This window comes from Mustela nivalis, assembly GCF_964662115.1.
Source record: "Mustela nivalis genome assembly, chromosome: 3".
In the NCBI taxonomy this organism is placed as follows: Eukaryota; Metazoa; Chordata; class Mammalia; order Carnivora; family Mustelidae; genus Mustela; species Mustela nivalis.
Genome location: NC_139022.1, coordinates 110,347,379 through 110,621,643, shown reverse-complemented (window position 1 = coordinate 110,621,643; position 274,265 = coordinate 110,347,379). Strand labels below are relative to the sequence as shown.

Here is a 274,265-nt window from a genome sequence, read left to right as displayed (position 1 = left end):
CTTGAATTTAAGGTGAGGAAATTGAAGCCTCAAGAAACTGTAAATAACTTGTCTCAGCTTCACAGCTATAACTGTCAGAGCTGCGGGATGGCATCCTGGTGCTCTTTTCCATCAGTGTCCTGCTGCAGAAAAGCAAGTGGTCTCATCTCAGCCCTTACTCATCTAGAGACCTTAAACAAGTCACCCAGTTCTCCAAGCACTATCTCCCTCCTTCTTGGGGCTGTAAGACTGGCAGTATCTATCCTACAGGCTTCGAGGAGGGTGGACCCTAGGGAAGGAGTAGGTAGAGCTCCTTGGGAACTGCAACACCATCTTGAAAGATTACCAGGGGTGCCCAGTTGGTCCCACAGGGTATCTGGCTACATTCCAAAACCAAATAGCTCTCATTCGTGGCTTTGCTTTACCAGATCACCATTCTGTAACTATGTTAGTATGTGTAACCAAGTAACAATGGACTCTGCTGGGAAAAATGTATTCCCACCAAAGGGAGATTATCTCACATTCTGTATGATATCATACAGAATGTTAAAAATAGACACCACGATGTCTGTCTTAATGCACACTCCCTTACCATCCTTAGCCCTGTCTTCCAGACCTAATGTCATCCAGCCAGCTAGACTGAAAGCACTCAACACAGTTCTAAAGCTGGGCTCACTCAGAACCCATATTCTCTGCTTTTTTTGACCCTTTCCTGTTAGAAATTATTTGGCCTTTTAAAATAGTTTGATAAACGGACTTTTTATTGTTCTCCAGATAGCTTTTTGCCTTGAACCTTTCGCCCTGGCCTAACCCTTCCAGAACAGCCACAACTCTGAACTTGAACTTGTGAAGCACGTGAGGCCTCAGGTGTTTCTGCAGGGAAGTGGTAAAAAGGAAGAGACAGAAACAAGGCGTGAGGGTGTGGTGGGAGTGGGGGTGGGGATATGTCCAGACATCTCCTGGGTGGGGGTGGAGGGGGTCTTCCTAGGGGTAAGGTGGTGCTGATTTAAGTTTCAACAACAGGTAAACACCTACCCTGCGGGTCTAACCGGTAGCTAGACTGTGACAGTAACACTGCGGGGGTCCTGGAGAAGATTGCTTTATAGCAGTTGCCCCACCTCCTCCTCCTACCCTCACACTGCTCTTTCACCTCTTCTCTCCGAGGTGCTCAAGCACATTTGACCTAAATTTCCACCCAAGCTTCGGATTTACATGTGAATGAACAGCACCGCGATCTGTTCTACGAGGATCCCCGAGGTCTACAGCCGCCGCTAGCGGAGGTACGCGGTGTGCCGAGCAGGCTGTTCCAGACAGAATGCGCGCGGCTTTGGGGCGCCGCGGAACGCCGCTTCCCTGTTCGGCTAATTAAATCCATAATAGGAGGAGCGGCGGAGGCGGGATGAGGCGAGCGGAGGCGGAGGCGGCGGCTGCGGGGCTGTCTGTTGCCTAGCAACAACGCCAGCAGAAGCCTGCTCTCTGCAAAAAGCCAAGGACCGCGCTGCAGGCTGCGGGGCTGGGGGCAGAACCGACCCGCAAGGGCGCTGGCGGCTTGAGAAGGTGGGGACAGAAACCCCAAAAGAGACCCACGAAACCCTCTTTTCTACCCCGGGAGATTAAATAAGGCTCTTTTTGATACTGATACTCGAGATCAACAACCCCAGCTTCCCTCCTCCCCACTTCTCGTTAACCAACATTTCAATCAACGCCTGGTAGCAAAAGAAAAGCAAGCCAGCTTTCCCGTGGCTGGCCGGCCAGAATTTCTTCCCGACAGAAGCAAAAAGGCTCGGATCCAGCCTTCAGGCTTAACAAGTACTGCTCTGCGAGGAAGGCCAAGCCCCTGTGCTTAGCTCAGAGGGCCTACTGCCTGGGGAGCAGGCTACGGTGGTGTAGGTATCCGTCATCACAGGGTGAACAGTGCCCTCTGCTGGCAGCATCCTGGCGGTGGAATTCACCGGGCCTCGAGCATCGGCCCACACACCACCATCAAAAGTCTTCGTCTGGGGGCGCCTGGGTGGCTCAGTGGGTTAAGGCCTCTGCCTTCGGCTCAGGTCATGATCCCGGGGTCCTGGAATCGAGCCCCGCGTCGGGCTCTCTGCTCAGCAGGGAGCCTGCTTCCCTTCCTCTCTCTCTGCCTGCTTCTCTGCCTACTTGTGATCTCTGTCCATCGAATAAATAAATAAAACCTTAAAAAAAAAAAAAAAAAAAAAAAAAAGTCTTCGTCTGGGGGCGCCTGGGTGGCTCAGTGGGTTAAAGCCGCTGCCTTCGGCTCAGGTCATGATCTCAGGGTCTTGGTATCGAGCTCCACATCAGGCTCTCGGCTCAGCGGGGAGCCTGCTTCCTCCTCTCTCTCTCTGACTGCCTCTCTGCCTACTTGTGATCTCTGTCAAATAAGTAAATAAAATCTTTAAAAAAAAGTCTTAGTCTGGAGGGGCACCTGAGTGGCTCTGCCTTTGGCTCAGATCATGATCTCAGGATCCTCAGATTGAGCCCCGCATCGGGCTCTCTGCTCCGCAGGGAGTCTGCTTGCTTCCTCCTGCCTCTCTGCCTACTTGTGATCTCTGTCTGAAAAATAAATAAAATCTTTAAAAAAAAAAAAGGTCTTAGTCTGGGGGCACCTAGGTGGCTCAGAGGGTTAAGGTCTGCCATCGGCTCAGGTCATGATCTCAGTATCCTTGGACCCAGCCCCTTGTGAGGCTCCCCACTCAGGGGGGAGTCTGCTGATTCCTCTCCCTCTGTCCTTCCCTGTGGTCTCTTTTGATGATCTTTATCAAATAAAGATCTTAAAAAAAAAAAGTGTGATGCCAATACTGAACACCTATGGTGCTCATTCTTGTACTCTGACAGAAAAACAGTGTGAAAGGGACATAAAATGGTGCAGGAAGAACACACAAGCAAGATGAAAAGATGGGTGCAGGAGGTGTGACCCTACTCCCCATCTGGTAAGGACAAGCACAGGAGCCTCATAATTCCCCATGGGAAAACCAGTACAGAACCAAAGTGCACTTTAACGAGACCACAGCAGGCACTTATCCTCAAGTCCATCTTGGGCTGGAAGTGTTTTGTCTGAGCAGCACACAGTTTCCATTGGCCTAACTAGTGAATGTTAAATGTTTTTCTAAGAATAGCACAATGGGAGAATGTAGGGGGTGCTGTACAGGGCAAAAGGCAGAAGTAAATTTATTTCATCCAGACTATAAGCCAGCTGCCCTGCTAGGATGAGGACTTTGGAGTGGAGGCCCCGCCCACAGCGTTCAAAGGAGAGAGCAAAGCATAATGTTAGAACCTGCAACTGCCTCAGCGGGAGTCCCATATGTTTTTCATAAAGAGGCACAATGTTAGCATTGTTCTGCGCTCAATGGCCCGACTGTTAAAACTAATGCTTTTGGTATGAATACGACCATTTAAAATTCCCAACCAGTTGCACTTAGTGACAATAGGCATCAGAAAACAAGCCCAGACACAGAGATTTCTCACTTTGGGGTCAGTTGGCTTTAAATACACATACACATGCCTTTAAATGTGCCCAACTTCCAAAAATACACTCAGCGTTTGCATCAACAATGTTCTTGGCCCTGGCATGTGCAGCTGCAAATACTAAAGCACATTTTCACATGTATATTTGAGAACTTAACATTGACTCTGTGCAGACGAGGCTGATGCCCAAACAGAAGGGAGTGTGTGTCTCCTCCATTCATTCCACACCAGCACCTAACTTCCCACTCCCAACCCCAGCTCACCCACAGCTTATCTCCTCTAGCACACAAGCAGAGCAGTCTCTCCAGGTCCTCAGTCCCCCATTCTAGGTCTCCAGACCATGACTCCTCCCTTCAGCTCCCATGCCCAACTGTCCTCCTCAAGCATGGTGGATCTTGTGGGGTCTCTTGATAAACTCACTTTTGACAATATATTTGTTGCTGAGACTTGGAATAATTGTCCCTGAATTCATCAAGGTTTTTAGGCAGCAAAGCAACTGAACCTATTATGTATATGAGGAAATTCCCTATCCCTTGAGTCCTGAAGGGAAGCTGTTACCCTCACTTGTACTTTTGAGGGTGGAGGCTTGGGTGAAAACCAGCAAAGGAGACCTGGGGTTGACCAGTCAGGCCTAGGCCTTTGTGGTAGTGATGGAGTTACCAGAACTGGTGGCAGTAGAATCACAAGGCCTGGCATCCCCTTAGTCTCTCCAGGTTTCAAGCCTGTATCGCAGTCTTCCCAGGGATTCTCAGACCTGACTAAGGTCCTCCAGCAAATTCCTCTTCTGCTCTAGTCAGGCAAGGCTGGTGTACTTTGTCTATAAACAAGATTTCTCCCCCAAGCGAGGCTCCAGGTGACACACACACTTCTCACATCAATTATTATTAAGAAAGAGAAGAAAAAAAAAAAAGACAATTTTGCATATTAAGTAGAAATGCTCCTTTGATTTGTCTCCTCTCCCTCCCACCAACCCAGACAGAGCCTCTTTCCTCACAAAAAGGGGAGGGATACTGCAGTTTTAAAAATCCATAAATTAATTAACAAATAACCCACAATACTTGGGTAAGGCTACAAGAAAACACTTAGAAGGATCCTGGGAAGACCCCGCCTGGGTCTTCCCTCTCCCGGCAAGGGAAAAGCACCGAATCAACCAGCGTCACCCCATCCCGAGTGATGTGGATAAGGGGCAGAGGCGGTGTCCCCCCACCCCACCCCCATGCCACCACCTGTAATTAGAGGAGGGGCGGAAGGAAGGGCGGTTTATCTGGAAGACAGGTCTCTGGGGGCCAGGCCAGACTGGGAGTCAGAGGACAACGGCCAAGGTCGCTCCTGATGGCGTCCAGTTGGTCCTGAAGGAGCCGGACCCGCTCCGCCAGGCTGCGCTGCTGGGCCAGGACGGCGGCCTTGCCCGCCAGCAGGGCACGATAGGCACTCAGCTCCTCGGTGGGCAGGGCCCGCACCAGCACCTCGCGCAGGGCCCGCTCGCGCCGCGCCACATGCTCCTTCAGTTCCTTGGCGTCTTCCTGCTGCCGCTGCAGGAGCCCGAGTCGCTGCAGCAGAGAGGCCTGCAGCCGCAGGGAAGGCGTGCCATGAGCAGGGAGAGGGGGCCTCCGTTGCCGGGACCGTCCCAGTCCAAGCCAGCAGACCCCTCCCTCACTGCCCCGCTCTCCCCACCCCAACCTCTGTCACCTGCTCGTCTGGGTCGCAGTCTACGCCAGCCCGGGCCAGGGCGCGCCGCACGCGAGCCAAGCGACTACCCAGCAGCAACAACAGGCCAAGTACGCGCTCTAGGTCGGCCATGAACCTGTTGAACCGCTCTAGGTCTCGGGGAGAACAGGACTGGCCCACCACGGCCTCCAGAGCAGCCCCGCGCCTGGCCCAAGCCTGGGCGGCCCCGTGCAGCTGCTCCTGCTCAGCCTCAAGGTTCCGCAGCATCTTTTGGAGGAGGTCGGCCAGCTCCATCTGCAGGAAAGGCGCAGGTACTTAAGGGGGAGGCCAGACCCCCACGCCTCAACCCATATTTTGGGCTCTTGCCACACCCCATCTCCACCGGAACCTCCGCACTCACTTTCTTGGCTTGTATGCTGCTATTTGGTTGAGGGAGACCCTGGCCACAAGCCTGGTCAGGCACAGGGTGGGTGGTATGGTTTTCAAACCTCGTCTCCTCCAGAGAAGTTGACAGGAGCTGGCTGGACCTAAATAGATAGAACCTGGGGACAAAGCCAGAGCTCGCTGGGTTTCCTGCCCCACATGGCAGGGACTTAGAATCCCCTGTGTCCCTGGTGCCCTTCACTCACCCTGGCTCAGGACTACCACCAGCCTTCTTTCCAGCTTCCTCACAGAGTGGCCTCATTGCAGCCCAGACCTCTGCTAAAGGAATCAGCCCATCTAGCAGGTCCAGGGGTGGCTCTGGGCTGGGACAGGAAGTGAGAGTGTCACTCAGAGACGGATCCAGTCTGGCCAGCTCCTGAACCAGCTCCTCAAGGCGAGGACTGGGCCATGTTGGCCTGGAACCAGGCTGGCCAGTGCCCCAAGCCAGGGCATTATGGCCAGAAGCACCTGGGGTATTGTTGCTTGGAGGTCCTGGGGCATCAACTGGGAGAGGTTTGAGAGGGTCACTCTCTGCAGCTGCCAGTGAGTCAACGGTCAGCAGTCCATTGGGGTCAAAGGTTGCAATGTCACCATTTGCAATCCTGGGGGGGCTATAGTTTACGGTCTTAGAGAACCCCATAGAGCCATTTATCCTCTTCCAGCAGTCATCTGCCCCTGCAGTCCCTGGGTGCTCATGGAGGGGGTGCTCCGAGGGGACTGTAGCCTGATCGGCACTCTGGCCCGAGCCAGTTCCATACTGCTGCTCAGAAACATGGACACTAGAAGTGGAAGAGACACTGAATCAGAAAAAGCTCTGTCCAGAGACAAGCAGTGGCCTCCAAGGGCCACCTGTCCCCATCCCCACCAGCCAGGCTCCCAGACTCCAGCTAGGAGAGGACTCCCCATCCCTCCAGCATTTTGTTGATATGTGTGGGAAGGGGATGTCTCACTCTGCTTGGCAGCAAGAGGCAACTCACCTGGTTGGGTTTCCCGGAGGGGCATGGGTGTCTGGAGGTGATCTCCTTCTGACCAGGGGGACTTCCTCCAGGAAAACCTCATCATCTGGAAGGGATGGGAGCCGGGCAGACCCCATACATGTCTCTGAGACCCTCTGTTCCCAGTCAGCGGGACTGCTCAGGGGATACTCTGCAGAACACATCACTGCAGCTTCCTTCTGGGTCAGGAACCTGGAGGAAGGGACCCCACACTGACCACAGTGACCAGGAAAGAAGCTTTTGGTGCTGCACCAGAGACACAGTGGGATGGGGTGGGTGTGCAGGGGGATCCTCGAGGATGTAGTTTGCAAAAGACAGAATCAGAAGGCTCAAACTGAGGGTGGGTGAGGGGGCCCTCTCTTTCTTGGGCAACAGCTATGAAAACTGCTTTTCTCCAACTTGCAGTGCCCCAGTGGTCCATGTCTCTCACCTGGCAAGTTTGGTCTGAAGCAATGGTCTGGGGGTTTCAGCTCCTTGGAGAACAGTCTGGAAAGACAAACAGTTGCTTGAAATGTAGCTCAAGTTTTCAGTTTCCCAGCTGTCCTCCACCCCAAGCCTGCAGCCCCTATCTTCCACACCTGGACAATGGGCATGACCCCTCCTGGGCCTCCCCAAAGAGCCAAGACTTCCCCTGAAGCGCTCTGACTCCGACTGGAAGGCCTATAGGTGTCACAGAGCTTCCGGGACCGAGGTTCTGGGTCCTCCACGCCTTGGGGCTGGGTCTCAGGCAGCCATCTGTTCCGGTGACCTTCGAATTCTGCGGGCACCTTATGCTCCTGGGGGTCGGGCCTGACGACCCCAGAACTGGAGCCAGCCTCCCTCGAGCATTCCCCTGCGGATCCACCGCCCCGACCCACGCAGTCTAGCTTCCCAGGCTCGGAGAAACACCACTTCTGCTGCTGGGTGGCTAGGCGGCCGAGGCCAACAGTTCCCCTCGAGGGAGCCCCGGAGCGCACCGGCTCCGCTTCCCTGCCGCCGGGATGGCTGAGCGAAGCCGAGCGCGGGTGCGCCGCGGGGGGCCGCATGGGGGCTGGGGGCCGCAGGCGGGCGGGCAGACTCATGCGGAGCTCCTTGCGCTGGAAGGACGTCTCCCGGAGCACGCGCCGCTGGGCGCCTTGCAACCGCTGACGGTAGGCGGCCCGCGAAGCAGGTGGGCTGGGCTGCTCCGCGGCCCGCGCCTCCGCCTCCGCCTCGGCCGCCAGCGCAAACAGCAGCGGAGTGACCTGCCGGCTGAGCGGCCCCGGCGTCCCCCGGGCCTCTGGGGGCCGCAGCCCACTATGCACGGTGGCCGCGGGCCGGGGCTGCGGGGAGGCGCGAAGGCTGCTGGCGGGGGCCGGGCCGCCCCACACCACACGCACGTAGTCCCAGTCCAGGTAAGGTAGGAGATCGGTCCCAGGCGACGGCGTGCGCTGCTCAGGAGCCCCGGAGGCGGCGGAGAAAGAGCTGTAGGCCGAGTCGGCGCGCGCGGACAGCCGCCGCAGGTCCAGGCTGCGAGTGGACGAGGCTGGGGAGGCGCGGTCGCCCCCCGGCCCCGGGGCCTCCATAACTGCGCAGGTGAGTGCTGAGGCCAGCTCCGCGGGGCCTGGAAGGACACAGACGGCGTGGTGGCGAAGGAGCCCCGGGTCAGGCTGGCCCCTCCAACTCGGACAGCCAGGTGCTTACTGAACATCCCTTCGAGGGTCACACGGCCTTTAGCGCTGCCACCTCCCAGGCCGGGGATGACGCGGGTAGGGCCAGTCCCTGGAAGCAACTCTGGAGTTTGAGGGCGTTAGCTACTCCCCTTAGCTCCGGGGAAGGAGTTGAAGACTAGCCCACTCCGCACTGAGGTTCTCCAGGCTGGCAGCCCCCACTTCTCCCTAGCACTTCAGAAGCACCAAGAATGTACCATACTCCTGCCCTCCCCAACCCAGTTCCGCCCCGGCGGCTTCCTGGCGGCTTTGTTAGCTGCTCCATGTGATCTTTCCCTAATAAACAACCGCCAAGAACGTTCTGAGATCACAGGGGAGCCAAGAAAGGAGGGGGCAAGACCTAGGTCAGAAGCAGGCTCACAGCCTCCTACCCCCCCCACGCCCCCGTGTCCAGGTACTTCATATAAATATCTTGATCCTCTACAACTGCTATCTGCATTTTACAGATGAGGACACTGGGGTTTTTCAGAGGGGAAATGACTTGCCCAGGAGCACATAGCTGCTAAGAAGCAGAACCCTGTCTGGCATCTGGGACTGCCTCCAAGCTTACTGCAGCCAGAATCAATTTCCTAGAAGCCAACCCTGCCGAAAACCAGTTTACCTTCACCACCACCCCCCTGCCCCACCCCCCACCCGCAACTGCCAGAAGCCTCCAATAAAGCCTAAACTCAGCTCTGGGAAAGTCACTCCGACCTGCTTGCAAAATACTAGCAGATACCACAACAATATGGTCTCTGCTTTGCAGCCTCAACCCCCCAGCTTTGTTCTGCTACTCTTGCTCCTCCTACTGGGTCCAGGTTAGAGGTCTTCTGAACTTTTGGGACCCCCTACACTGTGTGCTGAGCTCCACCCCCCTCAAACTCACACTCCACACAGTACTCATCACCCTGCATGCAGCGCAACTGTTGGCTTGCTTGTGATTCCCTCTTCCCATTCCCACCCATGAACTTCCTGAGAAGAGGCCCAGTACTAAGTAATCTCTGTACCCCCAGTACCTAGCACAAAGTCAATGTTAAAGAAATATTTGTTGAATGGCAAGGAAAAGAGCAAAACTTGCAACAAGTGTATAGGGGGTGGCTTTCTTGGAGAAGGAAGAGGGCTCTTTGGCGTCTGCCCACTCTTTTCTCCCTACTGGTCTTTTCTGGTGAGGGGGACAGAATGAATGAAGCAGCTGACACCACGGGCTCTGTCCAGGTTACTCATGCATTATTAGGAAACAAAAGATTAGGCAAGCACAGGTGGAGTAGGACAGGCCAGAAATCAGAACCTCCCCAGAGCCAAGAGGGGAGCAAGGTGAGTGACAGGAGGAGTTGGGTAGGGAGTGTATGGGTCAAGGGTGAGAGCAGCTGTGAGTCTTAGGAAGCTGGGGCTCCTAATGGGGTATGGGGACTTTGGGGTGGTAGGAGGGCTTGCTTTCCCTAAGCTGGCTTGGGGAGGGGTACAGAGGAGGGTGACCAGCAGCTAGGGTGGGAACCGAAAAGCAGGTTCATTTTAGCCTCCTGAATACTATTTGGAAACCAGGGTCACCCTCCACCCCCTTCTCCAAGGCCAGAGATGCTACAGATTGCAGGTCAGGAGAGGGAAGGGAGGTTAGTAGTGTGATGATACGATGTTTCCTAAAAAGAAAAGGCACTATCTACCGTATCCTCAAGAGGGGCTCGCAGGTGATCTGGAACCAGAACATCTTGTCAGTGCCTACTTGGAGGTATCTTTATGCCCACTAACACTGGCCCTGCATGTTGGTCCTCACAGTCAGGTTTGGGGACCTCTTCCACAGAATGTTTCCACTCTCTGGACTTGAGGAAGATGAGCAGCCACTCTGAGTAGCAACTTCTGGGAGGACAGTCACCTCCTTTAGGAAAGCCGCCCTAGGCACCCAGGCACTAGCCTTCTCTCTTCCTGGTCTGAACCCAGCTTGGGAGCCTTGTTTTCCCTGGCACACTCCACCCATGCCTGCCCATTGCTGGCTTCCTGCATCTACAGACACCAGCAACTATCCACATACGAAGAAGTTTCCTCAAAAATGTTATCTTGTGAGTTACTGTGTTTGCCAAGGCTTCTGAGCTCAGCACCTAAAAACAACTTAACAGATAATAAAACTGTGTGTATGCATGTTTGCTGTTTGCCCCTAACTTGTTTTGAGGATACGTTTGCAGTGGTGGCCCCAGTAGGCCGATAACCACGCAAATGCTTATTCTGTGCCTTTTGCAGAACCTGCTACACTCAGAGGGGGCAGCTAGCTCCTCCAGTGTGTTTGGGGGCCTCGACACAAAGAGCAAGGAGACTGCATACTTGTCTGGCTGCAGAAGCCTCTTGAAGTCCAGCCAGCCACTGTGACTGGGGGTGGTGACACTCCCGGAGCCGTAGCCTCAGCACTGGTGTCAGCCATGGGCTGGGCTACAGAGCCAGGGCCTACAAAGAACTGGAGTCCAGAGACTGGAGCCCAAGGAGTTCTTCAGGCCTTTGGCCAAACCTTGCCAGAGCAGAGGGGGCAGCTTGGAATCCCTGCCGGAAAAGCTCCAGATTAGGGTGAGGGGAGGTCACATATACTTGTCCCCTGAAGGAAAGAGCAACAAGAAAGGAAAAGGAGACAAAGATGACCTCAGTGTTCAGAGCTGGAGGCCAGGGAGGTAGAGGTGTCAGTCTCAGGAAGGATGAAGCTGCTATGGGGACTGGCCCAGGGTCCAGTGCTCATTCAATCTGGGGCCTGTAGGCTCTGCAGGGTCTGTGGCAAGTCTGGGAAGGTGGGATGTGGGTCTAGACCTCAGCAGAAAGTTTGGACTAGGCAAGCAGGCTGACTCAGATTTTTAGTTAGGGGATGTTGGGGAAATCGATAAAGACAGCTTCCGCCTGGTAAAACCACACCAGGACACTGGGAGCAGATCCAGGTGAGGTGGCCAGAAAGGCACCTCACATGATCCCCAGTGACTAGGAATTAAAGCATACTCTTCCCCAAGGCCACCTCATATCCGACCTCTGAAGAACGTGTTCAGGCCACCACTCTGGGATGGACTTCCCTCAGTAGCACTCACTGTGGGGGTGCTGCCTGTCCCTGCCACACAGAGCTTCCGGGTCCTGGGCTCTGTCTTCAATGCCAGCACCCCAGAGGAGTCTGGCTGGGCAGGCATGCCTGGAAGTTGGATGGCCCTCCCAGTCCCCTGTGGGGGCCCTTTGTCCCGGTGGGTCCACAGGGACCGCGCAGCCCGTACAGCCTACAATCTCGGTCGCTCTAGCCCAGATGTAGTCCCCAGAGACTGGAGCTCCATGCCGAGCCCGGCAAGCAGAAAAGGCGGGGTGCTAGCTGCACCCGGGGACAGGAGGCCGCGGTGGTGAGCGGACCACATACCTGGGGCTTCAGGCTCTTGAAAGTCGAGGCGGGAGAGAGGCACTAGCCTGGCGACCGCAGGGGGCGGCAGAGTCACACGGTGTGGCACGATAGCGGGACTCTGGGGATGCCAGGGGGGCCCATGGCCGCTGGCCGGCGCGTTTCGGGACCTTTCCTGTTGGGTTCACGGTCAGAGAAGGAGGGTTCAGACCAGTGCAGGGAAAGCGCCAGCTTGGGTGGGGGCCCGCCCCACATGGATTCTCCCGCGATTCGGCCGGCACAGAGTAGGAGCCGGGTGGGGGAGTGGGGGGAGGGTTGGGTCGCGGAGAGAGATCCCACTGCGTGGCCTCACGGCGCCTCCCCCGATAGCCCCCGCCACTCGGTAGGTTTGGTTGCCCCGCCACCCCGCGAAGAGTTCCCGCACTCAAGGGCCGACTCGACCCGCGCCCGCCAATCTAGGCTTGGGTGGAACACCCAGAGGAATGACGCGCCTGCTCCTCCCCGGTGCCCCCCACCTCTCCTGGCCGCGGTGCTCGCTGTGCCCCCCTCCCGGTCGCCCTGCCCCCGCCCCTGCCCGCCCCACCACCTGACCCTGCAGCATACCTGAACTCCTGGCCCGGACGAGCTCCCGCGCCCCGACCGCCGCGCGGTGACATCAGAGCCCGGGGCTGGGGCTCCCGACCCCACCTCCCGGCCCCTGCCGCCGCAGGGGAGGTGCCACGTCCGGCCAGGGGGCGGGAGAGAGGAGTGGTGGCGCTGCCCGGGGGATCGCCCACGCCCCACCCCCAGCCCCGTGGTGGCAGCTCTCCGGCCTTAGCCCCGGACCCAGGGGGTGGACACTCGTTCTCCCGCCGACACTGGCCTCCCGCTCCCGGCGGGAGAAGCGGGAGAGGAGGAGGAGAAAGGGCGACCGCGGCACTCGTTTGCCCGCCTCCAGCGCCGCCTGTGACCCTGCGTGTCTTCAGCACCCGCGGAGCGCCGGCTTGGGGCCCCAGGGGACTCGACAGCCTCCTCGGTGGGGAAGCCCTGGCCGGGCCCCAGGGGCTCCAGACGGCCACAATTACTTTCAAGTTTGGCCAAGTGCGCAGAGGCGCCTACGGCTCGTTCCTCTGGTCCCGTCCCTCTGAGTACAGTTTAGATGGAAATCACCGACTCTCCCTCCAGATCCCCCATTCCCAAAACTCTCCCAGCTCTTTGAATCCTACCGGGGGCTCTTATCTCCCATTTTTGCCCCCCTTTTCTCCATTTCTCTCACTATCCCGCATGGTCTAGGCCCTTCTGGCCAGCCCCCTGAACCACAGCGGGCGCATTGTGTATCCACTTCTGCTGCCTTTGGTGGGTCCGTTAGGTGCCGCACGTATGCACATCCCCTGTGGCTTGGATAGGGTTCATTCCAGCCTGGGAGTCTGGCTCTCAAGGGCTTTGCCTGCGGGGTTCTCCTTCAGACTTCAGATAATGCTCTAAATTCATGTGGCGCTGTGCTTTCCTCCCCACCACGTCCTCAGCCTTCCCTGCCCCCGTTTCCCAAACCTCCATCATCCAGTACTGACTGGCTCCACCAAGAAATGCTCCATCCCCAGAAGGGATCATGGGGCCCTCAGCTGAGCCCTTTCAGTTCTCCAGTTCCTCTGCTACTGGTGTGGGCATCCCTTGATCTCCCACAGAATCAGCATGCCAGAGGGTGGGGAGTGGGTCCCCCCAACCTGGCATACTGGGTGACAAATTTTGTTGGTGGCAATAACAGGGACCCAGAAACCAGACCAGGGATCAAAGCTACCACTATCTGGGGGCACTGGGAGTCTGGGGAACTCTGTCTGCTTGGGTCTTCTAGGGGATGGAGACAGCAGGCACCTGAACCTGGCCTTTGATTGGTGCCCTCCTGTCTCTGCTTCTTCTTTACACAACACGCCCACCCAGACATCAGCTTCAGGTGGAGCTGGAGCCCTGGCTTCTAAGACAGTGGCGTAGAACCTCTTGGCTTTGAAAACCTGCCTCTTTGAAGTTTCTGAACTGGTTAGGCTCAGAGTAATATCACAATAGAGGGAACACAACTCAGCAACCAAAAGCCAGTTCAAAATTGCCCATGTTTTTATATTTTCCATTTTATATTGAAAAATGTATCTTGAAAACCACAATGTGGACACAGTTTCCACAGCAAGTCTTACAAACCCACTCAACCTTCCTGCTCCCTTACTTCTCTTGCACATTCTATAGAAGCTCTCCCTAACTCCCAGAAATCTGAAATCCTGTCCACCCACTTTTCTCCTTGCCTCCTGTCTTCTAAAGAAGAGAAAAGCCGTCCCCTGACATCTGGAAGTTGACATGTTGCTAGGAGCTGAGCTGACATTCACAGCCAAGGCCTTCGTCTTCTTCTGTAGCACATAATCGATTTCACAGGACATCAACACTAGACAAGGCCATCTGTAACCATTCTGTAATCCTGTCTGGGCACAGACAATCCATGAACATTGTCCACATCATAAAAACGACTAAACATCTTTCTGTCCTGGCTGATAGGAATGATCCCCGTTTCTTTCCCAACTGTGCCTTTAGCTTTACTCTCATTATTTCTCTTTCTGGATAAGTTTATTGATATGCCTCATCATGGAATTACTCCCCCTTCCCAATGGCATCAAACACTGAGCAAAATCTTGTTTAATGCTCTCCAAAGTCACTAACACAAGACCAACTTCTGTAAGTCCTTTCTAATGCCCTCTTGCTTACATGCCCAGTGGTTCCTTGTGCTCTGTGTTCCTCCCTCACTACAGCAATCAATACACCCACTTTGTCCACCTATAGGGGTGTACCTGGTGGTCTTTGACTGGAGAGCATTAAGATTTCCTAGCTCTCCTCTAGGGAAGAGAGCTAGGGAAGAGACCAGGGACACTGCTTAAACATCCTACAATGCACAGGACAATTCCCCACAAAAAGAATTACACAGCCCCAAATGTCTTTTTACACCATTCCTCTTTACACCAAAGAAATGCCTCTTTACACCATTCCTTTCCCTGCAACAGGCAACACTTCTGATGTATTCAGCATGTATTGTTTTACATTTATTCTAAGGTGTGTGTTGTTGCTTTCTTGCTGTGCATGTTTAATACGAATGGTGTTATGTTAAACAAACAAACAAAACCTCCTACCTCTTTATTATAAAAGCAAAAAGAAGGGGCACCTGGGTGGCTCAGTCAGTTAAGCTAAGTGGACAACTCTTGGTTTCAGTTCAGGGCTTGATCTCAGGGTGGTGGGACAGAGAGCCGAGCTCTGCAGGAGGTCTGCTTGTTCCTCCCCTTCCCCTCTGCCCCTGCTCCAGTGTGCATATACACTCTCTCTCTCTCTCATAAACAAACAAATAATACCTTTAAAAAAACAAAAAGAAAAACCTCCAAGAATCTTGGGGCAGAGGGGAGGAGAAAAAACTGCCAAGTTCAAGTTCACCTTTAGTGGTGGTGGGTGGAGAGCAGGGGTCCTGAAGAAGGTGGAGACATGCACATGCTGATCACATTTTTCTACAACATAAAAAAAAACAGACGCCTGAGGCACCTGGGTGGCTCAGTGGGTTAAAGCCTCTGCCTTCAGCTCAGGTCATGATCTCAGGGTCCTCGGATCGAGCCCCACATCGGGCTCTCTGCTCAGCGGGAAGCCTGCTTCTTCCTCTCTCTCTCTCTCTGCCTGCCTCTCTGCCTACTTGTGATCTCTGTCTGTCAAATAAATAAATCTTAAAAAAAAAAAAAAACAGATGCCTGTGTCCCTCAGGATCTCAGTATTTTCTCAGACTTGGGAGAGTCTTTTTTAAAAAGCCTCCTCTGTGACTGGTCTGAGCCAGGGTTGTAGCCACAGACCTCACTGTGCCCGACCAGGCCTGATCTCAAGGAACTGATGGGTGAGAAGGTGGTGAGCCTCACTCCACGTGGCTTAGCACTTGTAATCTGAACTGTTGAAATATACCTAAGTCACTGCCCACGTCATAATTCTCCGTGGTTTCTTGCTTTGATCCACCAGCCCCCCACTGTTGGATTTGGATGTTATGTGACAATAGTATAAATACTAAAGATCGTGTCTTTGCTGCCAGGCACTGTGGTAAATCTGCTACTTAAATTTTCTTTTTAAAGATTTTTATCTATTTATTTGATAGAGAGAGATCACAAGTAGGCAGAGAGGAGGCAGAGAGAGGGGGGGAAGCAGGCTCCCTGCTGAGCAGAGAGCCCGATGTGGGGCTCGATCCCAGGACCCTGAGATCATGACCTGAGCTGAAGGCAGAGGCTTAAACCACTGAGCCACCCAGGTGCCCCTGCTACTTAAATTTTTAATCCTGAGAAGTAGGTATCATTATACCCCCATTTTACAGGTGAGAAAACTAAGGCTTGGGGAGATTAAATATCTTGTCAAGGTCAAGTAGCTCATAAGAAGTAGAGGCAAAATATAACCCTATGATGGTTAGTTTCAAAAGCCATTTTCACATAACCAGTGAAAAGAATTGCAAGACGTGGATGTCCATGCAGCCTTTGGGCCCATACAGGAGAGAAGAATTACAGACTGAGCAGGACTAGAAGATGAGAAATGAGTAGCAGCAATAACCTCAATCAGAAATTTCTTCTTTCTGTGTCCTCAATAGGCTAACATGCACCTGGACTAAGTTTCACATATGGTTTCCATGGGTTTATTGTAAAGGGCTTATAAAAACTTTTCTTTCCAGAGGTACATATCCAAGGTGTTGTGCAACTTGATTTTTTTTTTTTCTTAAAGAAAGAAAGAAGGGTGGTGGTGGTAGAGGGGGAGAAGGAGAGAAAGAATCTTAATCAGACTCCACACCTAGAGTGGAGCCAATAGGTTACTCAATCTCACAACCTTGAGATCAGGACCTGACCTGAAATCAAGAATCTGATGCTTAACCTACTGATACACCCAGGCACCCCTGCAATTTGATTTTTTAATTTGAAGTTATATCATGGAGCTCTTTCACTATCTGTACATAGAGCTGTATCATCATTCTTTTTAATAAATGCAGTTATTTGTTACATGGGCATAAATAAATTGGGTTATTGGCAGACATTTAGGTTAATCTTGCATTTTACTATTTGTAATTTTATAATTACAAGGGTATAATTTTATACCCTTGTTCATATATTTTTGCTTACATTTGTTTCTAGGATAAATTCCTAAAAGATGAATTGGAAATGGATCCTCCCAGCCACCCCAGCTGACACCTGACAGATCAGAATAGAACCATACAACCTAGACTTTCCTCAATTTCTGACCCTCAAAACCACAAGCAAAACAATTATGAATGAAGTCATTATGTTTTGGAGTAGTTTGTTACACCATAATAGATAAATTTAACAAGGTATGTAAGTCTTCAATTTTGGTTGATACTGTTAAATTTCTTACCAAGAGGTTGTACCGATTTATATTTCTATCAATGTAGGAAAGTGACCATTTTCCTACAGCCTCACTAATACAGAGTTTTATCAAAATTTGATGCCTGCAATCTGAAAGGCAAGAATAGTATCTCACAGCTTTAATTTACTTTTTTTTAAAGATTTTATTTATTTGACAGAGATCACAAGCAGGCAGAGAGGCAGGCAGAGAGAATGAGGGGGAAGCAGGCTCCCCACTGAGCAGGAGCCTGACGTGATGCAGGGCTTGATCCCAGGACCCAAATATCATGACCCGAGCCAAAGGCAGGGCCACCCAGGTGCCCCTAATTTACATTTTTAATAAATGAAATTGCACATCATTTTGTCCATTTAAAAGCCATTTGTATTCACTTTGGCAACCTGTCAATTCCCTTTGCCCATTTTACTATTGATTATTTGTCTTTTCTTATTTATTTTTAAGATCTCTTTCTATATTAGGGCAATTATTTTTTTTCTTATGTGTGGCAAATACTTTCCCAAGGTTGTGTCTTTTGAATTTGTGATGGCAATAAATCTATAATCCCTAGCTGAAGCAAAAGATTTATCTTTCTTTTAGACAGCTGCTACATAGCTGTCATAATAATTCAGAGATAGTCATAGAGTAGTAGAGGCCACAAAGCTTTCAACAAAATCATGTTGTCTATTTTTAGAAATCCAACAAAATAGGAGTCATTGCTTATAAACAAATCTCTACTTAAGTTAAGCAATTTGTTTGTTTTCTAATTCTGCACTGGAATTCTCCACACTTGTTTAAAAATTGGACTTCACAGGAAGACAGCCATGAGAATCAAGCGAATAGAGAATGGAGCTCACTCCCTCCTGCAGGGACTTCTGACAGGTAAGGCCCTGGACAAGGCTGGGTAGGGACTGGCTGTCATGGGATGAAACAAAAGTTTCCTTTCAGATCAGCAGTCCTTGGGAAGGAATGTTGGGCCGTCACATTCCTATTGAATACACGTATATCACCTTTTCCCTACAGACAGTGGGTGATAGCTCAACCTCTGTTTGCTAGAACCAAAATAATTCAGCTTTTCTCCTCTAGCCTGGCCCCAAGCCTCAGGCCTGGGACCATTCCATCTTCCTAGTATACCTTCGTTCAGCTGTTACCTACATATCCTTGGACAAGAGAGGTTAAATGAGATAGATGGACAGAGGCCTGTCTTCTTTTTCTACCCCGGGGACCTAGGAGAGGTAAGTGGTGGTAAAGTGAGAATTTCTCTTTTGCACTTCTGGCCTCCTAGGACCTAGATGAAAATTGTCAGCTAAGCTTCATGTTGGTTTTCAAGAATATAAATTCAGATTCTGAATAAGGAATGACCCCCAAAGTCATTGCCCAGAAAGGGTGACAGCTGGTTCAAGCCCAGGAATGGCCAAACTGCCTCTTCTATGCTTGGGCCCTCACAGAGTAACGAGATATTCTACAAAAGGCCCTCTCCTAAAAGTGCCTTCTGTGTGAGCTCAATCTCCCAGGTTTCTGCTTGCCAAGAAGTCACCTGGTCAGCATTTTTAAGGGGAGAGCAATCCAATTCTAGAGCTCTGGGCCCAGAACTGCACACAAAAGCCACGTGCTGGCCTAGGGGCAGGACTGGGTCAGAGTATGCTATGTGCATGTGGGGTGAATTGTGGTGGTGGTTGACTGTGAAAGCAAATCATGCAGCTACTTGACATTCAGGTAGGAAATATTGATTTTAACGGATGTATCTCAGTTACTCACATAAAGGAGACTTCACCCTAAAACTTGTGGGTGCCCATCTCCAGCATCCATCACAGTCCCTGCATTTTCAGGACCCTGCCAGGGATGACTGTAACACATACTCTCTAGTTGGTTGCTCTCTGTGCTTCCAGAGAAGGATCAAGTTAGGAAAAAAACAGAGAAAAGGGAAGAATAACCAAGGTATAGAAGTTACTTTTGATTTTCCTAGCCAATCAGCTAACAAGATCAAGAGGGAAGGTAACCTATTTACTGGGTGACACCAAAGGAATTCTGGGGTTCAATAACAACACTAATTGCCTAGAGGAAGCAGATGTGGATTCAGAGACAGGCCTATGGTCACCCTATGACTTCTCACCACAGAATAGGGATGTGTTCTCCGATTCACGTGTCCCAGCTAAGGAAAAGCAACGCAGTGGGAAGAAGAGCTTGAGTTCACAGCCTGGCAGAGTATGTGTGAACGCCCGTCACGGTAGGACCCAGGAGAAACCCCAACCTTTCTGGACCTCAATTTCCTCATCTGTAGAACTGGGAAAGGACTACAGATTTGCCAGGTAGAGAGGACATCAGATTTCATCACACATATTCCATGGCAGGCTATTATTCCTCACTTCAGCCTCCCCTGTGGGGAGTACAATCTCCCCTAAATCCCAGCCTCAATATTTTTTTAAACTTTTATTAACATATACGTATTATTAGCCCCAGGGGTATGGGTCTGTGAATCGCCAGTTTTACACACTTCACCGCATTCGCCATAGCACATACCTTCCCCAACGTCCATAACCCAACTACCCACTCCCTACCCTCAGTTTTTTAAAAGATTTCATTATTTATTTATTTGTCAGAGAGGGAGAAAGGGGGAGAGTATGGCAGGCAGAGGAAGGAAGCAGGCTCCCCGTTGAGCAGGGAGTTTGAGATGGGGCTCTATCCCAGGACCCTGGGATCATCACCTGAGCAGAAGGCAAATGCTTAACCAACTGAGACACCCAGGCATCCCTCCCAGCCTCAAATTTTATCTCTAAGGGTTGGTTTATACACCAGAGATTTCCTATGGGTGGCAGTCACGCTGTCGGTAGCTTACTACTCAACCTTGCTTACTACACCCCCAAACAGGGCTGCCATGGACCTCCAAACACTTTCTTCTTGGGAGGAATTTCATGTTGTGTTAGAGAGGCAGGGCCCCTCCTCCCACTCTGAAAGCCAAACAGCCACAGATTAGGTCTGAGACTCAGGCTTGACCAATCTGATGCCCCTGCCAAGACTCTCATGTGAGTGACAGAAAGACACTAGGACAGGAGAGAAACTACCAAAAGTCTGGGGGGGGCGTACAGTGAACAGTGGAGGTCAGAACCACCTGTCTCCTGCTCTTGCTGCCCAGTCTCTTCTGGTTCTTGTCTATTTTCATAGTCTGGTCCTCCTGCTTTCTAGTCAATTCTATGAACTACCGTACTTGCTTCCAATACATTCCTTTTGTTGAGCAAGTCAAGCATCACTGGTTGCTGTTGCTTGAAATTAACAAGTTTCTGATATAGAGCCAAGACCTCTTCAACACTGGGATTCCAACATCAGCCAGGAAGAAATCTAGCCAGACTTGGGTATTGGAATCTACTTTATCCCTGGAAGAATTAACTACTAGGCACAAGAGCAAGAGAGATCTCACTCAGCTGCCCTGGGGTTAAGGGGCTGCTGTCCCATCCCTTTGATGTGGCTGGAGACCCTTGAGCAGGTCTTACACAACCTCAAAACTACCAACTCAGGAAGCAAGATAAAACAGCGCAAGAGAAACACAAGGCAGGCAAGTTCCTGGTTCAAAGTCACAAACATTTGCTATAAAAATGCAAACAAGATTTCCCTTAACAAACATAAAATCAAAGACAGGAAAATCGCAATCAGTTTCTTTTTCCTATTCCTGCGCTAAGGAGGGTTGACCTGAATTCCATCTGTTTCTTCACACCAGCAAGGACCAAAGGTCAAAGCAGATGTCAGGCCAAGGTGGGCCTGTCTTGAGACCCAGAAGCATAGGATCCCATCACATAGCTACCTCCTACAGAGGGCTGGGCATATGCTGAAGTTTCTTCTTTTTCTCCCTCCCCCACTAGCGAATGACCCAGTAAGGACCCACCTTGACAGTGAGTTAAACAGCCACTGAGCCAAGCATCCTCTCCTCGGTGAAGCTTTTCTGGTATCTCTAGGCAGAGTTCAGGGGCGCCTGGGTGGCTCAGTGGTTTGAAGCCTCTGCCTTCAATCATGATCTCAGGGTCCTGGGATTGAGCCCCAAGTTGGGCTTCCTGCTCAGCAGGGAGCCTGCTTCCTCTTCTCTCTGCCTGCCTCTCTGCCTACTTGTGGTCTCTGTCTGTCAAATAAATTGGAAAAAAAAAAAAAAATCTAGGCAGAGCTCATTGTTCCCTGCCCCATCTAATGTTACATTGTAGAATAGTCATTTAGTTGTCTGCCCCATTATACAGATTTTGAGCTCTTGAAACAAAAGATGTCTGGCCTACCAGATTCAGAACTATGACCAGTGCTTGTTGAATGAATGCCTCTGGGAGACCTGATCCTGGGTAAACAGCTGTGCCATTCCTCTATTCTGGGAGTTCACAGCTAGCAGCAACATCCCAAGTATGGCCTTGACCTGCAGGATGCAGTAATGAGCATGTGAGTATGTGTGTGCTTTGGGGGGAAGTGTGAGGGAGTTCCAGTGAGGGCTGGACTCCTAGCCATTTCCCTTGGGCTGGCCAACAGGATCTTGTATCATCTGTCTGCTCTCTGGGGGAACAAACTTTAAAGCAACATGTGGGGACGCCTGGGTGGCTCAGTGGGTTAGGCCGCTGCCTTCGGCTCAGGTCATGATCCCAGCGTCCTGGGATCAAGTCCCACATCGGGCTCCTTGCTTGGCAGGGAGCCTGCTTCTCCCTCTGCCTCTGCCTGCCATTCTGTCCCCCTGTGTTCGCTCTCTCTCCCTCTCTCTCTGACAAATAAATAAATAAAATATTAAAAAAAAAAAAAGCAACATGTGATCCTGGACTGGTCACTTCCTTCAGGTCTCTACCATTATTGCCTCACTTTCTTCTTTTGATAGTTTTAACAAAAAGATGTGACTTACCATACTAGAAGGGACTACTATCTTTTCAGAGGAGTTGCTTCAGTTTCTTGCTTGGCCACAACCAAAAGAAGTCTGGGGAGTTGCTGCCAAGGATGGAATCAAGGATTTCCAAGAGTGTTCAATAGCATTTCCAAAGGTTTTGTGTTGGTTCTTAGGATTAAATTAATAATCTTTATTAGTGACGGCAGTAGGTGTTATTTCACAGATAGTCTCTATGCAAGGGTTGTTTTTAGGTGTCTGAGTGGCTCAGTTGGTTAATCATCTAACTTGGGCTCAGGTCATGATCTCAGGGTCCCTGCATTGGGCTCTGAGCTCAGCAGGGAGTTTGCTTCTCCCTCCCTGTCCCAAGTATGGCCTTGGCCTCCAGGATGCAGTAATGAGATGTGAGTGTGTGCTCTTTCTCAAATACACAAATAAAAATCTTTAAAAAAAAAAAAAAGAAGAAGAAGAAGAAGAAGAAGAAAATAACCTCAAAACAATAGTGTTTTCAAAAACTTAACACGTGCCTGCAAAGAATTAAAGATAAAGCCAAACTGCAGCCATCTGGTCTTCCTGGAGCATTGAGTGCTTTATCTAAATTACATTTACCTTAATACGCTTAACGGCTTGCAAGTCAATAATAAGACAAATAATCCAGCTTTTTTGTTAATGGGCAAGGGGTTTGCATAGACATTTCTCCCAAGAAGATATATAAGGGGCCAATAAGCACATGAAAAGATGCTCAATATCAAATACAAATCAAAACCACAATGAAGTACCACTTAGCACCCACTAAGATGACTAGAATCAAAAAGATGTTCACCAAATGTTGGCAAGAACATAGAGAAATCTGAATCTTCACGCACTACTGGTGGGAATGTAAAATGGTGCAGCTGCTTTGGAAACAGTTTATTCAACAATTAAACAGTTACCCTGTGACCCTCAGCAAGCCTACTCTTAGGTATATAACCAACAGAATTGAAAACAGGTTCATATGGAAACTTGCAGATGGTTATAACAGCATCATTCATAATAACCAAAAAGTACCAAGAACCCAAATGGCTTTCAAGAGATGTATAAACAATGTTGTATTTCCAGACTATGGATTATTATTCAGCCATAAAAAGAAATTAAGTACTGATACACGCTACAACATGAATGAACCTTGACAAGATTATGCCAAATGGAAAAAGCCAGACAAAAACACCACATATTGTGATTCTATTTATAGGAAATGTACAGACAAATTCACAGAGACAGAAGGCAGATTAGTAGGTTGCTAGAGGTTGGGAGGAGGAGGGATGGGAAGTGAGTATTATTTGGTATGAAGTTTTTAGGGAAAGTGATGGAAACATTCTGGAATTAGATAGTGGTGATAGTTACATAACCTTGTGAGCAGACTAAAAATCACTAAATATACAGTTTGTAACGCTGAATTTTATAGCATGTGAACTTTTCTCTGTATGTGTGTGTATGGATATACACATACACACACACAAAGTTAACAGTTGTTGCTGACACTGCCAATTCTTGCCCGCCCAAGGTCTTCATATACAGAGCACCTCCAAGCACTCTAACCACTCTGATATTTTAAGTGTTAATGTCTAAAAGCAAAAAGATGTACACATTAAAGAAGTACCTCTTCTTGATGTGGGGCATTGAACACATGCCTTCATCTCTACTTCCTCCCACTGCCATTAGAACAAGTGATTATCAAATACACCACCTAAAGGCAAAGAGTAGGTAAGGAGAGTTTAGCAGATGAGTGTGAACAAATTTTTGGGAGGTGGAAACTGGCCTCAAGTGTGAGCTGAGCTCATGAAAAAGGAAACCTAAAGCTGCTATAGGTGAGCTTATCAACAAGAAGCTACCTGAGAAGCACACAGAAGCCAGGAAAACCTCAGGAAAGGAAGAGTCCATGTACCATGGAAGGCAATGGTGTCCCCTAGGATCCTAAGTGGGTATTGACAGAGTCTGTAGATATAATAATTAGACCCCATGTACACTGTCCCCATCCCAAACAGCTAGGTGACCAACTGCCCCAATAGAGGAGAAGGAGGGTGAAATCTGTGGAAGTACAGAATCAAAGAGGCTCCAGAGCACCAGCTGCAGGTGTGGCAGAGATTGAAAGCCACCGATATATTGGGATAACAAAATTTGGTGAAAGCTCATAGCCTCTTGTATTACGGGGGTCTAAAACCACCAGCTGCTAAGTCTGTATTTTGTTCCCTCTTCCTCCCACCAAAAGATACAATAATTGGGCACCTGGGTGGCTCAGTCCTTAAGCGTCTGCCTTTGGCTCAGGTCATGATCGAGGCCCATATTGGTCTCCCTGCTCAGCAGGGAGCCTGCTTCTCCCACTCCAACTCACCCTGCTTGTGTTCCCTCTCTCACCATGTCTGTGTCAAATAAATAAATAAAATCTTTTAAAAAATAAAATATAACAGTTAATTGTTCTGTGCAGAAACTTGTAGCATCTGTTAGAAGCCTCAAACCCGGGTGCCTGGGCAGCTCAGTGGGTTAAAGCCTCTGCCTTCAGCTCGGGTCATGATCCCAGGGTCCTGGGATGGAGTCCCACATCGGGCTCTCTGCTCGGCGGGGAGCCTGCTTCCCCCTCTCTCTGCCTGCTGTCTGCCTATTTGTGATCTCTCTCTCTCTCTTTGTCAAATAAATAAATAAAATCTTTAAAAGAAAAAATAAAAAAAGAAGCAGCCTCAAACCCAAGAACCTATTAACACCTGTGGCCTCTCACACAGAAGACATTGTCTCCGTTTTCTAGGGCCATACACTTACAGATGCACAACAGAAGTTTGTTTGTTTTGAAATGCCTCTAACATAAAAGACAAAGACCAAAACTGAACTTTTAAAAAAACTTTTTTCTTTTTAAAGATTTTTTGAGGGTAGCATGGGTGGCTTAGTCATTAAGCGTCTGCCTTCTGCTTAGGTCATGATCCTAGGATCCTAGGATCTAGGCCTACATTGGGCTTCCCACTCGTGGGAGGTCTGCTTTTCCCTCTCCCACTTCCCCTGCTTGTGTTCCCTCTCTCACGGTCTCTATCAAATAAATAAATAAAATCTTTAAGAAAAAAATTTTTTTATTTGAGAGAGAGAGTGTAAATATGCCTGAGTAGTGGGGGAGAGGCAGAGGGAGAAGGTCGGCAGACTCCCCACAGAGCAGGGAGCCGGACTGGGGCTCCATGCCAAGACCCCAAGATCATGACCTGAGCAGAAGGCAGACTTTTAATCAATTTAGCCACACAGGCACCCCCACACAAATTAAACTCCTAGGAAATTTTCAAGAAGAAAACAAACAGAACAAAGAAAAACTGTAATTCAGGGGCAGTTCATGTGGACCAGAGTTTCTACTCTGTCTGAAAGGTTGCCATCCTACAACCTCAGAGATCTGCTGAGTAACAAAACTAAGAACCCATAAAAATAATGCCAAGTTCTTCATTCTCTGCATCCCCATCTCCACTGACATAATCCAAGTCAGCATCATTCCCTTGGACCCTGACAACAGCCCCCTAGAATCCAGAGAGTCTTCAGGCTTTAGACTTATTTGAGAGAGTGAGAGAGAGAGAGAGCAAACTCTCACAGGAGCAGTAGGGAGGGGCAGAGGGAGACTGAGGGAGGGAAGTGGGGCGGAGGGAGCAGACTCCCTGCTGAGCAGGAAGCCCAACACAGGACTCAATCTTGGGATCATGACCTGAGCAGAACGCAGACCCTTAATGAACTGAGCCACCCAGGCGCCCCGAGACTAATTTCTGCCAAATAACCCTACGTGTAATATTTAGAGAGATATTTAAGAAAAAGATGAATCTAACCATTTCCAATCCCTGATTTAACATTCTCCATGGCTTCTTAGCCAATCCCCTTGTGCTGGCCTAACAAGGTCTTTTACCATCTGTCTTGGTCTGTCAGCTTCTTCTGCTCTTGTCCTCCTACTCCACTTGGCACTCCACCCCCTCCTCCTTGTTTCCTACTTGCCAATCACACCCAGTTCTTTCTGTTCTTAGAACACAAGTTCATTCTCACCTCTGTTCTGCCTAGAGGCTCCTGGATTTGGCTGCTCATGGTATTTGTATATTGTCCGTCTCCCCTCACTGATACAAAGTTCCATGAAAACAAGTACCATGTTTCTCTTATTTACTGCTGTTACACCACTTACAAGAGTATCTAATGTGTGGTATATGCCCAAGAGGTACTTACTGAATTAATAAAACTATAGGGTAAAGTCCTCAAAGTTTTAAGGGTAAGGGTGAAATGGCAGAAGATGAAAAAAATATTAAACCATTAAATAATATCAAAATATTAATTTATCAAAACACCAGGATCGGGAGCCTGGGTGGCTCAGTGGGTTGAGCTGCTGCCTTCGGCTCAGGTCATGATCTCAGGGTCCTGGGATTGAGTCTCGCATCGGGCTCTCTGCTCAGCAGGGAGCTTGCTTCCCCCTCTCTCTCTGCCTGCCTCTCTGCCTACTTGTGATCTCTCTCTGTCAAATAAATAAATGAAATCTTTAAAAAAAAAAAAAAGATTTGTTTAAAAAAAAAACACACCAGGATCTAGCAAAACTTTTTTAAAAATAAAGATTTTGTTTATTTATTTGAGAGACAGAGATCACAAGTAGGCAGAGAGGCAGGCAGAGAGAGAGGAGGAAGCAGGTTCCCTGCAGAGCAGAGAGCCTGATATGGGGCTCTATCCCAGGACCCTGGGATCATGACCTGAGCTGAAGGCAGAGGCTTTAACCCACTGAGCCACCCAGGTGCCCCTAGCAAAACTTTATTGACCTTAGGATTAACATTTCCCTTGACCAAGGAGGTTTCAATGTAAAAAAAAAAAAAAAATCTATTCTATCAATGACAGTATCCTAATTATGATAGTATGCTACAGGTTTGCAAGATATTATCATTGCAAAAACTGGACAGAAGATAAATATGATCTCTCTGGCATTTCTTACTATTTCATATTAATCTACAGCTACCCTAAAATAAAATTTATTTTAAAAAATTCTAATCTAAAGATACTATTCATTCAGCCTGCTTCTGTAGTATTTCTGGTGATAAAAGCTCACTCTTGGAATTTAGAGTAATAAAGGAAGTCTCTGTTTCCGGTACGTGATATATTTTTCTTGCAGCTCAGGACATCAGACTCCGTTCTTAAACACACATAGCACCTGGTCCATAGTCGGTGTTCAATAAATATTTATTCAGTGAGCTAATTATTTCTGAGAAAGCCAAAATGACCAAGGCACAGGCTGTGAACTCCTAACACTGCCTGTCACAGCATTCCAACAGGGAAAGACACCAACTCTAAACATAACACTATGCTTAAGCAACAAAATGCCCCAAATGCACAGTTGACCCTTACCCACATATATTACTCAATTGTTCCCTACAAATTGCACTACACACTAAAGTAGGACAAAGAGAGTCTCAGTGGATTGAGCCTCTGCCTTCAGCTCAGGTCATGATCTCAGGGTCCTGGGTTTGAGCCCTGCATTGGGCTCTCTGCTCTGCGGGAAGCCTGCTTCCCCCTCTCTCTGCCTGCCTCTCTGCCTACTTGTGATCTCTCTCTCTCTCTGTGTCAAATAAATAAAATCTTAAAAAAAAAAAGTAGGACAAAGAAATACTGTCAGACCACTTAAAAAATCCTATTCTTTAATTACTGAAATAGCCCTGGTCTAGCATATAAGGGCCCTTTCCAAACATTAACTAGTAAATTTGTGGTTCGGGAAGGACAATTGCATCAAGAAGTAATTACACAAAGAGTACCTACTTATCAATTCTGGTCAAGGATGAAGTGTCAATCTCCTGGTTGTGTTGATTTTTTCCTTCTATTAGAGAACAGTTGATGGATAAAACAGAATGCTTTTTTATTTTATCAATCCCTTCAGCCAATGACATATTAAGAAATGTTTGAGGGACAAACATAACATCCTCTAAAAGAGTATCTAAAGTATTTTAATTTCACTTATTTTATCACTTACAATCCTAAAGTTACAAATTAAAATTGGGGACTTATACCAAGCTCTGAGCATTTTTCTTTGATCACTTATGTAACCATGAACACTTCCTCCTTTACCTCACATTTCCCCACAGACCGTCCAAACTGAGATCTAAACCAAGTCCAGTGGCTGCTGTCCTTGAACCTGGTGAGTTCAACTGAATACCAAGTATTCAATTTAACACAGGAGTTGATTTAAACAGATAAGGAGCAGGAAACTCAGAGCTGAAGGTAAAACCAGCTCTTGATGTGCCCCATTGTTCCTTGGCATACTAAATGGTCATCCCATTAGCTGACCTCCTATCTCATCTGAACTAAATACCAACGCTGAATGCATCTCTTTAAGGCACATGTAGCCTCATCCTTGAATTTCCAGATTTGTATCACCATTGTTCTTTTTCATTTCTTTTCTAAAGTGCCAGCATTTCTAAGAGTCACCAAAGAAAAACAGGTTTCATTTGGAGGAGGCAGTTGGGAGACTCGTATAGCCTCCTCTGTTGTGCAGAAAAGAATCTCTGGAGCTTAAATTTAGCAAATATATCATCTCTTAACATTAACACTATCCTATGAATGAAGAAACTACATGTACAAATAAAGCTTAAAGAGGGGGGGGGAAACCCTACCAAAATAACAGGGAAGCCAAACTTAACAGTTCTTCATGTTATCACTGCACAACTATAGGCTCTCAGGACTAGTCACAAGTCAACTTTAGAAATTACCTGTAAAGATGAACTCTCTTTCTGCCTCTAATTTTGGTATTGACCCTAATACTTAACTTCCATCCGAATAACTCCTTTTCTTCTTTTCTAAACCTTCAGACTGCAGACCATATCCATACTCAACCAGAACTAGGCCATGAAAAAAAAGTAAAACAAACTCCTGTTTTGGGGGAGAAAACTTTCAGTTTATTGGAATTACAAGGAATACTTTAACTTAATATGTATTTCATGTGGTCCATTTGAAAACAGCTGTTTTTTTTTTTTTTTTAAGATTTTATTTATTTGACAGAGAGATACACAGCGGGAGAGGGAACACAAGCAGGGGAAGTGGGAGAGGGAGAAGCAGGCTTCCTAATGCGGGCTCGATCCCAGAACCCTGGGATCATGACCTGAACTTAAGGCATTGCTTTACGACTGAGATACCCAGGCACCCCATTTTCCCCTTCTTAAAGGTACAACTGAACTCAGCTTTTCTACATTGAGGCAAAACTTCCAACTGCCTATTGGCAAGTAAACTGGGCTTTATTTAATACTATCTAATGAAGGTTTTTTTTTTTCCATCTTAAATATGGCATGCCATCATAATAGTGGATGTTCTCCTGCCTTAAAAGTAGGTCTGCTAAAAAATAAAATAAAAAATAAAATAAAATAAAATTCAAAAAATTAAAAATTAAAAAGAAGTAGTAATTCTACTTTCCTTAATTAAAACTTACTTGATGGTCACCTCAAGGATGAGGTGGAGAAGTTCAGGGAAGCCATCAGAGAACATATTTGCAGATTACAAAGGGATTACAGTTTCCCCTGCTGAGCAGGAAGCCTGGTGCAGGGTTTCAACCTAGGACTCTGAGATCATGACCTGAGCTGTAGGCAGCTGGCTAATGACTGAGTCACCCAGGCACCCTGAAAACAGTCATCTTTAAGGGAGACTTACCTTCAAGTAAATTCAATTGCACATCGCCACTGTTACTCATGCCCTTTCCAGGCCAGTTACTTTTTACCCTGAAGAATGACAGAAGATGAGACAAAAACCCTTGAAACACCATCTCTTAGACTGGCAGCCTCATGCACAACAGAATAGACTCCTTCAGGTTAAACAAGATGGCAAAGTTACTTGGAAACTGGACCATCTAAAACTACCTTTGTTTATGTTTTGTTTTGTTTTTTAAGATTTTGAGGGGTGCCTGGGTGGCTCCCATGTTTAAGCGTCTGCCTTTAGCTTAAGTCAAGATCTCAAGGTTGTGGAATGGAGCCCCATGCCCAGAGCCCAAGTTCAGTGGGGAGCCTGCTTCTCCCTTTCCCTCTGCCCCTCCCCCTGTTTGTGCTCTAATGAATAAATTTTTTTTAACAGATTTTATTTATTTGGGGCTCCTGGGTTGCTCAGTGGGTTAAGCCGCTGCCTTCTGCTCAGGTCATGATCTCAGGGTCCTGGGATTGAGTTCCGCATCGGGCTCTCTCTGCTCAGTGGGGAGCCTGCTTCCTCCTCGCGCTCTCTCTCTGCCTGCCTCTCTGCCTACTTGTGATCTCTGTCTGTCAAATAAATAAGTAAAAATCTTTAAAAATAAAATAAAATAAGACAGGGCGCCTGGGTGGCTCAGTGTGTTAAGCCGCTGTCTTCGGCTCAGGTCATGATCTCAGTGTCCTGGGATCGAGTCCCGCATCAGGCTCTTTGCTCTGCGGAGGCCTGCTTCCTTCCCCTCCCCTCTCTCTGCCTGCCTCTCTACCTACTGTGATCTCTCTCTGTCAAATAAATAAATAAAATCTTAAAAAAAAAAATAAGACATTCTAGATCTTGAAGACTTAGCATGAAAAAAGGAATTTAAAAAAAGAAAAGATTTTGAGAGCAAGAGAGAGCAAACATGAGTGTGAGCACAAGTGGTGGGGGGTGGCCAGAGAAAGGGAGAAAGAGAAGCAGAGAAAGCAGAGAAGTAGAGAAAGGGGAGAAAGAGAAGCAGACTCCCTGCGGAGGAGGGAGCCTGATGGGGGGCTCCATCCCAGGACCCTGGACCTTGAACTGAGATGAAGGCAGATTCTTAACTGACTGAGCCACCTAGACACCTCCAGGCTAATTTTTCTTAAAAATGTTTTTGAGCAGCTAAAAGAGCATTTTTGTCAGTATGTGCAGGCTTGTGACCTGTATGTAAGTTAGCACCACACCAGGAAACAACTGAAAAGGAAATTAAGAATTCTATTCTCAGTCACATCAAGAATACCTAGAATTTAATAATAAAAAGTGCAAAACTGATACTCGAAAAGTACAGAACACTGTTAGGAGCAATCAAAGACGACCTCAGTCTAGGGAAAAACTCATGGATTACAAGATTTAACATAGTTAAAATGCCAGTACTTTCCAAACTGATCTACAGATTCAAAACAATCCTGATCAATGTCCCAGCTGGCTTCCTCAGACAGTAAGCACTAACCACTAGAAAAGATGATTTACAAGAATGAGAAGGGGCGCCTGGGGGTCTCAATGGGTTAAGTATCTACCTCCAGGCTCAGGTTATGATCCAGGGTCCTGGGATTGAGCCCTGCATCAGGCTCCCTGCTTCTCCCTCTCCCTCCAGCTCTCCCTGCTTGTGTGCTTTCTCTCTTTCTCTCTCTGTGTCACATAAAGAAAACCTTTGAAAGAAAAAAAAAAAAAAGAATGAAAAGTATGGGTTGCCTGGTTGGCTCATTTGGAAGAATGAGTGACTCTGGATCTTACAGTTCTGAGTTCAAGCCCCATGTTAGGCTAAGAGGCTGCTCAAGTAAAAAAAAAAAAAAAAAACCTTAAAAAAAATAACAGTACATCTTGCATTTAGGAGTTACTTTACAGATTAGGGTGTTATGAACCTGTAACAAGCAACACTGCATTAGTCCTAACTCTGGCCTCTAAGACTCTTCCAAGGTAGGATTTATTGAAAACTCACATGTAAGCCCTGATATACAAACCAGGCCTGTTCTGTAATGTAACCTAATCACTGCCAGGTTCCTTTAATGGCAGCACTCCCAAATCCACCTGGAAAAAATTTCTGGGGGTGGAGTGATGGGAGCTGAGGGAAATCTGCAAAAACAAACAAAAATGAAAAGAGGAAAAAAATGTTCCCTGACTTCCTTCCGTAGGGTCAGAGGTTTGAAATACATAAAGGAGAAAATATTCAAAAAATCTTCTTGTAAAAATCGCAAGGCAATTTCCATTAAATAAATGGGACAAATGTTACTTTGTTTGATGTGAGCCACACTATTTCTACATGCCACCCGAAGAGCTGAATTAGCCTATCGCACTAATACAATAGGTTACATGCTTCCAGTCCCAGTAAATGTCCTTCACCAGGTTTTAGGTAGAAAAGCTAACCTCTCTTAGCTAAAAAGTTATGCCAAGTCTAGCTTACAGATTATACTTCTTCTCCCTCCCCAAAGACCATTTAAAAGCAATCTTTAAAAAGAAAAAAAAAAAAAAAAAAAGCACACACATGGTCAATTAATGCCACTGAGAGGAATTTATTCTTCTATTAAATAAAACTATAGCCCTCTGAACTGTTCATTTAGAGCTGCAATTCCAACCAAGATTTACATTAAGATTTTTTTTCTTATATCAAAAACAAGACTCCAATGCAAAGAAAAAAAAATCGCTCAGGAACAAAAATTTAAAGCCCTCCAAAGAAATTTCTTTTACATTTGAAAATAAAGGCAGATGTTACTACTTAACACTGATGGAGGCCCCAGGATGGGCTCACAACATCCTTACGCATCACAGAGCAGGTTACAGCCATTGGACACAGCGCTCTCCCTTGAAGGCACAGAGAGGCACACAGTGTGTCCTTTGCAGAAGAGGCTCAAGGTTTTAGCTTACAGAACCGTATGTTAACGACAGGTGCACTGAGTGGCTATCATGTCTTCATATTCTTTGTAAGCGATTGAGCCATCTGGCTCAATGGTCAGAACACTGAGAGGGCTGTATTTAGCAGGAACACATGACGGTCTTGGCACTGAGGAGTCGAGCTTCTCATGGATGATGTTTTGCACCATGGTGTGAACTGGTGAGCCATACCGATATCCAACAGCCCTGGGACACTCCCCTTTGCAGTATCGAGGGTTGTATCTGTGCGGGGCCACGATCCAGTTGTCCCACTTCAGCTGGCTGAAGCTAAGCCTGAAGTCATGGAGCTCGCACTCATGTTGGGGAAAAACAAACTGTTTAAAGTACTCACTCAGATTCAAAGAAGTTGGAACCAGAGTCTTGTTCAATGCCAAGCTGACAGTTTCCCGACCTCTCCGGTGGCGGGACGATCTTACACCCTCAGCCAACCCTTTTCCCTTGGAGCAGACAGACAGACCACCATTCTGGTCAGCACGCTGTGAAGGCTTCCGTTTGTAGCGAAGGGAATACCACCCGTGATAAGCCTGAGCACTTGTGTCATTCAGATATAAAAGCAGTGAGGGGGGCACCAGAAGAGTCACGTTAAATGGCTTGTCCCAGGCTGAAGAATCCTGCCCCTGGCCTCTCTCACAGGTTAAATTGACAGACATGTGAATACTTCTCTTGTTGGAGGCCACTAGAGGCCGAAGAGGAGTGGTCACATCAACCTCAAACCATCTGTATTTCTTTTTAATTTCAAACTGTAAGTTAAAGTTAAATGAGGACTGAGCTCTACTGGGGGTCCTGCTAGAAAATTCTGGCTCTTTGATCACCAGGTTGCACACACATTTAACAGCAAAGGGAAAAGAAATGGAGTTGCTGAAAGTATAGAGCAAGACTGACTTCAGTAAGTTTTCAACGGCAGTAACACGATCCAGGTTAAACAGCAGATCCACTGATGGAACGGATCCTGAGAAGAAAAACAACCCACCAGCAGGGCTTTAATACAAAAACCAAACAGCAAGTCATATCAAGGCATGTGTCCTTCATCATGCTTTTTCTCCCTTCTCTTTCCCCACTTCCTCCAGCCTTAAGAAAGGGAGTTGGGGGGCGCCTGGGTGGCTCAGTGGGTTAAGCTGCTGCCTTCGGCTCAGGTCATGATCTCAGGGTCCTGAGATCGAGTCCCGCATCAGGCTCTCTGCTCAGCAGGAGCCTGCTTCCCTTCCTCTCTCTCTGCCTGCCTCTCTGCCTACTGTGATCTCTCTCTGTCAAATAAATAAATAAAATATAAAAAAAAAAAAAAAAGGAAAGGGAGTTGGGGGGGTGAGTTTTAGAGAAAATACAGGGCACAGACATCATAAATAACTGCCAGCGAGTATGACTGGCTATTTTATCAGCAGAAATTCACAACAGTTTTGGTGGTGAACAAAACAATGGAGAATCATTATATTTCCCAATCTCTGGTTTCCCAAGCTCAGCCATTGGCTCCAAACATAGAAGAAGCTAGTAAATTCTATTTTTCTCTTGGAGAGTCTCTAGAGAGGTAACTGTAATAAACACATTTACCAGCCTTGTTAAGAAAACTTTCTAAGACCTAATGAACAGAGTCAATGAAGAACATAATGGTCTAATTTGGAACACTTGAGATTGACAACAAATGGAAGCTTTAAAACCACTCTAGTAGAATAAGACCTCAAGGAAGATGGGAAGGCTTTAAACAGCCACAGTTGACCCACTAAGTTAGAACGGTTTTGGTCATGAGCTAGTGAATCCAGGTTTGTTTGTTTTAAAGCACCACTCCTTTCTCTCTCACACACACACAGGACTTCAAGGTGCTGGGTCAGACTGATGACTAACACTTTGTTCTTGGGAGGACCTACTGTTACAAATGCGGTCTTCCGCTTTCCTCACACAGAAAGCAACAAACAAGGGGAAAACATCCTATTTAACACAATACACCAGTAGCTAGGAGACGTTTTAGACATATTTCCAGGTCAGCATGGATAGAATGAGAATAAGAAAACAGAAGTTAAAATACTTGGTTTCCAGTCTAGATTTTGTGATGTTGGAGAAGATGCTGACCTCCAGCAACACTCTGCTCAGTCTTTAGAGCCAGCTTCTAGTTCTACCATATGGGGGCGCCTGTGTGGCTCAGTTGGTTAAGCGCCTGCCTTCAGCTCAGGTCATGATCCAGGAGTGTCAGGATCAAGTCCCTCAGTGGGGAGCCTGCTTCTCCCTCTGACTCTCTCCCCTGTCATGTTCTCTCTCTCTTTCTTTCCCCTTCTCTCAAATACATAAAATATCAAAAAAAGATAAACTTCTACCATATGAGCCCACGTTAATCCATGAGGGCCTGAAAAAAAAACCCAGGAAGGTCAACTACCAGATTTGTTTCAGAGTGGGGGTACTGAGGATCACGCAAAATAAAAAGTATTCATGCAAAATAAAAAATAATCATGCAAAATAAGAAGTAATTTAAGGAGTAAGGCCCAGCTCCATTCTGTAACTGAAACACAGACAACTGTATCATCTTCCCACCTCCCATTACCCAATCTGCTTCTACATACCTGTAGCCTGGTCCCCAGGAGCCTGCTTGCGCTGGGCACAGGATGTGAAGAGCCGAACAGTGTTGTAGAAAGGACTTCTGTTAGATTTAGGGATTCCCTCCTTGGTTGCATATGCCTTATAGAGCCTCTTCATGTAGCGCAAAGCTCTGGAGTCTGGCTGCAGTCTAGGGGTGCCACCTTGCCCATCATACAGTACCCTGAAAACAGGAGAAAGGAAGTCAGATCTTTCTCTTTCATCTAGAGGCCGCAGCAAGGACCAAGGCTCAGCCTTAGACTTCAACTCAGCACCAGCTGCAATCTGAGTTTCTCCTCTAGAAGCCTGAGAACCAAGCCTAGTAGGAAAACACAGCCAGGAAAAGCAGAAAAACCAAAGGAAGAAGTTGCTGAGAAGCGCCATGGCCTGGAAGAACTAGCAAGGGATACATTTCCCCCTACCAGTCTTCTTGCTAAAAAGCCAGGAAGGGCCTAGCTCAGTCTTTTAAATAAATTTTAGGTGTGTAGGTAGGCTAGGGTCACTTCTGTAATCAGACCTCAAGGATGCCTAGCTGAAGATAATTTTTGTCAGCTGTGCATCTAACTGCTGATAACGTCTTATTTATCCAATTTGTCCTCATTTAGATATGGATGCATTCTGGTTATTTCTCTTTCTTCTCCCCCCTCCTTTTATTTTATTTTTAAAGATTTTATTTATTTGACAGAGATCACAAGTAGGCAGAAAGGCAGGCAGAGAGAGGAAGGCAGGCTTCCTGCTGAGCAGAGAGCCTGATGTGGGGCTGGATCCTAGGACCCTGGACCATGACCTGAGCAGAAGGCAGAGGCTTTAATCCACTGAGCCACCCAGGCAACCACCACCCCCCTTTAAAGAGAGATTTATTTAAAACTCTTTAAGTTATTGTTACGCCAATGGACTAGTTATGCAAACCAAAAGGCCAAGAGAATTGAGAAATGATCTCAAAATCACCCATTTTTTGAGACTAAGATTCTTAAAATGTTCCTTAGGCGCTTGCTGAAACTTTCAAAGAAATGGGAAAGCTATTCATGGTAATAGGAAGATTTGTTGATATGCAGTGTATTGGATTCACTCTTCCTCTTCTTTCATCCTCCTCACCTCTCTGGCTTCCAGGTGCTTAGAATAATTACTTGTTGCATGCGGATTTGGAGAGTGAGAAAAAGTCACAATTGGCATTGAAATTCCATAGAGTAGAGAACTATTGGGTTGCCCAGTTTTCAGGGAGCTTTCTACAGAATATGTACTTGGAATACTGAAATATTCTTTAAAAAGGACATCGCTAGAGTGCTCTTGTCCTTGGTATAGGACTTATGCTTTTGGAGCTGAGACAAAGCTAGAGATGATGTTTTAGGAAAACGAAGTACACCATGAGAGACTGAAATGAGGGCATATCCAGTCAGTGCACCCGTGAGGAGACCATGCTGGAAGGAAGTCAACCCACACTCATGGCACAAGATCCAGAAGCAGTCAGTGCAGTACCTACGTTGATGAAACTGAGGGACGTTCTGCACGTTTTAAGCTCATTGCCTGCCAAGACTCTCTGGCCCCAGGCTAGGAGGCAGGGTTCCATAAAACACACGCAGACTGTTGAATGACAGCTTACTCCAACATCACATATGGCTGGCAATTCCATGAACAAAAACATTTACAGACGCTCTGCGTCAGGCAGAAAGGCCAGGCCCGCAGCATCCTTCCGTAGAAAGTGCTTTCGGAAACGCGAGAACGCCCCCGCGGCAGTGAAGCGCGGGCGGCAGACGCGCCCCACGCGGCACCGCAGCCTGCCCGCGGCCAGACCTGGGTGGGAGGTGGTGGCAAGCCGGCGACTCGTGGAGGTCGCCTCGTTTCTCCTACCGCCACCCACGGCCGGTTATCATTTGTTTGCCCGTTCCTTAGGAACTCTTCGTGGGCGCAATTTGAGGAAACGCTTTTATTCTACCCGGGGAAAGCCTGAGACCCGCCAGCGGATTCTCGGACCGCGGCAGCCGAGAGAAGCCCCAGATGCACGTCCCTGATCCTGGTACTGGGTCGCTGAGGTTCTGAAAAGAACCGACCCCTTTAGCGCTTGGACCAGAGCACAGAACGCTGCGAGCGGCGGCCCCTCCTCAGGCCTCAGGGTGCTCTCCACAGGCGCTGGGCTCGCAGGCCCTCAGGGCCCGGCCGGGACAACGCGCCCTCGTCGCCGGCTGGCCCCTCTCTCACCACCTCTCTGTGCCTCCCAGCCCCGACCGCTTCCTGCGGCTCCACAGCCGGCAAGGAGGCTGAAAGGAAGCAGGGGAGCCTCCCGCGGCTGCCCGAGGCCGCAAATCCCATTGCGTACTCCCGGCCTCAGGTTGGGCCCCGCCCCCTCCCGGGCCACCACGACCGGCCGGGGCGCTTCCCTGCAGAAGGGGCAGCAACGGCGCCTCCCCCTGGAGACGGTCGGAAAATGGTACTCCCCGGAAGTGACTTCACGGCTTCCTGGAGCGGCTTCCAAACCTAGCGGAAGTGACGGGCGGAGGCCGCTGGTTCCCGCGACTGTGGAGGGCGAGGTGACCCCCGCGCGGGAGTGAAGTCCGGGCGCGCGGTAGTGGGAGTCCGTGGGAGGGTGGGGGCGCCGCCTGGGCGGGGAAGGGTGAGGAGCTCTGGGGAGGGCGTCTTGGGTCCAGGACTGCGCATCCCGGGACTGAGGCAAGCGCCCGTCCACCCTCGTCTTGCAGACGCCGCCGCGACCATGGGCCGCACGTTTGGGAATCTGACCCGCATGCGGCATGTGATCACCTATAGCTTGTCGCCCTTCGAGCAGCGCGCCTTCCCGCACTACTTCAGCAAGGGCATCCCCAATGTGCTCCGCCGCACGCGGGCGTGCGCTCTTCGCGTCGTGCCCCGTGAGTGCCTTGGCCGGGTTGGGGGGCTGGACTCCGGTTAGACACTGAGTGACCGCGGGCCCCCTCACTGAGCTCCCTCTGCTTGCCACACACACATTTTCCATTATTTCAGCACAAGTGTATCCTCCCCATCTCACAGAGGAGCAAACCGAGTCACGAACAGCGGGCCCAAGGTCACTTGTGTGATTCTGGCGTCTCTCTCTCTCAGGTCATCTTGACCCACTTCGTAGCGATGAACTGTTCTGTATGAAATGGGTAGCAGATAGTAATGATGGTTACCGAGCATTGTGAATTGCCCAAAAAAACCCCAAAACCCCAAAGAAGTGTGCACTGGCGTGTTAAAGGGCAAAGTGTATGTTACCTGCATTACATCTCATCTATCTCACTAACATATTTTTAAATGTGCATCTGGGGGGAGAGAGGGAAGTTTTGGTGATGGATTTTCCTGGAATGGGCCGTCCTTTTGGTCACCTGTAAAATGGGAGTGTGGTGTAACCGTCCTTGATCATCTGGTTTAAAGGTGGCTTCTTGGAAACTAGAGACAGTAGGACAGAGCCTGCAGTGAGTCAGAAAAGAAGACTGAGGACCCTGGTGTCTTCCATGGGCTTGCTACTTACTCTCACTTTTTATTTTTAAAGCGTTTGTAGCGTTTTATCTTGTCTACACTTGGGGGACCCAGGAGTTTGAGAAATCCAAGAGGAAGAATCCAGCTGCCTATGAAAATGACAAGTGAGCCATTCATCTGAATAGTGATTACCGGTGTATGAGGGACCCTTCTCTGGGAGAGGAGTCTACACTGTAGTGTCTTGAAGACGTAATAAACTTATTATGGACTGCACTGTTGTGATTTTGCGTTTTTGTGAGCAAGTCCCTGGTGTGACTGCTGAAGCTTAAGTTCATGACCTCCCCTTCCTAGCCTGAGTCCTGAACAGTTTGGCTGGTCTGCGAGTCTGGTAAAGGATCTGGACTCAGTGCTTGTTCTATAATGTACAAGAAATTAGCGGCATCTACTCCTGCAGCTTTTCACTTGTGTGTGGGATGAACTCGGGGGTTGGTTCCCAGTGGTCTCCTCCCATAATAACAAGATTTTGGTAACTATAATTACTGTTTCAAGTACTTAGCTCTTTACACAAATAAGTACTCGTAAACTTCACAACTACCTTTGAATTAGGTATCATTATTGCAGTCATTTTGCACATGAGGACCCGGGAGCGCAGTGAGAGTAAGTAATTTGACCAAAATGACTCAGCTAATCAATGGTGGAGTCTGGCACTAAAGTTTTTGCTCTTAAAGCTATACTAGACTGCCTTTCTTCTAAGACAGGTCTGCCTTAGCCCAAGGGGAAGGAAGTCAGCTATAAGAGGGGGGGGTGAGGGGCACCTGGGTGGCTCAGTGGGTTATGGTCTCTGTCTTTGGCTCAGGTCATGATCCCAAGGTCCTGGGATGGAGCCCTACATCGGGCTCTCTGCTCAGAGGGGAGTCTGCTTCCCTTCCTCTCTCTCTCTGCCTGCCTCTCTGCCTACTTGTGATCTCTCTGTCAAATAAATAAATAAAAACTTAAAAAATAAAAAGGGGGGGTGAGGTCACCCCTTGGCCTCTAGAGCTAAACTGCCTGTGTTTGTACCAGGTTGGTAATAGTGGGCCATAATGCTAAAAATGTTTACTCTCTGGCCCTTTACTGAAAAGTTTTCCCCTGTTTTAGAGCCTTTAAATGCTCTTTTTAGTAGAAAGCTACCCTTCCTCTACCTGGAAATGGTAGAGGTAGGTGTTGGTAGTTTTATGCTTCTGGTTCTCTGCTCCAATTTCAGAAAATTTCCTCACTTCTAAGGATACTTGCTGCTTGTCCAGAGCAGTACTTTTACAGTGTAGTTCAGCTTCTGGCTATAATTTTTTTCTTATTCTAATGATTATTCTCATCTGTTAGGAAGTGAAGTTTAAAATGCTTCAAAACAAACAAAAAAAGGTAATACAAATTGCATTGATTGGGAGGCAGGATAAAGAACCCGAGTCTGGTGAATTTAGGCCCATACCCCTAACCTGTGCTGCTTCAACTGTATGATACAAGAAAGAAACCTGTGTTCCTGAGCTTTGACCTTTTTGTTGTAAGACGATGTATTAATACAAAGCCATAGGGTGTGGTAATGGTGGAGTGAGTGATCTGTAGGAGTCTGGCAGGCTTAACAGAGAACAACTACGATGAAAACTCCTGCCTCACCCAACATGGTCCAGTTTTCCTGGGCTCTCTGTATTTGTTCTCAGGGTTTGTTACATGTTTGGGTCATAGACTGTTGAGGATCTGATGAAGCTGTGGACCTGAAGATGTAAATGCACCACCCATCTTTCATTCTACATAGTTCTTGTTTTTGTTTTTAAGATTTTACTTATTTGGGAGGGAGAGTACAGGGTAGGGGGCTGGTGCCCAGTGGCGAGGATCAGAGGGAGAAGCACACTGAGCAGGGAATCCGACATGGGACTCTGTCCTGGGGACTCTAGCATCATGTCCTGAGCCAAAGGCCTTTCATCTTTCTCCCTCTGGCTAGCCCTGAGCTTTGAGGAGATGGCTACCCTCTCCCATCCTCTTGGCTTCATTTTACCACAAGACTTTATTTCTTCCTGTTCCTTGGCTCCTTTGGATATAACAGCTGAAAAGCAAATGTACCCTTTCTCAGCTCAGGTCAGGTGACCAGGCACCAAGTATGGGTCTGAATCCTTTCTATCCCAGTAGCGCTCTGAGAAGACCCTGCTGTAAGCCCTGTTACCTGCTGAGCTTCTGCCTTTGAAGGAAATTATGAAAGTGTGCTGTAAGCCTGTCTCTCCCCAAAGGGCTTACTTCTCTAAGCTGGGGGGCACAGAGCCCTGTATAGCAGGGTGCTGAGGTAGGTGGGGAGGCTGGAACGTGGTGAGTTGTATAGCTCACTGCTCCTGTATGTGACATGGGATCTGGGATGATTTTAGGGACCACTCTGTCTGCCAAAATCTACAAAGAAAAGGAAAACATGAATGAAATCTCTCAAGGAAGAAAGGGACCACTGCTGTGGGCCGCAATGCCTGTAACCATCCACGTGGAGCCTCTAGCCCTGGGGTGTGGTGCCTTCCTCTGCTTCCAGGGCACAGCTACTCATTTCACTCTGCTGTCCTCAGCGGGGCCCTGCCCCCACCAGGGCTTTTATCTCTGCCCTGTACAATGTGGCAAAGTGGACTCCAGGTTGCCAACCCAGTCCCAGAGATGCAGGCCTATCTAGTGTAGGCTGTGAAGTCTGTGCCAGGTCCAGCCCCAGAAAAGCAAATACACTTTGACCCTTGCAGTTTACCTGGAAGTTTCTCCATTTCAGAGTCTTTCATTTTTTATTAGGGACGTCCTACTCAGGGACAGCAGAAAAGTCTCCAGTTACTGCCGAGACTTCATGGTCTCCTCTCCCCCTGGAATGTGTTTCAAACTGCTCACGGAGCTACACGCACTTTCTCCCATTTCATCCTCCGCACTTAACCCCAGTGGTGGAAAGTCCCTGAGAGTTGTTACCAAGCAATCAGCTATCAAACATGCTTCTCATTTTCTTCCTGTAAATTAATCATTTGAACCCCCAAATGTCAGTGGCTGAGAGGCCTCAGCCATCTCATTGGGAGAAAAAAGAATAAAGCTCTAAAGGAAAGGGTTAGCTTGTGGTTAATGTAGAACCCTCGCTCCTGCCTCCCAGCCAAGTGTTCTCTCTATGGCTAAAATTAGTAAATGCTGCTTAAATTAAACCTTTTTGCTGGAAGAAGGAATATGGAGTTGTATGTTTATTCATTCAGTGAAATACTTCACTGTAGAGAGCCCATGAATTTTTTAAAATTATTAATTTCAAGAGTAGGATTTCAGAACTATTCAAGGACTGTGGGATGGCTGTGGACAATTGTCTGGATGCCACTTCACTTTCAAAGCTGATTTTTGCTCCATGGCTGATTTAAAACAGTGACAGAGGTAATGTAGACATACACTGAAATACCTTTCCTGAGATGCCTGGGTGAGAGGTTCAGTCGGTGGAGCATCTGCCTTTGGCTCAGGTCAAGGTCTCAGGGTCCTGGGATTGAGCTCTGCGTCTGGCTCCCTGCTGAGCAGGGAGAAGCTCCCTGCTTCTCCCTCTGCCTGCCGCTCCTCCTGCTTGTTCTCTCTCTGTATCTAACAATAGCAACAACAACAAAAGAAATATTTTTCCTAGCAGTGGTCCCTTCCGTGGGCAGTAACTGATAGGCTTTTTTCTTTAGGGAGGAGAAGCGGTATACAAAATTAGAGGCTCAAACCCTAAAGGCTTCTGCAGTGTTGTCACATTCATGTTAATGAATGGTTTATTCTTTTCCCCTAGGCACACTGGAGCCTCAGGCCCTTTCCTTGGCTGGGGTACTGACTGTATAATAAAATAACGCAAAAGGCTAATTAATTTGATTTTGCTTGCAGTAGTGGGAGGCAGAAATGGAGGATTAGGAGAAAGTACCTGTGTTTGGAACTAACAGTTTCCAAATCCCATTTGGCAAATCCCTCTCTTAAGAACAGGCTGGCACTGAGGCCACATCAGACCAAACTGTCTCTAGGACATCACGTTGTTCAGTCTCTTGCTTATCTAATCGGGTTTGTGTTCTTACCCAATGTTCACTAGGTCATCACATAGCTTCTTCCCCACCCCACAGAGGTTCCTAGTTAAGCCCCTACATGGGGTGATTCAACATCCAAGCACAGGGGTAAAGGGAAGGAGCAGCTGACTAGTCTGCTTCTCCATGTTCCTCAAGTGCAAGCAGTGGTGTCTCCCTCTGGGCTTGGCTCCATGGTCCTTAACTGACCAGAACCAGGACAGACAGATCTGTGGTCACACCCCCATCCTCCCCTGTCCCAGTTCTGAGGTTCACCTTACCACTCTCTTCTCCCTTGACAAGAGGATTGGCGACCATCCTGTTCCACCTTCAGCTGAGCCTCATCTCCTCCACTCTAACTTGTGGAACAGGCAGGCTCAAGCCAAATATCCGACCCCTGAAAATGATACAGGCCTTGGGAAGAGGTATCAGTCACCTTCTTACAGAGACACCAGTCAGAAATAATCTTGTTACCTTCGTCTTATTGGCTCATCCTTACAGTCACAGGAAGCTCTTAAGTCCTATAATTCATACTCAAAAGTTACACTATTCCCCCAAATTTATGAAAATGCCCAGGTCATTTAATGATTACCCACAATACCTCACAACTTAGTACATGCCCTTTCTTGTTCTAGTGATCTGCCATAGTTCTTACTTAAGCTGATGGACGTTTGGGGCTCTAGCGACATCTCAGTGCTCGGTCTGTTTCCCTGAAGCTGCTGGAAGGCTATGCTCTGCGGAAGGACCTAGTCAACTACTGTGAGGAAAACCCATTAATTCAAAGATTGCAGTGTGATTTGTCACCACCATCAGGCAATCGCAGTGGCTTAGGAGCCCCTGCTAACTCTTCATTCACACATTTAAAAACAAAACAAAAACCCCATATTCCATTCTATTCAACCCCAGTTCAAGTCCTGCATCAGTATTGATTGCCTTTGCCCTGGGAGAAGGCAGGTAGGCTAGACTTTGAACTTGCCACAGCTCGGTCCATTCTTCTAGGGAGAAGATCTGGAGCAGGAAACAGGACAAATCATCTATGAAGGGGGATCTGGGGCACTGTTGGGTCACACTTGCTGAAGCAACTTCCCACAGTAGGGAGATAAGGGCCTTATCCAGTTGCCAGTAACATCAGATTGGTGCTTCTTTCCCAAACAAGGTTGAAAGGCGTCAACACGAAGACCTCATTATGAGACTTCTATTTTGATTACAGTGATCTCACTGAGCTATTTTGGAATCAAAATGTGGCTAGGTGCCTGGCTTCCCTCAGTGGCTTCACGTGGCTTTCAAAGGGAAGGAGGGGTTGGTGCTGACTTTTGGTAAAATGGTCCAAGCCAGCAACATAATCACTCAAAGTCCAGATGAGGGATCAGTAAATACAACGTGCCTAAAAGGCAGGCCTTGAGCACATTCCTCTGGTAGACATTAACTTATTAAATCGACCCTGAATGCAAATATAAACTTTGCCCCCATCTCACCTGCCAACCATAAAAGAGGTGAATTTCAGTCTATAAAAGCAAGTGGGAACTGTCACTGGATTCTGGGCTCCAACAACCTCCCTCCGGCAAGATGTGGCACCTCAAGCTCTTTGCAGTGCTCATGATCTGCTTGCTGCTGTTGAACCAGGTAGGAAGTGGACATGCAGGGACTGTGCTGGTGGGGAAATTGTAAGCAGACCCTGAGAACAGGACTCAGCCCTGAGGAAGGGTCCCTCTGCTCTGGAGTCTACAGCATCATTTGCCCAAGGTGTGCAGATGGGTGTCAGCACTTCCATACCTGAGGTTAATTCTTTGCCCTACAGGCAGATGGCTCCCCGGTACTGGAACTGAGTTCAACAAAGAGAAGGTCACGGAGAATGACCCCGTTTTGGAGAGGGGTCTCCCTCAGGCCCATTGGATCATCTTGCCGGGATGATTCCGAGTGTATCACAAGGTTATGCAGGTATTCCACAAACTTGAGCGCAGGCCAAGGAAGGATCAGCACACTTACCTGAGAATAAAAGTGGAACAGGGGATTGCCTGGGTTGTAGCCTGGAGCTCCCTGGTGAATCCTGAGGGATTCAAGAACCAAGAACAGCTCCACACAGGTACCACTAGAGAGTGGTTCCTTTGCTTTCTGCAGTTTACCCTGAGGTTGGCTAGAGCAAGCAGAGCAAGAAAATGCAAAGAGGTGACTGGCTCTGGGCACTGCTAGACCTTTGTCTTAAAAACCACCCTTTCTTTTCCTTTAGAAAAAGACGCTGTTCCCTAAGTGTGGCCCAGGAATGATGTACAAACCAGGGGAAAAGAGGACAGCACTCACCTACAACAATGCTCCGTTCTATGGAATATTGATTAACTGCATTTTGGCTGGATACACTTAAGTGAAGCAGTCTTGTTATTTTTAATATTTAAAGACAGATGTACGCTTTAAACTGGTCTCTGTTTCTTCTTAGAATGTTATGTAGCTAAGCATTACTAAACTTGTCAATTTAAGAGTTTATTTTTCTATGTATACTATTAAATGTCTCAACATTTTTGCAGTCTGGAATTCAAACTTTTAAGGGTTTGAAAAGAATTCATTTTGTATGCTACAGGAAAAAAAAAAAAAAAAACAAGCATTGCCTAAGAGCAGACTTCACAGTCTGTAAAGTGAACAGTTAAAGTGAACATTTAAGAAACAAAGAACATGATGAGAGGCTGAAAGATGAGTTTCCTAATAGCCACGTGTTTAGCCTTGGCAAGTTCACATGCTGTGGCCCTGGCCCTGATCCTAGTTCTTCACTCCGCGTCAGAACTCTCCAGTGAGTTGCCAGAGATGGACTGGCATTTGTGACCTGATGATGTGCCCACATTTGTCTAGGACTTAACTGAAGGAAGAACTGGAATAAGAATCTAGTTTAATAAAACAATAAAAACCCAAGCCCCCAAGAACAGCAGAAAAGACTTTTTTGGATTTCTGCTGGAGCAGGGCAAACTGTGATCTATGCAAAAGGATGCATGGCCATCAAGTTCAGAATTTCTGTAATCAGGAAATGAGAGCTGGACTGGGGATCCAGATTTATCAGGCAGAGTAGCAGTGGACACTAAGGTACAAAACAGAAATTACATTGAAAAGGCAAAGTAAGAGCTGAAGAAGTTTAAAGAGCACAGTGTTTATAAACTTTAATACAGAAAATCTATTTGATATTTATTAAACTTAGTTTCTCCAGCTATGGTTTGGCATTATACAAAGCATCTTAATGACACAGTAGAGTTAAAAAGATCTTTACAAATTGAAATGTGATACCCTTGTCTCCAAATATTTTAATTGCCATAAATTTGTTTAAAAATACACATTAAACGCATGTTTGACACTCTAAACTTTCTATAATCTCAATACCACAAAATACATATAATATACTATACAGATGTGGAAAAATCTAGTTAGTATATAATACTTTGCTCACCATTAACAGCTTTATTATGTGAAATGCACATACTTAGAAATCCTAGCTTTTGAGCCCCAAAGTACCTCTGAAATTTTAATGTATTGCAACAAATAAAAATCACAGTATATAATTGAAATTTTGGTTGAAAATGTCAGATGCCTAAATATTTTGGATAAAAGAAATGTGAAACAAAGATTTGGATCATGTAAAAAACAAAGGCATCCTACCAGACACTAACAGTACCTTTCTGCAAAATCAACAAGGCTTTTAATTTATCAGCGGCATTACTTCCCCTCCAAAACCCTCCCCAAATATCAAACCATTATTCACCAAATCATTTTAATTTCAAATAAGATAAAAGGATTCAATAAATATATAAGCATTTCCATCCTCCATATACAAAATTTCGTAAAACCATTCAAAACGGAGGCTAGATAGAAATTTTCATAACCGTGCTAACCAACCTCACATCTGGTCCTCCAAAGTAGTGCCTTTTCAGGCATTGCCAATTGGGCCAGCTCTGGTGGCGAGCCCCGTCTCGCTTCACCCCAACCCCAGTACTGTTGAATGCTCATGTCAATGATTTGCCAGGTGTGTGCATAAAGTTATAAAATGGGGACACTTCTTGAACAGCAACAACAAACTCAACAGTATGGATAACCATGGCAGAGATGTGAAAGGCAGCATTTCCAAACGTATTTTCCAGGGAGGAAAACATAGCAGGTAGAAAATTCCAGTGGTTAAAAGCTGAAAAGAAACCCCACGTGTAAGCGGTAACAGGTCAAAACTGCAGATTACTAGAATTTCTGGGTGGGAGCTTTTCTTCCCTGTGCACATTTAGAGAGCTTTTTTGTTTCTTTTTTTAAGGATGGCAATTTATGCTTAGCTGAGCAATGGTGGCACAGAGAGGTCAATGGTGACATTCCTAAAGTCAACTTCATTACACAATGATTGCTTTTAGGCTGCTATTTCAGGATACTTAAACATCGAGAAGACTCAGTTTAGACTTAACTATAATGCCTTATTCTGTGACCAGATTCCATCAAAAAGAAGAGGTGGAGAGATTTTTCCATTGCTTTTCTAGAGAAAGTGACTTTTTAACTAACCATGCGGTTCAAATGAAGAGAATCAGCATGTGCTTTACCTACGAGTAGTAACTTACTTCTGGTCACTTGCCAGCTTGATTCTAAGGTCTATAAGTCTAAACTGAATTTCTCCATCACGGAGTATGTGAAAGATAAGCATGCAAAAGACATGACCAACTTGGCCTCTTCCTCTACATATTCCAAATCATTTGACAATTTTCTCTTTATTTTACTGAACAGCAACCTTAGAAGTGCAGTGTTATTTGTTTCTGGAAAAATGTCTGCCTCTCTCAACACATTAATATATAAAATCAAAATGAAATCTGTGCTCCACATAATTAGGAAATATGGGTGATAGGAGTCTACATGGATGTGAAATGCTTTGCTTCCCAACTTACTTAAAGAAAAAAATCATCACAATCTGCCTAAAACTGTCATTCCCTTAGATGTTCCTGGGACCCAGAGGCAAACTCCTAAAATTGAAAATACATAATGAGGCCATTTTATTCAATTAGCAACTGGAAAATTAAAATCCTTCCCACCCTGTAAGAGCCCTATTATACTACAGAAGGGCTCAAATATATTTTAAAAGTTAATTTACTACAAATCATAGTAATTAAGCTTTAACAATCTAAAAGGAATACACATTGCACCCCTGAACATTAATATTCAAGGTGTCAACAAGAAAGTGTCTTAGATCAATTTAATAAATAATATGGAAATAGTTGCACTAAGCTAAAATACTAAACACACACATTGTTGACAAACTAATTTCATGTTTTCATACATACATACATATATATAAAGTGTGTATGTGTACATAATTTTAAAATCCAAAGCTGCATACCCTCACACCTAGAAGAGTGCACAGTGTACCTCTCCTCTACACAATCAGGCATCACTGACTGGAGCGACCACTGGCTGCTCTGAAACTCCAGGGTGCTGCCAGCCTCCAGAACCAGAACTTTCATTTAGAACAGGTGCCTTCTGTAGGCTCTTGCTTCACAATGCAAGCTCTCTCAATGAAGTAAGTTCCCAAAGTTTCTGTCATTAAATACAAAATGATGCTTGTCTGATTTAGCTGATTAACCTTTCTTTAATAAAAAGAAACGAACAACAATTAAAAACAACAACAACAACAACAACAACAACAGTGAATCTAATAAAGCCACAAGTGAATGCAAAGTGCGGCCCAGATGCCTATGGACCCGCCAGTGGGAGAGCTAGCCAGAGCACAGGCATGTTGGGCACATGCACACATTACTCTACACCACCTTTTCACTGTAGAATTAAATCAGGAGGTGGTCAACCTTCTCCACTCTTCAGCAACTATAGCTAAAGATTTATCTGGAGTACTCATCGCTTTTAAAGTTAGTTCTTGGCTACTTGCCCAGGAAAAGGTGGCACTGAGGCAAGAAACAGGCTGAACACTCCCAGCAAGACTGGACCCAGGCTGGACTGTGGCGGGTGGATCACCTGGAGGGGAGTGCTCCCCACAGCCCAGCCCAGGCTGGGCAATATTACCACATGACTTCATCCACTGTTCACTGGCTGCCTGTGAAGAGTCCGGGGGCGCAGGCTGCTGCCTCCTGGCATACAAGTGTGGTCTTAAAAAGCAGTCAACAGAGTGGTTTTTTAAATAGCTGCTATTTCTATAATTAACTATATATTAAGTACAAGTCTCAGATGAAGTAAGTTTTTAGCCACTTGTCAAATTCAGTTTTAAATGGTCAGAGAACAGCGAAGACACCTATTGAGGAAGGAGGAATGGTGGCCTACAAAGGGAGTCCAAAGTATGCACTGGAGCAGATGAAGACACAGAAAACTTTTGAGGAGATGGACACAGAGGAAAGGGAGTGGTGCTTCCATAGACTAAGACATTGAAAATTCAATTATTTAGGACAGGATTCTGATCCACTGCCCGTTACCACCTGGTGGGAAAATCCCTCCACAATGAAAAGCTTGAAAAATTCATTCCCAAAGAATTAACACAGTTCCAGAGAGAGAATTAACTTAGAACAGCACCATAAAACATGCAGGAAACTAGTTTTTAACAAAATTATCAGTGTGACCCCAGAAACACTCCTGCTGCCTTTCAGGACACACAAGAGATTAGAATACACTGGAACTCAGAGGTGCCCTGCTGGCTGCTGTGGCTGAAAGCTTATCCACTTCTAAGACATCACTGCAAAGTAAGGAATCAGAGTAAGAGCAATCAGAGGACAGGACATACAGCTACTTGATCAACAGGGTCCAGTCTCTCATCGAATAACTACCCTAATCACTGAGAAGTTGTCCTCTTAAGGAAAACTGTTCCTAAAACATACTAATAAGTTAGAGCAAGATTTCAGAGGCAATGTCTCCAAGAGAAAAAGATTAATTTCGGCATAATTTCTGGATTCTAATCCCTAACGACATGCAAAAATCACCTGAGATACAGGGCAGTTAAAAAGTTCTGTAAATATGAAGCTACAGGACAACGAAAGTTCATTAGCTTCAGAAATAAATGTAAAAATGACTCATATACAGAGGATTCACTGCACCACTGGCTTGGGAGATATTCTATCCTTTCTTTCCCACTTCAAATCTTAGCAATCATCTATAAATAGCAGGGCAATCTTCTTTTCTGATTGGATGAATTCATTTTTGGAATAGGGAGAAAGACAATTTTTTTGGAGCAGCCATTACCCAATTAGACTAAGTCATGTACCAAAGCATTAGCTTTTCTAAACTAATTCATCTTTATGTGACCCTAAAGGAAGATTAAAAAAGAAAGAGTACTGAACATTACTACTGCCAAAGACCAACCATACTGGGTGAACTGGTCCTAGTGTAAAATATCTGTAAACAATCCATAGAGTTTTCATTCAAAGGTAAGATTTAAGGCACACCAGACATGATAGGGGCACATGACAAGGGCATGACAGAGGGCACATTTCTCACCTTTGACTCCAATATGCACCTTACAGGGAAAGGTACTCTGATATACAACTCTTACAGAGCTGGCTTAAGCGCTACCCTTGCTCCCCTCCCCTTCCCTTCCCAAGAGAGCTAACACTGAACCAAATTAGGAACTTTTCTAGTGTCAATTTTCTCATCCCATCAGAAATATAAATCATAGGTGAGGGCCTTCATAATACAAAGGAAGTCAGTACAAGACAAGTTTAAAAGGAGAACGTCATCTCTAGCTCGGGCATTATACCTTAAATTGTGTAGCAAAAGCACACGCAGCAAAGCTCCAGCCCACTCCTGCATCAGTCACTGCATGCTCCCACAAGAGCATCATGATCTAGTGTGGCAAAAAACAGTTTACAAATAAGAATTCTGAAGAGAGAGTCAACCCTTCAAACATCATCACTGAAAGAGACGTAAGCGGCAACCCTTAGGAGGGGGAGTCATCCTTTGTTCCATAGTAACTTACTCTTTTTCAATTAACTGTCAAATTATTAGCAATAAAAAAGAACACACGGTTTTAATACAATCCATGAAGTTCAAGATTGTCCTTTTATGAAACCCTTCACATGATATCCTTCTCCTAGAAAGTTTGCCTGCCCTCTTTTGTAATGCATTAAATGCAACCTATAGTCACCTTGTGATTGCTATAGTGTTATTAACACATTCACAGTTCTTGACATAATGCATATCAACTCAGACGCATTTCATTTTCTATCTGTAGAATGCCATCTCATATTTAAATGATTTTTCATGTGTAGAATATCCTTAATACTAAGCATAAATTCTGCAATAAAACTGTAGTTAAGATTTAAAATAATATCAGGTAGTAGGTACGGAAAGAACATGTCCATATTTTAGATCAACCAACTCTTACTCTTAGAAGAGCTACCACAAAAAGACATTAGGTAACAAAGCTCCCTAAGTATATAAATAAAAAATGCCTACCTTAAATTTACACTTAATGTTCAACAAAGTAAATTTATAGGCAGAAATAACTAAGTTTTATACTAGCCCCAGTCTGGGAACTTAAAAAAATAAAATAAATAGAATTTCAATTGATTAGTTATGAATTGCAACTGGAATTTCAAGCTTACTACAGATCACTGACACCATCTTATCAATGTGCTGCAGATTTAAAAACATTTAAGTAACTTTTCATATTGGGAATATTAAAGGGGTCAACTGACATCGTGGCTTTGGGTTATAAATAACAACAACACATGAACCAGGGAGGAGAAAACCATTCCTCATTCTTAGTGTCGACTAGGTGGTATGTTATGGCAGTTTTCCTTTGTGATGTGACACAGTGTTGTGGAGAAAATCAGAGGCAACGAGAATGTGTTCAGTTCAAGATATCAGCTTGGCATCCTGGCGAAGCCAGTGCAGTCCCTGGCGGGTGTATCGAACGAGGTCTGTCATGATGCTCGCATTAAAGATGAGAGGGCCCATTGCTTTATCCAGTTCAGCAAAGAATTCTAGAAAACCAAAAACAGTCATTAAATGATGTACACAGTCTCTTGAAATGCTGCTTTAAAAGTTTTAGGCTAGATTCTAAAATGGTAGTCAAATGAAGTAAAAAAAACACTCCCTCCTGCACTACAATGATGACCACCCATGTTTTAGAACAAACCAACCCACAGTCTGCCTTTCAAGTTCTAGTATTTTGCCTAGGTCATGAAACTTTTCAAACAGACTGTATAGTTAGGAATTGAGTGTTATACATAAAAGCAGAATTCCACTGATGGAAATTATCAATTGCTAATATGGAGTACACATTACTAAAATGGAGACAATGTACTTCATTGTAGTATTACTGGAAACAGTCTGTATGTACTGCTTTTGTGTAAGAAGCAAGTGATACAAAAAGTTCTTAGAACAGTTCTCTGTAAGCGCTCCTGTGAGATTAGACATTTATGACAAACTTTTTGCTGTAATCATATGCCATGTAACACTGATAAATTATCCCATGTTTTCGACAGTAATGTTTAAAGATGCAAAGGATGGAAATGAAAGGATTCTTCCTGTGTGACCAAATAAAGGCTGATCTGCATGTGACGTGGGTGCAGAGAGGAGGAAGGAAGGACAGTGTCCTAACATTTGATCCCAATGCAATTTTGGGAGAAAAGAGAGGGATGTAGGACTCAGAAAGGAGAGTTTTTATACATGCAGAGAAAAAGGGATCATTCTCATGATAAACACCTGGGCCTACTCAAATAGAAGCAATCAAAGAGGAGGAGAAAAGGGTCTTCTTTATAGAATTCCAGATAATAAATTCAGGTGCAGTAACAGAATAGAACATTCCTGTTTCCTTTTTTTGTTTGTTTGTTTGTTTTTAAAGTAGGATCCAATGTGGGACCTGGACTCATGACCCTGAGATCATGACCTGAGCTGAGATTGAGACCCAGACACTTCATCGACTGAGCCACCCAGGTGCCCTGAAAATTCCTATTTCCTAGTGCAATAATGGATGTAAGTAATAACCTAAGTTAAAGTTTAATACGGAATCTTACATCAAACTGGGTCAGGCTGAAACCACCTGGATTGTGTCAATGGCCAAATCCAAGTATCACTAAACAAGAGACAACCATTAATTAAATGCCTCAATAATATCAATAATAGGAGATCTAGAGCAGCACCTACGAAATGTTAAAAACCTGAATCTATTCATATTGGGAATATTAATAATATTAATAATATTAATCTAATTGAGTCTCAAAAATATAACTATCAGTATGAAGGAAATAAGGGGGACAGAGTAGCAAGCTAAATGATACCAAGAGGAAGCAATCAGTCAAATCCATAATAGGACTCATTTCCTCCTCAACAAAAATGGCACAGTGCCCCATTCCCCCAAACGCCAAAACCTAGAAGAAGGAGACAGACTTTGGGCACTGCTGAAGGAATGTTTGGACCCTGTTAAAAACAAACAGTAAAGAAGAAAAAAAAAGACATATTTGCAATAACAGGAAAATTGGAGGACAGACTAGGTATTGGGTGACAGAAAGGAATTTGTTAATTTTGGTGGCTGTGTTAAAGGCATGACGATTGGGAGCCTGGGTGGCTCAGTGGGTTAAAGCCTCTGCCTTTGGCTCAGGTCATGATCCCAGAGTCCTGGGATAGAGCCCCACATCAGGCTCTCTGCTCATCAGGGAGTCTGCTTCCTCACCCCCTCTCTGCCTGCCTCTCTGCCTACTTTGATCTTTGTCAAATAAATAAATAAAATCTTAAAAAAGAAAAAAAAAAAAGGCATGACGATCATGTCCTTGAAAAATCCGTATCACCCAACGATGCATACACCTAAATATGTTCAGGGGAAATGCTTTAAATACTCCAGCAGGGCAAGAAAAGTATGATTCAGAGAGAGGGTGAGGTGAAACAAAATTAGGAAAATGTGTTGAATGAAAGATGCTCAGGAATCATTATGCCATTATCTTTCCTTTAGTCAACATTTGAAAAGTACCACACAAAAAGTAAAAGTGAAAGGACAAAGAGAATGAAAGGACAAAAAAAAAAAAAAAAAAACAAGGCTAGAAAACAGGCATCGGGAAGAAAAATGGAAAGCAGGAGTGATTTAGTAAGAATTCCTGCTTTTGTAACCTTTCCTGAGCAATAGTGACAATATTTAAAATTTTAGGAAAGAATCAGGTTTTCAGGGACACAATTTTATGTTAGATGCTGAGGTTCCTCTTCTACCTTTCTCCCACCATTATCATTCCTTAGGGGTAAGAATCTTCATCTTCATCTCATTACCTGTTTATATTACACATATTTAAATACACTCTGTGAAAAAAGGAGACTTGATTGACCAGTGTAGTGTTTCTCTACAAAGGGTCTATCTGAACAGCTGCCACACACACATATATTCGCTAATAACAACTATGAAAATAAGATGGTGTTTATATAGTACTTTTGCCTAGGATCCTTTATTTACTTATTTTTAAATTTAAAATCCAATATAGGGGCGCCTGGGTGGCTCAGTCAGTTAAGCATCTGCCTTTGGCTCATGTCATGATCCCAGGGTCCAGGGATGGAGCCCCACATCGGGCTTCCTGCTCAGAGGGAAGCCTGCTTCTCCCCACCCCCCAACTCTCTGTGCCTATATTCCCTTTCTCACTGCCTTTCTCTAACAGATAAATAAAATCTTAAAAATAATAATAAAATAAAATCTAGTATAGTTGGGGCGCCCTGGTGAGTCAGTCGGTCAAGTGTCTGACTTTTGATTTTTGGCCCAGGTCATGAGTTTAAGCCCTACTTGGGGCTCCGCACTGGGTGTAGAGCCTGCCTGGAATTCTCTTTCTCCTTCTGCCTCCCCAAGACGCTTCACATGCGTGCACGCTCTTTAAAAAAATAAATAAAATAAAATCCAGTATAGGTAACATGTTGTTACATTTATTTCAGTGTACAATATAGTGATTCTTCTCTGGGACCTTTAAATACTTTATAATTATCAATTCTTATTTTGGGAGATAACAAACTTAAAGTACAAAAGCGTCATATAACCTAATATTTAAGAATGCTAGAAACTGATATATTTTGTTGTCTCCTTTATCACACAAGTTTTCCAATATTCCAGCATGATTTTTTTTTAAAGTAATCTCTACACCCAGCATGGGACTCAAACTCATGACCCCAAGACCAAGAGTCAAATGCTCCTGCAACTGAGCCAGCCAGGTGCCCCTGAATGTGATTTCTTATATATTAAACATCTCATATGTACAAGATGTCTGCATGTAATTTTATGCCTAAGCCAAGGGCTGTTAACCACCCTAAAACAGAACGGGTATTTTATTATTTTTATAATTGAAGCTGCACTTAATGTGCCGAGAACAAAGGCATATATGTCCTAGAGCAAAAGCTGTTTTTAGTTTTGTGTGCATCACTGGTACAGTGAGAGGCATTTCTGACCAAACTCCATACATTCGGTATGACTGGTAAGCAATGGTGATTAGGAAATACTTTACTGTCAACTCTAGACTACCTAATAAACTAAATGCAGATCAGACACTTAATTAGATCATAAAAGCTCTTCCAACAATTTCATTCTTCAAAGTTTCTCTAGAGAACTTCCCACCTTTTTGCTCTTTGGAAAGCTGCTCAGCTTGGTCCCAAATTTCAGTGGCATAGAGGAAGTTGGACGTAACTTGAACATAGCTGGCTGCCATCTGGTGGATCCTCTGTGGAATGGTCACTGAAGAACCACTTGCTGTAGCACTACTGGCCCCAGAAGAGTAATTTCCGGAATTGCCGGGCGACAGCTTTGGAGAAACAGGGGAAGGCATCCCAACAGCTTTGCTACACAGAGAGAAACAGGAAACTTATTCATGTGAATGTGGTGAACATGACAAAACCCATGTTCTACTGGCTCTTCATAAATACTTAGAAGAGACTGTACTTCTGTGTGGGCTCTTCTAGTTTAAAAAAGTCTTTAAAATTAAAATATAAAGACTTTTTAAACTAGAAGAGCCCACAGAGAAGTACAATCTCTTCTAAGTATTTAGCTCACTAAAGCCCATGGTGAATCATTGTATCTGGACCCTCTGTTTCAATGAATGGCAACAGAACAAAAGACAGCAAAGAACTGAGGAAGTCACACACCTTGAGAGCAGCAGTTCACCTCACTCTCAGATGGACACACTTTCCATCTATTCTGGCAAGTAACTGGGTACTTTTCAAGTTGTTTTGTAGAAAGTTGGGAGGAATTTGCATTTTAACACAAGAAAACTGTGGTAGTAGATAGGGATGTCTTATTTTGAACTCCATTATTTCTGGTACTTTCCTAGTTTAACCAAGTTATTCAAAGCTGACAAAGAGGTTCAGTTTTTTCATTCACCTGCAATTATCTCAGTCTTCCTGTCCATTAAATATTTCTTAGGAAACACATGTTGAAATCAGGAAAGTTCATTTCAGCAGTACTAAAATTTGTGGAAGTGCCCAAGACCATAAAAAAAAGAAAATGAAACAAAAGTTGGGGGAACAAAAGCGATTTGTTGTGAATATTTTTTTAATCTTCTCTTTCAGCACTATAAATTTGGTTCAGAAAATACACAAGAGCAAAGACAAAGTCATTTAACATAAAAATAACTGAACAGAAAAAAATTACAAAACAAAAGCTGTCGTGGTAATTGTCCTCCTTTTGGGGGATGATCTGGGATGGAGGAGAAACCACAATCATGCCACTGTTACTAATTTCTGTCAGTATCAAGACCTGAGTAAAATAAAGATAAACTCAATGATAAAAACCCCTAGTTGAATAAATTAAACTCTGAGAAGGACTGAGGTGCTGTCAAAAAACTCGTTTTCTACAGGTGAAATGTCCCCTGCCTACTCCTGTGCTCATTGTTATTTTCAACTTAGTAAAAAATAAAAAGAGGAAAAATGAAGACTTTAAAAAATACTTTATTAGAGATGGTTTTAATTTTTTTTAATTGTCATCTTTTCATTTCTAGAAACTGGGCCCTACCCATCCTGCTTTTACACAAAAATAAATCATTTTGTCACAAAAAATATTTTTCAATTAGCAATAATCGCGCCTCGGATAAACCTCATTGGCTACGATACTGCCACTGCGCAAAGCTGTCACAAAAAATATTTTATAGACTAAAATTTACCTACCTTCCCAAGCCAGGTGATGGTGCTTGAGAATTATTATAAGAATTCTGTGGAAAAAATAAGATGTACATAATTAAAAAAATACTACTTCTGAAGTATTAAATATATTCAAGAGCACACTGAGCCAGAATTACTCCTTAAGATGCTTTACAAATTTAAGAACCCAAAATATAAGCATGAGAGCAAGAAAATGTGTGTGTGTGTGTAAATGTGCAACAGGAAGACCTTATTTAGGTGAGAGCTAGGGGTTCTGGAAGACAGAGAATGAGTAACAGACAGAGAAGAGGGGAGTCATACTTTGTGTAAAGGCTGTGGATGGATGTGACCCATAGTTTCCCGGGAGCAGAGGTTTAGGTAAGGAACAGGAGAAAGAGACCTCAACGACTTGAGGTCTGGGTAAGAAGCTCAGACCTGACCTGGCAAGCAACAGTAAGCTACTGAAGAGTCTGAACTCAGAACCAGGGCAGGATTTTAAGAAGACTGATGTGGGGGTGTGAGGAAAACACATAGACATTATAGGAAACTCACTGAACAGTCTGAGGAAGCATGGTAGTGAAAACAGAAGGCCATCTGCTAATTAGAAACTAGGTCTCATGACAGAAAGAGGCTCCATCCATTGAAATACTAGGAAGAGGGATGCCTGGGTGGCTCAGTTGGTTGAGCGGCTGCCTTCAGCTCAGGTCATGATCCCAGCGTCCTGGGATTGAGTCCCACATCAGGCTCCTTGCTCAGCAGGGAGCCTGCTTCTCTCTCTGTCTCTGCCTGCCACTCTGTTTGCCTATGCTCGCATGCTCTCTCTCTCTGACAAATAAATAAATAAAATCTTTAAAAAAAGAAAAAGAAATATTAGGAAGAGCTACTGCGTATGGCTACAAAGATTCTACAATCAGATATATGTACATTTAAAAACTTTCCAAGAAGTTTCAAACCTATTTACAAGTTCACCAACAAATCTTGTCCCCTAGGACAGGCACCTTCCTTGTTTCAACACTTACCTTCAAGTGCTCCGTCAGTGTCTTTGAGTACTTCAGAGCATTTTCCTTCTTCAGTTTGAACAGCCTCAGGTACAGCAAAGACTGGCATCGCAGGCTAGCCAATGGAAAAGGGTAACTTATTTACCAGCACAGTGGACTCTGACCACATATGCATAGACAACTTCTGTATTGTCCAAGAACAGAGGAGTGTCTCATGTGAACAGACCACGGCATAAGGTCAATGACACTAATTCTCAGGCAAAACTGGAAGCCGTGTTCTGATTATGGTACATACCAAAAGGAGGGGAAGAGCCTTAGGACTAGTCTCCTATTTGTTGACCATCAAAAATCAAAACCTCACCCACAAGACATCAACATGTCATTATAACATATGCGTTCAAAGAAATCACTGAGGAGGGGCGCCTGGGTGGCTCAGTGGGTTAAAGCCTCTGCCTTCGGCTCAGGTCATGATCTCAGGGTCCTGGGATCGAGCCCCACATGGTGCTCTCTGCTCAGCAGGGAGCCTGCTTCCCTTCCTCTCTGCCTGCCTCTCTGCCTACTTGTGATCTCTCTCTCTCTCTCTGTCAAATAAATAAATAAAATCTTTAAAAAAGAAAAGAAAGAAAGAAAGAAATCACTGAGGGGCAGAATCTCTAGATCAAATTATATATATCTGAAATTCAACAACAAAAATTAGGGAACTCAACTATGCATCTGAGGCAACATATGGGAACCTTACAATGGCTTGCAAACACTTTGCACACTCACCACTGCCCACCTCTCCAGTCACTTTCATTTCTCCTTGGTCTTTATGTGTAGTTCCTTTAGTTCCTTGATAGTTGCCAGTTTCTTTCCACCATCCAGCCCTTGCATATATCCCCTCTATTTGAAGACCAGGTGTCTCTATACTCTATTATAGTTATACTTTTCTTTCAAAGTGCTGAATGCATATACTTGTGTGACAATTTGATTAATTTGTGTCTCCTCACACTAGATACTAGACTCCATGACAAAAAAAGACCCTGTCAGTTTATCCACAACTACATTCCTAGCTCTTAAAGCCAGTGCCAGGTAAAGTAAATACTCTGAAAAAACGATCTGATAATATCGCCCTGGGACTAAGCCAACAAGCCACATTCGTTATTCTTAATAAGCTAAACATTTGCTCCCTACGGAAAGGCAGAGGATATGTGAATAAGGAGAGAGGATACTGAAAGAAGAGCCTGAAAAAGGGACCATGTGAGACATGCGGAGTTCCACCATCAGTCCTACCCTAACAAGGCTTTTGCCATGAGTACAATGGATCAGAGACTGACAACAACCAAAACCAACTAAGTCAGTAGGAATTTTGACTTATTTTCTACTTTACCCATCAAAAATAGATTTATGTCTGGGTTATGAAAGACCAAATCAAGGATAACATTCAGAAGGGCATAAACAGCACAATTTCTTAGGGAACAGCCTGTCATCTAGCAGAGGCTGGAACACAACACTTACCAAAGTACCGTGAGCCTTTTATCTGCAGCTGTAGCATCAGGGGCTAAGTAATTCTTTAGCTTCATAGTGTATCTGTGAGTTAAAGCAACAAACAAATTACACAAAACATAGTACTTCACCTTGATCTTAGGACTTCCTTAGTCCTCAGAACATTAGAACCCAACCTAAACAAAGGCATAAATACCCATTGAAATATCTAATTCTCCTTATCCCAGGACAATAAAGGATTAAGATCCTTCACAGCTTCACTGTATACAGCTGTATCAGCCCCTTCATAGATGAGCCAAAGAAGTAATAGTGCCAATGATATAGCAGCCAAGTTTTCCCACTTACTTGATGAGCTCCACTGTCTCTGAATACATAGGGAATGGGGATTTGGATTCCTGAGCATTTTTCTCTAATGCATTCCCACATTCAATGAAAGATACCACAGCATCAAGATAGTATACAGCTTTCTCAAACCTATCAGACTGAAGAAAGGAGAATAAGGGTAATGAGAGATATACTGATATACTATGAGAACAAACAATAAATGAAAATTTAAATGTCAGAATGTTTACATACCAATGCATCAGCATTGTGCTTTAGCTTTTTTGCTTCTTGTAAATAATGGTCTGCTGAATAATTTCTGCAATGTAAATTTTTATAGTAAATAAAACAGTAAATGTTTTCGTAAGATATTACTTGTCCATTTTCCTCTCTAGCATCCCTCAGTTTTCATGTCTTCAAGTAAAGAAAATGATCCATTACTAAACATTCAGTTCCAGGTTTTCTGACAAATGTTTTTATTGGGTTAAGAGCATAATTTGTGTTGGCCAACTCACGACAAACTTTCTACTTAGGAAAATAGAGATCAAGCTCCTTAGTATTTATTAAATGCTAATTTTCCCAAGTTGTTTGAAAGATTTGGAATAAAAGGAATGTGTGGGTAAGAGAAATAACCTTTTAACAAAATGGATGAAAAACCTCAACACTCCTCTACTTATTTAAGAAAGCCTCCACGTTAAACAGGGTACCAGCAGCAGTCAGGTTCTACTTGAAGGCACCTTACTCGCATCCCCTAGGAGTCATAGAGCTCAGTTAAAAAGGAATTCTACCTGGACTAATAGAGTGCCTTTCAAATTAAAATCTGAATGTTCTATGGAGCACACCACAAGTACGAATTCTTTGGTCACTGACAGGAATTTTTACCAGTTTCTTATATGCTGACTGGAATGATTTCTCCAATGCATTAAAAAAAACATTTCTCTCACCTGTCATCAAAGGCAAGCCTTGTTCTCCGAGGCTTAGAAGCATCAGGAGTTGGTGTAGATGAAGGACAGTTAGAAGAGCTATTTGGAGCCTTTTCCTGACCAAAAAAATATATAATGTTGAAAATACATAATGTTGGAAAAGTATGCATGTTGAAAATTCTAAGGTGATTAAAATTAAACTGAAAGTATTTTTTGAGCCACTGGTAGAAAGGGAACAAAATTCCACTGCCTTTAATAATTAATTTCCTTGTTACAAAATTTTTAAACTTCAGAATATAAAACCCCTTTTTACAGAACAGGTCCATTTTATATAACTAAAAATATTCACTCTAATAGCAGAGGTCTACTGTGTACCAAGCAATGAACTAGACACCAGGTAAAACCTAAGGAAGATACAACCTACTTTGAGAACAGGAGTACTGCTTAAGACAAAATTTACTGATAATTACTGGTCAATGAAAACAGCAATAATAAGATCTAACACTTACTATGTGCTTACTACTTATCAGGCACTAAGTTAACTAGGTACTTAGCACAGTCATTAATCTTTCCACAATCTTATTGGAAGGTATACTGCTTTGCGGACAAAGTAAAAAGCAATGTCAAGGAGGGTAACTCACCCAAATTCAAACAGCTTTTAAGTGGCATTCCTGGAATTTGGACTTTAAATCCAGATCTGTCACATTTTAAAAGGTTAGACACTTTCTTTCCTAAACTTTATTGCACCTCCTATCAACATAGCCTTTTATGTGGGGACTGAGAGTCTGTCTTTTCAACTGCTTCCCTACATACACTTTCTACAACAAAACACAAAGTAAGCAGAAATATATCCTATGATGCATGTTTCAACATTAAAAAACCCAATCAATATATAATTGTACTGCTTATGCTAAAAAATCTACTGAAAAGGAACCATAAACCATTTCTTTTCTTAAACGATAACAGCTTTTCAGTTCTACCCAATACAGCTTACCTCAAGGAATGAAAAGCCTTGGGATATGAGAAAATACTATGCTCTCTATAGTCAAGTTCCCATGTTTCTGAAATGGCTTCCTGCATATTATGATGGAATGTAACATTACTAGGCCAGTTTCCCCTCTATGTTTTCTAAGTACTTCCACAATTGCGTAATTATGCTGAAGGAAAACTGAAATTACTAAAATTACGTTCAGAAATTGTCTATGTATTTTAACATACTTTTCTTATATAAAAATTATATGCATGGGATTTGTAAAATCACTGTGTGGTTAAGGAGGTTAACTAAAATTACCGTACTGGGCATTTCACAATATATCATATATTGGATCACAGTGTGCACCTGAAACTAATGTGTTATGTATCAACTATATCTCAGTTAAAAAGAACTGGCAGAAGTAAGAGGGGGAAAAAAGACAAATCTTGTATGTTTGTAGAAAAATGAACAAAAGGACAAAGTCATCAAAAACAGCAGCATAGGGGTGCCTGGGTGGCTCAGTGGGTTGAGCCGCTGCCTTCGGCTCAGGTCATGATCTCAGGGTCCTGGGATCGAGTCCCGCATCGGGCTCTCTGCTCAGCAGGGAGCCTGCTTCCCTCTCTCTCTCTGCCTGCCTCTCTGCCTACTTGTGATTTCTCTCTGTCAAATAAATAAATAAAATCTTTAAAAAACAAAACAAAACAAAACAAAAGCAGCATAAAGAAGGTTTGAAAAGATGATTAATCTAACTGAATTACATAGATTCCGTGTCTGCAATATATGCAGAATACACATGCTTTGCTAACAAAACATTACAAAAATCTACATATACCATATACCATACTCTCATAAAACAAATCTTATTAACAAATTTCAAAAGACTGTTACTATGAAGATTACTTTCAAGCCCCAATGCAATTAAGGTAGCAACATGAATCAGAAGACTACTAGCAAATCTCAGTATGTTTGAAAATTGACTAACATTTTTTTTTTTTTACTAACATGCTTTTAATAACCCATGGGTCAAAGATAAAATCATCCTGGAAATTAGAAAAGATTTTAAACGGAGTTATTAAAACACACCAAATCTTCTAGGATGCATGTAAGTAGTATTTAGAGGAAATAATACAGCCTAACTGCTTATATTACAGAAAGAAAAAAAGGCTTAAAACTAATTTAAAGATTAATGAGCTAAGTATCCATTTTTAAAAGTCAGTAAACAGAATAGCAAAGCAAAAAGAAAGAATAAGAAAGGAAATCATAGGGGTGCCTGAGTGGCTCAGTGGGTTAAAGCCTCTGCCTTCGGCTCAGGTCATGATCCCAGGACCCTGGGATCGAGTCCCACATGGGACTCTCTGCTCAGCAAGGAGCCTGCTTCCCCCTCCCCCCACCTCTGCCTGCTTCTCTGCCTGCCTCTGCCTACTTGTGATCTCTGTTAAATAAATAAAAATAAAATCTTTTTAAAAAAAGGAAATCATAAAGATTATAAGTTACTGAAATAGAAAACAAAAATAAACTACAAAGAATCAACAGATAAAAGAGGCTATTTTCTGAAAAGACAAGGAAAACTAATAAGCCTCTGATGAGACTGATCAAGGAAAAAGGGAAATGGCACAGAGAACTAATGTTAAGAACAAAAGGGGAACCTAAGTAGAGATACCAAAGCATAGTAAGAGCCTGTAAGAGACAAAAGGGGAACCTAAGTAGAGATACCAAAAGCATAGTAAGAGCCTGTAACGAACAACTTTATGGAACCATATTTCAGATATATGGTAATATGAGCAAATATGCAGAAAAAAACAAAATAAAAATTATATGTAATTTTGGTTTTCCATTATATGTAATTTTCCTTTTGCTAAAATAAGAAAAAGCGTATCTTCCAACTAAATTACAGATTCTCTTTAATAAACCCATTTATAATCGCCTAAACTGGAAATGGCCAAGACTAACATTAGTGATTTTAGTAATTGTTAAAAGCCCTAAGATCTCGAAATCAAAGTGGTCAGGGCTTATATTTTATTCTCTCAATAACAACAGAGTACCAAATATCTACATTTGATCCAACAAATATTTACTGATTACCCAGTAAGCTAAGCAGCAATGGAGAAAACACAAAACAAGATACAAATCCCTGCTTTCAAGGACCTGACAAACCAATAAAGAGAAGACACAGTTTTACCTATGAGAGCAAAAAAACCAACGAACAGGTGAGCTCACTTAAAGAATATATTTAAAGAGAGAAGGGGGTTACAAATGGGTGGCTCAGTTAGGCCTCTGACTCTTGATTTTAGCTCAGGTCATGATCCTGGGGTCATGGGATTCAGCCCCACATTGGGCTCTGTGCTCAAGAGGGAGTTTGCCTGAAATTCTCCCCTGGCCCAACTCAGGCACACACTCCCTCTGTCTCAAATAAATATATATTTTTTAAAGATTTTACTTATTTATTTGACAGAGAGAGAGAGCATGCAAGTCTGGGGACTGGCAGGCAGGGAGAGGCAGAGGGAGAAGCAGCCCCCCCCACCCCCCGCCCCAGCTGTGCAGGGAGCCTGCTAAGAGGCTTAATCCCAGAACCCTGGGATCATGACCTAAGCTGAAGGCAGGTGCTTAACCATCTGAGTCACCCAGATGCCCACAAATAAATCAATCTTTAAAAAAGACAGAGAATGCTATGAAATTTTAAGAAATAAGCATTCAGGCCTCAAATCCCGTAGGTGAAATATGGAAAATGGAGAAAGAGCCAGTTAGCAGGTAGACAAAGAACTGGGATGGTGAAGGAGGCCAAGAGGACACTCAGGTTCCTTAAGGACACTAGGACTAACCCTCTAAACTACTACATAAGAGTGTCCATGTGGAGAAAAAGCCATCTGTATATCTCAATTTGAGCCACTGTTCACAGTTAAAATCACATCAATTTTAAAGACTTCATTAAACTGCCACATTTAATAAGCACGAGTAACTATCTTTAATGGTCAATTTTTTCAACTCTTAAACCTTTGCTTACTCAAGTCACAAATAACAACCCAGTGAATTTTATCCTTAAAAATCTAGATGTTTTCTTAATTTTGTCAGAGTTTGCTCCTGATCAGTTTAGAAAATAATGTAAATAACCTGGTAGATAAAGTGAGGGTGAAAGTCTAATAAAGTACAGCCTTGAAAGAACTTCTATGATCCACTTCTCCACCCATAAAACATGAAGAACAGTCCCCTATATTAAGATTATGCTCCAGGAACAGTTCCAGTACTAGCTCAGCTGAAGAATTTTCTCCATGAATCAAAGCCAGATTGGCTGCTTTATCACTTTATGTAATACACTTGCTTGTAAAATCTAATTCTAAAAAATGCAAAGCCAACTTCAAATCACAGACAACTCAACCATAAGAACTGGAGAAATTTATTATTTTTTTTAAAGATTTTTAATTTTATTTATTTATTTGACAGAGAGAGAGAGAGAGACAGAGACAGAGAGAGATCACAAGTAGAGCAGCAGGCAGAGAGAGGAGAAGCAGGCTCCCTGCCAAGCAGAGAGCCCAATATGGGGCTCGTTCTCAGGACCCCGGGATCATGACCCCAGCCGAAGGCAGAGGCTTAACCCACTGAGCCACCCAGGTGCCTCAGAGCTGGAGCAATTTATAATTAGATCATAATCGACTACTTTCTTCCAAAATCAACTTTTCCAATTATGGGTTTCTGTCTTAATACGCACCTGGCCAGGTGAAGTACTGCTTTCACAGTCTCAGGTCAATTGCATACGTTAGCTATCAAGATTATGACATTTTGAGAGTAAAAATGCACAGGCCTATAAATTTAATGAGAGCTTTACAAGATCATCAAAGCACAATGCCACCTCAGAGAATTCCTAAGGCAATGAGATTGCTTTTCAAAAGGCTCACACTCCCAATGCCTTACCTTGACCTCCTTCGAGCTACTGGAAGTCTTCCCTTCAGTCTTCTTCTGCTTTGATGTGGAGGAACTGTTTTTGCTGCTGCCACTATTCTCCTTGTTGCTATTATTACTTGACTTTAAAGAAGATGACTGACTAATAGTCCTCTTCCGAGAGCCATGCTCTGTTTTTGGATCTTTTGAGGGAACAGGCCCGGTGGGAGACGGCAACAAATCCTTTTCTTTTGCAGAACTTTGTTTAGATGACCTGCCAAATCAAACAAAAGCCTTCATTTCTCTAATAACATCATATGGGGGTGATGGATTTTTTTCTATTTCTCTCTGCCTGCTTTCAAGACAAATTTATTTCTCCCTATTTAAGTATTAGGACATATGATTTCTACAAAACAAAGTAAGAGTGTACATTTCATGAGGACAGGCATCTTACCTGTTTTCCACCCCCTGGCTGTATGTATACCCAGTACCTAAATATTGGCCTGCCACACAAGTATTCAATAAATATTAGTTACATAAATGAGAAGATGAATGATGAAGATACGAAGTTCCTAAGTTAGAAACTGGTCTCTTGACAGATCCAGATAAGCTTATCATCTAGCCAGAAAGTGGTAAAACTTTAATTCTTATCATGTACTCAACCTTACTCCACTACAGAAAGAAGAAAGGAAGAAGAGACTGAATCTTAAAAACTTTCCATTGCAATTAGCTAACAGTTTCCTCCTCTACTACTGGTTGGTATATGTACAACATTTACATGGACATGACATACAGAGCACATTACAAAGTACCCAATGGCAAATGACATACACATATTAACACACGTGACATGTTTTGGGGACATACTCTCTGTTGCTGGATGGCTTGTGCCCTGCCGAATTCTTGTCCTCTGTTTTGGGTTTCTTGCTGTCATTGGCTCGGGTATCATCTTCATTCTGGATGAAAAAAAGAGAAAAGCAACTACTATATTTGATTTTTATTCGTCTAATTTCAGTTTCCAGCAGAAGTCACCTTCAAATAATTTATCCCTGATAAGTTCCAGAAAGAAGATAAATATGAAATGAAAGAATTCATTTAAATAAGGCTCAGTAAACTGAATTTCAAGGCTGAGAAGAAGTCTCCTATTTTATTTTATTTATTTTTTTTTTAAGATTTATTTATTTATTTATTTGACAGAGAGAAATCACAAGTAGATGGAGAGGCAGGCAGAGAGAGAGAGAGGGAAGCAGGCTCCCTGCCGAGCAGAGAGCCCGATGCGGGACTCGATCCCAGGACCCTGAGATCATGACCTGAGCCGAAGGCAGCGGCTTAACCCACTGAGCCACCCAGGCGCCCAGAAGTCTCCTATTTTAGATAAACAGAGCCCAAACACTGAAACACATTTCCTACAGTCTTTTAGGTGACATCTTTTCATCCTAATAATTTGGGGTATGTGTGTGTGTGTGTGTGAATTATAATTAAGATATAATTCATATACCATAAAATCCACTCTTTAAAAGTTCACAATTCAATGACTTTTAGTATATTCACAGAGGTGTACAGCCATTACTGCAAACAATTCTAGAACATTCTCGTCATCTAATAGACAACCTGTGCCCTTCAGCAGGCATTCCCCCCATTCCCTTGACCCCAGACTCTAGTAACCACTAACCTATATATTTGTCTTTATGGTACTGTCTATTCTAGACAGTTCATATAAATGGAATCACATTTGTGGCCTTTTGTGTCTGGTTCCTTTCACTTAGTAGAATATTTTTCAGGTTCACTGTAGCATGTATCAGGATTTCATTTGTGGTTATACCTGTATATAGTCCATTTTATGCATGTATCACACTTCTTTTAAAAAAAATTTTTTTTTAATTTATTCATTTGATGGAAAGAGATCACAAGTAAGCAGAGAGGCAGGCAGAGAGAGAGAGGAGGAAGCAGGCTCCCTGCTGAGCAGAGAGCCCGATATGGGGCTCGATCCCAGGACCCTGGGATCATGACCTGAGCTGAAGGCAGAGGCTTTAACCCACTGAGCCACCCAGGCGCCCCTATATCACACTTTTTTATCCGTTTATCAGTTAATGACCATATGGGCTGTCTCCACTTTTGGCTAATATAAGTAATACTGCTGTGAACATACAAGTGTAAGTCTCTGTGCAGACATTATTTTCACTTCTCTGGGTATGTACCTAAGTGGAATGGAGTGGAATTGCTGGGTCATAAAGTAACATTGTGTTTAACTTTTTTTCTTTTTTAATATTTTATTTATTTATTTGTCAGAGAGAGACAGTAAGTGAGCACAGGCAGACAGAGTGGCAGGCAGAGACAGAGAGAGAAGCAGGCTCCCTGCTGAGCAAGGAGCCAGATGTGGGACTCCATCCCAGGACGCTGGGATCATGACCCAAGCCAAAGGCAGCCGCTCAACCAACTGAGCCACCCAGGCGTCCCTGTGTTTAACTTTTTAAAGACTGCCAAAACTTCCAAAGCGGTTACCTATCATTTTATATTCTCACAGCACTGTATGAAAATTCTAACTCCTCCACATCTTCGCCAATACTTGTTACTGTCCATTATTTTTTATTATAGCCAGGCCTAACGATTGTGAAAAATTCTTTTTGCTGAAACAAAAGCTGTGAGACCATGTATAACTGCCAAAGCTACCTTCCTGACTGAGTCTAAGTTTTCCTATTGCTTTAAGTATCAGACCTCACAGGGGCGCCTGGGTGGCTCAGTGGGTTAAGCCGCTGCCTTCGGCTCAGGTCATGATCCCAGGGTCCTGGGATCGAGTCCCGCATCGGGCTCTCTGCTCAGCAGGGAGCCTGCTTCCCTCTCTCTCTCTCTGCCGGCCTCTCTACTTGTAATCTCTGTCTGTCAAATAAATAAAAAATCTTTAAAAAAAAAAAAAAAAAAGTATCAGACCTCACGAATCCAAAACATTCTGCCATAACAAAAGAATCTGTTCTCTACACCAACAATTAAAAGTAGACACATAAAAACATGGTACAAAAGAATCTACATCCTTCATTACCGTTGGCTGAAATTCCCCTCTCAGTACCATCTGCTTTATCTTCAAGAACTGTCCCTGACACTTAATTTTACCAAAGCCCATAAATCTCAAAAATCGGGGCGCCTGGGTGGCTCAGTGGGTTAAAGCCTCTGCCTTCGGCTCAGGTCATGATCCCAGGGTCCTGGGTTTGAGCCCCACATCGGGCTCTCTGCTCAGCAGGGAGCCTGCTCCCTCCGCTACCTCTGCCTGCTTCTCTGCATACTTGTGATCTCTGTCTGTCAAATAAATAAATAAAATCTTTAAAATAAAAAAAAATAATAATAAAAATAAATAAATAAATAAATCTCAAAAATCATTACCAAGTTTCTAGACTTGATCCTGATTTTATAAAATCAAAATCCAGGGGCGCCTGGGTGGGTTAAAGCCTCTGCCTTCAGCTCAGGTCACGATCCCAGGGTCCTGGGATAGAGCCCCACATCGGGTTCTCTGCTCAGCTTCCTCCTCCCCTCTCTCTGTCTGCCTCGCTGCCTACTTGTGATCTCTGTCAAATAAATAAATAAAATCTTAAAAAAAAAAAATCCAACTTACACGTGTTGACATAAAAAGGATGGGAGGAATAAAACATGCCAATGAGATATAGGGAAGGGAAAGAGTATGAGCAATTCTTTTAGAAGGGGGTTTTCTACTTTAAGTTATATACTATAGAATTTTAAACAAAAGAATTAAAAGGGCGGGCGCCTGGGTGGCTCAGTGGGTTAAGCCGCTGCCTTCGGCTCAGGTCATGATCTCGGGGTCCTGGGATCGAGTCCCGCATCGGGCTCTCTGCTTGGCAGGGAGCCTGCTTCCCTCTCTCTCTCTCTCTCTCTGCCTGCCTCTCCATCTACTTGTGATTTCTCTCTGTCAAATAAATAAATAAAATTAAAAAAAAAAAAAGTTTAAAAAAAAAAAAGAATTAAAAGGGCATTCTATATTGTATTTCTTTTTTTTTTTTTTTAAAGGAGATCTTTCCATTTCTTTCTTTTTCTTTTTTTTTTTTTTTTAAAGATTTTATTTATTTATCAGAGAAAGGGAGGGGGAGAGAGCGAGCACAGGCACACAGAATGGCAGGCAGAGGCAGAGGGAGAAGCAGGCTCTCTGCTGAGCAAGGAGCCCGATGTGGGACTCGATCCCAGGACACTGGGATCATGACCTGAGCCGAAGGCAGCTGCTCAACCAACTGAGCCACCCAGGCGTCCCTCTATATTGTATTTCTATATTTTATAAAATCTTTTTTTAAGACTTTATTTATATTTTATAAAATCTTATAAAGAATATGTAATATTTTTCAAGCACCAGAGGACCAATTCTCAATTCCATTAAGCTCCTTAGTTTTCTAAGGAGCATAGTCCATTGTTTATAAGCTCTTACTTCATATAAGTCTATGAATTAAATCCTGCAACAATGTCCAGCAACTTGAGGTTGTAGCTCTAGAGGGGCCAGCAGCCTAAACTTACCAGCCGAAAAAGCTTCCCTATACTACATAATGGAAACTCATTAGGGATATCACCCAAAGTAGTAAGCTTCAGTTTTCTATAAATCCAAACTTTTAAATATCTTCAATTTTTGAAGAGTCTAAGAAAAAAGGGTATTATTCTAGTTTGTTCAAATATACTTCATCATCTGTACAATGTACTGTTGTCTTAAGAAAATGAGGAAAGACCTCCAGCTCACTTCATTTTAAGAAAATGCTTTATTATTTCTATCCTCTCACGTGAGACTCTCAAGGTCAGCTGGGATTGGGGTTTTGCTCTGAGTCTACCTGGTACAACTATTCTGGTACCTATCTGTCCACCTGCTCACCTCTTTGGTATTATATGATCATATTCACACATACGTATCAGGAGAAATCATACTATTCTTCTTATAAATCATTAAAATTTACTTTCCTCTAAAAATTTCTCACTAGAGCTGAAAGATCAAACTCTTTTTCCCAAAGAATCCCTGTCTATACATGAAAGTTGTTCAGCTCTTTTCATTACATGTCCCTTATCTTCCAGTCATAGACATCTGTGGGTTTTCACATCTCCTGGATCTAAAAAGGCTGACCTTCAACATATACCAAGCTTCACTTCTAAATCCAAATTACCCCAGATAAATCTAGGACAAGAGCTGGCCATGTGCGAGCGAATGTATTTAGTCGTGAACTTGTAGACATGGGTGTTCGAAAAGGGAAATAAGCTGGAGCACAGATCTGTACAGAGAACTGGTAAGTTCCTAAGGATGTGTCCAAATTGGTGAATCAATCTGGAAGCTGGAATTAGCAGTTTAAAAGGTGTGACTTGGTCTGGGCATGAAAGAGAAGGGAATGTTAAAGGTTGTCACAATCTGAAAAATATATATCCCAACTAAAGACATTTAAAATCAAAAAAACGTTAGGAACATTGTGAAGGCCAGTTTGCAATCCCTGCTTTACTCTCACCTCCACCCTGGCCAGCACATATGCTAAACAGAAGCACTGGCTCATTTCTTACTGGATGAGAAACTAAAGGAGACAGGCAGAGAGAGGCTCACTGGTCCTCAAGAGACGGTTCGGTCTGGAGCCTTCCCAGGGTCTCAGGCTCAACCTCTATTTTCTCTCCTAGCTATGACTCAACCAGGTATTTTCTGGCTTACTGAGATTTCCACTGCATTTCAGATTCTGATGTTTAAAAACAAAACAACAAAAACTCTTTACAAACCTTATGTTTCCTCTTGCCTTTGTTGGAAACTTTTTCTGAGGCTTGTTTCTGAGCCTCTCTTGTGTGCTTTTCTGGCACATTTTTCTTTTCCCCCTTGGGTGGCTCTGTTTCTTTATAAGGCTTTCCTGGTATTCTGGTCAAGAGATTCAGGTCAATCTTCACAATAAGTGGATACCTGTCATCAGGCTCACTAAGGGGTGAAAGAAGTTCCTTCTCTTCCATAGGAGAGAACATTCGTTGCCGAAAAAAACTATCTTCTTCCTCCACTGAGGAGGGTTTCACGGGAGTCCTGTTACTCTCAGGGTACTTAGGAGTTTGTGAGGAAGGAGGAAGACTCTCGCTTTCATCTGAATCTGAGGATGAGGTATCTGTTTCTATGATTTCCCTTGATTTCTGGGAAGATTTACTCGTTGACTTGTATTTCTTTTTCTCTGCAGAAGGTCGAGGGGAAGATTTGGACTCCTTTTTAATATTGGGTTTCCTTGAGCCTTTGGTGGCTGCTTTATGTCTGCTGGAGGGCATGCTGGAAGCCATGTCTACAGGGGTTTCGCTTTCTATCTTCAGGCCTCCCCGGGGCTCTTCAGCAGTTGCCTTCTCAGCCTTTTTGGGTTGTTTTTTGCCTACAGTTCTCCTCTGTGTTGTGCTGTCACTCTGTGCAGGGGACTTCTGCCTCCCTCGCCCACTTTCTGATCCCTTTTGTACAGTTTTGGAGTCTCGTCCAGGAGTAGCAGAACTCGTTTCTTTAGGTCCACTCGGATCAGGGTAGCTATTCCCAGTGCCCTGTTCTCGGCCTTCCTTTTTATAGCCTTGAGATGATGGGATGTTACTATCCACAGAAGAAGCTGGTGACACTTTATGTGGGTTCACCTTATTCAACCAATTATCAAGTTGCCATTTGTTTGTTGGTGGTGGTTCAGGCTGAAAAACAGAGAAATAAGTATGCTTTTGTCAATAATGAAGCTTCTCCCCTCCTCAACGATCTCAAGGAAGACGAAAAAGCACATCTAAGACCACAAAGGCATCTGCTATTCACAGTTCTGATTGAACTAAAGCAAAGGGCTGAATATTGACTGTCAGAGCTCTCATCACTTGAATGCGAAGGTAAGCCTGATATTACATAGGATCCTTAAACATTAAAGATGGGGCACCTGGGTGGCTCAGTCGTTAAGCATCTACCTTTGGCTCAGGTCATGATCCCAGGGTCCTGGGATCAGGCCCTGCATCTGGCTCCCTGCTTGGTGGGAAGCCTGCTTCTCTCCCTCCCACACCCCCTGCTTGTGTTCCCTCTCTTGCTATGTCTCTCTCTGCCAAATAAATAAATAAAATCTTTTAAAAATAAACAGGTGGCATCTAGGTGGTTCAGTAGGTTAAAGCCTCTGCCTTCAGCTCGGGTCATGATCTAAGGGTCCTGGGATCGAGCCCGGCGTTGGGCTCTCTGCTCAGCAGGGAGCCTGCTTCCCCCTCTCACTCTCTGCATGCCTCTCTGCCTACTTGTGATCTCTGTCAAATAAATAAATAAATCTTAATAAATAAACAAATAAACAAACAAACAGACATACATTAAAGATTCCTATCAGGAACCTAACTTCAAAGGTAAAATTACAAAATGACCACAGCATATACTTAATTCCAAAAAGTAAACAAATGATGTAGGTACTGATAGAGATTTTTAACCTTCTTTTACCAACCTATAGTAAAATTATAAAATATAAGACTCCTTTTATTCACAATAACTACATAACATGAATTACCATGCTGAGATATAAAAAGAGAGCCTAAACTAAACCAATCCAGTATCTTAGGGACTGGAAATATGACCTCAAGTAATTCATAATCTAGACTGAATGTTTGTTCAAATAACAATGAAACTAAGTGTCTAAGCTTCCTCTAAGATACCCAGTTCAATTTCTTAACCTTCTTTCCCTTCACCTTTTGTATTTGGAATAGGTCTTAAGTGGCCATCACCAGGGGCCATGGGAGGCCTATGGAAGACACCCTGCCTCCCTCTCACCTCAGGAGATGCACTCTGGGATGGCTCATTTGCCTCACTGTCACTGGAGCTACTTTCACTCTCTGAGTCAGATCCAGAGCTGCTTTCAGATCCACTGTGGCTGCTAGAATCATCCCTGGAGTTATCAGCGCCTTCACTATTATGGTGTGAAGGTTCAGAGTTACTAAAAAGAGATAAAACATATAAATGACCAGAAGTTTTTTTTTGTTTTTTTGTTTTTTTTTTACAGTAACAGCAGGAAAACACCCAAATCTGACAATCAACTTTATTTAAAATGTTTACTGTTTGTTATGCTGTTACAGGTCTATGAATCCAGAATGTCATTTATAAATGAAATACTTTCTTAAAAAGTTTCTAATATGCTGCTCAGCCATTAGCTCTTACCTTTAAAAAAGATTTCTACTGAGGTATAACTTATATACCACAGAATTCACCCATGTTAAGTGTACAATTCAATGATTTTTAGTTAATTTACAAGGTTGTACAATCGCCACTACAATAATATTTACTCTATAAGGTCGATTATAATATTAGTATAATGCTATCAGGTGATACCCACCCCTCCAAGTAAAACAAGAAATAAAAGGACGCGTACCTTCCTGGTGTACTTCTTGGCATTGTCTTATCACAATCCTAAAAGTAAAACATGAGAGGGAATGCAAATGAATAAATAGCACTCTATCTGCTTAATGTGAAAATATCTGAGATTTTTTTATTAATTTTTTTCAAGATCTTAATTTATTTGACAGAGATCACAAGCAGGCAGAGAGGCAGGCAGAGGAAGGGAAGCAGGCTCCCTGCTGAGCAGACAGCCCCATGTGGACTCGATCCTAGGACTCTGAGATCATGACCTCAATCGAAGGCAGAGGCTTAACCGACTGAGCCACCAAGGCACCCAATATTTGAATTCTCAATAGAACACTAGCAGCTCTAATGTAGCCTCAATGTTTACCTATAACACTTAGGACACACTGTTGTTACCTAAAGAATAATTAACTGCCATGCTAAGATGAAAAGCTTTGTTAAAAGTTCTTGCCAATAATCTCACGTTTCATGAGAATATTCTGATTCATGATTAAGTAGTATGGAAAAGCCAATTTAAAAATAAAAAAAAGGGGACGCCTGGGTGGCTCAGTTTATTAAGCGGCTGCCTTCGGCTCAGGTCATGATCCCAGCGTCCTGGGATCGAGTCCCACATCGGGCTCCTTGCTCGTCAGGGAGCCTGCTTCTCCCTCTGCCTCTGCCTGCCACTCTGTCTGCCTGTGCTTGCTCTCACGTCTCTCTCTATGACAAATAAATAAATAAAATCTTAAAAAAAAATAAAAAATAAAAAATAAAAATAAAAAACTAAAAAAAGGTTTAAAGACAGAGCAGAATATAACAACATTCCACTGTCAGAAAGCAGTAAGGAGCTTATTTTAAATAAATGAATCATGTATGTATCATTGGATTCTAATATTTATAAAATACAATGCAGGGGTGCCTGGGTGGTTCACGGGGTTAAGCCTCTGTCTTCCGCTCAGGTCATGATCTCAGGGTCCTGGGATAGAGCTGAGCATCAGCCTCTGTGCTTGGCGGGGAGCCTGCTTTCCCCCCCTCTCTTTTGCCTGTGGCCCTGCCTACTTGTGATCTCTCTGTCAAATAAATGGATAAAATCTTAAAAAAAAATACAATGCGGGGCGCCTGGGTGGCTCAGTGGGTTAAGCCGCTGCCTTCGGCTCAGGTCATGATCTCAGGGTCCTGGGATCAAGTCCCGCATCGGGCTCTCTGCTCAGGATGAGCCTGCTTCCCTTCCTCTCTCTCTGCCTGCCTCTCTGCCTACTTGTGATCTCCCTCTCTCTCTCTCTCTCTCTCTCTCTGTGTGTCAAATAAATAAATAAATCTTTAAAAAAAAAATACAATGCAAACCAATACTGTACGAAACTGGAAATTCATAAAGCAGTAGACACACCTGCTCCCCATCGCTGTCTTCACTGCTGCTTAGTTTTAAGTCATCTTTTAACATGCTAGAGGGAAAAGGCAGAAAGAGTTAGTAATTTTCTAACAGTGTACCATGGCACACCAGAGTATTAAATAGCTACGAATCATTCTAGAAATAATCATGGTGGTAGACAAAGATTTATTTTTAAAATAACAGAAAAAAACCAAAAAACAAAGAAAAGAACCAGGAAGTCTTACTCTGGTGTGCTTCACAGCCAGGGTAAAAACTGAGAAAGGAGGAAGTAAACATTTCAAAAGCTCTCACTTTTCCATAAGTAAAACATGTAACCTTCTTTTCAAATTAAATAAGCCACCTTCTACAAACTCTTATAACTCAGTTGTTATCTCTATTTTTCTAACTGCATCCACACCCACTCATTCATATTAAAACAAATGATCATACTCATACCCAACAGTCCACTAGAGATAAAACTCCTAAAAAAAGAAGGAAGATAAAATGAAAGTATCAGCAATTCTCTTTCAGTGTCCCTCATATTCCACGAAGAGATTCATACAACTTCGTAATTGTGAAAACCAGAACACAAAATCCAAGCACTAGTTCATAAATGCCTTGGTATGAAAGATGACTGTTCTCTGGAGACGTAACAATCTGGGGTAAGAAACTTAGCTATAAAATAGAAATGACCACGTATGAACTAAATATAAACTCCAGGTTTAAACCTCTCTGGAGAAGTAACAATCTGGGGTAAGAAACTTAGCTATAAAATAGAAATGACCACGTATGAACTAAAAATAAACTCCAGGTTCTAAATCTTCCTTGATTAAAGTTCAAATAAATTAAAAAAAAAAAACCACACACACACACAAATAAATTCTGTAAACTGATAGTTTCTGAAATTCATTTTTCAAAGTAAAATTACAGATTTAAATTTCCCTTATGGTCATAAAATCAACATTAAAATAAAGAATCTGAGTAATGACCCATAAAATATTCTTTGCCTTTTTATGGGAGAACAAAAATTAATACAAAGCTTAGGGAAAACCACTAGAAAAATGCTTAATTTCTCATTACTAATAGTTCTATTACCTTTCTTCTTAAAATCTCATGACAGTCTCCAATCAGTGGAAAGGAAATCTTCTTTCACTCCAATAACTACTGATACTTTCCCCTCAAAGCTTACCCTGAGTGTCTATATCTGATCCCAAATTCAGATTATCCCCTAAACGATCACCTTGAAACAAAGTAACTGGATGATTACAGAACTATGAATAGTGTTTTAAGGCTGGCCCAGTTAAACAGGACAGAAAAAAAGAGTTTTCTTTTGGACAAGGGCTTAGTGCATCTCTATGACTGATATCCTGCAAGGAAATGTACTTACTCTGAATTCTCTCAGCCCTTATGATTTAATAATGGCAGCTCAATGAACCTGTTCACACACATGGAGATGTCAAAGCTTTTACCAGACAGCTCAAGGTCCTGCATGTTTTTGTTCCCTCAGCAACCAAAGTGATTCACACATACATGGTAGGCTTTTACCGGTTCTTTGCATACAAATAAATATGATAAATATGAATATAATTTCAATTCTGTAGCGGGGGGGATTTCTTGCATTCACATAACTTCATTCTCAGTTTTTCCTTTGTTCAGCGTTAAGAGGCTGAGGTTTTCAGTACAGGTTACAGGTTATACCTTCGAAAGCTAGCACTGTGGCCATAGCTTCTTCAGAATTTTGTTTTAATCACTGAGTTAACTTGTCTTAGGAATTGAGGAGTACATTTCTGAGCTGGAATTTATTATCATCCAACATATTAGCCTGATTACATTTTGATATATATTCCTGGTTTTACCTACAGAAGGAGGAAAACTTAAAAGACAGTACAAACTATGCTGACTTAATATTCTACACAAAACAGTTAAATGGAGGGCTTACTAAGAATCCTGTATTGTTTGGTCTTCTTTATTAAAAACGAAGTATCAACCTACCCACAAACACTCTAAGAGATGAGAAAAACTGTAATCTTAGAGGAGGTGTAAGCAAATTAAGGCAAGTTAAAAAGTTAAAGTTTTATTGGAACACAATCGCACCCACAGTCTATATTTGCTTTTATACCACAACAGAAGGGCTGCCTGCCTAGTTGGGACAAAAATCATCTAAGCCCCTAAGGCCTAAATTATTTCACTGTCTGGCCTTTTACATAAGTTTGCTTACTCCTTCCTTAAAAGATTAAATACACATATTTAAGTGTTGGGCTAATATATACACACTACAGACAGACTCTCAACAAAACAAACTTATTAAGCAATAAACTTACGATTTAGACTGGTGTCCATTTGAAGTTTTAGAAGAAGGATTGTATCTTTCTAGAACAAAAGAATGCAGAAATTAACAACTACAGTATGGCCATTTAGATCATAAAATATGTATCGGTATACCTTCAAAGAAATGTAAATCAACACAAGATGGAATTTGTCCCTCCATCAAATTGGTAACACTTCAAAGTCCAATAAATAGAAGATACTGGAAACAGGCATGCTCAGAAGCTGTATGAAGGATTATAAATTCATATAATCTCTTTGGCAGGCAATCTGGTAATATTATCTTACAGATACTGGAAATGCACATATCCACTGATGCAGCAATTAGGATGAAAAAAAATTTACCTTACAAGTATATCTGGAAGAATACATAAACACACACACACTCACACACAGATGTTTATCATAGTATGATTTGTAACAGCAAAAACTAGAAACATGTCTATCAAGAGGGATCTAGTTAAATTATGGTACATTCATACAATATAACACAATTTTCATGTTAAAAAGAATGAGCTAGAATTTTTACACTGATACAGACATAGTTAAGTGAAAAACACAGTAATAAAGAGTAGGAGAAACTTATGATCCCATCTGCCAATAGTTAGTTATGGAGGGAGGAGGACAGAACTAAAGAGGAGACATTCTTTTTTCTTTTTTTTTTTTAAGATTTTATTTATTTGACAGAGAGAGAGAGAGAGCACACACATGAGAGAGGAAACTATCACAAGCACAGGGAGTGGGAGAGGAGCCCTACACAGGGCTCAATCTCAGGATGCTGGGATCATGACCTGAGCAGAAGGCAGATGCTTAACAACTGAGCCACCCAGGTGCCCCAAGATGAGACATTCCTAGAAGATTTTAAGATAGAAAATGTAAACTTTGGGGGGCACCTAAGTGGCTCAGTTGGGTTAAAGCCTCTGTCTGCCTTCAGTGGGTTAAAGCCTCTGCCTTCAGCTCAGGTCATGATCCCAGAGTCCTGGGATCGAGCCCCACATCGGGCTTTCTGCTCAACAGGGAGCCTGCTTCCTCCACTCTCTGCCTGCCTCTCTGCCTACTTGTGATCTCTGTCAAATAAAGAAATAAATAAAATCTTAAAAAAAAAAAACCCAAACTTTCTGGCCTATAGCTATTTTATACATATCAACAATGGTGGGTCCCTTTTTCCTACAACTATAGCTTTAGGGCAGAACCAGTGTAGATCTATTTACTAAAGAAGTTAACTGTTCTTGGCAAAAAGATCATTTATTTTGTTGTAGAGCTATATGGGGAAGCCTAGATATTTCCAAGGTTCCTGACCTTGTCACTATCAATTCACATAGCCAACGTCTCTTGGGACCAGACTTAAATTCCCTAAGGCTAGGGTGCTTGGATGGCTCAGGTCATGATCCCCCAGGATCCTGGGATGGAGCCCCGCCTCAGGCATCCTGCTCCATGGAGAGCCTGCACCCTAAAATAAAATCTTTTTTAAAAAATTCCCTAAGGCTATTATACCCTCAAGTTCTTCTCAGAAACTAAGACAGGGGGTGAAAGGGGGTTCTACAATGGCAAACTTTCTTCCCAGACCTAAAGACCCAGCAAAAATAAACACACTGGGGCGCCTGGGTGGCTCAGTGGGTTAAAGCCTCTGCTTTCGGCTCAGGTCATGATCTCAGGGTCCTGGAATTGAGCCCTGCATCAGGTTCTCTGCTCCGCAGGGAGTCTGCTTCCTCCTCTCTCTCTGCCTGCCTCTCTGCCTAGTTGTGATTTCTCTCTGTCAAATAAATAAAATATTAAAAAAAAAAAAATAAACACACATCTTCTTTATCCGTTTGTCCGCTGAAGGGCATCTTGGCTCCTTCCACATTTTGGCTATTGTGGCCACTGCTGCTATAAACACTGGGGTGCATATGGCCCTTCTTTTCACTATATCTGTACCTTTGGGATAAATACCCAGTAGTGCAATTGCTGGGTCATACAGTAGCTCTATTTTTAATTTTTTGAGGAACCTCCACACTGTTTTTCATAGTGGCTGCACCAATTTGGATTTCCACCAACAGTGTAATAGGGCTCCCCTTTCTCCACATCCTTTCCAACATTTGTTGTTTCTTGCCTTGTCGATTTTTGCCATTCTAACTGGTATAAGGTGGTATCTCAACGTGGTTTTGATTGTAATTTCACTGATGGCTAATGACGAACACTTTTTCATGTGTCTGTTAGCCATCAGGAAGGATGAATACCCAACTTTTGCACCAACATGGATGGGACTGGAGGAGATTATGTTGAGTCAAGTAAGTCAAACAGAGAAAGTCAATTATCACATGGTTTCACTTATTTGTGGAACATAAGAAATAGCAGGGAGGACATTAGGAAAAGGGAAAAATGAAGGGGGAGAAATGGAGTGGGAGACAAACCACGAGAGACAATGGACTCCTGGAAACAAACTTAGGGTTTTAGAAGGGAGAGAGGTGGGGAGATGGGTAAGCCTGGTGATGGGTATTAAGGAGGACATGGACTGCATGGAGCACTAGGTGGTGTTATATGCAAACAATGGTCATGGAACACTACATCAAAAACTAATGATGTACTGTATGGTGACTAACCTAACACAGTAAAAAAAAAAAGAATAACTAAATATAGACACAGAAAGAGAAGAGCTACAGTAAGCTACAACCCCTTCCTGCTTATAATTTAACTCTCACAGAACCAACTACCTTCAAAAAGGAGACAGGAAGATAGAAGAATGGTTCTTGGGTTTATGAGGTACCCATCAAACTGAATTCATGAACTCTGAACTTCAAATATTTAATAAAAATAGTTAATTTTGATCACCATCAATCTATAATTCTTCATTTTTAAATTTAATTTAAACCAAGATTTGGTTTAACTCATTACTAATAAAAACTGGGATAAGACATGTGAAGGAATTGTAAAAGCAATGTACAATAAGACCATGAGAAATGAATGCTCAATAAAAAGCTTAACTTGAGAACTAAGAGGAAAAGAAATACTCACTTTGTTCTCCGGGGCCGAAACTGGACTGCTGAGATTCCTAAGAAAAAGGGGATTATAAAATTATATAGTGGCATTAAGAGAAAGGTTCATAGTGACAAATGCTTCAAATTAAACTATTCAATTCCAGCTAATTCAATGAAAGATCTGTTGAGCTCCTAGGAATACAGAAAAGAAAAAAACACTGAAAGAATTTAATGATCACATATGATGGGCTTCAGTAATCATGTGGTCAATAATGAACTTTCCCAAAACTCACTACAAAAAGCATCAAGCTACCTAATAGTTCCTCTTTATTATTCATTTCTTTTCAGCAGCATCCACGGTACTCATATTCTAATTTAGGGTACTCATATTCTAATTTAGAGCCGGGGAAAGCAAATGACTTCAATTTAAGATTCTTGATCTTAAGAAAATGTTTAACAATAACAACAACAAAATAATAGTAATACTAGGGGCACCTGGGAAGCTCAGCTGGTTAAGTGTCTGACTCTTGATTTCGGCTGAGGTCCTGATCTCAGGGTTGTCAAATCGAGCCCTGTGTCAGGCTCTGTACTGGATGTGGAGCCTGTTTAAGATTCTTTCCCTCTCCTTGGGAAGGGGAGTCCTACATCCAGCTTGAGGCACATGCTCTCTCTCTAAAATAAACAAACAAACAACCTATACTACAGTAAAAAAAAGCTGTACAACCTATATGGACTCAAAAGATACCACCTTTATGAACTAAAAACTTCACATGTTATTCACACATCATTTTATTACCTTCCTTTGCCCGTGCCCAATATCTTACAAACAATTAGCAAGTTGAGGAAAAGACTGTCATATACTCTTTTTAAGCTGTAAGCTGTATACTAGAGTCCAGTGTCTAGCACTCAGGAAATACCAATAAGAAAAGAAGCCAAAACGTCACTCCCAGGGAAAGAAACATGGCTTTTCAAACTCATCTTTCATGATCACAACTCTTTTCACATGTGTAAATTATGCATTTTTCTAGGTTGAGTCTGTAGTATACAGTATAGTATTAAAATTATACAAACATCCCTAAAAGCCTACTTATAAACAAACACCATTTGGGAGCCTGGGTGGCTCAGTCAGTTAAGCATCTGCCTTCAGCTCAGGTCACGATCCCAGGGTCCTCAGGCCAAGCCCCACATTGGGCTCTCTGATCAGCAGTGAGTCTGCTTCTTCCTCTGTCTCTGCCTGTAGCTTCCCTGCTTGTGTACCCTCCCTCTCTCTCTCTCTCTCTGACAAATAAATAAATAAAATCTTAAAAAAAAAAAAAGCACAATCTTTAATGACAGAAACATCTGTGAAAGAGAAATCCACATAGTATGAATTTTTTAAAATACAGTTTCACTGTTTAAAAAAACACTGTACGGGCACCTGGGTGGCTCAGTCGTTGAGCATCTGCCTTGGGCTCAGGTCATCATCCCAGGGTCCTGGGATTGAGCCTTGTATCGAGCCCCATATTGGGCTCCCTGCTCAGCAGGAAATCTGCTTTTCCCACTTGCGCTCCACTCCCCCTGCTTGTGTTCCCTTTCTCGCTGTGTCTTGTCTCTGTCAAATAAATTAATAAAATCTTGAAAAAAAAAAACCCAAAACACTGTAAAAAACATCTGTGGTCAAATGATTTCAACAAGTGTGCCAAGAGCACCCAACAGGGAAAGAATATGCTTCTTAACAAATGGTGCTGGGACAACTGAACAGCCATATGCAAAAGAATGAAGCTGGATCCTTACCTCAGACAGTATTTAAAAAATAACTCAAAATGGATCAAAGACCAAATGTAAGGCTAAAACTACAAAACTCTTAGAAGAAAATTTACAGTCAAACTTTAATGATCTTGGATTTGGCAAAGAATTCATACATATGACACCAAAAGCAAAAAACACAAAAGAAACAGATAGATAAAATGGACTTGAGCAGAATTAAGAACTTCTGTGCTTCAAAGGACATCATCAAAAAGTGAAAAGACAACCCAAAGAATGGGAAAATTTATCTGCAAATCATGGATCTTTTAAGAGATGGCTATCTACAATACATAAAGAGCTCTTACAACTCCATGATAAAAAGACAAGCAATGATAAAATGAGCAAAGGATCTAAGGAGATATTTCTACAAGGAAGATATACAAATGGTCAATAAGCACATGAAAAGATGTTGTTCCACATCATTGGTTATGAGGAAAATGCAAATCAAACCCACAATGAGAGACCACTTCACACCTACTAGGATGACTAGGATAAAAAACACAGATAATAGCAAGTGTTGACAGGAATGCACAGAAAATCAAAGCCCAGCAGGAATGTAAAGTGGTATAACTAGCTCTGGAAAATATTCTGAAGTTCCTCAAATGATTAAACATAGAGTTACTATATGACCTTGCAATTCTACTCATAGGTACATAATCAAGTGAAACAAAAACATTATGTCCATACAAGAACTTGTACACAAATGTTTATAGCAGCATTACTTCACAATAGCCCGAAGCTCAAAACAACTTGAATGTCCATCAACTGAAGAATGTATAAACAAAATGTGATATATATCCATACAATGGAATATTATTTGGCCACAAAAAGAAATGAAGTCCTGATACCTGCTACAACTTGGAATAACCTTGGAAACATTATGCTAAGTGAAAGAATACAGTTGCAAAAGGCCATATATGGTAAGATGCAATTTACATAAAATGTCCAGAAAAGGAAATATACAGAGAAAAAGAACAGGTGAGTGGTTTTATTTATTTATTATTTTTATTACTTTTTTATTTACTTGACAGATCGCAAGTAGGCAGAGAGGCAGGCAGAGAGAGAGGGGGAAGTAGGCTCCCTGCTGAGCAGAGAGCCCGATGCGGGGCTCGATCCCAGGACCCTGAGATCATGACCTGAGCCAAAGGCAGAGGCTTTAACCCACTGAGCCACCCAGGCATCCCAAGATGAGTGGTTTTAAATAGCTGGGAGGGAGAGGGAAAGTGGGTAATAGATGAAGAAGAGGGAGTTTCTCTTTGAGGTGATAAAAATGCTCTAAAATTCAATGTTGTGACAGTTGCACATGTCTATAAATATACTCAAAACCATGTAATTGTATACTTGAAATGGGCAGAAGGCATGGTATGTGCATTGTATTTCAATAAAGCTATTAAAAAAACTGTAAAGCAGTGGCCAAGGTCATGCCTGTGAATTGTTTTAAGATGAAATATCCTCCACCCCCTTGAACTGCCAATTACCTTATACTTATTTACCTGATAAATGACCTAAAAGTTAATAGCCTGAACTTTAAGTCATCTCTCCTTGTCCTCACCTCCGACAATAGTCAGTCTGCTGGTCTCCAAATGCTAGTGGATTCTGTCTCTAAAACATTTACTAAATGCAACATCTCTTCTCCATCTACACTGCAAAGACTTCAGGTCCTCACATTTTTCAATTTACAAAGGCCATCTAATGGATCTTTCTGGCTGTAATCTTCACTCAATTCTCCTTCACTCAACTACAGTCTTGAGTTAATCTTCCTAAAGCCCAAATTCTAGTATGAGTCATTACTACTACTTTTATGGAGCCTTCAATGGCTCTTTGTTTTTCCTAGGAATGAAAGCCAAACTCCCTGACATGATATTCACTCATATACCTAAGTACTGGAAAAACAAATGATAAATAAAAACAAGGAGCTTATATTCATGGAACTTAACACTCATCAGTATAATGTCAATGACTATCTCTGCAACTGTTCATGCACATAAAGGTAAAAAGGTTAACTGTGATAAGTACAAGGAAAGGCAAATACATACACAATATTATATAAGAGCTTACAATTGGGTGTGCATGAGCATGTGAGTGAATGGGTGAGTTAGTGAGAGTGAGAAGAGGGAGGGAGAGGGGGAGAGAGGAAGACAGACAGATCTAGCCAGGAAGATGAGCAAAGACTTCCCAAAGCAAGTGCCATTTAGGTTAAGACCTAAACTAGGTAGCAAGTAAACTGGGAAAGGTCAGTGTTCAAGGTACAGAGAACAGCATGCGTAAAGGCAGGAAAGACAGGAGAACGTTTAGTATAAAGGTTTTAAAGGCAGTTCATGGGCACAAAAGATACAGAAGGAAGGGTGGTGAGAAATGGGACCCAACACCTCAAAAGGTGAATCATAAAGCATGCAGACTTTATAGGTTATATTAAAGAACACACATATACAACCACATCTGTTAAGTAAAACTTGAGATTTGCGGGAGGGACAGAGAAGAAAGGGGTTGGGCAGGAGGTATAATTCATTTTTACATGAGATAACATGTCACGAAACAAACAGTGAAGTTCTACGTTAATGTAAAACATGTGAACTTCTAACAAAAAAATATACTGCGGGGTGCCTGGGTGGCTCAGATGGTTAAGCCTCTGCCTTTGGCTCAGGTCATGATCTCAGGATCCTGGCATTCAGCCCCACTTCAGGCTCCAAGCTCTCTTTCCCTCTCTCTCCTCCCCTCCTCCTGTGCACCCGCACCCCCAAAAAATAAATAAATAAATCCTTTAAAAAAATCATAAATTGAGATAACTAAAGCACCTGTACTTTTGTCCACCTCAATATAGCTAATTTTGTACAATGAATGATTTATTCTAAAATTTGTTTTTTGTATCTTCAGCTGTGTTTTCTAACCCTGCCTCAAAAGTGTTTCCCGACAAAGAAATGAATTTTAGTATATTCTCTCTTTACTGGATTTTACTAATTTTTAAATAGAGCAGAAAGATCAAGTTTCTGGACAAAGGTACAGAACACTGGGAGAACTCTCAAAACGTATTTTTAATACAATTTACTAAGCCTGTATATTTAAGGACTGGATTGAATTATTACACAACTCAAAATATCAAAGAGTATGAAGCATGACACTGTCATAGTTTCATTAGTTAGTATATCAAGTACATTTTAAACTAAAAGCAAGATTAATGACATAAATGCATATTCAAACTACCATTGATAATCTGAATGTTTTCTTCTTTTTTTATTTTAGGTCACCCTTGTTTCTACTTTGTACAGTGACAGTTAAGAGCTCATACCAGAAGAGGAAAAACCTCAGCTCTTGTCATTTTCTTATTTGCTCAAAAACTCATTTTAGTGTTATTTTCACTCAGTAGTTTCATGGCAGGTATATTTTTAAGCTGCCTGTCTAGTAGTGAAGATTAGATGAATTAAAACCAGTTAATATAATCTGTAAATCATCTTAACTGAGCCCATTTAAAACTGTAATATGCTAGAGCAACTAAGAGCAAATGAGTGAGAGCAATTCTACCAACTTTTCCATAATGAAAAGACCTAAACTTCTCCTGGAATACCACAGAAATAAATTGTGATCATCTGCCATTCAGATGAAGAGAAGCAATACTACATTGATTTTGTTTTCTTAGACATAAGAATGGAGAATTTTTCAAACTAAAAAATAAGAATAAAGTTTTCATCCTGTTTCTCCCCCAATCTCCAATACACACAACACTGGAGTATACATATGCTTTCCACTTTGGAGACTAATGACTTCCCATAAAGGTAAGAATAAAGATGGAGATAAAGAATGGAATTAAAACACATTACAGGAGGTAAAAATCATTAGGACTTGGTGACAGTTTATTGGGTATGACAGAGAGGGAGGTACCAAAGATAATTCCAAAAAGGTTTTTTATGGATTCATTAAGACAGGAAATAGTAAAAGAGAATCATGCTTGTTTTCTCTTGCTTTCTGGTTGGGAACTAGCCGAGAGAATTACAAGTTCTCCCTGGAAGATGTCTCAAAGTCACCTAAAACTCATTATCTAAGAAGAGTCAACTATGCAGCTGGATGTATATCTGGAATTAAAATAAACATTTTTATTAAGAGAAAAATTTGTAGAACACCTCTGTAAAGAGGAACAGGATATAAAGAGAAGACAATTCTAGGTCTAAGCATGATGTGTGGAAATACGCATCCATGTAAACACTAATATGTAATTTTTTTCGTTCTTTTGTATTATTATTATTTTTTTAAAGGTTTTTTTTAAAATTTTATTTATTTGACAGACAGAGATCACAAGTAGGCAGAGAGGCAGGCAGAGAGAGAGGAAGGGAAGCAGGCTCCCTGCTGAGCAGAGAGCCTGATGCGGGGCTTGATCCCAGGACCCTGGGAACATGACCTGAGCCGAAGGCAGAGGCTTTAACCCACTGAGCCACCCAAGCACCCCTCTTTTGTATTATTTTATTTCCACAACCAAACCTTGGGCAGACTGAGGCAAAACATATTTCTTCATTTGTATTCTTTTATGGCACTGAGCACAATGCCTGGAAAACTCACATTAATTGGTAGAGGCAAAGATAGAAGAGAAAAAGACATCAGAGAAGCAAGGTGACTCTAGATTTTGTAAACTGGATCTACAAAATGGGCCAATAGTGGTCATAATGAAAATGGTTTTGGTGAGGTATCATGTGAAGCAAGATCAATCAGACTAGCATGAGGAGTACCTGAGGAAAGAAGAACAGATCTCAAATATGAACCACTCTAAGGAAGTTCAACTCCAAGGAGGAGGACTGGCGGAGAATCACATGAACAGAGGGATTTGCCTTACTGTATATCTGTATGTATTGTGTTGTTTTTACAAACTATGGAAATGATCTCTGAAAGTATAGTCTTTTGTGTTGTTTTTAAATGGGTCAGATCAAGGATGTTTAGGCCAATGATATGGATTCACTAAACCAGCTCTCCAAACATATTCCTAAACTCAACTTCTCATCCACTACGAGCCACATGTGAACTGTGTTTCAAACTTGCTAATGAGTGTGAAATCCTTCCTATTGGGCTCTTTACCTTCCCTTGTGCTTCTGGCACTGCTTTACTTCTCCTTCTAAGCCCAGTTACTGTCATCATCTTTAGGATGTCATCTCCAAATTCCCTAAGTATCAAAATTTTCTTCCTTCTCTGTCCTCTCAGTGGACCTAGTTCATATGGTTAGCACACAAAGAGAAAAAAATACCTATTAAAGCTTCGTATAAAGCTTTATTTTTTTTTTTGAAGATTTTATTTATTTATTTGACAGAGAGCGATCACAAGTAGGCAGAGAGAGAGAGAGGAGGAAGCAGGCTCCCCGCTGAGCAGAGAACCTGATGCAGGACTCGATCCCATGACCCTGAGATCATGACCTGAGCCGAAGGCAGCGGCTTAACCCACTGAGCCACCCAGGCGCCCCTGTATAAAGCTTTAAACTATATTACACATGAAGGTGTACTCACTGAAAAGACAGAGAATGAGATGAGCTATAAAACACCAAAACCTGGGGCACCTGGGTGGCTCAGTGGGTTAAGCCTCTGCCTTCGGCTCAGGTCATGATCTCAGGGTCCTGGGTTCGAACCCCACATCGGGCTCTCTGCTCAGCGGGGAGCCTGCTTCCTCCTCTCTCTCAGCCTGCCTCTCTGCCTGCTTGTGATCTCTCTCTGTGACAAATAAATAAATCAATCTTTAAAAAAAAAAAAAAAAAAAAAAAAAAACCTAACTTGTAAAAGTAACCCGACCAAATCAATGATCACTAAGTAGCTAACTAAAATGTTTCAGAAAAACCAACAATCTAAACACATTACCCAAGTATTTATATCCAAATTCAATAAACATTTACTGAACAGCCATAGGTGCCAGGAACTATTCTAGGCACTGGCACAGATTATTCTAATTGCTTTTTAAAATACCAATCTCAGAACAGGGTAACATGCAAATGATCCAGTGTCATACCTCTGAAGCACCTAGAACACTGCCAGGAGTTGTTGCAAACATACACTGAATTATGTTCAAGGGCAGTCAAAAGCTTTAGTATGCTTCAAACTATCACTAGAAAATCTACTAGCCTACCTCCAACTATAACCACCTCATCTGCTTTCCCTCCTATGATAAGAAATGAGCTAATAAAATCAATATCCTGTACTTGAGCATTGAATCTCAAGCTCTCCTGAGATTTCCTAAGGGCACCCTCTGTCTTTCCCAGGCAGCATACGCTTTTCCTTCTTATTAAAACATTATGATCAGTACATATGTGTATATATATACATATATATACACACACACATACATATATATGATATACATACTATATAACAAGTAAATACGTAAGTGAAAGTATAATTATATTTAAATAAATTAATTAAATATATATATGATAAAATATTCTCATCTTATAAAAATACTCACCTGAAACATCACTATACCCTTCTTGGCACCATCACATTTCTCTGTTCCTCAAAAGAAAATCTTCTTTTACATACTCACTGTCTCCAGTGTTTTGTGCCTCTGTAATCATTCTTTATATATACATTTTTTTTAAAGATTTTATTTGTTTATTTGACAGAGAGCATGCGACTGTGCACACCAGCAGGGGGAGTGGCAGGCAGAGGGAGAGGGGGAAGCAGACTCCTTGCACAGCAGAGAGACTGATGTGGGACTCGATTCCAGGACCCTGGGATCACAATCCAAGCCAAAGACAGTTGTCCAACCAACTGAGCCACCCATGTGCCCTGTAATCATTCTTTTGCCCTCAGCTTTCTAACTAAAGTGTATTGTCAGTAAACACAACACATTTCAGAATTTATGGAATGCAAATAAAATATTACTTAATTGTTTATAGCACTAACAGCCTGTATGAGAAAGTAAGAAAGATCTCAAATCAATGACCTTAGCTTCCTCTTTAAAAAGAAATTTTTTTTTTAAGGGCGCCTGGGTGGCTCAATTGGTTAAGCCTCTGCCTTCAGCTCAGGTCATGATCCCAGAGTCCTGGGGTCAAGCTCCACATTCGTTCTCTGCTCAGTGAAGAGTCTGTTTCTCCCTCTGCCCTGTCCCTCCCCTCACGCCTTCTCTCTCTGGCTCTCTCTCTCTTTCAAATAAAATTCTCTTTTTTCAAGATTTTATTTATTTGACAGAGGGAGAAATCACAAGTAGGTAGAGAGACAGGCGGGGTGGGGGGGAGTAGGCTCCCTGCTGAGCAGAGAGCCCAATATGGGGCTCGATCCCAGGACCCTGGGATCATGACCTAAGCTGAAGGCAGAGGCTTATTTCACTGAGACACTCAAATAAAATCTTTAAAAAAAAAAACCTGAATTTTTAAAAAATAAAATCTTTAAAATATATATATATATATATACTGTGATCCATATCTTGTCACCATATACAAAAATTACCTTGAAATGGATCATAGATCTAAATGTAGCCTAAAACTATAAAAAGTCTTAAAACAAACAAACAAACAAACAAACAAAACCAGAGGAGAACATGGGTAGGGCAAAATTTTTCAGATACCAAAAACATGATCTGTAAACAAAAAAAAAACCCTGATGAATTAGTTTTGATCAATATTAGCAACTTCTCGTCTTCAAAAGATAGTTGAGATAATAAAAGGGAAGCTACTTACAAGGGGGAAAATGTGCAAATCTTATATCTGATAATGGACCTACATCCTGAAAATATAAATTCTCAAATTCAATACGAAGAGGACAATAGGGGAGCCTGGGTGGCTCAGTCAGTTGAACATCTGCCTTTGGCTCTGGTCATAATTCTGGGGTCTTGGGATTGAGCCCCATGTTGGGCTCCCTGCTCGGTGGGGAGCCTGTTGCTTCTCCTTTTCCCTCTGCTACTCCCTCTCCTTGTACTCTCTCAAATAAATAAAATCTTTCTTTAAAAAATGGAGAGGGCAATAATCTGGTAAGAGATGGGCAAAAGATTTAAATAGTGCACCAAAGAAGATACACAAATGCCAAGTACATGAAAAGGTTTTCAACATCAATTGTCATAGAGAAATGTCAATTGAAAACAAATGGAAAAAAAACAAAAAACAAATGGAACACTCCTACACAACTGATGAAAGGTCTAAAATTTAAAAAGACTGACCATGGGACGCTTCGGTGGCTCAGTGCGTTAAAGCCTCCACCTGCGGCTCAGGTCATCATCCCAGGGTCATGGGATCAAGCCCTGTATCAGGCTCCTTGCTCAGTAGGAGCCTGCTTCCTCCTCTCTCTCTCTCTCTCTGCCTGCCTCTCTGCCTACTTGTGATCTCTGTCTGTCAAATAAATAAATAAAATCTTTTTAAGATAGATAAATAAATAAATAAATAAAGGCTGACCATGCCAAACTCTAATAAGTATGTGGAGCAACTGAAAATCTCATCATAGGAATATATAATGGTTCAATCATTTTGGAAAACAGTATGAGATTTTCCTAGAAGTTAAATGTATATCCACCCTATGCTTGAAGGTATTTACTTATGAGAAATAAAAGCATGTACCCATACAAAGACTTGTACACAAATATTTAGAAATTTATTTTTTTAAAGATTTTATTTATTTATTTGACAGACAGAGTTCACAAGTAGGCAGAGAAGCAGGCAGAGAGAGGAAGGGAAGGAGACTCCCTGCTTCACAGAGAGCCGATGTGGGGCTCAACTCCAGGACCCCGGGACCATGACCTGAGCCGAAGGCAGAGGCTTTAACCCACTGAGCTACCAGGTACCCCGTGTCTTGTACACAAAAATTCATAGCAGCTTTATTTAACTAAAAACCAGAAAGAGGGGGTCCTGGGTGGCTCAGTGGGTTGAACCTCTGCCTTCGGCTTGGGTCATGATCCCAGGGTCCCGGGATCGAGCCCCACATCGGGCTCTCTGCTCTGCAGGGAGCCTGCTTCCTCCTCTCTGTCTGCCTGCCTCTCTGCCTACTTGTGATCTCTGTCAGATAAATAAAGAAAAAATCTTTAAAAATAAATAAATAAATAAATAAATAAAAACCAGAAAGAGCCCAAATGTTCATCAGTAGGTGAATGGCTAAATAAACTGTGCTATAACTATGAAATTGAATACTACTTAGCAATAAGAAAGAATGATTTATACATTTGACAATATAGATGAATCTCAAAATAATTGTGCTGAGTAAGAGGCGTCCATGTGGCTCAGTCGGCTGAGCATCTGCCTTCTGCTCAGATCATGACCTCAGGGTCCTGGGAGCTAACCCCATGTGGGGCTCCGTGCTCAGGAGGGAGTCTGCTTCCCCTCTCCCTTCACCCCTCCCCATACCTCATGCTCTCTTTCTTAAATAAATTTTTAAAAATCTTTTTTTTTTTTTTTTTAAAGATCTTATTTACTAATTTGACAGAGAGATCACAAGTAGGCAGAGAGGGAGGCAGAAAGAGGGGGGGAAAGCAGGCTCCCTGCTGAGCAGAGAGCCCAATGAAGGGCTCCATCCCAGAACCATAAGATCATAACCTGAGCCGAAGGCAGAGGCTTAACCCACTGAGCCACCCAGGTGCCCCAATAAATAAAATATTTAAAAAAATAGTAATTGTGCTAAGTGAAAGAAACAAACCAAAAAGAATACATGTATTATCATTCCATCTGCACACAATTCTAAAAAATGCAAACTAATATATTGTGACAGAAATCAGATTAGTGGTTACCTAGGGATGGGAAGGGCAGAGACTATATAGGAAGAGAACATTATAAAGGATCATAAGGAAACATTTGGGGTACATCAACAAGAGGAAAGATAAAAACTGTATGAACATTTCAAAAGATGCACAAAAAGCATCTGACAAATTATAACATTCATTTGTGATTAAAAAAATCTTCAACAAAGTAGGTTTGGGGGGAACATACCTCAACATAATAAAGGCCCTATATGGAGAACAAACAGTGAACATCATCCTCAATGGGGAAAACTAAAAGCTTTCCTCCTAGGATCATGAACGAGATAAGGATGTCTACTCTTACCACTTTTATTCAACACAGTATACTACAAGTCCTAGCCATAGCAATCAGACAGAAAAAAAAAGATATAAAAGATATCCAATTTGGTAAGGAAGAAGTCAAACTTTCACTATTTGCAGATGACATGATACCATATATAGAAAATTGTAGAAGATGCCACCAAAATCTAGGACTAATAAGTGAATTCAGTAAGATCGCAAGATACAAAATTAAGATACAGAAATCTGTTACATTTCTATACATTAAAAATGAGGTAGCAGAAAGAAAAATTAAGAAAACAATCCCCTTTATAATTACAAAATTCAAAATAGTATAGATCAAATAGATCAAAAATAGTAAAATACCTGAATATATTTAACCACGGAAGTGAAAGATCTGTACTCTGAAAACTACAAAGCGCTGATGAAGGAAAATGAAGACAGCACCAACAAATGGAAAGAAACTCCATGCTCATGAATTAGGAGAACAAATATTGTTAAAACGTCCATACTATGGAAAACAATCTACAGATTTAATGCAATCCCTGTCAAAATACCAACCTCATTTTTCACCGAACTAAAACAAATAATCTAAAATTTGTATGGAACTACAAATGGCCCTGAAAAGCAATCTTAAAAAAGAACAAAAGTGGGGTGCCTAGGTGGTTCAGTGGGTTAAAGCCTCTGCCTTCAGCTCAGGTCATGATCCCAGGGTCCTGGGATCAAGCCCTGCATCGGCTCTCTGCTCCTGGGGAAGCCTGCTTCCTCCTCTCTCTGCCTGCCTCTCTGCCTACTTGTGATCTTTGTCTGCCAAATAAAATAAATAAATTCTTAAAAAAAAAAAAAACCTGGAAATATCAAAATCCCAGATTTCAAGATATGCTACATAAAGCTATAGTAATCAAAACAGTTTGGCACTGGCACAAAAAAAGATAATAGATCATAGATCTTAGAGAACAGAGAATGCAGAAACAAACCCATGATTATATGGCCAATTAATCTACAACAAAGGGTGCATGAGAGGGAGGCGCCTGGGTGGCTCTGTCAGTTGGGTGTCTTGGTTTCAGCTCAGGTCATGATTTCATGGATTGTGAGGCTGTGTCCCACGTCATGCTTTGCATTGAGCAGGGAGTCTGCTTGAGATTCTTTCCCTTCCCCCTACTCCTGCACACATTTTCTTTCTCTAGAATAAATAAGTAAATCTTAAAAAAAAAAAAAAAAAAAGAATATGCAATGGGAAAAAAGTCTTGCCAACAAATGGTGTTGGGAAAACTAGACAGCTACATGCAAAAGAATGAAATAGACCACTTTCACACCAGTTTCATTTTATACACAAAAATAAACTCAAAATTGATTAAAGCCTTAAATGTGAGACCTGAAGCCATAAAAATCCTAGAAAGAGCATAGGCAGTAATTTCTCTGGCTACAGAAACATTTTTCTAAGTGTCTCTTAAGGCAAGGAAAACAAAAGTAAAAATAAACTGTTAGGATTATATCAAAATAAAAAGCTTCTGCACAGCAAAGAAAACAATAAAACAAAAAGACAACCTAATGAATGGGAAGAAGATATGTGCAAATGATATATCCAACAAGCGTTAGTATCTAAAATATATAAAAAACTTATACAACATAACACCAAAAAAGCAAATAACCTAATTTAAAAAGTGGACGAAAGACAAGAACATATATTTATTTAAAGAAGACATACAGTTGGCCCACAAACACATGAAAAGATGCTCAACATCACTCATCATCAGGGAAATGCAAATCAAAACCACAATGAGATCTCACCTCACACCTCTCAGAATGGCTAAAATAAAAAAAAACAAGAAACAACAAGTGTTGGCGAGGATACAGAGAAAGAATACCCTCATACGCTGCTGGTGGGAACACAAACTGGTGCCGCCACTCTGGAAAACAGTATGGAGTTTCCTCCAAAAATTAATAATAGAACTACCCTATGTACTGGTAATTGCACTACTGGGTATTCACCCAAAGAATATGAAAATACTAGGTCAAAAAGATACAAGCACCCCTATGTGTACTACAGGATTATTTGCAGTAGCCAAATTACAGAAGCAACCCAAGTGTCCATCAACAGATGAACGGAAGAATAAGATGTGATATACACGTGCGCACACACACACACACACACACACACACACACACACATATTACTCAGCCATAAAAAATAATAAAATCTTGCCATTTGCAACATGGATGGATCTAAATGAAGTCAGTCTGAGAAAGACAAAGTACTGTATGATTTCACCCATTATGTAGAATTTAAGAAAACAAATGAACAAGGAAAAAGGGGACAAATAAAAAAACCGAGACTCTGAAATAAAGAGAACAGATGGTTACCAGAGGAGGGGGGGGTAGGTAAAATAGGTGAAAGGGTTAAAGAGTATGTACACTTAAGACGAGCACTGAGGGGGCGCCTGGGTGGCTCAGTGGTTTGGGCTGCTGCCTTCGGCTCGGATCATGATCTCAGGGTCCTGGGATCGAGCCCCGCATTGGGCTCCCTGCTCCGCAGGAAGCCTGCTTCCCTCTCTCTCTCTCTCTCTCTGCCTGCCTCTCTGCCTACTTGTGATCTCTGTCTGTCAAATAAATAAATAAAATCTTAAAAAAAAAAAAAAAAAAAAGACGAGCACTGAGTAATGTACAGAACTGCGGAATCCCTATACTGTATACCTGAAACTAATACAGCACACTATGTTAATTACACTGGAGTTTTGTTTTTTTTTTTAAATTTAAGATTTGGGGTGCCTGGGTGGCTCAGTGGGTTAAAGCTTCTGCCTTCAGCTCAGGTCATGATCCCAGCATCCTGGGATTGAGCCCCACATCGGGCTCTCTGCTCAGCGTGGAGCCTGCTTCCCTTCCTTTCTCTCTGCCTGCCTCTGCCTACTTGTGATCTCTGTCTGTCAAATAAATAAATAAAATCTTTTTTAAAAAATTTAAGATTTTATTTACTTGACAGAGAGAGAGAAAAAAAAAGAACAAGTGAGGATAGGGAGAGAAGGATCAAGCCCCATGTCTGGCTTCCTGCTCAGCAGGGAGTTGGCTTGGCCCTCTCTCTCTCTGCCCCTCTCCTGCCTTGTGTACACACTCACTCTCTCTCTCAAATAAATAAAATCTTTAAAAAAAAAAAAAAGGCAAAAAAGACAACTCACAGTATAGGGGAAAATTTTTGCAAATTGTTCATCTGATAAGGGACTCTGAGATAGACAAACACTATAACTTCATGATAAAAAGACAACCCAATTTAAAAATCAACAAAATTATCTGAATAGATCTTTCTCTAAATAAGATATACAAAGGCCCATAAACCCATGAAAATACTGCCAACATCATTAGCCATCAGAGAAATTAATATCAAAACTACAATGATAAACCACTTCACAGCCACTAAAATATCTTTATTCAAAAAGAAGGATAACAACAACTTGGCCAAGATTTGAAGAACACTGCTGGTGGGAATACAGAATGTAGCAAACACTGTGAGAAACCATCAGGCAAGTTCTTCAACAGATTGAACAGTTACTGTATGACCCAAGAATTACATTCCTAGGTGGAATAACCAAGAGAACCAAAAACACATCTCAATACTAATGTTACAGCAGCAATTTTCATAATAGCCTCAAACTGAAAATAACCCAAACGTCAATGAACTGGTAAAGAGATAAACAAAATGTGATATAATCATAAAATGGAAAATACTGGTAACATAACACGAATGAAACTTTAAAACATCACGCTAGATTCAAAAGATCCAGTCAAGGTCTTCTTCCTCTCCCTCTGCCCCTCCTCCCTGCTTGTGCTCACTCACTCACACACTCTCTCTATTAAATAAATAAAATCTTAAAAAAAAAAAAAAAGAACATATTCTGTTTAGCATACATGGAAACTGGCCATAAAACATTAAAATAAATGTTTAAAAACAAATTCTACAGCTTATATTCTCAAACAAGAACTTAAATAAATTAGAATCAGTAACAGAATGGAAAATCCTCAAATATTTGAAAATGAAACCACATGCTTCCATGGGTCAAGGAAGAAGTCACACAGGGAATAAGGAAATATCATACGCTAAATGGTAATAAAATCACAATGTATCACAATCGGTGAGATACACCTAAAGCAGGTCTCAGAGGGAAGCTGATAGTTTTAAATACAGAAAACAAGAAATGTTTACAATTAATGACCTAAACCTCCATCTCAGAAGTTAAAAGAAAAGTAAATGAAACCCACAATAAGTAGAAAAAAGACAACAACCACAATAAAGGAAAAACCAAGGAAATAGAAAACCAAAAAAATCAAAAGGTAATTATTGGAAATGATCAATAAAACTGACAAAACTCTAGTTAGATTAATCAAAGAAAATGAAGAGAGAAAATACAAATCACCAATTTCAGGAGGAAAATGACTTTACTAGAGATCCTACTGACATTAAAAGAATAAGTATTTATTTTATAAATAACTCTATACCATTAAACTTGATTACTTAGATGAAATCAGAACAAATTACAAGACTGACACAAGGAACAGAAAATCTGAATAGCTACATCTACTGAAAAGCTTGAATTTATAATTGAATACTTTCTTTTTTTTTTTTTTTAAAGATTTTATTTATTTATTTGACAGAGAGAAATCACAAGTGGGCAGAGAGGCAGAGAGAGAGAGAGAGGAGGAAGCAGGCTCCCTGCTGAGCAGAGAGAGCCCGATGCGGGACTCGATCCCAGGACCCCGAGATCATGACCTGAGCCGAAGGCAGCGGCTTAACCCACTGAGCCACCCAGGCGCCCCGATAATTGAATACTTTCAATAAAGAACATTATGGGCCCAGATGGCATCACTGTTGAAGTACATTAAAATATTCAAAGGGTGCCTGGGTGGCTCAGTGGGTTAAGCATCTGCCTTTGGCTCAGGTCATGATCCCAAAGTCTGGAGATGGGAGCCCAGTGTGTCAGGCTCCCTGCTTGGTAAGGAGTCTGCCTCTCCAAACCAACTCACGCTCTCTCTTGCTGTCCCTCACTCTCTCAAATAAATACAAAATCTTAAAAAAAACAAACAAACAAACAAACAAAAACCCAACAAACACATTCAAGGAAGAATTGAAACTAAATTCCACACACCAGTTCAGTAAACATATATGAAGAGAACATTTCCCTGCTCCTTTTAAAGAGGTAGAGCTACCCTGATACCAAAACCAAAGACAAGAAAATTACATGTAACATCTCCTAATCCTGATGCCACCACCACCACCACCACCACCCCCCCACACCTCCCCACACACAAGTCCTAAGATTTGAACAGATATTAAAAAAGAGGAATGGTCAATAAGGTCATAAGAAGAGGTTCAACGTCATTAGTCATCAAGGAATCACAAACTGAAAGCAGTATGATACCCCCTTATGTGTCCATGAAAATGGCCAAAACTTAAAAAACTGATAATACCAAATGTACACAAGGATGTAGAACAAATTAAACTATCATATACTGCTGAGGGATGGGAGCAGAGCGAGCTAGGAGTATGACAGAATAGCTCAGGAAAATAGTGTTTAGTGTAGTACGAACTCAACGCATGACTGAGCAATTCTACTTTTTACCATATAACCCAATATTTATCCTTGAAAAAATAAAACTTAAGTTTACATAAAGGCTTTTTTAGTGAATATTTACAGATACTCTTTTTTTTTAAAGATTTTATTTATTTATTTGACAGACAGAGATTACAAGTAGGCAGAGAGGCAGTCAGAGAGAAGAGGAAGCAGGCTCCCTGCTGAGCAGAGAGCCCAATGTGGGGCTCGATCCCAGGACCCTGGGATCATGACCTGAGCTGAAGGCAGAGACTTTAACCCACTGAGCCACCCAGGCGCCCCACAGATACTCTCTTCTTAACCCAAATCTGGAAAAAACCCCAAATGTTCATCAACAGGTATCGGGGTACACATATGTTGATATTTTCATACAATACAAATAAAAAGGAACTCAGGAATAAAAAAGAACAAATTACCAATACATTCCTGAACACAGAAGAATTCCAAAAGTATATGCTGAGCAAAAGAAGGCAAACATATACACAAATGGAGTACACACTGTATGGATTCCATTCACATGAAATTTTAGAGAAAGAACAACTTATCTATACTGACATAGAACAACTTAGTAACTATGAGGGGCCAGTGGTGGAGGTGAGGTAGACTGCCCAGAACCACGAGGGGACTTTTGGGTGGTGACAGAAATATTCTAATTCTTGATTAGGGTGGTGGTTACACAGGTATATATACCTACCAAATTCCAACTGTACGTTTTTTAGGTGTGCATAGGTTGATTTTAAAAGTGTAAGAGTGTGATGGCACACATACAGGCAGAAAGTTACATGCCTACCTCACATTATTCACAAAAATAAATTGGGCTAAAGATAAACACAGAAAACAAAATTGTAATTACATTAAAGTAAAAAAATAAGAGGGTATGCTTATGATTCTAGGGAAGGAAAAAGCTTCTTTAAAAGACTTAAAAAGTAGCTTCATAGAAGAGAATGATCTACTTATTCATCAAAATTAAAATCTTCGAGACCATAATACTTAAAAGGAGTCTAACTAGGAGATGTGGTTATAGCCCGAAGAAGAAATTAATAGAATCCAGAATTCAAAAAGAACACAAAAAGAAATCCTCCTGAAACTCATTAGGTGAAAGATGCAACCCCAAGACCAGAGGAAACAGGTATACTCAGCTACAGAGAAGTAACATGGAGAACAAATGTGTAAAGATGATAAACCTAGCTAGCAATCTAAGAAATGAAACGCCATTCTGCACTCAGAATATTGGTGCTTCAAATAACAAATGGTGATGTGCATGTGGGGAATCGGGGAATACAAGTGGGAGTACTGACTGGTACAACCGATAAAGAGGGAATATGAGAATATATTAAATATACCATCTCAATACTCAACCATTCTACTTCCTACTTTACACAAAAGAAACTCATATGCATGAAACTAATGATGATGAAACTCACAGGCATGAAAAAGATACCCACACAAGTGATATTTATGAAAATGAAAACTTGACAACAACTTAAATACCAAAGGGAAATAATTCAACTAAAATACATTTATACTATGGATGCATAGAAAAGAAATGAAATACGTCTATATGTAATCTATTATCTATATATAATAAAGACACAGAATAACTATAGAATGGTCTCTAAGACCTGTTGCTGATTAAAAATCCAGAACAATACATCTGGGCAGAAATAAAGTCAAAGAGAGAGTGCTTACACATAATGATCACATATGTATGTTTGCAAATTCATGTGAAAAGACTTGCAAAGGTATGCATGGAGGTGAGATGGAAGAGACAACGCTGGGAAAGGCTATTATTAGGGGTCCTGGTCAAACTTCCACAAGAAGAATATATTCTTCTATTATTCATGTAAATATAAATTAATGTTTTAAAAAAAAAAAAGCACATCTACTGATTGTAGCTGAACCTGAACCATTATCTGAGGAACCTCTTTCCACACACATCAGTATGACTGCTAAGTCCAATGGAAAGCGGTTCCTCAGATAAGAGCTTGAGAAACCCTTACCACCTATAACCTAGACCATCAAAACAAACACTGACACTTTTTAATTCTCTTCCCAATTGCCTTCAAAACTTTTTCAAGAACCTCTTAATCCAAGTCGCTCTTGATTCCATTATCTTGTTTTATTTTCTTCATAGCAATGATCCTATTTGAAATTATGTATTTATTGTCTGTCTCCCACTAGAATGAGAATGGCAAGACAACTCTGAATTCATGTGATTTTAGTCAAGCCATTTATAGAGTTTTCTAATAGTATTAAAGACACATGTTATTTACTTACCTTAGTTGGAAAAGGAAATTTGGAAGGTTCTGTTTTGCATGGTGTATGAATAGCCGTTAGAGGGGGAGGCCATGAATGCGTCATCTCCTGAAATGTAATTATTACAGTTTGTTTTCAACCAGTTCAAGGATAAAAATTACATAGCTAAAAACCAGATTTGTATTATAAATGCTGGTTTCATGATAGGTCCTCCAAAAGTATACATATTTAATCAATAAATATTAATTAAGCACAACTGTGTGCAAGGCACTACGGGGCAGGAAACAGATAAATAATATACACTCCCTGGCTTCAAGGAGCATGGGGTTAAGATGATGAAACCTGTTAATCGCCATAGAAATCAGCCTATAATCAAATACAAGGTACACAGTACAATGCTACTGAAGAAAAGCATGCTGTGAGAGCGGGAGGGGCAAGGTAATAGTAAGAAAAGGAGCTAACATTTACTGTGTACCTTCAATGGGCCAGATACTGTGTTGTTTTACAGGTCTGTTACTCATTGAGTACTCATAATGATATTAGGAGGTAGATGCCATTATTATTCTAACTCTATGTAGGATGAAACTGAAACACAGAAGTTATTTATTAAAGGCCAAACATTTGTGGACACAAATGGACACCAAATTTCATCTCAGGAAGTCTGGCTGCAGAGCTCAATGGCTGATAGAAGTTTTTAGTCAGGTGGAGGAAACCAGAAGAGAGATATCAAAGCCCATGAGAAGGAAGAGAGACAAGCAAGGCTGTAAGTATGATTTCATTCACATATTTAGTGAATTTTAATCACATGCCAACTATGTTCAAGTGGCGATTTGAATAAGATCACAATGTTTAGGTTAAAGGAGCAGGGGAAAGAGAGATATCAGATTTAGAATAAAGAAAGAGTGCTTTATTTCTGGCATTTAGTTCAAAGTAAGCCATTAGGTAAACTGAGAAAATACAATAAATTAAAAGTAGTTTAACTTTTAGGAATTTACTCTTTAGCTATACCCACACAGCTACATAAAGATACGTGTTCAAGTGGCCTACACTTAAAAAACAGAAACAACCTAAATATCCAACAGCACACAAATAATTAAATAAATTACCAGACAGCCATACAATGGGACACCAAGCAGACAGTAAAATGAGAAATTTAACTACTGATATGAAATGTTGTCCACAATATACTGTAAAGTGATAAACAGAAAACATAGTCTATGCCCTAGTAAATGTCTTTACATGAAAAAATATGCAGGAAAAAAATCTCTGGCTACCTCTCGACAACAGAACGACAGAAGGGGAAAGAGACCTGGGCACCTGATACAGTCTCTACTACAGAAACTTCGTAAAATAGCCACCTGCACTGTAATTGCTCTTTATCTACTTAAAATACTTTATTTTTTCACAGCATTTCGCTTTCTGAAATAATATTAAATAGTTGATTATTTCCAATATCCAGCAAGAATGTCAGCTCAAAGGGTGCAACACTATCATTATCACCACTGTATCCAAAGAGCTTGACACAGGCAGGCTGTGAATTACTCTTTTACAATAAATGGTTACCATTTTTAGATTAAAATTTTCTTCTTTAAGTTTATGATGGAGTTCCTAGAAACAGTATGACTACAAATCTCAAGAAAACAAGAAGGCAATTTGGACCTGTAGTTCCTTATGCACTGCATACAGGGAAAGGAAACAAACTCAGACACTCTAGGCTTTCAGTGTTGGCATTTTACACCTCAAATACCAAAGTACTTTCAATAGACAATCTATTTGACTCCATCGTTAAATGACTGAGCACCTGTTACACCCAAGGCTATGTGCCAAGCCCTGTATATATAAAATGAAGACTAAATGGTCAGTACCATCAAAGAGATAATTAAATGTGAGAATACCTAAAATTCTTCCAGGTATTACAATGCCATGTATCCTTGAGAATTCAAAGAGAAAAGATAAAGTTCCATTACACTTTTTATATACATGGGAAATGAAAAATGCATGCTATATGAGATTCAAAAGAAAGGGTTATCTTTGTAATCTGATGGTCTGACACAGAGGAAAGAAAGATTTCATTGGGATTCTAAGAAAAAACATAATCTGTATATGACTAAAGACAAAGGAGAAATATAGTCCATGAAAGTTTATTTAAAAAGATACAAGAGCAAGAAAGTGTAGGGCTTAGTGAAACCAATTTGACAAAAGTGGAGAATTAACAGTGAGAGAGGTAGAAGCGGTCTGTGAAAGGTCTAGAATGTTGAACTTGGACACTATTTTTTCTATGGGGCTCAGAGAAAGAGCCACTGAAATTTCGAAAACAGAAATTAACTTATGAAGACAGTGGATTAAAAAATCTGCCAGCAATGCAAAAGACAGATGAGCAAAGCAAGGACTGTAGACTGCAATTCTTTTTTTTTTTTTTTTTAAAGATTTTATTTATTTATGTGACAGATTACAAGTAGGCAGAACAGAGATCACAAGTAGGCAGAGAGGCAAGCAGAGAGAGAGGAGGAAGCAGGCTCCCCGCTGAGCAGAGAGCCCGATGCGGGTCTCGATCCCAGGACCCTGAGATCATGACCTGAGCCAAAGGCAGAGGCTTTAACCCACTGAGCCACCCAGGCGCCCTGTAGACTGCAATTCTTGAAACTCAAGGTGGCAGAAATGGAAATAAAGGAATGTATTTTCAAGGAAAATTCAAACCGAACATGCAGTTTTGTGACTGGTAGTACTACTAGGAGAGGAAGATCTGAGAATTCTGCCTTTAGATATGTTGAGTCTAAAGAAGCAGGGAGATACGCAAATGGACACACAGCAAGGAAGAGACATAAACCACAACTCAGAGGCCAAAGAGATGAGAAAGACTGAAGAGTTAACAGTTGAAGCTGTAACAATAGAGGAAAATCAAGATAGAGCAGAAAAAAAAACAGAGAAGCTAGGAAAAAAGACCCATATTTAAAAGAGAAGACACCAAGGTTCCCAAAAGACAGAGAATGAGAGATAAGAAAGGTAGATGGAAATAAAAACAGTGAAGCATAATAATAGTCAAGTAAGGAAGAATGAGGTTTCTAGAAGGAAAAACTAAAAATTCTTGAGAACAGAAGAAAGAGCTGAGAACTCAAATGAAGCCCTCAGTGAAGGGACATCATGAGCTTAGTGAAACAGCTTCAGCAAAATGACAGAGACAAATGAGAGACTGTGCTGGGCTGAAGAAAGAAAGGAGAGAATGAAGTAGAAGTAGCAACACAGTAGTCTTTCGGAAGTATCCACAGTGAAATGCAGATACAGACACAAAAAATCAGGAGCTTAGGCAAAAATTACAAGTAATACGTGACTGACAGTTTTTCTCTACTGAACCAAAAGCAGTCACTATCACTCACTAATCCACCAGACCTTCCCTTTTTACAGCTGACAACTTTCTCTTTTCCCAAAAGAGGAACACACATTTTGGTCATGTGTTGATTTTAAACATATTCCATCCAACACTCAGAATGAACAGTATTCAGAGGAGGTCTTTCTTTGTAGGAACTGACCAGTAGATATAAATGAATTACAAAGCAAGCTATTTTCAATGAAACTGTTTGACTGGTAATTACTAATAAGCCTAACAAAGTACTGTTGTATTTGCTTTCTTCCTCTTTTCCTAGTTTCAAGGCAAACTATTATGACTGGAATTTGATTTACTTAAAAATGAAAAACAAACAAAACCAGTTCTTTGAGGGCAGTAGTAAATAAACCCAATGACTCAGAAACTAAATATGAAAATAAGCATAACAGAGTCAATTATTTTTTATAGACATAATGACATTTCACATGTAAGCAATCTGCTGCCCTAGATCCTTTGAGAAATATCAGGGGGGGAAGAGGACAAAAAGATACCAGAGCATCATAAACAAAAAAGACAGAAAGTATTAAAACAATAACAATGACTTACTTTAAGAATTTCATCCACACAGCTCACATCACCGGAAGCAGAAGCCTTAAGAGGAAAAGAAACACACATTAGATTTGGGGTCATTTATTATTAGATTTTTATCATTTTTTGCACAGATTCAATGAAACTATTAGAAAATGAATTAAATTTAAAGACATAATTATGATCTCACTATTCTAAACCGCAATATTCATTAATCTTGACAAATTTCCTTAAGTGCCAATTTTTCAAGCTCTAAAAAATTTTAGTCACCAACTATACAAGGATTTAAAGAACTTTGTATTTATCAAAAGTTTTGAAAAATCTTACCTCTCTTATATTTAGATTAGAAATAAATTTTTAAACGTTATTTTGCAGGTGGAGCAACTTGTCCAAAATTTGAGTTTATTGATACAAAAATATACCATGATACTGAAATACATTGTTTCACATAAACTAACAAAGAGAATAAAACCAACATTATTGAAAGAATACTTGTCTGGAATATGGTGGACATTTTACACAGCTTTCCTTGAATCATAGAAAAGTTGTTTATGCTAAAGCACAATCAGGAATTGAAGAGCTAGAGTTTGAACTCAAGTCTATCTCCAAGGATCAAGTTGTTTGAAGAAAGAACAATCATTTCACTGTTCTCCTCAGAGGAGTAATTAGATGACAAATGCCACAATCAAGGAGTTTCTCAAGGCCACAGGAAAAATGTTTAAATGTTCTTAAAATAGCATTTCACCTATTCTTGATCCCTTCACCACTCTTTTAAGCTATGAACTATGATTTTCAGTTACAAACACCATTTAAAATTTTATTTTAGAAGATAAAACTTAAACTATTTCACAGTGACTATTCAATTTCTTTAGTTACTCTGCTGCTTTGATATGCAGTTATTAATACTGTAAATGTCAAACCACCACTATGAATCTAGAGCAGCTGTCTCAAACCTTTAAGTGTAAACAGAGAAAAAGCTCATGGCATCCAAACCATATAACATTTACCATCTTGATGGACCCCCTCCCCCCAATCCCAATATTTACTATAATTAACCACAGCCCACATCACACTCATGGTATCACAATGAGAATACAAGTTAATTTTTTAAACAAAAGAACACAAGACATATTCCTTCATAAAATCAAAAGGAGGAAATCTAAGGTACTGATTTCATAGATCATGCTTTTTTATTCTATAATTGACCTATCATCTGAATAGTTCAAAACAGTGAATGACATGTTCTCTATTGCCCAACAGGGGAAGTGAACAGGTCTACTGATCCACTTCAGAGTCAATGACAAGTATTTTTTTAAACCATATATATCTTATTATTAAACAGACAAAATTCAAGTTCAGTTATAATTTCACAGTAAACTGCTTCACAGAGTCATAATATTAAATGCTCTAAGGGGCTCCTGGGTGGCTCAAGTCAGTTTATCAGCCAATTCCTGATTGTGGCTCAGATCCAGATCCTGGGGTGGCAGGAGATTCTCTCTCCTCTTCCCCTCCTCCTGCTATCTAAAATAAATGGATACATTTTTTTTTTTTAAGGCTATAATGTGTAACTTACATCCAATGGTTGGGAAGGTATTTTCAGCTTGGTGAGATGTGCTTTGCTACTGGGCTTCAGTTCAGTCATGCTGTTGCCATGGGACTGGCTACTGTAGTGCTCAGAGGACAGCTTTGGTTCCATGGACTCCTGTCCATCCATGGGCCGCACATAGGCAGTGGGTTTCTGTAACATTGAACTGGACTTTGACATCAATGAAGGTGGGAAAGACTGATTTGAATGCTGCCCACTTGAAAAAGGTACACGGGAAGGAGAATCCCAGTTTGCATCAGGGTCCCGAGGTGATTTGGAACGCTGATGTTCCTTGCTATGGTGATCATTCCCATGAGACCTGGAATGACTGGAGCTTAATGAAGAAACAGCCTGTGGTTTCCCAGGGCTGGAAGAGCGTGATTTGGAGTGTTCTGATCCATGCTGGCTTTTTTTCCGACTACTGCTTCCACTACTGCTGTATGAGTCACGGTCATGCCTCTGGCCACTACTACTGGTGCCACCACTGCCACCTGCACTGGTCCGCTGGCTACTATGTCCACTCTGCAACCCTGACGACCGTTTCTGAGACTGAGAAGTACTGGGTGCAGGTCCTACTGGAGTCCATTTGCTACTCTGATGAGAGGTCCCATGTCTCTGTTCAAAGAAATTTGGGTTAGACTTTTCATCTGCTGTTGGTGGTACTGTAGGCTTGGGAATTGCAACAAGCTTTGGTATAGATCTGTCTCCTATGAAATCCTTCATTTCATCGTAGTTTCCAAGCATACTCTGAATACGACTTGACAGCTTATCTTCTTTGCTAGTCTATAAAAAATTGCAAAATAAAATGATACAATTAGCAGAACTGGAAATAAAAGATAAAAAAAAAAAAAAAAGAAATGAAAGATGCTTCTAAATGGTCTTTCCAAACTTCAAATGCAAAGGGGATTTTTCAAAGGGAGGCCTCATCTCATATATTAAGCTTAATCTCAAAAGCAAACTCCAAATATAATTTTTATAGTGAAAAAAATGCACTGAATGTGAAAAAATTCATGCAAAAACACAAATATCCTATGGGACACTGAGAAGTACGTAGAAAAGATTCCAGGAGGGGGAAAAAAAAAACAAATTTCACCAATAAATATATTGAAACAGTAGTAAAAGTCTTTTAAAAAGTGGGAAAAGGGGTAAATTGGAAGGGGAGGTGAATCACGAGAAACTATGGACTCTGAAAAACAATCTGAGGGGTTTGAAGTGGCGGGGGGGTGGGAGGTTGGGGTACCAGGTGGTGGGTATTATAGAGGGCACAGATTGCATGGAGCACTGGGTGTGGTGAAAAAATAATGAATACTGTTTTTCTGAACATAAACAAATTGAAAAAATTTTTTAAAAAAAAGTGGGAAAAGTAATGTGCCTTTATGTAGTTAAGTTGTAGGTTAGCAGATTAGCCAACACTCATTATTATGGCAATGCAGGAAAACATTTATGCTTGGAGTTCAATGTTATAGTTAAAAGGAGAAACAAAAAATTAATGAAACATGTTATACCCAAATGACTTTTTAAAAAATGTTAATTCCTTCTGTTACTGTAACTAATTAAGCTAATAAAAGTCAACAACAAATTAAGAATGGAAAATCCACTGATAGTGTCAAATATTCATTCTATTAACTCTGACCAAGAAACACTCCAAGTTTTGAAGTTAATGGTACAGACTGTAAGTTTAAAAAATCATTCTTGGATAATAAGAAAATCCAAGACATCTACAAGCTTTAGGACTCTTTCATGTTCACAAACATGAAAGAGAGTAAGCTTACTAATTGCATTAAAGAAAAAATCAAGACAGAACCACTACATATTTTGAGGTTGGCATGAACAGATAATGACATTAGATTATCTGAAAATCAGTCTGACCTCTATTAAACAAGAGTGGGAAATACATAGCAATTCGTAGACAACATCAAGATTAGAAATCAAATCGAATTCATTACAATGTAATTACAAAATAAATAGTAGTAGGACTTAAACATTCTGGATCAAACTCCTGGGGTTTTTTTTGGAATGCCTTTAATCTCTAATCCCAAACCCCAGGTTTGTGTGATTGGTGTTACATGCATATAAATGATGTCAGTGTAACTAACTGCCTTAAAATGAAAATCCTTAAAAACTTTTAAAAATGGCTTTAATAGGGGCGCCTGGGTGGCTCAGTGGTTAAGCCGCTGCCTTCGGCTCAGGTCATGATCTCAGGGTCCTGGGATCGAGTCCCGCATCGGGCTCTCTGCTTGGCAGGGAGCCTGCTTCCTCCTCTCTCTCTCTGCCTGCCTCTCTACCTACTTGTGATTTCTCTCTGTCAAATAAATAAATAAAAATCTTTAAAAAAAAAAAAAAAAAAATGGCTTTAATAGGGGTGCCTGGGTGGCTCAGTCAGTTAAGTATCTGCCTTTGGCTCAGGTCCTAATCCCAGGGCCCTGGGATCAAGTCCCATGTTGGGCTCCCAGCTCAGTAGGGAGTTCTGCTTCTCCCGCACCCTCTGCCCTTCCTTTCCACTTATGTTCTCCTTCTCTCTCAAATAAGTAAATAAATAAATAAAACTTCTTAAAAAATGGCTTTTACAGATCTCATCAACAGCTTCTACAAACACCAAATGTTATTAAGGGTACTTAGAATATGTTGTTATATTTATATTATCAGAAAAAGTCTAACGCACTCTCAGTCTCACACCGTAAACCAACAATAGCCATTACTGTTGCGATACCATTATACACAGTACAAGCCTTTAAAAATGTAAGGGGATATCAAACGATCCAAAGCCAAATCAAACATCAGAGACACCTGTGGCCACTACAGCCATGTTAGTTGTCAAAAGTGTTATCATTCAGTGTTTTATGTAATCCCAAATCAAGTACAATCACAGTTACAAAAATAGCAATTGGTTCACTTTATTGAACATCTTTGACAATTAGCTTTTACTCTAAATTGGATATTGTTCATTAAGCCCCATAAAAAGAAAGTCAGATAATTTAGTATAAAACAGAAAAAGGAACCAGACTGATACTGAAGGTACATTTTATTCAAAGTTAGTAGTAGTCACTGATAATACTTAGGAAACTAAGAAAGCAAATGGCAAGAAATAGGGGAGAAACAAGAGAATCTCTGAAATATTTGTGTTTGATTGACTTTATATCCAAAAGAACCCAGGAAACAGTACACAATGCATACCCATTTACAAAATTTTAATTTAATTCAGAAAGGTGAAATGCCTACCCAGGGTTAGTGGTATAGAGCCTGGGATGTAGAGATCGATGTCTTAGCTAATTCAGACTACATTTTCAAGAATATGAAATAGCAACAGAGGGAGGGGAGGAAGTTTGGGTTTGAGGATGACTTTAGGATGCTTTATAATACTGTTTCTTGATTTGGGAACTGATTACATAAGGCTGTCATGCTGTGAAAATTCTTTCAGCTGAAACACACGTTTTGTGTACTTTTCTGTATGTATGTTATACTCTATGATAAGTTTACCCCAAAACGTACATACTTATTTAGAGGAAAGGAAAAATGTTAAATCGCATATCTGAGAGTAACTCTTTTCTACTATAAAAATTCAAGTTTAAACACTTGAAAAGCAAAAACGTCACACTGTTGAGGGAAAAACCATTCACAGGACTACTTACAACTTTGTATGGCTCCGCAAAGAGAGGAGAGCTAGGTGGGAAGGCGTCTTCGCCCTGCTGAATTTCCTGATTCCGCCTTTCCCGTTCTTTCATACGCAGCACATTTCGGTCTTCACGGTTCATGTTGCTAGCAAGAGAAACACAATATTTGTATCACAAAAAGGAAAGTTAAAATTAAACATTCTGTACTCATTTTGTGAGTTTAATGTTTCATTCGGAGATTCCCTTCCGACTTCGAAGTAGTAACAGACATCAGTGCTGAAGCTGGGTACCGGTAATGGTTTTACCAACTAATACCAGTAGTGTCTTGCGCAACTATTCAGATACTAAACACTAGCCCACAGTAGTAGGAAGGATCCACCCCACTGAAACATTTAACCTTACCAGTTTTTAAAGTATTCAGCTGGCTAAAAGTGAGTTAAAACTTACACATTCAGATAGATGGAAGGTAGTACTTAAACCCAAATCCTTAAGATTTCCTATAAGCCTTTCATGGCTTCCTCTTCAGAAATCTAACTATTCTTTGCCATTAGAGGGGCACAAACCCACTCCCTCCTACCACTCCCTCCCCTCCCCCCCAAAGGGTCCAGTGCTTTTTCTCTACTTTGCATCTACCTTATCTTGATTTCTTTTTGTCCCAAACACAGCTTCCTTGGTGTCCATCCTTATGGCAGTTTGACCTCAGCTTTGCTGTTGCTCTAGATACCCTAAAAAACGACATTTCTGCTCTAAATACATTAATATTTCAATTAATACCTCAATAAATGGCAAAACTGAGGCTTTCAGTAATAGAATCTAAAATAAACTTGGGTTAGTAATAGTAGTGGAAATTGTACTGAAAAAGAAAGTCTTTGGAATGGAGGGGAAAATAAGGGTGTAATTTCTATAAACATTACAGCATGTCATATTTTCACCAAGAACAAACCAAAGAAGATAGTTTCTTTATAGCAGTAGGGACTTATGGTTAAACAGATAATAATGAAAAAGGTTGTTGAACCCTGGGATTAAGGGATTGTCAGGGACTCCAGCAACATTCTTCCCTGGAGAGAGTAAACCATTTACCTTGGTTTTGTTTGGGAGGGGGGTGTGGGGAATAGGGATGTGGAGAGTTCTGTTGGATACCGAAGGGAAAAAACGAGGTTATACTTGCTGAGCATTTCTAGCCTTATGATTCATAACTCTATTCAGAAAGTTAAAATAAATCAAGATTGGAAAGAAATTGTAATTGTAAAGTCAGAATGGACAGCAGGGGCTCTTGGGTGGCTCAGTCAGGTAAGGGCCTGCCTTGGGCTCAGGTCCTGATCTCAGAATCCTGGGACTGAGGCCCGTGTAAGGGCTCCCTGGTCAGCGGGGAGTCTGTTTCTTCCTCTCCTTCTGTCTCTCTTCGCTAACACCTACCCCATTCATGTACCCTCTCTTTCTCAAATAAATAAAATCTTAAAAAAAAAAAAAAGAAGAAGAAGAAGAAAAGAATGGACACCAAAACCAATATATTCTTGAGAATTTTTATGTTGTTAGAACAGTGCAAGTAAACATTCAAAAATAAAAATTTACTATCAAAGCAATTTAGTATTTAAAAAATATTCTAGGGACGCCTGGGTGGCTCAGTAGGTTAAAGCCTCAGCCTTTGGCTCAGGTCATGATCTCAGGGTTCTGGGATGGAGCCCTGCATTGGGTTCTCTGCTCAGCAGGGAGCCTGTTTCCCTTCCTCTCTCTCTGCCTACTTGTGATCTCTGTCAAATAAATAAGTAAAATCTTAAAATAAAAAATTCTAAGTGTTCCAAATGAATATTCAGATTTTTCTATTTGTATAATATTCTAATAAACTTAGACAAGAATGTAAGCTATTTTGAGGTATTGAAATAGTATGTGCTTAAAAAAAAAAAAAAGAAAAGAAATAGTATGTGCTTTCTTTGGTCTCCCTGATACTTAGCACCATACGAAGCACAGAAAGTGGGGCATCTGCGTGGCTCAGTTAGTTAGGCAACGGGTCATGATCCTGGAGTCCTCGGATCGAGTCCCGCATCAGGCTCTCTGCTCAGCAGAGAGTCTGCTTCTGCTTCTCCCTCTGACCCTCCCCCTTCTCATGCTCTCTCTCTCAAATAAATAAATAAATAAACATATCTACCTATCTATCTATCTATCTATCTATATATATATATATATATTTTTTTTTTAAATAAGCGTAAAAAGTATGATTCTTTCAAGGTGCCTGGGTGGCTCATTCAGTTGGATATCCAAGCTCAGGTTCGTGAAACCTCCCCTACTTATGCTTGGGATTCTCTGCCCCTCCCTCCCCTCCCCATACCCACTTGCGCACTCATGCTCTCACTCTCACTAAAATAAATAAATAAATCTTTTTAAAAGTAGGATTGATTCCTTCTTTAATAAATACTAAAAAAATCTACACTTTGGTATTCAGAGAGTAAAACCAAAGAACCTATATAACCCTCCAGTACACTTGAACCAACTAATAAATGTATATCACGAACAGGGGCGCCTGGGTGGCTCAGTGGGTTAAGCCGCTGCCTTCGGCTCAGGTCATGATCTCAGAGTCCTGGGATCGAGTCCCGCATCGGGCTCTCTGCTCAGCGGAGAGCCTGCTTCTCTCTCTCTCTCTCTGCCTGCCTCTCCATCTACTTGTGATTTCTCTCTGTCAAATAAATAAATAAAATCTTAAAAAAAAAAATGTATATCACGAACAATCAGGTTTCAGATAGACCTCTACAACTATAGTGCTGCTATGTATGACGTTATTTGTATCCTAAGAGGCTAAGGAGTATATAAAATACTAATTTCCTTACATTTCCTACATTCAATTTCTTAAAAAAAGAAGCACCTTACTTAAACTATGATTTAATTAAAGCACTAAAATAATCATGCAAGAAACACTTGTACATTTATCGTAGAAAGAGATACGATTCCCACAATAAAATTCCTCCTATAATCCAATAAAAAAGTGTTTTCTTTTCTTAAACAATGAAAGTCATCTGACTGAGTATTTCCTTTTAACAAGACTGCCAAGAAAAAAAACAAAAATTAAATGAGTGCTGGGGCGCCTGGGTGGCTCAGTCAGTTAAGCGTCTGCCTTCAGCTCAGATCATTAATCCAAGGTCCTGGGTTCAAGCCCTGCATATGGCTCCCTGCTCAGGGGAAGCCTGCTTCTTCCTCCCCCATGCCTCCTGCTTGCTTCTTCTCTCACTGTCTCTCTCTCTCTCTCTCTCTGTCAAATAAATAAATAAAATCTTTTTAAAAAATTAAATGACTATTTATAAGAACTAATTTCCAGGTGGGTAGCTCTCATTCTCTAAATTTTTTTCTCATCTACCTTATTTTCACATCCAATTTATAAGATTCACATTTTTCTCCCGTATCTTTAAACATCAGTATCTCTGCCTAAGATAAAGTTTCCCCCAAGGTAATAATTCCAGTAATCAATTTGAGCTCCCCTAAAATTAACATAAAATTTAAATAAGCCAGTTTGAAGTATATCTTTGTTGTACAGACAAACCTATTTCATAGCATTTCCCTCAGGACATTTGCAATACTGAAAAAGAATTTGGTTAAAATTAGCTAATTGCTCGGGGCGCCTGGGTGGCTCAGTGGGTTAAGCCGCTGCCTTCGGCTCAGGTCATGATCTCAGGGTCCTGGGATCGAGTCCTGCATCGGGCTCTCTGCTCAGCAGGGAGCCTGCTTCCCTTCCTCTCTCTCTGCCTGCCTCTTCATCTACTTGTGATTTCTCTCTGTCAAATAAATAAATAAAATCTTTTAAAAAAAAATTAGCTAATTGCTACATCAAACCAAAATCCGTGGGACTGTCAAAAAAATAATTTTTAAAAGAGTATTAACAAGTAGAAAGGAGAGTTCACCACCTAAAAATTTTTAATTACCTACAGTAAACTGTTTCAGTACCCATTAAGTACTTATGTTAAGTTGATACATTAAGAACATTCTATGGGGTAGCATAATGGTATAGCAATTTCATTGCTACAAAAGGAGCAAATGAGTAAATATACTGAGATTCTGGGGGATCCAGGCATGTTATTACGAGAGAGGAGAGGTACAAATATACAAAGAAATAGGGAGAAAAAGAACCTTTGGGGATTAGGACCTAAAAATAGCACTATGAATACATGCTTATATTTTAAAAAAATCTTTACCTATCAATCTGTCTACTGACCAAGACAGACAGACACAGACACACTCTCCATTTCTGTGCAATGAAAGAGTCTAGGAACAGCAACATACTAGAAGAAGGAAGCAACCATAGCACCCAAATTCTGATTCCTAATATCATTTCCTACTAAAGTAGAATAGGACTTCTTGGAGAAATAGTTCAATCCAAGGCTGCAGCAGAGGAAGTACAAAGAGATCTTAAAATATCTTAACAGCAAGAAAATGCACAACAGACGACAGCATCAAAAGGGCATGCCAACCAGCCTGAAGGTGCTCTCACCAGTCAGATTTGGAAACATGAGCATCAAAATAAAGACAAGAATGGAATATAACCAAATGAGTAAAAAAAGTCCCTGAGGGGCCCCTGGCTATCTCAGTCAGTAGAGCGTGCTACTCTTGATCTTGGGGTCATGAATTCAAGCACCATGTTGGGTGTGGAGCCTTGTTTAAAAAAAAAAAAAAAAAAAACAACCAGGGACACCTGGGTGGTTCAGTAGACTAAGCAGCCTCTGGCTCAGGTTAAGATACTAGCATCTTGGGATTGAGCACCGCATGGGGCTCCCTGCTCAGCGAGGAGTCTGCTTCTCCCTCACCTTGCTCTTGTGCTCTGGTGTGCACATGCATGCTCGCTCTCTCGCGCACGCTCTCTTTCTTCCTCTCAAATAAATAAATACAATCTTAAAAAACAGACAAAAATGCTCCAAAAAACACAAATCCCTGAGTTCAGAGTAATAACAGCAAAAAATAAAAGAGAAAAAAAGCAGGGAGTAAATGTCCTTCTTTAGAGAAGAATGTCAACTAATAAATGCAGAAGAAATAAAAGAATTTGAAAATCACTTTTTTTGTGACCATTAAAGTAATCATTGAGACAAGAATCATCAACAGAAAAAAATCATCAATAAATGCTAAAACCACTGGGCAAAAAGTTGGGGGGAATGGAATCTTCAGTATCAGGCCACAGACTATTAGAAAAAAACCTTTAAAATAGAGAAGTGCAGTAAACAATACCCTTAATCAAGCAACCAGACTTAACATTACCAATAATGGGATAAAATGACATGATGTCTTCTGAGGAGATGCACTAAAGATATATCATCACCTAGGTATTCTTTCTGCTAAAAATTTAAAATGAATCTCATCAGGAATAAGTGGACAACCTTAAGTCTGCAAAAATTGGCCTGGACTCTTCAAAAATGCTAGTATCATGAAAACAAACCAAAAAAGAGGCTAAAGATTACTTCTATATTCTTCTACATTCAAGGAGAGACAACAACTAAAGGCAATGCATGATGCATATACTGGATCTGGGGAGAAAAATCTGGTTGTGAAGGGTATTATAGGGACACTTGGGGACATCTGAATATGAACGGTATTTCAGACAATCATATCAAACGTTTAGTTTTTGAACTATGATAATTCTATCTGGTTATACAGGAGAATGTTCTGGGTTCTCAGGATGTACAAAACATACATGGATGATATGTCATCATCAGATCTGCAACTCTCAAATGGTTCAGCACCCATCTGAATACAGATCTAGTATGTGTAGATAGTAAGTGAATGACAGAAAGAGAGGAAGAGTATATGTGTATGTGCTTGCATGCAGAGAGGGTGGGGGGAGTAGGAAGGAGGGAGAAGACAGACAAGAGAACAGTGGAGCAGCTGCAACAATTACAGCAAAAATACTGACAAATGGTATATCCACGTGAAGGGAATATGGAAATGAAATTTTTCTAAATAAAAGAAGGAAAAGAGTTATAAAGGTTATATAGTAGAGCACTACAGGCACTTTCTAGCATTTTTCAGCCTTGGGATTTATTATCAAACTGTCTCTTCTCAGGGCCTAAAGTATTTCTGTCATGTCTAACATGTATCCCTTCCTAACTCCATGTTTAAAGTGATCATCGAATTCTCAACTCCTCCTCTACATCACTGTGTATTACACTTCAAAATGTGTAATACCATTCTTGGCTAGCAGGGGACACCAGCAACATGCCAAGCTTCAGCTTCCCTAAAGTAAACAGGCTTGCCAAATTTAACTAAGGAAAGATTTAATATTTAATATTTATTAAGTCTATTTGTTAACTTAACAAATATGCAATAAGCACCTATCATATACTTGGGATTGGAGAGAGAACAAGAAGAATTTGTCATAGCAGATATTAATATATAAAACCATCATTATCCAAATAGCATGGTATTACAACAAGAAATCAACAAAATGATCTTCAAATTAGAAGCCAGAAATAAATCAAAGATACATGGGATTTTAACAGGTAACAAGTCAAATTCAATGAGAAAGAATGTTTTATATAAAAAGTTCCAGAGGTGGGCACCCGGGTGGCTCAGTTAGTTTTAAGTGTCTGCCTTCAGCTTAGGTCATGATCCCAGGGTCCTGGGATCCAGTTCTGCAGGGGGTTCCCTGCTTAGTGGGGAGTCTGCTTCTCCCTCTAACCCTCCTGTGCTCATGATCTCTCTCTCAAATAAAATATTTTTTAAAAAATGTTCTAAGGGTGGGGGCGCCTGAGTGGCTCAGTGGGTTAAAGCTTCTGCCTTCGGCTCAGCTCACGATCCCAGGATCCTGGGATTAAGTCCCCGCATCGGGCTCACTGCTCAGCGGGGAGCCTGTTTCCCCCACTCTCTGCCTGCCTCTCTGTCTACTTATGATCTCTGTCAAAAAAATAAATAAAATCTGAAGAAAAAAAAAGTTCTAAGGGTGTCTGGCTGACTTGGTCGGTGGAGAAGGGAACTCTTGATCTCAGGGTTGTGAGCTGGAGCCCCACACTGGGTATAGAAATTACTTTAAAAAAATAAAAATAAAAATAATTTGGGACGCCTGGGTGGCTCAGTTGGTTAAGCGGCTGCCTTCGGCTCAGGTCATGATCCCAGCCTCCTGGGATCGAGTCGAGTCCCACATCGGGCTCCTTGCTCAGCAGGGAGCCTGCTTCTCCCTCTGCCTCTGCCTGCCATTCTGTCTGCCTGTGCTCGCTCTCCCTCTCTCTCTCTGACAAATAAATAAAATCTTTTAAAAAATAAAAAATTTAAAAAATAATAATTTGAAAATAAATAAAATAAAATGTTCTATTTAATAACAACAGTTAAGAACCAAGTATTTTTCTAAAATGACAGAGTCACTGGGGTGCCTGAGTGGCTCAGTTGGTTAAGCATCTGCCTTCAGCTCAGGTGGTGATTCTGGAGTCCCAGAATCCAGGCCCGCACTGGGCTCCATGTCCAGCAGGGACTTTGCTTTTCCCTCTGCCCCTCATGCTGCTTGAGTGTTCGCTCGCTCTCTCTCAAATAAATAAAATCTCTAAAATGACATAGTCATTAAAATGCTTAAGTGGTGTTTCCAAACTCAGAAATAAGTCCAAAAGCCCTTCAACCCAGCAGCCTTACTTGCAGGGCTATACCCTATAAGCTTATGGCTTACATTTCCATAAGTTACAAAGATGTTTACTGACAAACTGTTGTTAGTGGTAAAATAATTGAAAATAATTAAATGACCAAGAATAGAAAAAAAGAGTTAATAGTTTATTAAAACCATAGTTTAGGGACACCTGGGTGGCTCAGTGTATTGGGCCCCTGCCTTCGGGCTCAGGTCAAGATCTCAGGGTCCTGAGACTGAGCCCTACATTGGGCTCTCTGCTCAGCAGGGAGCCTGCTTCCCGCAGCACCCCCACCCCCGGCCGCACGCTACCACCTCTCTACCTACTTGTGATCTCTCTGTCAAATAAATAAATAAAATCTCTAAAAAAAATAAAACAAAACAAAAGCAAAAAAACCCCACCATAGTTTACTGGGGCGCCTGGGTAGTTCAGTGGGTTAAGCTTCTGCCTTCGGCTCAGGTCATGATCTCAGGGTCCTGGGATAGAGCCCCACATGGGGCTACCTGCTTGATGGGGATCCATGCTTTCCCTCCCCCTCTCTGCCTGCCTCTCTGTCTACTTGTGATCTCTCTGTCAAATAAATAAAGTCTTAAAAAAAAAAACAAAACCATAGTTTATTAAAACAAATGAGGCAGATCTTTGCCGAAGATCTTGGAGGAATTTCCATCACTGCTGTAACATGAGAGTAAGAAGATGGAACACAACATTTGTAATATGACTGATCACTATTTCTTTAGGATAAATTCAGAAGTAGAATTGTTGAGGTGCTGAGGATATAGATAAGAATTAGATACAACTAACTCAACTAACATCAGAATGTAACAACTAATACTCAACTCTCATAAACTAAACACCAGAAAATGGAAATGTGAATATCAAGTTTTCATACATGAGAAATAGGATGTCTCCCTATTTAGCTGTATCTTCTTTCTTAGCCCTCAGTAAATGTTTAGGCTATTCCTGTAAGTGTGAATTAGGAGTATTCTTCCACCTATGCATTTTTCAAAAGAGATAAACCTCAATGGTTTTGTTTTTCCAACTATAAAAGCAATACTCATCACTCAAAAACTCTAATATCGCTAATATCAAGTAGAAATTCAAAGTGACCAACAATTTCACTCCCTTGAAATAAACAATGCTGTGAGGAGTCACATATGGTCATAAACATGCAAAAATTATTACACATATAATTCTCATTTCATTTAATAAACAATGAACATAATTCTACATCAATATATATATGAATTTTCCTTCTTTTATTGACTGTATAGTATTCATTTAACCAGAAAGTACCTGGTAGACATTAGGTTATGTCCAGAATTTAGTTTTACAAACATTACAGTGAACTTTTGTATATAACTATTTTAGCTTCACATTAATTCCTAGATGTGGAATTCTGGTGTCAAAGGGTATTTGCTATATCTTTTAATGTGTATCACTAGACTGCTTTCCAAAAAGACTGTATCAATAGACAACCCACCAACAAAATACAAGACTGCCCTTTAATCATGCCATTTTCAATCCTAGGCACTAGGAGTCTTCTTAAATTATGCCAACAATCTAGGAGGAGGGAAACCTAATTTCATGTGTTTATTTCATCTACCCAACAAATACATGAGCCTATCTACTATTGCTAGGCACAATGCTAGGATCTAGGGATAAAATGGAGAATCACACTTAGATAGTCCCTCACAGTCAATTGCATTCTACTGAATTTCCTGATAGTTAGATTGCACCTATTTTGTGTGTTAGCCACTTATATTTCTCCTTTTGTGAACTGCATCTTCATACCTTTTGTCTGTTTCTCTGTTAGTCTTTTGATTATGTGATAACTATGCTCTCGCAATCTGTCACATATTTTAACTGAGGAGTATCAGGTTAGGATTCAATCAAAGTGAGCATCCCAACTCTGACTACCTGTTTTCAAGTCTTCTGCCTGCCTCTTCTCCTGGAAGACCATTTCCAAACTCTACAGGCAAGCCCTGCCTAAACTATCCTCAATCCCTTCACAGTAAATAAACTGTACTGCAGTTGGGGAAATTTGTTAATACTCTCTCCAAGTTGGTAGAACTTTCTTCTGTCTGCTTCCTTCCTTCACCTTGATCTGCAATTGCTCAGCCTCTCTGGAGTTTTCCATTCTTTATTTCTGTGGGCTAACTGTAATTAATCTAAGTGAATAATTTTAAATTCTAATAATATAGATACTATGCTATCTGTATCTTAAATTCTCAGTTATTTAGTTTTTAAAAAGTGAGTTCTACTAGGGGCGACATGGGATTGGGGGAGTGGGGTACTGAAGGAAGGAAACAGCTGGCTTTCATTAGCAGCCCCTGCCACCCACTACAGTTACTACAAAAGTCTCATCCACCCACTACTAGCAGCTCCAGCCAATTCTAGAGCAAGCAGGCAAATTAGAAAGAGGTCACTTCTCTGCCATTTCTATTTCTCTGAAGATCCTTAGGATCTCTTGGGGAAAAAAGGTACGCAATGAGAGAGGGATTAAGAATAGTGATCTCAGGGTGCCTGGGTGGCTCAGTGGGTTAAGCCACTGCCTTCGGCTCAGGTCATGATCTCAGGGTCCTGGGATTGAGCCCCACGTCGAGCTCTCTGCTCCGCAGGGAGCCTGCTTCCCTCTCTCTCTCTTTCTCTCTGCCTGCCTCTCTGCCTACTTCTGATCTGTCTGTCAAATAAATAAATAAAATCTTAAAAAAAAAAAGAATAGCGATCTCAGGATGCCTGGGTGGCTCAGTGGGTTAAAGCCTCTGCCTTCAGCTCAGGTCATGATCCCAGGGTCCTTCGATCAAGCCCCGCACAGGGAGCCTGCTTCCTCCTCTCTCTCTCTCTGCCTACCTCTCTGTCTCCTTGTGATCTCTGTCAAATACATAAATAAAATCTTAAAAAAAAAAAAAAAAGAATAGCGATCTCAGAAGAGTATCAAGAATAATTCAGAACATACAATATGTGTGTGATAACCACCTACTGGATGAATATTTGGAGGCAAAGAGAGGTCCTCCCTTATTTCTCTGTAATCATCATCAAGGGGCTAAGGTATCAGTTCTCAAGATGAGCCTTTATTTCCTAACACGTAGTACCTCAAATCATAGGTGATTCAGGTGGTTTAGTTATAAGTAAGGACTATTTGATCATCTAGATGTAGAGTAATATCCTGGTTAATAATATTCTCAAATATAAAATGTCTACTAACCAAAAACCAACACAGGCAATTTACTTCTTAATTTACTCCTTAAATACATTAATAAAGTAATATAAATTCCAAACTTCAACTGAATTATTTCTTTTTTTTTTTTTTTTTTTTTTAAAGACTTTATTTATTTATTTGACAGAGAGAGATCACAAGTAGGCAGAGAGGCAGGCAGAGAGAGAGAGGAGGAAGCAGGCTCACTTCTGATCAGAGAGCCCGATGCGGGACTCGATCCCAGGACCCTGAGATCATGACCTGAGCCGGCAGCGGCTTAACCCACTGAGCCACCCAGGCGCCCCCAAACTTCAACTGAATTATAAAGAGTTGAGGCATGATAATTTAGTAAATGGGACAAGAATGATACCTGATTTTTAGTTCTGGTTATATATGTACTAGATGTATGTTTCAGGTTAAGTAATGTCCCTAAATCTCAGTTTTGTCTTTTATAAAATATCCACACTACTCTGATGATAATGATTAAATGAAAGAAGTATTTGAATGTATCTGAGTATTTACCAGTACACAAGAATAAAGGATTAAAACAAAGAATGGGGGCACATGGGTGGCTCAGTGGGTTAAAGCCTCTAGGCCTTCAGCTCAGGTCATGATCCCAGGGTCCTGGGATCAAGTCCCACATCAGGCTTTCTGCTCAGCAGCAAGCCTGCTTCCTCCTCTCTCTGCCTGTCTCTCTGCCTACTTGTGATCTCTGTCTGTCAAATAAATAAATGAAAAAATTTTTTAAACTCTATAAAATAATTCTATAAAACAAAGAATGAAGGGTGACTGCAAATGAGCACAAAGATCATTCCGGGATGATGAAAATGTTCTAAAAATAAACTGTGATGATAGCTGCATACTCAAACTGATTAAAAATCACTCAACTGTACACTTATAAACAAGTGAATTTTATGAAAGTTTCTCTCTATAAAGCTGTTTTTAAGAAAGAATAAAAAAATATTAACAGCCTGAAAAGGATTCTTGATTACTACCATTCGTCAACTATTCCTCTATCTTCAAGACCTTACTGATGGGCTGAAGACCAGTGCATTTCCTTAAATAATTCAGGCCCCTCACCTCCTGCTTAAACTGCCTGTCTCTCTATTAGAAACAAATGAGGTCTCATATCATTAAAATAATCTGGTGTTGGGGAACCTGGATGGCTCAGTCAAATAAGCATCTACCTTCAGCTCAGATCATGATCCCAGGGTCCTGGGATCAAGACCCCTCATCAGGCTCCTTGCTCAGCAGGGAGCCTGCTGCTCTCTCTCCCTGCCACTCCCCCTGCTTGTGCTCTCCCTCTCTCTCTCTGTGTCAAATAAATAAATAAAATCTAAAAAAATAATAATAATAAATCTGGTGTTACTCAAGAGATAAAGGATATAAATAAAGACAAACATTACAGTCTCCCAAGATTTGATATATCAAACTTGAACACACTACAATAAACCAACAAGTCTTAAAAGATACATATACAACACTCTGCTATGACAGAATATACATTCTTCTCAAGTACAATATTATCTTAAGGAATAAATACTTAGAAATATATTTAACAAAAAACAAGAAACCATACTCTGAAAACTATAAAATCGAAGAAATAAAAGACCTAAATAATTAGAAAGACATCTAATATTCATGGAACAGATTTATTTATTGTTAGGATGGACATATTTCCTAAACTCATCTATAGATTCAACACAATCTCTATCATCCCAGCCAACTTCTAAACAGAAACTGACAATCTGACCCTAAAACTCAATGGGAATTCAAAGGCCAAAACTAAACAACTCTTGCAAGAGCAAGCTGGAAGACAAACACTTCTCAATTTCAAAACATACTACAAACATACAAGTCAATAAACAGAACTGAGAGTCCAGAAACATACATTTATAATGAGTGCCAAGATAATAAAAAACTGGACACAGGACTTAAATCAAAACCACTATAGTTTACCATGTAACCCCCCATTAGGACGGCTATTTTCAAAAATTAAAATTAAAAAAATAACAACTGTTGGTAAGAACTCAACTGTTGAGAAACTGGAACCCTGTGCATTGTTGGTGGGAATGTAAAATGGTGCAGTTGCAGTGGAAAAACAGTTTGGTGGTTACTCAAACGTGTACCATAGAATTTCGTGTGACCCAGCAATCACACTCCTAAGTCTATACTCAAAAGAACTGAAAGCAGGAACTCAGGTATTTGTATACCCATATTCACAGTGGCACTATCCGCAACAGTCAATAGGCAGAAGTAACCCAAGTACCCACTGAAAGATGAATGGATAAACAAAATGCGGGACATTATTCAGCCTTAAAAAAAGAATGACATTTTGACATGCTGCAACATGGAAAACCTTAAGAATATTACACAAAGTGGGGCGCCTGGGTGGCTCAGTGGGTTGAGCCGCTGCCTTCAGCTCAGGTCATGATCTCAGGGTCCTGGGATCGAGTCCCGCATCGGGCACTCTGCTCAGCAGGGAGCCTGCTTCCCTCTCTCTCTCTCTGCCTGCCTCTCCATCTACTTGTGATTTCTCTCTGTCAAATAAATAAATAAAAATCTTTATAAAAAAAAAAAAAAGAATATTACACAAAGTGAAATGAGCCAGTCAGAAAAAGATAAATACTATAGGATCCCAATTATATGAGGTTAAAAGAAAAGGCAAATTCAGAGGAAGTAGAGTTGTGGTTGCCAGAAGCTGGGTGTAAGAAGAAATGGGTGGGGGACGCCTGGGTGGCTCAGTTGGTTAAGCAGCTGCCTTCGGCTCAGGTCATGATCCCAGCGTCCTGGGATCAAGTCCCACATCGGGCTCCTTGCTCCGCAGGGAGCCTGCTTCTCCCTCTGACTCTGCCTGCCACTCTGCCTGTGCTCGCTCTTGCTCTCTCTCTCTCTGACAAATAAATAAATAAAATCTTAAAAAAAAAAAAAAAAAAGAAATGGGTGGCTCAGCGGGTTAAAGCCTCAGCCTTTGGCCTTTGGCTGAGCCTTTGGCTCAGGTCATGATCTCAAGGTCCTGGGATCAAGCCCCACTTCAGGCTCTCTGCTCAGCAGGGAGCCTGTTTCCCCCTCCTCTCTCTGTCTCTTCCTGCCTCTCTGCCTACTTGTGGTCTCTGTCAAATAAATAAATAAAATCTTAAAAAAAAAAAAAGAAGAAGAAGAAGAAATGGGGAATTAGGTTTAATGGGAATACAGTTTCTGTTTGGGATGATGAAAATTTTCTGTAAAAAGACAATGGTGATGGTTGCACAACACTGTGAATATATTTAATGCCACTGAGTTGTACACTTAAAATGATTAAAATAATAAATTTTGTGTTATGTATATTTTACCACAACAAAAGTTACAGTAAGCACACAGTAAAATTTTAATGCACATTCCCAATGAACCAAAAATTCATCTTCTATAATCTCTTAAGAAATACATGTGTTGGGGCGCTTGGGTGGCTCAGTGGGTTAAAGCCTCTGCCTTCGGCTCAGGTCGTGAGCCCCACATTGGGCTCTCTGCTCAGCAGGGAGCCTGCTTCCTCCTCTCTCTCTGCCTGCCTCTCTGCCTACTTGTGATCTGTCAAATAAATAATAAATCTTTAAAAAAAAAAAAGAAATACATGTGTTAGTCTATAGCACTTTAAATATAATTTAAAAAAAAAAGATTTTATTTATCTGACAGAGAGGGAGAGCACAAGTAGGCAGAGCAGCAGGCAGAGAGAGAGAGGGAGAAGCAGTCTCTTCGCTAAGCAGAGAGCCCAATGCGGGGCTCAATACCACCAGAGCCAAAGGCAGCCAGCCACTTAACCACTGAGACACCCAGGCACCCCAAATTTAATTTTTTAAGTAGCCTCCATGCTCACAACCCTGAGATTAAGACCTGAGCTGAGATTAAGAGTCATATTTAACCAACTAAGCCACCCAGGAATTCTTTAAATTTTCTTATTTTGAAAAATTTAAAAAGTAAAATGTGACCTTTAACTTGCTTTCTACAAGAGGTGGTTCAGAACTGACAATGCTTTTTTTTTTTTTTTAAATTACTGTCTTAGAATAACTATACTGCTGACAAACAAAGCCATTCCACTACCAGATTATCAAATAATTTAAACTCCAAAAGTATAAATGAGACTTGAGCTAAGATCACAACAAATCTGAAGAGGTTAAATCCTAAAAGGCAGGGAAACAAAGATACTACACCAGAGATCAAAGCCACTAGTAACAAAATATCAGGTCTCAAAACTATTTTGCAGAGCAGGACCTTTGCCCCCAAATCCGTAGTGAGACTTTCATAGCCTTTAGGTTTAAAAAACTGTCAGGAAACACATGGAAGCAAAGATAATTCCAAATGACTTGTGCTATCCTCATCGTATCTTTATATATTATCTGTATTTCCCATAATCATTTTTCATAATTCACTCTCAACTAGGCCCTCAAAGCTTCCCAAAATTTTACTATCTTTTGCAGATGGATGCTCTTTTCTATTCCTCACAAATATTTTCATGGAGTCCTAGCACTCTCTCTCCTTATTTGCATTCCACAATGACCTTGTCCTACTGAACAAAGACTAAAAATAGAATATTAAAGATTAAAGAGAGAAGGATGCCTGGGTGGTGCAGTTGGTTAAGTGTCAGACTCCTGATACATACTCAGGTCATGCTCTGATAGGTTTGTGAGATTTAGCCCAGCGTCAAATTCCATACTGAATGTGGAGCCTGCTTAAGATTTTCTCTTTCTCTCCCTCTCCATCTGCCCCTCTCCTCTTCTCTCTCCATAAAACAGAAAAAAAAAAAAAAAGGAGAGAGAAATCCTCTCAGCAATCAACCATCAACTTTGGAACTACTAGTATCTGCATCCATTCTCTTCTTTCCTTTGGTTAAAAAAGAGAACTTAAGGGCACCTGGGTAGCTCAGTTAAGCAACTGCCTTCAGCTCAGGTCATGATCCTAGAGTCCTGGGATCAAGTTCCTCATCAGGCTCCCTGCTCAGTGGGGAGTCTGCTTCTCCCCCGGACCGCTCCTTTCTCATGCTGTCTCTCTCTCAAATAAATAAGTAAAATCTTAAAAAAAAAAAAAAATTAGAGAGAGAGAGAGAGAACTTACCTCTTTCCTATCAAGTAACAAGAATGCCCATTTTGCTATCTTCTCCTAGACTTTTAACAATTACTGATTTCTTTTATTTTATTTTATTTTTTTAAAGATTTTATTTATTTATTTGACAGAGAGAAATCACAAGTAGATGGAGAGGCAGGCAGAGAGAGAGAGAGGGAAGCAGGCTCCCTGCTGAGCAGAGAGCCCGATGCGGGACTCGATCCCAGGACCCTGAGATCATGACCTGAGCCGAAGGCAGCGGCTTAACCCACTGAGCCACCCAGGCGCCCCCAATTACTGATTTCTCTCTAGCAACTTCAACTTCTGCTTCTCTAGTGAATCCTTTCCAAGAGCATTCAAACATATTCTTCTTTGGAAAAAAAAAAAAAAAAGCATATTCTTCTTTATAAAAATAAAAAGACTTCCCTAACCCTGTATCTCTCTCCAGATACCACTCTAACTGTTCTCTGCTCTCGTTCATGGTGATTCTCTACTTCCTCTCCAACAATTCATATAAAAGCTACCTGAAGCAATACAGTCAACACTGGTGTAACCCATGAACCACCTTATGAAATACAGCACTGCCAACATAGGGAAAGGCTACTGCATACCCTCCCCGGACCACATCTTCTGTGCTCCTTCCACATCACTGGTGGTATCAGCTCTTCTGATTTTGGCAATAATCATTCTCATAAATCCCTTTATATTTTTATAATTTATGCATGCATCCTTAAGGCACTGAACTCTTCTGCTTATTTTACAAAAGGGTATATTCTAAAGACTGAGCCTTTTTATTTTTTTTTAAAGATTTTATTTATTTATTTGACAGATAGAGATCACAAGTAGGCAGAGAGGCAGGCAGAGAGAGAGGAGAAAGCACTCTCCCCGCTGAGCAGAGAGCCCGATGCAGGACCCGATCCCAGGACCCTGGGATCATGACCTGAGCCAAAGGCAGAGGCTTTTAACCCACTGAGCCACCCAGGCGACCCAAGACGAGCCTTTTTAATTTCCAGCATTACGTTACCAGGTTCATCCATGTTGATACCTACTGCTATAGTTCATTTATGTATCCACACAACTTATGAACCACTCTCCAGTTGATGGATATTTAGCTTAGTTTCCCCCTTTTCTGCCACTACAGTGCTGTAATGATCATTTTTATGCATTTTTCATTATACCAATGAGTGAGAGTTTTTCTAGAGTAGACACCTACAAGTGGAATTACTAGGGTGCAGGATATGAGCATCTGCAATTATAACAGATATAGACAAACTGCTTTCCAAAATGTATTCAACCACTATTCAACATTCTATTTTTCCAACTTTCCAACATTTCTGTTTTCAACTTCCCACACTCCACTTTGCCAAGATTATACATGTTGTTCTGAATTTCAAAGAAATCGTAACATTCAGTATTAATTTAAAAAAAAAAGGGTGATAGTAGTCATTTATGGGGTTTTAGTCTGAAATGAAAATACAGGAGACATTTAATTTGGTGGATTTGTGTTGATGCCATATTTCTCCTCAAGAAGCTTCAACTAGTCTTTTTTGTGTCCATTTCTCTGAACTGCCCTTGGCATTATAGTACAAATCCACCAAGTATCTGTTACAAACATTGAATTCTGAAAGGTGATCACACACATTCTTGGCATCAAAGAAATCTTTATAGACAACATAAGGTGTTCCTCTAGTTTTGGGTGTGTTCCCCACTCCAATGTGAAGAATAGGTCCATATTTCCCAAATATATCATACATTTCTTCAGCTATAATTTTGTACGGCAAATTCCTTATGTATAAAATCCAATTTACTTTGGGGCGCCTGGGTGGTTCAGTCCATTAACAGCCTTTGGCTCAGGTGATGATCTCAAGGTCCTGGGATGCAGCCCCACGCTGTGCTCCCTGCTCAGTGGGGAGTCTGCTTCTCACTCTGCTCCCTCCGCCATTAGTACTCCTTCTCTCACAAATAAATAAATAAAATCTTTTTTTTTTTTAAGATTTTATTTATTTATTTGACAGAGAGAAATCACAAGTAGATGGAGAGGCAGGCAGAGAGAGAGAGAGAGGGAAGCAGGCTCCCCGCCGAGCAGAAAGCCCAATGCGGGACTAGATCCCAGGACCCCGAGATCATGACCTGAGCCGAAGGCAGCAGCTTAACCCACTGAGCCACCCAGGTGCCCCAATAAATAAAATCTTAAAAAAAAAAAAATCCGGGATGCCTGGGTGGCTCAGTTGGTTAAGCAGCTGCCTTCGGCTCGGGTCATGATCCCAGCGTCCTGGGATCGAGTCCCACATCGGGCTCCTTGCTCCGCAGGGAGCCTGCTTCTCCCTCTGACTCTGCCTTCCACTGTGTCTGCCTGTGCTCGCTCTCGCTCGCTCTCTCTCTGACAAATAAATAAATCTTTAAAAAAAAAAGATCCAATTTACTTCAAGTGGAAATCAAATGTTCACCCTCTTGGTGGGCTGATGAGGTTAGTGCACCAAACACTGGAATTCCTCTGGATACCTCTGAAGCTCACTCAACTTGGGACCACAACAAAGCATCAAAGGCAGGGTGTAAACACCCAGGCTCCCTCCTTCATATACTCTTGGCTTTTGTAACTCTAGCTCACCCAGTTATCCCATCACCTCTGTCTCTTCCCATTCTACCCACCAGACTTCTTAGAAGTTGGTACTTCTCTATGCTCAGTCATGGTTCTTATTTTGATTCTGTCCACATTCTTTCCCTACAATCTTGTGGCTTAAAATACTATCTATATACCTCTAATACAAATACCCAAATACGGACCATAACACACTTTCTCTTTTGAGATAGAGAACCTGTTTGCTCATGTTCTTTGAGGGATCTCAATCTGAATAAATCCCAAATTGATTCCCTCATTTGTTTTCCCCTACTGACAACAACTCCTGGTAAAGTAATCCTCACTGTATAAGCCAACTGCTTTTGTTCAATCTTCCCTTTAACTGCTCTCCACATCCAATCCATAACCATACCCCCCCAGAAAAAAAAATACATATACGAAATTTTTTTTTAAAGATTTTACTTATTTGCCAGAGAGAGAGAGCGAGCACAAGCAGGAGGAGTGGCAGGCAGAGGGAGAAACAGACTGCCCACCAAGCAAGGAGCCCCATGTGGGACTTGATCCCTGGGATCATGAGTTGAGCTAAAGGCAGACACTTAACCAACTAAGCCACCCAGGAGTCCCCTCCCTAAATATATTTTTACTAAATATATATTTACTAAATATATGTATACTACTTTCTCCACAGCCACTGTTCAAAACAAGTCTTCACTTTATCTACAGTTTGAACAAAGGCTACAGCCTTCTAATTAGATTCTTGGTTCCCCTGTCCTCTCCCTAATCCATATTTCATCTCACTAATCCATATTTCATACAGCAGCCAAAGTAATCTTTTTAAAACACAAACCAGATCTTGTGACCCAACCCTTGCTTAAGAATTTTTTAAATAAGCTTTCCATTTATCTTTGGATAAACTTCAAGTCCTTGATACGGTATGGCCTACAAAAGCAAAGATCTGACTTCCTACTTGATTTGACTCCCACCTATCTCAATCATATTTATTTTACATCTTACTACCCTCCTTTCCTAGTTCCCACCAAGGGTCTTTATTTTTTCTTTCTTTCTTTTCTTTCTTTCTTTGCTTCTCTGAACTTGTAGTGCTCTTTTTGGCCTCAGGAAAATCATGTAGACAATTCCCTTTTCCTTCATAGTACTTCATCACAATTAACTACACACTTCTTTTGATGGTCATTAATATTTCCTTTCCCACTAGATGAAAATCAGGGAATGTGTGTTTTGTGCAGCAATGCATACCTAGAACATAACATAGTGGACAACCACTTCAGTAGGGAAACTAATGAACTTCACAGTCTAGTTAGAAAGGAAGAGTTATCTCATTTACTACAAAATAATACCTAAAGATCATGACAGTCTTCACCTAATACCACAAAATACCAGTATTTCAAAACTGGAATAACCAATACTCATATTACACTAAAATCAGACACCATCTGCAACAAATTTTAATTCAGCAGACATTTAACATATCTGCATTATTTTAGATCAACCAGAATTGAAACACATTTACTAATTTATACAACTATACAACCTGATTTTATAACTATAACTCAATTCAATTCCTCTTGAAACTTTTACTGATACAGCAAAACTTTATTTCCTCACCTTAGGGACCAAACAGTACCATGATCAATGTTTACTATGTCTTTAAGCAGACACCCGATTGTTCAACAACTAATTTGAAACAGTATTTTTAAAACTAATTACTAATAAACTTATTCTTTTTGAACACTAGACAGGGGCACCTCCCGGGCTCAGTTGGTAGCACTATGACTCTTAATATCAGGGCTGTGGGTTTAAGCCCTATGTTGGGTGTGGTGCCTACTTAAAATAAAAATATTAGACAATTTTAAGACTTAATTGAAGAAAATAAATGTTTATTACATACATAAATATGCTTACACTTAAGGGCAAACATAAGAATATGAGTATCTCGTATTACTTGCAAACAACTGCCTCCCTTTCTAAATACTACTTCTAAAAGCTCCTCCTCCCAGTAGTCCTGCACTGTTTTACATGCCATGTAGCTATTTCAGAATCAAAACCAAATCAAATATTCTTCTTGTTCTTTTACTAATATTTGAGATAAATGTAAACGAAATTTAACTAGTTTAAAATTATCTCAAAATGGTTACCACAAATTCTAAAAGCATATGGATAAATAAATTGAGAAGTCTATTTTCATTTTGGAAGATGAATACATTGATGGAGAGAACGGTTAAAATTGAGAGTTTACAGCTCTTTTTATAAAGAAGAAAACAAACTTTTCATTCTGTTTCTTTAAAAGCAAGCAAATATCTAAAACCTACAAAGGTCTCTTATTGGCAACCTCTGTAACGTATGCATTGGTAATTTTTTATCTTCATAAAAAGGACCTACTTAAGACATTCTTCTGCTTAGAAGTCATCAATACTCCAAACTCTATGAAAAATGTAAGTCCATAGTTCTCATCCCAGGATTTAAAACTATCCACAGTTCAATTCTCAGCCATTTCTATAAAACCTTCAGGGTTTACCTGAACCTGAAAATAACATACACACATTCAGATCCAGATCTTTACTCAAACTAGTCCTTCTAATTAGAATGTCCTTCCTTCTTCCCATTTCTAAATACATACCGTTTAAAGTCTACCACGTATCCTACTTCCTTCAAGAAGTCCTCCAAAGGGTGGCCAGGTGACTCAGTGGGTTAAGCCTCTGCCTTCAGCTCAGGTCATGATGCCAGGATCCCAGGACTGAGCCTGGGCATCAGGCTCTCTGCTCAACAGGCAGCCGCCCCCTCCCCCCACCCGCCTCGGCCTGCTTGTGATCTTTGCCTGTCAAATAAATAAATAAAGCCCTCCAAGATTCCTTTGTCACTAAAGTTATATACTTCCCAAAGCATTTCTTTGATTCTCATCTGGCACTTAACACTTGCCTTACATTAGGATTATTTTTTGTTATTCTATCTGCCCTCCCTAGTCACCTCCTTATTATATGCCTCCAGAGAGTAAGAACTATAGGTATCACTGGACTTAATCATTTCCCCTCCGGTGCTTTACACAGTGGCAGACATACAACAGATACTCAAAACATGATGAATCTTATAAAGATTACAACTGTGATCTTGCATTACTGCCCCAAGAGTCAAACAGTCAGCGTGAATACTCACTAAACGCTGGGTTTCAGAAGATGATGTTGCCCCTCGTTTTCTACCCACAGTCAGTCTCACATTTCCTCCCTAAGACTTTGGTCTGGTACCAAGAAAAGAGTAGGTCTTCTTTTTACCGCATTCACTATATTATCAACCCAATAAAAGGATTAATATTGATACTAAATGAATTCTGTTCCTTTTAAAGCAATTTTTCTACAGGAGTTATCTAAAAAGGAAAACAACATATGTTCAAGAAAAAAAATGTACATGTACAGAAATGATCAATTTCTATTTTTACTTAAACCCTGTACTCTGAAATGTTCACCAAATGTAAGTGCTAGACTGTAAATTCTCAGAATCATACTTGGCAAACTGAGGTGTAAAAACTGAATGTTTCAGTCTACAACATCCAGAAAGAAATTATTGTTCAACAGAGCACTATAAGGCTGCTTAGATTTGTAGTACCTGAGGAAGCCAAAAGAAAGTAATACAAGTCCAAACTGCAAAATAAAAGCATTTTTTCTACTTAAAAATGCAGATAGTTGGGGCGCCTGGGTGGCTCAGTGGGTTAAGCCGCTGCCTTCGGCTCAGGTCAGGATCTCGGGGTCCTGGGATCGAGTCCCGCATTGGGCTCTCTGCTCAGCAGGGAGCCTGCTTCCCTCTCTCTCTCTCTCTCTCTCTGCCTGCCTCTCCATCTACTTGTGATTTCTCTCTGTCAAATAAATAAATAAAATCTTTAAAAAAAAATGCAGATAGCACATTAAACAAAAGTTTAAAAACACTATACAGCAAGGGTTCCTTAGAGTTTACAATAAAAAGAACTACCTCAATAATATCATCATTATTCACACATCTGAAAGACAGGTGGTAACAAAATCCTGGATTTCTTTCTTTTCTTTTCTTTTTTTTTTTAAGTTTTATTTATTTATTTGACAGAGAGAGAGAACACAAGCAGGGGGAGTGACAGATGAGGGACAGGGAGAAGCAGGTTCCCCGAAGAGCAGGGAGCCCAATGTGGGGCTGAGCCAAACAAAGGCAGTCACTTAACCAACTGAGCCACCCAGGCGCCCCAGTACCTGGATTTCTTGAAATATATTTACTTCCTCAGAATACTATAAAAAATGTTGAAGGCAAAATACTCAAGGCTTATGAATTTTTTTTTTAAGATTTTATTTATTTTATTTGACAGATAGAGATCACAAGTAGGCAGAGAGGCAGGCAGAGAGAGAGGGAGGAGGAAGCAGGCTCCCTGCTGAGCAGAGAGCCCGATGTGGGGCTCGATCCCAGGACCCTGGGATCATGACCTGAGCCGAAGGCAGAGGCTTTAACCCACTGAGCCACCCAGGCGCCCCAAGGCTTATGAATTTAAATCAGCCCCAGGCCCAATATCCTGTTATTGGGTAATAACAGGACCCCCATTATTGGACCCCCATACCTATATCCTGTTAATAAGGTTCTACTAAAATGCACAGGAACATTATTTTAAGAACTTTAAGGCCATTTAAGGGTTAATCATTTAAGTAAATGACTGCTCTTTAATCACTGGAATAGAAACTCATAAATTATGAGTTGTTTATTATGGCACCAAGAATATTTACTTTGAAAGATCAAATTGTGAGTGATAAGAGTAAATCTACTTATCTATTCATTTATTTATTTATTCATTTATTTATTTTGATTTGACAGACAGACATCACAAGCAAGCAGAGAGGAGGAAGCAGGCTCCCTGCTGAGCAGAGAGCCTAATGTGGGGCTCGATCCCAGGACCCTAGGAGCATGACCCGAGCTGAAGGCAGAGGCTTTAACCCACTGAGCCACCCAGTTGCCCCTAAATCTACTTTTTAATAAAGATTTATTTATTTAAGAGACAGGGAGAGAGACACAGAATGCACACAGTGGGGAGGGGCAGAGGGAAAGGGAGAGCTCACAACACTGAGATCACAACCTGAGCTAAAACAGTCAGATGTCTGGGGTAGGGAAGGGAAAAAATGAAACAAGATGGGAATGGGAGGGAGATAAACCATAAGAAACTCTTTATTTCACAAACTGAGGGTTGCTGGAAGGTTGGGGGGTAGGGATGAGGTGGCTGAGTTATGGACACATGGAAGGGTATGTGCTATGGTAAGTGCTGTGAAATGTTTAAAACTGAGGATTCACAGACCTGTACCCCTGGGGTAAATAATATATTATGTTAGCAAAAATAATTTTTTAAAAAAAGGAAAAAATTCTTAAAACAACAGTTGGATGCTTAACCGACTATGCTACCCAGGCACCCCTCAAAATATTTTCTAATTTAGACTTGTAACATATTTAAACAGAATCCAGAAAGAATTTTGAAAACTTTAAAATCCTGATTTTAAAATCTATCTCTTCAGTATAGGCCTATACTATATATAAAAATACATGTTAACATTCTAGTTCATTCAACAATTATTTAACAATGTGTATACTGTGCCAGACACTGTGCGAATGTCAAGGATATAAAAAAAAATTAAAGTAACCCTCATCTCCAAGATTTGGTTGCAGCTAGCCTGACTAGAGAAAAGTGGCCAGAGGAAAGAAGGCAGGCAAGGTACGAAGAAGGGTATAGAAGGAGGGAGGTTGGTTCTAAGCAGAGAACAAGTGAACGGGCTAGAAGACAGCACTGCACACACGCACACACAAAGAAAAGAGGCAGATCAAGTGTAGTTGGAAAATAGGGGTGGGAGAGTGCAAAATAAAAGATAAGACTGGAGAGACACAAGGGATCGGAGTAGACCTGTGGGGTGTGTTACTCAGATCTGAAAGTTATAAAGATACCTTTTCAAAGAAAATGAACTTTCCTAGATCTTGAATGAAGACTTTATTCTGTTAATAATAGTAAAATATAAAATTAGGTATGAACTCATTATGTTTACAGCTCTTATGTAACTGTAAAACTGAAACTTTAAAAGTTAAATACACAGTAAATTTAAAATGTTACTGTAACAGATTATGTTGTTTTGCAGAAACTAGACCAATGAATGATACATTCAATCCCAGAAATATGCCATCTCAAGTCTGGTTTTACATCATAAAACCACTTCTAGGGGCGCCTGGGTGGCTCAGTGGGTTAAGCCGCTGCCTTCGGCTCAGGTCATGATCTCGGGGTCCTGGGATCGAGTCCCGCATTGGGCTCTCTGCTCAGCAGGGAGCCTGCTTCCCTTCCTCTCTCTCTGCCTGCCTCTCCATCTACTTGTGATTTCTCTCTGTCAAATAAATAAATAAAATCTTAAAAAAAAAAAAAAAAAAACCACTTCTATAACATGACTTCAATAATACTAGTGCAGAAAATGCTTATAAATATGTTATACTAAATGGATTTAAGAACTGCAAATGTTTATTTCCTAGTTTAGGGAAATACAACCATATACTACCATACCAACTTGCAGTCCATAAATGTCAATTTTAAGGAAGCTTCACTTGTTAACTCTGGCAAACTTGTCCTTTTGTAGTTTAGTACCTTATTAAAATCTATACTAAGTGTGTGTCTAATATGATCACTGCTGAGGTTTGGAACAAAACATGACACTGGAAACAGACTGTTTCATCCTGGTTAATTACATAGATGGGATCCAGCAGATACATTTCACATTGAAAACATGAGGCTAAGGACATGCCAGGGTTCTCTTGGGTTTGGCCTGCCTATATTAACGATCTACTATGACATGATCCAGTTTTACTTACCATCTTTTCTTGTCTGAGCCACCGCAAAATCACCAGTACAATGTATTATAACTTGGCACAAACATAATCATAAACAAAATCTAAACACAGCAACAAACTCCTAAGGGAGTAGCTGGCTACAAAGCACTGAATAAAACTCATTAATGTTGGAAGAATCCCTAGTTAGAAGAGGACTACAGAAAATCAAACACTACGAAGGAGTTTTAAGAAAACAAGTGACAAGGGGCACCTGGGTGGCTCAGTGGGTTGAGCCTCTGCCTTCAGCTCGGGTCATGGTCTCAGGATCCTGGATTCGAGTCCTGCATCGGGCTCCCTGCTCAACGGGGAGCCTGCTTCCCCCCTCCCTCTGCTACTCCCCCCACTTGTGCTCTCTCTCCTTGTCTCACTCTCTGTCAAATAAATAAATTCTTTAGAAAAGAAAAAAAAAAGAAAACAAGTGACAAAATCAGATTCATATTTTAGAGGAAAAAACTACTATGATACAGGGTGGAGTAGATTATTTTACTAGAAGTAAGGAAGCAAACGAGAGGGCTATTGGAATAATCAATCCTGGTGAGAAATGAAAGCCTGGATTAAGGTACTAATACTAGGAATGTAGATACTGTAGAGAAAGGGTTTAGATTCAAAGATGTTAAAGGAAGTAGAATCTTGGAGCCAGAGAGATGTGAGAAGTAGAACAGAGGATTCAAGGACAATTTGCAGGTTTCTGGAAAAAGCAATGACAGTGCTATGTTCCCCAAGGCACGAAAAGCAGTGGATTTGAGGGTTAGGGGATTGAGAAATAGTAGAACTAGAGTTAATTTGTACATGATGAACATGTATATAAACTACCTGATCAGCTTCCAGCCTTACCTCTTCCCCAGCTTTCCTGGATATTCTTGCTCCCCATTTACCCTACCTTCAGGGTACAGCTGAAAGATTTAACAAAGTCTGAATCCATAACTAAAGCTAAGCCAATGTCCAGACCATACCTGCTTTATACATATAGATACACATATTTTTTTTAAAGATTTATTTATTTGAGAGAGACAGAGTGCATGGGATAGAGGAAAAGGGCATAGGGAGAGAGAGAGAGAGAATCCCACGCAGACACCCCACTGAGCAAGGACCCTGCTGTGGCCCGATCCCTAATCCTGAGATCACAACCTGAGCCAAAATCAAGAGTTAGATGCTCAATATACTGAGCCACCAAGACACCCCTCTGTATATATTTAATTTATTCGTATCTCTTCATACACACACACACACACTCTCTCTCTCTCTCTCTCTCTCTCTCTCCCCAATCAAAAAACCCTAACTACCACCATGGTAAACAAGGACTGTGTAACTAAATGTTCAATCCTAAAACAGTCCTCAAACCCATGTATTCACCATGAATCTGCTTAAACAGAAGTTGACAAACCTTTTTAAAGCGACACTATAAATATTTTAGGTTTTGTAGGCCCTACAGTCACCATACTCTGTCATGGTAGCAACAAAAGGAGCTACAAACAATATAGAAACAAATGGGTATCTAATCTGTGTCCCAATAAAACTTTATTTATGGATACTGAAATCTGACTTTCCTGTAATTTTCACAGGCCACAAAATATTGAGATTTTTTTCTCACCATTTAAAAATGTAAAAACCATTTTCACCTCACAGGCCATACAAAAGGATGTACAGGGCCTACAAAACATAGTTTACTAATCCTTATGCTAAGGCAACACAGAACTGCCTTCCCAAAAAACTCCTTCCAGATGTCCTCAGTATTATAACTTAAGACAATACACAAGGAAAATAATCCTCGTTGACAAAACTGAAATTCTTCATTTGGCTTACCAAAGAACTCACTCCATTTGAAGGAAGTAGGTTAACAAATGAAGGCCGATATAACTGGCTGCTTCTGCCATCATTTACCTTACACTGTACCTACCCAGCAAGATAGGGTACAAGTTTTGGAGAAATGATACTTTCCTCTCTCCTCCCATCCCCTCTGAAGATTTTTACTTTTCTTGTTGCTGTTGTTGTTTCCACAACTGTGTATCAGCTATGTCAGGGATGATTAAATTTAGTATTTAGCCCATAATTTTCAGCCACTGTCAAAGCGTATCTAGGACCAAGTAACAAAGGACATCACCTTTCAAATCTGGACCCAGAAAACAATGATCTCTGGACGTGTTAGCCAAATAGAATTTGGGTTGTCTCCATCAAAGAGTTAGGTGTATCTGCTAAAATATACAGATAGTTAGACTATGTTTTTAAAATACTTGGGGCGCTGGGGTGGCTCAGTGGGTTAAAGCCTCTGCCTTAGGCTCGGGTCATGGTCTCAGCGCCCTGGGTTCGAGCCCTGCATTGGGCTCTCTGCTCAGTGGGGAGCCTGCTTCTCCCTCTCTCTCTCTGCCTGCCTCTCTGCCTGCTTGTGATCTCTGTCTGTCAAAGAAATAAATAAAATCTTAAAAAAAAAAAAATACTAAATAGGGGTGCCTGGGTGGCTCAGTGGGTTAAAGCCTCTGCCTTCGGCTCAGGTCATGATCCCAGGGTCCTGGGATCGAGCCCCACATCAGGCTCTCTGCTCCGTGGAAAGTCTGCTTCCCCCTCTCTTTCTCTACCTGACTCTCTGCCTACTTGTGATCTCTGTCAAATAAATAAATAAAATCTTTAAAAAGACAACAACACTCAGAATACAAAATGTATGAGATCATCCGCAAGAGTGAAAACAAGAATGCCAAGGCTAAAAGCCAGATCTATCAAGGGATTAGCAGAATTAACAGCCTGTAAAAAAGCAACTGGTAGGCAGAAAGACAGAAAAGGGACAGAGTCATAAAAGTCAAAGAAGAAAACAGTATCAAGGAGAAAATGGTTAACAAAAGCAAGTAGAGGGCACCTGGGTGGCTCAATCAGTTAAGCTTCTGCCTTTAGCTCAGGTCATGATCCCGGGATTCTGGGGGATTAGGCCTGTTGTAGTCGCCGTTGTAGGACTCCCTGCTCAGTGGGGTCTGCTTCTCTTTCTGCCCCCTCTGCCCCTCCCCCGACTCGTGCCCTCTCCTCTCTTTCTCTCTCTCTCTCAAATAATAAAATCTTTACAACAAAACAAAACAAAAGCAAGTAGAGAAGAGGTAAAGGAGTAAGCGATGATTATAAAATTTGGAAACAGAAGTCACAGGTGGCCATGATAAGCAACTTCACTGGCAGGATGATAAGCCAGGGTGAAGGCTTAAGAGTATAGAGGAAGTACACAACACTACCCATGAAGTATTCTTGCCATTAAAAAAAAATTCAAGCCTGGCTGGTTCAGTTAGTAGTGCATGTGACTCTTGATACAGGGTCGTGAAGTCAAGCCCCAGGTTGGGCACAGAGTTTACTTAAAAATAAAAATCCAAGCCTCGGGGCGCCTGGGTGGCTCAGTGGGTTAAGCCGCTGCCTTCGGCTCAGGTCATGATCTCAGGGTCCTGGGATCGAGTCCCGCATCGGGCTCTCTGCTCAGCAGGGAGCCTGCTTCCCTCTCTCTCTCTCTCTGCCTGCCTCTCCGTCTACTTGTGATTTCTCTCTGTCAAATAAATAAATAAAATCTTTAAAAAAAAAAAAAAAAAAAAAAAAAAAAATCCAAGCCTCAATCGTATCAAGCTTCTGTATGTAACTACTAATATATAGGAAAAAGGGACTGAGGAACATATTACATGAAACCACAGGGATGCAATCAGCACAATCTGGACTGTGAGAATTCTCACAGAGCGAAGAATGTGGCTTCTTTAACAAACAAATTGAATAGAAACAAGAATAAGAACAAAAAGATACAATCTCATTTGGATCCTAATTCACACAAACTGTTAAAAACTGTAATCAGGGAAATCTGCACACTGACTAGATACATGATGAGACTAAGGAATTAGTATAAATCTCTTCAGTGAAAGGTGGGATTATTATTTTAATCCTTATTCTTTAGAAACATATTTTGTAGTAGTATTAAAAACTCTAAGATGTTTTCCCTGAGAGACTGTGCTGACTGTCACCAAGCAGGCTATATAGTCCCATAGTTAACAAAACAAGCAAGAGAGATGACAAAAAGTGATGCAGAGATTCAAAGAGGGTAGGTGCCAAATGGGGTAGCAAGAGGAGTCAAGCAAAATTTTAGGAAGGCAATAGTACCTGCACTAGGCCTTAAAAAAACAGTGAAATTTTAACAGGTAGGGAACAAGAAAGGAAAAGTGGTATTTCAGATTGAAGAAATGGAAGCAACTGCAAAGAGGTGGGAAGGCCTGTCAATACAGAGCACTCACCACTCCATAAAACTGGTGCTACCATAAGATGACAAGAAACGGGAAAGTCAAAGTGAAAAATCATAACCCACTAGGCATCTCTAACTTAAGAAAATGATTACAGCCATTTAGCCCTTAAGTAGTCACTGGGAACACAGTCCCAGGACAGATCATGACAGTAACTGGTAGCGAAACCATAGTGGCTTTCCAGGGCACTCTATTCATGTCAATCCCTGATATCTCCTGCCACACACACATAACTTTGGAAAAACAATGCACAATTTCTTTGTTTTTTTTTTTTTTAAGATTTTATTTATTTATTTGACAGAGAGAGACGCTGAGAGAGGAGATCAGGCAGGAGAAGTGGCAGGGGGAGAAGCAGGCTTCCCTCAGAGCAGGGAGCTGGATGCAGGGCTTGATCCCAGGACACTGGGATCATGACTGGAGCCAAAGGCAGACGCTTAACTACTGAGCCACCCAGGTGCCCTGCATAAGGTTCTTTAACCCATCCTAGGAAATAATTGAAAAAATTAGTTTAAAATGATACCTAATAATAAGCTTTGTCTACTGGCCTAAAAGCCATCACCATGATTTGGCACTCCAATACAGATAAAGTTACATGAAATGCCTTCCCTCAGAACATTCCTCAGGTTACAGATTTTTTAAATAAAGTATAACTGATGAATCAGGTAGATTTCATTTTTATTTTTTGATTGTATCAACTAGTTCTTTTTCTTTTTTTAATTCTACTGCACTTAATACACAATGTTGTATTAGTTTCAGGTATACAGTAAGTGATCAAACAGTTCTATACATTACTGAGGTGTTCATCAAGCAAGTGCACATCTCTTGCAGAGTGCACTGTGCAAGTGCACTATATGTTAACTATACTGGAATTAAATAAAAATGTTTTAAAAAGACAAGCGCATTCCTAATCCCCTTCACCTATTTTACCCATTCCTGAAACCCACCTCTAGTAACCATCTATTTATTCTCCAGAGTTAAAAGTCTGTATTTTGGTTTTGTTTTGTTTTTCTTTCCTTTGTTCATTTGTTTTGTTTCTTAATTTCCATACAAGTGAAATAAGATGGTGTTTGTCTTTTTCTGACTTATTTCACTTAGCATTATCCTCTCTAGCTCCATCCATGTTGCAAATGACAAGATTTCATTCCTTTTTATGACCAAGTAATACTCCTGTGTTTGTGTGTGTGTGTGTGTGAGAACATCAATGGATACTTGGGCTGCTTCCATAGTTTGGCTATTGCAAATAATGCTGCAATAAATAAATGGGTATATATATACATATCTCTTTGAATCAGTGTTTTCATATTCTTTGGGTAAATACCTAGTAGTGTGATTACTGGATTGTAGGACAGTTCTACTTTTAATTGGCTATACCAGTTGGCATTCCCACCAACAGCACACAAGGGTTCATCCTTTTCCACATCTTCACCAACACTCGACTTTTGAATTTCAGCCACATGAAGATAGATTTTGAGTAATTTTTTTCCTTCAAAAACAGAATTAATGGGGCACCTGGGTGACTCAGTGGGTTAAGTCTCTGCCTTCAGCTCAGGTCATAATCTCAGGATCCTGGGATCCAGCCCCACATTGGGATCCCTGCTCCGCAGGGAGCCTGCTTCCCCCTTTCTCTCTGCCTGCCTGTCTACTTGTGATCTCTCTCTCTGTCAAATAAATAAATAAAATCTATAAAAGAAAACAATAAATAAGTCTCAAAGTTAAAAATGCTTCTGGAATATTTTGGAAATGAATTCAGTGGTTCTAATATTTTCTGTATGCCAATACCATTAAAATTCTTCAGATCTGATGCCAGTGAAAACGAACATCAAGACAAACAGGAATGCAGATGATCAGCCAAAACTCAGTAACTGTCATGTTTATTACATCCTTCTCATCCTTACATTACTCATGTACTAGAATATCACTTCAAACAACCAAGATGAATATAAAAACTTACAAGTAGAGGTGCCTTTTTTTTTTTAAAGATTTTATTTATTTATTTGTCAGAGAGAGAGAGAGCAAGAGCGAGCACAAGCAGAGTGGCAGGCAGAGTCAGAGGGAGAAGCAGGCTCCCTGCGGAGCACGGAGCCCAATGTGGGACTCGATCCCAGGACGCTGGAATCATGACCTGAGCCGAAGGCAGCTGCTTAACCAACTGAGCCACCCAGGCGTCCCTAGAGGTGCTTTTCTTAAATCAAAGGAAAAAGCAGCAAAGTGAGGTTGGCCTTTAAGCAGTCTTTAATCACTGACTACACCTTATTTCACAATAACAGAGACTGGCACACACCCTCCCAGAAATCAAGCATAATCATTCCAACTTATCAGAGGAAATGAAAAAGAAAATGAGTAAATATAATGAGGACTGGGAGTTCAAAAGCTGGGAAACCTGTACATTATATAGGAAAGTTAAAAAAAATTTTTTTTTTAGTATATTTGACACAAGTAAAGTTTTAATAGTAAGCTACCCGGAGCATAGAGCTAAAATAAAAAATAAAACTTCAATTCTTATAATACACATGGCACTTCCGGATCATTGTTCAGGTGTGTCTTCAATACCTATAAGAACACCTCTTTGATTTTATGAAAAATACTTTGAAGAGAAGGCCTTATACATTTTGGACTTCATTCCAAACCAGTAGATGGCCACAAAAGAAGAAATACCTGTTTTCTTTGTTCCTCTCAGGTACACATAAAGCCATGACATTTACCTTAACTCTTCAAAAAAGGTAAGATAAAGAACTTTTAGAAGGCTTCATCTTCTGTCATCTTCTGCAGCTGAAAGTCACATTTTCCCCTTCAAATACTGATCACTTACTTGTTCATACAGTTTTCTTTACACTTTTGTGAAATCTTAGGTTGGGTATGATATTCAAATTCAATCTAATAGTTGTATAAAATACTGGGGAGGACAGGAGAAATATAAATATAGTTCTTGTTCTAAGCACACTACAAAAGACCTATAAGAAAATTACAATACAAAAGGAGAACATACCAACTGTTACAAAAGCCATACAATAACTCAAGAACACAGATAATCTATGTCATCTGACAAGCAGAAAGTGAATCGAATGAAAATATTCTATCTTTAGTAATTCTTAATAACAGAGCTTCACCAAAGCACTGTACAATCATCTTTACACCCCAAAACTGTTGAGCACTTTCCAATTAACACAGTTAAGCTCTTTTTTTTTTTACCCAGGCAGTAAAGGTTGGGCCATTCACAGACCTGCTATCTTGTCCCCAACTGACTCAAAATTTTACTATAAGTAGAATTTGCCTACGGTTCCTGCATAGCTAACAAAAAAGCCAAAGTTATCAGCATGCAAGCCACCACAAACTGAATGAAACTACTGATATTAAAAAATATATATGTATATATATTGCATCCAGGTAAAGTGACTCTAAAAGATAAGTAAAACTAATTTCTTAAGGTATTTTTTTAATATTTAGAGAATTAAGGATGCAGTGATGAATAAGGAAAATAAACCTGAGAAATTTAAAGAAGCCAGCTTTGTTAAAAACCAAGTGGCCACCTGCCAACTCTTCTTTATGCACATAGGACCAAAGATGATTCCAAGCACATTCGCAGGCCACAAAGGCTCTTTATCAAATGCCAAATTAAGAAAATTCTCATAAATATTTCAATTTTGATTAAGTCGAAGTACAGTTAAATAAAAAAGCACTTTACAAAGCTTTGCAGAATCAATATGGACAAAGCTCTGAGCTTTTAACACCTGAGTCCTAAAAATCACACGTATTTTAGACGTCACATTTAAAAACATCTTATTCACAGACTCTTCGAGCTTAGATGCCATCAAGACAAATACCGGTCACTGGAAAAGGGGTTGGCCTTAGGTTAAAATTTCCATAAGGCCATCAGGAAAGAGATGGTACAATTCTGAATTGCAACTGACTGCGAGAACCCTAAATCGAACTCTTCGTCTCACTTGAACTCCATACACGAGCATTTCAGATTTGTACTTTCAACTTCCTATAAATGATATCCATTGTGAGAGAAAAAGCAATAAAGATACTCCTCAAAGTCCTAGACCCCATGATCCATCCTCAAAGAGTGGAAGAACAGCAAAGTGGAAGGAACAAAGCACTGACGTCAATTACGAGATTAACCCCGGGCACAGGCAGCTGGAGGAAAGGCCTAAACATCAATATCCAAATACAGGCTATCGGGATAACTAGCTAACAGACAGATTGCGAAGTTATGGGGGGTATTCAAGTATTACACCCCCCACATTCCCATTTCTAGTCAATCCCCTTCCCTAGACGAAGGTGGAAAATTTTTTTTCCTTTTTTTTTTTTTTTTGCAGAGAAGGTGGGGGTGGGGGGAGACGTGCGCAGGATCGCGAGAAGGAAAGCGAGAACTAGTTGGGTAATGATAGCTAGAATCTGGGCCTATTTTCTCTTTAACTAGAAATAACTTCCCATTGAAGAGGGTATTAAAAAGTAACAAATCAGTCGCTGGAATTCCTGAGGGAAGGAATGGATTAAGAAACGAAAGCGTAGAGGAGAAACGGCGAAAAGAGGGATTTCTGGGAATTTTTGTTAGGATGGGTTAGCCTTTTATTTATTTATTTTTTTTGTCCGAGGGCGGGGGAGGGGGGACGGTGAAACGGAAAAAAGAGAGGCGAAGCCGGGTCGAGCTGCCCGGGCCTGGAAGATCTCCCCGAGCCCCCAGGCGGACCCGGTTCTCCGTCTCCCCACCCCCACCCGGCCGCCTAACCAGGCCCGGCCCTCAGCCAGTTCCGTCAGCCCCTCTCACCTCCAATCCCTGCTCCGCTAGGCCCGAACCATCTCCCAGCTGCGGCAGCGGCGGCACCCGGCCTGCACCTTCACCGGACGCGCATTCGAGCCCGCCCGGGGGGCGGCGACAGGCTGCCAAGGGCGAGGGGCTCCGGGCGGCGGCGAAGGTTCGGGAGGTCTGGAAAGGAGCAGGCGGGGGCGGCGGCGACGCGCCTCACACGGAACAGGCGGAGGTCCCGCCCCGCTCCATGACGGTCGGGCCCAGGCCGGGACGGCCGACTGAGGCGGCAGGGGCGGGCCGACGAGGACCTGGCACCGGGATCCCCGCCCCGTCCGCTGGAGGCGGCGGCGGCGACGGCGACTCGGCTCCCGCAGCCAGGACTGTGACTGACGCAGCGGCCGTGCCACCCATGTGACCAGGGCCGGGCGGGGGCGAGGCGTCACGTGGCGACGCCGCGCCCCTCCCCGCCAGAAATGCTGGGGGCTGCGGGGCCGCGGGGCCTGCAGTGACGGGAGGCGACACGGGGCGGTGACTTGCGCGGCTGTCGGGTCGGACGACCCGGGACAGGCGGAAGCACTGGCCCGGGTGGCCTAGGCCCGAGTTCCTGGGCCCCGTGGCCGCGGGGCGCAGGGGCGGTCGGGCAGGACCCGGCCTGCAGATCACACCCTCCTGTGCACGTAGCCGCTACCGAGGTTCGGAAGGGCGGGGCCGGGCCTAGCCGGATCTACCGGTTCTGGGGCTCAGGTGACGGGGCTCAGGCTGTCCGCCCCTGGCCGGGGTCTAACCGAACCCTGAGCCCCCTGGACCGGCTTCCCGGTGCTGACGTCGATGCCCCGAGTCCAGCAGCCCTCAACAGGTCGGCAGAGAAAGGAAGTCTCCGAGGACTCACGCGGGAGGATGCTAGGAACCTCCCTTGGACTTCTCCCATGAAACCTCGCCAACCCTTTTTTTGTTCGTCATCGAAACGTTTTCTGCCACTAATACTGTTCTTCAGAATATCATTTTCAACACTTTCCTTCATCTTTTAACATCCTGCTAGTCAGGGCAAGCTGTAATTTAATTGAGAGTAAAATAATGGTTACAGACCAGACAGGATTTTCGAAGGGTCTCACAGAACTCAGTTTGGTTAACTGTTCAGAGAAACTACCTCCAGCTCATCATTTGAAAAACACTTTATAATCTCCTGCCTCTTACCTGTTGGTTTTTTTCCCCCTCTGTGAAGAAGCCTCAGGAAGCTGCGTTGTTTTACCTTCTACTAACTTGAAGAAAAAAAGCATTTTAAAGATTGCTTTTGATAAGGTTCAAGGTTTTTAAGGAGCTTTGTGATAAACTATTATAAGGAATGTGCGTACGAAAATGTTTTTATCAGCCCTAACAAATGGTAATTCACCAGCATCCATAGAAGTACAATTTTTTTTTTAATTCTGAACTGACCACCTATTATTTTTTAAGCTTCACTGTATATATCTGTACAGATTTTATCTATATGTGTCTATAAAATGAACAAGTGTATTAATTCAAAATCCAAAAAGGACTATGATGAAATAGAATGAAAAATAATTCCCGCTCCCATCCTTGCCCTTCAACTACCATAGTCTCAGAGGCAATCATTTAGCATTTCCTAATGTATCCCAAGAAATGTTACAAATAAACATGATAATAGTTACACTTCTTTTTACAGGAAAGATAATGTACTATATAGACTGTTAAGTTCCTTCCTTTTTTCTCTTAAAATAGCCTGGATATTCTTCCCTATTGATGTCGGGCCACAAGCAAACAGTCCAGAATTCTTGAGACATTTTTGGTGCAAAAAGGTGTTTACCTTATAGCACCAGAACAGGAGCAGAAGGAGCTGCACTTTTGCTGAATGAAGCCAGTGGTTATCTGCTTAGAGCTCAAGGGGGAGGGGATGTGCAGCGAGTATTAAAAATGTCTTCCTCGAAATTCTACTGGTAAAACTAGTTTTGGAAGATTTCTCTGGTGCTTATGGTTCAGCCTGATATTAACTATCAGTGAGCTTTACAGGCAGTCATAAGACCCTTTAAGAATGTAGCAATCAGCCCATGTTTGATACTTATCTAAACTGTGGAGGCTATAGATCACCTCTCTGTGCTAAAGGTGAACGTTTTTCTGCTTCTATACATCATCGCGTATGACTGCATAAAGAACTGCTTCATCCTTCCTAGTGGCAGTATAGTTTTCCATTGTATGCAAATATCATATTTAATCAATTGCCTGTGGGTGGACATTTAGATTGTTGCCAAGCCAATATCATCACAAACTAAGCAGCAACTGATAACTAATTACACCACACAAAGGGAAACTATACCAATAAATCCTTAGACTGGAAGCTTTAGATCAAAAGGTATTTTTAATTTTGGTAGATATTGCAAAATTATTCTCCATATGGGCACCTGGGTGGCTCAGTGGGTTAAGCCGCTGCCTTCGGCTCAGGTCATGATCTCAGGGTCCTGGGATCGAGTCCCGCATCGGGCTCTCTGTTCGGCAGGGAGCCTGCTTCCCTCTCTCTCTCTCTCTGCCTGCCTCTCTGTCTACTTGTGATCTCTCTCTATCAAATAAATAAATAAAATCTTTAAAAAAATTATTCTCCATAGAAGTTGCACGAATTTTATTTGCTTTCTTTCAAATTTTGCCTGGGAAGATTTACAAGGCTATATTGGGAGAGAGTAGGGATGATAAGGGGTAAGAGAAAGATTATCACTTTATACCATAATTAAAGAAGTATTAAGATGCCAAATTGATACTAAACAAACTTTACAAGAAGTTTCCTTTACTTATTTTGGAATAAATTGTTTGGCTAACCAAATGATGAGATGCTTTTTGTCCTGTAAAGGATCGTGATAACCTTTCACTATAAAGTGAGCAACTTACTTAAAAAACAGAAAATAGGGATTGAGAGTAGAAAATGAAGACTTTTCGGTGCCTGGTTGGCTCAGTCAATTAAGCGTCTACCTTAGGCTCAGGTCATGATCCTAGCGTCCTGGGATGGAGTCCCATGTTTGGCTCCCTGCTCAGTGGGGAGTCCGTTTCTCCCTCTGCCCCTTTTCCCACTAGTTCTCTCAATCTCTCTCTCAAATACATAAATAAAAATCTTTTTTTAGGGCGCCTGGGTGGCTCAGTGGGTTAAGCCGCTGCCTTCGGCTCAGGTCATGATCTCGGGGTCCTGGGATCGAGTCCCGCATCGGGCTCTCTGCTCAGCAGGGAGCCTGCTTCCTCCTCTCTCTCTCTGCCTGCCTCTCTGCCTACTTGTGATCTCTCTGTGTCAAATAAATAATAAATAAAAATCTTTAAAAAAAAAAGAGTTTAAAAATCTTTTTTTAAAAATGGAGGCTTTTTCTTGGCATTATTCCACAAATAAGAATTTTCTTCCCTACCAGCAATGAAAGAAAAATTTCTAGAATTGTTTCTCAATATATAACATTTTAAAGCTCTTATCATTTTATTTGATCAGATTTTTAAAGATTTTATTTATTTATTTGACAGACAGACCACAAGCAGAAAGGCAGGCACAGAGGAAGGGAAACAGGCTCCCTGCTGAGCAGAGAGCCCGATGTGGGGCTCTATCCCAGGACCCTGGGACCTGAGCGGAAGGCAGAGGCTTTAACATAGTGAGCCACCCAGGCGCCCCCAGATGCATCCATTTTAACAGAGAATTTTCTCTATTTTTATGTTCCAGAATGTAAGTCAACTTCACAGAATGGAGAAATAGTAGAAAATACCAACCAGAGCTGTAAGAAAAAAAAAACCTCAAAGAAATAGATGATTGTTATATTTACATGCCAGATTTTAACAAAGTATTCAGTATATATTGTTCTGTAGCAGTTCTGAGTAGAGTTCTGGTTTTTAAGATTTTTATTTTTAAAAAATTTTCAGAGGGGGGAGGGGCAGAGGAAGAGGGAAGGTCGGGGGCAAGAAGGAAAGGGGAGAGGCAGAGGGAAAGGAAGAGAGAATCTTAAGCAGGCTCCAATCCCAGCGCAGAGCCCAACTCAGGGCTCCATCTCACGACCCTGAGATCATGACCTGAGCTAAAATCAAGAGTCAGACAATCAACTGAGCTGCCCAGGCACCCGGAGTTCTGTTTTTTTTTTTTTTTTTAAGTCATTTTTTGAGATATAATTCACATACAATAAAATGCATCCTTCTTGGGGCGCCTGGGTGGCTCAGTGGGTTAAGCCGCTGCCTTCGGCTCAGGTCATGATCTCAGAGTCCTGGGATCGAGTCCCGCATCGGGCTCTCTGCTCAGCGGAGAGCCTTCTTCCCTCTCTCTCTCTCTGCCTGCCTCTCCATCTACTTGTGATTTCTCTCTGTCAAATAAATAAATAAAATCTTTAATAATGAGTTCAGACAAATGTGTACAGTTGTGTAACTACCTCCATAATCAGGACATATAACATTTCCATTACACCAAAACATTCCCTCATTCTCCTTTGTAGTGAACACCTCACCTCAACCCCAGTTCCTGGCAACCACTGATATGCTTTCTTCCCCTATTCTTTTACCATTTCCAGACTATAACATAAATGGAGTCATACAATTTGTAGCCTTTTAAATCTCTCTTATTTCACTTAGCATAATGCATTTGAGATTCATCCACTGTCATTGCATGTATTGGTAATTTATTCCTTTTTATTGCTGAGTGGCAATCTATTATACGGCTTTAACACAGCTTGTTCATCCCTTCATTAGGTGAAAGACATTTGAGTTTCCAGTTTGTAGTGATTATGAATAAAGCCGATATAAACATCTATGTGCAAAGTTTCATTCAGGCTTTAAATTTAGGGTTTTTTAAAATTAATGTTTTTTTTAGAAAACATATTTCATTTTTAAGTAATCTGCTCATCCAGTGTGGGACTTGAACTTACAACCCCAAAATCAAGAGTTCTATGCTCTACTGAGCCAGCCAGGTTTCCCTAAAATTATTTTCTAAGAGTCACATCTAGGTTGGAAATACCACGTCACAACTTCATCGACATAAATATCATTTCATATTATTTTAGAAGCTTAAATTTTATTCATTGACATTTATTAAACATCTGTATATAGCAGGTACCATTCTAGGCACATGGATAAAACCATTGTCAAATTCCCTTCCCAAAAAATACACCCAAACAATATGGTGATAAGGCAAAACTTTATTGTTTACTGATAAGAGGGATCAGTACTTTGACAGTCTCAGTAACATTTCCAAGAGGGAAGGTTTTGGGGTCTGGTTTAAGGGGGCTCTTCAATCAGGAGGTTTGATTAGGATTTGGTGACAATCATGACATAATAGGTTAGGATTAGTAGACACAGTAAGGGGGTTTTAAGAGTCTTGGAGAGTGTATTAGCTATTATTGCTGCTCTAACAAACACAAAGTTAGGGGCTTAAGATTGCACAAATTTATCATCTTATAATTTTGTAAGTCCAAAGTCTGACACTGATCTTGCTGGGTTAAGACCAAGTTGTTGGCAGACTGAATCCTTCTGGACACTCCAGGAGACAATCCCTTTCTTTGTCTTTTCCAGCTTGGAGAGGCTATCCACATCCTTCAGCTTATAGCCCCTTTCATCTTCGGAGTCAGCAATTGCTGGGTGAGTACTTTCCTAAATCACATCACTCTGACTTTCTCTTCTGCTCCCTCTTCTACTTTTGAGAACCCCTGTGATTACTGTGGGCCAATTCAGATAATCCAGAAAGATCTATTTTAAGGTCGACTGAATTAACAACTTAATTCTACCTGCCACCCTATATCCCTTTGTCCTGTAACACAGCATATTCAAAGTTTCGAGGGATTAGTACATGCACAACTTTGGGGGGCTGCTATTTTGTTGTACACAGTCATTTAAAGTCATCTACTGAAAAAATAGAAAAGATTCAGCACTAAGAGAAAAAAAAAGTTAAAATATAAAGTTATCTACTGAAAAGTTGAGCAGTCTGATGTTCATTTAAATGGGATTTTGAGGGGTGCCTGGGTGACTCAGTGGGTTAAAGCCTCTGCCTTCAGCTCAGGTCATGATCCCAGCATCCTGGGATCAAGCCTTGCATTGGGCTCCAGGGAACCTGCTTCCCCCCTCCTTCTCTGCCTGCCTCTCTGCCTACTTGTGATCTCTGTCAAATAAATAAGTAAAATAAAATATATAAATATATATTTATAATATATGAATAAAATAAAATTTAAAATACATAAATTAAATAAGTGGGTTTTTAAAAAAATATTTATTTATTTGAGAGAGAGAGAGTGGGTGTGCATGCTCCTGTGAGTGGGAGAAGGGCTGAGGGAGAGAATCTTCAAGCAGACTCTCCTTTGGGTGTGGAGCCCCATCTCTGAACCCAGGAGGTCATGACTTGAGCTGAAACCAAGAGTCAGTTGCTCAACTGACTGAGCCATTGAGGCCCCCCAGTGCTAAATACTTTCAATGTGTTATTTCATCTTCCCAACCTTTTCATCTCTGTCTTGTCCATTACCACCATGACACTGAAACCACTCACCAAGAACACCAACAATGACCACATTGCCAAATTCAAAAGTTGAATCTTTGTCTTTACTTTACTGACATTTAATACAGCTGACCATTTCCCCTGGTTTGAAACACTTCTGTATTTTTTAGAGATGCCCCACTATTGAATTTCTCTCTAAAACCCCTGGTTGCTACTTTTCAGGCTCATTTGCAGAAGATCCTTTACCTTTTTCTGACTTCTGAATACAAGTGCCCTAACACTTGGTTTTGAGCTCTTTCACTGGAGAGATCCAGAGATGGCCAACACTTTCTATAAAGGCAAGATAGTAAATAGCTTAGGCATTGCAGGCCAAGCAGCAAAATCAAGGATTTTATGTAGGTATATAACAATAGATTTAATTTTTTCCATTAAATTTTTTAAGTTTTTTTTAAAAGATTTTATTTATTTATTTGAGAGAGAGATCACAAGTAGGCAGAGAGGCAAGGGGAAGCAGGCTCCCCACAAAGCAGAGAGCCCGATGCAGGGCTCGATCCCAGGACCCCGAGATCATGACCTGAGCCTAAGGCAGAGCCTTAACCAACTGAGCCACCCAGGCGCTCCTATTAATTTTTTTGATAAAATTCAAAATTTGAGTAAGCTTTGTAATTCAAGTCTACTAATAAGGATAGTAATTTTTCTTTTTTGGCAGGGAGTGAAGATAACATTTCACTTGATTGGGATTCAGAATTAATGTTTCCTGTCACCAGAAGTGCATTCAGGGGTGCCTGGCTGGTTCAGGTGGTAGAGCATAGGAATCTTGATCTTGGGGTCTTGAGTTCAAACCTCATGTTTGATTTTTAGAGCTTACATTTTTTAAAAAAGTGCTTTCAAATACTGATCTGTTAATGCTTATCTGTAATGAAATTCTATTTCACTTTTGAAAACATCTTTTCACACAGATGGGTACTGCCAAATACTAATATCAATCTGTTGGCATGTGATATTAAGAATAGGCATGTCTTGGGGTGCCTGGATGGCTCAGTCTGATAAGCATCTGCCTTCGGCTCAGGTCCTGATCTCAGAGTTCATGCTCACTCTCTCTTTCTAATAAATAAAATCTTTAAAAAAAAAAAAAAGGAATATTCATTTCTTGGAAAAAAATGTATAGAATTTCACTAAGTTCTTTCTTGATGTATTCCTTAGGACAAATCATTACCTTGAAGGGCAATCACCTCTAATTAAAGATTGAATGGGAGATCCTCAGTTGTATAGATAGGTGGATTTTAAAATATGAAAATTTCCTTTAGTTCTGAAGTGAAGTCCAGAAAACACTGTAGGCACTGAACTCAGAAAAGATATACGCAGCAAATTTGTGTGGTAATGCACATTTTACTTCTCGCTGTAACTTTTGACAGCACAGGAAGTGTGTGAAGCAATTTACATCATTTGTCTTCAAAAAAAGTTATTGTTGCGGAAATAACTTCACTGTGGTAAAAGTTTTCACGTATGAACAGTTTGCCTTGTAATTCCAGGTTGAACTCATTAAGACGCAACACTGAGTCGTCAGTAAAAGCCAATTTCCAAATTATTTCGTGTTCAACAGTAGATGAGGGCAATTCTCATTCATAAAAACCTCTGTCTCGTTGTATTCACAATCGCCAAAAGGTGGAAGCAACCCAAGTGTCCATCGATGAATGAACGGATAAGTAAAATGTGGTATACTCATACAAGAGCTTATTACTCAACCTTAAAAGGAAGGAAACTCTGACACATGCTGTAACATGGATGAAACTTGAGGATGTTATGCTCAGTGAAATAAGTCAGTCACAGAACAGACAAATACTGTAATATTCCAGTTCTATGAGTACCAAGACTAGTCAAATTCATAAAGACAGAAGGTAGAATGATGGTTGCCAGGATATCGGGGAATGGGAGAATGGGAACTTTGTTTAATGGGTATAGAGTTTCTGTTTCTCATGATGAGATGAGTTTTGCAGATGGATACTGACGATGGTGGAGATGGTTTCACAACAAAGTGCATGTACTTAACACCACTGAAATGGTCACTTGAAAATGGTTAGAATGTTAAATTTTATGTTTTACTATTTTACCATCATTTTTAAAAATTTCCATCCATGTCCTGAGCTCCAACAATCACGACTATACTTTAACCCCTACTAAGCCATGAAACTAATGTGGCAGAGTCAGGATAACCAGGTTTATTTCTGAAAGAAATTCCTGGAACTCATGATGGTTAAATCTAAGGGAGCAAATGAAGTTCATTGTTGACACCATTGGTTCAATAACATGTGATAAATTCAAATGTTTGCCCTAAGGCTGGCTTTAGACACCTTACATTTTCAAAAACTTTATAAATCTGTTCAACCGAATTTTTTCTGCTTCTCACATATTAGTACCATTGATTGTAACACATCTTATCCCACTCAACTTCCAGTTATAGTGAATTAGTGTTTCCTCAATTTCTTTGAAAATATTCTCACACGTAGAAAATATTCTCACAGACTAGTCTTAGAGGCTATTTCTTCGGTCACTTCTAAATCAACATTGATTCCTTGAATAAACAACTGACAGAATGGCATAACATCCCTGGGCTTATCAAGAGTTGAAGACAGGGACGCCTGGGTGGCTCAGTTGGTTAAGCAGCTGCCTTCGGCTCAGGTCATGATCCCGGCGTCCTGGGATCGAGTCCCGCATCGGGCTCCTTGCTCAGCAGGGAGCCTGCTTCTCCCTCTGCCTCTGCCTGCCATTCTGTCTACCTGTGCTTGCTCTCTCTCCCTCTCTCCCTCTGATAAATAAAATCTTTAAAAAAAAAAAAAAAAAGAGTTGAAGACAACATGGATTAATAGAATTGAGAAACTATAAATAATTCCTAACACTTATCAGTTGGTTTTCCACATGGGTTCCGAGGTAATACAATAGGCAAGCAATACTCTTTTCAACAAAGAGTACTGGGCAACAACATATCCATATACAAAAGAATGAATTTGGACCCCTACTTTTTGCCATATACAAAAATCAGCTCAAAATGAATCAAAGATCTAATTTTAAGAGCTAAAACTGTAAAACTCTTAAAGAAAACATAGGCATAAGTTTTAAGACTTGGACTAGGCAATAGTTTATTAGAAAGGTGTGATATTGTGATTTATAATTTAAATGTGTATTTATATGTGAATAGCCAAATGTATTTCTTATATATTTGGTGCTTGTGCACAATTTCTGGCTCACAGCTTCCCAAACCCTTGGGATTCCCTAAGTGCTGAGAGTGATAAGGCATCTTTCATTTATTAATAGGGTGACTTCTGGGATTCACCTAAGGATGGAGACTGATTACCAAGAAGACCAACTATGTGATGGGAAGGTTGAAACTATCAGTCCCATTCACAACCCCTTACTCCCCAACCTCCCAGAAGGGAAAAGGTTGACTAAGCCAGTGGCCAGTTACTTAATCAATCATGACTATGCAATGAAGCTTCCATAAAAACCAAAAAGTACTGGTTCTGAGAGCTTCTGGGGGAGAATTACATACTTGGAGAGGGTGTGGAAGCTCTGTGCACTTTCCCCATACCTCGCTCTGTATATCTCTTCATCTGCATGTTGAGTCATATCCTTTATCATATCCTTTAATACACCAGTAAACACGACTATTTCCCTGAGTTCCGTGAGCTAAGGAGGAGGTTATTTAGTCCCTCCACAATCTGTAGCTGGTTGGTCAGAAACACAAGTTATAGCCTGGGGCTTGTGTCTGGCATCCTAAGTGGGGGATAGAAGGCATCTTGTAGGACTGAGCCCTGAGTGTGTGGAATCTGATGCTATCTCTGGGTAGATGGTGTCAGAATTGAGCTGAATTCTTGGACATCCACCAGGTATCCAAAAATGGCTTGGTGTTGGTGTGGGGGAACCCCTCCCATATTGGAATCGGGTCTAGGAAATTTAAAAGAATACAACACCAAAAAGACAAGCAGTGAAAGAAAAAGATAGACTTCTTCAACATTAAAAACTTTTGTACATCAAAGAACAGCATCAAGAAAATGAGAAGAGGGCACCTGGGTGGCTCAGTGGGTTAAGCCACTGCTTTCGGCTCAGGTCATGATCTCGGGGTCCTGGGATCGAGTCCCATGTCAGGCTCTCTGCTCAGCAGGGAGCCTGCTTCTTTCTCTGCCTGCCTCTCTGTCTACTTGTGATCTCTCTGTCAAATAAATAAATAAATAAATAAATCTTTTAAAAAAAAAAAAGAAAGAAAATGAGAAGACAAGACAAATACCCTGTTTTTCAAAAGTAGGCAGAAGATCTGAATAAATTTTTTTTTAAGATTTTATTTATTTATTTGACAGACAGAGATCACAAGTAGGGAGAGAGGCAGGCAGAGAGAGCGAGAGAGGAGGAGCAGGCTCCTTGTGGAGCAGAGAGCCAGATGCGGGGCTCGATCTCAGGAGACTGGGATCATGAGCTGAGCTGAAGGCAAAAGCTTTAACCCACTGAGCTGCCCAGGTGCCCCAACATTTCTTTAAAGAAGATATGCAAATGGTCAATAAGCACATGAGAAGATCTTCAACATCACTAAGCCATTAGGGAAATGCAAATTAATAAAATTAAGAGCAGGGGCGCCCGGGTGGCTCAGTGGGTGAAAGCCTCTGCCTTCAGCTCAGGTTATGATCCCAGGGTCCTGGGATAGAGCCACGCATCCACGCATCGGGCTCTCTGCTCAGCGGGGAGCCTGCTTCCCCCTCTCTCTCTGCCTGCCTCTCTGCCTACTTGTGATATCTGTCAAATAAATAAATAAAATCTTTTAAAAAAAATTAAGAGCACACAATGTGACTAAATTGAATTTAAATAAAATTTTGAAAATAAGAAACAAAATTTAAAGATTTAAAAAATAAAAAAAAAATAAAACCCACAATGCAAAAGATACTACTTTATACTTGTGAGGATGGCTATAATCAAAATGACAGATAATTACAAGTGTTGGTAAAATGTGGAAAAATTGGAACACTCGCAGATTGCTGTTGGGATTATAAAATGGTACAGCTGCTTTGGAAAACTGTCACTTCCTCAAAAGATTAAACATAAAGTTACCATATGTCCTAGAAATTCCATTCCTTGGTATATATACAAGAGAATTCAAAACATATGTCCACACAAAAACTTGTACACAATGTTCATAGCAACATTACTTATAATAGCCAAAAGAAGGAAAACAACCCAAATGTCCAACTGGATGAATGGATAAACAATGTGGTATGTCTATACAACAGAATATTTATCATTTGGCAATAACAAAAATGAAATACTGATGCATGCTACTCTATAGATGAACTTTGATAATATTATGCTAAGTGAATGAATTGAGTCACAAAGGACAATTTATTATATAAATTCCACTTATATGAAATGTCCACAAAAGGCAAGTCTAAAAACAGAAAGAGGTTGTGGTTACCAATGACTGGGTGGTTAGGAAAGAAATGAGTAAAAACTGCTAATAGTTATAGGGTTTCTTTTTGGAGTCATAAAAATATTCAATATTTATTCTGGTGATGGCTGCACAACTCTGAATTACACTTTAAATGAGTAAATTGTATGGTATGATGATTACATCTCAACTATCATAAAAAATAGAGAGTCGAGGAAACCAGTTGACATCACTTACCTTGTTTCTTTATTGACTATTTTTTTTCTTAATTGACTATTGATGTTGGTCTCAATATCTTCTATTCTGAGCAACTGTTCTAACGGGAAGGCTAAACATCTTAAATAAGTTTATTTTCTCTGTAAACAGTTCTTTGCTGTAATCAAACGTAATTTAATGAGCCTGCCATCAGTAAATGGCTTTCTTTGCTTGGATGACAAAGACTCACTTAGAAACTTACTTTGGTTATAGCCTCCTTTTCTGTTTTTCTTTTTGTGAAGAAATTAAGCTGTCCTGAGATAGCCCATTTAAAATTTCCTTTTTGGGGCGCCTGGGTGGCTCAGTGGATTAAAGCCTCTGCCTTCAGCTCAGGTCGTGATCCCAGGGCCATGGGATCGAGCCCCGCATCAGGCTCTCTGCTCAGCAGGGAACCTGCTTCCTCCTCTCTCTCTGCCTGCCTCTCTGCCTACTTGTGATCTGTCTGTCAAATAAATAAATAAAATCTTTAAAAATAAAATAAAATAAAATTTCCTTTTTAAAAATACTATTTATTTATTTTTTATTATTTGACAGACGGAGATCATAAGCAGGCAGAGAGGCAGGCAGAAAGAGAGGCAGAGAGAGAGGAGGAAGCAGGCTCCCCGTTGAGCAGAGAGCCCTATTCGGGGATCCATTCCGGGACTCTGGGATCAGGACCTGAGCCTAAGGCAGTGGTTTAACCCACTGAGCCACCCAGGCGCCCCTTTTTTTTTTTTTTTTAAAGACACTCCTTTCACTGGGGCGCCTGGGTGGCTCAGTGGGTTGAAGCCTCTGCCTTCGGCTCAGGACATCATCCCAGGATCCTGAGATCGAGCCACGCTCTCTGCTCAGCGGGGAGCCTGCTTCCCTCTCTCTCTCTGCCTGCCTCTCTACTTGTGATCTCTCTGTCTCTGTCAAATAAATTAAAAAAAAAATCTTTAAAAGAAATTCCTTTCACTTTCATTACCCCCCCTTTTTTTCAGATTATTCATTTATCTGACAGAGAGAGAGAAAGAGAGAGAGAGATCACAAGTAGGCAGAGAGGCAGGTAGAGAGAGAGGGGGAAGCAGGCTTCCTGCTGAGCAGAGAGCTGAGCTGAAGGCAGAGGCTTAACCCACTGAGCCATCGAGGCACCCCCCATTTAAAATTTTCAATACCGGGCGCCTGGGTGGCTCAGTGGGTTAAGCCGCTGCCTTCGGCTCAGGTCATGATCCCAGGGTCCTGGGATCGAGCCCCGCGTCGGGCTCTCTGCTCAGCAGGGAGCCTGCTTCCTCCTCTCTCTCTGCCTGCCTCTCTGCCTGCTTGTGATCTCTCTCTGTCAAATAAATAAATAAAATCTTAAAAAAAAAATTTTTTTTAATTTTCAATACCTTTTATGATTTAGCCTCAGAAGTCACATCAATGGCTATGGTATTCTATTGGTTGCATAAGTCAGGACTATTCAATCTGGGAAGGGATGTACAAGGACATGAATATCAAAAGTCAGGAGTGAGTTGAGTCCATTTTAGAGGCTGCCTACCACAATGTCCTTTTAACTGAATCAATAAAAAACCCCAAGTGTCATCATTATTTTTCATTTCATCAATCATGTTTTGTTGTAATTATTATAATGCAAATAGTAAGTAGTTAATACAAAGTTGCTCATGGTTTATAGTCTCCATATATCTATCGCCCCCACCCCACCCCAGAAATGAAGTCCAAGTAAACGATTAAGGCAAATGAGAATACTAACAATCTTATTTATCATTTATTTATTCATCCTCTTAACAATTATCTACTGAATGCCTATTGTCTACCAGATAGCATTATAAGCATTCTAGACTGTAGAGACAGTAGTGAACAAAACAGTTCTCTTTCTAATAGGGCTTCTATTTTAGTGAAGACACAGACACACAAATACACACTTACATATGATCAACTCTCAGGTATAAATACAAAGAGGAAAAAGGGAAAAGGGATAAAATGACTACAGATACTATTTTAGCTAGGTTGGCCAGGAAAAAACCTCTCAAAGGAGATGAATATTAAGGAAAAACTTAAAACATGGTCTTTTTTTTTTAAGATTTTTTTTTTTAAATTTATTTGACAGAGAGAGATCACAAGTAGGCATAGAGGCAGGCATAGAGAGAGGAGGAAGCAGGCTCCCTGCCGAGCAGAGAGCCCGACGCGGGGCTCTATCCCAGGACCCTGAGATCATGACCCGAGCTGAAGGCAGTGGCCTAACCCACTGAGCCACCCAGGTGCCCCAAACATGTTCTTTTAATAAATGTTTACTTTAAAACATATGAGCATTGGGTTTTTTTTTTTAACTTTTTTTTTTTAAGATTTTATTTATTTATTTGACAGACAGAGATCACAAGTAGGCAGAGAGGCAGGCAGAGAGAGAGGAGGAAGCAGGCTCCTCGCCAAGCAGAGAGCCCGATACGGGGCTCGATTCCAGGACCCTGGGACCATGACCCAAGCCGAAAGCAGAGGCCTTAACCCACTGAGCAACCCAGGCACCCTTGAGCATTGGGGTTTTTAAATCATAATTACTGCATAACAAATGGCTCGAAACTTAGTGGCTTAAAAGAGCAGTAGCCATTTATTATCTCTCACGATTTCGGTGGGTCAGGAATGCAGATATGGCTTTGGTAGGCAACTCTGGCTTAGGGGTCTTTGAAGAGGTAGTAGTCATTGGAAGACTTAACTGGGGATGGAACATCAGACGTGGCTTGTAGGTTGCTGCTGGTTGTCATAGTTGTCATATAGAAGATGCTGTTCCTTTCCACTGGGGTCTCTCTACAAGACTGCCTGAGTATCCTCATACCAAGGAGTGAGTGTTTCAAGGGACAAGAGCAAGGCAGAAGCTGTAATACCTTTATGACCTAGCTTCTGAAGTCACACACTGTCACTTTTGTATTATTCACCTGGTCACGTAGATTAGCCCTGATTCACTGTGGGTAGGGACTACACAGGGCATTAATAACAGGAAATGTGGATCATTTCAAACCATCTAAGAGGCTGGTTATACCAATCCAAACCATCGTTTTCTCTTGTATATGATCTTAAGCATTTACATGAGGGGAAAAAAACCCATTAATGAACACGAAAATCAATTTTTTATATTGGTCCAATTTCATTTCTAGTCTTTATTCACATGCATAACCTGTGTAAATTCACATAGAACACTGTACCCAACAATGCTAGAATATACATTCTTTTCAAAGTACACTATGAAGGTACATTTACCAAGGTAGTCCATACTCCAGATCATAAAACAAGTCTCAGTAAGTGTAAAAGGATTCAGGCCAGGAATGCCTGTGTGGTTCTGTGGATTAAGCATCTGATGCTTGACCTCAGGTCATGGGATTGAGTCCAGAGTCGGCTTGAGTTTCTTTCCCCTCCCTGCCCCCTGCTCACACACCCTCTGTCCTTCTCTAAAATGAATAGATCTTCAAAAAAAAAAATTTTATATGGGGCGCCTGGATGGCTCAGTCACTTGGCTCTCTTCAGCTCAGGTCATGATCAGCTCAGGGTCCTGGGATCAAGCCCCACATCAGGCTCCCTCCTCGGTTGGGAGCCTACTTCTCCCTCTCCCTTCCACTCTGCCTACGGGAGGTCTCTCTCTCTATCAAATAAATAAATAAAATCTTTTAAAAAAAAAAAGTACAAAAACACTTTAAGAATGGATTTTTGTTTGTGGGAAATTTTAATTTCTTTAAAAATCGGGGCACCTGGGTGGCTCAGTGGGTTGGGCCTCTGCCTTCGGCTCAGGTCGTGGTCTCGGGGTCCTGGGATCGGGCCCCGCATCGGGCTCTCTGCTCTGCGGGGAGCCTGCTTCCTCCTCTCTCTCTCTGCCTGCTACTCTGCCTGCTTGTGATCTGTGTGTCAAATAAATAAATATTAAAAAAAATATTGGGTATTTGAGTCATCTGTTTATCTTGGGTGAAACTTGTTAGTTTGGCTTTCAAGTATTTTTGTTTCAACTAATTTATTAAATGAATAAGTTATATATTCCCTTATAGTCTTTTTAATATCTGTGGAATCTACAGTGATGTCATCTCATTCCTGATACTGGTAATTTATACCTTCTTTCGTTCTATCCTGAGCAGTCTGGCTAATGGTTTATCAATTTGACTGCTCTTCTTGTATAACCATCTTCTGGACTTATTGACTTTCTCTATTGTTTGTACCATTTTCCATTTCATTGGTTTCTGCTGTGATCTTCATTATTTTCTTTCTTTCTTTCTTTCTTTCTTTCTTTCTTTCTTTCTTTCTTTCTTTCTTTCTTATTTTTTCTTTTTCTGGCTTTCTAAGGTGCAAGCCAAAGTCATGGATTGAGAACTTTCTTTTTTTCCTAGTATTTGCACTATAAATTTGCTGTAAGTACTGCTTTAGGAGCATTTCACAAATACTGATATGTTCTGCTTTCATCTTAGAAAAATATTTTCTAATTTTCCTTTTCAGTTTTTTGATCCAGGGTTTGTATCAAAGTGTATTATTCAGGGGTGCCTTGATGGCTTAGGGGTTAAACTTCTCACTTGGGCTCAGGTCATGATCTCAGTGTTCTAGGAGATAGATTCCTGCATTGGGCTCCTTGTTAGGGGGTTAATCTGCAGGTACCACTCCTCTCTGCTCATTCTCCCTGCTCATGCTTTCTCTCTCTATCTCTCGCAGGTAAATAAATAAACTCTTAAAAAAGAAAAAGTGTATTATTCCGTTTCCACACACTGGGAGATTTTCTAAAGATGCTCCTGTTACTGATTTCTACTTTAATTCTGCTGTGGTCAGATATGCCTTGTATATACCTTGCATGACTTAAATTCTATTTATTAGGAATTGGTTTATAATCAGGAATATGGGCAACCTTGGTAAACATACCTTAGTAAATGTTCTGGGTGTACCTTGAAAAGACTGTGTATTCTGCTATTGTTCGGTGTTCTATAAATGCTACTTATATCAAATTGGTTGGTTGTATTGTTTGTTTATCCTTCCTGATTTTACATCTACTTGCTTTATCACTTATTGACTATGGACATTGAAATCTCTATACTATGAATTTGTTTATTTCTCATTTTATTTCTATCAGTTTTACTTGATATAGTTTCAAGATCCAGTATAAAGTGCACCAATACTTAGGATTGTTATGTCCTCTCGATGAATTGACCCCATTATCATACAAAATGATCTTCTTTAGCCCTGGTGATTTCTACTCTGTTATATAATATGTGCTCTCTAGTTTTCTGTTTACTAACGTTGGTGTATCTATTTGTGGATTTATGGTTGGCAGCGTGTCTTGCTCTTTTTGCCAATCTGATAATCCATAGCTTTTAGTTGGAATGTTTAGATCATTGAAAAAAATTATTTTATTAAAAATTTTATTTATTTATTTATTTGACACAGAGAGAGAGAGAAATCACAAGTAGGCAGAGAGGCAGGCAGAGAAAGAGAGAGGGAAGCAGGCTCCCCGCCAAGCAGAGAGCCCGATACGGGACTTGATCCCAAGACCCCAAGATCATGACCTGAACCGAAGGCAGAGGCTTAACACACTGAGCCACCCAGGTGCCCTAGATCATTCAAATTTAATGAGAGTATTGATGTGTTTAGGTTTAAATCTATCATCTTATTTTTTGTCCAATTGTTCCACTTGATTTTTGTTGTCTTTTTTTTATCAATTACTTTTTTAAAAATTCCATTTATCTCCTTTATTTGGTAATTAGTATAGCTCTCTGTTTTGTCATTTTATTTGGTTGATTTAGGGTTCAGAGTATATTTCATTATCCTCCCTAGGACTTTTGCCAGGAGAAATGAAAACATATGGCCATGCAAAGACCTGTACGTGAATGTTTAGAACAACTTTATTTGTACCAGCCTCCAAATAGAAACAGTCTGTCTAAATGTCCATTAATATATGAATAGATCAACAAATTTCATATGCCCATACAATGCAATACTAGTCATTACTAAAAAGGAAGGGACTTTGATGGGTATAAGAATGGTTCTCAAAATAATTTTGCTGAGGGGCGCCTGGGTGGCTCAGTGGGTTGAAGCCTCTGCCTTCAGCTCAGGTCATGATCCCAGGACGCTGGGATCGAGCCCCGCATCAGGCTCTCTGCTCAGCAGGGAGCCTGCTTCTTCCTCTCTCTCTGCCTGCCTCTCTGCCTACTTGTGATCTCTGTCCGTCAAATAAATAAATCTTTAAAAATAATAATAATAATTATGCTGAGAGAAAGAAGGTATACCAAAAACATATTATATTATTCTATTTATATAATAAAATGCAAGCTATGCTATAGGGCTTTTATTTAGGTTTTTATTTATTTATTTGAGATAGAGAGTGAGAGAGAACACAAGTAGGGGCAAGGGGAGAGGCAGAAGTTGAGGTAGAGAGAGAAGCAGACTCCCAGATGAGCAAGGAGCCCTAAATGGGGCTGGATCCCAGGACCCTGGGATCATGACCTAAGCCAAAGGCAGATGCTTAACCCACTGAGCCACCCAGGCACCCCACAAGTTATGTTATAGTTTAATTTTTTTTGTGGTTGTCTGGGGATTATTGAGGGGGAAGGGGGTCAGTAAACTGGGAGGAATGGGTGGGAAGGACTACAAAGGGACACAAGGGAACTTTGGGGATGAGGTTTACTTATCTTGGTGATGTTCATTGCATGAATGTGCACATATGTCAGATTATACACTTCAAATATATACAGATTATTCTGTCAACTGTACCTCAGTAAAGTTTATTTAGAAGTTTTTTTTATTATAATCACCAGTGCTCATCTCAATAAGAGCACTCCTTTAAAAAAATATTATCTTTTTAAGGGGCGCCTGGGTGGCTCAGTGGGTTAAAGCCTCGGCCTTCAGCTCAGGTCATGATCTCAGGGTCCTGGGATTGAGCCCCGCATCAGGCTCTCTGCTCAGCAGGGAGCCTGCTTCCCTTCCTCTCTCTCTGCTTGCTTGTGATCTCTGTCTGTCAAATGAATAAATAAAATCTTTAAAAATATATATATTTTTTCAACATTTTTCAATATTTTTTATGATATATATCATCAAAAATTATATATATATATATATACACACATATATATTAAAGATTTTATTTATTCATTTGACAGAGACTCAGAGAAAGAGGGAACACAAGCAGGGGGAGTGGGAGAGAGTGAAGCAGGCTCCCTGTGGCAGGGAGCCGGATGTGGGGTTTGATGCGGGGATCTATCCTAGGACCCTGGGATCATGAACTGAGCCAAAGGCCGATGCTTAACAACTGAGCCACCCAGGTGCCCCAATAAGAGAGCTCCTTAGTCCCCAGCACCTATTTCGCCCATCCTGCCACTCCTGTTCCTTCTGGTAACCATCAGCTTGTTCTGTGTAGTTAAGAATCTGTCTCTTGGTTCATCTCTCTCTTTCTCCCCTTTACTCATTTGTTTTGTTTCTTAAATTCCACATATGAGTGAAGTCATGGTAGTTGTCTTTCTCTGAATGACTTATTTTGCTTAGCAGTACACTCTCTAGCTCCATCCATGTTGAAGTGTTAAAGAGAAGTTGGAAAGGAAAGAAAAAAATATCATCTATGATCTTACCACTCAAATATGAAAGTTGCTAGCAATTTAGTCACTGAAAAATCTATAGACAACAACCCAAGGAGTATCTTAAGTTTTTAAAAAACTGTAGTATTCCATTATGTTAATAAAAATAGTTTGACCTTGGGGTGCCTGGGTGGCTCAGTGGGTTAAAGCCTCTGCCTTCGGCTCAGGTCATGATCTCAGGGTTCTCAGATTGAGCCCCGCATCAGGTTCTCAGCTCGGCGGAGAGCCTGCTTCCTCCTCTCTCTCTCTGCCTACCTCTCTGCCTACTTGTGATCCTACTGTCAAATAAATAAAATATAAAAAAAAAAAAGGGACGCCTGAGTGGCTCAGTTGGTTAAGCAGCTGCCTTCGGCTCAGGTCATGATCCCAGCGTCCTGGGATCAAGTCCCACATCGGGCTCTATTGCTCCGCAGGGAGCCTGCTTCTCCCTCTGACTCTGCCTTCCCCTCTGTCTGCCTATGCTCGCTCTCGCTCACTCTCTCTCTGACAAATAAATAAATAAAATCTTTAAAAAAAAAAAAAAAAAAAAAAATACTTGCTAGGGTCAATTTATATTTGTGAAGATTGTAGCTGCTATTATTGTTATTATTGTACTAGAATGGATATTTTTGTTTCAATATTTATCCAAACAACAGATCTGGCTGGAAACTTCCAGGTATACCTTTCCACTGTAATCAACTGATCACTAAGTTCTATAATATTTGTCACCTCCTTTTGACTATCATTTTTTAAAAAAGATTTTATTTATTTATCTGACAGATCACAAGTAGGCAGAGAGGCAGGCAGGCAGAGACAGAGGGAAGCAGGCTCCCCACAGAGCAGAGAGCCCGACATGGGGCTCGATCCCAGGACCCTGGGATTGTGACCTGAGCCGAAGGCAGAGGCATTAACCCACTGAGCCACCCAGGCGTCCCTGTCATTTTTTTTTTTTTTTTAAGATTTTATTTATTTGCCAGAGAGAGGAGACACAGCAAGAGAGGGAACACAAGCAGGGGAGTGGGAGAGGGAGAGGGAGAAGCAGGGTCCCCACTGACCAAGGAGCCTGACGTGGGACCCAGGACTCTGGGATCATGACCTGAGCCAAAGGCTTAAAAACTGAGCCACCCAGGCTTCCCTCCTTTCCACTATCATTATTAATGTGTTGGGTGTGTGTAAATATTTGGGTTTGCATAGATTATAAGAAAGGGCACAAAACCCACACAATATAGACTCTACTGTAAAGGGGTGAATTCTCTCTGGACTTAGTGGTGGGGACAAGTTATGTGTCAAGGTTCTGAGGACCAAAGTATCCAGGAGTGATCCTCATTTCTCTTCTGGACAACTGCAATAACATCTCTCATTCTTTTAATTTAATGTTAAAGGTATTAACAATAAATCTATGAATGCCTATGTGGCTCAGTCGGGTAAGCAACGGCCTTCAGCTCAGCCCCATGTTGGGCTCCCCATTGAGCCCTCTGCCTGTACCTCCCCCTGCTTGTGCTCTCTCTCTCCCACTCTCTGACAAATAAGTAAATAAAATCTTTAAAAATAAATAAATAAATAAACCAATAAATCTAATAACATGTGAAGAAACAATTTTTCTTGAGCATTTAAATGTTGGTTAAAGATGATCGATTAAGGGTACCTGGGTGGCTCAGTGGGTTAAGCCACTGCCTTCGGCTCAGGTCATGATCTCAGGGTCCTGGGATCGAGTCCCACATCAGGCTCTCTGCTCAGGAGGGAGACTGCTTCCTCTCTCTCTCTGCCTGCCTCTCTGCCTACTTGTGATCTCCCTCTGTCAAATAAATAAATAAAATCTTAAAAAAAAATTAAAAAAAAAGATGATCGATTAATTAAATGAAGCCATGCATTTCATATAATTGAGTATTAATCGTACACACATACATATATATTTATACACAACACTAACATCATGGATTTTATTAATGTCTTCGTTATCTCTATCCTAATTTTTGTCTTCCTAATTTTTGATCCCCTCTCTACTGCTATGCTTTTCTTCTTTTTGGTATCTTCTGAAGGACCTAATAATATTTTGATTTGTTCCTAGAATTACATTAATATTACTGTAACAAAAGTAAAATTAGGGGTGCCTGGCTCACTCAGTTGGTAGAGCATGTGACTCTTAATCTTAGGGTCACGAATTTGAGCCCCACTTTGGGTGTAGAAATTATTTAAAAATAAAATCTTAAAAAAAAAAAAACCCACTAACAGTAAACCATCTCAAACAAACTGAGATTACAGAATTTGGGTCACAGTTTGGTTTAGTGGAGTTCTGGGGCTTGGCTTTTTCTTAAGATCAAGTCAATCAATTGGTTTTACTTCCAGTCTTAACATTCTTAAAAAGATTTTAAATGTTTTTTGAATGTGAGATAAAATACAAATTCCTTACTCCGACATAGAATAGACTTGGGGGGGGGGCGCCTGGGTGGCTCAGTGGGTTAAAGCCTCTGCTTTCAGCTCGGGTTATGATCTCAGGGTCCTGGGATCGCATCGGGCTCTCTGCTCAGCAGGGAGCCTGCTTCCCTCCCTCTCTCTCTGCCTGCCTCTCTGACTACTTATGATCTGTCTGTCAAATAAATAAATAAAATCTTTAAAAAAAAAAAAAAAAGAATAATCTTGGGAATATATCCCCCCGTTGCAGCCTCAACCTCTGCTGGTGTCCCACACAAACAGGCTTCCAGCCATTCCCACCAATTTTTTCTCAGTCAAAACATACCTCCTGTGAAAGGCTTATTATCTAAACTCTTTCTGGCAATTGTTTCAGACTCTAAGCTCTCCAGCAAATTCTTTGTAGTACTTAAGCAATATCTGTAATTGTTTATTAATAGCCTGGGAATTCTCGGAGGACAGAGACAGGTACTTATCGATAGCTGTTAAATTTTGCATAACAAGTGTTTTCTCCTTTGTCCACGCACTCATTATTCCCTTCAAGATAGCCAACTAGTTAGGGATTATGCAAACATCTTTTCTTTTCTTTCTTTATTTCTTTTTTTTTCTTTTAAGATTTTATTTATTTGAAGGGGCACCTGGGTGGCTCAGTGGGTTAAGCCGTTGCCTTTGGCTCAGGTCATGATCTCAGGGTCCTGGGATCGAGTCCCACATCAGGCTCTCTGCTCAGCAGGGAGCCTGCTTTCTTCCCTCTCTTTGCCTGCCTGTCTACTCGTGATCTCTGTCAAATAAATAAAAATCTTTAGAAAAAAAAAAAAGATTTTATTTATTTGACAGCGAGACACAGCAAGAGAGGGACAGAAGCAAGGCGAGTAGGAGAGGGAGAAGTGGGCTTCCCACCAAGAAGGGAACTCATGCGGGGTTTGATCCTGGGAGCCTGAGATCAGGACCTGAGCCAAAGACAGATGCTTAAGGACTGAGCCACCCAGGCACCTGGCATTGTGCAAATATCTGATGACATTGGTTTATGTGCTTTGTGATCCTAGATTTTATTATGGATATGCCTAGTAATAACAGAAAATATATAATAAAAGAAATAGAAAATCTAAATAGAAAAAATATATTAAAAGAAACCATCTTTTATTTATTTATTTTAAAGATTTTATTTATTTGACCGAAGAGAGAGAGAACAAAGCAGCAGAGGGAAAGGGTGAAGCAGGTTCGCCACTGAGGAGAGAGCCCAAAACAGTGTTTGATTCCAAGATCTTTAGATCATGACCTGAGCTGAATGCAGGCACTTAACCAACTGAGCCGCATAGGAGCCCCCTTTATTTAATACTAAAGACAAACAAATACTGAAAACAAACAAAAGAAAACTGATGAGGATTTGTTTAAAGAATAAAGTAGTGGGGTGCCTGGGTGGCTCAGTGGGTTAAAGCCTCTGCCTTCAGCTCGGTCATGGTATCAGGGTCCTGGGGTGAAGCCCCACATCCAGCTCTCTGCCCAGCAGGGAGCCTGCTTCCTCCTCTCTCTCTGCCTGCCACTCTACCTACTTCTGATCTTTGTCAAATAAATAAATAAAATCTTTAAAAAAAAAAAGAGAGAGAGAAGAAAAAATAGAATAAAGGAGTCATCCTGAAGGGGCTTTCCTCATAGCTAAAGGTAGAACAATTTGAACAACAAAAGAAACAGTGATGGGGCACCTGGGTGACTCAGTTGATTGTCTGCCTTCATTCAGCTCAGGTCATGATCTCAGGATCCTGGGATCAAGGCTGCATCTGGGGGAAACCTGCTTCTCCCTCTCCCACTCCCTCTTCTTGTGTTTATCTTGCTGTGTCTGTCAAATAAATAAATAAAATCTTTAAAAATAAATACAATAAAGTAAAGCCAATTCCATCTTCAACAAATTAAGATTAAAAAATGAGGGAGAAGAAAGGTACTTGGGTGGCTCAGTTGGTTAAGTGTATGTCTTCAGCTCAGATCATGATCCCAGTGTCCTGGGATGGAACCCGACATCAGGTTCCCTGATCAGCAGAGAATCTGCTTTCCCCTCTCCCTCTGACCTTGCTCCCCCTCTCCCCAACCCCCACCTCATGCTCTCTCTAGCATGTGTACTCTCTCTCTCTCAAATTAATAAAATCATTTATTTATTTATTTATTTATTTGAGAAAGAGAGAGAGCACAAGCAGGGGTAGGGGCAGAGGGAGAGGGAGAAGCAGGTTCCCTGTTGAGCAAGGAGCCCGACATGAGATTTGATCCCAGGACCCCGGGATCATGACCCGAGCCAAAGGCAGACCCCTAACCAACAGAGCCACCCAGGCGCCCCTCAAATTAATAAAATCTTTTTTTTTTTTAACGATTTTATTTATTTATTTATTTGACAGAGAGAAATCACAAGTAGATGGAGAGGCAGGCAGAGAGAGACAGAGGGAAGCAGGCTCCCGCTGAGCAGAGAGCAGAGAGCCCGAAGCCGAAGGTAGCGGCTTAACCCACTGAGCCATCCAGGCGCCCCAAATTAATAAAATCTTTAAAAAATAAAGATAAACAAAATTTTGTAAAATTGGGGGAGAAGACACAGCTCTACCTTATAGGATTCCAATTAATGTAGAAGGAGAGAGGGAAATAGAACATCACTACTTGCGGGCGCCTGGGTGGCTCAGTGAGTTAAGCCGCTGCCTTCGGCTCAGGTCATGATCTCGGGGTCCTGGGATCAAGTCCCACAATGGGCACTCTGCTCAGCAGGGAGCCTGCTTCCCTCTCTCTCTCTGCCTGCCTCTCTGCCTACTTGTGATTTCTCTGTCAAATAAATAATAAAATCTTTAAAAAGAAAAAAAAAAGAACATCACTACTTGCAAAACATCACAGTAACAATTGGAGACAAGACCCACTAAAACTGGTGGGTGAGGATGCAGGAACAATTTGCATAGTCTCAAAGCATCTCCCCCAAAGTATCTATTAAGTAAAAGGGGAACTTTCCCATAGAGAAATGGGACAGAAACCACCTTAAGCAAGTAATCAAGGTCAACATAACAACTAATATAGAAGACATATTGACATTAGGAATCTTGTGATAGGGTAGATGGAGGACACAGCTTCATTGTTGTCCTATCCTTCCAGAAAGTATCAGTTCAATCACAAAAAAACACCACATAAACCCAAATTGAGGGACATCAGACAAAACAACTGATTAACAGTCTTTCAAAGCGATAAGGGTATGAATGACAAGGAAAGACTAAAGAACTGCTATTGACAATAGTAGACTTACAAGTAACTGTATTTTCTGGGTGATATTCTGGGACAGAAAAAGGACAATAATGGGGAAGCTGGTGAACTATGGTTATGGAAGATGCTAACATAAGGGGAAGCTGGTTGAGGTATATATGGAAAAGTAATTATTTTTGCAATGTTTCTGCAAACCTACTATCAGTTCAAAATATAAAGTTAAAAGAATAAATAGCACCATGAAGTATACCTTCTTTGTACTTTTTTTCTACTACCAGGGCTAATGTGTGGCCTATAACCATATTTAATTCCAGGAGAACATACTAATGAAATGTTTTGGAATGAAAACCTATGATCTAATGACTTTCCTTGATATGGTTGTGGTTGAGGGGTGCCTGGGTGGCTCAGTGGGTTAAAGCCTCTGCCTTCGGCTCAGGTCATTGATCTCAGGGTCCTGGGATCGAGCCCCACATTGGTCTCTCTGCTCAGCAGGGAGCCTGCTTTCTCCCTCTCTCTCTGCCTCCCTCTCTGCCTACTTGTGAACTCTGTCTGTCAAATAAATAAATCTTAAAAAAAAAAAAACAAAAACGATATGGTTGTGGTTGAGAAAAAAGACATTTAACATATTTGTCAGGAACTCAACTTTCACATTTTTGCTTTTTGGCAGGATAGGGAAAAACTCTGTGGACTCTTCTTTGCCATTGATTCTGTTATGACTAAACTGTGTGACTAAAAAAGAATAGGATTCCTACTTCCTGCACTTCTCTAGGGATACCTTATAAGAGAATAGTAAAAATAATTAGAATTTGCTTAAATGTTCTTACCCTCAAAAAGAATAAGAGCTCATCTTAAGACAGCAAAGAGATAATAGATGCTTTAGCCTATGAGCACAAATGATGAGTTTTATTTAACTGCCAAGTGTTGCAATCTATGTACACTTTTCTGTTCCACATTTTTTTTACTGCTAAAAATATCCTCATGGAGATGACCAACATTGTAACATGTGTCTAATTAATTATTAAATGTACCTGTCAATTGATATATTCTGTATAGAGTCTTTGAAATGATGTTTTGAGAATTTATTACAATCATTGAAAGGAGATGGTTCTAAAAAACATACAAGGAATTATAGTCTCCTTAAACTTAGAATATTTGTTACATATATTTCAACATTTAAATAGAAGCCCATTTTCAAAAGCAATTTTCTACTACTTTCTCATAAAAATATAAAAAGGGACAACATTCATATTTTTAAAAACCCATATTTAGCCCAAATCAGGATTTTTCTACAAATGATACCTCTTTCCAAAAAGCTTAAAAGACATCACAGAATGATGTCATGCAAAACTAAGTAATTTCACCACAGCAGAGTATTTTACTTTTAAGAAACACTGTGTGGTATTTCTTTTTAATCTTACATGCTACATTTCAACTGTGTATATGGTATGTAAACACACCAGATTAATCCAAGTCATTCATATTTATGTAGTAGAGTGTCAGATATGACCAGGTGCCATGTAAACAAACCATCAATACCACGATTGCAAAAATGATAAAAGGCAATCCTTATGAAAGCTTAGAAAAGCTTAATAAAAGGCAACCAACATCACCCTAATTTTCTGTTAAAATTACCTCTCTTCCTAACTTTCCTCTCCTATCTTTTATAGCATAATAACACACAAAGATATTTATATCACTTTTACCTTAAGTTAGGCTTTCAAATGACTCTTTTCTGATACACAGCATTTATCAAAAGGCACCAAGATTAGACTCCAAGTAGTTTTGGAATTTTGGTTCCTTTTTAGGTTCCTCCGGATTGATTTTCTCAGAAAAGAGTAACTTTACAGGACACCTGGGTGCCTTTTTCAGTTAAGCATCCAACTCTTGATCTCAGCACAGATCTTGACTCAGGCCTGTGAGTTCAAGTCCTGCACTGGGCTCCACGCTGGGTGTGGAGCCTACTTGGGGGAAAAAAAAAAAGAGTAACACTAAGAACCAGAAGGAAATGAATAATATAACACAATAACTTGACATTTGTACCATCCAAAAGGTATAAATATATTAATAGGTTCCTTGAGCTTTTCATTTAAGACAAGAACTCAGAATAAGTTTCCGAACATAAACATAGAAAGAGGGCACAGTTATTAAGAGGAACACTCCTAATTTTATAGTAACAATGTATTAAATCTTATATAATAACACACAGCCAAAAGCTTTAGAAATTCACTGCCAGATATTCTGATGCATTATCCTGAAAACACATCTGATACATAGCACTGACATATAACAAAGTATGGCATTTATTTCACAGGGAGAAAAGATAAGTTTCATCCCAAAAACAGACGTACTGGATTCAGCTTTGATTATGTTTTACAGATATATATTAAAGATAAAAAAGAAAAACAAGATTTACCCTGAAAATAAAAAAGTCTTATATATATGTATAATCCATTATTAATACTCTTTATGCTCTTATGATGTAAAACACTTAGAAACTTTTAAACTCCAGAAATGTTGATCGGTTAATCTATTTGGCCTTAACATATTCTAAATTCCCTTTCGAGAATCACATTAATGTTTGCAGACCAGCAGTCCAATAGGGATGGAGCAATTCTATTTCTTTTTCTTCTTCTTTGGTGGTTCATCCTCAGAGCTGCTCTCTGTGCTGGTGCTGCTGCTACTGGAAGAGCTGGAATCTGAGTCTGAATCGGAGGATGAGGAAGAGCTTGTGGAGGAGGATGAAGATGATGAACTGGAGGAGCTTTCATCCGTGTCACTGTCCTCCGAGGAGGATGAGGTAGACGTTTCTTCACTCTCTGATGAAGAATCACTGGCTGAACTGTCACTGCTGTTGCTACTGGAACTGGTTACACTCTTAGACCTAGTAGACAATGAGTAATTAGATGCACGGGAAGCTGACGTTTAACAGAATAGTTAAAAGCAAGTGCACAGGGAAACTCCATGCACACACTGCAGCTCTGTTGTGTGGGACTGCTGGATCTGCTGTGCTGGGGATTGCATAACTGCAGAAGTCCTGCGGCAACCACAACGTCTTTCACTTTAGCAATTAAACTCTCCTGGACAGAGTTCAAGATCAGTGTTCCTAGTCTATTTATGCTCTAGAACGAATAATGTTAGAATAAAGTTGCAGTGTAACACCTGGGTTTACTGAAACCTCAGGCAGCATGGCAAATGTTTCATTATCTTTAAACCAGATAGACCTGGTCAACAATTTTTTTTTTTTTACCAGTCTAAGAATATTTCTTATTCTAATGTAATAAGAGATTTTTAAAGTGAAATTATTTACTACTTCCAGGTGTAAAGCCTCTGAGAAGTTGGAGAAAAAGGAGAAATGAAGGTAGTATGTTCCAGTTAGGTAAAGAGAAGAACATATCAGGAAATAAGGATGATACTTAATCATGAATTACAAACAAGAGACTTTAGGTCTACTTTATTATTATTATTATTATCACTTTTATTTTTAAAATTTTCTTCCCATCCCTCCCACTAGTATTATTTATTGTACATAAAAAACTCCTAAAGCCACACATACCTTTTTTTCTTAGTCTTCCTTTCTACATTAGATTCTCCGATGCTGATAAATATGAGGGGGGAAAAAACTCCTGTTAATAGAGTGATTATACACAGCTCAGACAAACCCTTCAGGAGCCTCTCCAAAGTGTCTTACATTGGAGAAACACTTTGTTTTTCATGACATGTACAGAGCCCACCATTTCTTGTTATAACCTGCACCCCCCAACTCTGTCTCTAAAAAAACCTTCTGAGTTACCATTACCAATATTACTATACAATTGATTAAAATAATACAGAGGGACACCTAGATGGCTTAGTTAGTTAAGCATCTGCCTTTGGCTCAGGTCACAATTCCAGGGACCTGGGATCAAGTCCCGCATTGGGCTCCTTGCTCAGCAAGGAGCCTGCTACTCCCTCTGCCTGCCATTCTCTCTGCTTGTGTGTGCCCACCCTCCCCTAATCCTTTCTGACAAATAAATAAAATCTTTAAAATAAAATAAAACAGTATAGAAATATAGTACAAATTTTAATAATTATTATACATCAAAGTAAATTTACTGGAAACACATCTCTTAATGGTATTGATTGTTTTTCTAGTTTATGTATCCCTGGATCTTATGCTAGATTGTGACAAGGTTCAGTATTAATTCAATTCCTGTACTTAATTTTTACAGATTTAACTTAAGAAACTTTCTTAACCTAAACAGGTAGATTGAAATAAGAGTTTTGTTGTAGGAATGTCAGTGTTTGAATACCTTCAGTGACAGGGTCTACTAGTCACAAAGATGTATGATTAAAAAATACTTTTATTTATTTTTATTTTAAATTATTATTATTATGTGGGGGGGAGGGGAGAGGGAGAGAAAGAATCTTTTTTTTTTTTTTTAAAGATTATTTATTTATTTATTTATTTGACACAGAGATCACAAGTAGGCAGAGAGGCAGGCAAAGAGAGAGGAGGAAGCAGCTCCCTATGGAGCAGAAAGCCCAATACGGGGGCTTAATCCCAGGACCCTGGGATCATGACCCAAACCGGAGGCAGAGGCTTTAACCCACTGAGCCACCCAGGCGCCCCAGAGATAAAGAATCTTAAGCCGGCTTTACACCCAGTATGGAGCCCAATGCAGAGTTCGATCTCATGACCCTCAGATCATGACTTTAGCTGAAATCAAGAGCCAGATACTTGGCTGACTGAGCCACCCAGTCGTCCCTAAAAAATACTTTTAAATTAAATTGGTAGCCCAATTAGATCCTTTTTCAATTTTGTTGGGGAAAAAAAATTACAAAAGAATTTGTTCCTCTCACTCTGCCTGCCTCTCTGCTTACTTGTAATCCCTGTCTGTCAAATAAATAAATAAACTCTTTAAAAAATATGTTTAGGAAAAGAAAAAAAAAAAAGAATTTGTTCCTGGAACACCTGGGTGGCCCAGTCAGTTAAGTGTCTGCCTTCAGCTCAGGTCATAATCCCAGTCCTGCATCACACTTCTTGGTCAGCAGGGAGCCTGCTTCTCCCACTGTCTGCACTCCCCCTACTTGTGTGTTCTCTTTCTCTCTCTCTGACAAATAAATAAACAAAATCTTAAAAAAAAATGGCTCCCAATAATTAGAGCTATCCACTTTCTTAGTACAAACACCAGTATTTTGAAAAACATCTAAGTTTCTACACAGGAGAAAAGGGAAAGTAGGAAAAAAAAAGAAAGAAAAGGAGAATGAAGAGACAAGTTCTTATACAAATTTATTTTTGGAAAAATTATATATGAAAGTTGGTGACTTAGAAATTGATAACCTATCTATTCCTGCATAACCTTTGAAGAGCCATCAAGTCCACTAATTGTGAGACCACTGCCTTGCAAGTTCCCTTGTTTCAGACACTATTATACAGGTAATGTCTTTATGAAGATGCTGCTTCTGATCTGTAGCACTGAGTACATCTGGCATCTTCCTCTTTCACTTTCTCAAACATGCTTACTTACTTAATTCATAGCAATTTTAAAAGCTTTATTTAAGGGGTGCCTGGGTGGTTCAGTCGTTAGGCATCTGCTTTCAGCTCAGGTCATGATCCTGAGGTCCTGGGATCAAGCCCCGCAACGGGATCCTCTTCGGTGGGGTGCCTGCTTCTGAGCCCTCTCCTCCCAGCTCCTGCACCCTCTCCCTATCTCTGTCTTTCTCTCTCACATAAATAAATAAAATCTTAAAAAAAAAAAAAAAAAAAGCTTTATTTATGGGGCACCTGAGTGGCTCAGTCAGTTAAACGTCTGCCTTCAGCTCAGGTCATAAACTCAGGGTCCTGGGATTCAGTCCCGCATCAGGGTCCCTGCTCAATGGGAAGCCTGCTTCTCCCTCCTGCTGCTTGTGCACTTTCTCTCTCAAATAAATAAAATCCTAAAAAACGGGGGGGGGGGGGGCTTTATTCAAAGGACACAAAAGAGTAAATAACAAATTTCTAGTTACTCTCCTATCCAGGTCTCCTAGAAAGGAGCCACTGTTACGGATCATTTCTGTTTCCAAAAAAATTCCATTATTCCTTTCCTTCTTTTTTAACACAAACGACTGCATATTATATATACTGTTCTCCATGTAGTTTATAGCCTTAGTTTAAGTATCTTGGATACTTGTCTTGGGTATCTTACCACATCAGCTCTGAGAAAATAAAGGGAACAGCATCTAAAATGGACTTGGGCAACCCTGAATGGGGAGCTGGCATACACTCCCCCTCCTCATCAGCAGCCGACTCCCACACAGAGGGCAGCACTTTGTTCTCAACAGGAAGAAGCTTACTTTACTATCTCAGCAGGAGGAAGGAAAATTTTCTTCTTGCCTTGCAATACAACACCCACGAGAAATTGCCCCAGTTGTCCAATGAGAAGCTTAAACTCTCACTCTCCCCCAGCTGACTTTTGTTTCAAACAGCCCTTCCCAATTTCCTCTTTTCCTTGATAAAAGCAAGCCCCTGTCCTTTGTTCTCTGGACTTGCCCATGGTTTGCCAGTTTTCTTGTCCAGGATTGCAATTCCCTTGGTATTCCCCAATAAACTCATTTTGCTGGTAGAATAACTGGCCACTTTATCTTTATGGTTGACAGTTCATATCATCTACCTCCTGGTATTCTGCTGCCACTTCACCAGCAGCTGAGTCAACAAAGCAAAGTGATTAAGAGCATGGACTGGCTGGTTCAAAAGTTTAATCTTTCCAGTTACTGGCTGTGTGACACTGATGAGTAACTCAACTTCTCTGGGCCCTAGTTTCTTCACAAGTAATATGGCGAGAATAGTACCTACCTTAATGGTATAGAGGTGAAGCTTAACTAAGCTAATACTTGTGAAAAGCTTAAAACAGTGCCTGGCACATGGGAAGGACTCATTAAACATTAGCTAATATTATAATTGAAATCTGGATAATCACCAAGATACCTTTAGTCACTTCATAAATTCTATCATAAAAATATTCCTTTGGATATCACAGGTCAACATACCTTTGTTGTAATAATAATAATCTGTTTTCTTTTTCTTTTAAAGCTTTCTTTAGTTCTGCTGTTCTTGATGGCCTATGTAGGTATTTTCTTTTTCCTGTACATTCATAAGTCCAATGTCCAAATTCCAAGCATTTCTGACATCTTACATGTTGTTTATTTGCCTCACTGTGGAGCAAAAAGAAAAAAAAAATACAGGCCTTAAAATTTTGACTTGACATTTTCTACCCTGAAAAGCATAAATAATATGAACATTTTTAGGCCACAAATAATGTAATTTTACATTTTAAATTGTTTACTATGTTAGATTTAGTCACAAGGCAATACAGTAGTCAAGAGCATGGACCTTGAGAGTTAGGCCAAACTAAGTTCGAATCTTTATTTCCTAATTCCATTCCAGTAACAGCAGACTAGGTAACTAAGACCAACTCCTCAGCTCGGAAATAGAAAAAAAGTCAAAACATTTTTAACAATCTGCTTGCGGTATCAAAGAACTAACAGTGGGGTGAAGAACAACCAAGCCAAGATATGGAAGAAAATGGAAATCCAGAGTAGTCAGCTCTGTATTTAAGTTAATTCTTGCACTGCGAGTGTTTGCCCAACTCAACAGGGTAAACCTCACTTACAACAATTCAGGGAGACAAACTATGTATTCAGCATTAGGTCTCTGAAGAGTCATACCCTAAGAATAAACCAAATGTATAGAGAATACAGCCCAGCTTTTAGTCATCTAGCAGACTAAGAAAAAATCTTAATCCCTCATCCCTGATACTGGACTCAGATGCAACAAATAAAAGACAAACATGAAAGAATTGGAAAGGAAAAAACAAAATGGTCATTCCTCACTTATGACTTATTATGTACATGCAAATCCAAAATAATCTATAGGCAAAAATATTTTGAAATAATTAGAATTCATAAGTTCAGCAAGATTTTATATTGGGGTGGGCAAACTGTAAAGAGTCAGATAGTAAAAGTTTCAGGCTTTGCTGATCAGGAGGCAAAATTGAGGATATTATGTAGGTATTTCCATGACAAGAGAGAAAACACAATTCCACAGATATTTTATTAATAAAAATATTTCACAGAAAAGAGATTTAAATGATGCGATTCATTTGTAGAACATTCCACTTGTTTGAGGTTGAAAGTTCATGTTTCCTGTCAAATTAATCATATACGTACACATGTAATTAACATCCTTAACCCATAGGCCCAACAAGAACAAGCATCAAGCAGGATTCAGTAGACAACCATATTCTGAGCTCTATATTAGATATAAGGTAAACAAATAAAAATCAATAGAATTTCTATATAATGAAAACATTTAAAAAGAAATTTTAAAAAAGTGATATTTATAATTTCCTAAAAAATATCAAATACCTAGAAACACATCAAAGAAAATATGTATAAGATTTCTATGCACAATATAAACATTACTAAGAGAAATTAAACATCTAAGCATGTAGCCACATAGAAAAATATACCATGTTCATAGACTAGAAAACATAATAATCGTAAAAATGTCCATTCTCCACAAACTGATCTACAGATCTATGATCTATAGATTCAACACAATGCCAATCAAAATCCAAACAAATTTTTGTTTATTTGTTTGTTCTGTTAACAAACTTATTCTAAAATGTATGTGGAAATTCAAAAGGCCAACAGCCAAAATACCATAGTAAAGGAACAAGTGGGGAAGCCTTGGGTTAAAAGACACTGACTTACGGTAAAGCTCTATCAACTAAGAATGTGAAATTCTAGCAAAGATACACAAACCAATGAACAGAACATAATGTCCAGAAATGGACTAATGTATATATGAATGCATGATTTATGACCACTATGGTACTGGAGAGCAGTGGGGGAAAGGACATATTAGTGGTGCAGGGACAACTGATTTGCATATGGAAAAAATTACAACTAAACTCTACTCTTGAGGCACCTGAGTGGCCCGGTTGAGTGTCCAGTTCTTGATTTCTGCTCAGGTCATGAACTCAGGGTCCTGCGATCAAATCCTGCATTGGCCTCCATACTCAGTGGAGAGTTGGCTTGAGGATTCCCTATCTCCCTTTGTCCCTCCACCTGTTCATATTGTCTCTCTCTCAACTAAGTAAATAATTCTTTATTAAAAAAAGAAAATAGGGGCACCTCGGTGGCTCAGTGGGTTAAGCCTCTGCCTTCGGCTCAGGTCCTTATCTTAGGGTCCTGGGATCGAGCCCCACATTGGGCTTTCTGCTCAGCACGGAGGCTGCTTTCCCCTCTCTCTCTGCCTGCCTCTCTGCCTGCTTCTGATCTCTCTCTGTCAAATAAATAAATAAAATCTTTTTTAAAAAAAGAAAAAAAGAAAACCTCTACTCTCTACCATATGCAAACGTTGATTACAGACTGCTCAAGTAATAAATGTCTTAGATTGGTAGTATTAAAAACAAGTGACATGGGGGTATCGTGAGTTTCAGCCTCATGTTGGGTATAGACATCACTTAAAAATAAATAAATAAATAAATAGATAAATAAATAAATAAATAAAATTAAAAAAAAAAAAAAAAACTAAAAAAAATATAAGTAAATAAACTTACAAATAAACAGTGACAGGGGCCCCTGGCTGGCTCAGGTGGTAGGGCACATGACTCTTTTTCTCAGGGCTGTGGGTTTGAGCCTGACACTCGGTGTACAGATTGCTTAAAAATACAATCTTAAAAAAAAAAAAAAAGACATATTTGACTTAAGAATTCTTAAAAAACAAAACCAAAATACTAATAATCATTTTTAAAAAAAGCTGTTAAGTTAGACTATGCTAAAATTTGTAATTTCTTTCATTGAGGCACCTGGGTAGTTTGATTGGTTAAGTATCTGGCTCTTGATTTCAGCTCAGGTCATATCTCAGGGTTTTGAGATCAAGCCCCGTGTCAGGCTCTGCACTTGGCATGAAGCCTGTTTAGGATTCTCTCTCTCTTCCTCCTTCTCTTAAAAAAGAAAGCAAGAAAGAATTTATGTTCATCAAAATACACTATGAAGAGAGTAAGAAGGGAAGCCAAGACGTTGGAGAAGGTTTTACAAATCAGTAAGGACATGATGGATCATAAAAAATAAGATGAAATGGAAAATGGAAAGAATGGACAAAAATGGGCCTGGGAAACACAAGTTAACACTACATATATAAAAAGTTATACTTTACTAATCAAAGAAAAGCATATTAAAACCCCCAGAAAGGGGATCTGGGTGGCTCAATCAACCAAGCATCCAACTCTTGATTTTGGCTCAGATCATGATCTCAGAGTAATGAGATCAACCCCAGAGTCAATCTCTGAGCTCACTGTGGAGTTTGCTTAAGACTTTCTCTCCCTCTCACTCTGTCCCTTTCACTCCTGCATGCATGCTTTCTTTCTCTAAATAAATAATTATTTAAAAAACAAAATAAAACAAAAAACCCAGAAGATAATACCTATCACACACCAGGAAGACTGAAATTAAAAACTGGCAACAGCAAATGTTAACAAGAATACACAGCAAGAGGAACACACATCCACTGTGGGGATGAACACAAACTGGTAGAACCATTTTGAAAAAAATTTACCATTGTTGAAGAGAAGCACACTATGATTCAGCAATTCCACTTGTAGATATTTATACAATAGAAATCAATGCAGTGCCACCTAGGTGGCTTAGTTGGTTGAGTGTATGACTCTTGATTTCAACTCAGGTCATGATCTCAGGGGTGTGAGATGGAGCCTTCCAGTGAGCCCTGAGCTGGGCGTGGAGCCTGCTTAAGATTCCCTCGGGACGCCTGGGTGGCTCAGTTGGTTAGACGACTGCCTTCAGCTCGGGTCATGATCCCGGAGTCCCAGAATCGAGTCCCGCATAGGGCTCCCAGCTCCACGGGGAGTCTGCTTCTCTCTCTGACCTTCTCCTCGCTCATGTTCTCTCTGTCTCTCTCTCAAATACATAAATAAAATCTTAAAAAAAAAAATAAAAAAGATTCCCTCTCCCCCTTTGCCCCTCCCAAACCACTTACCCCCACCATGTGTGCATTACAAAAAAAAAATTTTTTTTTTAAACAGATTCAATGCACAGCTATACCAGATAACATGTGTAAGAATATTATTCTTGGGTGCCTGGGTGGCTCAGTCAGTTAAGTGTCTGCCTTCAGCTCAGGTCATGATCCCAGAGTCCTGGGATCAAGCTCCACATCAGGCTCTCTGCTCATTGGGGAGCCTGCTTTCCCCTCTCTCTCTGCCTGCTACTCTGCCTACTTGTGATCTCTCTCCCTCTATCAAATAAATAAATAAAAATCTTAAAAAAAAAAGAATATTATTCTTTATGGAGCTCTTAAAATTTCTGAAATAATTGTAATCTTTTTTTTTAAAGATTTTATTTATTTATTTGACAGAGATCATAAGTAGGCAGAGGCAGGCAGAGAGAGAGAGAGAGATAGAAGCCCCGATGCGGGGCTTGATCCCAGGATTCAGAGACCATGACCTGAGCTGAAGGCAGAGGCCTAACCCACTAAGCCACCCAGGTGCCCCATCTTTTTTTTTTTTTTAAAGATTTTACTTATTTTATTTGACAGAGAGCACAAGCAGGCAGAGAGGTAGGCAGAGAGAGAGGAGGGAAGCAGGCTCCCTGCTGAACAGAGAGAGCCCAATGCAGGGCTGAATCCCAGGACCCTGGGAGCATGACCTGAGCCAAAGGCAGAGGCTTTAACCCACTGAGCCACCCAGGCACCCCTGAAATAAACTTAAAGAAAATATGCAAGTACAGTTCAAAGCACCATATTTCCTGAACTATTTGTAAGTTGTCAACCTGATGACCCATCAACTCACAGTACTTCATTGCATATTTTCTATATACCAGGATATTTTCCTACATAACAATGTAACCATCAAAATCAAGAAATTAATATAGATATATTCCTACTATTTAATCTCCAGATCCCATTTATTTCATCAAATGTCCCAATGTTCTTTAGAGCAAAACCCAGTTCAGCATTCTGTTGCATTTGTCATGTTTCTTTAGTTTCTTTCTGCCTAATGAATTCCTTAGTCGCGTCTTGTTTTTATGACCTTGGCAATTTTGAAGGTTATGGGCCAGTTGTTTTGTAGAACGTGCTTCAATATGAGTTGCTTTCAAGCTCACTTAGGGGGCTCTCAGTAGGGAGCTGCAGTTCCCTTCCTCTTGACCTCTCCATTGGGCTGCTCACAACATGAATTCCCCCAGAGGGAGTGACCAAGACAATTTAAGAACTCAGTCTTTTATGACCTAATTTTGGAAATGACATGTCATCACTTTTGCTGTATTCTATTGGTTGCACAGACCAACCTTAGTATAATGTGGGAGGACACTATACAAGAGCCTGAATACCAGGAGGCAAGGATAATTGGGGGTCATCTTGGAGGTCAACTACCACATTTGATATCTGTACATGATTAGATTCAGGCTATGCACCTTTGACAGGAATGTAATAGAAATGTGCTGTCCTTCTCACTATATTGCTACCAGGTGACGCAAGACTGTAATTCATCTTAATACTGTTGATAATGCACTTTGATATCCCTTGATTAAGGAAGGTCTACCAGAGTTTGCATCGTAAAGTTACTTTTTGTCTTTTGTAATTGTGGTGGTTTTAAATTAATGTTCACATTAATTCTTTGATACTCTTCCCTTCAAGAGGTAGAGCCCTAATGCCCTTTACCCTGAATGTGGCTTGGACTTAGTGTTTTGGTTTAACAGAATAAAACTGAGTGATGGAGTGTGACTTCAAAGATTAAGTCATGGAGCTGTCATGTTAGGCAGATACTTAAGCAGCCTCTAGAGAGGCTCAGGAGATGAACAGCTGAGGCCTCCTGCCAATAGTCCTGTGAATGAGCCATCCTAGAGAAAGATGTTCCAGTTTTGGTGAAGCCTTTAGATGACTGCAGCCCCTGGCAAAATCCTGACCAGGACAACAAGGGAGAACATGAGTTAGAACCCTCAGCTAAGTCACTCCTGGATTCCTGAACCACAGAAACTGAGATAATGTTGATTGTTAGAAGCTACTAAGTTTTGGGGTGATTTGTCAAACAACTCTAAGTAAAAATTAATATAACTATTAATAACTACTTTGTGGGTCGGTATTTGATATTATATAAATACCCAGCCCATTAAATTTTTAGTTCATTTATTCATCTATCAGTATGAACTCATATTTTTCTATTTTACTCCATGAATTTTATTCAATGAGTTATAGTCCCATTACCACCATTTATTTTGAATTGTCCTAGATATGGTCAGTGGAAAGGAATCCTTTTAAGCTAGATTGTGTGTTCTTCTGACATGGCTCCATTTTTGGGGCACTTCCTTGCTTTCTGGTACAACAAAAAATTTCAGATTCATCTACTTTACCTGTCCCAGCCTGAAATCAGACTGATGGAGCCCTGATGATATTTAGAGTCACGTCCTCTTTCCACTTAGGCTCTAACACTTCTTATTAAATTACATGTTGCTTCCCCTATGTAGATGTTCTCTTCACTAGGGTGACAATTTATGCTAAATTGCTCCTGTGTGGACACGTTCCTCTCACCTGGCTTGGGATCTCACATCCCACACTAACCCTTCCCCCCAGTGGATGCCCTCCACAGTCTCCTGACACTGTAGATCACTTCACACACTTACGTGGATGCCCTTCTAAGGCCACTTTGGCCCTAATACTCCAATGCCAAGTCAACCTTCTGCTTGAAAGCCTACCCTGCTCTACACTACTTAATGGCTTTAGGCATGACTTATGCAAGAAGGGAAGAGAAAGAACTCTAAGAATATTCGTAACAGCATAACCTGTAATATCCTCAAAACCAGAAAGAACACTGAGGTAGAATGGATAATTTGTGGTACAGAATATAGCGAAATACTTCATAGTACTGAAAATGAACAAACTTTACAGTTTTAACTTATATGGATCTTACATCTAAGAAGTCAGATTATGCAAAAGAATCCAAATTGTCTGATTCTGTATAAGTTCAAAGACAGGCAAAATTAAACTCCAGTGCAGAGTAAGATGGTAAAAGCCCAAAGAGAAGCAAGGAAACAATTACCATAAATGTTGGGTCACTGTAGGAGGGAGGGAGAAGGTCATGATTGGGAAGGGCCTTAAGGGCTGCTGGTATACAGGCCATTTTATTACTTGACCTGAGGGAAGTCACACGCAATGTTCCCTTTATAATAATTTGTTAAGGGTGCCTGGGTGGCTCAGTGGGTTAAAGCCTCTGCCTTCGGCTCAGGTCATGATCTCAGGGTCCTGGGATGGAGACCCGCATCAGACTCTCTGCTCAGCGGGGAGCCTGTTTCCCCCCTCTCTCTCTTCCTGCCTCTCTGCCTACCTGTGATCTCTGTCTGTCAAATAAATAAATAAAATCTTTAAAAATAATAATAATAATAATAATTTGTTAAGTGGCATAGTTATGCTATTTAAACTTTTTTGTATATGTATTATATTTCACAATAAAGATTTTTAAAAATCTCTTTCACTACATAGCTGTAGGTTCTTCAGCAAACTGATTTGGGAACCTTGGTTTCTCTTCTAAAAGATGTAGTAAATATCTACTTTACTAGGGTACTATGAGAATTAGTTGAGACCATAGCCATGGCTTATATTTACTCTGCCAGGAATTTAGCTAAGTATTAATTATGCATAATCACATCCAATCTCCGTAACAACCCAGTGAGTTTGAAAGCACTATCCCCATTCTATAGACGAGGATGTGTATATATTATTGTCATTCTACATATTAGGCTAATCAATTGTCTGGAATAATGATACATGGCACTTTAAATTTTCTCATAACATGGTTACACGATGAGATGCTGGATTCTTAGTGCTGACCTACAGCAGTCACCTTTTTTTATCGTTAGTGAACACATAATTGGTATTCAGTAAACGTTTGTACAATGAATGCTGGAAAACCAAGTGTTTAAGAGAACACATTTTGGATTGTGGGACAGGTTCTGTAATCCTGACAATTAATTTAGTTTTAGTATCTGTCCAAAATTTAAACTAATCCTAATCTGAAAAAATGTTACAAGTAAAGAACTAAGGCTATGTCAGTAGATACAGTATTAAAAGATAATAAAGAAGACTCAGCTTTTTGTTCAGTAATAGTTCTTAAATTTCAGCAAGCAACTCCCAGAGCCATGATTATAATTTCAGACCTTATCTGAATATGTAATGTCAGAGCAAACTTTTAAGGACATCAATAATAAAACACTCTATGGCCTTAATATTAGCTTTTGAGGCAAAAAGAACCACTAACATATTTAACTTACACACAATTGTAAAATGCACCCCAGAAATAATAAATTCAGAAACATCAAAGATGTTTTTTACACCTATAAAAGTGTAAAATCATGATTCTCATTCAAATACATATAAAACGAACACGGGTCAATCTAATTATTAATTAAAGGAACAAGTAAGATGGTATAACAGGTTCAAAAGAGAATTCAAAGAACACACATATATGCAATTATGCTGAAAGGAATTTACAGATAGCTAAAAACTAGTTAATAGCCACATTGCAAGAATCAACTGTACTGTGTTTTTATGGGTAAGAATATTTTCTACCAGTATCCTATACCTTACGGTTATAAAATAGCTCAAAGACAATGATGCAGAGGCTCTCATAGACTCACATAGCCAGGAAGAGTCATTAGACAAGATACCTAGCAATCTTTGTTTTGAAATCCATTGCAAAGCCTTTCACAATATTTCCTAAAAATAAAACTATGATTGGTATGGAGGGAAGCCTCTCAGAATCAAGGAAATAAAGTCTTCTCCAACTCATAGATTGTTTCCCCAATAATAAGAAACTTAATTTTTTTTAATTGATTTTATTTATTTTAAAGATTTTATTTATTTATTTGACAGAGAGATCACAAGTGAGCAGAGAGGCAGGCAGAGAGAGACGAGGAAGCAGGGTCCCTGCTGAGCAGAGAGCCCGATGAGGGGCTTGATCCCAGGACCCTGGGACCATGACCCGAGCTGAAGGCAAAGGCCTTAACCCACCAAACCCCCCAGGTGCCCCTTGATTTTATTTTTTTAAGGATTTATTTTAAAAAACAAGAGAGAGCATGACGGCAAGTTCGGGGACGAGGGGCAGAGGGAGAGAAACTTTTAAGTGGATGCCCCACCTTGTGTGGAGCCCAATGTGGGGCTTGATCCCACAACCCCATGAGATCATGACCTGAGCTGAAATCAAAAGTTGGAGGCTCAAATGGTTGAGCCACCCAGGCAACCCAATATTAAGAAACTTACAACTTAAGGTAAATAAATAATTTAAATAAATAAACATAAATTTAAAAAGCAAATAAATAAACAAATTAAAAATATTATCCCCCAGCACTGTGGAGTTTTCTGTAGCTATAAATAGAATATTCACAAATATCTGAATTCCTTTATGATTGACATGTTTTAACCATTAATTAATATTAATAGTGATGTTCCACAGGGAGTCTGAATAAAGTAGACTTATAATTTCAAAATAAACAAGATTAGCATTTCTTTCTAACCATTTGGACACCCTATTCACAATATTCCATTTCTATATCCTAAGCTAAGGCTCAAAGAAGTGCTCTAATGGGACAGACTTTTTTTTTTTTTTAAAGATTTTATTTATTTGTCAGAGAGAGAGAGGGAGCGAGAGCGAGCACAGGCAGACAGAGTGGCAGGCAGAGACAGAGGGAGAAGCAGGCTCCCCGCCGAGCAAGGAGCCCGATGTGGGACTTGATCCCAGGACGCTGGGATCATGACCTGAGCCGAAGGCAGCTGCTCAACCAACTGAGCCACCCAGGCGTCCCTGGGAGAGACTTTTGAAGTGAAATCACCTTTGATACCTAAAATAATAGGACATGCCTGCCATAATGATGGTCTATTGTTGGCAGAGGGACAGAACAGGCACTTTGCATATGTTCTTAACTGCTCTTAAGAATATAAGTCGCACCAACTTTCTGAAGGGCCATTTGGTAACTACAAAAAAGATCTTGAAAATGTACATATACACACAAAAACAAAACAAAACAAACCATCAACCCAAGACAGTATAAATGATGATTATCTATGTGGAAAATCCCTAGAAATCTAGAACAGAGCTAATAGAACTAATAAATGAATTTAGTAAAGTCATACAAGATCAATATACAAAAGTCAACTGTATTTCCACATACTAGTAACGAACAATTAAAATTAAAAAAATGCCACTACAATACTTAGATATAAGTCTGGTGAAAGTTGTTCAACATCTCTACACTTAATTATAAAACATCAGGGAGAGAAGTTAAAAACCTTTAAAAAATGAGTACATTTTAACACAGACATTCATGGGTCAGAAAACTTAAGACTGTTAAAGGATCCATTCTTCAAAAGCTGATCTATAGGGCGCCTGGGTGGCTCAGTGGGTTAAGCCGCTGCCTTCGGCTCAGGTCATGATCTCAGAGTCCTGGGATCGAGTCCCGCATCGGGCTCTCTGCTCGGCGGAGAGCCTGCTTTCCTCTCTCTCTCTGCCTGCCTCTCTATCTACTTGTGATTTCTCTCTGTCAAATAAATAAATAAAATTAAAAAAAAACAAAAACAAAAACAAAAGCTGATCTATAGATTGAAAGCAATCCCACTGAAATCTCAGCAGTTTCTTTTGTGGAAATTGATAACCTGATTCTAAAATGCATACAAAAAAACAAATAATTTAAAATAGTAGCAAAAACTGTGAAAAAGAACAAAATTGGAAGACATCACTTGATTTCAAGACTTACTACAAAGCTACAATTATCCTGACAATATGGTGTTCACATAAATAAACAGATCAATGAAACAGAATAGAATCCACACACACGGACAGCTGTTTTGTGACAAAGGTGCAGAAGAAATTCAGTAGAGAAAAATTCAGTAGTCTTTTCAACTATTGGTACTGGAACAATTAGATTGCAATGTGCATAAGGACAAACTTCGAAAAAGTCTGCCATTTTCCATAAAGATTTCTGAAAAAGCTACTGTGTGGTCAAGCAATCTACTCTTAGGTTATTTACCTAAGAAAAAGGGAAAACTGAAGGCACCTGAGTGGCTTTAAGCCTCTGCCTTCAGCTCAAGTCATGATCCCAGGGTCCTGGGATCGAGTCCTGTATTGGGCTCCTTGCTCAGTGGAGTTCTGGTACTCTCTCTCCCTCTAAGCTTACCCCCCCACCCCGACCCGGGCTCAAGCCCTCTCTCTTTCTCTCAAAAATAAATAAAATACTTAAAAAACAAGAAGAAAAAGGAAACCTAAAGTTTACATTAAAGATTTTAGAAGACCATATGGGCAGGGCCCCTGGGTGGCTCAGCCACATTAAATGCCTGACTCTTGATTTCTGCTCGTCACAATCACAGGATTGTGAGACTGAGCCCATGTAGGGCTTGGGGTGGGCATAGAGTCTGATTAAGATTCTCTCTCCCTCTCCCTTTGCCCTCCCCCTATGCTCTGGCATGAACTGTCTTTCTCAAAACCAAACCAAACCAAACCCCAAACTATACATGAATGTTTATACCACTTTTATTAAAAATAACCCCAAACTGGAAACAATCAAAATGTCCTTCAAATGCCAAATGGGTAAGCTGGTATAGCCATATGATGGGACACTGTTAGCAATAATTAAAAAAAGAAGAATGCACCACTAATACATACAAGAACTGTAGTGAATCTCAAAGGAATTAACTGAGTGAAAGATGCTGGACTCAAAGGTTACACGTTTATTCTATTCATACAACATTCTGGAAAAGGTAAAATTACAGGAACAGAAAAAAATCAGTGGTTTTCAGAGGGTGGGGTAAAGGGTTTACTTACAAAGGCTCATGAAGAAATTGTTCATGATGAAATTGTTCTGGGGGCGCCTGGGTGGCTCAGTGCATTAAGCCTCTGCCTTTGGCTCGGGTCATGGTCTTAGGATCCTGGGATCAAGCCCTGCATTGGGCTCCCTGCTCCATGGAAGGCCTGCTTCCCTCTCTACCCCAAACCCTGCTTGTGCTCTCTCACTCTCTCTCAAATAAATAAATAAAATCTTAAAAAAAAAAAAAAAAAAAAAAGAGGGGCGCCTGGGTGGCTCAGTGGGTTAAAGCCTCTGCCTTCAGCTCAGGTCATGATCTCAGGGTCCTGGGATCGAGCCCCACATCGGGCTCTTTGCTCAGCAGGGAGCCTGCTTCCTTCTCTCCCTCTCTCTGTCTGCCTCTCTGCCTACTTGTGATCTCTGTCTGTCAAATAAATAAATAAAATCTTTAAAAAAAAAAAACAACAGGGGCGCCTGGGTGGCTCAGTGGGTTAAGGCCTCTGCCTTCAGCTTAGGTCATGATCTCGGGGTCCTGGGATCGAGTCCCGCATCAGGCTCTCTGCTCAGCAGGGAGCCTGCTTCCTCCTCTCTCTACTTCTGATCTATCTCTGTCAAAGAAATAAATAAAATCTTTAAAAAAAAAAAATAAATAAAAAATAAAAAAAAAACAACAAGAAATTGTTCTGTATCTTGATTTTGGTGGTGGTTACATGACTACAGGTATCTGTCAGAATTCATAGAACTGTACATTAAAAAGAATACATTTCGGGGCCCCTGGGTAGCTCATTTGGTACAGTATGCAACTCTTGATCTTGGGATTGTAAATTCAAGCCTCATGTTTGGTGGAAAATTACTTAAAAATTTAAAAAAAAATCTTAAAAAAAAATAAAGAGGTGTCTCAGTTGGTTAAGCATCTAATTCATGATTTAACTGAGGTCATGAACCCATGGTCATGAGATAGAGCCCCACATTGGGCTCCCTGCTTATTGGAGAGTTCGCTTCTTCCCCTCCCTCTCCTCTTCCCCTGCTTGTGTGCTCACAAGCGTGCACATGTTCTCCCTCTCTGATAAACAAAATATTAAAAAAAAATTCTCTCTCCCTCTGCACTCCCCTGCCCCTACTCGTGCACAAGTGATCTGTCTCTCTCTCAAAAATAAATACATACAGGGCACCTGGGTGGCTCAGTGGGTTAAGCCGCTGCCTTCGGCTCAGGTCATGGTCTCAGGGTCCTGAGATCGAGTCCCGCATTGGGCTCTCTGCTCAGCGGGGAGCCTGCTTCTCTCTCTCTCTCTCTGCCTGCCTCTCCATCTACTTGTGATTTCTCTCTGTCAAATAAATAAATAAAATCTTTAAAAATAATAAAATAAAATATTAAAAATAAATACATACTTACATACAATGAATTTTGCTAAATGTAAATTAAACATCAGTAAACCTGATTTTAAAAAGTATATAGTTAACCCAGAAAAATGGATAAATGCAAAAATTTAGTAGTATATTTATTATAGGAAATACAAATGGTTTATAAGAGTAAACCTGCTGGAAGCTACAGTAGCAGTGAGCTTAATGTATATATACAGCTTAATGTATAAACTTGGGGTATCACTATGCTGTGCAACTGAAACATAACATTGTGCATCAACTATACTGGGAAAAAAAAAAAAAAAGTAGACCTAACTCTCCCAACAGCAAAGGAAATGTTATTTCCACTACCATTTTCCAATAATAAAAAGTTATTGTTTATCCATAAAGAACACTACGAGGCTATTTAAAGTTTAAAAATAGCCTGAAAGGTTATACACTAAAGTGTAAAAACTATTACCTTTTGGATAGTGTTACAATATACTTTTTCATTATCTGTATTCTCTAACTTTCCTACAATGACCATGGACTGCATGTGAAATCATAAAACAAATAGTAAAAGATATTTTTCAAAGGAACATATAACTAAGGGATATATGAGAATGCTAAAGGCCTGTAAGAGAAATATTTAAACCTAATATAAATAAATACTCTACCAAAATAAGCTGAGGCTTATGAGAAGTGTCAAGAACAACAAAAATTATTTTGTGTTTTAGTTACATTTAAAGCACAAAGAACCAAAAACAAGATATGTTCATTATTTGGGGTGCTAGGCGAATACATCACCAATGTTAAGCTATAGGTTGAAAGTACAAGCAGGATTATTTTTATTTTGCTTTAGTCTTCACTCAAACACAATGATACACAGAATGAGAACCCCAAGATAGTGAGGGGTGAGTAACAGAGTACTTTTATTCACTCTGAATGTTTAACTCACAATGGCCCAAGTGACTGCTCCACAACATACCAGAGATTTTCCAGGTGAGTTGACTATACTGCTGCTGATAATCTGAGAGACACTGGCAAACAGGAGTGGCGCTGAAAGACTAGGAATAGACAAATGCAGTTCTGATTTTCAAAGTCGGGGGAAAGGAAGATTCCACAAACCAGACCAACGAACTTGACATTCATTCTAGGCAGAATTCTCACTGGATTTATAAAATCCATTCAGAAAGAAAAGCCCTGATCACTAAGTATCAGATCATTACAGACTAATACCCTTACTGGCTTTTGGGAATTTGTATTTCCATCAGGCATCCTGGAAAGTCTTACAATACCCTTGTGAACAAAACAGAACAATTAGATCAGCTGAACATCATGGACAAAAGACTACTTTTTTTTTTAAAGACTTTATTTATTTATTTGACAGACAGAGACAGCACAAGCAGGGGGAGCTGTAGGCAGAGGGAGAGGGAGAAGCAGACTCACTGTAAAGAAGGGAGCCTGACTCAGGGCTTTATCCCAGGACCCTGGGATCATGACCTGACCCAAAGGCAGTTATTTAGCCCACTGAGCCACCCAGGTACCCCACAAAAGACTGCTTGATGGGTTGAAGTAAATGCACAGAGAGGTATCCAGTGATGGCCTGAATGATTGGTCCTCAGTTGGGACTTGTTCAACATTTTATAAATGATTTTGGAGGGCACTAGTGTGCCTATTTATCCAACCTGCAGCTGACACAAAGCTAAGAGGGAGGAGTAATACAAAGGATAACCAAATCAGGATCCAAAAAGGTCTTGACAGGCTAGAACTCAATGTCAAATCTAACAAGATGAAATTTAACAAGGGTAAAATTAAGTCTGACTCTTAAGTCCAGAAAACCAATACAAGTACCAAGACAGGGGAAGCTTGATTTGATGGTAATTCAAGTGGATAACACCTAGCATTTTTAATGGACTGAAATCACAGTTTACGTCCAAAGCTAGGAAGTTAGAAGTGAGCAGGGCTTAAGCTTCATAAATATTTTCCTTTCAGTTCAACATAAACTTTTGATAGATACAGAAAATGTAACAGACTACTTCAGGAGGTAAGTATGTCTTTCCTGGAGGTCCTCAAGCCAAAGTTAGATAATTCCCTTGGATGGTGAAGACACAGTACTGGAATCCAGTGGAAGGTTTAGCAGAAGAAATGACCCCACACAGTGCCAAGATTCTATAATCTACTCACATATAAGTAGATGTAATTACAATTTACAAACAGAAAGTAAGTTCATTTCAATTGATATAAAGTTAACTCCCTGAAAGATCGGCTGAATAGGAATTTCAAATTTAGGCTCTCTCTTTTTTCTTTTATTGCCTCCCTTTCCTCATTAGTCCAAAGACTCTTACAAAGAACTATAGCAGTACTTTCTCACTTCTTATAACTAACTTAAAAATAGTTTAAAACTTATTATGGAAGTAGGGGCGCCTGGGTGGCTCAGTGGGTTAAGCCTCTGCCTTCAGCTCAGGTCATGATCTCAGGGTCCTCCGACAGAGCCCCGCATCAGGCCCTCTGCTTGGCAGGGAGCCTGCTTCTCCCTCTCTCTCTCTGCCTGCCTCTCTGCCTACTTGTGATCTCTGTCTGTCAAATAAATAAATAAAATATTTTAAAAAACCACAACACTTACATAAGTAACATATGCTTTTTATAAATAAAACTAAAACTTTGTGATGAACATAAAATGAAAAGTAATGGCTCCTCTCCCACCCCAAAATATTCTCCAAACTCTACCAGACTCCCCTAACTTCTGAAAGTTTCCTTCTCCAAGTCCCTGAAGATTTACTCTGAATACCATGACTACTTTTATTATATGCCATTTGTTTTCTTGCCAACAAGACCAGAAACTCCTAAAGCAAGATTTCTTTTACTTCTGTGTAGCTCATGTAACAAATACAGGCATTCTATAGAAAAACAACATTTGTTGAACTTTCTGATACTTCTGAAATGAGATATAGATATAAAGATACATACAGATAGATAGATAGATATAAAGTCTTTCACTTCATATTTAAGTGGACATTGCTTGTTTTTGCCATCCTAGTATTTATCATCTATCTAACCTACTTATCTAGCTCATCATTGGTTTATAGAAATCCGTCTGATCGTGCTGGAAAAAGAATGCTATCTGACAATCAGGGCATCACAATCCCATAGACATGATTCAACCTACACAAATGAGATACCATTAAATTGAAAGTGAGAGGATATAAAGGACCAAAATATAGTGCAGCCATCTTGGAACCAAGAGAATGAACCTAACCTATCCAAATACAGAACTAACACCCAAAAGAACAAACCTGGGAGTAAGAGTCTCTGGTGACATAATCTAGCACACCTATTATGTATTATATTCACTCCATTCTTGACTTCTTCTCTTCCACCAGGTATACTACCCTGACTCTCTAGGTCTTTACCCTGATGCTCAAGGAACTCTTTTCATTAGGTGTGAGAAGTAGAATCTGATGGAGAGAAGAAAAGGAAAGACAACAAAAAAAGAATAAAAAACAGAAATGTAGAAAGAAACATACATATATATATGCAAGTAGACTAGGAGTGATATATCATGGACTTGCAAATGGTAACAGCATGAAATGCTAAGAGAATGATTGTTCAGGTGTGCAGGCTAGTAGAAGAAAAAGGGCTTTACAGGAAAGGGACATGTGGGTTGTTATCTACATTACACATCCATGGTAAACCTCTTGTGCCACTCTCTCTTGGTCACTAACCACAATGGCCAGCTTTCAGTTTTTAAAAACTAAAGATCTTGGGGAGCCTAGGTAGCTCAGTCAGTCGTGCAGAGGACTGGATTTCAGGTTAAGTCATTATCTCACCGTCAGGGACCAAGCCCCACTTTGGGCTCCAATCTGCAGCCTGTTTAAGATTTTCTCTCCCCTCCCCCTACCGTCTCTTAAAAAAACCCCCAAATTAAAGTTTTTTCCTGTCTGAAAGTAATTATGCCACTGTCTGATGCTCTTTCCCCAAATCCTCTCATGATTGGCTCTTTTCTCACACTTTCAATCTCTGTTCAAATGCCACCACTTCAGAGATGCCTTTCCAGTCCAACCAATCTAACCTGGGCCTTTCTTTCCATCACCTCTTAATTCCTTCAAAGCTCTTAACACCAACTCTATTTACTTAAAATGTTTAGTTTATCGACTCTTTACCAACGGAATGTAAGTTTCCTGAAAGCAGGGATTCCCGTCTTGAATACTTCTTTTTCTTTATACCCAAATTCTGGCAGAGAGCGAGATGGTTAATAAATTATTATTTACTGAAGAGAATGAGTGGTAGAAAGTGAGAAAACTTGGGAGGAAAGTCGGTGTTATAGTCAGGCTGTTCCTAGAGGCGATAGGAAGGGGACAGGAAAAGCCAGCTGCGCTGGAGACTGCATAGGGAGCTGAAGGCTTACGTCGTTGAGAGTGGAGGGTGTCGGATCAGGGCTTCAGGCTTCCCTTGGCCACCCGTAAGGTGGGCGGCTGGGTGGGCAAAGGGGCATACGCCACTTAGTGCCCAACTTCTGGACGTCCGCTGTGCGAAAAGCAAACGCTAGGCTCTCTTCAGAACCCCCACTCCCACCCCATAACCTAGGTCCCGCCCCATGGACCTTACGCAGTCGTCTTCCACGCAATCACTACCCCGTGGACAGCAAAGTTACCACCCGGGCCGAGCCCCTGTGGAGCAGCAACAAGTGAGAAAAGACCACCCTCCGCGCGTCCACACAGAAGTTCCCATACCTGCCTCACATCCCCGCCCCGGCTCACCCGCCGGCTGACGCGTTTCTCCCCGCCCCCAGCCCGCCCCGCGGCCCTACCTGGGCCCTCACTTACGCTTGTCTCCGAGCTATGAGCCGATGCATGGGAGTCGCCATCTTAGCGCGGCTGAAGACTGCCGCGCTGGGTTTTGGGAAACTCCTCGGAAGGGGCGGGGACTTGGAACCCCGCGTCCGCCTGCCTGGGCGGAGCCAGTGCGGCCTGGAAGGCTTCTGGGGCAACTTTCGGGCTAAGCTGTGGGTGGGTAGGTGGTAAGTCTTGTTTCCTGTGTGTGTCTGTAGTTTAAGAAAGAGGAATGAGGCCGGTTGTCTCACGTGAGCGGGCTTTTGAAGGATGAGTACAGGTATACAGTATGAAGAGGCAGAGAGAAACATTCTCAAAGGAGGGAAATATACGTTCATTATACATAACCGTGAATAAAACTGTGCAGTGTTCAGGAAGTAGTCTGGAAAGCAAAGTAAAAAGGAATGAATTGAGATTGGGACCATAAATTAAAAGACTGACTTTAATAAACCATATACTGCAAATATATTAATTATTTCTATATTTATGTATTTCGTAGGGATGGTATAAGGACCAAATGACACTATGTAACTAAAGCTACTTTGTCTACTGGAAAAAGATTACACAAACATTAACTATTTTAAGATATTTTAGCATTTAGTGGCAGATCATGGAAATTTTATTCCCTTAAATCCACATTCTTTGAACCATACATAAATTTTTGAAATATATCTGTATATCTGGGCTTCCACTCATTTTTTTTTCAGCTATTACTTATGGAGCTGTTATTTATGGAACATTTAAAACATAAAATGTTTTAAAAAGTGAGGCTAGGGGGCGCCTGGGTGGCTCAGTGGGTTAAGCCTCTGCCTACGGCTCAGGTCATGATCTCAGGGTCCTGGAATCGAGTCCCGCAAAGGGATCTCTGCTCAGCGGGGAGCCTGCTTTCCCCTTCTCTCTCTCTCTGCCTCTCTATTCTTGATCTCTGTCAAATAAATAAGCAAAATCTTAAAAAAAAAAAAGTGAGACTAGGGCATTGAACAAATAAAGTCATTGCACACATGGAGGTTTCTTTTTTTTTTTTTTTTTTAAAGATTTTATTTATTTATTTGACAGAGAGAGATCACAGGTAGATAGAGAGGCTGGCAGAGAGAGAGAGAGAGGGAAACAGGCTCCCCGCCGAGCAGCCGAGCAGCCGAGCAGCTGAGCAGAGAGCCCGATGTGGGACTCGATCCCAGGACCCTGAGATCACGACCTGAGCCCAAGGCAGCAGCTTAAACCACTGAGCCATCCAGGCGCCCCACATGGAGGTTTCTAAACAATAAACAAAGGCAATGTCCAATGAGCATACTTACACTAAAGAAAAAAATTGTGGGGTTGGGGATAAAAAGTTTTTTAGCCCTGGGAGTCAGAGAAGGTAATATCCCTCACCTTTGAGCATATCTTGTTCTTAACAAAATGGAATCTTACTATCTGTTCTATTCTTCAGCTTGCTTGGTTCATTTCTCAGTGTCTTACAGACATCTTTTCTCATATGAGCATATACAGATTTGATTCATTCTTTTTCCATATTAAGTTATATAGGTTACATGGATATTCCACAATTTATCCAACTAGTACCCAATTTTGAACAATTAGACCATTTATCACAAAGATGGGATGAATAGATTTTTAAGCACTCATCTGTGTTTCTTTATATAACTTTAGGGAAGTAGAACCGCTGGGTCAAAGGATATGTATACTTTTAATTTTTATTGGTATTATCTATTGTCCTTTATTTTTTAACCAAATGTGTTTCCTCACCCGAACTGAGAATGGTTAAACTTTTAAACTCTTTCATTTCTAACAAGCCAACTGATTCATTATTGATAGGATCACTGGAGACTATTTTTTTCATGAATTGTCTGTCAAATTATTTGCTTATTTTTCTCTTGGATTTTTATCTTTTTAATAATGATTTGTAGAAACTTTTGAAGATTTTATTTATTTATTTGACAGAGAGAGTCACATCAAGAGAGGGAACACAAGCAGGGGAAGCTGGAGAGGGAGTAGCGGGTTTCCAGCCAAGCAAGGAGCCTGATGTGGGGCTTTATCCCATGACCTTGAGATCATGACCTGAGCCCAAGACAGAGGCTTAACCCACTGAGCCACCCAGGTGCTCCTGTAATTCTTTAATTACAATTATGGTTATATTCTGTGGTGACTGGGTGGCTCAGTTGTTAGGCATCTGCCTTCAGCTCAAGTCATGATCTAGGGTCCTGGGATCAAGCCCTGGCATCAGTCTCCTTGCTTGGTGGGGAAACCCACTTCTCCCTCTCCCGCTACCCCTCCTGTGTTCCCTCTCTCACTGTGTCTCTGTCAAATAAATATATAAAATCTTTGAAAAAACAAAACAAAACCAAAACAAACAAACAATTATGTTTATATTCTTAATCCTCATTTTTAGTTTTTGAAATACCATTTACTAAATAGTCTGTCACTTCTTTACTGATTTGAAATGCTGCTCTCTTGTACACTGCATATGTACAAATTTAGTTTGAACATTTTGTTTTCTGATGATCTATTTTTGTCAGGATGTAATCATTATTTTAATTTCCATGGTTCAATAGGATATTTTGATAGCTGGTACAATAATTTCTCCTAATTAATCCTTCTTTTCCCTCAATTTTATTCACTTCTCCGAGGACTTTATTTCCCTAGATAAGCTGTATTCTCAGATTTTCAAGTTTCCCACAAAACAAGATTCATCTCTCAGCTAATGTTTTAAAAATTACATTATATCAAATATGAAAAGATGAGACAGAATGAGCTATAACAAATCAAAAGGAGAAAGCAAATGGCATTATCTGTGATGATTTGGTTGCGTACCTGGAAAACTTACAAGAATTAATTAAAAGCCACTAGAGAGTTCAACATTGGGGGTCAGATACATATACACAAAATACAATAATAACTTGCTTTTTCAGTGGCAAGAGCAAGCCAGTGAGCTGTTTCCCATTTAGGCCGATGGGCTTGAGGGACCCTTAGCTTTGTTCAGAGAATTTAGGCCAAAATTCAGATGCTGAGTTTTATAGACCTTAATGGGTTGCAGCTGAAGGAATTAAAAATTCTCGTGAAAGCTACAAGTAATTGCTATCGGGCAAGAATAAACATTTTACTAGTCTTTAAGCAGACTGTTCCTTTTCTAGGAAAACCTAAGTGTCTTCCAGTTACATAAGATGTCTCAAAGAAATGGGGGAGGGATAGATGTAAAAGGCATGTGTTGGAGAGAAAGTTGCATCTCTCTGGACTGGGATGCTTTGGGACAAGATGGTTGTTTCCTGCTCTGTCCCTGGCCGGGTAGCAAGGACCTGTGGTTTGAGAGCAGAGCACAGAACAGGGCCTGATTCAGGGGCAAGCTGTGTACAGTTGAGGGCCCTGTGCTTAGAAAAATCCCACATTTGGTTTAATTGTTCTGCTACTGCCATTTTAAAATTCATAGTAACTTTTGAAACAGGGAGCCCACATTTAGTTTTGTACTGCACCCTGTAAATTATGTAAATGGTCTACACCAGAAGTCTGTCAAAGTGTCTCACAAGACACTGAGATGACAGTGAAATATGAACTAGCTGCACCAGGGTCAGAGGAGGGGAGAGCACTATCTTGCCACTTTCCTGGAATTCAGATTCAGTTTTCTCCCTCAAGGTTGGAGGCTTTCTTTCTTTCTTTCTTTTTTTTGGTAAGGAAAAAAAACCCAACCTTCTTACCTTTTCATTATGTTTTACAACTAGTTGTTGTAACTATTGAAAAAAAAACCTCAGTGTTGGGGCGCCTGTGTGGCTCAGTGGGTGAAAGCCTCTGCCTTTGGCTCAGGTCATGATCCCAGGGTCCTAGGATCGAGCCCCATATCCAGCTCTCTGCTCAGCAGGGAGCCTGCTTCCTCTCTCTGCCTGCTTCTTTGTCTACTTGTGATCTCAATCTGTCAATGTCAAATGAATAAATAAAATCTTAAAAAAAACAAAACAAAAAAACCTCAGTGTTGTAAAATTGGATCCTGGGGTAAAAACAAATGTGGGTTTTCCCTTCATATGCCTTTGAATACAAAGAAAGGAGCCCTTTTCTTTACAGTTAAATAAGAGAATTTGACTAATTTAGCTAAATAAGAGAGAAAGAGTTAGAGCAAGGAGACTGTATGTTTTGTAAAGAGGAGTAGCTATGCAAGGGAACTGGTGTAAGGACTCCCCAAATGCAGAAAGGATGGCTTTTCCATCCACCTATGGGCATGGAGGTGAGAAGCTCTTTGGAATTGGGGGAGAGCTGCCTTCCTCAGTTGCTTCCACTTCCTGTGATGGCTTGACAGCAAACTAATTAAAAGTCGTGTCACGGTCTTTTATCTTCAGACAGAGCTGCGGGGACTCCTCGGTCTTTGGGCCTGACGGAACACATAGCTTCATGGGGTGTTTCTGATGCTGCGGGACTGTGAATGCAGGATCTTCCTCTCTTGTAATTAAACGTATCAGCAGTGGGGGAAAAGGAAGCTGACATCCTGAGAGGACTAGAGAAAAGAGACAGAACAATACCTGCCTAGCCTTGATTGTTTTCCTTTTAGGTTATCCTGGCTTCTCTTTAGTAAATCCCTTTTGTGATGAAGATGGTTCATAGTAGGGGGCACCTGGCTGGCTGAGTCAGGAGAGCATGTGACCTTTGATCTTAGGCTTGTGAATTCAAGTCCCACAATGGGTGTAGAGCCAACTTAAAAAAAAAAAAAAGAAGTTGGTTCAGGCTGGGTTTCTGTGTCTTGCCCCCAAAGAATCCTTGATTTTATCACCAGAGTTTATCCCCCTTTTGCAAATGAAGGGACTGAGAGACTTATCTTTCTTTCAAGTCCTTAAGGCAGGGTATTGGGAAAAGTTTTCAATTAGAAAGTGTAAAGTTTTTTCCGGCGAGATAAACACAACACCAGGCAAAGTGGGTGCAAGGCAAGATTTATTAAAAACGCTCTCTGGCGAAGTTTCAGGGCTCAGGAGAAGGGGAGCCAGGAAAGTTGCGCCGGGAGGAGGTGGGCACCCTTGGGCGAGGTTCCGCCACTCTGGAAAGCAGAGTGGCGGAAGTCGCACCCAAGGCAGGGAGGAGGGGGCTTTTAAGGGGTCTTGGGGAAAGCTCAGGGGTCTTTTGGCAAGTTTCCCTTATTTGGATATCCTGCCTGCTCATCGGGATCCCATTGGTCCACAGGAGCCCGGGGCGGGGGTCTCAGATTCCTGCTTGGGCCTTTGTTCTCCTGTCCGAGCTCAGGTCTTGTGGCGGGAACTTTCGCCATTTTTGGTAGCCCTTCCTGCCAGCCCAACATTCCGACCTTTTGCTTAATATAATGGTGTCAGGGGCGTCGACTCGGTTCTGGCTATTTCCTGCTGACAGGGGGCGTCGTCATAGGGGTAGTCGGAAGTGGGCAGGGGAGAGTAGGGCTGGAGGAGTAGTTGATTGACGGATATTCGGGCAAGTTCTTGTAGGCGACCCTGCAAGTACCGGAAAAGACAGGGAGCAACTGAGATTAGAAGGAGGATTATGCATACAGGTCCCGCCAGAGGGAGCAGCCAGGTTACCCAGTTGTAGGGGTCCAGGCCCCAGGAGGATGTGTCTCGCCACTGTGCTTGGATCCGATCCCTGAGTTCTTTGATCCTGGAGGTAACTATATGATTGGTTAACAAAGTAACAACATTCTTCATTTAATAATAGGCAGGTCCCCCCTTTTTTGGCGGTCAGAAGGTCTAAGGCCCGTCGGTTCTGTAGAGCTAAGGCTGCCAGGCTGGTGACTTGCATCTGTAGGGCTGTGAGGGAGTCAGCAACCCGTTCCATGTCATCATTCAGGGCTTGGGAGAGTTTGTAAGAAAAAAGTCTATGGAGGTTCCTATCCCCGCTGTTCCAGTTGCCACCCCTGTGGCTATTCCTGCCCCTGTTATAAATGGGAGGAGGGCAGCCCTTCCTCCATGGTGTTGGGGAAATAGGATGGACAGCAGCTGGGATTCAGAGTAGATGGTGGTAGAAGGAGATAGTAGAATGAATATACAGCCCAGGGAGTCGTTAGTGGTCAGGCAGCGATAGATTCCCTGAGGGCACAAGAGAAATGTTCCCGAGGGAGTACAGTACAGGAGGGAGGAATTAGTGATATGGCAGCTGCGGTGGTAAGCGGGGGGAGGACACATTAATAATATGTATGTTTCCCCCAATGGGGCCCATATGGACCGTATTATTTGTGGCCCTGAAGTTGGGGAGTGGCCAGTCAATAGGGAGGGGTATCCCCAGGACGTAGAGTGAGGTAAGGTAGATAGGATAAAAGAGGCGGGGAAATGGCCGGAGGGCTATGATTTCTAAGAAAGGGCCGGCCGTAAGCCTGAAGACTCGTGGGGCGTAGCCAGGAGTCTGGTGAGAGCCATAGGCAACGCCTGAAGACTCGCGGGGGCGTAGCCAGGAGTCTGGTGAGAGCCATAGGCAAAAGTGTAGGCCAGGAAAGATGGGTTTCTAGGGTAGGTTTGGTGAGTTGGGCTTTGAGCAGCCCGTTGGCCTTTTCTACTTTACCGATGACTGTGGGTGGTATGGGATGTGAAGTTTCCAGGTTATGTTGAGGCTCTCAGCTACCTGTTGGGTTACACTGGAGATGAAGGCAGGTCCGTTGTCCGACTGGAGGGTCCGGGGCAATCCGAACCTCGGGATGATGCGCTCGATGAGTATTGTAGCCACTACGTCCGCTGTTTCCCGGGCCATGAGGTATGCTTCGATCCAGCCTGTGAATGTATTTTATGGCGAGGCATGGGAGTGAAGTCCAGGTGTCAGTCTTCCCCCGGCTGATGACCTCGGAGCTGTTAGTTAGGCCCTGGATTCCTCTTTGTGAATTCACGGCGGAACAGGTTTTGCAAGCCCTGTGGACAACTTCGATTACCTTAGATAAGGAAGGATGATAGAACAATGGCTGAAGAAATTAGTGGAGAGCCTATGGGCCACTATGGAGGGATTGGTGGATGTCAGTAATCAAGGTGTGCACCAGATTGCCTGGCAGGGCAATCCTGTCCTGGATGTAGATCCACCCCTTATCTGGCAAGGGTATAGGCAGTAAAGTTGCAGGGTTTAAGCGGGGGGAGGTAGAGAGAGAGAGATGCGGGTTCTCTAGGAATAGCAGATGGAATAGCTGGAGACAAGGAGTCAGATGGGCCAGGTATCGGTGGCTAAGGAGATCTGTGAGTCGGCAGGAGAGTAGACCCTGATGGGCTGCCCTAAGGTCATGTTGAGGGCCTTAGAGGGGGGTACTTGATATCCCTTGGCCCCCAGAAAGCTAGGTAGGGTGGAGGTGTCGTCTTGGGAGACCGAGAGGGAGGGGCTACAGAGGAGGAGGTCATCCACATATGTAGTAGAGTACTGGCCTTAAGGACGCACTGCTGTTAAGTCTGTAGGCCTGGCCGAAAATGTGAGGGCTGTCCCTGAACCCCTGGGGTAGAACAGTCCAAGTTAATTGTCCAGAAGCATGCGTGTCAGGATCCTCCCAGGTGAAGGCAAAAAGAAAATAGGAATCAGGGTGCAAGGGGACGGTGAAAAAAGCGTCCTTTAGCTCCAGTACAGTAAAGTGAGAGGTGTTTGGGGGAACGCGAGACAGTAGGGTTAGGAACGACTGGGTGGAGGGGGACCACGACCTCGCTGATAAGCCTAAGGTCTTGTACCAGTCGATAAGCCCCTGAGGGCTTGCGTACTGAGAGGACGGGGTGTTACAGGGGGAAATGATGGGGATCAGGAGTCCCTGACGTTAAAGCCGTTCTATGATAGTTTCAGGCCCTGGCGGTGGGCTAAGGAAATAGGGAACTGAGCTTGAGGGAAACTTAGAGTTATCCTTAAGCTGTACTTTAACCGGGGTAAGGTGGGAAGCAATGATGGGTTCCGAGGTGTCCCACACCTGAGGGTCTACAGTAGGTAGGTCATCTGGAGTGAGGGTCGAGGGAGTGGAGAGGTGTAGGATGAGGCGGGTTGAGGTGGAGGGAGGGGAGGAAGGTGAGAGGCAGATAGTTGCCCTCAGTTTCTGGAGAATGTCCCTACCCAGTAGAGGGACCAGGCAGGAAGGAATCATAGGAACGAGTGGGGGAAGGGAAACCCATCCAGGCTACAGGTAAGGGGAAGGGTCACCCTAGGATTGGAGGAGGTCCCATCGATCCCCATAACAGTACTTGGTGAGGTTCGAGTAAGTCCCGAGTAGGAAGGCAGAACAGAGTAGGTAGCCCCCGTGTCCAGCAAAAAAGAGATGGACTTACCCATTACCTGGAGCATAACCCTGGGCTCGGCCTGGGTGAGAGGGGTGGCTGAGTCTGGGCTTCATCAGTCATCCTCCAATCCAAGCAGTTGAAAGGCCAGACTTACTATCTCCGGGGGTCCCCCACGTTGAGGCGCCGAAGATACCCCGAGGTTAGGGCAGTCGGATTTCCAGTGGCCCATCAAATGGCATTGAGGGCAAGGCTGAGTTGGCGGCTTTGGATTGAAGCACTGGCCAATGTCCCTCGGCCCCGCATTTGAAACAGGCCCCCCGGCGGGGTGCGATTGGTTGCCCCTCTCTGCTGGCTCCCGGAGCCGGCCGGCTGCAGGGCTGCTACCAAGGCTTGGGTCTGCAACTGAACCTTTTGCTGGAATATGGCTTGTCGTTTAAGCTCAGCTGCCTCCTCACGGGAATTAAAAACCTTAAATGCCATTTTCACCAAGTCAGAAATGGGGGTCTGAGGGTCCTCCTCAGCCTTCTTTAACTTTCTCTGTATATCCGGTGCCGATTGAGAGATAAAATGAGTAGCCAGTACCGTGGCCCCCGCAGGAGAGGCAGGGTCCAAGCGAGTGTACGGGGTTAAAGGTTAGGTCAACTGGTTAAGAAACATGGTGGGGTTGTCATAGGGGCCTGGACAATATCCCTAATCTTGTCATAATTAACGGCCTTATTAGAGGCTGGCCACATGCCTGCTATGAGACACTGGACCATGCGGTCGCGGCGCCAGTAGCCATCTTGGCCATCCTGATAATCCCAACCTGGTTCTACAGCTGGGACCGCCCAGGCTCCAGCATCAGTGAGCTGGACCTGATCCGCGTGCTCCGGGGCAGCAGCCTGGATGCGTTCCCTCTCCTCTATGGTGAGGGTGGTGGTCTGGACCACATGTAAATCATGCCAGGTGAGGTCATAGGCTTGGGCCAGATATTGGAATTCTTTAATATAGTTATCAGAACTGGCTGAAAAGGAGCCCAAACGTTTCTCAATTTGGGAAAGGTCCTGTAGAGAGAAGGGCGCATGAACTCAAACTTCCTCAACTCCAGCAACCTCCCTTGGGGGGCAGACTAACTCGGGGGTGGGGGGGCTTTCGAGCCCTAGTGCAGCTGGAGCCACACAGACACATTCACGCAGTCAGGCACTCTTCAGATTCAAACAGATTGGACACCCTCCCCTTTGGGAATCCCTGGCTAATGGGAGGTGATCAGTCTCCCCTTCCATTCTTTATGAAAGGATCTAGCTCAAACAGTAGCCCTGCGGCTGGTACAACAGAATTCAATTAAGCACAAAAGGAGTTTACCAACAGATTTCAAAAGCGTAAACCTAGTTCCAGCGAGTTGGGTATTTTATCCCATTCTGTTAAAGGTTACCAAAGACTTTGAAAGCTACCTTAAGAATTACCCATTAAAACTCTGAGACACAATTAACCAGCAGTTCTAGTCATCTCTTTGCTAGCAGATTTTTAACAAATAACAAGAGCCTATTTGACCTTCAGTAAACTTTGATTGGAGTTTCCCGTTTACTGCGGATAAATTTGTCAGGAGTTCAGATAGGAGTGGGGAGGGGAGAAGGAGGGGTAGACGAGGGCGCCGGTTCAGAAATCCTGAATTTAAGGGACCTTGGGGTGAAGGATCGCGGTAAAGAGGAGGAGGAGGAGGAACCAGAGGCCCTCTTGTCAGTGGGTGGGTGAAGCTCTCCGGGGGGTTCAGAGAGAGGAGACGGGGAGGAGAGGTCCAGGTCTTTGGGAGCAGTGGGTGGCAGGGTAGGGGGAGGGGAGCGGGCCAAGAGGACCTGAGAGGTGGAGCAGTGAGAGCAGAGGAAGGGGCGAGAGTGCAGAGTCCAGAAAGCTGGACATAAGGGACCTTGGCCCATCTGCCTTGGTGCCTGCCAAGGTTATTTAGGTCCATGAAAATCTGATAGTTAAACATGCCTTCCGAAGGCCATTGGGACTGATTGTCTAATCGGTATTGTGTCCAAGCGACAGTACAGTAACGTTGTTTTTGCAGGTCCTGGTCCAGTTCCAGGGTTTTAAGATTGGCCAGCAGGCCTAAAACACCCCCGGGATGTTTTAGGGTCGAATTTGGATTGGGAGGTCCCCACGATTCGTTGCCGGGCAACCCGAGGGCTGGAGGAAGGCATCCCCTCGACCACCACTGGGTTGCGGAAAAACTGTGTCGACTGCCGTAGAGGTTAGGACGTCTCCCAGCCTCTAGGAGTCACGCCGGTCCACCCTGACGTGGCCGCGATTAGGGCAGGGCTTTCCGGAAGGAGGCGCGGAATCGGGGAAACTCACCACAGCTTAGGAAGTGGCGTTCGGAAAGGCAGGTCCAGTTCGGCCAGGGAAAGGAGAGAGCCTCCCCACTGTGTGGGGGCTCAATCTCCTTCCCGGGTTTCGGCACCAAATGTAAAGTTTTCTGACGAAATAAACACAACACCAGGCAAAGTGGGTGCAAGGCAAGATTTATTAAAAACGCTCTCCAGCGAAGTTTCAGGGCTCAGGAGAAGGGGAGCCAGGAAAGTTGCGCCGGGAGGAGGTGGGCACCCTCGGGCGAGGTTCCGCCACTCTGGAAAGCAGAGTGGCGGAAGTCCCGCCCAAGGCAGGGAGGAGGGGGCTCTTAAGGGGTCTTGGGGAAAGCTCAGGGGTCTTTTGGCAAGTTTCCCTTATTTGGATATCCTGCCTGCTCATCGGGATCCCATTGGTCCACAGGAGCCTGGGGCGGGGGTCTCAGATTCCTGCTTGGGCCTTTGTTCTCCTGTCCGAGCTCAGGTCTTGTGGCGGGAACTTTCGCCATCTTTGGTAGCCCTTCCTGCCAGCCCAACAGTTAACATTCACATGAAGGGCTTCTTATTCTTTTTTTTTTTTTTTAATTTTATTTATTTATCAGAGAGAGAGAGGGAGAGAGCGAGCACAGGCAGACAGAATGGCAGGCAGAGGCAGAGGGAGAAGCAGGCTCCCCGCTGAGCTAGGAGCCCGATGTGGGACTCGATCCCAGGACGCTGGGATCATGACCTGAGCCGAAGGCAGCTGCTTAACCAACTGAGCCACCCAGGCATCCCTAGGGCTTCTTATTCTTAATAAATCTTCAAAGTGAATTCTAATCCCCAGTATTTATTTATTTATTTATTTATTCATTTTTTAAAGATTTTATTTATTTATTTGACAGAGAGAAATCACAAGTAGATGGAGAGGCAGGCAGAGAGAGAGAGAGAGAGGGAAGCAGGCTCCCTGCCGAGCAGAGAGCCTGATGCGGGACTCGATCCTAGGACCCTGAGATCATGACCTGAGCCGAAGGCCGCGGCCCAACCCACTGAGCCACCCAGGCGCCCCTCCCCAGTATTTATTTTAATCCCCAGTATTTTTACATGAATATACTCACTGTGCTTGCAAGGTAAATTTTGAATATGGTAGATTTAATAGTCAGAGCTACTCATGTTGTGGGTGACAGAAACCAGAACCAAAATAACCGTGTAAAAAATGGGACTTAAGGGGTGCCTGGGTGGCTCAGTCACTTATGTTTCTGCCTTCAGCTCTGGTCGTGATCCCAGGGTCCTGGGATGGATTTCTCCGTTGGGGTCCGTGCTCAGTGAGGAGCCTGCTTCTCCCTCTGCCTGCTGCTCCCATTGCTTGTGTGTGTGCACTCTCTTTCACTCTCTGACAAATAAATAAAATCTTCTTTATTTTTTTTAAAGATTTTATTTATTTACTTGAGGGAGAGATAGCAAGAGAGAGCACAGGCTAGGAGTGGGGATACAGGAAGAGAGAGAAGCATGCTCCCTGCTGAGGCAGGGAGCCTGATGCAGGGCTTGATGCCAGGACCCCAGGATCATGACGGGAACTGGAGGCAGAGGCCTAATGACTGAGCTACCCAGGTGCCCCAAGTAAAATCTTTTTTATTTTATTTTATTTTTAAAGATTTTATTTATTTATTTGACAGAGAGAAATTACAAGTACACTGAGAGGCAGGCAGAGAGAGAGAGAAGGAAGCAGGCTCCCTGCTGAGCAGAGAGCCCGATGCGGGACTCGATCCCAGGACCCTGAGATCATGACCTGAGCAGAAGGCAGCAGCTTAACCCACTGAGCCACCCAGGCGCTCCCCAAGTAAAATCTTTAAAACAAAACAAAAACAAACAATGTGACTTAGTGGATAGATATCTGCAGATGCCAAAGCAGGGTATTCCTAGGTACCTAGGCCCAGAACCAGGGATGGGATGCCTTTTACAAGACAAGCTAGTCTTTACTTTCATCTGAGTAATAGCCTCATTCCCTCAGACCCCTCTCTGTGTCTGGGAATATGGCCACTAAAACCTTGGTAACACATTTTTATAATTTCACAGCCTGTCAAAGACAAAAACCAAACAATAAGTAAATTGGTTTTATTTAGGGTGTTACAATAGGGAGAGTATCCCGAATCTGAAGATCACTACCTTCAGCAGGGTAGGTTTTTTTTTTTTTTTAAATTTTTTATTTATTCATTGGACAGACAGAGATCACAAGTAGGCATAGAAGCAGGCAGAGAGAGGAGAAAGCAGGCTCCCTGCTGAGCAGAAAGCCTGATGCGGGACCCTGGGATCATGACCTGAGCTGAAGGCAGAGGCTTAACCCACTGAGCCACCCAGGTGCCCCTTCAGCAGGGTAGTTTATCTGGAGACTTTTCTAGGGAGGAGTAGACAACTTCCAGGTAGGGTGATTTTATAGTTATGATTGTTTTTGTAATCAAGGGGTCTCAGTCAGTGAGGTGAACAGGAAATGTTTCTGTCTAGCAGGTTTCACTGGGACAGACAATTCACAGAATCATTTATGAGTCAAGGTGAATGGGAAACCTGAGAGTTTCTGTCTGGCCTTATCATAGGTAAACAAGTCCCAAAGATGGGACTTATCTAAGTCACATGAGGAAGCGTGGTTCTTTGTAGTAAAGTTGGAACATGAAAGGGTCACAGATATTCTTAACTTTCTCAATTTTTTAGGAACACAGGGCTTAGGTAAAGTTCAACATTGTCACAATGGAGAAGGCAGAAGGGAAGTTTACCACCAGGGGCAAGAGATATATTTTTGGAACAGTGCCATGTGCTTGGTCCCCTGTTCATCTGCCTATCTCTAGTTCAGACTTTGTGGCCCAGTGGGTGGAGGTTCTTTGAGTGATTCAGCCTGGGTTAGAGTGCTAAAGAGAAGGGGTAGTGGGAGACAAAGAAAATGGTTTTACGGTGGGGAAATGGTCACAGTTCAATTCCAAGTGTGCTAAATGTGTGACAAGCCAAAGAAGACACAAACCTTTGTTCAAAATTCAATAATGGCACTGTAGTAATAATATTGGTAAATTACCATGAATCCTTTTTCCCGAACTTGAAACAGTCTGAGGAGTCTCACATGATGTTTCCATCCTCAGAAAAATTGCCCCTCCCTCTTCCAATTAATGCTATAAGATGGAAACCACAAATAGTAAGAGCCTTTAGTAATATTTCAAACTATTCATTCTTTTTGACAATTTTCTTCAAGGTACTTGCCACTCTCCCATTCTACTTCAAGGCCAAATTGGGCTTACTGTGATTTGGAAATCACAGATCTCTCTGCTCCCACTACCTAAGAGCTTTAAGGCCTTGTGGTTTATGAATCCGCATGGGGAGGAAACAGCCCTCCCATAACAACGTCCCAGGGAAATCTGACTCCTTGGATCAGTTGGTGCCCAAAGAAGCAAATACAGACTGGAAGCCCTAGAGTCTAAAGAACACTTAAGGGTCTTTGAAATGCTTCACCTTTCCATTTCACCAGCCCAACTGCTGGTAGGGAAACAGAGAAACCCCATCCTGTGAAGGATCAGGATTCCACTTTATAGTTAGTTGGACTTAATTTAGTCACAAGTGATTTAATTAAGCAGCTATTGGTGAAATCTTTGTGGTTTCTGAGAGCTTCAGAGCCCTTAGAGAACTTAATAAACTTGGCTCCATTATCCAGGCTCTGATGTAATTCATTGATTACTCTATATTGGATGGTTTGATTCCTCTTAAGCTTCTCTTTGTTCCTACCCCAGGTCATACCGGGATATTTGAAGCTGCATCCCCCTTGCAGGTAACTCCCAGAAATCCTGTCACACCCAGTGTCTTATGAAAGGTATACGGACTTCAGTGGAAGGTAGTCACATGTAGATGAAGTGACTGCTCCCTATCTCTCTCTGGCAATTACTAATCTCCCTTACTTCATCTCAGATCAAGACCCCTCTGTCCACAGTCCCTACATGTCACCTTGTAAAACGCTTCAGAAAGTGAGAAATAGTAAATATCCATCCCCCAATATAATAAATGCTCCCCCAATAAAATGTTTATTTCTTTTTCTTTTTCTTTTTTTTTTTTTTAAGATTTTATTTATTTATTTGACAAGAGATCACAAGTAGGCAGAGAGGCAGGCAGAGAGAGATGGGGGAAAGCAGGCTCCCTGCTGAGCAGAGAGCCCGATGTGGGGCTCGATCCCAGGACCCTGAGATCATGACCTGAGCGGAAGGCAGAGGCTCCAACCCACTGAGCCACCCAGGCGCCCCGTCTTTCTTTCTTTCTTTATCTTTTTTCTTTTTCTTTTTTTTTTTTTTTTAAGATTTTAATGTATTTATTTGACAGACAGAGAAAGCACAAACATACAGACAGGCAGGCAGAGAAAGAGGGGGAAGCAGGCTCTTCACTGAGCAGGGAGCCCAATGCAGGGCTCAATCCCAGGACCCTGGGATCATGACCTGAGCCGAAGGCAGACGCTTAACCAACTGAACCACCCAGATGCCCCCTCTCTTTAGTCTTTACAAGAGCCTCCTTCTTACTTGTCTTTTCTTGGGAGACCACACCTTCCATTTTTACCTTGAAGTAATTCTGTACTCTCCCCAAAGCAAATTCACCATCTCCCCTTCACTCCTTCCCACTTGTTCTACAGAGACTAGAGGATTGAGGTGGTTGGAATGGGGAGGAGGCTGGAAATACCTAGGCCATTTCTAGTCCTCTGTTGGGGAAGTTGGCTTATTCCAGTTACTGGCAATTTTCTTTTTTCTTTTAAAATATTTTATTTATTTATTTGACACAGAGAGAGATCATAAGTAGGCAGAACAGCGGGCAGGGAGAGGGAGAGGCAGGCTCTCCGCTGAGAAGAGAGCCTGATGCGATGTGGGGTGGCCATCCCAGGACCCTGAGACCATGACCTGAGCTGAAGGCAGAGGCTTAACCCACTGAGCTACCTAGGCATCCCTACTGGCAATTTTTTCTTTCTTTCTTTCTTTTTTTTTTTTTAAATAAGATTTATTTATTTATTTATTTATTTGACAGACAAAGATCACTAGTAGGCAGAGAGGCAGGCATAGAGAGAGGAGGAAGCAGGCTCGCTGCTGAGCAGATAGCCTGATGAGGGGCTCGATCCAGTGACTCTGGATCATGATTTGAGCCAAAGGCAGAGGCTTAACCTACTGAGCCACCCAGGTGCCGCACCTACTGGCAATTTTCTTAAGGGTGGGGATTAGTGAGCACTTTTTAAATTCTCATCTATGGGCCTAATTACCAATTCTTTGACAACTGGGAAAAATCTCATGCAATATCCTGTTAGAGCAACAACGATAACAACCATTTCTCATTTTTTTTTTCTCTTAAAAATTTTGTGTTTAAGTAATCTCTACACCCAATGTGGGGCCAGATATACAACCCTGAGATCAAGAGTCTCCCACTCTTCTGAGCAAGGTAGGCACCACTGTAACAATTCTTGATAACTCATTATGTGTCAGGCAATGCGTATTTTATATTAACTGTCTCATTTAATCATCATGTCAACCCTTGAGGTAGATCTTATTATTTCCTCCATTTTTCAGGTGAAGAAACTGAGGCTAAGAGAGTATTAATCCATTTGCCTGAAGACACTCCAGCACTTCTGGTGTAACTGATTCTCAAGCACAGGTTATAGGGCTACAGAACCTTATACAGTCTACTATCCCCCCCTCTCTTGTACACCCGTGCCTACCATTTTTGGAGGGTATATTTTTTGAAATACAAATATTGTCACAGGGTATACATACTTCCCAAAATGCTCTCTGGGAAGTCTGAACAGATCATGATTTCTCACATGCCTTTGCCAGTACTTTCTTTTTTTTTTTAATTTATTTTTATTTATTTATTTTTTAAGATTTTTTATTTATTTATTTGACAGACAGAGATCAGAAGTAGGCAGAGAGAGAGAGAGAAGAGGAAGGAGGCTCCCCTCGGAGCAGAGAGCCGGTTGCGGGGCTCAATCCCAGGACCCTGGGATCATGACCTGAGCCGAAGGTAGAGGCTTTAACTCACTGAGCCACCCAGGCGCCCCTTGCCAGTACTTTCTAATGTAATTTTTTTCCAATATGGTTTGGGAAAAATGGAATTACATTATTGTTTTAATTAACTCTTTTAGAAATTCCAGGGACGCCTAGGTGGCTCAGTTGGTTAAGCAGCTGCCTTCTGCTCAGGTCATGATCCCAGCGTCCTGGGATCGAGTCGTACATCGGGCTCCTTGCTGAGCAAGGAGCTTCTCCCTCTGCCTCTGCCTGTCATTCTGTCTGCCTGTGCTCGCTCTCTCTCCCCCTCTCTCTCTCTCTCTGATAAATAAATAAAATCTTTAAAAAAAAAAAAAGAAATTCCAAGTGAGGTTGACCATGATGTGTTTATTAGTCATTTGTATTCATTCTTTATTGAATTTTGTCTTCTAATCTTTGGTCTATTTTTCTCTGATTGACTTATGACAGCTGTGCATAGATCAAGAATATTGCCTCTTTTTAAAAAAAATTTGTTTTTTTTTTTAAAGATTTTATTTATTTGACAGATCACAAGTAGGCAGAGGCAGGCAGAGAGAGAGGGAAGCAGACTCCCTGCTGAGCAGAGAGCCCGATGTGGGACATGATCCCAGGACCCAGAGACCATGACCTGAACTGAAGGCGGAGCCTTTAACCTACTGAGCCACCCAGACACCCCTCTTTTATTTTTATTTATTTGACGGAGAAAGAGATTACAAGTAGGCAGAAAGGTAGGCAGAGAAAGGGGTGAAGCAGGCTCCCCGCTGAGCAGAGAGGCCCATGCAGGGCTCTATCCTAGGGCCCTGAGACCAAGACCTGAACCAAAGGCAGAGGCTTAACCCACTGAGCCACCCAGGTGCCCCAGAATATTGCCTCTTTGATGTCATATATATTAAGAATATTTCTTTCCAAAGTTGAAAAAGAATAATTGGGACGCCTGGGTGGCTCAGTTGGTTAAGTAGCTGCCTTCGGCTCAGGTCATGGTCCCAGTGTCCTGGGATCAGTCCCACATTGGGCTCTGCTCAGCAGGGAGCCTGCTTTGCCTCTGCCTGCCATTCTGTCTGCCTGTGCTCGCTCTCCCCCCCCCCCTCTGATAAATAAATAGAATCTTTAAAAAAAAAAGAAAAAGAATACTTTTTTTTTTTAAAGATTTTATTCATTTGACAGACAGAGATCACAAGTAGGCAGAGAGGCAGGCAGAGAGAGAGAGGGGAGGAAGCAGGCTCCCTGCTGAGCAGAGAACCTGATGTGGGGCTCTATGCCAGGACCCCGAGCTGAAGGCAGAGGCTTTAACCCACTGAGCCACCCAGGTGCCCCAAGAATACATTTTTTTATTGTGGTAAAATATATGTAACATAAATTATACCATTATAACCCGTTTTAAGTGTACAAGGGGATGACATTAAGTGTATTCAGAATGTTGTGTAACTGTCACCACTAATGATTTCCGGAACTTTCTCACCATCCCAAACAGAAACTCTGTACCCATTAAAAAGTAATTCTGGATTTGCTCCTCCCCCACATCCCCTGGGTGTCTCTATTTTATGTTTTGTGAATTTGTTTATTTTATGTACCCCATGTGTGTGGAATCATACAATCTTTGTCCTTTTGTGTCTGACTTATTTCACTTAGCACAAAGTTTTCAAGGTTTATTCATATTGTAGCCTGTATCAGCATTTCATTCCTGTTTTATGGCTGAATAATACTTCACTATATGTGTATTTTATATTTTGTTTATCCATTCACCTGTTGATGGACACTTGGCTTGTGTCCACATTTGGGTTATTGGAATAATACTGCTATAAATATTGCTGTGCAAATATCTGCTTGAGTCCTTGCTTTTAATTCCTTTATGTGTATAAGTAGGAGTAAAATTGCTGGATCATATGGCAATTCTATGGTTAACTTTCTGGACAAAATATAATTTTTTTTCAAAGTATGATTTTTAAAAATGTAAAAACATACATGTGTCATTGATTTATGTAACTAATTAATGAGAGGACCAGCAGAATCTTAAAGCTGATTCATCGAAGAACTCAAGAGGCTGAAGTGAAGAAAAGAATACTGAAGTCAGAATGCTAAATTAAATACAAAACCTATTATTCTACCCGACAATAAAAGCATAGTCTTTGGAAATATCTTTTCCACCAGACAGAAATCATTTGCATCTCTCCCAAACAAACACCATTTGCACTTTATCAATCTTTGGTAAAGTTAACATCTAATTTTACAGTCTGGGCCCTAATCAATAGAAAATGGCAAGTCAAAGTTACATTTTTCCTAGAGAATCATAGCTCCCTTAGGTAAGTTCATTATACAGTGTCTTTTTTTTTTAAAAAGATTTTATTTATTTATTGTTAGAGAGAGTGAGCACAGGCAGAGGCAGAGGGAGAAGCAGGCTCCCTGCTGAGCAAGGAGCCCTAAGTGGGACTCGATCCCAGGACACTGGGATCATGACCTGAGCCAAAAGCAGCCACTTAACCAACTGAGCCACCCAGGCGTCCCTCATTAAACAATGTCTTAATATGATACTGAAAGAGCAAGCAGTAATCTTTTTTCCTTATCTCCAAATTTTGGGTAGACTTTTTTTTTTTTTAAATTTTATTTATTTGACAGAGAGATCACAAGTAGAGAGGCAGGCAGAGAGAGAGAGAGGAGGAAGCAGGCTCCCTGCTGAGCAGAGAGCCCGATGCGGGGCTCGATCCCAGGACCCTGGGATCATGACCTGAGCCAAAGGCAGAGGCTTTAATCCACTGAGCCACCCAGGTGCCCCTTGGGTAGACTTTCTTAATTTTGTATTTATTGCCCTTAATTTTGTTGATGGTCATTTTTGCATTCCGTTTTCTATCTTTAACTGTTTTTGTCTTTTGGTGTTATGCTTCTAAAAGTTCACTATATGTCTGTGTTTACATAGATACATATGTATATGTATGTAATCACCTTTTTTCCTGGTAATTATATGGTTTTATTTTTGAAATTTAACTTACAAACCTTTAACTATTTTACTTACCAGGAATGTATTCTTGTGTATGTGGTTTGAGGTAGGGATCTAAATTATTTTCCCAGATGGTTAGGTAGTGTCTGCAAATCGCCTTCTTCATGACTCGTTTGAAATGCCATGTATCATATGCTAAATTCTCATACTTGGGTTTGTTTCTAGACTTTATTTCTCTTTGTTTTTGTCTTTTCTGGTACAAGTATCACAGTTATTATTACTGCTTCATTATGTTGTGTTCTCTTTTGCAGTTTTGACAGTATGGTTCTGCCACCAGCAACCACATCTTCAGTGAAGAGAACTCCTCACAGAGGAGGGGCAAGTGGCTATCCCTGCTTCACAAGGCAACTCTCATATATTGCAGTGAAAATGGGTTGCACGCTTTAGAAAATTCCACAGAACATTCAAGGGAAAGACTCTCACCTAAGCAATCAAAGTAAATGCTGAATTGCATATATGTGTGTGTGTACACATGTGTGGGTGGACTTTGGCTTGCCAAAGTGGGAGGTGGGTTGAGTGGAGGAGCCATTCGTGAACTTCCTCTCCACCATGTGGTTATACTTCCTGTTCATTTACACAGAGATGGCCAAGTTGTCACTGTGTTCCCCCGACTTTGGAAGGGTATTTCACTTTTTTTTAAAATGATTTTATTTATTTATTTGACAGAGAGAGAGAGCGATCACAAGTAGGCAGAGAGGCAGGAAGAGAGAGAGGGGGAAGCAGGCTCTCAGCTGAACAGAGAGCCCAATATGGGGCTTGATCCCAGGACCCTGAGATCATGAGCTGAGCCGAAGGCAGAGACTTAACCTACCAAGCCACCCAGGCGCCCCCGGTATTTAACTTTTGGAGAGGAAGCCCTAAGCCACTAATCTTTCTTTAAAAGTAAACTTTTGCCTTTAGTGGAAATGTCACAAAATATATTCATACTTAATAGACTAAATCATATTCTTAAAGGGCTGGTCATCCGGTTTTGAAGAATGACTTACTAACCACATTTCTGTTCTCTGCTAAGTACCTTATTTTTTCAAAATATAAAGTTCATAACTTGCTTTTTGTTTCATCATATCTCCATTATGGAAGCTTCTTCTGGTCACCTTTCTCAGACTTGTCCTTGTCTCGTCTGGAAAAAAAATTCTGTTACTTCTGGTGAGCTCAGATTGTTCCCACTCTTGTTCTGACTTGTTGCTGCTGCCTTTGACCATAGGATGGGTTCCTGTGCCATTGCCAAGAAAACATGTTAGTCATTCTCCTCTGAGTTAGGGCTTACACTGCTGGCATTTAGTTGCAAACTGTAATAGTCTGTGATATATTTAGATTTTGAACTCACATTGCATTTGAACATTAACTACATGTCAACATGAAAATAAATGGTCCTCCTCTGGTTATGAAGCAATGTACAGGCAGGATGCCACATGAGCTTGTTCATAGTAACACTGTTCATAGTAACACTGATTCTTAATCAAATTACAAATATGCACAGTCCAAGCTCCAGGTTCCTTTTGAATCAGGAACCTAAAGAGTAAATTATTATCAGAGGTCACAGGGCCTTTAAAAATCATTTTCTTTTAAGTTTTAGAGTGAGAAGCAAAGAACATTCTGTCATGAGAAATGAGTTGTCTTTAGCTGAAGGGAAACCATCCAGCACAGGATATACTGAGTCCTGATGAATTTGATAGTTAAGATGAAAACTCTTGTAAAGGGGTGCCTAGGTGGCTCAGTGGGTTAAAGCCTCTGCGTTCAGCTCGGGTTGTGATCCCAGGGTCCTGGTATTGAGCCCCACATCCGGCTCTCTGCTCAGCAGGGAGCCTGCTTCCTCCTCTCTCTCTCTCTCTCTCTGCCTGCCTCTCCGCCTACCTGTGATCTCTTTCAAATGAATAAATAAAATCTTAAAGGGGCACCTGGGTGGCTCAGTGGGTTAAGCCGCTGCCTTCGGCTCCGGTCATGATCTCAGGGTGCTGGGATCGAGTCCTACGTCGGACTCTCTGCTCAGCGGGAAGCCTGCTTCCTCCTCTCTCTCTCTCTCTCTGCCTGCCTCTCTGCCTACTTGTGATCTCTCTGTCAAATAAATAAATTAAAAAAAAAAAAAGCTCTTCTAAAGAAAATTCCATAATTTGTAGAAATGAGATGGCAGCTGTACCTATGGCCAAATATCTCCCTGGGAGTCCCCTAATGCTCAGGAACAGGACAAACCCCAGCAAAGTTGGACTGAGCAGGTCAGAATCATGTTTGTGCTCTCAGCGGACCAATTTCATAGACAGGATATTGGGGTGGAGCTGGAATGTTGGCTACTAAAAGTGGGAGAAGACCGAGTTGAGTCTGTGGCTGGTTGAAGAGAGGCTTCAGCCAGTAGGTAAGGACATTGTGAATCAGGCCAGAAAAGTGGTTGTTGATTAAGGGATCTAGATAAAGGGGTTACATTTTCATGATGATATCAGCTTGTGTGGCCTGGAGAAATCTGTGCAAAATTCATTCATCGTGTTAAGATTAGAAAGAGGGAAAGGACTGGGATTGATAATGGCACTGGGAGACATAAAATAACTATCATTGGACCAAATAAGGACAAAAAACTGGGGGTTTGGGGAAGGACTTCAGAATGAGATCATGGTACTACTATGTAAGCAGACAGTTTGATAAAGTGAGGAATGACCCTAACATTTCAGCCAATTTGGACTTACAAGTGAATTATAATGATAGTTTTTATTTCAAAAGAGTATTAGGATTAGAAAAATACTTGAGGAGAAAAGGAGACTTAATTGTGCTCTCCTATTCCTTAAACAGTATTTCTTAAGTTTACACTTTTATTTATGATTAAACAGATTTTCTATAGGACTTATCAGTGTCTGTAAAATGGCAATATTAATCTATTATTATCTCATGGAACACTGTCCCATGGAACACAGTTTGGGAAAGGTTGATTTAGCCTAATGTCAAAAAAGCACAGGGGCGCCTGGGTGGCTCAGTGGGTTAAAGCCTCTGCTTTCGGCTCAGGCCGTGATCCTGGGGTCCTGGGATCGAGTCCCACATCCAGCTCTCTGCTCAGCGGGGGGCCTGCTTCCCCTTCTCTCTCTGCCTGCCTCTCTGCCTATTTGTGATCTCTGTCAAATAAATAAATAAAATCTTAAAAAAAGAAAGAAAGAAAGAAAAAAAAAAGCACAACCCAATTCAAACATCCTTTGTAACAAAAATAGTGAAAGGGAGAAATGTATTCCAAAATGTCAACAATGAATGACTGGTTGAGTTATTTCTCTTCTTCTTTTTTTTTTACTCCTGTTACTCTTTTGTGTTTCCATATTCAGTGTAGTGACCTTTTACTAAGAACATGAACTTAAAGAAAATACTGGCATCGTTATAGGAGACCAATGTCGAAGTCAGGAGTTTTATTTATTTTTTAAAAGATTTTATTTATTTGACAGAGAGATATTACATGTAGGCAGAGAGGCAGGCAGAGAGAAAGAGGAGGAAGCAGGCTCCCTGCTGAGCAGAGAGCCCAATGTGGGACTCAATCCCAGGACCCTGGGATCATGACCTGAGCTGAAAGCAGTGGCTTAACCCACTGAGCCACCCAGGCACCCCTTGAGGTCAGCAGTTTTAAAAGCTGTGTAACCTTGAACCAGTTCCTTAACCTCACCAGGTCTGTTTTCTCATCTATCAAATTGGAAAATAATATCTACCTACCTGGTGAAGATTAATTGAATTATGATATCCAAATCACCCAGCACAAAGTCTGGCACATGCTTAGAATCTAGAGATGAGGTAATTACCATTATTATTGAGTTGCTAGAATTTTAGAGTTTAAGAAGGGAGTACTAAGTACTAAGTGCCCTGGGTTAAGGGCACTTAGTCCACTCAGTGTGATATCACAAAGGCCCAAAACCACCATTATGAGAGTTTGTACCTTCCTCCTAAAGCAAAGAATTGCAGAAGCTGCTCCAGAGTGTAGGACCCAGTTCCACCGGACACGTGGCAGGGAAGATTACGAGTTCCCAACTGAAAATCTTTTGTCTCATGTAGGACAGTCTGTTAACACTGCATATTTAAAACAAACACCTTCCTGGTTGCTTAGAACTAAATTTAATAACTGTGCCAGAGAAAGGCATGCAACAACTTCCTCCTTCTAAAATTCTCAAAATGCTCTGCTGAATGAAAGGAAGTTGTGCTGCAACCACGATGCCTTCAACATAAAATATTCTGGCAACTTCATTGCTTCACAGTTGTGATTCTTGGAAACTTGTCACTTTAGGTTCTTCCGAATTCTTCTTTTTTTTTTTTTAAATTATTTATTTATTTGACAGAGATCACAAGTACGCAGAGAGGCAGGTGGGGGTGGGGTGGGGGATGAAGCAGGCTTCCTGATGAGCAGATCGAGCCCAATGTGGGGCTCGATCCCAGGACCCTGGGACCATGACCCGAGCCGAAGGCAGAGGCTTTAACCCACTGAGCCACCCAGGTGCCCCTAGGTTTTTCAGAATTCTTAAATAGCTTTTTCTGACTTCATTTACTTAAATATCCCAGAATAGCCTTTTGAGCTATAAGTTTGATGATCCAGGAAACTATTTATAGCAGGATGAGTACTCTCCATGACTGATGTTATGTTTTATTTTGAGAAGGATAAATCATTAAAAAGATTGATAAGGCCAGTGGTATTTTATACTGAAAGTAGAGCCAAGGCAAATAAGGTAGGTAGGTATGATCGTGGAACACAAAAAAGATATGGTTGTACTTTTTTGCCAGTTCAGTTAAAGGCTGGGGAGGCTTCCCACATTCTAGAAGGAAGGCAGAGACCGAGTTCATAACCCGGACCTAGTGATATTTTATTTTTAAAGATTATTTATTAATCTATTTGAGAGAGAAAAAGAGAGAGAGAGAACAAGTCAGGGGAGGGGCAGAGGGAGAGAGACAGGCAGACTTGCTGAGTGGAGAGGCTGACATGGGGCTCTATCCCATGACACCAAGATTGTGACCTGAGGTGAAGTCAGATTCTTAACCAACTGAGCCACCCAGGTGCTCCCAGACCTAGTGACATTTTTTTAAATTAAAGTTTTTTTTTTTTTAAGATTTTATTTATTTGGTAGAGATCACAAGCAGGCAGAGAGGCAGGCAGAGAGAGAGAGAGGAGGGGAAGCAGGCTCCCTGCTGAGCAGAGAGCCTGATGTGGGGCTCCAACCTAGGACTCTGGGATCATGACCCGAGCCCGAGCAGAGGCCTTAACTCACTGAGCTAACCAGGCATCCCGATCTAGTGACATTTTAGGTAAACTCACTTCAGACTGTAGCAGCCTGGCCTCTGTTTGCCCAGTGTTTGTAATGCAGAGCTGACAGACACAGGACTCTGTCATCATGAAGGCCCATACTGTTCTTGGCATTCATGGATATCATCCAAGGTAGGAGACAAATAAAAGGCAGAAAGAGGTCAAGGTCAATTTTTTTAAAAACCTTTTTATTGTGGTAGAATACATAGAACAAAATTTATTATTTTAACCATCTTGAAGTATACAAATCAGTGGCAGTAAGTACATTTGTACTGTTGTGTGATCACTGGTACTATCCATCTCCAGAACTTTTTCATCATCCTAAACTGAAACTTTGTGCCCATTAAACAGTAGCTCTTCAGGGGCACGTGAGTGGTTCAGTGGGTTAAACCTCTGCCTTTGGCTTAGATCACCATCTCAGGGTCCTGGGACTGAGTCCTGCATTCCCTGCATTGGGCTCTCTGCTCAGCGGGGAGCCTGTTTCCCCTTCTCCCTCTGCCTGCCTATTTGCCTACTGGTGATAGTGATAGCCTGTTTCCCCTTCTCCCTCTGTCAAGTAAATAAGTAACATCTTAAAAACAAACAAAAAACAGTAACTCTTCATTCCCCTTCTCTCAATCCCTTTGTAGCCACTATTTTATTTTCTCTATGAATTTAACCAATTGTGATTTCTGTGCCTCTCCCAATTGGATGGGGGCTACCAAACGTGGGGCAGTCCTGTTAGATGGAGGCTGGTGGTGAAAGAATTCACCCAAGGCAGAACAAGGGAGGTAGAAATTTACTGAAAAACACCACAATGAAGTGGTGGGCAGGACCACAAAACAGAGTCAGTCTGTAGTGGTAGGGGGCTGTAGTTAAAAAGGGAAGGTGAGAGAGTATGGGAACACATGGAATTTTCCTTTTTTGATAACTGTGTCTGGATCTATGTAACCCATCATTCAGCTAGGGCTTATGGCTATTTTGAGGTGCATCATCTAATGGGAATGTTTGTATCAGCCAGAGGATTGGGGATCACTGCAGGCCCTCCTATGTTATTCAGGTTTCCATAGTTCAGATTGGTTGCTAAAGTGTCCTCTAAAGTTTCCTCATATAATTGAATCATACAAAATTTGTTCTTTCCTGTCTGACTTCTTTTACTTGGCATAGTATTTTTAAAGTTCATCCATGCTGTAACAGGTGTTAAAAGTTTTGTTCCTTTTTAAGGCTGAATAATATTCTATCACATGTATAGACCGTGTTAAAAATTCAATCATGCATCAGTGATTATTTGGGTTGTTTTCACCTTTTGGCTATTGTCAATAATGCTATGAACAGGGGTATAGGGTATCTGTTCATCCCTGTTCTCTTTGTTCAAAGGCCTCTTCTTGCTGCCTCCACTATTACCCATCTCCCTCAATCTCCTACCTTAGGTAGCACTCAGTACTCGGTTTTGAAGACTACTCGGTTTTGAAGACGAAGTACCACTGGCTTAGCCAAGACATTAAGAAATGTGTGGTAATTTGGAAGTGTAAAGGCAAACAATCTGGCCTTTGGGCATTTCTCCAGGAGACTGAGGTGTGTGTGGGGGGTGAGGTGGGGTGCTGTGGGGCAGTTAATGCAGTTGAGAAAATGCACTTTCTTCTTGGCTGATTCATTAAATGTTCCAATTGTTCTAGCCTTAAGATAGAGATAGAGATCTTTAACTCCATTTTGTGCATAACACTTGCCACCTTGTACTGGGATTCCTTTTAGTTTTTTTTAGCTATCCTCGTGACCAGTGGGATTCAGGTTTTGAGGGATTGAAGCATATACATCTATACCCTTAAAAAGATCACAAAATAAATATGTAGAAAAAAAAATCACAGGAAATTACTGGAGACTTGGGAGATCCAGATTCCCCCACTGAAACCTCTCCAACCTCTTTATCAGAAATTCTTATTATATAGGAGTTGCTTTCCGAAGGCAAACAGGCTTCCTGTTTGCTCCTGGAACACTCGTGAGGGGCCCTAAAGTTCAAGATTCTTTAGCCTCGAGTAATCCTGTCACTGGCCGGTCTGGGCCGACCTAGGAAGCCTGTCATCCATCTGTATCCCTTGCATTCACCTCAGGACAGGTGCTTGGAACGTGCTGGGGATTTCAAGGTTTAAGTATTGTTGGCCCCTCCGTCGGCTCTAAGGACGCAAACGTCTTAGAGAAAGGTGAGGCAGAGCTGAGCGGAAAAAAAACCTCGGCGGTGGGACCGAGAGGATTCCTGCCCTCCGCTGGAGAGGGCGCTGTCCTGGACTTCGACAGAGCCCCTACCTAAGGCCCTGCTCTAGACCACATTTCAAGGGCGGCCTTGTCCTCCACCGGCCGACCTATCCCGTAGGGACCAGAGGGGAGGGCGCTCTGGACTTTGAATACTAGCTTGCGCTGCCATTTTGGGAGCGCAACACAAATGGGGGCGCAAGTGTTCCTATCACCGGAAGTTTCTTTGATAAAGAGAAACGGCGGAAGTAGGCCAATGGCGCCTCTTCAGTATTTTGCCTCAACCCGGCTTTCCCACTTTCTTCTGTGAGGGGAGGCGCCTCACTGCTTTTTGCCGCCGTGGGGAGTCGCTGCGGCAGGCTCCATGCGCAGGCTCACTCGACCTCCCAACCATCTTTCAACCGCGGAACCTCTTCCGAGCTTCTCCTGCCAGAACGTGACGTACGCTTGTCGTAATTGGGGGCGGAACCTCAGAAGGAAAAGCGACTGAGCCGAGGTCTCGCGAGAACATTCCTTTCCTTCTCAGTTCTCGCGCTACTGCTTTAGTCTCGTCGCGACGAGATCTTTCGAGATCTTCTCCGCCCCCGCTCCCGGCGCCCCCTCTGCGGCCGCTGAGCCGGAGCCGGCCCTAGCAGCGCTCTCCGCTGCCGCTCCCTTCCCAGGGACTTAGGCGCCCGCGAGGACTACCTCACGTCCTCCGCTAGCCCCGGTCCTCCGGCCCACGCGGCCCTCACTCCGCGCGCCAGCTCCGCCGGGGTCCGTGTCCTGTTTCGCCGGCCGGACCTGGGCTCGAGCCCGGACTGTAGCCGGCGCCATGTCGGTGGTGGGCATAGACCTGGGCTTCCAGAGCTGCTACGTCGCTGTGGCCCGCGCCGGCGGCATCGAGACGATCGCTAATGAGTACAGCGACCGCTGCACGCCGTGAGTGTGGGCCAGTCCGGCCGCGTGCACGGGGTGGGGGTGGGGGTGGGGATGTAGCCCTTGCTCTGGTTTCCGAACCTCGCGGTTTGGGGAACACGAGCTGGGGAGTCACCTCTGTTTGGAGCAAGGGCCCAGTGGGTGGGAACCTCCCGCTGGGTGTCAGGTCACTAGTGGCTGCGACTCCCCGTGAGGGTCTGCACCAGCGGCAAGGCCTTTACTCGGTGGCCTGCGGGTTGAGTGAGGGCTCTGAGCTGGTACTCGTACCAGCAGAGGGCAGGGGTAGGAGCTGGAGGGAAGGCAGGCCTGGGACATATAGTGTGCCGAGTTCTTGTTTTAGAGGGCAGAGTCCAGGGCCAGGGCGTACTGCCGCTTTTTCAGCCTACGACAGAGTTCGGACCTTTGCACACAGTAGGCGCGAATTAAGTTAGTTGAATTAAACGGGTTCTAGCCTTTGCTGGCGGCCTGAAGATGGAGCGGCCAGAATCCCACGTGAGTGGGGGCGGGGCAGCACCCGGAAGAGAGGGAGCCGTAGCACCGGAGAGAGGTTCGTATTCCGGCTGGAAGGCACAGCTAGCTACCAGAAAAGCACTTAATAAAGTCAGGGTCGTCCTGATGCTTTTGCGCTCACGTTGGTTTTTCACATCGTTTCAGTATGTTGAGCTATGTTGTGTCATTCTCTCTTTTCATTCTCTGCACGTCCACACCTACAGCGTTCCACTTTCACAGTTAATACATTCCAACCAGGGTGTTGGCCGCAATTGTTAATGAATGACTCAGGGGCTCACTTTTACTTTTAGAACCTATAGTAAGTTAAGGGACCAGTGTAGACACAGCTCTAAAAAATCATGACTCACTCAGGTCTCTCCTTGGGTAGAGTATGCTTTTTGACTGTAGAGGTACTTTTCAATCCATTATCCTCTTTTGGGGAGAAATCTTTTAAGAAGCTTATTTTCTGGGTTCTCTTATTTGCCACGTGGCCTTTCCAAAGGCTTCTGTTCAAAGGCCCATTTTTCCCCCCCAGAACTTTGGTCACCCTTCCCTCACTTGGGTAGCTAAACTAGATTGCTTCCTCCAGTGAACTTGCTGCTCAGAGACTCAAAACATTTTCCTTCCACTTGTAAAATTTCTGCCCCTTATTTAGACCTGGACCAGGTGCTTCCCTGAAAATTCATCTCCCATACTAAAACGTGGTATGATGTCCCCTTCTCAATTAGTTTATAGTTTTTTTTTTTTAAGATTTTATTTATTTGCCAGAGATCACAAGTAGGCAGAGAGGCAGGTAGAGAGAGGGGGGAAGCAGGCTCTCCCCTGAGCAGAGAGCCCACTGGGCTGCTCCATCCCAGGACCCTGGGCTCATGACCTGAGCGGAAGCAGAGGCTTTAACCCTTTGAGCCACCCAGGCACCTGTCAATTAGTTTGTAGTTTTATTGAGAGAGAATTCACATAATGTACAGTCAACCCATTTAAAGCGTACAGTTTGTTTTCAGTGTAGTCACAAAACTGCAACTATGTCCCACAATCAATTTAAAAATTAGACCTAAAGAAATCCTGTACCCAGGGACGCCTGGGTGGCTCAGTGGGTTAAAGCCTCTGCCTTCAGCTCAGGTCATGATCCCAGGGTCCTGGGATCGAGCCCTGCATCAGGCTCTCTGCTCAGCAGGGAGCCTGCTTCCTCTCTCTGCCTGCCTCTATGCCTCCTTGTGATTTCTGTTTGTCAAATAAATAAATAAATCTTAAAAAGAAATCCTGTACCCATTAGCTGTTACATACCAGTTTCCCCACATTTATAATTTATTTTATTTTACTTTCTTTACAGATTTTATTTATTTGAGAGAGACAGTGAGAGAGGGAATACAGGCGGGGGAGTGGGAGAGGGAGAAGCAGGCTTCCCGCTGAACAGGGAGCCCAATGCAGGCTGGATCCCAGGACCCTGGGATCATGACTTGAGCTGAAGGTAGATGCTTAATGACTGAGCCACCCAGGCACCCCGTATTTATAGTGTTTTTTTTTTTTTAAGATTTTTATTTATTTATGTGACAGAGATCACAGGTAGGCAGAGAGGGAGGTAGAGAGGATTAGGGGAAGCAGGCCCCTGCTGAGCAGAGAGCCCGATGTGGGGCTTGATCTCAGGACTCTGAGATCATGACCTGAGCCGAAGGCAGAGGCTTTAACCCACTGAGCCACCCAGGCTCCCCCCCCCCCTTTTTTTTTTTTAAGATTTATTTGAGGGAGCGTGCAGGAGAGGGGAGAAGGTCAGAGGGAGAAGCTGACTCCCCGTGGAGCTGGGAGCCCTATGGGGGACTCGATCCTGGGACTCCAGGATCATGACCCGAGCCAAAGGCAGTTGATTCACGAACTGAGCCACCCAGGTGCCCATATTTATAGTTTTTAATAGTGGTATAGTATACTGAGTTTTTTTAAGCATTGAAGGTTGTTTTTGAGCATTAATTTTTTTTAAAAGATTTTATTTATTTATTTGACAGTCAGAGATCACAGGTAGGCAGAGAGGCAGGCAGAGAGAGAGGAGGAAGCAGGCTCCCCGCTGAGCAGAGAGCCTGACGACGGGTTTGATCCCAGGACCCTGAGATTATGACCTGAGCCGAAGGCAGCGGCTTAACCCACTGAGCCACCCAGGCGCCCCTCAGTTTTCTTTTTAATACAAACAGCATCTACATTAGTTTTACTGTGAATTCAATAAAAAAAAAATTAATCTTTCCAAATTGGAATTAAATTTGCATCAGTGATTAGGTGATGGGTGACTTAGATACATTATGAAATTGTGGTAAGACTACCATTTAGGGGCCCCTGGGTGGCTCAGTGGGTTAAAGCCTCTGCCTTCGGCTCGGGTCATGATCCCAGGGTTCTGAGATCAAGCCCCGAATTGGGCTCTCTGCTCAGTGGGGAGCCTGCTTCCCCCTCTCTCTGCTTCCCTCTCTGCCTGCTTGTGATCTCTGTCTGTCAAATAAATAATAAATACAGTCTTATTTTTTTAAAGTACCATTTAAATAATTGAAGTGATTTTCTTTTTATGTTTTCCCTTATTTTATATTTTCCAAGAACTTAAAGGGATATGATACATTGAAGTAATTCTTGAACTATGATTTTGATTAGCTTAAATTTCATTCTTGGAATCCCTAAGTAGGAGATAGGAATGGAAAGGCTGAGTTTTGTAGTAGTCTCAGAATAGTGGATTTTGATTTCAGGTACACCGAGACTATGATGTGGGTTTGCTTTAGTGTCATAGTGGAAATGAGATTCTGTTTCTGGGGTGTCGGCTATGATGGAAGTACCTTATTTCAAATTGTGCCTGTAACAGTATTTGGATTTAGCTTTTGAGTATCCAGTTGACTCTTGTCCACAAGAGACCCTTACTTTTCACCAAAAATAGGCATTATTTTATTTTATTAGTTTTAAAGATCTTCTTTATTTATTTTGACAGAGAAATCACAAGTAGGCAGAGAGGCAGGCAGTGGGGGGGAAGCGAGCTCCCCCGCTGAGCAGAAAGCCAGATGTGGGGCTCCATCCCAGGACCTGAGATCATGACCTGAACCAAAGGCAGAGGCTAAACTCGCTGAGCCCCCCAGCCACCCCGGCTTTCTTTATTTTAGCAACTACTGAGTGCCTCCAGAATGCTAGCCATTGTGCTAAGCACTGGAGGTACTCTGAACAAATAAACAAGATCCTGCCATCATGTACATGGATGGGTTCTGGAGAAGAAGCCAGATGATAAACAAACATGTAATTACTAACTGGTAAAGGTCCAGATGGGAAAGTACAGAATATGATGACTGGGGGACTAATTTAAATTGGATGTATGATGGGGCGCCTGGGTGGCTCAGTGGTTTGGGCTGCTGCCTTTGGCTCGGGCTGCTGCCTTTGGCTCGGGTCATGATCTCAGGGTCCTGGGATCGAGCCCCGCATCGGGCTCCCTGCTCTGCGGGAAGCCTGCTTCCCTCTCTCTCTCTCTCTCTCTGCCTGCCTCTCTGCCTACTTGTGATCTCCGTCTTTCAAATAAATAAATAAAATCTTTAAAAAAAAATAAATAAATTGGATGTATGATGGAGATGAAAGGTGGTCTTAAAGAAGTGCCGTTTAAGTTAAGACCTAGAGGATGAGTAGAAATTTATGTGGAGGTGGTATGTGGGTCTAAGGAAGAGCTGATTAAGGCAGAAGGAACAGCAAGTGAGGAAGACCTGAAGCATTCACACTTGACTGACATAACTACTCTTGAGCCACTTGCAAGAAAGGTGTGAGGTGGATTGGAGAGGAATTAGGCAGGACTTTGTAAATTATGGTAAGGATTTCTATTTAGGTGCAATTGGAGTTGATCAAGTTTGAATTTTAAAAATATAATTAGCTTTTTTTTTGGTGGAGAATGGGTTTATCTGAGAAGGGGAAGAGAAGAAGTAGGGTGTTGCTTAGCTTATGGCAGTATTTAGTCTATGTGGGAGTTAATGTTCTCTACTAGTGTAGTAGCATGGGAGGGAAGTGTGGGCGGTTCTGAGATAAACTTTGGAGTAGGAGCATCCATGTTGATGAATTTGATCATAGGCTTTGGAATCAGATAAGAATCCTATTTTTATATTTAGTGGGTTTATTATAGTTGAAGGGGTACAACCTTAAAGCTTTGGAATGAAAGTGTTAATAATGGAGTGCCAAACATTACTGAAGGATGGGGTCCTACTTTCCAAAAAGAAGAATTACTTACAAAATAATTTCTGTGTGTGAATTGTTTATATTACTATTTTAATGGATTTAGTTTCTGATAAAACGGTATATTAGGAGGGGCACCTGGGTGGCTCAGTGGGTTAAAGCCTCTGCCTTTGGCCCAGGTCATGATCCTAGAGTCCTGGGATAGAGCCCAGAGCCTTGCATTGGGCTCTCCGCTCAGCAGGGAGCCTGCTTCCTCCTCTTTCTGCCTGCTTCTCTGCCTACTTGTGATCTCTGTCAAATAAATAAATAAAATCTTTAAAAAACAAAACAAAAAAACCCCAGTATATTAGGAATTTGAAGGGTTGAAAATGTCTGTTATTAGCTACCTTTGAGAGAGCAGAAGCTTAAAGTATGTACTTTCTGGTTAACTGGAAGAGTAACATCTTTTATTTATTTAATTTTTAATTTTCAATTTTTTTTTTAAGATTTTATTTATTTACTTGACAGAGATCACAAGCAGCCAGAGAGGCAGGCAGAGAGAGAGGAGGAAGCAGGCTCCTTGCTGAACAGAGAGCCCGATGTGGGGCTTGATCCCAGGACCCCAAGATCATGACCTGAGCCGAAGGCAGCGGCTTAACTCACTGAGCCACCCAGGCGCCCCTAATTTTCAATTTTTTAAAAAAGATTTTACCCATTTATTTGATAGAGATCACAAGTTGGCAGAGAGGCAGGCAGAGAGAGGGGGAGGCAGGCTTCCCACAGAGCAGAGAGCCCGATGCGGGCTTGATCCCAGGACTCTGGGATCATGTCCTGAGCCGAAGACAGAGGCTTTAACCCACTGGGAGATTAACATCTGATACCTAACTTGTGCAAGAAAAGTATTCCTGTGAAGTAAATATTTTTACATGCTGTGTAGAGCTAAGTACAGCAGTAGGTTTTGAGTTTTTTGGATTCAAAGAAAAGGAAAGTTGATTTATTTATTTTATTTTTTTAAAAGATTTTTAAAATTTATCTGACAGATCACAAGTAGGCAGAGAGGCAGAGAGAGAGAGAAGGGGAAGCAGGCTTCCTGCTGAGCAGAGAGCCCGATGTGGGACTCTATCCCAGGACCCTGGGATCATGACCTGAGCTGAAGGCAGAGGCTTAACCCACTGAGCCACCCAGGTGCCCTGGAAAGTTGATTTATTGACTAAAGTTTGGATTGCTTACACCATTTTCTTTCATATGTCTAATTGTAGAAGTTCTGAAAGTAGTTCCTTAGAATTATTTAAGAGCTAAAATATAATCTAGAATGCAAAATTGGTAAAATGATAATCGACAGGAACTTTGTCATTAGGTTCTTAATTAGATTTTCTTTTTTTTTTTTTTTTTTTTTAATTTTATTTATTTGTCAGAGAGAGAGTGAGTGAGAGCGAGCACAGGCAGACAGAGTGGAAGGAAGAGTCAGAGGGAGAAGCAGGCTCCCTGCGGAGCAAGGAGCCCGATGTGGGACTCGATCCCAGGACGCTGGGATCATGACCTGAGCCAAAGGCAGCTGCTTAACCAACTGAGCCACCCAGGCGTCCCAAGATTTTCTAAATTAAAACATTTTTTTCTTGACTTAGTTGTTGTAACAGTAAAAAACATTAAAGTGCTGAAGTTTCTTGTCCTTCTCATTTTTGCTGTTTGTTGTGTATCCTTGTGTACCTTTTTCCAGACTTCTACAACTATATATGGTGGTGGGTGGGTATGTTTAAACAAACAGGAACATACTATATTTTGTAAATTTTCTTTACATATATTTTAGACTTCTTTCAGAGTCAGTAAATATGAACCTGTCTTCTTAAATGTAATATTCTTTATTATGGTTGTAACCCCCCCCACAGGTTATTTCTAACTTTTGTAATTACAGGTTGTTAATTGAACAGTAGTCTTTTATACTTGGGTTTACTTGTTAATATTTTTCTTTCTTTCTTTTTTTTTTTTTTAAGATTTTATTTATTTATTTGATAGAGATCACAAGTAGGCAGAGAGAGAGAGAGAGAGAGAGAAAAGCAGGCTTCCTGCGGAGCAGAGAGCCCAATGCGGGGCTTGATCCCAGGACCCTGAGATCATGACCTGAGCGGAAGGCAGCAGCCCAAACCACTGAGCCACCCAGGCGCCCCAGTTAATATTTTTATTTCTGTTGGATAGAGCTTGATGTGAATTTGCTAGGGCAGAGAATATATAGTTGACCCTGTACATCATTGTGGGGTTTGAGACGCTGACTTTTGTGCAGTTGGAAACCTGTGTATAGAAACTTTTGATTCCAAAAAACTGAACCACCAGTATCCTGCTGTTGACCAGAAGCCTTACTGACAGTGTAAATGGTCGATTAACACATATTCTGTATATGTATTCTATCCTGTATTCTTTTTTCTTACAAATGTGAAGCTGTGCCTTTTGAGGATCTGTGTTGATTGTAGCTGTTCATAACATCCCATTAGAATGTGCATAAATATTGGGTCAATAGTATCTCTTACCCGTGAAAGGGAGAACAGTGTTATTCTCTGGCCTAAAAAGATTATTTCTGGGGCTTACAGATTACAACAGGGGAGTCTTGAACTTTATTTATTTATTTGTTAAAGATTTTGTTTATTTATTTGACAGAGATCAGGTAGGCAGAGAGGCAGGCAGAGAGAGAAGGGGAAGCAGGCTCCCTGCTGAGTAGAGAGCCTGATGTGGGCCCCGATCCCAGGACCCTGGAATCATGACCTGAGCGGAAGGCGAGGCTTTAACCCACTGAGCCACCCAGGCGCCCCTTGAACTTAATTTAAATTAGCTTCCTGTAATACCAACCTGTATTAGGGAGTGGAGGGAAAGTAATGCCAGTCAGGTAGCAAGTGTCTGTTTTTAACAGCATTGACTTGGAATTGTGTGGCATAGAGAGGAAGTGAAAGTAAAAAGATTCCTGCTGTCTAGAGATAGAACCATTCTAGGTGGAAATATGAGTGATATAAAACAGTGGCAAATAGAATAAGAACAGTCATGGATGGGTTGTTAAGTACAGACTGAAAGTGTCAGTGTGGAGGAGAGTGATGAGGAGTGTCCGTGGGGAGGGGAGTGATGAGGAAAGGCAGGGGTGGGACTTGAACACATAGGATTAAAATACATGGATGAAAGATTTGGGATGGTCTATGTGAATGTATAGAAGTAGGAATAAATCTAATTGGTTTGCTAGGCAGTAGAAAAATAGGTATGTGTGGGATTTGGAGTCCGGTAGTCCTGATTTTGAATCTTGGATGCTTATATTTACCAGTTATTTTTCTGGATGCATTAACTTGGCTTGAATCAGATCTTCATTTATAAAATTGGACAAATAATAGTTCTTCTCTCTGAGTATTTGGGAAAATCAAGCATAGGTTGCTAAGCACATAAGACATATGAAAGGTGTATGAAAGGTGTGGGAGCTTGACCTGATTGGTTGAAAGAGAGGCTTCCTGCCCTAAAGTTTGGATGCAGGCTAGGTACACATTTTTAATGTTGCTGGCGAGTGGGGAGTAGTAGATAAGTTTCTTTATTATCTTGTTCCATGGAAAAATCCTAGTGGAGTAATTCAGCCATTGAAGATTTTTTGATCATATTCTTTTTGTTTTGTTTTGTTTTTTTAAAGATTTTATTTATTTATTTGACAGGGAGAGGTATAGTGAGAGAGGGAACACAGCAGGGGGAGTGGGAGAGGGAGAGGGAGAGGGAGAAGCAGGCCTCCCACTGTGCAGGGAGCTAGATGCCGGCCAGGACCTCGGGATCATGACCTGAGCTGAAGGCAGGCACTTACTGACTGAGCCATGCAGGCACCCCTCAGATTGTATGTTGAGGAGACACAAACTGAATTGAGGGTATTTAGCTTATTATTACTTTTTTAAGGATTTATTATATTTATTAGAATAGCATAGGACTATTTACTTAAATGCTTATGGTGGCCGTCCATGGTGGGGGTGGGGGTTGTGGAATTACAGTTACTGTTTCTTTTCTTTGTCATATTTTTTGTTTTCTGATTTTCTGCAAAGAGCTTATACTAACTGGAAAGCACTGGCCTAGGTTCTAAAATGGGCTCTAATATTTGACTTCATCTTTTGGCCTTTCTTCACATTTAAATATTACGTTTTCTTACGTAAAGCTTTTATTTTTAAAAACCCTTCAGTTTGTGTAATTTGACATATTACCCTCATTCAGTTGTTCTTTGTGAATGAAAGGACTTTTATTCCTCATGGGTAGATGATTTTGATGATGGCGGACTGGATTTTAATGGATAGTTTGGGGAGGTGAAGCAGAACTTTCATGGCAAACTAGTTAGTATATTTTTGTATGAAACTCAGACCAGGGCTTCAGTGGCGCAATAATAATGGCTAGTATTTTATTTTATTATTTATGATGTGCTAGTCTCTCATATAAACCCTTTAAAAGGGGATCAACATAGGCCACCTTGTTGGCTCAGTTAAGTGTTCAACTCTTGATTTCACCTCAGGTCACAATCTCAGGGCTGTGAGCTATAATTTGAACTGAGACAAACTTTTATTTAGTTCTTCAAGATGTTCAGAGCAGTTCTTACTACTGTGTTGGGCTCAGTGCTGGGCATGGAGCCTGCTTAAGATTTTCTTTCCCTTTCCCTCTGCCCCAAACTTGCTCTGAAAAAGTATATGTATATATAGTAGAAGTTGATCAACACATTTAATTTTTATAGGCGGTATATGACGTAGGTGCTGTAATTTCCCCTATTTTGTTTATTTTTATTTTTTTTCCTGGTCTTCATTCATATCCTTGGTTTATTCAACACAGTCCTTTCAGACTGTACAACAAAGTGTAAACACCGCACTACCTAAAATGCTAGAAGTTTATAAGACTCAAAACAAAAAATTTGTAGTATTGACTGTACAATGAAAGCCAGAAAAGCAGTGTTTATGTTGCCAATGTCACCTGCAAGACCCCCATGAAGAATAGGTGGAACAGAGGGGCCTGGGATGACCCTGCACAGCTGGTTCTCAACTTGCTCATCAATTACAGAGAGAAAGGGAGACCTGGGATGTGGGTGTGTGTGCATGAGTACATGTAAAAATAGAACATTTTTGGTAACTAACATGGAGTGTTTAATCCTAGAGGATGGGGCCAGGAGAGCAGGGCCAGGCTAGCAGGAACAGCAGCTGCATTTTCCCGAGACACTTTTTCCTTTTCCTTAGATACTCTGCAGACCAACAAGCAAGGCCATGATTAGGCCACCAGACTAGACCCTGTACCTGCAGGCTGGGACCACACTGCTACCCTGTGTCCCTGCTGGCTTTGCCACTAAATTGATTCTAAGAAGCTGAAAATGTGGGAGCTTTCTAGCCAGAAACTGGAGAGCATCTTTACAGGCTCAACCCCAAACCAGTAACACTCCTGCTGCTGCAACTTTGCTTTCAGAGAGTATATCTCAGTTACTGTCTTCAAAGTTTTCCTGAGTGAGGAATTTGTTTCTTACCAAATGCTCCTTTGACCAGAAAAGTGACCAGACTGAAGTGGGATAAAATAGAAGTTACAGGACACAGAGCTTCCATGGCTCTATTTATTGGGAGGAATTGGAGCTGGAGTGGCTACTGTGGCAGCAGCCAGGGGAGTGACATTGCCCTGTGCACAGTGGGGCTACCCCTCTGGGAACTCAATCTCTCATCCATGGGCATGACTGGCGCCATGTGAGGGGTGGTGGCAGCATTTTCCTTGGAGTGCTGAATTGCCTCGGCTGCGGTGTAGGCCAGGGAGCCAGCACAGTGGTGATAGTGATCTCCTGGCCATTGATTTGTCCTCCATCCTTGTCCTTAAGCACCTTTTCGGTCTCATCTCTATCTTCTGATTCCACATATGCATAGCTTTTAGACAGATAGGGCGGGGGAAAGAAGACAACCTTTTACAGGTATGTCAGTCCTGTTAATTTTCCCAGAGGTGGGGAAAATCTTGATGTGGTCCCTGCTCACATTCCTAGTGAGCCTCCTGATGTACACTTAGACTGGTTTAGGGGAATAAGTCCACTTTTTCCTTTCCTTTCATCTCTTTTGGGTGGTTTGGATTTGGAGTGGGAAAGCCCTTTGTTGTCGTGCCAGTACCCAGAGGTACTGGTTGAGAGCTAGAGTTGCTGCTGGAATTGGAGCTGTAGGACATGCTGGAACTTCCTCAGCAGTTGGACCCAGAAGAGGAGCTTGAGCCACTGCTCAAGCCTGTGCTGGTGCCAGAGATAGGGTTGGACTGCGACCTGGTGCTGCTGCCACCCCTGCAGGAGTTCTTTTTCTTGTGAGTTTTATCCCTGTCGCCATCCTTCTCACTCCATTTCTTGGGGGCCCCTTTCTCTTCAGCATGATCCTTGGACTTCTCATCAGAGTGATCTTTGTGTTTGATAGGAGAGGGAGCCATCTCCCCACCTCTCCTCAGCTGCTAAGGTTGATACCCTAATTTTCCCCATTTTAGAGTTGAGCGGATAGGATTCCAGAGAGATTAAGCAACAGAATTCACACCGCTAGAAAGGCAGAGAAAGGATTTGGACAGATTTATACTGATTCTGCAGTCAACTCTTTTTTTTTTTTTTTTTTTTTTTTTAGATTATTTATTTATTTGACAGAGATCACAAGTAGGCAGAGAGAGGAAGGGAAGCAGGCTCCCTGCTGAGCAGAGAGCCCGATTCGGGACTCGATCCCAGGACCCTGAGATCATGACCCGAGCCGAAGGCAGCGGCCTAACCCACTGAGCCACACAGGTGCCCTGCAGTCAACTCTTGACTGCCAGTGTATTCAAATCCGTAGTCGATGACAAAGTGGAAAAGTAAGGATTTTCTTCAGTGCAATAGGCTTACTGTTACAGAATTTTTTTTTAGAATTTGAGAGTTGCTTTGTAGTGAAAGGATATTGATGTTTTCTTATACAGTATAAAGCGTGGACTTTCCCCATACTTTGCAGGAGTTATACTTTGTTTGAGGCATTGTTTGTTGTATTGTATGATGAAGATGGACATTGCAGTAGTGGCAGTCGATTATTTTGTAAAAGTGGTAACTGTAGGGTGTGTGTGTGAGCCAAAACAGGATGAATACAATTGACTCTTGAATAATTTTGGGGTTATAAGTGACAATTCCCTGTGTAGTTGAAAATTTACATGTAACTTGACTAACCAAAAACTTGCCTGCTAAGAGTGTACTGTTGACTGGCAGCCTTACTGATAACAGAAAAAATTGAATAACACGTTCTGTATATGTATTATATACTATAGTCTTACAATAGGGAAGAGGAAGTATATTTACAGTATGATATCACAAAATACCCATGTTACAAGTAGGCCCTCACAATTCAAACCAGTGTTGAATTTGAACTGAGACCAACTTTTATTTAGCTTTTCAAGAGGTACAAAGCAATTTTTACTACTGTTAAGGCAGATGTAGATTTACCAGACTTCAAGGGAGAATATTACCTAGAGCCACTCTGTACAGTAGAATATACATTGAGAAGGAGGTATTCTGTATCCAATTCTAATAAATTTTAAGAGATAAAAATGATTTGAGTTTTACTTTAGGGCCATTGGGAAGGCCTCACAAAGTGGGTAATCCTGCTGGAGAGTGAGTGAGATATAGAAGGACTGGAGCATTTCAGGTGGCAAAAGTGGTCTGAGCAAAGCAGGAGGATGGGAAGACTAAGTTGTGTTGGTTCACTGTACCTGAGATGCAGGTGGAAAGTATGGTTGGGGTTGGGATAGTAAGGGGCCTTAGGTTCCACAGTTAGGCATTCTCATGGATGGTTTTACTTAGTAGAGAGGTCAAAATCAGAGACTTCTTGTGTACTTTTACAATATGTGGCTTTTAGCTAAGGCTCAGATGCTTGTTATGGTGATGTTGTCCTGTTGGATGTAATGTTTCAGTAAGGTTTGGTGCTTAAATGTTTTTTTTTCCCCTCCCTAGGGCTTGCATTTCTTTTGGTCCTAAGAATCGTTCAATTGGAGCAGCAGCTAAAAGCCAGGTAGAGTTTTGATTTTTCTTTCCTAAAACAACTTATTTTCTCTGCTTTGTCCATCTTTTTCTCTTCGGCAACTATTTCAGTGCCCATTATGTGCCTAATACGACAGTCGCTAGGTGACCAGCTGAGAAACAGACCTGATCCCTAGTTTCCTGTGCTTGAGTGAGAAGCACATAGCTTTTTATAGGTATTAGCTGTATAGCTATTAGCTCATTAGCATAAGCAGGAGCCCCTGGTTGGCTTCCTTGGTTAAGCTTCTGCTCTCAATCTAGCTCAGGTCTTGGTCGCGGTCATTTCGGAAGTTACATGTGCTCCCTTTAGCCAAACATCACTATTAGTATCTTTTTTTTTTTTTAAAGATTTTATTTATTTGACAGAGAGAAATCACAAGTAGTCGGAGAGGCAGGCAGAGAGAGAAAGAGGGAAGCAGGCTCCCTGCTGAGCAGAGAGCCCTATGCGGGACTCAATCCCAGGACCCTGAGATCATGACCTGAGCCGAAGGCAGCGGCTTAACCCACTGAGCCACCCAGGCGCCCCCACTATTAGTATCTTAATGTATAACCTTCTGTACGGGTTTAAATGCTTCCCCCACTCCAAAAGTGAGATCCTACCATACAGATAACTTGTATTCCAACTTTCTAAAACAATGCTACCCACTATATGGATATATTTATTTGCCCAGTCTTCTGTTAATTGATTGTCTAGGCTGTCTCCAGTCTTTTGCTGTTGTAAATAGTATTTGGTCACTATCTTTTTACATTTATCTTTATGTACTTACTGTCTTTTTTTTCCTGCAAAGTTCCTTCTACGAGAATTTCTGAATTGGTATTGCTAAATTGACTCCTGGAAAGTTTGAATCACAAATTATGGTAAAGCTGTAATTTTTAAAAGTTAAAACTCATGTAAATGTTAATGAGAAGTTTAAGAAAAGAAGAATACCTTCGTACAATGTACAGTGACCCATTTTTAATGGAGAATTAGGATAAGCTGGGCTCTAGTGCCATCCTTGCCACTGTGGTCTGAACAAGTCGGTTGTTCCTCACTTCATACGTGAGCAGGCATCATGCAGAAAGGTATAGTGCTAAAGAAAATGAAATTTAGAAGGAAACCTTGGAGTTAAAACACTGCTAGTTTAATCTGAGGCTGTTGAATTTTTTTTCCTCCTAATTTAATTGCTGTTAGTCTTTTTACTCTGATTCTGATGTTCTTTATTTTTAGGTAATTTCCAATGCAAAGAACACAGTCCAGGGATTTAAAAGATTCCATGGCCGAGCATTCTCTGATCCATTTGTGGAAGCAGAAAAATCTAACCTTGCATATGATATTGTGCAGCTGCCTACTGGTTTAACAGGGATAAAGGTAAAGTCTCAAAGTCTAAAGTGCCTTAAAATTAAAATACAGTGTTTTATTATATCAGGTCAATATATCTGTACCATTCGGAGTTCAAGTTGTGAAAATGTTCACAAGTGTTTAGGAGAAGGTTGGGTAGGAAAGACCATTTGGCCTTATTGAATAATCTGGATTTTGATTGGGAGCATAGGATACGTTAAAATGGGTTGGATAGCAGGGTAGTGGTAGTTTGAAGATAACATTGTCATTGCTGCTTGTATTGTTTACTGATAGATCAGTCTTTCTGGTGTGATTTTAGTGAATGACTTCTGGGATGCCATGCATAGAACTTAACACTTCACAGTTACTAACCAGATGTGTGGTCATACTCTTGACAGTAGCACTTAGGTTGGAAAGAGGTGTTTTGGGGAAAATGGAATTTAGCCTTTGCTATCTCTGGGACATCTAGAAGAGTTTGTGAAGCATACAGCGAACTGATCCTACAAAAGAGGCAACTGAGATTAACAAGGGGGGGATTTGGTGCTTGAGATACCGCATTTGGAGAAGTCAGGATTGTGGGACCAGGCTCAAAAGCCAAGAGATGATGAGAATTGTGAGAAAAAAGGTAGTGAGTTGTGCTATTGAGTCCTCAGTTGAATTTAGAAGTGAAGTATTCTGATAACGGGAGAATGATGACTGACTGGGTTTACTGAAGATATCTGTGGCAATGATCTCAGAAGAGTTTGAATGGCTGGTAATGGATACTCTGGAATACAGGAGAAGGAAAAAGGGGAAAAAAAGGAGGTGAGTAGATGGAGGATACTTATAGGCAGGAAAGAAATGGGATTAGGTATTGGCAGGTTTAGTCTAAAGCATTGTAAGAGCCAAAGAAGAAAGAGATGAGGGAGAAGATCTGGGGAACAAGTAGATCCGAGTACAAAAGTGGAGGAATAGACTAAGAATTAAGCAGATAGCAGGGAAGAAGAGGCTCATGGTGAGGGGTGCTTTACCATCTTTATCATACAATAAAGTAAGGGACTACTAGATTCTGAATCAGAATAAATTAGGATTGGGCTCAGAAGTGAAGAGTTTAAGAGAAGGTGGTGTTCAGGTTCATTTGGAGCAGCTGCTGAGAGAAGAGAGTTATGTTTTCAGGTGTGGATTATATTTGGGGACTATAGGCATGTGGGATGGGGCTTGTCTGAGCCAGACTTTGAGCATTTAAAGTTTATAGCCCTTCTCCAAATTGCATACTTTTATGCAAGGTAGGATATCTTGAAGCTTTTTTTTATTTATCCTCTAAATGAAGTATTTATTGGGTCAGGTTTGTTCTAAGTCTTGGGCCTACAGCAGTAAACAAAGTGACAAAAACTGTGACCTCAGGCTAGACTGGATCCTAATTTTGGAAATGATCCTAAAGTCAACACGGTAAACAAAGTAAAACCCACCTAGTATACGAGGTGGCAGAGTGTCCACCACCAGACCTGTTTATGGAGGTGCAGTGTGGGCCATGGTGAGCACTACAAGTTTGTTTCTGCACAAGAGATCTCAGTTTTTGTTGGTGGTCACAGCATGCTGTTTACATAATGGTTCTTATCTTCAGGTATTGGTGTTTGATAAACATGTTAAAAAAATGCTAAAAGTGACCTTCAAGTTGTTTTTGTTTCCCAGACTAGTGCTCTTCAGTTCTTTCTTGAGATACTGTTCCATTGATGATGTGTTAGACATGCACATTTTAGGCTTTTAGATCATGTAAAACTCGAATAAGTTTAGATCCTTTTGGTTTATTGCAGGTGAAATATATGGAGGAAGAGCGAAATTTTACTACAGAGCAAGTGACTGCTATGCTTTTGTCCAAACTGAAGGAGACTGCAGAAAGTGTTCTTAAGAAGCCTGTTGTGGACTGTGTTGTTTCGGTGAGTTTGATCCCTGTGTTTTACTGGGGACTTAAGAAGTAGAGACAAGGGCGCCTGGGTGGCTCAGTGGGTTAAGCCACTGCCTTCGGCTCAGGTCATGGTCTCAGGGTCCTGGGATCGAGTCCCTCATCGGGCTCTCTGCTCAGCAGGGAACCTGCTTCCTCCTCTCTCTCTCTGCCTGCCTCTCTGCCTACTTGTGATCTCTCTCTGTCAAATAAATAAATAAAATCTTTAAAAAAAAAAAAAAAGTAGAGACAAGAATGTTGTCAGTTGCAAATAAAATTGCTTTTTGCCTTCGATTATAGAGATTATTTTAATAATTCATCAAACTAGTCTTCCATTTTTTTGAGTATTCTTTTCTGCCCCCTAGTTTTTACTCAGCTCTTCTGTGTTTTTTTCCCTGTTTTGAAGGCTTACCTCAAAACCCACTGCCCCTGGATTCCTTTTAATACCTTGCCTAGTGCCTGGCATGTGATAGCCACTTGTTTGTTGAATTAGTTGGATATCCACAATTAGAAACGTTTTCTTCATTTCATTGTCTGTATTTTTGCTTGTCCTGTGTTTAGAACTAAAGGCAGGGCAGCAGTAGACAAATCTTGTCTTTTCCATATTCCTCCCCCCTTTTTTTTTAAAAAAGATTTTATTTATTTATTTGTTAGGGGGAGAGAGAGCACGCGAGCGAGCACGAGCACAGGCAGACAAAGTGGTAGGCAGAGGCAGAGGGAGAAGCAGGCTCCCCGCTGAGCAAGGAGCCTGATGTGGGACTTGATCCCAGGATGCTGGGATCATGACCTGAGCCAAAGGCAGCCGCTTAACCAACTGAGTCACCCAGGTATCCCATTCCATATCCCTTTTAAGATGAAAGCCTGACTTTATGGTTTTATGCTGGTAGGACAATGGCATCTTTAGGAACTGTTGAAATTTGGGTGGATTTATTAGCTTTGCAGTGGAATCTCCTGTTCTGCAGTTGTTAATATTAATATCTTAGTTCCTTGGTCTTTTTTTGTCTTTGTATTGGTGTATTCATTGGCAAAGCAAGGGCTGTTAGGTGACTTTTTTACCCTGCAGTCTGTTGTCAGGTAGATTTCCTTTGTTCTTGGTTATCTAGTAAAGTAGAACTGACATTTGTTAGGAAGAATTTGGATTATGGTTGTGTGCTATATTCTGGGGATGCAAAGAATAAAAAGGTGCTACTTTTCGTAAGAGCTCATATTTAATGCAGGCTTTGTGTTTCTTAGATGCACTTCTTTCTTTCCCTAACTATTATATTTTTAACCTAGTGCCCTAACTTTGATTCTCAGTTATGCTCAGTATAGAAGTGAAACTCATGTACAATGGCAGAATGCCCAAGTGGGTTTTCCAGCATTTGAGATCAAGTCAAAAGGTGATGTATTAAGTCATGTGTTAGGGGTCCTCATGACTATACTGAATTTCAGTGACTTTTTGGGGAGAATTTGTAGAACTCAACATATTGCTATACCTATGGCTAAGATTTATTACGGTGAGAAGATACAAAGCAGAATCAACAAAGGGAAAGGTACAGGGGCAGTTTCTGGAGGAAACCAGGCACAAACTTCTAAAAATCCCCTTCCAGGAGAGTCGTACTGGATGCACTTAATTCTTCTAGTAATACCTGACAAGTTCTGCCTGAGCCTAGGAGTCCAGGGTTTCTAACTGGAGGTCAGTCATTTAGGTACCTTGTGCCTAACCCAAACCAAAATTCTAGACTTCCAGAAGGAAAGTAGCTATGTAGCACAAATTATGTTGTACAAAAGTTTAAGTGTAGTAAGCCTCTCTTGTCTTTTAGGGGAAAATTTTCTTTCTGTTTAGTGACCTGTTTATCATTTAAGTTCCTCAGTGCTGGAAAAGAGCTAACCTTTTCATCAGGCCTCCCTAAGGATAGCTGCCTCTGGCCTCTATGTAAACTCTGCTACACATTGACTACCCTAGCTCTTGGCTGTTATGGTATGTCTCATTGCTATACAAATAGAGCTTGGGGGTATTTTGCTTTATTTATGAATTGATCATTGTTAAAACATAAATTTCATTTTTTGCAAAGGTAATAGTAGCCCCAGTGTTCACAAATAAAACGCATGCATGGGAAGCTTCAGCACCCTCTGCTTACCTAGAAGGAAGTTTTTTCTTCCCAGATGTTACTAATTTTATTACTTGGTTACACATCTTTCTAGACATTTTTGTGTATCCAAGTAAATATGATATATATACTTTTTTAGTTTCATTTCTCTTTTGATCAGTTTTAGACACTTTATCTTTTATATCTTAGTGGTAAAGAAGGGCTTTGTTCTTTCCAGTGGCTGCAGAGTATTCCAGTTGATGCATGTACTGAAATCTCTTTAGTCTTTTTTTTTTTTAAAGATTATTTATTTATTTGTCAGAGACACAGCGAGAGAGGGAGCACAAGCAGAGGGAGAGGGAGAAGCAGGCTTCCCGCCGAGCAGGGAGCCTGATGGCAGGGTTCAATCCCAGAACCCTGGGATCATGACCTGAGCCGAAGGCAGATGCTTATGACTGAGCCACCCAGGCGCCCCTCTTTAGCCTATTTTTGTTGGACCTGCGGTTGCTGCTGCTGCTTCTTTTTTTTTTAATTTACATATTTTATTTTATTTTTTTAAAGATTTATTTGAGAGCGTGTGATGTGAGTGGGAGGAGGAGCAGAGGGGAGAGAATCCCGTGGTGGGGGGGCAGACTCCCTGAGTACAGAGCCCAGCATGGGGCTTGAGCACACAAACATGAGTTCATGTCCTGAGCTGAAATAAAGAGTTGTAAGGTAAACTGACTGAGCCACCAAACTGCGCTGCTCCTTTTTTTTTTTTAAATTGTAAAGAATTAAAAAAAAAAAAATTGCTGTTGCTTTGAATAAACTTTAACAGGTAAGATTTTGCTTTTTTATGTGATAGTTTATAGGACTTAGTGGTTAAATTCCTAGTAGTACAATGCTAGGACAAAGGGTATGTGTATTTGTGATTCTTGTTACAAGATTTTGTTTGTTTATTTGTCAAAGAGAGAGCACTGGAGTACAGGCAGGGGGAGTGGCAGGCAGAGGGAGTGGCAGGCAGAGGGAGAAGCAAGCTCCCCATTGACCAAGGAGCCCAGTGCGGGACTGAGTCCCAGAAACCTGGGATCATAACCTGACCTTAGCTGAAAGCAGAGGCTTTACCAACTGAGCTGCCCAGGCGTCTAATGTATTTGTAATTTTAACCACAGTTGTTTAATTGCCCTTTAAAGAATTTGTACTCATGCTTCTTCCTGCAGTGTATAAGAGGACTTGTTGGATAACAGCCTCACCATCACCAGCACAGCTTATTGGGGTGTTAGCTAATTCTCTAATAGGTGAATAATGAATGCTATGAAAGTGTATGTCATTTTAATGTTTCATTCTTTAGGTGAAGTTGAAAACATTTTAAAATTTAAGAGCCCTTCTGCATTTCTTTCCTGTAAAACATTCCTGTTTGCTCATTTTGAGTTTATGGGTCTACCTTTTGATTGGTGGTTCTTCATATATATTAGAGAGATTAGCTCTATCATTTTATGTTACGAGTTCCAAGTATTTATCCCATTTGTTTTTTTTTTTTAAATTTTTATGAGTCAAATATATTAATCTTTATGAAAAACTGTTTATATTTGACATACAGTATAACATTAGTTTCAGGGTACATCCTAGTGATTTGACAAGTTTATACATTATACTGTGTTCACCGCAGTGTAGTTACCATCTGTCTTGTTACATTGCTGTTCAAATATACTAATCTTTTCTCCTCCTCTTTTTCTTCTGTATTTTGTGTTACGTTTACAGAATTTCTTCCTATACTGATGGTAAAGACTTCTTTTCCTTCTGGTACTCATCTTTTTTAAAACTGTTATGTCTTTGATTTGAAATGTATTTTGGTATGAGGTATGCAGTAGGGATGGTACCTAATTTTTTCTCTATGTGGTTATCCATTTGTTCCAACACTACATATTGGATATTCTGACTTTTCCCTACTGGTTTGAAATACTTCCTTGATCACATAGGGAATAAATTGCTCTAGATATTTGAGGGCGTTTCTAGATTTTACTGTTTTGGCAAGTGTATTTTAAATGAAGACTCCCTAATAAAAGAAACTTTGAAATCTTTTTGTAGGTTCCTTGTTTCTATACTGATGCAGAAAGACGATCAGTGATGGATGCAACACAAATTGCTGGCCTTAATTGCCTGCGATTAATGAATGAAACAACTGCAGGTAATGGACTGTTAGCATCTGTGACTTGGTGAATGTTGAAGTTTCTGCCATCTTAAAAACCCTGGGGTTTCTTGTTTTCTTTTTTGTTTGCAGCACATACACTTATGTGCCATAGTATTTTTGGATACTGTGTCACACATAAAGAATTTATCTGACCAGTGCTTTTTTTTTTAATCGACATAGCACTTACTTTAGTACTTAATCACATCCTCCTTTGGAAAGTAACACAGTTACTGTGTGTTCACAGTGTGTTAAGAGTGTGTCAGTTTATAGATCGGCCTTTTCTCTAGCCCTGTATAAACATTTGAAAAATTTTTAAAAGATTTTATTTATTTATGTGTGAGAGAGAATGAGCATGAGAAGTGGGAGGGTCAGAAGGAGAAGCAGACTCCGGGAGCCTCATATGGGACTCGATCCCGGGACTCCAGGATTATGACCTGAGCCAAAAGCAGTCACTTAACCAAAGGAGCCACCCAGGCGGTTCTCTCTAGCCCTTTATTTTTTATTTTTTTAAGATTTTATTTATTTATTTGACACAGAGAGATTATAAGTAGGCAGAGACTCAGGCAGAGAGAGAGAGGGGAGGAAGCAGGCACCCTGCTGAACAGAGTCTGATGCGGAACTCATCCCAGGACCCTGAGATCATGACCCGAGCCGAAGGCAGCGGCTTAACCCACTGAGCCACCCAGGCACCCTCCAGCCCTTTAATGGACTGTAACTTGTAAAGCAACATCTCAGGGAGAGATACATGGGAATGTTGAGATGGTGCAAGAAAGAAATAAATCCTGGCAAGTATGTTTGGAAAAGTAGGGGAAGTAGTTGGGAAAAATTGCCAAAGTCTTTGGAATGAGAAATTAGAAACTGGAATGAGAAATTGGAAAGGTTAAGGAGGTCTCAGTGAATGTCAACATTTAATTCTTTGAAGTAACTGCTCCTCATGAATACATATACAAAGCATATGAAGAATTTGATTCTTTGTAAAACAGCACAGTGATGCAGTCCTATTCATTGTGTAAGTTTTTTTTTTTAACTTAAAGTGAATTTTTAATGTACTATTTAAATGATAGTGTTACATTGAATTTAATTTGTTTCTTCCGTAGTTGCTCTTGCCTATGGAATCTATAAGCAAGATCTTCCTGCCCTAGAAGAGAAACCAAGAAATGTAGTTTTTGTAGACATGGGGCATTCTTCTTACCAAGTTTCTGTATGTGCGTTTAATAAAGGAAAACTTAAAGTAAGTATTTCTGGAAAACTTTATTATTTATTTATTTATTTATTTATTTTTAAAAAGATTTTATTTATTTATTTGACAGACAGAGATCACAAGTAGGCAGAGAGGCAGGCAGAGAGAGAGGGGGGAGGAGGCAGGCTCCCTGCCAAGCAGAGAGCCTGATATGAGGCTCGATCCCAGGACCCTGGGATCATGACCTGAGCCGAAGGCAGAGGCTTTAACCCACTGAGCCACCCAGGCGCCCCTCTGGAAACTTTATTACAAGTGTATGGTAATGAGGAATTTATGGGAGATAGTTGAAAAAATAACTTAAAAAATTATGTTTCATTAATGGAAATTAGGCATGAGCCATCTAAACTAGAACCAGGTATGTAGAAGTAGGCTAGAAGCTGTAATTTTCAAGAGTTGGCATGGTGTAAAGCAAAGAACATAGACCTTGAAAAAATCTTGAGATTTCTGATTCTTATTTTTCTAATCTATGATTTTTAGAAAATAATGTTTACCCTACAGGCTTATTAGGATTCTTTAATAGGTAGTCCCTTTGTGTATTTTTTAAATACTGAGTATTAAAGACAAAAGTATTGTTTTCTTGATCTTAAGGTTTTGAGTGTTCTGGGAAAAGAGTGTGGGGACTACAACTTGAATGCCCAAAAAGAAACCATCTGAGAGTGACATTCTAGATTTTTGGAAATCTTAGAGCTCTAGAGAAAACACTTTGACACAGAGAAGTCTAGCAGTGTTTAAGGCAAGGAGGGCTGAAGAGTTAACATGGTCACATTTGAATTTGCTGGTATATGCCAACTCCATAATCGGATATAAAATCAGTTCTTTTGCTGATTTTGGAAATCTTAGAGCTCTGGAGAAAACACTTTGACACAGAGAAGTCTAGCAGTGTTTAAGGCAAGGAGGGCTGAAGAGTTAACATGGTCACATTTGAATTTGCTGGTATATGCCAACTCCATAATTGGATATAAAATTAGTTCTTTTGCTGATTTTATCTAGAATTTGCTTAAGAACCAGTGAGTTTTTGAGTGTTTGCTTCAGTTACTAGGGGTGGGGATCCAGGTTTCTTTGTGCAAAGGCCTCAGTTGTCTCTCCCTCAAATTTGGGGAATTGGTAAGGAGGGTCTGTCTGTCTCACAATAAGTATTCGTTAGGTTTGGAGGCCATTTTGAGACCCTATTTATTACAGTCCTTTTATTTTGAAAACTAGACTTGGTTTCACTTTATATCTGATTTATTTTGTTTCTAGGATTTTTTTTCTTCTTTTTTCAATAAAAAGAAAGAGAATCTTTGAGATGGTTGGAACTAACAGGTTCATGATTTTTACAGGTGTAAATACTTAAACATTTATCACTAATCACTTTATTTCTAAAGTCCATTGTATGCTTTCACTTTATTTTTTGGGGGTGGGTGGAGATCATGCACAAGCAGGGGGAACCAGAGCCAGAGAGGGAGAAGCTCAACAGGGAGCCTCATGTGGAGCTCGATCCCAGAATCCTGGGATCGCAACTGGAGCCAAGGGCAGGCACTTAACTGAGCTATCCAGTATCCCTCACCTTTTTAAACAGAAGCTACTGGTCATAATTAGCTTTGGCTTTGGGTCAGAATGATGTGTATTTGTGATTATTTGCCTTCCCCCACCCCCAACAAAATTGTCCTTAATTATCTCCTGTCATTTGTCAGTTTTGCAATTATAATTAAAATTTAATTATAAAAATACTCATTATGAAAACACCCCAAACTTGAAGGACATTTTTGTGGTAAAGCATTCACAATATTAGTACTATGAAGAGGATGCTGTATTTCATTTTAGTTTTTTGAAACAAATTAGGCTGTAATCAGTTCTGTGTCCTGGTTTTTTCTTCACTTAGTATATTAAAATTTCCCCATGATATTTAACATCTTTGAAGAGATTTTTTATTTAATTTTTTCATAAGAATGTAATCATTTTATTTAGCCTACCTTCTATTGAATTGGATTAGATCTAGTTTGTGTCTGATCTCAGGATTTTTGGGTAATGGTTAATCAGAGCTAATGAGACTTTTACAGGTTGCTGTGAATTAAGCTTCTAGCATGTTTCCTGGTAGTAAACTGCATCGAGGTAGGGCTTTGGTATTATTCATAGGTTTGTGACAGCAATAAGACCAGAGCTGTGTAATGATATGTTAGTGCATTTGCCTTGGGTATTTAATTTTAGCTTCTAGTCAGATAGGTGTAGTAGTAAGGGCTTGGATTTTGGAATTGAGGGGATTAAGTTTTGAATTGTACTTCTGCCACTTACTAGTTTTGTGACCTGCAGATTATCTGATGTATTTGGGCCTGTAGCATCATCTGTAAATTGGGGATTATGGTGTCTCTTTTCAAAGTGTTAAAATGACAGGTGGAACATTTCCTTGTTTCAGCTTGAACGTGTCCACTCATAATTTATTAGTTAAATTTATGTTATGATAAAATTTTAAATTGGTTTATTTTTGAATTAATAATCATCTGTTTCCCTAAGGTTCTGGCCACTGCATTTGACACAACACTGGGAGGCAGAAAATTTGATGAGGTGTTAGTAAATCACTTCTGTGAAGAATTTGGGAAGAAATACAAGCTGGACATAAAGTCCAAAATTCGTGCATTATTACGACTGTCTCAAGAGTGTGAGAAACTCAAGAAATTGATGAGTGCAAATGCTTCAGACCTCCCTTTAAGCATCGAATGTTTTATGAATGATGTTGATGTATCTGGGACTATGAATAGGTAACTAGACCAGTATTTTGGTGTTAAACTGAACTGTGATTTTTCTGCACTTCTATCAGCTTTTATTTAGTTAAACATTGAAATGATAATGGTTGCTATAAGGTAACTTCTGTAGGTAAAAATTAGAGACCATTCAGGATCCTGCTTTTTTTTAAAATTTATTTTTATTTCTTTTCAGTGTTCCAGAATTCATGGTTTATGCACCACACCCAGCGCTCCATACAATATGTGCCCTCCTTATTACCCACCACCAGGCTTACCCCCATCCCCCTTCCCTCCAAAACCCTCAGTTTGTTTCTCAGAGTCCACAGTCTCTCATGGTTTGTCTCCCCCTCTGATTTCCTCCAACTCACTTCTCCTCTCTACCCCCGCCATGTCCTCTGTGTTACTCCTTAAGTTTCACAAATAAGCGAAACTGTATGATAATTGACTCTCCCTGCTTGACTTATTTCACTTAGCATAATCTCTTCCAGTCCCATCCATGTTGATACAAAAGTTGGGTATTCAGGATCCTGCTTTTTACGTAAAGTTGGGTTTGATTATTCTAATAATATGGACTAATCTTTTCTGATTATTCCAGTAAGTTGACAGGTACATGGATTATGTGTGAGTTAGTGGTTTTAAAAAAATCAAGGCGAGGTACTTTAATGCTGAATAGTATTGGATTTGATTCAGTTCTGGTTCAGAAATTGGTGTTTTTGGGTAGTTCAGGGTCACTTGTGGGCAATAGCTCTTTTTGTACAGTGCTGCAAGAATTCTGGGTAATTGACATTTTATCCTATCCTGTCCTCAAACACCCAGAATGTTACTCTGGACTCTTGGGTTGTTTGCATGATGAGAGTGGTAAGTTCTTTAGGATGTGAACTCTACTGGTAGAAATTTAGGCACAATTGATGGCTTGCTTGGGAGTATGGGCCTCAATTACCCTCAAAAAATTGAGATGAAATTGGAATTTTTTTTTAAAAGATTTTATTTATTTATTGACAGAGATCACTAGTAGGCAGAGAGGCAGGCAGAGAGAGAGAGGAAGGGAAGCAGGCTCCCTGCTGAGCAGAGAGCCGGACTCAGGGCTCGATCCCAGGACCCTGAGACCATGACCTGAGCCGAAGGCAGAGGCTTAACTCACTGAGCCACCCAGGCGCCCCTGAAATTGGAATTATATTAATGTGCCTAGTAACCACATTTGTAGTCCCCTTTCCTCTGTACTTGAAAGTGAGGGTTTTCATTTTTATTAAACAACAGTTGTGTGTATATGTGTTAGGGAGACTGGGGGTTAGGAGAGTACCATCGTATTTCTCAGAAATTGTCGGTGGAATGTTTTGTGATAATCAGAGCCAAGTAGGCATTTCTAAGTAGTTTATACTTTTTTTTTTTTAAAGATTTTATTTATTTATCAGAGAGAGAAGGGGAGAGAGCGAGCACAGGCAGACAGATTGGCAGGCAGAGGTAGAGGGAGAAGCAGGCTCCCTGCCGAGCAAGGAGCCCGATGTGGGACTCGATCCCAGGACACCGGGATCATGACCCGAGCCGAAGGCAGCTGCTTAACCAGCTGAGCCACCCAGGCGTCCCTAAGTAGTTTATACTTTTTAAAAACTTGAAATAACCTCTATGCTGTTATCTTTTTACCGGTTGTACTTTGTGTACATTGAGTGTAAAACTGTCATATCTTGTGCTCTAGTTTATAGTCTTCATACAGTCTGTAATGCTTACCAGCAGTCTTTTCTTTTTTTTTACTAATGAAACCGGATTATTTCTGACATTGTAGCCTTTTTTTCTAATTAATTTTTTGAGGCAAAATTTACATTTTTTATTTTTATGATTGTTATTTTTGAGGATGTTTTGTTTTTACTAAGAGCATGAACAAGGGAGAGGGAGAAGCAGAGACCTGAGCCTCCACATACCATTTTAAAGTGAAAAACTGGGACGCCTGGGTGGCTGAGTTGGTTAAGTGTCTGTCTTCAGCTCAGGTTGTGATCCCAGGGTCCTTGGATCTAGTCCTGCATCATCCTGCATTGGGCTCCCTGCTCAGCGGGGACCTACTTCTCCCTCTGCCTACTGCTCCCCCTGCTTGTGTGCCCTTTCTCTCGCTCTGTCTCTGACAAATAAATAAATTCTTTAAAAAAAAAACATGAAAAAGTCTGGCATTAAATAAAAACAAACCCCAAATTGGCATTTTTAATACATTTATGTTGTTGTGCAGTGACCGACCACCTCTATCTAGTGACAAAACGTTTTCATCACTCCAAAGTAAAACCTCATAACCATGAAGCAGTTCCCTTGCCTCTTGTACTGGGCAACCACTATTTTTTTCTTAATCTCTATGGATTTACCTATTCCAGATATTTCATATAAATGGTATTATAACTGTTCTGCTTTGTTTGTTTCTGACCTCTTTCACTTAAACATTATGTTTCCTAGCTTCATTCACATTGTAGCATGTGTTGGTACTTTTTTGCTTTTTATGACAAAAAATAATCTGTATGGAAAACTCACTTTTTTTTTTTAAATTTCTTGCATCAACTGATGGACCTTTGGGTTGTTTTCTACCTTTTGGCCTTGAGTATTGCTTCTGTGACTAGTCATGAATAAGTATTTGTTTGACTCTTTTGTTTTCAGTTCTCTTTGGAATAAATGTAGGAGTGGAATTGCTTAGTCATAACACTAATTCTGTGTTTAGTTTTTTAAGGAATTGCCAATTTATTTTCCTCAGCATTTGGACCATTTTACATTCTGATCAACAGTGTATAAGGCTTTCAGTCTCAGCACATCTTTCCTGAGGCTTGTTATTTACTACTGCTCTATATTAATGTATTTTCATCATTTTGATTGTTGGAATGAGCAATAGATTAAAAAAAAAAATGGAACATGTTAACCGTGTAAAGTTCTCACATGTTGATGACCATTTCCACATAAATACCTGGTTGGATAGAAATGACCTTAGCTTGTATTTATCCCTTGATTATCTTGTTTATTTCTTTGAAGGTTTTTTTTTTTTTTTTTTTTTTAAGATTTTATTTATTTGTCAGAGAGAGAGCACAAGCAGGCAGAGTGGCAGACAGCGGCAGAGAGAGAAGCAGGCTCCCTGCTGAGCAAGGAGCCTGATGTGGGACTCGATCCTAGGACCCTGGGACTATGCCCGAGCCAAAGGCAGCAGCTTAACTGACTAAGCCACCCAGGAGTCCCTAAAGTGTTTTTTTTTTTTTTTTAAATATTTATTTATTTGACAGACACACAGAGAGATCATAAGTAGGCAGAGAGGCAGGCAGAGAGAGAAGGGGAAGCAGACTCCCTGCCGAGCAGAGAGCCTGATGGGGGGCTCAGTCCCAGGACCCTGAGATCATGACCCAAGCCGAAGGCAGAGGCTTAGCCCACTGAGCCACCCAGGCACCCCGCTAAAGTTTTTTTTAAAGTAAACTCTGTACCCACTGTGATGCTCAAACTTAAAACCCTGAGATCAAGAGTCACATGCTTTCATGACTGAGCCAGCCAGATTATCTTAAATGGAATAATAATATTCTTTTGGCATATAGCATTCCTGTTTAATTGTGACAGTGTACTTTTCAGTTATTTGGTATTTGTTCTTTTTGCTAGCTGCCCCCATTTTTTCTCTTTTTTCTTCTCTGGAAAGTCTAATTTACCAGGATAAATTGGGTTTTGTTGCTGGTTGTTATTGATCTTTTTCCCCCAGGAATGCAGTGTGTGTTTTCAGTATGTAGTTTCACAGCTGTTTAAAAACCAAGGAAGTTTTCTTGAATTACATTGTTCAGTATTTGTTCTGTTCTTGTACTTTGATTTTATTCTTTTAACGCTCTTATGTAAGTATGTTGGATCTCTTTTGCTTGTGGTCTGTATTTGCCATTCTCTTTCCATTCATCCCTTTATGCCACTATTTGGGCAATATGTCCTTGTGTTATTTCTAGGTTATTTTTCATGTCTGACATTTGTTCTTTTATTTCTAATTCTTAGTTTTTCTAATTCTTTTAGCTCTTTCATTTTCTTTTTTTTTTTTTATCTTTTTTTTTTTTTTAAGATTTTATTTATTTATTTGACAGACAGAGATCACAAGTAGGCACAGAGGCAGGCAGAGAGAGAGAGAGAGAGGAGGAAGCAGGGTCCCTGCCGAGCAGAGAGCCTGATGCGGGGCTCGATCCCAGGACCCTGGTATCATGACCTAAGCTGAAGGCAGACACTTAACTGGCTGAGCCACCCAGGCGCCCCAGCTCTTTCAATTTCTTTATCATTTTTTTGTTGAGATGTAATTCATATACCATAAAACATGTAAAACTTCAAGAATTCAGTGCTTTCAGTATACTCACAAGGTTGTACAACAAGGACCATGATCTAATTTTGATACGTTTTCATCAGGCCAAAGAGAAACCTTGTATACCCTTTAGCAGTCATCTCTATTCCTCCCACACTAACCATAAGCAATTCCTAATCTTCCTGTCTCAGTGGATTTGCATAGTTAGTCTCATTTTTTTTTTGTATTTTATTTTATTTATTTAAGATTTTATTTTGAGAGAGAGAGAGAGCTCAGGTTAGGGGAGGGAGAAGCAGATTCCCTGTTGAGACGGAAGCCCAATGTGGGGCTCCATCCCAGGACCCTAGCGGTCATGACTAGAGTCCTTAGGCAGATGCTTAACCAACTGAGCCACCCAGGCACCCGTGGTGGTTTTGTCTGGTTTGGTTTTTTAAAGTAAACTACCCCCCCCCCCCCCGAAGTGGGGCTCAACCTTATGACCTCAAGAACAAGAGTAATATGCTCTACTGACTTGAGTCAGCTAGTTCCTTGTCTAGTCTCATTTTTATGTAAAATCTATAATATTGCTGAACCTTTTTTTAAAAAAAGTTTTACTTAGGGGCGCCTGTGTAGCTCAGTGGGTTAAGCCGCTGCCTTCGGCTCAGGTCATGATCTCGGGGTCCTGGGATCGAGTCCCGCATCGGGCTCTCTGCTCAGCAGGGAGCCTGTTTCCTCCTCTCTCTCTCTCTGCCTGCCTCTCTGCCTACTTGTGATCTCTCTCTGTCAAATAAATAAAATCTTTTAAAAAAAAAAAAGTTTTACTTATGAGAGGGAGGAGTGTGTCAGAGAGAGTGTCATTGTGGAGAGAGGCAGAGGGAGGAAGAGAAAATCTTCAGGCAGACTACTTATAGAGTGGAGCTAATGCGGATCTCAATCTCATGACCCTGTGATCATGACCTGCACTAAAACTAAGAGTTTTTTTTTTTTTAAAGATTTTATTTATTTATTTGACAGAAATCACAAGTAGATGGAGAGGCAGGAGAGAGAGAGGGAAGCAGGCTCTCTGCCGAGCAGAGAGCCCGATGCGGGACCCGATCCCAGGACCCTGAGATCATGACCTGAGCCGAAGGCAGCGGCTTAAACCACTGAGCCACCCAGGCGCCCTAAAACTAAGAGTTTGAGGTCAACTGACTGAGCCACCTACGCAGCCTGCCCTCCCTCCCTCATGTTTTTTATTATTCCTGAAATTTTAGACTGGAAGTATGATTTAAGAGTTTTTCCGAATTCACTGCCCCATAGTGCCCTCTTTTGTTTTTACGAAATGTTTTTAAAATGTCATCTTAACCTTATGTTTTTCTTTATTCTGTCTTCTTTTGTCTCCACTATTCTCTTTGTTTCAGATTTTATCAGTAGTTCTTCCTCACTGTGGCCTTTTTTCTTGAAAGAAACTTTTTTTTTTTAAGATTTTATTTATTTATCAGAGAGAGATGGAGAGAGAGTGAGCACAACAGACAGAATGGCAGGCAGAGGCTGAGGGAGAAGCAGGCTCCCTGCTGAGCAAGGAGCCCGATGTGGGACTCCATCCCAGGACGCTGGGATCATGACCTGAGCTGAAGGCAGCTGCTTAACCAACTGAGCCACCCAGGCGTCCCAGAAACTTTTTTTTTTTTTTTTTAAAGATTTTATTTATTTGACACAGATGGGGAGAGAGGGAATTACAGGCAGGGGGAGTGGGAGAGGGAGAAGCAGGCTTCCTGCTGAGCAGGGAGCCTGATGCCCCTGGATTGTGACCTGAGCTGAAGCCAAATGCTTAACCACTGAGCCACCTAGGTACCCCTGAAGGATTTAACTTGGTTACTGTAGAGCATTTACTGGTTCCTTTTCTGCATGGTTCTTTTTTTTTTTTTTTTTTTTTTAAAGATTTATTTATTTATTTGACAGAAATCACAAGCAGACGGAGAGGCAGGCAGAGAGAGAGAGAGAGGGAAGCAGGCTCCCTGCTGAGCAGAGAGCCCGATGCGGGACTCGATCCCAGGACCCTGAGATCATGACCTGAGCCGAAGCAGTGGCTTAACCCACTGAGCCACCCAGGCACCCCGGCATGGTTCTTAATGTACCACATTGAGGACCTTTTTTATATTCACTTACTCTCTTGTTCTAGAGTATGCCAACCCCTCCTTGACTTTACCTGCTGTTTTCAAACTGGCCTTCTGACTTTTGGTTTATTTTTTCAGGTCTATTATATTTTCAGGTCCGTTATATGTCCTGTTGTTTTCCTCTTGCTTACTTTTGCCACAGATACAGATACTTTGAAGGAATTGTATAATTATTGATGGTTTTTCTTTACCCATTTGTATTTTGGGGTTTGTGGCGAGTATTGTGTTAACCTGTTTTTGTTGTGTTGATGGGGTTTTGGTTTTGCTATTCTAGTTGCTGTGTATTTATTTGACAGGACATGAAGAGATTAAAAACTGTACTGTTTGTATCCAGAATACACAGAGGTGATTACAAATGAATAATAAAATGACAGTCCAATTAAAAAATGGGCAAAGAACCTGAATAAATATTTCTCCAAAGTACATACAGAAATGGGCAGTTAAGGGTATGAGAAAGATGGTGAACATCATTAGCCCATTGGGGAAATGCAAATCAAAACCATAGTGGGACAACAGTTCACACCCACCAGGATTGCTGTTATCAAAAGCCTTGAAGAGGCTCTGGAGAAGTACTTAAACACTGCTGGTGGAGGTCAAAATGGTGCAGCCATTTTGAAAACAGTTTAGCAGTTGCTTAAAATAGGTTAGAGGTAGAGTTACCATATAATTCTACAGTTCCATTCTTTGGTATACATTCAGAGTAATAAAACACATGCACACAAAAATTTCATGCATGAATGAATGGTCATAGCAGCACTACTCCTAATAGCCAGAAAATGGAAGCAGTACAATGGAATATTGTTTGGCAATTTAAAAAATGTGATACAGATGTATGCCATAACATGGATGAGCCTTCACAACTTTATGTCAGGTGAACGAAGCCAGTTGGAAGGGACTATATTTTTTATCATTCTGCTACATGGACTGTCCAGCATGAGTGGGTGCCTAGGGCTGAGGGGTAAGTGAGGGGGTCTGGGGAATAATGGTTAATGGTGACAGAAGTGTTATGAAATTGTGATGATGATTGCATAGATCTGAATATACTAAAAGTCATATAATTATACATTTTAAATAGTTGAATTTTATAGTTGTGGGAATTAGTTTTCTAAACAAATTTAAAAAAAAAAGGCTCTACTACTGCTGTTGCCATCTGTTAAGACTCCTCTCTACAGGATTCTTTGCATTTTTTTATGATGGAGATTTTTAAACATGCAACAAAACAAAGACTTTTATACTGAACATCCCTGTCCTGCTTTTTTGGTTCTTCTACTTAAAATATTAACTGTACCTATTTATCTATCTATCCATCCTTCTATCTATCCACCAATTTTACTTTTTGATGCACCTCAAACTAAATTGCAGATATCTATCTATTTACGTTTCCCCATGTACTAAAGTATGTATATTAATCAGAATTCACTGTTTCATAGTTCTTGTTTTATTTTTATATAAGGTCAGACTCAGGTTTGAAATGCTCTTTTGCTGAGTTTTGACAACGGACCAGTACCCTTCTCAGGAGACAGTCCATCATCTCCAGAAATGTTTCCCCAGGCCTTCATCTCCAGGGACAGCTGCCAAGGGGACTTTTCATTTTAAGGGGTCGGAGATAAAAATTGCCTGTTCGAGGACTTCTTAGAAATGCAAACATCCAGTGTGTAGTCTTGTGTAAGGCTTGGTTTGCTCAGCATAAAATTTGAGATTCATTGAGTAGTTTTATCTATGATTTGTTCCTTCTTGTGTATTGCTGACTAGTGTGCCTTGAGGGTTGGTTTTCTCCTCTTGATGGCACCTGCTTTTTCCAGTTTTTTTGTTATTAGGAAAAAAACTCATTGTAAACTCTAATCAACATGTAAGAGTTTTAGCTGTTTACATCTTCACCAGTATTGCTGTAGGTGGTCTTAAATTTTTACCATTCTTTTTTTTTTTTTTTAAAGATTTTATTTACGTACTTGGCAGACGGAGATCATAGATAGGCGGAGAGGCAGAGAAGGGCGGGAAGCAGGCTTCCTCCTGAGCAGAAAGCCTGATGCTGGCTGGATCCCAGGACCCTATGATTATGACCTGAGCGGAAGGCAGAGGCTTAACCCACTGAGCCACCTAAGCGCCTGAAATTTTTGCCATTCATGTGTGTAAATTTATTTTGTACCTCAGAGATAGAATTAATAAAAATCACACTTCTTTTTTAAAGATTTTATTTATTTATTTGACAGAGATCACAAGTAGGCAGAGAGGCAGGCAGAGAGAGGAAGGGGGAAGCAGGCTCCCTGCCAAGCAGAGAGCCCGATGCGGGGCTCGATCCCAGGATCCTGGGATCATGACCTGAGCCGAAGGCAGAGGCTTTAACCCACTGAGCCACCCAGGGACCCCTAAAAATCACACTTCTAAAGTGTCTGATCAGTGGTTTTTAATATAGTCACAAAATTGGGCAACCATCCCCAAAACCCAATTATAGAATATTTTCATCATCTTAAAAAACCCTGAATGAATTATTGAGGTATAAAAAGACTTGGAGGAACCCTAAGTGCATAATTAATTGAAGCAGAAGAAGCCAGTTTGAAAAGATTATATACTATTTGATTTCACCTATATGATCTTCTGGAAAAGGCAGAACTACGGAGGCTGTGAAACATCAGTGATCTGCAGGGGTTCCAGGAAAGTGAGGGATAAATAGGTGGAGCACAGAATTTTAGGGCAGTGAAACTATTCCATGTGATACTATCAAGCTGGATACTTAACTATACATGTGTCAAAACCTATAGACCACTTTTAATACTGTCATGTGTTAGTGTTGGCTCATCACTTGTTAGAAATGTGATCACAGCCATGTAAGATGTTAGTAGGGGAACTGGGGCAAGAGGACGAGTGAAGGGTATGGTATTTGAGAATTCTCTGTCCTTTCTGTTTATTTCTCTGTAAACCTAAAACTGATCTTTAAAAAAAAAAAAAAGTGTTTTTAAAAAAAAAAAAAAAGGAAAAAAAGAAATTGTACCCACCAGCGTCTTTCATCATCTGTTCTTCCAGCCCTAGGAACCATTAATCTACTTTCTGTCTGGGGATTTACCTATTCTGAACATTTCCCGTAAATGGAGTCATACGATATGTATTCTTTTTTGATTGGCTTCTTTCACCTTCCATTATTTTTTGAAGTTTTATCCATGTTTTAACAACTATGAGCCTCTTACTGTATTCCTTTTTATTCCTGAATGTTACTTTATGGAAATTAGTTCTTTTTCCACTTTTTTGGCTGTTGTGAATAATGCTGCCGTGTGAAGAACACTTATGTGTAAGTTTTTGTGTGGATATATGTTTCCATTTCTTTTGGTTAAATACCTAGAATGAAATTGCTGCGTCATATGGTAACATTGTTTAACATTTCGAAGAACTGCCAAATTCTTTTCCAAAATGGCCACACCATTGTATATTCTTACCAGGAATGTATGAGGGATTCATGTTCTCTGCATTCTTGCCAATACTTGTTAAAACCTGCCTTTTTGATTATAGCCATTTATTCTCCCACATAAGAGTGGAATGTGATTTTAAACCTCTTGCCCTTTTCTTCATAGGGGCAAATTTCTGGAGATGTGCGATGATCTCTTAGCTAGAGTGGAGCCACCACTTCGTAGTGTTTTGGAACAAGCCAGTAAGTATTACTGTGACTCAATTGTTTGTATAATCATGGCTCTTTGGAAAATGTTACTTTTTTTTTTTTTTTTTTAAAGTTACACAGATTGTCATTATATAGATCACTTACTTCATTGCTGTATTAAGCTTCTATGTGTATCTTTCCTCTGGATCACCGCCCCCCCGCCCCACCTCTTTTGATAATGGTGTCCTGGGAAATCGAATAGTTTTCCCTAGAAAGCTAATTCAGGGGCGCCTGGGTGGCTAGTGGGTTAAAGCCTCTGCCTTTGGCTCAGGTCATGGTCCCGGGGTCCTGGGATCAAGCCCCACATTCGGCTCTCTGCTCCGTGGAGAGCCTGCCCCCCCACCGCTGCCTCTCTGCCTACTTGTGATCTCTGTCTGTCAAATAAATAAATAAAATTCTTCTTTTTTTTTTTAAATTTTTATTTTATTATTATTTTTTAAAGATTTTATTTATTTATTTGACAGACAGTGATCACAGGTAGGCAGAGAGAGAGGAGGAAGCAGGCTCCCTGCTGAGCAGAGAGCCTGATGCGGAGCTCGATCCCAGGACCCTGGGATCATGACCTGAGCCGAAGGCAGAGGCTTTAACCCACTGAGCCACCCAGGTGCCCCCCCCCCCTTTTTTAAAGATTTTACTTATTTGAGAGATAGTGAAGAGAGCATGAGCGAGAAGGTCAGAGAGAGAAGCAGACTCCCTGTGGAGCTGGGAGCCCAATGCGGGACTCGATCCCGGGACTCCAGGATCATGACCTGAGCGGAAGGCAGTCCAACCAACTGAGCCACCCAGGCGTCCCAAATAAATAAAATCTTTAAAAAGAAAAAAAAAATTAACCCATTAAAAAAAAAAAGCTAATTCAGACTCAGATGGGTATAAACATCACATTTATTTTATAGTGGGAAAAATTGTCTTTTGCATTGCTGCTTGTGGTAGTTGTACAGGGTTTTCTTTCTGAATATTTTGCTGACTGAGAAATACAGCCACAAGAGGATGTCACCACATAGCTATTTTAAAAGGATGTTTTAATTTTATCTCTAGCTAAAAGTAGACATCTGATTTAGTAATGTGTCACTAATTTTCCTAAAACCTTCAGCATACTTTAACTTGGAGTCCACTGTTGTGTTGGTTGCTAAGTATATCAGTGTTGACATGTACTGTCATCTTGACAAAGGTCAGTTCTTAAATCAGAGTGATTATGTTAAACTGGCATTTTTTTTTTTCCATACTGGGATAGCCCATTTCTTTAAAGAGCCCTTCAACATATTGTCACTGTTTGTTACATAAAATGAGACCAGGAAATCAGGCGGTGTTGGGAATATTCTATGAGTGAGTGAAGAGCTTTGGTGTGCACCTTTACTTCTTTAAGGTGGAGGCTGTACCTGTGTTAATAATCTACTATGCCTGTGTTCTGGATGAAGTGCTCATGTGGCTAGGTGTGCTTTGAATACATTTTTCTTTCTTTCCCTTTCTTTCTTCCTTCCTTTCTTCTTTCCTTCCTTCCTTCCTTCCTTCCTTTTCATGTCAGAGGTAACTCAGTATTTCAAGGCCCTCTTATTTTCCCTGTGGCTAACTTAAGTATTGATGTTTTAACAATTTTTTGCATGGGACTGTTTCAGAGATTATGGGGTCTCTGTGCTGTAGGGCATTTAGTATTCATACCTCTGTCCTCTTGAGTTCATGAGAAGTTCTAGTATTGTGCCACACTGCCCCTCTTTCTTGGTGTATCAGAACATAACTATTTTCAGATGCTGCAACTGTGTGTGTCTGTATGTCTGTGTGTATGTGTATGGTGGTGATGAGGGGGTGAAGGAATGGCTGGGTTTTGTTATAGATCTGTAAGTTACTTTGTTGTGTTAAGATGTTACATCGCGCTCTTATTTTGTTGTAAAATATTGATTTAAAAGTTGTTTTCATCTAAGTGTCAATTCTAATAATTTAAAAATAGAGTTAAAGAAAGAAGATATTTATGCAGTGGAGATAGTTGGTGGCGCGACACGAATTCCTGCAGTAAAAGAGAAGATCAGCAAATTTTTTGGTAAAGAACTTAGTACGACACTAAATGCTGATGAAGCTGTCACTCGAGGCTGTGCGTTGCAGGTGAGCTTTCTCTCATAGGGAGCCATCCATTTATAGGTCCTTGTGCCTAGATGGGATTGCTTTTTCTGTATCCAGCTAGTAATCTGAGGTTAGCTTATTAGCCTGATCTCTGGGTGTAAGATTTTGAAATTTTAGTTTTATAATGGATATCAAAGATGGTGTTAAATGGAATTGCACTCTGTAACATGTAGTAACCTGAATTAATTTAGTAGAAACATAGGTAGGCCTGAAATATTACTAGTATTTGGCACATTATCTGTTGTCTGTATATGAAGTAGCATCATACATCAGTTAAGTAAAGGTTTGGATTAATGGAAAAATGGTAAGTAATGGCTAGATAATTAATTTGACAAATGATAGCAGTTTTTAAAACCACTTACACATCATTAAATTATTAATGTGAACGCCTAAAAACCGTTGATGGTGGTATTTTGAAGTCATTTATTTATAGGCCTCATCATAACATAATGTCTGTGCTTCTCATGGAATTTTTAAAAATTATTATTCTAGTGTGCAATCTTATCGCCTGCTTTCAAAGTCAGAGAATTTTCTATAACTGATGTAGTACCGTATCCAATATCTCTGAGATGGAATTCTCCAGCTGAAGAAGGGTCAAGGTAATAACATTTATTATTTTTATACTTAAAGTTAACTTAGTGTTAAGTATGAGTAAAATATTGCCTTCCATTTCAACTTTTGCAGATTTGTAGCATTTCATTACAGTGCATGAAGGAAAAGTGATGCCTTAATCTTGAGAATAAATTTTGTGTCCTTACTTAGTTTTATTATAATTGATCCTGCTCAAGTAATTAGTGCCTTTTACGTACGTACTTACGTACTTCCTTTTCTTAAAACTGATTTCATATATCTATCTATGGATATATATGTAAGTCCCCTCATCCCCCCTTTTGGAATCTTTTATATCCCAGAAATGACAGATGAGAGAGCATGAGCCATGCAATAATTACAGATGTAGAGTAAATTGGTGAAAGTTTTCAGGAATATCTTAAATTTGTGTGTTTTTGTCTTTTTCCTCCCATCTAGTGACTGTGAAGTCTTTTCAAAAAATCATTCTGCTCCTTTCTCTAAAGTACTCACATTTTATAGAAAGGAACCTTTTACTCTTGAGGCCTATTATAGTTCCCCACAGGATTTGCCCTATCCAGATCCTGCTATAGGTAAGTAGAATTTGAAACTTTAAAAAACGAAAATTTATGTACTTAGAATTGGGAGAGAGCAAGTATTCTGAAATTTGGTATTGAAAATCCCACAAAAAAAAATCTCTTGTAGGTTGTGACCAGTTCACTACTAGCAGGATGGTTACTGTTTAATTTGATCTCTATTGTGTGGGCAATATTTCTTGGTTAATGCATATAGTGGGTATACCTTGTACATAATGTGATAATACGTAGATACTGAAAAGGAGTTAAACTCAATGTTGACCCTAACACAGAATTAAATGATGGACGCAGAAAATCATTAGAAAATTGTTATGTCGGTACCCTAGGATATGGAACCATGTTGGCTAGAGTCTTTATAGAAACTCTTAAAATATGGAAATTGTACTAGCTGAGGAAAGAAACTAGAATTACATGATCATCACAGACTTCGAATACATGAGTAAAGTATTAGGAATATCCTGAATGGCACTTAGAAGCTGTGAGAAGGTTAACGTACTCTGTTTTCCTCATTTGTAAAACAGGAATAAGAATGAGAAATTATATTTTGTGAATTAAAAAGCAAGTAAAAGTTTGGTGTAATAATTGACTCTCGGAGATGTATGTCAGTTTCTTGATAAATGACAGAAACGGTATGGAATCACTAGAGTTTTTTTCAGTAGAGGAGATGTGACATTGGTTTAGGAACTAACCTGGTAGTGGCATATAAAGATTAATTGGAATAAGGGACAAGAGGTAAGAAAATGTTCATAGGAGATGTGTTAGTCCTCAGCTGGGACAAGGTACTAAGAGTTTGACTATTTATGAGAGAAGGAGGAGAAATCTGATGATTTGATTTATTTGAAGTGTCATATTACTGACCTGTCACTGAGAAATGGGCGTAACTTGGCCGTATGGGCATATATTCGTGTTTGAATTCATCCTCACAGGTTATGTCTTCTCTTCTGTTTCATATGTCCCTAGCTCAGTTTTTAGTTCAGAAAGTCACTCCTCAGTCTGATGGCTCGAGTTCAAAAGTGAAAGTCAAGGTTCGAGTAAACGTTCATGGCATCTTTAGTGTGTCCAGTGCATCTCTAGTGGAAGTGCTCAAGTTTGAGGAAAATGAGGAACCGATGGAAACAGATCAGAATGCAAAGGAGGAAGAGGTAATCTGGCCATTTTATACATTTTAAATTTATGATGGTATAAAGGTGACTTGTCTAGAAATTCTAAGATTGACTGGGTGGCAAGTGAGGAACCTTGTGACAGCTGCCGAGAGTGCACTGTGTCCCCTTATCCCACCACGGATGAACTAGCAGAAGTTCTTCATGTAGTCTATCTAATAGAAATGAAATATAGTGGGCTCTCTCTTCAGACCATGTAATTCTCAAGTTGAGTTGTTTTCGATTCTCATTACTGAAGAATGCTTTGAGTCTTGGTTGATTATTTTCATGTTGATTTTACACTCATTTATTGGAATCATATCCTGGGTCTCATCCTTACTGTGCATCAAAATCAAGCTTTATGAAAATACAAGTGTTGGGAGTCTCCAGAGGTCATACTGAGTTTGTCTGGGTGAAGGCCCAGGTGTCATTTATAAAAGCTTCTGGAGTCATTTTTAGGAGCTGCAGACATTGAGAGCTGGTGATTCAAGTCTCCACAAACTTTTTCCTTCTTTGTCACTATTGTCAGGCTTTTTTTTTTTTTTAAAAATAATTATTTATTTAATTAAGGGAAAGCATGCATGTATGCATGCAAGTTGGGGGAGGAGCAGAAAGAGAATCTTCAAGTAGGCTCCCCACTGAGCGGGGAGCCCAATGTGGGGCTCATTCCCCCAACCCAAGAGATGATAATCTGAGCTGAAACCAAGAGTTGGAAGCTCAATGGACTGAGCCACCCAGGCACCCCCATTCTGTTCTTTTTAAACAGAATTCTCAAGGTGTTCACCTAGCCTAATGTGCACAATGGTTGTACTTGTGAGGATTAAAAGACTAATTTAAAAACTGCTTGAAAATGTTGAGACTTTTGAGAGAAATTTACTCATGAGGGAGCATGGAGAAACTCCTGCTAGCTTCAGAAATATTGTGTAAAATATTAAGATGAGTACTGCTGTGGTTTACAAAGCATTTTCACAGCCACCCCTGTGTGTATACGGTAGGGTAGGGCAAGTGTTTACTCCATTGTACAGATTTATTAACTGAGAGAGAAGAGAACTTCCTGTTAATAGGTAACATGTGTTGTAACTGGAATTTCAGTCTAAGCATCTTGATGGCTGGTAATTGATCAGGAATTCCATACCATGGTATTTTGCCAGTGTGTCATGAAGGTTGCTTAGTCTTTTGTTAGTATTTCCTACTTTGAGGATTTGATGTGACCTGTTTTTCAGAAGATGCAGGTGGACCAGGAGGAACCACATGCTGAAGACCAGCAGCAGCAGACACTAGCAGAAAATAAGGCAGAGTCTGAAGAAATGGAGGTATGAGTTGTGTTTTAGAGTAGGATTTGTAATCTCTTTACATACATGAGATGCTATGTCTTAGAAGGTAGTTACACAGTTGACCCTTGTACAGTGTGCAGATTAGGGGAACTGACCCTTGTGCAGTAAAAAAATCTGCATATAACTTGACTCTCCAAAAACTTTACTAGTGGCCTATTCTGTTGACCAGAATAACATGAATAGTTGATTAACTCCTCTTTGTTATAGGTGTTACATACTGTGTTCTTACTGTAAGGTAGACTACAGAAAAGAATATGTTACTAAGAAAATCATAAAGCAGAGAAGATACATTTATAGTACTGTACTGTTACCTCTGCAGTTCAAACCTGTTTTGTTTAAGGGTAAACTGGATTAGGAATTCTTTACATAAATGAAGTTTTTAAGTAAGATTTTGTAGTGAGTTTGGAAAGTATGTTTGGCAAGAACTTTGAACTCTAATCCCTTTGGAATTTGGGAAGAATGCACTCAAAAACCATAATTTGACCAGGCTGGTGATTGGTTCATGTTGGTTTCTGAATGGCTATTACTCTTTTTCTTTTTTTTTCTTTTTTTTTTTTTTTAAAGATTTTATTTATTAATTTGACAGAGAGAAATCACAAGTAGACGGAGAGGCAGGCAGAGAGAGAGAGAGAGGGAAGCAGGCTCTCCACTGAGCAGAGCGCCCGATGCGGGACTCGATCCCAGGACTCTGAGATCATGACCTGAGCCGAAGGCAGCGGCTTAACCCACTGAGCCACCCAGGCGCCCGCTATTACTTTTTCATCCTGTCCATAATTTATTCTTTTCTGATAAATGAGATGTAATTTTTTCAAATTTTTTTACCTCTCTCACACTTGTCTTTTGTCTAAAGATAGTTTTTAAATTTTTATGTATTTATTTATAAAGAGATTTTATCTATTTTTTTGAGAGAGCGCATGAGTGGTAGAAGGGTGGAAGGAAAAACAGACTTCCTAAAGGGCATGGAACCCAATGCAGGGCCCTGGGGTCACAAACTGAGCCAAAGGCAGACACTTAATGTCCTGAGCCACCCAGGTGCCCCAAAGATAGTGTTTTATTTTTATTTATTTTATTTTATTTTACTTATTAACATTATTATTATTATTTGTTTCAGGGGTACAGGTCTGTGATTCATCAGTCTTAAACAGTTCACAGCACTCACCATAGCACATACCCTCCCTAGTGTCCGTCCATCACCCAGTCACCCCATCCCTCCCACCACCCACCACCGCAGCAACCCTCAGTTTGTTTCCCGAGATTAAGTGTCTCTTATGGTTTGTCTCCCTCTCTAGTTTCGTCTTGTTATATTTTTTTTGTTTTCCCGTGATCCTCTGCCTCATTTTTCAAATTCCTTGTATCAGTGAGATCATGATAGTTGTCTTTTTCTGATTGACTTATTTCAGTTAGCATAATACTTTCTAGTTCTAGTTCCATCCATGTTGCAAATAGCAAAATTTCATTTTTGATGGCTACATAGTATTCCTGTGTGTGTATTGTGTGTATACACACTTCACATTTTCTTTATCCATTCATCCGTCTGTGGACATCTAGGCTCTTTCCATAGTTTGGCTATTGAGGACATTGCTGGTATAAACATTCGGGTGCATGTGCCCGAATAATTTGTATCTTTGGGGTAAATACCCAGTAGTGCAATTGCTGGGTTGTAGGGTAGCTCTATTTTCAACTTTTAGAGGAACCTCCATACTGTTTTCCAGAGTGGCCTGCACCAGCTTGCGTTTCCACCAACAGTGTAGAAGGGTTCCCCTTTCTCAGTACCCTAGCTAACATCAGTCATTTCTTGATTTGTTAATTTTAGTCATTCTGACTGGTGTAAGGTAGAATCTCACTGTGGTTTTGATTTGTTATTTCCCTGATGCCCAGCAGTGTTGAGCACTTTCTCATGTGTCCTGTTGGCCATTTGGATGTCGACTTTGCAGAAATGTTTGTTCATGTCTTCTGTACATTTCTTGATTGGATTGTTTGTTCTTTGAGTGTTGAGTTTGATAAGTTCTTTATAGATTCTGGATACTAGCCCTTTATCTGATATGTCACTTACAAGTAAAAAGTTTTTTTTTTTTTTTAATATTATTTGGCAGAGAGAGACACAGTGAGAGAGGGAACACAAGCAGGGGGAGTGGGAGAGGGAGAAACAGGCCTCCTGCCAAGCAGAGAGCCCGATGCAGGGCTTGATCCCAGAACTTTGAGACCATGACCCAAGCCAAAGGCAGACGCTCAATGACTGAGCCACCCAGGCACCCCAAAAGATAGTGATTTAAATAATTAACTATTTACATTTACATATTTACATTTTGTAGATAGTGTAAATAATAAATTTATCCCAGGTATTTATTTAAATGACTCTGTAACATTTTTGAATCCTTTACAATCCTGTTTTTTAATTCTGACTTCCATGTTTTCATGTTTAAGTTTGGTGCCAGTATTGGCACCAAAATTTAAAAGTTTTTAAGTTTTTTTTTTTTTTAATTCTATTTATTTGACAGAGAGAGAGATCACATGTAGGCAGAGAGGCAGGCAGAGAGAGAGAGGGGGGAAGCAGGCTCCCTGCTGAGCAGAGAGCTTGATGCGGGGCTCAATCCCAGGATCCTGGGATCATGACCTGAGCCGAAGGCAGAGGCTTTAATTTACTGAGCCACCCAGGTGCCCCTGAAAGCATGTTTTTTTCTCACATTATGACATTGTAATACATAGTCTCACTTCGTGGTATTTCTGATTGTGGTATTTAAAAAAGTTTTACAGAGCTTGTAGGTGGTTTCAGTCTGTTACTCATTTTCATATCAGTTGATAAAATTCAGTTACTTCCATTTGGCTGTGCAAGTACTCATATAATAGAAAATATAAGAAAATAGAAGGTTTAATAGTGATGATGTGCTGATTGTGGGGTTATGGGAGGGTGTGTGTGTGTGTGTGTGTGTGTGTTTACATAAAGTGCAGTAGTAGTAAGTATATTTATGCTGTGGTGCAGCCAGTGTTCTGAACTTTTTCATTTTGCCAAATAGATACTCTGCCCATTAAACAACAACTCCCCAATTTCTCTCTTTCCCTCCCCCTAACCCTTGGCACCCACCGTTACTTCTGTCTCTGTGGATTTGACTACTCATATAATACTTACTTTAAGTAGTATAATACTTACTGTAACTAGATATTATAAGTAATCATCCCAGATTATTTATATCATTAGAAAACTAATAAAAAACCAAAGCACTCTTGAAAAAATGACCCATTTAGAAGTTTAAGATAGTCTGTATACGTGTTTGTTAATAATGATTTCTTGTTATTTTAGACCTCTCAAGCTGGATCAAAAGACAAAAAGATGGACCAACCACCTCAAGCCAAGAAGGCAAAAGTGAAGACCAGTACTGTGGACCTGCCAATTGAGAATCAGCTATTGTGGCAGATAGACAGGGAGATGCTCAACTTGTACATTGAAAATGAGGTGGTTATTTCAGTTCTCTTAGAGCAAGAAGCTAACAGATTAATGTGGCCATAGCATTCAAATGCTTTGTCTAGTGACCTTTTATGTATTTTTAATTGTTCGGAGTTTAAGGCAGTAATTTTAGATTTTTGGACACTTCAAGGGCAAATTCCATGTGATACCGACTCTTTTATGGTTTTATGTGTCTATAGCTAGAAGCTCTCTTAAGAGATCTTTTTTTTTTTTTTTTTAAGATTTTATTTATTTATCAGAGAGAGGGCGAGAGAGCAAGCACAGGCAGACAGAATGACAGGCAGAGGCGGAGGGAGAAGCAGGCTCCCTGCTGAGCAAGGAGCCCGATGTGGGACTCGATCCCAGGTCGCTGGGATCATGACCTGAGCCGAAGACAGCTGCTCAACCAACTGAGCCACCCAGGCGTCCCAAGATCTTTGACACGTCTTTGATATAGGGGTGGTATCATTCATGTTGAAGTTTGTGTGTGTGCTTGTTCACTTGAGAGCTTGGGATGTTTGAGGTGGTGGGTCATGGATGTTGATCAGTAGGAGAAATTAAAGCATTAGTGGTAGTGCTGTTTCGTGTATTCTCTTCCTTATTGCTAGTCAGTGTTGAACTCTTGGTACTATGAGTAGTGCAAGGTTTGCCAACCTGGTGCACGAATTACTGAATTGTTGTCTCTGAAGTTTTTCTGTCATGTATTCCTTGGATATTAGATTTGTTTTACAGAACTGTAACATTTATACTATGAATCATTTGATTTTGTTGGTATTGTATAGTAATGCTACAGCAGAGTATACCACCTTGTGACATGGAGCTGATACTAATAGTTTCTTAAAGTTCTTGTTAAGTTCTTCTTATTTTTGCTTTTGAATTTCTAAATCTTGATATTTCTATTACTCTTTTTCTAAGATACTCACAGAACTCACCATTGATCTTCATCATTTATTGGGGACTAATGCTTCCACTTTTCCTTTCTTGGATTATTTGCAGAACTAAAAGGATTTGGGGAAGAAGGAATCTCCACTTTTATAATTACAGTACTTAGTACTTAGGAGGATATTGTCTCAGTTGTCTGAGTATCTCATTTATACTGTTCTCAGGGTAAGATGATCATGCAGGATAAACTGGAGAAGGAGAGGAATGATGCCAAGAATGCAGTGGAAGAATATGTGTACGAGATGAGAGACAAGCTTAGTGGGGAATACGAGAAGTTTGTGAGTGAAGATGTAAGTATGTGCCTACCTACTTGGTGTCTTCTGGGAGCAGCCTTAAATGTGGTAGGCACATTTGTTGACATCTGTAGGTAGACAGTCAAATGATTAAAAATGTTTTTTTGGGGGGGAAAAGTTTTATATATATATATATTTTAAATTTGACAGAGACAGCAAGAGGGGGAACACAAGCAGGGGGAGTAGAAGAGGGAGAAGCAGGCTTCCCCCTGAGTAGAGAGCCCAGTGTGGGGCATAATCCCAGGACCCTGGGATCATGACCTGAGCCAAAGGCAGATGCTTAACAGTGGAGCCACCCAGAGGCTCCAAGTTTTGTATTTCTTATAATGCATTGTTTCCCAAAGTCTTGTCTTCATATGTCACTTTTTTCTTTTTTCTTTTTTGTAATGCATCACTTTTTGATACATTTGCATGCCATTATTTACCTGGTGTTTTTCCTTAAGTCAGCCCACCCTTCTCTCATGTTTTTGTATTTTAATTCACTTAAAAAAATTGAGGTATAATTGACAACGTAACATTACTTTCAGGAGTACAATATAATGATATTTGTATATATTATGAAATGATCATACAAGTCTAGTTTAACATCTGTCACTATACACAGTTTAAAAAGTTATTTTCTCTTGTTTGTTTATTTATTTTAAATGAAAGATTTTTATTTATTTAATTGACAGAGATCACAAGTAGGCAGAGAGGCAGGCAGAGAGAGAGAGGAAGGGAAACAAATTCCCCGCTGAGCGGAGAGCCTGATGTGTGGCTCCATCCCAGGACCCTGGGATCATGACCTGAGCCGAAGGCAGAGGCTTAACCCACTGAGCCACCCAAGTGCCCCTTTTTTCTTGTTTATTATTAGCAGCTTTCAAATAGCCAATACAGTTTTTTATATAGGGCACATTTTTAAGAAGATTTTATTTATTTATTAAGATTTTATTTATTTGATAGAGATCACAAGTATGCAGAGGCAGGCAGAGAGAGAGGGGGAAGCAGGCTCCCTGCTGAGCAGAGTGCCCTATGTGGGGCTCGATCCCAGGACTCTGAGATTATGACCTGAGCTGAGGGCAGAGGCTTTAACCCACTGAACCACTGCCTGGGTGGTTTATTTTTTATAGCTTACGTTATTATTATTTTTTTTTAAAGAAGATTTTATTTATTTGAGAGAAAGCGCAAGAGAGCATGAGCACGAGTGGGCAGGGAGAGGAAGAAGCAGATGCTTAACTGACTGAGCCACTCAGGCCCCCCAGCTTACACATTTTTAAATGCAGTTTTTATTTCTGAAATTTTCAAATAACCATATTAATCCAAAATTTTAAACCTATCCCCTGCAGCAGAGAATAATAAAACCATCTGTAGTTATCAAGCAAAACGACATTGCCATTCTTGTCTGTGTCCCTTGTCTGTCCCCTCCCCCTCTCTCACCCTGTATTTTAAAGCAAACTCAGATACTGCAGTCTTTGCCTGTGACTTCACTGGTCATTCAGCTGATTTTTGACTGACCCGACATAATATTTTCTTCATATTTAGGATCGTAACAGTTTTACCTTGAAACTAGAAGATACTGAAAATTGGTTATATGAAGATGGAGAAGACCAGCCAAAGCAAGTTTATGTCGATAAATTAGCGGAATTAAAAGTAAGTACTTCTTGGGGGTGCCTGGCTGGCTTGGTTGGTGGAGTTATGTGACTCTTGATATTACATTTGTGAATTCAAGCCTGATGTTGGGCCTAGAGCTTAATTAAATAAAGCAGGAGGATGGAGAGCATTTCCTTCTGTATTTTCTTTTTTTTCCTTTAAAAAAGTGCGTCTTGAAAGCAGAAGTGTTCTGAAACTCAAACCCATGCTGTAATTTCAAAGAATTCATCTCAAAATTGGGAGGAATTCTCATATCAAGTAATGAAGACAGGTTGAAAGTGATGGAAGAACTATATCCTTTATCACATATGGTCATTTTCTTATTTTTAGAACCTTATAGTAACAAAATTTTTTCTGAAAGTTCAGTTTGGATTTAAAATGTTTTTCTGACGGAGATTGCATTCTTGGTGTGGCATTTGAGACTAGAAAGATGTGACTTGTCCTAAAGGCACCTGTAGTGCAGTTGAGGCGGGGTTGTTTATATAGTTTTGATTTTCGTTAAAGTGACTGGTTTTGTATTTAAGGAATCTGATCATTAACCATTAGGGTTAAAAGTACAAAAAAATGAGGGTGCTGAAATAGCTCAGTTGGGAGTGTTAAGCTTCAGATCTAAAGGTCCCTGGTTCGTTCCTGGTACATGGAATGTTTTAGTGCACGTCCACCGTCATGGCTTTCCTCTGAGTTAGGGGCTATAAATGAATGAAGTGATTGTGTTTTAATAAAACTTAATTAAAAAAAAAAATACAGGGGTGCCTGGGTGGCTCAGTGGGTTAAAGCCTCTGCCTTCAGCTCAGGTCATGGTCTCAGGGTCCTAGGATTTGGCCCCGCATCGGGCTCTCTGCTCGGTGAGGAGCCTGCTTCCCCTTCACTCTCTGCCTGCCTCTCTGCCTGCCTCTCTGCCTACTTGTGATCTCTCTCTGTCAAAATAAATAAATAAAATTAAAAAAAAAAACAAACAAAAAATGATCTAAGTTTGAGGCCTTTGTTGGCAAAAGGATGCAAATGTGCAAGAAGTTTTCACATTTCTGTGGATTACTTTGTCAAACTGGCCACTTCGATGAACCTCTGAAATGGAATTGTTCAAGGATGGTGCCTGCAGTCTTCTTATCATTACGGAAGGATAAGAAGAGCTTCCAGTGCCATGTCTCTGAAGAAGTCTTTTGCTTTACTTTTTTTTCTTTAAAAGATTTATTTATTTATTTGTCAGAGAGAGAGAGATCACAAGTAGGCAGAGAGGCAGGCAGAGAGAGAGAGAGAGAGAGAGAGAGAGGAGGAAGCAGGTTCCCTGCTGAGCAGAGAGCCTGACGCGGGACTTCATCCCAGGACCCTGAGATCATGACCTGAGCTGAAGGCAGCAGCCTAACCCACTGAGCCACCCAGGCTCCCTGCTTTACTTTTTACTATAGGAGATGTCAAACACTTTCAAGTACAATAGCTTTAACGGCTGTCAGCTTATGGCCAGTTTTTGTTTCTTTTCTGTTCCCTCCCACTCCCATTTATTGAAGAAAGTCCCTCATGTTATATTTAATCTGAAAATATTTCAGTATATATTTAAAAGAAAATGTTGTAACCTTAAGCTATACTATTACCATGTTTAAGAAGGTGTCACCAGGGGCACCTGGGTGGCTTAGTGGGTTAAAGCCTCTGCCTTTGGCTCAGGTCATGGTCCCAGGGTCCTGGGATCGAGCCCTGCATGGGGCTCTCTGTTCAGTGGGGAGCCTGCTTCCTCCTCTCTCTCTGCCTGCCTTTCTGCCTACTTGTGATCTCTGTCTGTCAAATAAATAAATAAAAATCTTAAAAAAAAAAACAAAACAAGAAGGTGTCCCCATGCATTCAGTTTTCATGTTCTAATTTTTTCATAAATTAGTTGTTAGTTTGACCAAGAAAATCCCCATAAGGACCGTAAATTTTACTGCTTTGTCTCTTCATTCTGTGTAGTTCTTCCATCATTTCTGCCCCCTTATTCATTTATTTAAAAAAGTAGTTTAGATGTCCTAGGTCAGATTTTTACCTGGTCTGGATTTTGCTGATTTTCATTCTGTGCTATTTTTTATTATCTAATTCATTTCTGTGCTATTTATCACCATCAGGTAAATTGATGGTTAGAATTAGAGGCTTCATTAGATTTCGTTTTCAAAAAAAAATTTTGGCAGGTATGGTTCTTACTAAGTACTATATATCACATCAGGAGGCACCTCATTTTGGGTTGTCTCCCTCTCTGTTTTGAGAACTAGGTCTCCGGTGACATGTTGAAGTGGCTCCACATGGAGTGGTATAGAGGTATAGTCTCATATCTAGCCTTATGATAGATTACAGTGGGATGGGAAGAGATACTGGGTTTTTTACATGAAGGATATGGTGATGAAATGTACTTTAATCCATAGTAGATCTGAGTAATAGTAGAAACAATACTACTCTGATAATTGAAGCATTCTTTCTTATGTTAAGAATCTAGGTCAACCTATTAAGATGCGATTCCAGGAATCTGAAGAAAGACCAAAATTATTTGAAGAACTAGGGAAACAGATCCAACAGTATATGAAAGTAATCAGCTCTTTCAAAAACAAGGTACATTTTTTCTTTTCCTACTGTTATTTTGGTAAAGTTTTGAGGCACTTACATAGCAATCTTTTGCTTTTCTAAAATTGTTGTTTAATAATACTGTTTTTTGGGATGTTAGTGTAATGTGTAGAATATTTCATACAGTCTTACTAAGAACCCTGGGATATGCTACTCTCTTTAATAGGAGAATCTGGAAGTGAGCAATATTGTTCTCTTTCCTTTTCTTGCTGTGAAATGCTTCATCAGTGACTTAACCTGCTGTGTCCTGGTCTTTGTGAGAACCATTAGGCCTAATGGTTTGGTTTGTTATGCAGATGTAGAACTGTCTGAATAGAAAACAACTTAACAATTTTTTGAGCACTGTGTGATATACATTGCATAAATAGATTATTTCATTAAATCCACAGAGTACCCTAATAGTAGGTAGGTGATCATGTCAGTAATAGTTACAGGTAACTTTTAACTTCTTTAAGCCTCACTGTCCTTAAGTAACACCAAAGATTAATCTTGAGAGGTGGGGTTTGGCCTGAGGTCTGACTCTACAAATTTTGGGTTTCTAACCACTCCACTCTACTCCAGGTTCCTGATGGACAGTCATTGTAAGAAACTTAACGAGAGATTTATTGGTCTTATTTTTAAAAGAATTTTGTTTTCTAGAAGGTCTCTCTTAAAAAATTGTATTCAGAAGCCTCTGCCTTCGGCTCAGGTCATGAGCTCAGGGTCCTGGGATTGAGCCCCGCATCAGGCTCTCTGCTTAACAGGGAGCCTGCTTCCCCCTCTCTCTCTGCCTGCCGCTCTACCTACTTGTGATCTCTCTGTCAAATAAATAAATATTTTAAAAAAATTGTATTCATTATTGTTTTGGTTCTTAACTAGCTTGCGTAAACCTCTGCTTTCACATCTTGTGGCCTGTAATGTCCTATTTGTGAAATTCCCTTTCTAAGTTGTATGTCAGGCATGTGCTTTTTATAACATTCAGTTCTTTTAATTGCTACCCTTATGTATGTTTTTGGCCCTTAAGTTGTATTTCCTGAGTGTTCTAAAAACTAGGGTTATGTTTTCTTAGTTGAATTTTTTTTTGAAGGAATTCAGTGTCCATTTGGATGTTGAGGCTGAGTTTCCTTCATTTTTGGAAAGATTGTACCTTTTTGAAAGATGGCTAACAACTAGATATTTGGGTGGGGAGAGGATCATCCTTTGACACCTGCCTGGTTGTCTCCTGGTTGCAGGAGGACCAGTATGACCATTTGGATGCTGCTGACATGGTGAAGGTGGAAAAAAGCACGAATGAGGCCATGGAGTGGATGAATAACAAACTGAATCTGCAGAACAAGCAGAGTCTGACCATGGATCCAGTTGTCAAGGCAAAAGAGATTGAAGCTAAAATTAAGGTAATTTATGGCTTTGAGGCACCTGGGTGGCTCAGTGGGTTAAGCCTCTGCCTTTGGCTCAGGTTGTCATCTCAGGGTACTGGGATCGAGCCCTGCATTGGGCTCTCTGCTCGGCAGGGAGCCCGCTTCCTCCTCTCTCTCTCTGCCTGCCTCTCTGCCTGCTTGTAATCTCTGCCTGTCAAATAAATGAATAAAATCTTAAAAAAAAAAAAAAAGTAATTTATGGCTTTGAATCTTTCATAGTCTTGTCAGCCTTGTTATTTAGAATTAACGGTCCTTAAAGTGACACTTAAGAGGGAACTTCATTAGTGCATCTTAGTTTTTGGCTTCTGGTTGGGAGGGGTTGAACTTGGGTTTAAGTCGATTGAGAATGTTATGTAAAATTTGTCATTTTTAAGAACCTACAGTTTCCTCTCCTCTGCATTCTAGGAGCTGATGAGTATCTGTAGCCCTATAATTTCAAAGCCCAAACCCAAAGTGGAACCTCCAAAAGAAGAGCAAAAAAATGCAGAGCAGAATGGACCAGTGGATGGACAAGGAGACAGCTCAGGCCCTCAGGCTGCTGAAGAGGGTACAGACACATCTGTGCCTTCGGATTCAGACAAGAAGCTTCCTGAAATGGACATTGATTGATTCCAACAATTGTTTATATTAAAACAGACTATTATAAAGCTTTAAGTTGTCAACTTTGTTCTAAATATCAACTAGAGCAATCAAGTACTGGAGATTTCTTAGTCAGTTTTTAGGGGATTTCGTGGGAGGGGATATAGGTAATGTATGGAGCATTTTGACTTCTAAATATGTTAGATACAGAAATTAAGTGCATTGTATCTTTTTCATAATGGTACTATTTAGAAGCCCAGTTAGTCTTACTTACCGAGCTTCTGCTTCACTCCTTTTGTGTTTAATCATGCTTACACAAGGATAAGTTTGTTTTGGAAAGCTAAGCTATAATAAGCAAAGGCTCTAACTACCTGCCAAGCAGACTTTTCATTATGACCTATGTGGCAGGAACTCTAGAGATTGTGCTTCAAAAGTCTGATGTGGAGATTGCCATGAAGGCTCCCCTGCCTGGTGTGGGGACGGGGCTGGGGTCGCCTCTTTCCGAGGGCTAGAGCGTGGCATGGCCCGGATTAACTTAACATCCCAGAACATGAGGGGTGATTGCTGAGCTCCTTCACACTGCGCTGTTGCTCCACTTACATAGACTCTCACCCCTACCTCCCCCTCCACCAATGAAGGAGCTCCTCTTAGAAATGCCATGTGCTGCTCTTGGGAAAATAGACCCCTTCACGTGCAGCAAGTTGATAACAGAGGATTTTGGACCTGGAAGCTCTTCCGAGATAGTATGTTCCTGGAAGTGTGTGCACAAATACCCCAAACATCAAGTCTGAATACTTTTTCGCTTTGGAAAGTTAGAATTGGATAGATGTACTTTTGGATATAGGTGTGGTAAATTGAGCGGAGGACCTGATTCTTGTTAACTATGGTGTAAAGATTTGTATCCTGGCCTGCTCATTCAGGTGAGAGAAGTTGTGTGTAAATTTGAAGTATAGCTTGAAGTCCTAAGACAAGAGTTAAAAGTTCTTTTTAGCTCATTCACATTCACTTGTATGTTAAGTGTTAATACCTGCCATGAACCTGCCAATTTATGTGTTAAACAGCTGACAGAAAAAAAACCCAACCCTAAGATACACTGGACTGTACTGGAGGAGTCTGAAATTAGTGTTAAAGTAGCACGGTGTCTGACTTGAGCAGCACCACATTTTTATTGTGTGGCTGGTGTCAGGTGCACCAGAGCATTCCTTGTGACTGCCCTTCATGGCCGTGTTGATAGGAGGGAAGCATTTTGGAAACTCCAAGGGAAGCCTGTATTAGAGGCCATAGCTGGTACCTGCCTTAGAAACTGTTAAAAACTTTGTTGGTTACATTTTGGATCTTTGTAATAATTGTTATCTGTGTAGCAGAGTACTTCTCTGTTAATTTTGGGCTGTGTTAGAAATAAGATCTTTGCCTACTTAGAATAAGTTTCTGTCCATCTCTGCACTAAAAAATTTTGGAGTGTTACCAGGTTCTGAAGTGCTATAGAGAAGCACTCAGAGGAGGAAGGTGGAAGTGTACTTACGTTGGTGCGTGAGCTTGCACGGAAGCCTTGTAGCACCAGGACTTGTCCTTTTCCTTAGAGGCTCTATCCATTCTGTACCTGTCCTGCTTTGAGTTTCAGCTGGCCTGCAGTGAGGCCAGGAGCTACTTTGGTGTGCTGGCTGCAGGATTAAGCCAATTCTTATGCAAATGACTCAGTCCACAATGGCCATTTCTTCTAAGAAAACTTGTTGTGTGGGGGAGGGTGTGGGTGTTGGGATGGGGGTGAAATCGGAAGTTTAAAATTTAAACTAGAAAGAAGATGGTGTGGTCTGCTTGGTCTCTGTTAGACAGGCTTTAAGACCAATTGGATTTACTTGGAGGCCAGGCCAGAGAGAGTGTGATAATTGACGACTTGTTTGCAGTCAAGCATTTATCCAGGTTGCATTATCCAAATTGGTTTGTTCAAGCTCCAGGTCACATTCTTACACCAAGAGAAACTTTAAATAAACAGACGAGTTTAGGAAAAATTAATAAAAGAAACCTGTCTTACACTCAGGAATGGTTTCCTTAATTTTCTAATGAAGTGTGTGTGTGTGTGTGTGTGTGTGTGTGTGTGTACGTACGTGTGCACGTGCGCCTTCAATGAAAACTCCAGAGGTAGGAGTCCTGTTAACTAAATTCCTCTTGTTGGGGCCCCTGGGTGGCTCAGTCATTAAGCATCTGCCTTCAGCGTAGGTCATAGATTCTGGGATTGAGCCCCACATCGGGCTCCCTGCTCAGTGGGAAGCCTGCTTCTCCCACATCCCCTGCTGGTGTTTCTTCTCTTAGCTGTCTCCCTCTGTCAAATAAAATCTTAAAAAAATCATTTGTTAACAGCTGGCAAGAAGTTGTTCTTTTTCTGTACTCAGAATTCTCCCATGTTGACTGTTGGCCCAGTTCTCTGGAATGTAGGAATCCATC

The 274,265-nt window shown here is 41.3% G+C and overlaps 8 protein-coding genes, 3 long non-coding RNA genes and 1 pseudogene across 25 annotated transcripts; 5 read left to right on the top strand and 7 right to left on the bottom strand.

Annotated features, from left to right (window-relative positions):
- Window positions 1-1,399: 1,399 nt before the first annotated feature.
- Window positions 1,400-2,393, top strand: LOC309862196. The gene is made up of 2 exons (XR_014310351.1): window positions 1,400-2,027; window positions 2,251-2,393. It is a non-coding gene; the product is annotated as an uncharacterized lncRNA (long non-coding RNA).
- Window positions 2,394-4,319: 1,926 nt separating this feature from the next.
- SHROOM1 (shroom family member 1) lies at window positions 4,320-12,349 on the bottom strand. 2 transcript variants are annotated; one of them, XM_082725662.1, is made up of 9 exons: window positions 12,156-12,349; window positions 11,574-11,727; window positions 7,118-8,121; window positions 6,970-7,025; window positions 6,522-6,731; window positions 5,751-6,323; window positions 5,522-5,663; window positions 5,143-5,415; window positions 4,320-5,018 (listed from the first exon to the last, which is right to left on the bottom strand). In XM_082725662.1, the coding sequence occupies exons 3-9, from the start codon at window positions 8,081-8,083 to the stop codon at window positions 4,686-4,688; spliced, it is 2,553 nt and encodes an 850-aa protein (XP_082581788.1). In that variant the 5' UTR covers window positions 8,084-8,121; window positions 11,574-11,727; window positions 12,156-12,349; the 3' UTR covers window positions 4,320-4,685. The 2 variants fall into 2 exon arrangements, with proteins under 2 accessions (XP_082581788.1, XP_082581789.1); XM_082725663.1 differs by lacking the exon at window positions 12,156-12,349 and adding an exon at window positions 12,068-12,112.
- Window positions 12,350-16,709: 4,360 nt separating this feature from the next.
- LOC309862161 (uncharacterized protein) lies at window positions 16,710-21,451 on the top strand. 3 transcript variants are annotated; one of them, XM_082725801.1, is made up of 5 exons: window positions 16,710-16,896; window positions 17,740-17,807; window positions 18,012-18,160; window positions 19,044-19,234; window positions 21,146-21,451. In XM_082725801.1, the coding sequence occupies exons 2-5, from the start codon at window positions 17,750-17,752 to the stop codon at window positions 21,150-21,152; spliced, it is 405 nt and encodes a 134-aa protein (XP_082581927.1). In that variant the 5' UTR covers window positions 16,710-16,896; window positions 17,740-17,749; the 3' UTR covers window positions 21,153-21,451. The 3 variants fall into 3 exon arrangements, with proteins under 3 accessions (XP_082581927.1, XP_082581926.1, XP_082581925.1); XM_082725800.1 differs by having other exon boundaries at window positions 17,998-18,160; window positions 19,044-19,152; XM_082725799.1 differs by having other exon boundaries at window positions 17,998-18,160.
- A 10,493-nt stretch (window positions 21,452-31,944) lies between these two features.
- On the bottom strand, window positions 31,945-42,804 carry GDF9 (growth differentiation factor 9). Of its 8 annotated transcripts, XM_082725737.1 has the most exons (4): window positions 42,650-42,804; window positions 41,750-41,922; window positions 34,890-35,086; window positions 31,945-33,292 (listed from the first exon to the last, which is right to left on the bottom strand). In XM_082725737.1, the coding sequence occupies exons 3-4, from the start codon at window positions 35,020-35,022 to the stop codon at window positions 32,328-32,330; spliced, it is 1,098 nt and encodes a 365-aa protein (XP_082581863.1). In that variant the 5' UTR covers window positions 35,023-35,086; window positions 41,750-41,922; window positions 42,650-42,804; the 3' UTR covers window positions 31,945-32,327. The 8 variants fall into 8 exon arrangements, with proteins under 8 accessions (XP_082581863.1, XP_082581862.1, XP_082581858.1 ...); XM_082725736.1 differs by lacking the exons at window positions 41,750-41,922; window positions 42,650-42,804 and adding an exon at window positions 37,217-37,286; XM_082725732.1 differs by lacking the exons at window positions 41,750-41,922; window positions 42,650-42,804 and adding an exon at window positions 35,998-37,244.
- On the top strand, window positions 37,235-38,601 carry UQCRQ (ubiquinol-cytochrome c reductase complex III subunit VII). 2 transcript variants are annotated; one of them, XM_082725813.1, is made up of 3 exons: window positions 37,235-37,427; window positions 37,596-37,763; window positions 38,402-38,601. In XM_082725813.1, exons 2-3 carry the CDS (start codon window positions 37,610-37,612, stop codon window positions 38,494-38,496), a joined length of 249 nt encoding a protein of 82 aa, XP_082581939.1. In that variant the 5' UTR covers window positions 37,235-37,427; window positions 37,596-37,609; the 3' UTR covers window positions 38,497-38,601. The 2 variants fall into 2 exon arrangements, with proteins under 2 accessions (XP_082581939.1, XP_082581940.1); XM_082725814.1 differs by having other exon boundaries at window positions 37,354-37,462.
- Window positions 42,805-43,842: 1,038 nt separating the features above from the next.
- LEAP2 (liver enriched antimicrobial peptide 2) lies at window positions 43,843-44,881 on the top strand. The gene is made up of 3 exons (XM_082725815.1): window positions 43,843-43,991; window positions 44,167-44,306; window positions 44,596-44,881. The coding sequence occupies exons 1-3, from the start codon at window positions 43,935-43,937 to the stop codon at window positions 44,630-44,632; spliced, it is 234 nt and encodes a 77-aa protein (XP_082581941.1). The 5' UTR covers window positions 43,843-43,934; the 3' UTR covers window positions 44,633-44,881.
- Window positions 44,882-45,512: 631 nt separating this feature from the next.
- Window positions 45,513-143,873, bottom strand: AFF4 (ALF transcription elongation factor 4). 2 transcript variants are annotated; one of them, XM_082725638.1, is made up of 22 exons: window positions 142,954-143,873; window positions 109,269-109,360; window positions 108,654-108,780; window positions 105,013-105,807; window positions 103,458-103,502; window positions 99,551-99,637; window positions 79,969-80,005; window positions 76,971-77,019; window positions 74,668-74,722; window positions 73,312-73,349; window positions 72,717-72,879; window positions 70,706-71,623; window positions 65,840-65,928; window positions 65,006-65,246; window positions 60,148-60,242; window positions 59,459-59,522; window positions 59,228-59,364; window positions 58,895-58,966; window positions 57,419-57,512; window positions 56,427-56,470; window positions 54,886-55,106; window positions 45,513-51,289 (listed from the first exon to the last, which is right to left on the bottom strand). In XM_082725638.1, exons 3-22 carry the CDS (start codon window positions 108,774-108,776, stop codon window positions 51,162-51,164), a joined length of 3,495 nt encoding a protein of 1,164 aa, XP_082581764.1. In that variant the 5' UTR covers window positions 108,777-108,780; window positions 109,269-109,360; window positions 142,954-143,873; the 3' UTR covers window positions 45,513-51,161. The 2 variants fall into 2 exon arrangements, with proteins under 2 accessions (XP_082581764.1, XP_082581763.1); XM_082725637.1 differs by lacking the exon at window positions 109,269-109,360 and having other exon boundaries at window positions 142,954-143,871.
- A 25,213-nt stretch (window positions 143,874-169,086) lies between these two features.
- On the bottom strand, window positions 169,087-193,327 carry ZCCHC10 (zinc finger CCHC-type containing 10). Of its 2 annotated transcripts, XM_082725795.1 has the most exons (5): window positions 192,780-193,119; window positions 191,668-191,829; window positions 175,217-175,381; window positions 171,765-171,806; window positions 169,087-171,092 (listed from the first exon to the last, which is right to left on the bottom strand). In XM_082725795.1, the coding sequence occupies exons 2-5, from the start codon at window positions 191,691-191,693 to the stop codon at window positions 170,825-170,827; spliced, it is 501 nt and encodes a 166-aa protein (XP_082581921.1). In that variant the 5' UTR covers window positions 191,694-191,829; window positions 192,780-193,119; the 3' UTR covers window positions 169,087-170,824. The 2 variants fall into 2 exon arrangements, with proteins under 2 accessions (XP_082581921.1, XP_082581920.1); XM_082725794.1 differs by lacking the exons at window positions 191,668-191,829; window positions 192,780-193,119 and adding an exon at window positions 193,198-193,327.
- On the bottom strand, window positions 169,087-215,828 carry LOC309862184. Its single transcript, XR_014310338.1, has 2 exons — window positions 215,617-215,828; window positions 169,087-170,309 (listed from the first exon to the last, which is right to left on the bottom strand). It is a non-coding gene; the product is annotated as an uncharacterized lncRNA (long non-coding RNA).
- On the bottom strand, window positions 198,091-201,463 carry LOC309862169. Its single transcript, XR_014310324.1, has 2 exons — window positions 199,756-201,463; window positions 198,091-198,635 (listed from the first exon to the last, which is right to left on the bottom strand). It is a non-coding gene; the product is annotated as an uncharacterized lncRNA (long non-coding RNA).
- A 4,279-nt stretch (window positions 215,829-220,107) lies between the features above and the next one.
- Window positions 220,108-273,860, top strand: HSPA4 (heat shock protein family A (Hsp70) member 4). The gene is made up of 19 exons (XM_082725660.1): window positions 220,108-221,072; window positions 233,653-233,710; window positions 234,926-235,066; window positions 236,830-236,952; window positions 241,094-241,193; window positions 242,294-242,427; window positions 244,927-245,171; window positions 255,131-255,207; window positions 257,156-257,307; window positions 257,818-257,924; window positions 258,352-258,485; window positions 259,449-259,630; window positions 260,851-260,940; window positions 264,260-264,412; window positions 265,510-265,635; window positions 267,160-267,267; window positions 269,716-269,835; window positions 271,059-271,220; window positions 271,650-273,860. The coding sequence occupies exons 1-19, from the start codon at window positions 220,966-220,968 to the stop codon at window positions 271,851-271,853; spliced, it is 2,523 nt and encodes an 840-aa protein (XP_082581786.1). The 5' UTR covers window positions 220,108-220,965; the 3' UTR covers window positions 271,854-273,860.
- On the bottom strand, window positions 231,379-232,124 carry LOC309862154 (annotated as a pseudogene). Its single transcript has one exon. The product of its transcript is annotated as an uncharacterized misc_RNA (transcript).
- Window positions 273,861-274,265: the final 405 nt, after the last annotated feature.

Bases quoted from the DNA above. Each gene is read 5' to 3' on its own strand.
- ZCCHC10 (XM_082725794.1), bottom strand. From the start codon at position 193,238: ATGGCGACTCCCATGCATCGGCTCATAGCTCGGAGACAAGC. The intron at 175,382-193,197 runs GTAAGTGAGGGC...TTTGCTCCACAG, and splicing joins CTCATAGCTCGGAGACAAGC to TGAGGCAAATAAACAACATG. The intron at 171,093-171,764 runs GTATGTGTGGCT...ATTGTCTACTAG, and splicing joins AGGAAGACTAAGAAAAAAAG to GTCTAAGAGTGTAACCAGTT.
- GDF9 (XM_082725730.1), bottom strand. From the start codon at position 35,286: ATGGCGCTTCTCAGCAACTTCTTCCTTTGGTTTTTCTGCTTTTCCTGG. The intron at 33,293-34,889 runs GTATGTAGAAGC...TTTTCTTCTCAG, and splicing joins TCCTGGGGACCAGGCTACAG to GATCCGTTCCATCAGTGGAT.
- UQCRQ (XM_082725813.1), top strand. From the start codon at position 37,610: ATGGGCCGCACGTTTGGGAATCTGACCCGCATGCGGCATGTGATCACC. The intron at 37,764-38,401 runs GTGAGTGCCTTG...TTATTTTTAAAG, and splicing joins CGCTCTTCGCGTCGTGCCCC to CGTTTGTAGCGTTTTATCTT.
- SHROOM1 (XM_082725662.1), bottom strand. From the start codon at position 8,083: ATGGAGGCCCCGGGGCCGGGGGGCGACCGCGCCTCCCCAGCCTCGTCC. The intron at 6,732-6,969 runs GTGAGAGACATG...CCCTTCCTCCAG, and splicing joins CTTCAGACCAAACTTGCCAG to GTTCCTGACCCAGAAGGAAG. The intron at 5,664-5,750 runs GTGAGTGAAGGG...CTTTGTCCCCAG, and splicing joins GGTGGTAGTCCTGAGCCAGG to GTTCTATCTATTTAGGTCCA.
- LEAP2 (XM_082725815.1), top strand. From the start codon at position 43,935: ATGTGGCACCTCAAGCTCTTTGCAGTGCTCATGATCTGCTTGCTGCTG. The intron at 43,992-44,166 runs GTAGGAAGTGGA...TTTGCCCTACAG, and splicing joins GCTTGCTGCTGTTGAACCAG to GCAGATGGCTCCCCGGTACT. The intron at 44,307-44,595 runs GTATTCCACAAA...CTTTTCCTTTAG, and splicing joins TGTATCACAAGGTTATGCAG to AAAAAGACGCTGTTCCCTAA.
- AFF4 (XM_082725638.1), bottom strand. From the start codon at position 108,776: ATGAACCGTGAAGACCGAAATGTGCTGCGTATGAAAGAACGGGAAAGG. The intron at 65,247-65,839 runs GTATGTCCCCAA...TTGATTTGGCAG, and splicing joins AAGCCATCCAGCAACAGAGA to GTCATCTAAACAAAGTTCTG. The intron at 59,365-59,458 runs GTATGTAAACAT...TCCTTTCTTCAG, and splicing joins AGCACAATGCTGATGCATTG to TCTGATAGGTTTGAGAAAGC.
- HSPA4 (XM_082725660.1), top strand. From the start codon at position 220,966: ATGTCGGTGGTGGGCATAGACCTGGGCTTCCAGAGCTGCTACGTCGCT. The intron at 235,067-236,829 runs GTAAAGTCTCAA...GGTTTATTGCAG, and splicing joins CTGGTTTAACAGGGATAAAG to GTGAAATATATGGAGGAAGA. The intron at 269,836-271,058 runs GTACATTTTTTC...TCCTGGTTGCAG, and splicing joins TCAGCTCTTTCAAAAACAAG to GAGGACCAGTATGACCATTT.
- LOC309862161 (XM_082725799.1), top strand. From the start codon at position 16,840: ATGAAGTCATTATGTTTTGGAGTAGTTTGTTACACCATAATAGATAAA. The intron at 17,808-17,997 runs GTAAGGCCCTGG...AAAATAATTCAG, and splicing joins CCTGCAGGGACTTCTGACAG to CTTTTCTCCTCTAGCCTGGC. The intron at 18,161-19,043 runs GTAAGTGGTGGT...TTCTCACCACAG, and splicing joins ACCCCGGGGACCTAGGAGAG to AATAGGGATGTGTTCTCCGA.